This window comes from Harpia harpyja, chromosome 1 (assembly GCF_026419915.1).
Source record: "Harpia harpyja isolate bHarHar1 chromosome 1, bHarHar1 primary haplotype, whole genome shotgun sequence".
NCBI lineage: Eukaryota > Metazoa > Chordata > Aves > Accipitriformes > Accipitridae > Harpia > Harpia harpyja.
In genome coordinates, this window is record NC_068940.1 from 102,913,784 (window position 1) to 103,202,141 (window position 288,358).

The window sequence follows — 288,358 nt, forward strand, 5'->3', positions numbered from 1 at the left end:
GGGGGGGAAAAGGAGGGGGGGGGAAAAGGAGGGGGGGGGAAAAGGAGGGGGGGGGAAAAGGAGGGGGGGGGAAAAGGAGGGGGGGGGGAAAAGGAGGGGGGGGAAAAGGAGGGGGGGGAAAAGGAGGGGGGGGAAAAGGAGGGGGGGGGAAAGGAGGGGGGGGGAAAGGAGGGGGGGGAAAAAGGATGGGGGGGGAAAAGGATGGGGGGGGAAAAAGGATGGGGGGAAAAAGGATGGGGGGGAAAAAGGATGGGGGGGAAAAAGGATGGGGGGGAAAAAGGATGGGGGGGAAAAAGGATGGGGGGGAAAAAGGATGGGGGGGAAAAAGGATGGGGGGGAAAAAGGATGGGGGGGAAAAAGGATGGGGGGGAAAAAGGATGGGGGGGAAAAAAGGATGGGGGGGAAAAAGGATGGGGGGGGAAAAAGGATGGGGGGGGAAAAAGGATGGGGGGGGAAAAAGGATGGGGGGGAAAAAGGATGGGGGGGAAAAAGGATGGGGGGGAAAAAGGATGGGGGGGGAAAAAGGATGGGGGGGGAAAAGGATGGGGGGGGAAAGGATGGGGGGGAAAAAGGATGGGGGGGAAAAAGGATGGGGGGGGAAGCAGCATGGGGAAGGGGGGGGAAGCAGCATGGGGAAGGGGGGGGGAAGCAGCATGGGGAAGGGGGGGGAAGCAGCATGGGGAAGGGGGGGGAAGCAGCATGGGGAAGGGGGGGGAAGCAGCATGGGGAAGGGGGGGGAAGCAGCATGGGGAAGGGGGGGAAGCAGCATGGGGAAGGGGGGGGGGAAGCAGCATGGGGAAGGGGGGGGAAGGAGAAAAGGTGAGAAAGGAAGGGGAGTGGGTAGGGAGGAAGGAGGGCTGGGGAGAAGAAGGATGGAAAAGAGGCAGGAGAGGGGATGAGGGAGGGCGCGGGAACAAGGTGGGAGGAAGAAGATGGGGAAGAAGGGGGGAAGGAGCCACGGTGGCGGCTGGGGGTTGCCACAGGTGCTTGGAAAGAGGGTTCGACCAGGGCCGAGGCGGGGCACAGCGGGGGAAGGGGGTAGGTGAGAATTGTCCCAAAAAAAGCCAGACCCTCTGATCCCCCCCGGCCGACCAAACCCACCCAAGACCTCCTGCAGCTGCCTCTCCCCGGTGCCTCGCACCTCGCCTGGGTCACGCTTACAGCGCAGCAACTCCGCTGAGTGGGAACAGTGGCTTGGAGTGAAAAAAAAGCTGCCCAGCATTGACTGGGAAGGGCTTAGGCAGATGCTCAGAGGTGGAGAGAGGGGTGGTGGGAGTTCGCTGGCAATATTGATGTATTCGGGGTGGTAAAAGTGGAAGAAACTTCTGAAGAACTGCAAGAAGAACCTCAAAATACTAAGCAAGGTAAAGGAAGGCGTACAGGGGGGACTGGTGTCGCTTTACTGGCTCAGTGATGGGCTGTGAAGTGGCTGTTACCTCTCCCGAAAGAGAGTCTGGAGCTGTAATAAACACCTCTGTGAAAAAAGAAAGGAAAGTGCTGGGAAAGGAGCAGATTCACGTTGGGAAAACTCGAGGGGGCTACAAAACAGCCCCAGAAATGCAGCAGTGGCCCCAGGAAGGTGGATGGAGAGCAGGTCCCCATTCAAGAACAAGTTTCATGCTCAAGGAAATTATCAAGTAAGGGATTCAAAATATATAAAGACTCAGAACCGGAAAAGCAGATAATGAAGAAGCATATACATAGGAAGAGCAGGGTGAGGAAGAGGAGGAGAGAGGGAGCGGAGAAGAGGGGGTAGAGGTTGGAGACTGGAAAACAAAGACTCCAGATGAAGGGAGATGCAGGAGAAGGAAGGCTAGGAAAAGCGGAGGAGGATGGACATGAGTTCCCGGTGGGATAACAGCCCGCGAAAGCCCAGAGCAGCGCAGAGGCGCAGAATGATGTGCAAGGTAGGAGATAAAGGAAGGACAAATCCTCAGGGATTTAATCACTCAATGTGAAGCTGAACGGTAGCTTGCAAAGGGAAGGAGGTTCTCACGAGGACCCAAAGAGGACGGGCACGTCTTCAACACCAGAAAGGCAAATTCTGAGTCCTTGGCAGCTCAAAGCCCTGCTGTTGAACCCCTACCTCTGTGCCAGTGCATCTCTGTAGGACATCCCTACATTCCAAGAGGAACAGCTTTTTTTCCCCGCAGAGTTTAATGGATTTCCAACACCATTTTAGGCTCAACCAGAACAAGGAATTCAAACCAGAGCAAAAATGCTGTGTAGGGATTGTACCAGCCTGAGCACCAGCGAGCTGGGCTCACACTGCTCATCGTAGCAGCACAGCCCCAGTGGAAATCCTCCATGCTGGGATGGTCATGGTATGGTCCCACCATGCAGATGCTCTCAGCACCCCAGAAACACCCCCAGCTCTGGGACAGCGGATCCCAGCATCACTGGGGGGGTGCTCAGACCTGCAGAGCCTCCTACCATGGAGCCATGCCCTACATCACTTCTGAAAATGGTGCTTCTTCCCCCAAATCCCCCAAACAGCTAAAAAATAGTATCATGGGGGAGCTGGGCTTGTGCAGAGACAGGACAGGTGAACCTAATCCTTCTTCCTATGGAGGAGGAGTTAATTAATAGACTGCCTTAGCTGTGGCATAGTGCTCTCTGGGCTGATGACAGGTGAAGACGTATGTTTTTGGGGTTGATTTGCATGTGTATGCATTTGAGGGAATTTGGGGGTTGGTGTATCCTCACTTGTGCTCTCACAGACCAGAGTCTGCCTCTGCAGGTTAATGTTACACAGACATTGCTGGAGCTTTAACTTAAATTCAGGAATTTCATGTGGAAGGGGCATCGGCTGCTAAAAGTAAGTATTTTAGTCTCTCCCATCCAGTTCTTGCTCCACTCGCAACCCTTGAATGAAGGTCCTCATCTCTGTCCTCCCTCTTTCCTCAGTAATCTCAGCAGAGACTATCTCAGGGTTGATCACAGAAATGAAGTGGGAGTGGACAGGGGCACGGAGCCAGCAGGGTCTCAGTGGCACAGATTTAGTGTCACAGCCAGGGAAAGGAGGGGAAAGGCACAAGCTCTCAGTTAATGTCCCATCCACTGTCCCATTTCTTGTCTCTCTTTTGCAGTCTCTAATACGTAATGCTACTCCAAATTTTCAACTCTACCGCTTGTTTGTGGAGGAGGAAATACTGTTAAACCCTGGTGAAGCACCAGGAAGACCCATCTCTGTTTCATCTGTCTTTAGAAATTGAGAAATTATTCCTAATACTAGCAAATCCTCATTCCCATGATAATGAAATCAGCTCAGTCTGAACCCAGCTTACAGAAAACACAGAGCAACATTTACAAAGGAAATAAGATGAATAAAAGGTAGGAAGAAGTACAGGAGGGCAAAGCTACCCGTCAAATTTATTCCATGCCAGGAGCAGGACTGAGAGAGTCCCCCATTTCCTACCCCCTAGATCAACTCACAGCCCAGAAAACTGTCCCTTCCCCTAGTTTTCAGTTCCGATATGTACACATTATTTGGGCTCTTGTTTCTAAATTGCCTCCCTTTGAGCATCACTTCAAAAGATACAGAAATGTGACTCAGGAACATATGCTGAAGGCAGCGTTTCGGGAGTGGGTTCTGGATCTGCGCAGCATCAAACTCATGCAGCACGTGGGGAGCATCCTTGGCACAGGAGCAACTTGTAATGCAAACACTAATCATAAAGCAACCGCATTAATTGGAACCCTATAGACAGACTGATCAGAGAGAGGAAAATTGATTAAACCTGTGCTGCCTTGCCAAAAATCTTCCTTTCTGCAAGAAACATTCAGGTAATGCTGGCTTACTGAATGTCTGAAGAAGTTCAGACGAGTCAGCTGAAACCCAATAAATGTGCATGTCAGATAGAAGTAAGTATCAGCAGCAAAATAAATACTATGCGGGAGATCGGTTGATGTCATCTTTCTATTCTCTTCTCTCCAAAAAGATACCTTTTTCCCCACAAAGCAATCACTGCTTTCTTAAAGGGATTGTAGACAGCAGGGCTGGTTGTGAAGAGCCATTTATTCTCCCAAGATTTTTTATAAAGCCTTTCTTTCATCCCATATCCCTACACATTTGTTGCTGCCTTTTTTAAGGAAACAAAGAAATTGAAAAACGTGCAGTTCTTGAAACCTGTGAGAGTTTGGAGAACAGTTTTAGTTTAAAACACATTCTTTGTTTTTATCTTTAAAACACCTTGCTTCTTTAGAAATACTTTTCTCGCGAAACTTCATTTGGCAAAAAGGAAAAAAAAAAGTATTTTTCTTCAAAATTTGAAAGGTTTTTCCCTGCCTTCCCACCTTGCTGGTGCTCAATGGAGCGCTTTTGACTTCCACAGATCTCGGCTTTCTATAAAGCCTTTCACGACCTGGGATAAGTGCTGTGAGAAGCTCCTTTAGCACGAGGTGCCATGAGGTTGTCACACGCAAAACTCAGTTTAGCCAATACCTCCCTCTACCGGGAAAGAAAAATACTGCGATTCGTTATAATTGCCTTTGAAATAAAGGGAGATACCAGGAGAAGAAGGGTTTTCCAATCTAAAGATAAGAGGAAATTCAGGGTGGGTGGGATGAAGAAAGGGCTTCAGATTCGGGATATCACCAACACGTTGGTCATTTATTAACCAGTCAAAAGGGGTTTGGCCATCCTGTATTGACCCCAATTCAATGAGGATCCCCACAAGCTCCCTTCCCTGTTGCCTTCCCAGCCCCACTGTGATTGAATGGAGCATCCCCACCTCTGTGCTATGGAAAGCGTAAGGTCAGCCCACTATTTGCACCAGGACTGAGCCCACCGCTGCTGGGTCACATCGGGGATGGTGTTAAAGCTTCATTGGATAACGTTGGTTGGGATCTGGGCTTGTTCATTCCTCTGTAATAAGAGCCCTGATTTCTTCTCATCCCCCACTTCAATTTCAATAAGCAAAGAGACCCTGACATAAACCCAGCTGCTGTGTCAGGATACATCTGTATCAGTCTTCAGCTCCCATCTTTTAATTAAGTGTATCATCCTCGTGGAGCATCTCTCATCAAGCATCCATGGGGAAATCCTGTAACGCCTGGCTAAATTGCTACATTTGTTCAATCAGACTCAAAGATATAATCCTAAAGTGAGCTAATCTAATTTAATGGGGAAAGAAAAAAAAATTACAGGCAGGCAGTGCCTCTGTCAACGAACGTGTCCAAGTGTGAAGAAAGCATTCAGTGCTCTAATAGGCACATAACAGCTCACATCATTAAAGTAAAATTTATTTTGTCTCCCTGAAATGGCTCACCTCTCCCCTCCCACCTCCCCCCGCCCCGAATTAAGCCACTTTATGTCACACCAGAATACAGCTGCGTTTTAATTTAGAAGGGGATGAAGGTTATACTGTGCTGGGCTGAATTATGTCCCATTACCATGCTGTTGCCACCTGTGGACAGGACAAATATTTGGTGATTAGGCAGTTCAGAGAGCAGAGAAACACTGCTTTGCCAAGTGGGGAAAGCATTACATGGGGTTTAGCGATGAGCAGTGTCACAGAGGCAGAGCTTGGGTTTCCAGCAAAGTTTTCTGTTCCTCCTGCGTTCCCTGCATCCTAACAAATCAAGGGCTAAATGAATTTTTGACACCCAGAAGGTTGAAAAAAAATTCACACAAACTTTCCTTCGCTAACTCCCTCCAAAAAGTTATCCAACCCCCCGCTTTCCCAGGTTAGGTAAACCCTCCTACGAGTGAGCATTCACACATTGAGCCTTTGCAAGGTGACAGACAAATATAAATATATTCCCTCCTTTTGGGGTCAAAAGCACCAACTCATGACACCAAAGCCGCTTTACCCCTGTGACCTGTCTTGTGGAGGACACTGCCATCAGTCCAGTGGCCTTGAGAGGCAGCAAGGCTTAGTCCATGGAGGGAACCAAGAGAGCTCCTAGGCACAGCTGGACTTTGGATGCCCTGGGGAGATGTTTTAGGGGGCTGAAATCTAAACTTTGCCAGGCTCCGTGGGAGTTTTGTCTATGATCTCCATACGCGAAGGGCTTCAAAGCAGACCAGAGAGAAGTTAACCATTTCTAGAAATATTTCCACATAAAATCTAAAACATCTAGAAATACAGGTGCCTTAGAGACACTGCAAGATTGACCATACATGGTGTAAAAATCACGCTTGTGGCAAATCACATTTGCTGTATGCTTTCCTTTCCTTGCGCAGGCACTTTTAGCAAATCCTTGCCTTACTTCTGCCTCCAGAACCACCCCTTGCACATTATAAAGAGGATCTCCAAGGTATTTCACTGCTGTTTCCAGGCTGAAACTAATACTGGCTTGTCCGTTGCATTTCATTGTGTTGAAGACACCAAAAAAAAAACAAACCAGAAATCTCTAACAGAGTCAGAGAAAGTTGGTTGATTGATTGAATTTGGTCAAACACTACCTGCAAGCCTGCGGTTAGAAACATGCCTTTGGGTGCATGACGGAGGCATAGCTAATGAGAAGACCCCCACAAGGACTGGAGGGAAATTCAAAGTGATAAAGTAATTTTCTGCATTTAGTACCCTGATCCCTTTTCTTTCTTTCATTGCAGTCCATCATGCCCTCCCTCCTGCATTTTAACACTAATTAGTCAAACTTCCTTCCAGTACATTTACTTAATATTTTACATGAATCATGAACGATTTCCCATTTTTTTCTAAATTTGAATCTTCTAATTAATTGTAATGTCTATTAGTTTCTATTCAGACACTGCTGTTTCAGTTTCTGGGAAGTGCTTGGGGTAGAAAGACCCATGTAGCTAAGCAATAAAGACCACAATGTCTTTCAGCACAGAAATAGTCCCATGGACTTCCTTAGGACTCCTCTAGGCCTATCGATGCTCACATCGGCCAGGTCTTGGGCAAATTGTGGTTACAAGTGGTTAAGTGACTCAGAATTTCTGATAAAAGCTTGACAAATCGGAGGGAAATTAAACTGAGCTATCCTCCTGTTCCTTTTCTTGTAGGGTTTTCTGCAAGGTTTCTACATCATCTTTACCCTTCAGTGCCCTTACTCTGGTGCTCCTCACTGATGCTTTCATCCCTACACTTACTAAGTTGCATGGCCAGGGGTTGTAGGCTGCAGGGCTTTGACTTCCCATGTTATTTTGCTTTCAAAAGTCTCCAGTCCACCAGATGAGTTCTTTCTGTTCACTATTCCCTAGCATGCCTGCTTCTCCACCCATCTCCAACCCAAGTCTACTGCAACAGCACAGAGATGTGGCAACAGAGTCTTTCCTTCTAAAAAGAGGGAGACATGACTGAATTCAGGAACTCTCATTAGTATGTTTTTTAGCATCTTCAAGCTGAGCAGCTTAAGGAGTCCCAGGTGGACATGGGGCTCAAGCTGTTTCAGTCTAAAACTCTTATCCTGATACTGCATGTGGGCAACTTGTCTGAGCCCCATTGCTTTTGGGGATTTGTCGCATGAGTGCTGGTACTCATCCTCCTGGGGGGATGCAGGCACAAGGAAGATGGGTGCTCAGCAAAAGCCTGAGTGGAAGGTTGTAAGTAGAAAAGGATTCAATAACAAACAAGCACTCACAAACTGGGGGTTCTGTTGGGCTGACCCATTCTCTGCTTGGGGAATACAAAAGGCACCAACAAGACCAAAGACCAGGAGACGCTTTGATGTGCAGATCTCCACCCTCCACCTTTAAGGGAATGCTACGCAACCAGAAATAATTACCAATATATCCACCAGCTGCCTCTTTGCACAAGTGAAGAGTCAAGCACTAGCCTTCACACATACCTTTGGGCTTTCGCCTTCTCTCCTTCGTCTGCCTGTTTGCAAGCACAGTCTGCAAACTTCTCACCCCTCTCCTGCTTGCTCCCGCTTCCAACTTGAAACTGCTATCAGGTCCCACCACTGATTTCCCCCTCATCTTCCTTTCCCCAGCAAGCAGTTTTTAGACCAAACTAGATCTGAGACAAAGCTAAATCCTCTACCAGAGGACCCTCCAGCATAAATCACCTTTAACCCTAATGTAATAAATCAGCCTGCCACTCACAATAACAAGAAAGGGCTGGAGGAGGACAGCATTCAATCAGAATCTGGCTGTTAATACAACAGGCCCAATTACCTGCTGAGATAAACTATAGTGAAGTCATTGGGTCCTCCAAGCACCTGAAAATTTGGCCTGTTAAAAATCAAGGAATCCTTTGATTCCTTCTGGTTTGCCTCTTTGGAGAAGATTTGAAACAAAGCTATAACTGCTCAAGGCTCCCAGCTTCTCATACTTCATCCTTAATGCAATATCCTATCTCTGACAAACGGAGCCTTTAAGAACCATACTGCCCTTGACTGGAAATCTAGCATTAAAGCACATCAATGTGCACACTGAACAACCACATTTTGCTTTCCAAGCTGACCCCCTTTGAGTGCAGGGTCAGACCCTCGCTGGATATTGAATGCTTTCCTCAGCATCAAGCAAAGTCCAGCTTTTTTTTCCTCTGCAGAGTTTGAGTGCTCTCTCAGAGAGGGTTTTTTTTTATTTATTCTTTCATCTATTTTCAAGCATTGATTTGGGGGTGACTTTAAATGGGATAGGACTGGCGCTTCTGCCAGGTGTTTTGAAGGGAATTGCTGTCCTCAGTACAAACACAGCCACCCACAGACAATAACACAAAATCCTAACAATTGACTTTGGTTTCCAGAAGAGTTGGATGGGTTCAAGAGCGGCCTCTCTTTGTGGGCATTTTGGAGTTCGACAGAAAGGACGGATGCTGGAGAAGCCCTTCCCGCTGCCTGCCACTTTTCATATTTTGCTGTTTGTAATGGATTTTCACTTCTTAGCTTTTTCTGTACTCATGTTCATATCAAAAGAGAAGGGAAAAACAACACAAAAGCTGTTTTAAGTGGATGGTTTGAAGCAAAGGAAAAGTTGAAGTGTAAATATATGTAAAAGACAGGTACCCACTTCCGAATTGAGTGACAGTTTACCCCATTTTTCTTACAAATGGGGTCATCATTTTACTATTTTTGTACAACACACTGACACCAGTAAAACACTTATGTTGGTCCCTCCCCAAGAGCATCTCACCACTCTACAGTCTCACTTCACACACTAAGTTTTGTACCCAGCACAAAGACAAGTGCAGGTATGAAACCCAGCCTGTACAATGGATAAGCAAGAGAAAGCAGTCATTTCTTCAAAAAAAACCAAACAAAAAACCAGGATGAATTCTCCAAGACCACAGGCTTTGAAAACCTGGCTCCAACAATTTCCCCAGCAAGGACTTCTCTGAGAAACACAGCACAAATACCTCTCAGCCCTATTATCTCATTAGATACAGAGGCCATGATGGGTTTAGGGCCATAACGTAGCACAAGAAACTCTGAGACTGAAATGAAGGAGGGTACTCACAAGACTGAGCAGACTTGGGCTCACTGCAGAGCCCGAGACTTTCTCCCAAAATTGTGACTGTCCAGTAAACCCGTCAGAGGTTGGTGCTTTACAGCTATGAGGTTTGCACATCTTTTCCAATCTTGTGTGAGTTATAGTGGGATTCATGTGCTCCCATTAAGGTGTCTAAAAGTTAGACCAAAGTCCAAGTCCAAATAAGTCATACCATGCGTCCCCCTCAAAGGGTCAGTGGAGAGATATAGGTGATTACCCATCCCTAGATGGATAAGATCAATCAACCTCTGGAGATGCATTTCTCCCCTGCACTGACTGTGTCATGAGCCTAGAACTGAGGTTGTTCTGTATATTGATAAATTGTATTGAGTTTACCTTGCCACATAAACCCAATACATAAATTTGCAGCTCTTCTATGGGGTTCTTCCTGCCTGAGCTGACTTGTAAGCAGTAAGATGTAAAGGCACCCAGTCCCAGTCCTCCCACTTGCTTTCTATACCCTGAAGACAGTAGAAGTCAGCCAGGAATCTCAGCATTATTTTTATTGAATTGGGTTTTATTTTAGATAAGTATACTTATATATACAGGGCACGGGGGGAGGTTTGTTTGGGATTTGTTTTGTTTTGTTTTTTTCTTCACTTCAACAAACCTATAACACCAACAAGTCCTTCAACAGAGATGCTAAGGAGACTGGTTCTCCTAAACTGGTAAGTTCTTGCCACAAGCATAACCAGAAGACCCCACTTATAAAATAGCTACTGTCTGAACAGTGCCTACTTCCTAAAGATTTTTCTGTCATTTTGCTGTCTTTAAGAAAAATCTGAGGTATGGCGGCTCTTAGCTTCAGAGAAAGGTGGAGACAGTGTCCTCCTGTGCAGAGAGCAATGCCAGAAGGTGCACTCTAGAAAGAGACCCCAGGAGCAGGGATGGTGCCCAGTAAACTGCTCTGTAATCAGATTATTTGTCTAAAGAGGTGTTGTTTGGAGGAGATGTTGGGACTGATGTCAGCTGATGGGCTGCTAAGGCTTGCTCAAATAAATGAAAAATGGATTTTTAAGGAAGTTTGCAGAATTTAAGTAATAGAGGATACAATAGTATTTTCTAAAAGGCTTGGTAATGCACACAAGACTGGTTCAGAACGTAGTTTAATCAAAACGGGAAAAAGAAATTCTGGATTTTTTCCTAATGTATAAATTTCATATTAGCTTGTCTCATAACTAACCGAAAAAACCCCACACCAAAACTAACAAACCCCCAAATCCTAAACCCTCATAACTTTGGTTTAGTTCATGATTATTTTAGCAGACAAGATCCTCAGCTGGTATAAATGGGCTCAACACTATCAATCAAATTATACCAGGTGAGGGCCTAATTTGGGAATTGCTTGAAGAAATGAAAAGTGAGTAAAAGTTTCCCAGACAAATTAAAAATGAATTAACAGCTGAAATTAACTTACTTCTGGGTGATGGTGGGTATCACTACAATTTTTCTTGCTGTGGCCTCAATGGAAGAGGGAACTAATTGCCATATGAACCTGAACATTCACCAGCTGCCTTTTCCCTGAAAAAACTCACTGAAATATAAGTCTCCAAAAACTTCAGGGAAGAACGGGGAAAAAAAATAATTCTGGAAAGAAAGTATTCAAATTGAGTAAGATCTTTGTCCTTAGATAAATGAGGTAGGATAAATTAAAGTTGTATTTTGCACCTGCTACACGTAACAGATGGGAATGGGTGATGAGCAGCCAGGAGGGGCTATTTGCAGTGTCCCTCCATCCCACCAGCATCAGTGGAGCAGCCTACATGTTTAGGTCTACATGGTTTACATCAAGCATCCTGCTCCCTGCCTAGAGAATCTGACAAATGCACTTGCAGAAGTTTTGCCTGCACAGAAACCCAAGTGCGTGATACAGTATGGTCAAAGCCAGTGGGAAGAGCAGTGGGAAGGAAACAGGGACATCCTCACCCCCACCAGCCTCCTCTGGCTGCTCACCATCAGTGGGGACAGCAGTGATTAGTGATGTATTTTGCAGCAGGGTCCAAAATAGCTCTTTTTGGTGGTCGTAGTTTCAGTCATCTTCCCAATTTGTAGCATGGCTACATCCCATCCCGCACAGGGCTTTTTCATGGGATTCGGTTTTACCTGTGAAGGCATCTTAAGCTCAGGAGTGAGCCACATGTTTTTCAAGAGCGTAAAAGCGGTCACTCTTTCCTGTGGTTGGCAAACGTGGTTGTGTGAAAGGGAGAGTTTTGGCATCCTCCACTTAAATTAAACATTTTGATCCTGCAATCAATGTCAACAAACACAGCGTGCAATATATGATACTTGATCCAGAGAAACATTAAAACCATTAATGGCTTATAACATATACAGGGGATAACAGAGCCCCATGTCACTGTGCTGTGCTTTATTAATACTACAGCAGGAGCACATCTGGGGTTGAACAAGCACACACTGATGAGGTTGTCCTACAGCTGGGTATCAATGGAAATGCTTTCATTGCATTACACACGTCTTTTAGCACCGTTTTCTCAATCCAGCTATCACTTCTCTCCTCTGCCATACCCAAGATATCTGTGGCAGAGGATTGCTCCCGTGTTGAACCCCGTGGTGTAATATCACATCAGATTCCCGGTTCTCATTTCAGAATAATCCTGCAATTCACACCGTGAGAAGAAACCTGAAAATATGACTTAAACTTCATTGAGGTAAAAGATCTGCCAAAAACATGAGCCTGAGGTGTGAACTGCATCACCCATGTTATTGAGAGATGAACTCCAGACCTCGCTGCCCCAGGGACCCTCACAGCCAACAGTGGGTTTAGCCATTGAGAAGTGCCAGACCAGCACATGGGAATAGATCTATTGGAGATCTTCCCCTTTTTTTGGAGTGTGTAGAAGTTGTGTGAGAAGATTTTTGGAGATCACCAAGCAAAATGATGTAAAACTTAACCAAGCAAGTGCTCCCCATGCCAGGAAAGATGTTTCCTTTCAAGATTAAATGTTGATTTGAGGGGAGGAAATATGAAGCAAGCCAAACATTTCCAGGTTACTAATCTTATGAAGAGATATGCTGACTGACTGAATTTTCTTCTTTTAGACAAGTGAAAACATATATTATTTTGATAAGCAAGCCCAGATGCCTCTCCTCAACATACTGCCAGACATCCGTGTTCTGGGCTGGCTCAGCCTCAGCCTGGCCCCTCTCATGGCACAGGGTCATCTCATCCCACCAGGGAGTTTGACACTAGAATAAACCATCAAGATACTCCATGGCTTACCAGGGTAGATGGGTCACCTCCTTGAGATCCTCCTGCCCACAGAAGCTCACCTTACCCAAAATCATCCAGTCCCATTAAATCCATCCAAGTCTTCCTCCAGCTGCTAGTCCTCAAACCACTTCTTCTCCCAGCAAAACAGCACCCAGCTCTCCCACACCTTACCTTGACAGAGCCAAGACACACTTCTCTCAAGCATCCACCTCTGCCCTAAACAATCACTTCATCCCTTTTTTTTTTTCTTTCCTCGTAATCATTTATACCATGCAGCTGGGTCTTGATGGCTGAATGGGTTAACTCTTTCCCTGCCACATCCAATAAAGCTCCTGACAGTTGGTTCCTGCTCTTCAGGTCTCAGGAGAGGGAAAATTGGCTGCATACTATGAGGGCCATAATAATCATGACAGGCAGCAGCTATGGCATTGGTGGGTCAGATATAGGAAGACACTGAAAAGAGCCAAAAGATTATTTGATTGATGAGAAAAATGCCTGTGTGAGAGACTTTAAGAGGTCATTCCACTCACATTAAAATAATAAATAGAGAGGTGATAGTGAATAAGTGCCTTCATTGAATGAACGTAGCAGGTACTAAAGATTTTTTTAATGTAGCATTAAAGGCATATCAAGAACCAGTGGCTTGGAGCTGAAGTCAAGCTAATTTAAATGAAAAGGTAGGCTTGTGATTTTTAGGTGTAATGCTAATTAACTGTGAAATAAATTACTGGGAGGCAGGCATTCTTCGTGATGTCTTCAGGTCAAGAGCTGTAACCCCAGCTGGACAACTTATTTTAGTCAAATGCAGCCCAACACTCACCTGCAAGATATTTGGCAGCATTTAAACCTGTGTTTCCAGTTCTTTTCAGTGGTGACATGACATAGTTATAGCGTCCTGAGCTAAGATGACTCAGTTGGTTTGTGCTCATACTATCCAAAAGCAGACCCTCTGGATCTGCTTTTCATATCAGCTTGCACAAATGCTAGTTCAGTACCTGTTCAACAAGCTTCTGCATCTATTTGCCTGCAATTATATTAACGCTTGTCCTGGACATGACTTGTGAACGTGCCAGCCTGCTCTGCTGCACACTATGCCCTCCTGCAAAAGTCACTTTGCACTTGTTGCAGGAAAATCTCTTTCCACCTTCTGGTGTTGCTGTCCCAACACATATGAGGTCTCAGTTAGGGACCATCTCAGTCGACTGGATGGGATAAGCAAACACATTTTGGATGATTGGATGTTGCTGTTCTGGAGCAACTTGTGCTTTGAGACCAATAGGGTATGGGTGACAAATTTTCTAGGTGCGTTTTCCAGCTTTCCTCTGTGCCAGAGGCCTGGCCCGTAGCATTGGGATCATGGAAAGCTTCCACAGGGAAATCTCACCACAGGGAAACTGCACCCCTCCTATACACTTGGGAGGAAGGGTGGTTGACGCAGGCTGTATTCACAATAAGCATTGCTCAATACTCTGTTTTAACCCTCACTGACATTTATTCCCCTCTGAGGAACAGTCATGTCTCTCCTCTCAACTTTCATTTTGTGGGATTAAATCTAGGATTCCAGGCTTCTTTCTAAAGCCTTTCTAATCCCCTGTCTATCACAGAAGCCCTTAATTCTTGTTTGAGTAGTATGACTCTTTCTTGACCATCATTAACCATGCAACCTCACCCATGCCTTCCCATTGCATTAGGACATCCTGCACTCCACGGACTGTGTCTCAGCTGATAGATTTTCACTCGCATTTTTCTGTTTCATGATTGCATCACATTACATATCACAACCATTCTGTTTCAGTAATTTATCCAGGTCTTCGCAGTGCTCTGCTGTTGCCATCACCTGGTAGCAAATGTCCCCATTTGGCCCCCAGTAGAAGACTTTATGCTCTGCCCTTTTACATTTTGTTTATCAGAATACCAGTAGATAAGATCTACCACATACTTCTTCCTTAGTAAATAGATTTCAAACCTATTTTATTCAAATTTCCACTTTCCTTCAAGTCTTTCATTATTTCCCCTTCAAAATGTGTTCCACAGCCCTGCAACATGCTCAGTTCAGATTAGCAAGTCTGTGATCACTTGAATTGCTTGTTACCTCCTTTTCAAATACAAGTATTACATTTGGGGTGGATTTTTTTTTTTCCTTCCTGCTACCTTTTCTGATTTGACAGATTCTCACAAAATCGTTACTGACAGATCTGCAGTTTCATGTGCCCGTTCTCAACAGTATTTTTGAAAAGGGGTTATTTGGGCCCCCGACTCCGTTGCTTTAATTCCCTTCTGTGTTCATCCATGGATGTACTCACATTTCCATTCAAACATTTCTTGTTAGCCAAGGAAAATATAATCCCATATTGAATATCGTCTTCATTGAACACCAGGGAGAATATTTACCTGGTCTTTATCATAGATATAGATAGATTACCTTTAACACTAAAGCTGTCCAAAATCTCATCCCAGCACCGTTTTGAGCCAATCATCTCACATCTTTATTTTTACTTCTTCTTTCTTATATAGCCAGTGAGTTATTTATTACTGTTTCAGTTTCCTATTCATGGTCTAATTCTCTTTTACACTGGAAGTTCCCACTCATTTAATTTTCTGACCTTTAAAGTATAGCTTTCTTTTAGCACAACCCTTTGTCCCACTCCCTCTAAGCTCTCTCCTTGCTGCTAATAATCTTTTTTTAAGAAGACAGTTATTTATCTGTTTAGGCTCGATCTCTATAGTTGGAATAGAGGCCCCAACTTTTTTTGCACTTTGAATATGTCATTTTGATGTAAAACCACTAGGAGGAAGCATTCAACAAGTTTCCTGTCCTGTTGCAGATGCCAGTCAATTTTATGAAACTCGGAGAGTTTCAGGCAGGAACCAAGGGGTCTGCTGGGTCACATATCCCCTTGAAAGTGCTGTGACACATAATCCCTTGAAGAAATATATAACTATTCACCTTTTGGTCAGACTGGCTCCTCTGCTTCTCCTGCAAAGCCAACTCCACCCTCTGAAGAACAGAAACCACTTCTAATTTCCAGGGTATTTTTTTCCCTGACTATTCTATTTGTCTTTTAAATGTTTCTCTCCCTCGCTCATATTTTCCCACCTGCTTTATTTACTGAGAGTTATGATGCATCCTCTCAGCTGTTATTTCTAGGCTGAACAAAATAAACTTGAATCTCTTTTCATAACATAGATTGTTATTCATTCTGGTATTGCTTCTCTGCACTTGGTCCAGTTTTAATTCACAGCTGCTGAATTGCAAAGGTATCTGGCAAATGAGAGGAAAAAAACTTCTCTTTTCCTTCAAGTGCAATACGCATTCCATGCCATGCAGATCCATTGATTTGCCCAAGAGCTGAGAAACACTGAACTAAATGATCTGCATAGTCCCATTAATAATGATAGTAGTACCAGTGGTAAAATCAGTCTATCTTATGCTACAGGTCCTGATTTTTGCTGAAGAAAATAGCTTTTTATTGATTAGTTCCATGCAGTCTTTTTCTTTTTTTTAACTCTTTTGATTGGATTGCAAATATTCAAGGCCTTTCCATTACTTTGATTTCCTGTGAAAAATGTGTGTGCTTTAGATAGTGAAATCAAGCCCACTACAGAGAGGAGAGGTACGGTTGTTCTGGTATTGTCATGTCTTTCATTGGTATATTTATTACGCTACATCACTATCAAAGAAACAAACAGAAACATCATGTTATTGAGCTGGTGTTTCTCATGGACTGCCAAAGGCAAAAGCTCTCAGCCCCCATGTTTTTGTTGTCTGTTAATAACCTCTTTAAAAATGCAATAATTTGGGGTAAAATTTGTAAATGATACATAGCTTATGGAGGAGGTAACTGTTGAAGAGACCGGGCTGTTAATGCAATGCTTTCAGAATAGTGCCTAAAAGGGGGCAGGCACATAAAACATCGTTTAGTATGACCAAAAAGGACAGCAATCTATCTGGAAACAAGACTGTCTGCCACACAGCCATCACAAGAAACTAGGAATTTAATATGGACATCAGTAGGATCCAAAATTAAGAGGTTTCAGAGGAGAACCAGAAGGATTAAAGAACACGGCAAGAGATTTGCCTTCCCCCAAACGATACCACCTTTACTCAGAAGGGCTTCTGCAAAAGGCAAAATTCACCCTAGGGGGTACTTGTCATTTCTTGCACTAATAAACAGTTCATTTAAGGTACCAAATGATCTTTTGCATCTTATCTCCTACACTGGTGAAGCTCTGACTCAGCTTCAGGGTGGCCTTCCCAGGCAGACAGACTTCAGTGAGGCTTGTTTGTAGCTGACTGTCAATAAACTATTCTTCTAATCAAAAATACCCCTTCCTGGAACACAAACTGGCAAAAATGAGTTGCACTACCTTTGGGTATGGATGGGTTTAAACACATAATCTCCTGAGAGGATGCAACGTCAGGGCTGTTCGGTGCACACCCAAATCGATGAGAACAGTGCATGCAGCTCAGTACTACTCGACGGACCCTGGACATCATGGGAAGCAGACATCGAACAGTCTGAAGCTGGGAAACACCCTCTCACAAGTGCCATGTAGTCAAGTCCTGAACTGTGGTGGGTCACAAATTGGGTAAGGTTCTTAAAAATCATTTTAGCCAACTAAACCCATTTAATTTTACTAATTATTTTGTAGTTGTTAGTTTTATTTTTTATTGTAAAGGAATAGAGTCCCCTGGGTCCCAATGGCACAGAGCTGGTGACTTCTCTGGTATAACACAAGTTCCCTGTGCACCTATCTTAAAATCTGAGGAAGCATTAGTCAAAACTAATTAAAGGTGCTACGATGCCAGCAATGGCTAGGAGAAGCTAAGGGAATACCACAGAGGAAATTAAAAGGTACTATAAATATTATTTATTTGCAATCAGTGTTCAGACAGTATTAACTGAAAAAAGAGTCTCATTATTAGGTGTAATTTAACATTCATAGTAAAAGAGAATTTCTGTCCAAAAAGCTCACAATCTGAAGAGGTGAAAAAGACAGGAGAAGAAGAAAGCAACACAAGATGGGACATACAACTGCCACCATAGAGAAGGGGTGTTGAAGAAGGCAGGCAACTTGCTGCAGGTTGCAAGCAAAGCGTACAGCAGGTCCCACTCAGTCACAAAACCCGGGTTCCTTTCTGGCTGAAATCAGTGTGGAGGGAAAAGCTCACCTGAGCCTTGCCAGAACCTGCCAAACCCAACAGTGACCACACAGCTACAACCTTGTGACTAAGAAAAATAAAAAGCATCTTACACTAGCTTGCGTGTAACATGTTTGAAGTTTAAATGAGAAATTAGAATGTCAAGGGTAATTTATGACTATGTCTAGTACATGACAAAGGATAATACAACAGTCATTAGACAGCAAAGTGCATCAGCTGGAAGTATCTCCAAAGTACATGTACAAAGGACAAAAGACTGACTACTGTTTGGGCATGTGTTTTTCTGAGAAGCCCAAGCTGGTAAGGAAATGAAGAAAGATAAAGAACTTAATAAGGAAAATGTGGTCAGGATCGTAAGAGACCATGTGCACGCATACTTTCATGAGAAGAAGAATTTATGATGACATTCTTAGTCTTATGTTAACCCCAGACCCAAATGCTTCAACCCACATTTCCTAATTGTTCATATTACTCGTACTTTGGTTTCTTCTAATCTTTGCAGGAGGAAGAAAACAGGTCCTCCCATCAGAGAAGCACAGACAGAAGGGGGAAAGGCTCCTACCACCAATGGGACACATCTACCTTAGGTCAAGGCCTCATTCCATGGCCATGGATGATGCTCACCACCACGACTAAGGGCAGCTCAGATGGGGCCCATGTGGTGCTCCCCAGCCTGGGTTTCTGACGTCTAAGGGAGTGGTTGAAGTGATGCTGCCAATTCCCCCCAGTTGGAAATGTTTGCTTGTGTCTCTTCTCTACCACATTGGCAGGAACGAACGTGAGCATGAAACTTAAACATTCTGTGAAGTTTGAGGGAAGTATGTAATAAACATAATTTGATATGGAGTGACTGATAGACACACAGCACAGCTGCCTTTGCATCGCTGCCAGAGGAAACCAGGTTAAAAAAAAATAATCCTTACAGACAAAGTATAAAGCAAGGTTTTACTCAGCTCTGTACAACTTCTGTAATACTGAGTTGTATTTATTATTTGATTAAGCTGCAGTAACACAACTACAATAGCATACATGCCATGACTTATTCTGTAAACCAATCATATTGGAAGAATTCCACTACACTGTGGCATATCTGTGGATCATGCAGTGGCTATGTTTGTGGTACACCGGTCCCCAAACATAAAAAAAAATACCAAAAAGAAAACCAGCAGCCATTTGCTTAACAGGTTTATAATGAGAGTACCAATTAGGAATAGACTAAGGGTAAATTTTAGCTCCTTTGGCAATTTATCTTAACATTGACATTCTTTTTCTGTTCTCTGGTAGATCCGTTGGTGCTTGGGCTTTTCTCTGCTTCTTGCACCGAGGGTAATGTCAGCAGATGTTACCTATCATTGCTGAGAATACACCACAGCACTCAGGTACTGCGGGACTCGCTTTGCAGGGGAGTGCCCTTGATCAAACAGATCCAAAACCTGTCTCTGCATATGTAAGTATTGAACAAAGCTGAACATAGCAGAGCCAAAGGCTACGATTTAGCATCTACCACAGTTAAGTGATTGTGATAAACAGACTTTGTTTAATAGGGAGGCTGCCTCAGCTGACATGTGTTTACAATATCAGCTTCTGTGAACATTTTAAAATATTCTTAACAACATTGTAAGATGAACTATTTAATGTCTGGATATTGTTGATTACCTGTAATTTCTCCATTCTCAACCATGAGATTGCCACTACTGGCTCTTGTGACACTGTTGTATGATGGAGGAAAAGATGCTGAGGACAAAGTTTCAGATTTCTCAGGACTCCTACCATAGTTTTCACCCATCATAGATGCAATAAGTCCTTCTTTTTCTGGAGCAGCATCTCCAACAGCGTCAATACTGCAAGTTCTGTGATGGTACAGGTAAGAAGCCTGCTTTATGGAGCGCAGGAGCAAATGACTCCTGTAGGCACGCTGGATGACAGTAGCAGAAGCTTCCTCTTGTCTGTGTCTGAGTGTAGTAGAGATTGGCTCGTAGGATTTTTTTGATGGATTGGCAGCCATGAACTTCTCCTCCATTTGTACTTTTAGAGTATCCAGCTCCCCAGAATCTCCTAACACTCGTTTGGTAAAAGCAAACAAGATATCCAAGCAGTGGATCCTGTCTCCACTGACCATAGGCAGGTCCATTGCTATGAGTTCAACTTTGTTTGGTTTTGGTACACGTAAAGGTTCAGCCAGAGCATCTGCAAAGTCTGAAAGCGCAGAGAAAGTTATAAACTGACTTGCCTCAGGATCAAACTTCTCCCAGATTTCATAAAAGATGTCAAAGTCATCTTCCCCTAAAGGCTCTGTACTTTCCTCAGTAGCAGCATTGAAGTTCTCCAGAATAACAGCTATATACATGTTTACAACAATGAGAAATGATATAATGATGTAACTTACAAAATAAATAATACCTATGGCAGGTTTACCACATTCGCCTATAATACCATTTACATTTGGATCACAGTACGGTGGCCCAGTGTTTAAAATAGGACTGAGAAGACCATCCCAGCCAGCTGACGTGGTGATTTGGAAGAGACAGAGCATGCTGTTAGCAAAGGTTTGGAAGTTGAACATATCGTCAATGCCATCTTCCATCTTCACATAGGCAAAGTTAGCCATGCCAAAAATAGCATAAATGAACATGACCAGAAAAAGCAAGAGGCCAATGTTGAATAGAGCAGGTAGGGACATCATTAATGCAAAAAGCAGAGTTCGAATTCCTTTGGCAGCCCGGATGAGTCTCAGTATTCGTCCAATCCGAGCCAAGCGAATGACCCTGAAGAGTATAGGTGGTAAGAAATGTTCAAATGCTGTACTGATGCCTGAAAGCAGTAAGGCTGAAACAGAAAGGATAACAACTGGTTAGAATATCACATTTCTGCTTAATTAGTAAGTAGGATGAAATGATAATATCTGTACAGTTGAAAAATACCTGATGTGTGTGTGCTAAGACCCTAGCAGAACAACCTTTAATAGAAGGTAGAGTTGAAAAAACAGCTGTAGAAATCAGCAGTTATGAACTACATTCTTCAGCCACCAGAAGATAGTACCTGTTGCACTAAGGATGGCAAGCACCTTTCTATGCACAACGTCAAATATCCATATCAGTCAACGCTCATTGACTGATGGTTTTCTTTGACACTGGTTGCAGGAATACTTCAGCAGGTGCAAGTTATAAATTTACCTTCTAAATTTGACTTCAGATACAGACACTACAAAGTTAAACTAAGAAAACTACATATAATCATAATGTCGCGGTCATCATTTCGGTAATATAGTCAAGATAGGCATAAGCGAACCAGTGATGAACACAGAAGTTGTGCATGACACTCTACAATGGCTTTTAGTTCATTCAGGGACATAGCTACACATAGATGTTATTTTATCTTTAGTTTGTATGAAAAAATGACAGATCTAGTAGCACTAGAAGAGGTTTGGCTTTTCTAGGTTTAGATGTTTTGGATACATTTTTCTGGATTTCCACTCCAGGAACTTAATTTCTCAAGGAAGTACCATATTCTTACTGGAATCTTACTTGCCCAAAACATAAGTCATAGTAAAGAAACAAGTATTTTTCTTCCCCTAAATGCCTTCTGCTATTTTGGCAGTACTGGTCCTAGGAATAGTTAAATTGGCAGAAAGCTCAAATTGGCAGAAGAGCTCTTCACACCATTCTTCCATTGCAAACCCTTCAACTAAAAGCTAATAGATTTGTGTTGTTCCTTTCGATCCTATTACACAGTGTGAACCCTAATTTTCAATCAACCATGCCTGAATTTCCAGAAACTGTATTCTGTAGTCTATAATCTAACTCCAGTCTTCAGATTCTCTCTGTATTTCAGTTCTCTGTCACAAACACAGATGACAAAACCCAGCAATTTTTATCTGACTGAAGATTTCGTAGCTAGCACTAAATCTGTAACAATGGAAATTACCACATAATGTGGTGCTGGTATGATGGGTTATTCATTCTGTCTTTCAGACTAGGAAAAAAACAACCTAAAGAACCATTATGAAAGATTTTACATAACACAGCTACTTTTTTTTTTTTTAATACTTTTATTAAAAGAAAATAGCAGAAATTTTAAAAAATCTTATTTCATATTATTTTAGTATAATCATGGTGGGTTACTTAGTTCTTTTTCCTCAAGACTTTACAGTATTATGATTTCCATTTCAACATCCATTTGCAGTTGATAAATATTAACTATTTTTTTCTGAAAAGAATAATAATTGATTCAGTAAAGAATTTGCCAAACCAATTTTACTTACCAACAAGTGACATGATCACAACAACTAAGTCAAAAATGTTCCAGGCATTTGAGAAGTAGTACTGCCTCAGAGCCACCAATTTCAGTACACATTCGGCAGTGAAGATGGCAACGAAGAGTATATTGATTTTGTTAAGGATGTTAGTCTTCGTTTCACTTTGCTCATGGGTTTCCACCATCATGGTGATCATGTTAAGGCAGATGAGAATCATGATGACAACATCAAAGGCTTGGCGTGTTACAATGTCAAAAAGGAACCCTTGGTATCTGTTCTAGAGGGAAAAAGTACATCTGGCATCAGTTATGAAAGCAGGGAGTACTCATCCATACATGTTTCCAACAGCTCCAGTTTTTATGTTGCAAAGTCACTCACCTATAGTGAAGTCAGAGAATTTTAAGAAAAGCAGAAAATAAAAATGTCATTTAAAATCCCTTCCCAGCTTAATCAGTTCCAAGGTGAATGTAAAACCCAACAATACTTATGCAAAGAACTTAATAAATATTTAACCTGTAAAATCTTTCAGTGCAACTTTTTGGCATGCAATTGACTTTAGAGCACTGTCTGAGTATCAATGTAAAGACAGTATAAATAATTTATATGCAATATATAAACATATGCACTTTTCAGTGAATTAAATTGCACTTTTGCAATGCATTTTCCTTTTGAAGAATTCAGACAGTCTTACCAGTGGTCTTGGAATGGGTTTTTGAGGTTTCTTGGATCCCAACTTTTTCATTGCATTGTAATATTTTTTCTGTTCTTCTGTCATAAAGATATCTTCCCCACCTAAGTATATAAAGAAATGTCACTGTTATTTGGTGAGAAAGCAGCACTGCTTTAGTTAAAAATTCTAAAATGCTGGAAACTAACATTCTTTCTTTCTTCACATCTTGCTGGTACTAGCGCTTTTCAAAATGTGTAACTGTGTCCAAAAAAACAGAGTGGCACAAACCATACATTGACAGAGCAGAAGTCCTGGGGTGAAACCCAGCTAGCTCAGAAAGCATGAAAAAAAGGACCTACTGAAAACCTGGACAGGAACAAATCTTTCCTTGGCTTCCCACATCCCGGTCTTGTTGAATATCCAAAATACTAATCAGAGCAACTGTACCAGACCACTTTCTAAATAACGAGTCTCCTGTTGTGCTCAGTTCCCAAAAAGGAGCAAAATTTTAAGCGGCTGCAGAAAAGATGTCATTGCCTTTGATATGTTGGGAAAGAGCTGGGTGTTCAGGTTATAGGGGAAAAGAAAGGAGGAAGAAACTCACCCTGGGTGTTACATCTGCTAACTTAATTGCTAATGCTCTTGTAAATGCCAATAGAAGTTTTAGATTCTATGTACAGCAAGGACCTTGTTCTCTAAAGATAGTATTGCTCGAGAGATAGTAGGTGCCTGGGAGCACAACCAATGTACTTATCTTTTTCTTTTGTTGGTTGAAGTTGTCGATAATAACACCAACAAAGAGATTCAGGGTAAAGAAAGATCCAAAGATGATGAAATTCACAAAGTAGAGATACATAAATAGGCTGTGCTCCATTTGCGGCTGCTCATTTTTCTGCAAGAATGAAAAGCAACATGAAAAATGACCAGTTACAACACAGGCTCAATTCAGAATAATCTTCATACTGTTAATCCTCTCACAAATTGATTCCAGGAAGAACTAATATTTACAGGCCTACTGCTAATTCTGACAAAATTCATATGGTTCAAAACTACTAATGGTGCATAACACAAAATATTTTATGTATACGATGCCTTTGGAAGGAGCATGAAATGGTGGAAGAAAGTAACATTCATATGGTGACTATGGGATGCATGAAAATTCTAGGACTTTGCAGGGACATTATTGCTCAGATGCTGACTGCCATCCCTTTTGAAATTAAACATGAACTTTATGAAATGATTCACCAGGCACAACACCCGAGAGATAACTAACCAGAAAATACAGCTCAAAATAATAGTACTACAACATGTTTGTACTATGGCAACTCATTAATTTCATTTCTTTTACAATGTTTGTTTATGTAGTTTCTTGCTAGATCATTGCAGAACAGGATAATTTAATTCATACTGATATATTTGCACTGTAAAACTTGCAGAGTAAAACTTAGTCTTTGACTAATGGTGAATGAGGTTTACTTTTATTTTAAATTTCTTTTTTTTTTTTTTACAAAAGCTGATTGTTGTGGGGATTTTTTTATTTTCAAACCTGACTTGAAATCCTACCATTTGCAACTGATTGGGGGCCTACTAAAGTCCATAGAAACAGTTATTGAATTGGACATTCCTGACATGATTTTCACAAGCATTTCAGAAGCATCAGTTCAGCTTCTTCCGATAAGAATAGGAGTTGTAAATTGCTCAGTACTTGAAAAATCAAGCAAACTATTTAGCAGTCAAATTCCAAGCTCTTGCCATTAAAAATCTGGGCTAAGATATGTTTTTTTCTTCTTGGCAAAGAACTTCTTCTCTGGCTATTATAGATAAAAACAAAACCAGAACAAGAAAAATAGTTTTTCAAATTGAAACACAAACACCCCCATTTTTATGTATGGTTACTTTTAAAACTGATTCCTTTGAAGTCATAACCAATTAAGATATCCTCTTCATTTGAAATTCTTTGCCTTCAAAGACATACCACTTTGTCCTGTATAATATTGGATGATACTTCTGACAAGACAGCAAACGCTACTGTCAATGTAAAAGGTAGGTAAAATAGTACACTAGTGATGGCTGACAATGTATTTTAAATGGTTGCTTATCCACAATAGCTCGATTCTTGATAAGTCTGGTTTTATGTTTTGAAGTGGACTTTAAACTTTGTCACTGTAAAACATTTAGGTTTAGTCCAAGTGTGAGTTTCATAAAAGATGTGTGAAGGTAGGTGCCTCCATGTGAGTGGGAACTCTGAACTCCCCTGCTAGCTGATGCACATCCAGTTATTAGTAGAGTCAATGTAGTATAAAGAGGTGCTCAGCTGAACAATATAGATATCCAGGGTGAGCTAAAATGCTCCCTAGATCCCTCTGACCGTATTGACTAGATCTCCATTAACCATACAGGGCACTTGGAGATGAACTCACACAGAGACCTTACAGTATAGGTAACTGCATTTAGGTGAGTGGATCTGAAGTTGAATCCCACTTGCTGTTACAACAAATTAGGTTACTATGAGTCATTCATAGATGAAACGTTTACATCAGCTGAAAAAAATAATCACTGGAAAGATCTAGCACAAACAGGAGATATAAAAGTGCAAAAATCGTAATGCTTTAGTAGAAAGCGGTAGCATTAGCAAAAAACACAGTTTGAATATAGTGACTGACCTCTCGTGAATCTACTGCTGCATACATGATCTCCATCCAACCTTTAAATGTTGCCTAGAGTGAGAGATTATGGAAAACGTGTTGAACTTTCAGTGTAAAAGTCTTCACATCATTTGCAATATCCGAATGACGCTGACTGGAGTAAGAGCCTTTAGTATGGTCACACACACATAGCACCAAGCTCTGACGTTAGGGAAACTTGCCCCTGGGGTATGTGTAGGCATTCTCAGCCTTATCAGGACGTGAAACCTTGCTAGGGTGGGACAGAACATGTTGTCCTAGGATGCTGACAGGGCAAACCTTAACTGGCATGGTCTACTAAAGGCCTTACAAACCTCATGGCTGAAAAAAATCTGTATTACAGAAGATTAGTTCAGTATCTGCCTCAGATTTCCTTCTGAAATTGACTCCAGCTCTCAGTCTCATGAACCTGCTGGAGGCTGAAGCAGAACTTGTCCACCAGATGCTTACTTCATCACCTGGAAAATCACAGCAGGGTCTAATTCTTGCCCCTATTTCCATTTGTGTGCATGAGCAGCACTGGTGTTTGAACAGCCAGCTAGAAGGGAAAAGCAAGCTGTATGATACCACTCCTTTCCATCACTCAGAGAGATGAGTTAGGAGCTGACAGGAGGTCAAGCCTGTCTGACTTGGTACTGACTAGTGAAGGCAAGCAGCACTTACCACCTGAAGAAGAGCCAGGTAGCCAGAGCCAACATTATCAAAGTTGACTTTAACATTGACCCAGAATATTTTTCCTGTGTTATTATACATTTTACAGTCTGTTATGTTATTGATCGAACCATTCAATTCTGAATCTTCTTCTGTCAGATTGACACATTTCCCAAACTTCCCAGCAAAAAGGTTCACTCCCATGATGCTAAAGATGAGCCAGAAGATGAGGCAGACAAGCAGAACGTTCATGATGGAAGGGATAGCTCCCAGGAGAGCATTGACCACCACCTTGGATGAAACAGGAGAGGAAAAATACACTTAAACAAAGATGGGCTCAAGTATTTGCTCAGTGCAATAAGCAGTCACTTAGTCATCTCAACAAACAGAAACGTAATGTTTTCCATGTAAATACTAGGCACAGCTGGCATGGGTACCTTGAGCAAAGATTCAAAGGTCCATAGTATCTCTTAGGCTTTCAAAGGAATAGTTGATATTTTTGGGGCTGCTGTGAGCCACTACCACATAAGCATACTACAATATGAGTCCATCGTCTTTTGATGACTTTCCCTTGGTTTTGGAGTGGGGGATGTTTTGTTTGTTTGTTTTAAACTTTTATAACATAAAATTTCTGAAGTATTCATCCATAAGCACTAGTGCAGAGAACTGTATTATTAAGACTGTAGAAAGTAGTTTTTAAAAGGCCCAGCAATAACTCTCCAGTAGCATTTTGTTAGGTCTATGATATTTAGTGGATTATGACTGTGTTTGGGGTCTATAACCATGAGTTAGGTACTTTTTCTGTGCTAGGTGCTGTATAATCACAGAAGATGTCCACGTAGGTTTTAAGTGTATGCTAAGACATAACAGATTGTTTCATAAAATGGGGCAGTGTAAGGAAATGATGAGAATATATCTTTGAGTTTCACAGTGAAGGCGATGAACTCAGCAGTCAGGTAGCAAAGAACAACTTGATGGACCAGAAGAAAAATGAAAAAGCTTTGTGAAGGTTTTTGGAGACCATGTCACACACATTCTGCATAGCAAGACAGAAAGTAAGATGGTACCAGTTTAAAAATTGACTGTAGACATGGAAATTTTGATACATTCTGTTAATTAATTTAATGCAATTTCCCTCTGCCTTCACAGAGACAAGATTGCAGTCAGAGAGCTTTCAGTATCACTTCCAGAAGATATCCAAAAGCAATCTATATCTCGGCTGCATTGAGGCTGCATTCCCATGTAAAGGTGTAACAGTGAGGCCATATGTATTTCTATCATCCGTTTTTACATGCCAGAGTATATTCCATAGACCAGATTTTTGCCCACATACCACTGTGGTTATCACACTGTTTCACACTGCAGTGTATGGATGTGTTTTGCGTATGGCTGAGGGAATCTTTCTCTGCATTTGCACAAGGGTAGATTTGTAATTAAAAGTAATTAATGTCCAGCAGCTTCACATTGTTCCAGGTGCTCCTTTGGTGGAAAAAGACAGCAAATATTCTGTAGACAAACACTTCTGCTTTTTAAAAGAATGGTCTATTTGGAACAATAATTTGAGCAAAGTACCTCTTAATAGTCTAAAATTTTTGTAAATCAATTCAGTAAAAACCTGCAAAATGGAGGTGATTCTTTCCTCTGAATTAGCTTGCCATCAGACTTCAAAAATGAGAATTGTGCTCACAGTTCTTATTCTCTATTTTAATTTTGGCTACCTCAGTAAGACAGGAACACAAGAACTGAGCAGCAATGGAACAAAGTTCTGCCTAGTCTAGTTTTGTTGCAACGACACTTAGGATTGATCACTCGCAGAAAGTCCATGAGGAGCAGCCAAGTACAGAGGAGTGCAGCAGCAAAGGTGCCTTTTAAAAATTCATTTTATAGGTCCTAAACTGAACTTGGGGTAGACTTGTGAACTTCATAAAGACACAGACATGAGTTATGACCCTGTTACATGCTTGTTAGTACTGTCAGGCTTTAATTTATATTCAATCTTACCCTCATTCCCTCAAATCGTGACAACGCTCTTAAGGGTCTCAGAGCTCGGAGAGTCCTAAGAGATTTCATAGGGCCAAATGAACTGCCTAAGAGGTTTATTAAAGAGACCTGAATGGGAAGACAAAAGAAAGTATTAGCAGTATCCTGACATCTGTTCCCTTTATTCCTGTTTAAAACAAAACAAAACAAAACAAATCTCCCCATATTTTCAGTGCTGGAAGTGCAATATCCTTAAATCGTCATTAAAGGAGGCAAGAATACTGTCTTTGCATCCAGAAAATAATCAGTGATTCTGCTTCTACATCCTGTGTCAGGACCCATGTAGAAACAGCGAAGGCAGAACTTACGTCTACAATGAGGAAGTCCAACCAGCACCAAGCATTGGTGAAATACTTCTTGAAGCCGTAAGCCACCCATTTCAGGAGCATCTCCAGAACAAAGATGAAAGTGAACATTTTGTCAAGAAATGCCAACATAATTTTAATGCTTTTTCTCTCATTTATATGGATGTCTTCAAATGCCTGAAATCATAATATATACATACATGGCAAAAGTCAGAGATGAGCTTTATAAAATGAAAGTCTAGCATCATTAAGACCCCTTCGTCATTCAATATGTGTTTTACACTGATCTAAATGCCATCTTTTACTCAAATTTATGCCAGCTGATAAATGTGTAATTCTCCCTGTCCCTTCTCTTTCTTTTTCTCTATATAGTACAGCCCTGTGGACACATACATCATGCACACTGGAATGCTAGGAGAAAAGTTTATATTTTCAGAAATTTATTTCAAGAAATTTATACATTGAGGAGAACTAAGTACTTTTTTTTTCAAGTATTAAGAGTCATTTGTTTTAATGATATAAAAACTCCTTTATATTTCACAACTGTGAAATAACTTCCTGAGAAAAATCCAGTATACAGCCAGAGTAGAAACAGCTGCTGAGATTTATATATTTGTAGTTTTACTCACACTCTCTTATAATTTTTAATAATATGAATAATAGTTTGCAATAATTACAATAGTGAATAAATGACTGCTATGTGAAGCCTCTTCTTTTTTCTCCTGATGATTTCAAAGATATTCACTGTATTTGCTGCTAAAAACAACTTCTCTGGGTGCAAATCAGAGCTAAAAATGCTTCTAAATAAATACATGAAACTGTGCTACACTAACCAGGGCTCCGCTGCTCAGAAGAATCATGAATATGATAAAGGATTCAAACCACGAGTGTTCAACAATCTGGTAGCAGGTTTTTCTCAGATTCCACCATGTTTCTCCTCCAAAATTTATGGCACTACCCACATAACAATGAAAGTATCGCACACAACCTGAAAGTGAGAGACAGCAAAGAATGTATGGAAGGAATGTACATGCATGTGAAGGGTTGTTCAAGAAACTTCTGGGGGCAGGGAAAAGTCAATGGTCACATTAACTGCATCATTGTTGTTTTTCATGTTTTGCCAGGAGAAAAAAAATAGGAAATATCTAATTTTATTTGCCTTGTAACTCCTGTTTATATACATATAAAGTAGTTGGAGCCACTTTGGACAACTTTCTGTTGTTTCAAGATATTTCTGAGACTCTGAACATACTCTCACTGACCTGCTGTTTGGGCACACAAAACTTCAGGGCCATGGGATGAGTCTTGATATTACAAAAGCCTTTCTCAGTTTCTGCACACTATTTGGAAAGCAGAGATGAGATACCCAGGAACACAAAGGCTTGGAGGCAGAGAAGGTAAACAGTTGCCTTCAACATTGCAGCATTATACCATGCCTTGCAAGGTCTATTCATTTATTTACTTGCTTCTGAATGTATGGAATGGCTGGTTTTGTATCATATAACCTGCAAGAATATGTCATTTTCTAGCTGACACATAGGCTCCATAGAAGGAGACATCTCCTTTCAAGGTCACCAGATTATTTCTTATAAGTGACAATGACACCAGGGCCACCTAATGTTTCCTGACCACCCCATTACAAAATCCTGCGTTTGATTACTTATTAATTTTGCCAAGAATTAACTTGCTTTGGCTGTCATTTTCCTTGCTGTGTGCTCTGTTAATTCATGTTTTCATTATGGCAAAAAAAGTCAGTCAAAAGGCTTCTGTCATTTCCAAGCATGGAAAAAATAATGTATATATGTGTCTCATATATATATATGATTATCTCACACACATAAAGTATCGTACAAACAACTCATATATATATGATAAGATATATTATATGTAAAAAATTCTGATCATCTTTCTTTCAATAATCCCAGTTGCCCCACTAATGCGGATCTGGGATGTGAGATGGGGCAGGGAATGGCACTTGCACAAGATATGGACTTTTTTTTGTGTGCAGAAAACTGTGTCAGGTACAGATTTGCTGCACCTTCAGTTGAGATCTATAACAGTTTGGCCACAGTAGGCTCACTCCAGCCTGGGACTACAGAGCACAAAACAAGACATTTCACATTTCTTCTCTGGGGCAAGGAAAGAAAACAAACAAACCTACCTACCTTTATTTCTTTTGTTCTTACAGCTATACTGGCAAAAAATGCCATCGATAAAGTAATTTTGAAAAAAATGCTGTAGCTCAGAAATCTGGCATCTGTATTATTAAGGCAATATTTGTGGGTTTTTTCTGGAGAAAGCAAACTGCAATGTAGGTATGGTGGATCTCTCTCAGGATTTATGATGTATAACATGATAGTAAAAATATATATATTATTACTACAAAGAATACTTTGCATTCAGGTACAGCACCTCTCTAGCTTCAAATAATTGCGACATGGTTCACTGTTATTGATTCAATCCTAAAACTGTGCATTAGAAGTTTCATTGACCCCAAAAGGGTACAGGGAAGAAAAAAAAAAAAAAAAAAAAAAAAAAAAAAAAGGCCAGCTCTGCAGAACAGGGCAAAGAGGGGATGGGAGTAATTACAGCCAGATTTGATTTATCCGTGTTCTCATCAGATAAAATATCCAGGAAGCAGTGCTTGAATGGGAAGGCGGTGATGAGAGAAAGGCTCTGCCTTTGGGAGCAGAGGAGGAAAGCAAGCTCTGAGAGCTGTTGGACCCGCTGCTGGGCTCCCCGTATGCAAGGCTGGAGAAGTCCCTCCTGATCATTTTGTGGTACAGGGAAGCTTGAATAGGCAGAAAACAACAGAATCAAAGAAAACTTGGGTGATGGGTGGAAATGGTGGTGGTCAGCCAGGCTGATTGCATGAGCAAAGAGCAAGTTGGAGCATCAGGAAGAATTTTGCCACAGTTATAATTCATTTAATATAACACACTTGGAAGAAATAAGCCTACAAACTGACTTGTTATAGTTTATTCTCTTGCAACTAATACTGAGAGTGTAGTGAATACCCCTGGCCTTCAGTAGTAACAGCTATTGGCGAAAAAATCTCAAGAGCTATTTCTTTGCATCTTATGAAAAGCACATGTTGTTACACGTGTTAGGGTAGGAATAATTCATAAAAGTACTGGACACATCCCATAACAACTTGTAAAGCTAGATGTTGTAGGATGATTTGAGAAAGGATTCCCAGATTATCACCCTATAGAAATTCAACTTCAGCCTAGCAGCTTCTCTCTGCTTATTTCACTCCTTTCTTTGTTACAGAGATTGGTCATGAAATGCTGTTCAAGGAACAAACATTTATACTGTTGCAAAGTATTAACAAATCTGATGTGCCAAGTGCCTTGTTCCAGTGGCCATTGTCAGGTGAGACCTGATCACATATACTTCTCTTATGTTAAACCCCAAAAGCAACTTGGATGCTGTCCAATAGAGTGAAATTCATCTCACCACTATAACAACATCATTTTGGGGGATCGGATCTATGCCACTGCCCAGGTCCCACTTAGAAGCAATTGGCTTTAAGGGGAAGGGCATTTATTTTTCAGGTGTCACGATCTCTCTGTTGACTAGAGAGGGACAATGATTTGGACTATTTATCCCATTTCCAGATCACTAAAATTAACTGAAAGTAATCTGTCCCTATTGACTCAGCATCACCAGAAAAACAAGTTGGGTTTTAAGTCTTATCACTTCCCAGCTGTGAAACCATGAGAGCCTTACCTTCTGGAAAACATTTTTCTGGAGTCTTGAAGTCTTCAGCAAACTCTGGAATCTGCCTCAAAAGATCTTCAGGATTTGTCAGATCCACTGTGCTGCCTTCAGAAGAGCTGACACTGTCAAACTACCGAGCAAAATAAGATCAGGTATCAATTCTTTCTACATTCAGCTCCAAATGAATAAATTGATCCATGAACAAATAAAATTCAAAAATCAAAATTTGGCTGTGTACTAATATTTCAAGTAGTGTTGGTAATGGAACAAACTTTGTAAATTTAAAAGTATATGAGCTTAGAAGTATTAATAGATGCATCCAAGTAGGGGCCAAAGCTATATAATTACAATATCTATGTGAACCAAATGTAACTGCCTAATAAGCTGGTAAATTGAAGAGCTTTTAAATTGCTTGTAAGTATATGCAGTACTCAAAGTGGTATAAACTGCTTGGGTTAAAACCATAGAAAGATGCATTCAAACAGGAGAACCAGGTAAGTATATCTGGTATTTTATCAGGAACTGAACACCCATGACAGTATTTGCAAAGCAGAAATTGGAATCATATCATATATTCTCCAGTTACAATGCTTTTTGTTATCCCATTAACCATATGTCTGATGAGTCAGCAGTTTGTTACAAATTACTTACTCTATGCTTTTGTTCTTTTATGTTTGCATATTGTTATTTGTTACTTTTCTTAATGTATTCTTTATTCAAAATTATTCTAAAAATATTTTTAATTACTAACCACTATCTTTAATGTCATAGTGAGAAACTCATTTAAAGTATTAAGTTTCTTGAAACTGAGATACGTAGGACACAGGGAGACTTGCTGGAATTTCCTACCTGGAAGCATATCTCTCTTTTAATGCCTTTAATTTTTCTCCTTCTCTCCTTTTTTTCTGGACTCAGATTTCAATAAATGGGAAGTAGCAGAGAGAATTTTATAAATTATTTATTTAAATAAAATTATTTTGTAGATTTTCCATTTCAAAACACTCTTTCTTATACATACATTTTTCTTAAAAATCAATACCTAGAAGCCCAGCATGGCTTTGATTTCATTTGCAGAATTCCAGCTCCCTCATTAACCAGCCAGACCGGCTACTGCAAGCTCAGAGCCACTGCTGCCACCAAACTCCACTCCAACAAACCCTTGAACAGTAACGTACCTGTGCTTGACCAGTATTGGAAAGTCATTGCCATAGAAAAAAAATTGTTACCTCTTTTTGTTCTGGCGGTGACGGTTCAACCTTCCTATCCTTTCCTAGGTAAAGCACACTGAATTCTTCAGAGGAAAATCCTGATCCTTTACTCCAGCTGCCTGAATTTTTCCCTCTTTCTCCCCTTTGCCTCAGGTGATTTTCATCCTGAAAACAATCTGCAGATTAGAGGGGGTTTCTTTTCCCTTTTTAGGGGGTGGACAAGTTGGAAAGGAACGATAGATAAGATGTGCGTTTCATTTAAAGTGGGACTCTCCAGACAAAAGTCCTAAGATATGATCATTTTGAGTCTCTGATTTTACCTAAGAATAAAGGCAATTTTTTCCCAACTGACTTGCAGCAAGCTAAGGAATTTTTGTGAGCTAGTCAAAAGCTAATTATGAATTTTTGCATAGGAATTAAGACAGAAACTTAAGGTGAGAAATCTTGCAACCAGAACAGCAATCTCCTATGGTTAAAATAGAACTGAAAAATTCAGAGAACACAAAGAAATAGGATAATATATGCTATCATATAAGAAACATGACCTTAAGAGAGCCACTCCATACTTAATCCTTCTAACTTCTGCTCCTTATTACTATATACTACACACAGCAAGGACAAATCAAAGAATGGACTGGAACTATAAATTCATATTATGAGTCCATGATAATGTTCTTTATGCAGAACATACATTTTTGCTCTGTTATATAAATAATGCCAAAATAGTTGGCATTATTTGCATAAACTTTTACATAAAATTTCCAAGTTCACTAAGGACTGCCAATTACCTGTGGACAACCTGTAGGCTATGTAATTACCTGTGTGTAACACAACTCAGCAGCTAGGAATTCCTACAGCAAACCCAACAATTTATGGTCTTTTCTTTTAAGACCATGAAAGAATCTTGATTTTAAAAGGCTCCAAGTGATAATTTACACTCACTCTAAACATTTCTACCAAAATTTGGTAATTCTCTGGAAATGGATCAACATATGCCACCCTGCTCTGCTACAGACACTCTTCTACCATACGTGCATCCCTCAATATATATATGATTCTACTGTTCCAACACAAATAAAAAAATTCTTTACCTGTTTGCTGTAGTCTGTGTCTGTAAATGTGCTCAGTTTATCATCATCTTCAAAACCCTCACTTGTATTCTCTGCCTCAGCAATAGGGACACAAACAAATACATTGGGATTGGTAATAAAATCTTCAAGACCTGAGCATCTGTCCCCATTTCTCTCAGCCCATTCGTTATTGTAATTCTCTTTATGATTTTTTATCTCTTCACACTTGAACCCAAGGGGGTTCTGTGCAGTCAATTTGATTTTCTTCCTGTGCACTTTCTTTATATGCCTGAACTTTTCACAACAGGTATCCCATGTAACACTCTTCACAAAGTGAAACCCCTTGTGAATCCGAGCAAAGGCAATCCGAAGATTGTTCATTTCTCCATCATCCTCTGCTGTCTGGAGACATTCGGTACTGAAAGAATTCAACAGTAGCGCAATGAAAAGGTTGAGAACCTGAAAGTCAGTGAAATAACAATAAAATTAAAAGCCAGGAGAGTCGCATTCGGAAATCTGAATACTAACTTTGAAAAACACAGATACTATCAAAGTTCAGTCTTACTGAGCAAAGCAAAACAAGGTAATAATGAAATGGCTATGACTGATCATAATGTGGTTGATGACGTAAACTTCTCTCTCAGAAAGTTCAATGTTCCTATGACCCTCTTCCCCCAAAAAGTTTTTTAAAATAGCAGCTAAAACAGATCTGTGCCTGCCAAATGCATTATTTGCCCAAAACAACTTTTCAAAAGTTATAGTAGTAACAAAGACTATGGTCATGGCTTGTCAGTTTAATAATATCTCTTCCTTCTTCAAACTAGAATTAAATCAGGCTTCTGTGGAGCTGCTTCCAAAATCCTGTGAGATCAGATTCAGGCCCAGCAATTCCATCAAAACTGCAACATTGTCACAAAAATCAAAATCAAGAGAAGCTCAAAGTGAGGTTTCCTCCCTGCTTTTGAGTACATTTAAATAGAAGAATTCATAAACTATTTTTTTTGTTTTGCTTTGGTTTTTAAGGGAATGAGAGAATTTAAATTTTTTCCTAATGTTTCCGTTTGGGATGGGATCTATGTATCTTAATTTTTATCATGTTAGAACTGGGCAGATAGCACCCGTGAGTCATCCAGGGACCACAGTCAGCAGACAACATTAGCCCTTCAGAGAGCATTTCATCCCATCTGTCTTAGTTACTGACATTAAGTTGGAATAAATCTCACTCTCAGATACCTCTCTGTTTCCTTTGATAATAAGAAAGCCTAGACAAGGAGCGTAGGCTAAGCACTTAATTGTTTGACAGTATAACATTATGTGATATGAATATCACTCACAACATTTCATCACTGAAATCAATCATTGCGGTGTAGAACAGGTGGGACATTAAACCCAGGGATTTGGGATTCAGCCACAGAACAGATATTTCCCATAAAGGACTGCCTAAACCTAGTCCTTTTCAGTGGTTTCTTAAATTAAAATTGGTGTATTAATGATACTGAGAATGACATAAGAAACAAAGCTACTAAAAAAGAGGGTTTTATGATTTGGGCATTAAGAAAGGACAGAACAGGACCAGGAAGGCAGCCTCTCCCTTACACCCCAGCACAGGTGTGCGAGGCTGTGTTGGGTATGCCATAGCAGGATCTAGCTCTTGGGTGTAAACGTGCTTAGAGATGATTAAAGAAAATCCTTATTTCAGTCATAGAAGTGTAGATTCTGCCATTTGCTGATAAAGAATTCAATCCTTGCATGAGATCTTAAAAAACCCCCCAAACCTAAAATTGACTTACAGAGGGACTTAAGCACTTAGCTCCATTAATTCAGGCAGGTAAGCCATAAGCCTTACTGATTATTTACATCCAAATCCCAAGACGTGAAGAAACATAGTTGCCTGTATTGTATTTACTGCAAAGATATTCCTCGTCACATTGCCACATGAAAAGGTCAAGTGATGCTGTGTGCAAAGCACACAAAATGTGAAAACATGGGCAGCCGCTCGAAGGTGAAAGGCAAAAGAGGATTTTGCAGCCAATAACACACACAGGTAACTTTTCTACTTGTGTTTAGGGAAACTACCTTTTGTTGACAAAGTGACAATTAAGTAGATTCTACCATAGACAGAATGAAGAGAGAAAAATATAGAAAAACTCACCACTAAATTTCCTATCACCATGACCAACAGAAAGACAAGAAGGCACAGTGGCTGTTCAGCAACCACCATGCAGTCCCACATGGTCTCAATCCATTCTCCACACAGAATTCGGAAAACGACGAGGAATGAGTGGAAAAAGTCCATCATGTGCCAGCGTGGCTTGCCATTTTTGTTTATTTTATGGCTGTTCTCCCCATAGCTTCTCCCAAAAAGTTGCATCCCTACTATAGCAAAAATGAAAACGATGATTGCCAGGACGAGGGTCAGATTACTCAGTGCTCCCAGGGAATTACCAATTATTTTAATTAGAGTGTTTAAAGTTGGCCAGGACTTTGCCAGTTTGAAGACCCTCAGCTGTGTGGAAACACAAAACATAGTGTTAGACACCAGTAGAGATTACCCATTTTTGAACCGTTCAAATCCTGCAAAAAACATTTGACAGGTATTCTGAACTATTCCAGCAATGTAATATTTGTGGCACTGTGACACTAATACTTTTTTAAAAGTATTTATAGATTTTTTTATTTATTTTTTTTTTAACTGGGCAACATTGCAAACATAAACTAACTGCCTCATAAAGGACCAGGCTAGCTTGAGTCTCCCGTAAGTGTTTGGCCCACGCAGGCAGGTATCCATACAATGCACTTCATGTAGATTAGGGTGCCTAACTTAGATGTAACACAAAGGACCAAAATTGGAAGACTGGCTGCTACATTACTATAAAAACAGTCTATCTTTTGGTAAAGCAACCTAAATCAGTCCATGGTGTATGGCATGAATACCTTAACATAATTTCACATCTATTTTTAAGTATTGTTTTTTCTGCATTTGCACTCTGACACTTTTTTCCTAAGTTTCCTGTACTAGTTTTTAATTTTTGACACCAATTTTATAACAGGTCTACTCTGGAATATTTTTTCCTCTGAATATTTCTTAGTATATTCAAAATAAATGTATACATCATTAAACTCTGACTTCACAAGGAGTTTAAGAGTGTTTTTCTTATTCCTAGTGCCAAGAGAAAGAAAAATAAAACAAAACAAAACAAACACATTTCCTGCATCCTAACTGCAGACAACAGAATTATTATCTATTATACTCACAACATGAATTTTTATACAACTGAGTAAGCATGAGGCATTACCAGTCTGAAGGATCGTAAAACTGACAGGATTCCTCCTTTTCGCCTTTCTTTCTTGCCCTTGTGTTTGGGTAAACTCAGTTCAATTAAACTCAATGTGACAATTACACTGTCAAAAATATTCCAGTGCTGCTGAAAATAATAATAGGGATCTAGAGCGATGATTTTTAGGATCATTTCTGCAGTGAAGATTCCTGTAAAAACCTGTGACAGAGAAACAGTACCATGAGCCTAAAAGTAACCATGAATTTATCTCCTCTTCAGATTGTGTTCCCACAAATAACATTCATAGACAGGTCAAGAAAACTCATTTTTGTGAGCTTCTAATGCACTTTCAATTAAAATAGGAGTATTGTTTTCTGCCTTCTCAGGAGTATGTCAGAAGTGTATCAATAAAATCTGGGAATAGTCTATATTAGAAAATTAGAGTTTATAAATGCAGAGTTTGCTATCTTTAATTTTTACAGTTACTCTTTATGTCTCAAGTGAAAACACTCATCAATCAATCCTTGGTATAAAATGTCACATAGCTGAGATTTTGCTTACCAAGTTGCCTACATTAAGCATCGATTTAAAATTTTGTGACATATTATTGTGCTCCAGTGCCATGAACAAAGTGTTCATCACAATGCAAACAGTGATGGTGAGATCAATAAAAGGATCCTTTATGAAAGCAGCCACTTTTTTCTTGATTCTCAACCAAAGCGGAGAACAGTCCCAAATGAGATATTTTAAAGCAAAATCATTCAGGCATGGCGGGCATCTCCGCTGAGATTCTTCAAGTTCTAAACGCAAAAGAAAACCCCGCTATAATTAAATAGTTATCACTGAGCAAGGTAGTGAAATAACAACTTCAGGCATTCAAAAGACCAGAGAAGAAAAAGGAAACCTCACATCTCACACAAAGCCCCAAAGCTTCCCTGCACTTTCTACCATTCCTGTAGTCCCTACATCAGCTCATAACACACAGATAAAATTCAGAGAAAACTGGATTCAAAAGGCATTCATGTGAACTTACTTCCAAAGCCTTTAGAGCAGGTTTTATTTAGACTCAGACTTGTACTACAACAGTTTGACTAAATACAGATGTTTATGATGCAGAGGCCACACCGCGGCCTCTCACACTCTTGTAGTTCAACGTAGCAGCTAAGGCACTTTCCACCTTATCCTTACGTAGATGTCCAGGACACTGGCTGTATCACACCCAACATCTTTTTGTCTCCTTTGACTCTCAAGGGAGTCTACAGAGTCAATGGCAGCCACAGGAATTCTGACTGTAGGTGAGGCAAATCCAAACTACCGTGCCTGAAATTTGGCCTTAGGCCACTTCTACTGGGAAGGTCATGCCTACCATTTCCCAGCTGATGCAAGTTGCCCCACCTCTCCATTTTCTGTAAGTAAAACATGGGATAGGAGTTGTTCTGGCTTTGTCATTTACATCCTTTCGGTCAAATATAAATCTCATAGCCTTTCTTTCTTCACCATCAATACTAATGAGTCTTCCAAAATACTTTTGACCCTGCTGAAGTCCTGTGCAAATTCACTGACAAACTGGAGCTTACTTAAAGGTAAATACAAGAACAGTAGGAATTAGTAATCTGTTTTTCAGGGATGTGAAAATTTTTCAGACATCAGATCAGCTGGATCTGACTCCTATCCTTTTCTTAGTTGGACCTGTCCTTATTTCTTCCCACTGTTTAGTCTTCATTTCTTCTTCTCCAGGCTCAAGTGTCAGATTCCACCCTACACTGTTTATTCCCATGGGATCACCGTGACTCAACCCCACTCCAGGTGTAGCTCGTCTTCTGTTCTTCTAGATCAAATGGCTTCTTGTTTATGTATACAGTGTGGATCCAGCAAAGACCCTTTCTGCTCCCCTTTCCAACGTCTGTTCTCAGGTTAATCCATTGCCACTTAGAGCTACAAGTCCTGTTCCATCCCAGTTCACAGCTGAAAGTGTGCAACAAACCCCAGATCTTTGGTGAATTACACTGCAAAGCAAGGCTCCACTGGATGCATTGCAACTGTGGTTCTCCCAAGAAAAATTTTAAAAAATTTAAGAAAAGGGACCTCCCTGCCACAGTGGTACCCTCTTGCTAAATCCCATACTTGTGGTCCAAGAACTGGTGATAGAGCTCCTCAACAGGGACAAAAAAAAAAAAAACAAACAAAAAAAAAAAACACCACAAAAAAACCACCACCACCAAAAAACAAACAAAACAAGACTTCCTCATCCTGAACAACTTGGGCTGAAATTTTTCAGTGAGATCTGCAACAAAATTATCCATCATCAAGATAACTGTCAATGATAAAACCCCCTAAAAAATTCACATGGAAAGGTAAGTTAAAGGAATAAAATAGTGAGGTTAAGTATTCAAAACCCAGGAATTGCCAAAACTGATTTTACATGCATAATTTTATTGTTAGATTCTGCATGCCTATGTCTCTGCCAGTGACATGTCACAGGGTCAGGAGAAGAAAACAGTACCCCAGTCCTGCACCTCAGATGCTAGAGAAACTCCTCCCACCCACTTTCACTCCAGTCCCCTTCACTGTCTGTCCTACAAAATGAGATCTTACAATAGGCAAAGGATGCATTCCAGTGCATAAAGACTCTCTGAAAATGCATTTTTTTTTAAAAAGATTAACGATGAAATTCCTAACTACACAGCCTACAAATCTCTCTTAACCTTTACGAAATGTATTGACATTTTGGTCTTTCATGCTAGCATTACCTTAGGATTGAAATAAGCATAACGAGGAACCACTTACCCTCCAAGACACTGGTAATTATACTGACTGCACTTGCTGCCCTTTGTCTCTGAAGCGCCTCGTTAAAATACTCCACTGACAGATGAGGAGGTGAATGCATCATGCTGCTCTCATCATTTACAGCTGGCTCCTTAAAGAAGTAAACATGATTAGGGTGATACCACAGGAATAAAATGAAGTAGGATGTGATGATGACTAACTGTGAAAGTTAATAGGAACAAGGACATGCAACCATATGAATGTACCTTTTTACAAGATGTAATAGATGTTGAGAACGAAGGTCCTACTCTTCAGTAATAATGCTGCAGTAAATGGCTCCTGCAAGCATGTAATATCTACAGGGCAAGCACAAACCTTGGAAATAAGTGTATGAGGGGAAATAAGCCTAGGAAATATTCCAGAGACTAACGGAAAAGAAGAGAGATGAGGGATAAACTCATAGAAAAGCATCTCCACCCACTTGGGGAACTTACAGACAAAGGTTCTGCATGATGCTAAAGGTGCTACGAAGGAGGAAGAAATTACAGGCACTGTTCAAAATGACCCCCCTGGACAGAGTATGGGATAAAAAGACTCTTTGGTGACTTGTAATTCCAGCACTAGGAACCTTCAAAACTATGTTAGTACAAATTGTGAATAGCATTCCTGTTATAAACCCTATTTTTCTGCTGAGGTCTAGTTTTCAGGAATTCATCGGTGTTAAAAACCACTTTCTACTGACAACTTATAAACTCCCCACATCAGTAAACTTCATTTCACATCACTGTTTGCCATTACACTGAAACTTTTAAGACAAGAAAAACCTGCCATTTTTAGAGAAACCATAATATGAAATATATTTTAAATATAATATCTTTTCCTTACCAGATCCCCCTTTCCCGTGTCTTCCATTACCGGTGGGAGCATTACTCCTTCGGAAGACACTGGATCTAGACTGTGCACCCTGCTGCTTCCTCCTCCCATCGCCGAAATCACGCCATTGCAGTCGTCCACGTTAGCCCACTTGCTGCTCTGCGCGCAGTTCGGGGTAGCGGGGTGAGAGCTGTGGCTCATTTGACTTTGCACGCTGGAACGTCTTCCCATCTGCGTGACCGACAGTGACCGACACTGAATTTCATGTTCCCCAGCACTGTGGGTTTCCTCATCACCAAAATCTGTTCTGGAATCAACTTCTAAAGCAGGTATTTGGAAATTGAACACGCTCCCATGGCTAAGTCTGCGTTTTGCCTGATTTGCATTGGGACCGTACATCAGGCCAAGGAAAGACTAAAAGACCAGGAAAAGGAATAAAAAGAGAATGGCATAATATCATAAAGAAAATTTGGGGAAGGAATAAATGTTTATAGAGTTTCACAACATTTCCTATCAACCATTGCAAGTCCAAAACTCTTACCCGATTTAGATTTTTCAGGAAGGATTATGCTTAGACTTTAAAAGGCAGATAATAAAATCCTATCAGCTGTAGGAGCTATTTTTGTGATAAGCTTTATATTTATATTTTAAGCAAGAAATTTTAAACAGAGAACGATGGCACAAAATTTAAATTCTGATAGTCATTCACTTTTTTCTGTTTCTTATTGTTACAGAAAATGTAACTGTTATAATTTTCCTTCCATCCTTCACTTATAGTATTTCCTTTTCAAATTAATCTTTACATATAAGTCTTCCTTATCCCAAAAGATTGTTTATTTTAAAGACTTAAGAGTGATCAGTGTTTGTAATGGGATTTGGTTTGTGCTTTCAAGCAATTTATTTTAGTATTAAAGTTGGAAAACCTGTAAGGATCTCAGATTCAGACAATAGATTACCAACTTTCGTTGACTGTCTGTGGACTGTGACTTGGGGAATTGTTCTTCTTCATTATCCTCTATGCCCAAAGACTTATTTCTCGTTTTCCTATTGCTTCTTTCTTTGATTTCTTTGGGAGACAGAGAAGAGGCTTCAAAGGAGCTAATTGACAGGATATCAATTCCTTTAATAGCCAATGACTGAAATAAAGACAAAAACATGGATGATATTTTTGCTGGGTACTTTGAACATAAGCAGAAAGAACGCACTTCTGTGCTCTATATTATTTCCTCTTAACAATTTGTGTTTCACAAAACGCATTAAAAATCTTCCAATATGTGATAACACTAAAAGAAAGAGGAGAGAATTTCCCCAACATATGGAGCACTGAACAATTTGCTATTTGCACTACGTTACATGATCGCATGTATTAGGCCTGCCAGGGGCAAAATAATCACATTATACCTCCCATTCCTCCATATGGCAGATTTGCTTACAATAAAAATACTCAGTTCAAAAATAATGCTGTAGAATATATCCTTTTTCCAAAATAAATGCTCAAACAGTATTAAAAATCTGTCATTTTGTTGGGGATCCTTGGGACTGTATTCATACTGTGGCTGACTTTCCTTCCCATACTGAATTTAGGACAATGTTTTCAAAACACAGGAGTATTTGTCCCAGAAGCTTCTAAGCCATTTAAGTTACCAAGAGACTTTCATTCAACTACAATAGGTTTTGTCTCAGACATTAATGCAGTTGATCAATGGAATTACTGTATATTTCTCTGCTCAGCAGCCCACAATGATAAAATAGAAAAAAAAAAAATTAAAACACAACTACATTTTCTTTTGGAAGCTGCTAGCTGATGGAATTTTACATTTTCCAGATTTTAAAATACTGTTTTTCTTACAGTAACAGCAGCCTTTAATGGTCACTATCCATAATAAAATTCATTGTTTCACAGGAAAAATGAACAACTGAACAAGGAATTGCTCCTGTAGCTCTAGGAATCACTACTTCCAGTAAGTTCTCACTTGCTCCTGTTCCCATGAGTGACCACTATATACAGCTGTATACAAGGAGTGATGCTTTTTCATATGTGCCTGACAACAGAACACTGAGACGAATGCTTGCAAGGGAATAATTTATGTACCTCCTGCTCCTTCTGTAATAATTCCAAGGCTTCCCGAAATTTCCTTTCCTTTGCCTCCGTTTCAGCAATGGTGGCCTTGTTCTGGTCTTCGTATGCCATTGTTACTACAGCCAGAATCAAGTTGACTAGATAAAATGAGCCCAGAAAGATGACCAGCATGAAGAAGAGTATATACACCTTCCCAGAAGCTCTGAGGGTCTGTAAGCAACACACCCCAGAGATAAAAATTACCATAAAACGTACCAAATAGGCTTTCAATGCATCTCTGAAATCCTTTAGAAGCGCTCAGCTTCCTAGACACAATGCTTTAGGAAGCTTAGATGGAAATACACCTTCCTTGGCCCTTCTTCCCCCTCTTTCTCCCTCTTCCTATACCATCCTGTGTGAATCACTGATCGTATACCCCATGAGGATGACTGAGGTGACATTGTTACATTTCTGAAGAACAATACAGGACCTTTTTTAAGTCCCTAAACCAGCAGGGTGATAGGGCTATTGCTGGGAAAGACTTCAGCATCCCTTTTCTAGGAGTCACAGCTTGCAGGAAGGGAAGATGTGGGCTTGATGACTTACAGCTATTGCTTTTATTTGAGGTTTCTTGTTCTCTCTGCACATTTTCTGCTTTGGCTATTGCTTTCCCTGGAAGACCAGTTCTGAATTATGCACAAAGATGGTACCTGCTGGTACAGACGCTCCCAGTAGTCCTGGGTCATCAGGCGGAATAAGGAAAGAAAAGCCCAGCCAAACGTATCAAAACTAGTGAAACCGTAATCAGGATTTTCCCCAATTTTCAAGCATATATAGTCTGGAGGACAGGTCCTAGAATTAATAGTAAAAAGTAGAGCTCTTTTAACTGTGCAGTTTTCAAGGAAAATTTCAGCTTATGTGAGAGTTCTGATTATTGTTCAGCTCTCCATTTCATTAGATTGCAAACCTGTTTTCTACTCCAGGTAGCATTGGCTGGAAAGTGGGATGGAAAAAGCAGCACCCACAACCCAGCAACAAAGGAGGAAGACAGACTGGAGTAGACCAGCAACACAGGACAACTCCCTCATCACCAATCCTCATCCCCTGCCCCTCACTGCAAAGCAGCCACATCTCCCTCCTTGCCCAAGCCTGCCCTCCAAAATCCATGTTTTGTTTTTCCAGTTTAACACTCACGAGCCTTCACAGAGAGGAACGTGTCTGTCCTGTGCTACATCTGAGATCATTCCTGGTTTTGGTTCTCTTGTACATCCGTGGGGAAGAGAAAGACAGCACTTGAAAGGCTCAAAGGAATTTAGACCTGAATAAGCCAACTGCAGGTTCATGCTTCATTCCCTCCAAGTATTAAATTATCTGTTTACTAGATTTTGTTGTCTGTGTTCCTGTTTCTGCATTCAAGGAAAGCTTGGAATTTCTGCTTTTGTCTCATATGACTGAGTGAATATAGAAGCAGTGAAGCAGAGAAAACTTCCAAAGAAGAAATATTCTTAAGTGCACTTACCCAGCACCAGTACCACATAGCAAAATATCTGAGGTGCCCTCTTTCTTAGCAAAGTTTTCTATAAAAAAAGGGAAAAAAATTAAAACCAGAGAACTTTCTAGCCTGAATCCTCTATCCTTTAATATGAGTAGTGATGAGTAATCAGTGACCTGGAAGTGTATATGCCCACACATAGACAGATTTCCCACGCTCACAGTAACTGCACCAGTTTGCAAGATGTCCTGTCCTCATTTATAAACATACATAGGTGTATGCACAAATTTCAGACCGAAGGCAATCCTTAAAACAGAATTTTAAAAAATATTTTGGCCACATCTGCATAAAGGAAATGAAGAATTGGAGGGCACAGGCCCTGGTTTGGTAATTTTTAGCAGAAACTCTGGCACAGTTTTGGCCCGTAGCAATTAGCCCTCTCCAGGACAGGGTACAAACATCATTTGGGGTAGCATAGACCAGTTCTGTTTCCAATGAGCAATAAAAACCAAAGCCCTGTTTTGAAGAGGAAGGAAGAGTATTTGGTTGTGTGGATATAGACCATACCATGTCACTGCTCTGCTGAGCCAAACAGCAGGTCCTAACCCTGCTTAGTTGAGAAATACAGATTTCTCCAAGAGGATGCTGGAGCTGTGCCCTTTTTGACCTCTTCCCCTATTTCTCTTAGCATGAGTTACTCCAATGCCTGAGCTAGCAGCAGACTGAAAGTAATAGCTTTAGTGCTAATAGCTAATTAGCCCCTGTCCTGGTTTCAGCTGGGATAGAGTTAACTGTCTTCCTAGTAGCTGGTACAGTGCTATGTTTTGAGTTCAGTATGCGAAGAATGTTGATAACACTGATGTTTTCAGTTGTTGCTCAGTAGTGTTTAGACTAAAGTCAAGGATTTTTCAGCTTCTCATCCCCAGCCAGCGAGAAAGCTGGAGGGGCACAAGAAGTTGGCACAGGACACAGCCAGGGCACCTGACCCAAACTGGCCAACGGTGTATTCCATACCATGGGACGTCACATCTAGTATAGGAACGGGGAAGTGGGGGCTGGGAATCGCCGCTCGGGGGACTGGCTGGGTGTCGGTCGGCGGGTGGTGAGCAATTGCACTGCGCATCATTTGTACATTCCAATCCTTTCATTATTGCTGTTGTCATTTTATTAGTGTTATCATTATCATTATTAGTTTCTTCTTTTCTGTTCCATTAAACCGTTCTTATCTCAACCCACGGGTTTTGCTTCTTTTTCCTGATTTTCTCCCCCATCCCACTGGGTGGGGGGGAGTGAGTGAGCGGCTGCGTGGTGTTTAGTTGCTGGCTGGGGTTAAACCACGACAGTCCCAGTAAGATGTGGTTTATTATCCCAGATGCAAGGGAGGTCTCATGTCTTCCTGGTGCTTCTCAGCCCTTAGCTATGCTCAACAGGTAAGCCAGCATGATTCAGACCCAGCAGAAATCTTTAGTATCAGCTGTACTGTATCATGTAAATACACCACAAAGGAATGAGTCACTATCTGGGCTACTTTCCACCCAAATTTTGTTCAGCTCTGCTTCTGCCAACTGACAAAAAGGTTTTTTAAGAAGATTCGGTGATTGAACTTCAGAGAATCATAATAACATGTAGTTCTCCACGTTGGAGATGGGAAATTCCCACAAAATCAGGACCAAAGCAGCCCATAAAAAAATATACAAAAAGTCACTTAATAGAAAACTGGGCTTATAGTGCTCTAAGTCCTAAATCCTGTAGGAAAGTCATCTAACTTTCATTAAACTTGTCTGGGCCCTTCTATTCCTTTTGCTGTCATTGCAAATCGCCCTACACACAAGATGTATTGCATGGGATGTGAACAAGACAAAGCTTGTGAAGCAACACAGATTTTTAATTTCTTAAGCTCTACTTTCTCCACGCCATTGCCTTTACACAGCTGCAATGTTCTTCATTAAAAAAAATAAAATAAAATAAAATAAAATTAGATGGTTTTGTTTCCTGTTTCTTCAGCACAGAAAATTAGTAATTTTAGCCAAAGTTTGTCAAATCCATGGTCTCTTGTGTGGAGTTCTAGTCACTGCCTGGTTTTCTTTTGAAGCTTGCTTTCAATTATGATTTTTACAACATTCTGTATATGTAAATGACTTATTTCATATGTGTAGTTTTTCAGTAGGTACCAGAGTTTCTTGCAAAAATTTTTCCTTCAAAAATCTTTTATACAAAGACTTTCTCTCCCTGGACTATGAAGTTATTAAAGAAATCCTGTCTGAACAAATCTTCCACACAGAGTGTATACAAACAGCAGTCCTGTGTGGCTTTTTTATGTATTTCAACATTTCCCCTAGGAGAATGCTTTTTCTCTCCATGTAACTGCTGCTGTGTCTGAACTCGCTGGTGGAGATTTTCTTCAGTGATGAAGCTTGCTTCAGATTTTTGGCATAGACATTGTTTACTTTAGCTTTTCCTTTAGCACAAGGCTTTTCCTTTCTGAATTGCATCTTACAGTTGCTGTTCCTCTGACAACGCTTTGGTGTGTTTTCAGATCTCTGCTCTGTGCTTCCATCACCAGCCTCAGTCAAGACGTATACAAGAAAGATGTATATTGTATATATCTTATATAAGATATAAAATACATATGATGTGAAGATGAAAGTAACTGACTTTTTTAAACAAATTCCTCTGTTTCATGCTGAAGTGTAATTCACTGGGCAGCAAAATGAAGATGTACAGACTCTTTGGCGTGTAAGAAAAGGTGAACTTTGGGGAATTACAGCAGAGAATGAGCTAATGCGTATTTCAGTTATTGTCATATCATTCTGGGAAACAGAGCTGGACGTTACTGGAAAATTGGGGAGTGCTATTTCTTATAATGAAGGGAAGGGGTGCATTCCTGGATGCCTGCAATCTGCTCTGGCAATCTGAAGGCCATTATCAGGTAGTTACTCATCAAAATATCAATCATCAAAACATTAATATCATTTACAGCAGTGGCTATACATGCATGCATAGGTGTCTATATGCTCATCTAAAAAAGAATTAAGGAGAAAAATTACCTGTATCATTAGCAAGCATTTCATAGGATTCCCGTGTTTTGTTAAAGAAATTCGGTATTTTACTGAACACTGTAGAGTTCCTGATACACTTTTGTCTTAGATTGCCCTTGAAAAGCTGGAGGCCTATGAGGGCAAAGACACTCAAGCAGAAAACAGTCAGGATCATCACATTGGCAAGTTTCTTAACAGACTGGATAAGTGCCCCTACAATGATCTTGAGTCCTAGGAAAACAATATACAAAGGAAAAACAGGATGAAAAACTGAGATTCATATGTCATATTTGATTAGAGTTAAAACAATGTGTAACAACCAAAGTACCAAATTACTGGATAATATGTGACAAATATATTTGCAATGCAAGTATAGTTTGGATGAAAGAGTGTTTAATATGAGAAAAATATTTTTTTTCCTCATTTGACTGACCCTACAATTTCCAGATGTTCCTTTACTCTCTGTAAAATATTTAGGCAAGGATGAGAAGCCGGAGATGATTGATAGTCTAGTTTTTCTTATCCAGAAAGAGTAATATGCATAATTCAAAAGAAATTTCCAACACTGGTAATCTGTGAAGCAACTGCAAACACTGGAAGCAGTAATGAATATGATCAAAAAGACCAGAACGAGAAGACAGAGGCAATTCACTGGTTCTTAATTTGTATTTCGTCATGAGAAAGAATCCACTGGCTTTAAAACTAAGGGAAAAGTGAAAAGGAAACTGTTTTCCCAGGGATGATGTAAGATGATTAATAATAAAGTCTGTTCAGTCACCAGAGGTGTTTCTGTTGAACACATAGACCAGCTAGAAGAACATTCTGTAAAACTAACATTATAAAGTGTTAACAAAACCTTTAAATGCATAATGAAAATAAATTAAATACAAAATTGTTTCTAATGCTTGATTTATTCTGGCTGGGCCAGGTGACCGAGACACTGTGTCCACAAATTCAGCTGTGTCTGCAATCAATGAAAGATATAGAAAAAAAAAAGAAAAGGCAAAAGCCAACATTTTATTGGAGAAGAGAATCAGTAGTAAGTAGCAGAAAATATTCAGCAAAAAGGGTATCTTACCTGGGACTAATGAAATGGTTTTTAAAGCTCTCAGAACCCTGAAAGTCCGAAGGACAGACACGCTGCCCAAGTTACTAAATGCTCCCACGTAGCTGTAAAGTCAGGATATGATATGTCAAGTGGTTGAATGGAGTAAACAGGGCAATTATTTTACAGTGGTCACTCTTAACTGTCAATCCTTCTGAGCATATTTTAAGTATTAATAAATTACATATCAAGGACTTGTCTGAAGACATATGAAATAGGAATACATTTCTTGATTATTAGAGTTTCATTATGAGGTAGCTCTTGGCTTGTGCGCAGCTGCTTTTGTGTCAGCATCTTAAAATATCATGCGTTAAAATTATAAACAAAGATAACACCCAAAATTATTCATTCAGGCTGAAATTCTGGCTGAACTGGTTTGATGTCCCTTCTGTAGCTGCACCTAACCAATATAAAAGCTTTCTAATTACTGCAAACTGAAGCTCGAACTATGATTTTGGGAAATAAAGAGCCCAAATTTAATGCACCGTCCTGGTGTTTATAAACATCGCTCAATTTCCAAACTCACGTTCTCATTCACAGGATCAGTATGTCTGTATTTGACAGCCCAGCTATTACATTTCACTGACTGAAATGCATCCATTCACGTACACTCATCACAGAGCGTACCTTGCTCTGCACAGCTCTATTCCCTTCTTGAAAAACTAATACATTGTTCTTACACAGTGAGCGATAAAACAAGGGGAAGAGTCAAAGTCCTAGATAGTTTCAGATGCAATTAGGACCCACAGGGGTGTTTTCGTACTGCAGACAGCCTTTTGCACCACAGCAACAAGAACTTCAAATACAAAGCGCAAGTGCAAGTAATCCATATTTTATATGTTCCCACTTACGCCATAACGATAACACTGAAATCCAACCAGTTCCAGGGATCTCGAAGCAAAGTGAATTCATTTAGACAGAATCCTCTTGCCAATATTTTTATCAATGCTTCAAAAGTGTAAATGCCAGTGAAAGTAAATCTAAGGAAGGGAGAAAAGTGCCAAAGGAAAACAGCAATATTAGCAATTAACACGAGAGACACAGTCAGACTACTTACTGTCTAGGCCAACAAACCAAGCCAATGCTGCAGAGGAGTAACGGAAAGACTGCTGTTGATTTCAGTGTATTCTATCAGTATCTGCCTCATATAGAGTTTGAGACAGTAGTTGACTGCAATCTGGACGTGGATATTAACGTGCATGCCTGTGACATGGTTTTTGGCACTCAACAATTTTTTTTCAAACTCTTTCATGTGAGTCCCCAGAATTTAAGAAAAACAAAATTCCTAGCTACTTGCTAAAATAAAGATCAAAATTTGTATCTTCCTCTGGTTTCAAGTAGCCAAGTGAATGTGTGATATGCTGTAAATTATTTACCTTGGGCACATAGCATCCATTTCTGTGCAGAATGTTTAAAACACTTAGAGAAATACAAGAGTACAGGTTTTTCAATTTAAGATGGCAATTATTCTTATTAATGGAAAATTATCAGTAAAAGCTCTTCTGGACTTACTGAGTGCACTTATCATTTCAACAAGGCAGCAATCTCCCTACAGAATTCAAAAGGCATTCATTTGGTAGTCAGCAAATGCACTAAGAAATTACATGGCTGTAGTGCTTCCCTCTTCATTTGGAAAGAAGTATTCTGAAATTATTACTGAAATGCAGTTGAATGGTAGTCTTGCTGGCAACAGCAGATACAACTCTTATCTAACCTTTAGTGCTCTCATAGGTAGAGAAGTATCTCAGCATCTTCTGGAGATATGTATATTAATACCATGCAGAGTCTTGTTTGTGTTTGCATGAGGATTTGCCATTCCTAACTGTTTCCGTGTCATGTAACATAAGATAGTCAGAAACAATTGTAGACTTGTTTTTAAAACTAAGTATTTTGGAATCTTTTCCTTTGCATTAGGTGTTAGAATTATCAGGGTTCGTATTCTAACATTTTTATGCCAAACTGAAAAAGTGAGAGCTGAAATATTCTTTTAAAAAAAATAAAAACATGGGATTATCCAGCTTAAGTGTGACTACAAAGGCATGGATTTATTGTGATTTAACATTGCAAGTGTTAACAGTCAGCAAGTGCTGAAGATAAGAGCTTTACTTTCTAACAGTGTCCTGGAGGCCAGGAGCTTCTGACAGAACATTTTATTAGAGCAAAACTCAGCATTTCAATGTTATTAAAAAGAATTTTAAAAGACAGGAGCTCTTGATGTGCTTCATCAGCATCAGCAACAATGGGAAATGTGTCTGGATAAAAAGCAAATAATTACTGAGAAACTTCAGAAAGTGGGATAACAAACGGGAGCAGTAGGACAGACATGAAGCTAGTTCAACAGCGGAACTTAATCTACACTTAACTCTCTCCTGTAACACCACGATTACTGCAGATATTGAGTTTAAAGACAAAAATACTCCCTCCAAGCAAAAAAACCGACAAAGTCCTAACACAAGCAACTTTCCTTCTAAATCTCCATAAACTATCTTGAGTAAAAGCAGCAAGATAAGTCTCAATAATTCTATATAACTACAGAATTAAAAAACATACGTACCCACAGATACTTACTCAACATACTTGATCCATGAAGGAGATGGAGAAGTCTTAGAGGACTCAGTCCGAGCCATGAATACACAATTAGTTATAATAGTGCACATGATAAACAAACTGAATAACGTAAGTCACAGGAGTGAAGGCAAAGAATATGACATTGATTCAGAAATGTAACTAGATATTCTATTAGTCATAGACGTCATATCTGGTTTTGAGTTTAAAACACACTAAGGACAGCATGCACATGTATTTGCTGATTTTGAGTCATACTAGATGACAACACACTACCGTTGTTATTCATGCCATCTGGGCTTCTGTATGGGCTAGAGATCTGCTGCTCTAAGCATTGCAAACTTGGTAAAAGGATCCTCAAGCACTCAAAGAGTGGGAGGAAGGATGCATTTTTAGTTTCATTTTATAGCGTAAAAGCTAAAAACTTGCCCAAGGTCACACAGGTGAAGCCCAAATCTGACTCTAAATTGGCAGAGCTGCACTTTTCTGAAGGGACAGTGTGAAGTCCGCCAGGATATTTGCAGGTATCTCAAAGGACTCTAGATGCCCATGTTTAGCCAACCCTTGGGGCTACTTGGCGGCTCTCTGGGCCCTGCTGACTATAGGGTACGAACAGGAACTTGGCCATCTAGCTCACATGTAGACACCTCAGCTTAAGCGCCTGGCTCTGGAGCTGAATCTCATGCCTTGTGTCATACCACACGTTTTGGCAATCCAGGAGGTAGATGTCCATGGGAAAGACATCTAGCCTTTTCGTCATCTATCATCTTCTCCATCCCCACAAAAAAAAAAAAACCAAACAAAACAACTTCTGGTTTTAGCTCTAGGCATGGTCAAACTGGACCACTAGTGTTGAAATGCCAGTATCAGCCAACTTGCTGCCAGGGGAAAGCCTCAGATGAGAGGCATCGCTCCTCCAGGGATGTCTGTACCCTGCTACGATGACAGCATCAGACTCATTACAGCTAACGCAGCAGCGCACAGCCAGGAGATGGCTGGAAACCTAGGGTGCACACAGGGATACCACAGACTCTGCACTGGGCTTGATTCTGCCCCAAGCAACAGCGTTATTGCTCTGGTCTCAATCCCCAGTGCCAAGCTGAAGCAATACACTAGTGATTCCCGTCCCCTAAATTTGATGTATGAGGTGGGATCTATATTACCTTTATATTCCAAAGGCATTCCCTGCAACAGCACCCCTGGAAATTTTCATTTTCATATACCAAAGTTATATATTTTTAATCTGATTTCCTAAAGAAACTAAGTTTGCATAATTTTTCTTTCTATGTGTTTTCATATGCGTGACTGCCTATCTCAGCCTTTTTTTCTTAAAGTTGGCCAAAGGTTCATCAGCTTTGGCACATGATTTGAATTTAATTCCTACAGTTTGGGTAAGCAGAAGATGAGAAAGAGCATAGAGACCTTATTAGTCTTCTCACTGAGAAAGGCTTCAGCATGAGGTATTTGTTTATGAGACATCAGCAAATCAACATCAGACATCATTCTCAAAACACAAATCTGTAGAAAATCAAGCTTCAATACCCCCAGTACTCACAAAACTAATTATTTCTTAAGTAGCACAACAGCACCAAGGCAATAATTTCTAAGGTAATTCATAATTAGAAGTAATCTGGAGTGAGGAAAAGTCTAGATTCAATCAATGCTCTAAAATACAAAAGCACAGGATTACGTAGGGTTTCATAATCAAAAAGAGTGAATGAAGCCAACAAAAGGATATGAATGCACTAAAATTTTAATTGCTGTTCTTCGGATTGGATGGAAAGGACTGAGGATCCATAAGGCACGTGTAGCCGTAAATCTGAAGATTATTTTCTGTTTGTTTAGCACTATGAAAATCTTTTAAAAAAATAAAGAAACATGAAATAAAGTTTTCAGGAAGTTGAACACAGAACATATTTTTGTACTATAGCCTGTTGCATCAGTGATGAGCAAGAGCTTGATTTTAACTTTAGACTGTTTGTTTGAATGGGAAGACTCTTTGTAATACTTTGCTATTCTTTCATCATAAACTGATGAAAGAGTTAATACCCATTAACTGTCAAACTGAAAAAAATTCCTCAGCATGAACTTCTTTTTTAAACCTTAGGACTTGCAAAGAGTTGTGCACAGAACTAATCTTGCTTATGACTATTCTCTTAAAATAAATTGAACCTTTCATTGAGTCAAGATATACAGAGGTGGAAGGAAGAATCACAGCCTTTATCATTATTTGCTGTTGTTGACAGTGATCCTCTAGCTCTAAGGCTGTAGAAATTAGTTCAAAGTATTAACCATTTCTCAAGCAATAAGCATAATTTCCAATGGATTAGTTCCCATTTCTTTGTTCTTTATTGAAAATCATATTCTTCAATACTTCATTACTAGAATATGGAGCTTGAATAAGTAGGTTTTAAGGATTCATCAGCAAATGTTTTTAAATAATTTTTATACTTAGGTGATCATTTATTGTACATTTAAGTGGAACATAAGCATTGAGATATAGAGGAACACATTGTTTCAAACCATGGAATTTAAGAAAATTTACAAAATTATCATTTCTTGTAGATCTGACTCAAAACCCTCTTTTCTTCCTTTATCCATTTTACTTTTTTCTGCTTCCATTCTGATTCAAATGTTAATCAAGTTTGTATTATTTAATTCCTGTAATTCAAAATTAAGCTTTTTTTAAGAAGATTACAGCATGTCATTCAGCTGTGCCAACTGTCTGCATTGTTCTAATCTAGAAAGGGATGATAATTTTTCCAAAGGGATGTAAGCAAAACTGTTTGATAGATCATCCACATAAACACTTCACAGCAGCACAATAAAACAAATTAAAATCCAAGCATCTTGGTTGGCTCTAACCTTACGATCTTTGTAGTATGGGTCGAGATCCTCCAGTGGTTCCCCAATAAGCTCTGGAGGAGGATTTCCATAGAGAGCTGGTAACTTCTGGAAAGCTTTTAGGTCAAGCTGAGGACGTGGTTTCTCCTTAGGTTTCTGGTCTATAGTATTTCTTTGACAATTCCTCTTAGCAGCAATTCTCTTTTCGATAGCAGCCAAGGATTCATAAGTGAACTTACGGAAGTTGTTGGTACCAGGTAGTAAGAACTCGGCCATTTTTCATTCTTCTCTTCCTGTCATTAATTCTGTCCAAATAATAGAAACAAGTAGAAAGGAAGTCAAGTAACTCCAAAACAGGTAAATTATGAAAATTAAACAACTGCTTGCCCATGCATGGCTAATAACATAAACTTCTGAACCGTCAGCTTCTAAAAAGAAAAAAAAAGATATGATCAATACCTTTTTCAGTGAGATGTCTGTTCAGTATTTTTTTTAAATTATGTGTATCTGATAATAGGATGTGAGCAGACCTCTATAAAGTTAAGAGTGTATTTAGAGCATCTCATTTAAGATACCTGTTATCCCAAATGCTCTTGAGCTGTTGTTCAGAAAAAACCTAAGGTACTGGTTTAACTCTGTATTTGGAAACGGAACAGTAAACCCCACTAAATTCCAACAACACCAAATATGTGGAAGGTGTGTCTGCAACAGAAGGACCAAGTGTTAAATTAACTAGTGCAGATGTAAATACTCGGATAACCCATCCTGGTGGTTTCAGCACAGGAATGAGCAGTGTCCAAGCATCAGAAGATTTAATTCATGATCCATAGAGTCACTACTGACTGACATGGTGGACAGAAATGCTTGATCTGACAAGTATCAAGCACAAAGCTTATATTTTAGGCCCTCAGAACAACAAAAGTGAGATTATACTAGAAAAATATTTTGCATTATTTAATGGAGAATTTTGGTCAGGTATTGGATAGGATCCGTTCAACTAAATGCTACCTGAGTGCATACTTTGGCAGTATAGTGAATCCAACCTTCTACCGTAACACTGTGAAAAGCTTCAAAGCAAGCTCATGAAGTGCACATATATTGATAGTGAAAAAACCGAAAACAGTACAAAGAGTAAGATGATCCAGACCTGCATTCTTGTGCTAAACTCACTCCAAAGCTCTATAAGGAGATTCCTCTAAAATATTTTCTTTGATTACAACCTCTAGGAAGACACTGTTGATTCAGTACAGAGTCATAGAGCTACTGAGCCAGTGCAGTCCCATCTGCAGGCTGTGAAATGATCCCATCTGGTCGAGGACTTCATGCAGGATGTATCATTGCTGAGTCTGCATGGAAGAAGATCACATTAGAGGCACACAGCCAGGTCTTTCCATCCAGAAGCTGCCACCACCACTTCAATGTGCCCTTCAAAGTTGACTTCGTAACTAGCAGTCAGAGCTTCATCTTGGAAAGTTTAAGCTGTCCTCGCCGGACAACTGCCAGATGACCTGCTCTTGCACCTTTCCTTTCCAGGCACTATATGCAACATCCCAGGAAAACACAAAGTCTGTATCAAGAGGCTTTGTTTTACTGGAAATAATTTTACCACCTGTGTGCTGACTCCCTGTATCTTCCCCTGCCATGCAACGCCATTTCATTTTGCCCCAGATACAACATGATTTCAGTTGTCCTCACGTTGCTGAACTATAGAAAACCATTGCTGTAAGAACAACAGCTGGAGGCCAGTGACAAACTAACTGCAGTGAAATCTTTTCATTTTTGCAGTCTGCCTGCCTCTCCCATTAAATAAGCACACAAAACTATAAATAGGAAAAGTATCCCTTGCTTCCAGCACAAAATAGCAACATTTCTGGAAGAGAAATAGGACATTCAGGCAAGAATACTCATTATATTACGTTTTTCAAGATCAAGCTAACAGTCTGGAAGCTGTGTGTAGTACTATACCAAAAATGAAGAACTTTTACTTAACATCCACTCCCAATTTTTCAAGTCTTCAGCTAGCCAAAGTGGTGTTTGTTTTGTTCATGCTCAGAGTAATTTAGATGTTGTGGTATCAGTAATGAGAGCTCTGAATGATGCATGAAATGACACAATTTCGGTGCAATGCACGGAGGGAATACAATAATTACTTTATTCTGCTTTGTGCCAAATCATCCAAACATACCCACCCCTCCACACAGCACTTCCATAAAAGTCTACCTGATCTCAAAAGTTCACCATAAAATTCTGGGCTTGCTGCAGATTTCTTCGCGGTTTTCTGTCCTCTCTTCCATGAAACCATCTTTCAAATCCCAGAAAAGAAACTTTGATTGTCACACTGTTCTCCCTCAAGACTATTAGAAGGCAAAGCAAAATCCAGGAGGACAAGATGTTGCTGGCTAAAGCCAAGGATGGGGAAATAAAAGGAAGCATGAAGGCACGTAGAGTGTGCAGGTCCTTGGCCAGAGCTGGACACCAGGCAGGGGAGTCTTTCCTGGTGGTTTTATAAATTGCTCCACAGGTGAATGAACATTAAGGAAAGGAAATAAAGCCTCATGCTTGCTGTCTCACATGTCAGTAGCAAAACTTCCATTGATGGCAGCTGCAAGCCATGGAGTAGAAGGCTAAACTACACTTTTCATTTATGGGCAATTCTGAGCTACTCAGCCTAGTCCTGAATAAAATCTATTGATTATTAAAAATGGAGTAATCTGGAAAAAATGTTCCTGATACATTCAAGCATCTTTAAAAATATCCCCAAAATAATTTCTGTTACTTATAGTCTCAGGGCGGATAACATACAAAGTACAGCTGAGATGTATTTAGTTTTTTATCTGACCAGGGCTAGACTTAGCAATTTGACCAAAAGAAGTAAAAAGTGTTAATGCAAAACCATTTTTGCCCTTGATGTCACAGAAGCAACAAAGTAGCATTTTGGCCTTTTCTCAAGACTTGAAATACCTACAAAATTGTGTGACATTTAGTATCTCTCTAAAATGAAAAGTTTTCTTATCCTTTGACTGACTGAAGACCAGAGAATGCTGAATGAAATCAACATGACTGAAGAATAATAATAATAAAACCAAAAAAAGGTATTTATGATTTGTTCTTTTATCTGTCAAATGTATTTTCTATGAATTATTTCTCAAATACCAAAAGTGTAGCTAGATAGCTTTCCAAAGTAAGCCCGCTTTCTTCCAAATGTGTTTTCCTCTTTAGGAATATTCGTTGTGACAGACTAGGAAACAAGGTTATTGTCAAAGATGTTTTCTCTCCTTTTCATGCTATTACAATCACCCCCATTCAATCCTCAGTTAATGAATAAATGTTGTCTTCAATTATTTGATTTCTTGGCTTCATGATCTATTATGGAAAGAGGTGAAAACATGTTGACAATGACTGTGATCAGCATGACCAAGGTAATTAGTTTGATCAGAGTGGCCAGGATTACCTTCTTAGATTTTTTTTTCTTTGTCTTGGATGATTGAAATTCTTGTCCGTTAAAACTGTCCCTCTGCTTTAAAAAAGCTTTCATAATATGCACAGAAATTCTCTCTTAAGTAACTGGAATAACAGTTGTTTGAAGACTGTATGTGAAAAGCCTTGTCCTATTGGAACAACTGAAATGTTATTATTGCCTTCAGTGTAGCTGATTTTTGTACACTTTTGCATCTTATTCAGTGATAATATCCAATGCCTGGAAAAGAAAAGTTAGGGCCTCTAGACTGATCCAGCTCTTTGTATTGCCAGTAATTATTTCAGGAGCCAAGAACATCAGTATGGACCTTGGAAAGACATGCTAACTGCACCACCCAAAGTTACTATGGTAGACTTGGGCTGTGTTGCATCTTTCTACATCTGAATTTCCAGCAGATAAGACAAATAGAACTGAATAATGAAAGATTTAGTTAACAGCAGTTCAAAGCTTCTGTAGAGCAGTTATATTCTTTCCTCAGAAACTTTTCTATATTTTGAGGCAGATGAATTAATGACACTTTCTTAATGATCTTTAAAACATGTATGAAAATAACTTCTGTAGGGTTTTTTTTATCATCAAATAATTCAGGTTGGAAGGGAATTCTGGAGGTCTCTAGTTTAACTTAGTCCTCAAAATGGGTCAGCCATGAGGTCAGGGTTTTATCCAGGCAAATCTCCAAGGACAGAGACTGCACAATCTCTTTGAGCAATCTGTTCCAATACGTGACTCTCTCAATCCATTTGGACCCCTCGTTGTTTCAATTTATGCCCCTTGCCTCTTGTCTTCCCCCCATGCACCACTGTAATAATAAAAAAAGAAATAAAATATTGCATTAATTTGAAAGGTAAAATGCAATGCCCCCCAATGCCTCCATATAAGGAAAACAAATATTATGCCTACTTCAGCCCATTTAGTCTACCTATTTATAGCAGCCTACAAGAAACATCTCACAGGTCTGAATAACACCATCCAGTGTAGCTCCATTGAGATAGCCAAGGGAGACAATAATCAGCATATTTGCTCATTAGTTTCCCACCTTTAGAACATCACACCTTACCTGAACTGAGCTGTGGCACCAACCTTTGATTATTCCAGGTTCAACCCCCAAATTCGTTTACCTTCTCTAGACAACCTGGCTGAGAGCTGCAGTCCTCTGAGTCTCCTAGCATGGCATCTGAATGAAAGGAGATGGCAACAGCTGATCTAGCTACCCTATACCCTCTTTGCAATCAATAAAACTGAGGACACAGACCAGCTAATGATAAGTAAACATATAGATTAAGAAACATGAAGAGTGCCGAAAAATGCAACTGAATTTTTCATTGCCTATAAAAGAAAATTTAGCATGAGGTAAATCCCATTCTTTCAATCTCATATTTACAGTTTAAAGTTCCCAGCACTGGGGAAGAAAGGTAGCAAACAGTGTGGAGATTCACAAAAGAAAGACCTGATAAAGCCTGCTCGCATTCATCCAGAAAGCCCCTTTGGGTGGGATTCATCTCACCTCACTGCAGACATCTCAGAGTTAGACAGCTACATCTCCACTAGCTCTCCAACTGCCTGCTGAGACACCTTTTCACATTTCTTTCAGGATGAAGTGAATCACATCTCAGAGTGCCAGTTGACTACAATTGATGACCTGAGATGTCTCAAGTGAGATGAGATAAATTCAACTCGTTGCGTCCATTAGGCCTACTCTTCTTGCTGCCTCAACTAATGGACAACTGCTAAACTTCCAAAGATTAGTAACTCTACAGTCAGTGGTAGGACTGGGTAAACATCATTAGTCACCAGCAGACTGTGAATACAAAAAAATTCTAGGACTGCCTTATATTACATTGATTCCTTAATGACTACTTACAGGACAAGCCTTCTTAGCAATTAGTGTAGCGTTAAGTCACATTTTCTTTGCATGGTAAGGGTGGACTAATTTTCAGCTACTTTGCTATCATAAATAATTTAAATCTGTGCAGAGATCACTTTCTGTAAGTGCTTGAGCAGTCAATTGACAAGTTGTCAAATGGCCAGTTGCAAGCACTGAGGAAGTTAAGAAACTCTGTGGCAACACAGGAATCTGAAAGAAAAGAGCTGAAAAGCTTTTAATGCCCATAGACTAGTCCATTGCTGTAGGAGTTAGGATGAGTCAGATATAATCAGCATAGTTATTACCATAAGCCCAAGAACTTTAACTGGTAGCTCTGGTGTGCCCAACGAAATAGCAAACCATGGAAACAACCTGTTGGTCATCAAGAAGTGCAAAAGTGTTCAGAAGTGATCAGAACAAGATTGTGAACGCCAACAGTAAATGCGAAAATGACTATGCGGTTTGAACTGAGTAATCATCAACAAGGCATTCCCTACCCATCCCTGTGACTAAGGATAGTGGGGGGAATCAGAGGACAAAGAAAGACTGGTGGGAAACTCCATGACCCAGCACTAGGATTCAGGACCATTTCTCCAACTTCTGAGGAACCCAGGGAGTGGAGAAGACCCCAAGGAACCCCATGGCCCAGGACTATGCACGGCATGGCTGGAGCTGCAGTACAGAAAAGTCATGTAACTCATAAAATTGTGTATATCTGTGATTAAAGTGTCTTGATATCCGAGTCCATTGATCCTGCACACTATGGTCCTATATGGTGACAATTGCATAGAGACCTGAGATAATAATCTCCTTCCTATGCTGTTACCAAGAAGATTGACCAGTTGCTGGACACAGATGACAGGGCAATAAAGCTCAGGCGTGGAGTTTTAAAAAAAAAAAAGAGAAGAGACATGTTAGGACTCAGCCCTCTCCTAACTTGAACACTATGTGTGCCTAGAAACCTTGAGCAAAATGGAATATATCTTGATTTAGAAATGGCATAGCAAGAGATATCAGCTGGTCTGGGGACAGATTTAAGAAGCATGGCCAGACAATGTGAGTTTCTCTTTTTTCAGCCCCGTGAAGTGGGGAAGAGAAGGAGGAAAAGGAGAAGGAGGAAGGGAAATTCATTCATTTCACCAGGCTGGGCAGGCTGGGTCCTGCCAAAAGGACAACAGTGGAAGGAAGGAGCATGTGCTGCCGGTTACATTTAGCAGCCAGGAAAGGGACAAGTTGTGGGTTTTCACCACATATTTTCTATAGTGCTGTACTGAACCATCTGCAGATTTTATGGATATTCAAGCTTTGCAGCAAAAGAGGGAATCTGAGTTCTCTTCACCCTTAAGGAATGAGAACTAAGATCTCGCTACCTCAAATTTGCAAGAGGCTAAGGACACTTGTGTAAGAGTTGCTGCAATCGTATTCAGGTAACATTACTAAATGGTAACTTCGTGGGGTTTCTGCATTTGAAATTTAGGGCTCTAAAGGCCAGACTGCCAACACGTCAGATTTTTTTCTTGCCACATGTAAGCTGTGTTTCAAATGTGGTTAATGTGATTATAGGTTCTATAAACTTTTAGCTCATATTGATATGACTTGATTACAAGAAACAGAAGTTATAGAAACTCAGTGAAATACATGGATTGGATTTTGGACTCTTACCATTAACAGAATGTACTAAATGCACTAAAAGTGTCACAGATTTGTCATTTTGTAGTTCTGAAGATTGGTTTCATCATGTACATTTTGATATAGAACGGTGTCTTAGCAGCTGAATATATGCTTTGGAGGACAAAACTTTAGATACAACATAAGACAAAAATTTTTCCCCAAGAACATAACACAAGTCAAATGGTCCATGAAATAAAATCTGAAAAAAAAACCAAACCAAACACTCCTGTTAATAAAACACAGTGAGAAAACCTTTAACATGTAATTTTTAAAAAAAACCCTTATCTTGAGTATACAATCTAAATTTTAACTTTGGTTGCCAGAAGTTTAACAATTCCACAAGTTGTATGAAATTTTCAAATTACGTGGTCTTTTGTCTGCCATGGTTTTCTACACAGAAACACTTTTCTAAATAAATTAAAATGTATCTAATCAGAAGTCAGTTCTGAACAACCCATTTGCATTAGGTATGTCATTTAATAATGTCATTTAATAATGACATACTTAATGTCATTATTAGGCTCCTCACTTTTCAGTATTAACTTCACAATTTGCCCTTTTCATCCTAGAAAAAGAAATCCAAATTTCAAAGAACTTTTCTCCATTGATATGGAAAATAGTCTCAGGTCAAGTCAAATAATTACAAAGAAAATCAAAACGTAGTACAACAAAAAATCAAAACCTGTGAAACATGGTAAAGGAACAGTACCAGTACCATGGGAAGAACCTCCAGAACACCTGGTTCTGTTAGGTCTCTGTACCGGTTACCTCCACAGTTTATCATCATCCTTATCATCCTAATAAAACACCTTCATATAATACACAGCTCTATTCCACTTACTTAAAATCTTTTCTCTAGAGGTTTACCTGTCGTCTCTGTGGTGAACTGAACACACATAAGCCACTCCTCACAGATAAAAGCTACTGCAGCTGCTTCAAATGCAAACCAGAAATGCTTAATCTTTTCTGCTTCATTAAAGCAGAGACCTGTTTCTGTGAGTTTTAAAAGACTGCCTTTTTTTCTACTGCTAATTCACCACCTAACAGCCAAATTTTTATTCTCCTCTTGATTGCATCATTCATTAATTTACTTCCCCATCAATATTCACTTATTAGTTTATCTGCCCCACAGTTTATCTTGATAAAAGCATTTACCACAGTTCAGCATATTCCACAAATAAAACAGATTTAATTAAGCCTTTTTTACACACAAAAAAATCCTTTAAAATAAGATCCATTCTTCTCAAGTCTCAAGAAATAAATGTTAGTCTGTATCAGAACAATGTTATGAAGCATAAACCCATGTAAGAAAGAGTAATGTTATAAAACTTAAGGTTATGGAAATTTTTCTGCCTTTACTTTGAAATAAAAATTATAGCTAAAGAATCTGAACTTTGTATGTAAAATATAAATCTCTGCCATTGTTATGCACAGAAGAAAAACTTCCTTTTATACCTATTCACTCTTTATGTGTTATTTTTGACCCTAGTTATTTCTGCAAAATAACAAGTCAAAAACATAGGGGAAACTCCTGTGCAAATTTACTGCACTGGAGGGAATAAATATTCACTCCTCCCCACTTACCATTTTCTTTTACATGCCACTCACCTAGGAAAAAAGTTTCTGCTCAGGTTCTTTAATGTTTTTTTAGGCAAATAAAAGGTCACTGAATCCTATAGAAGACCCTACCACAAAGCACCTTTTTTCTAAGAAGAGAAGTGCAGTAAACCACAGGACTTACATTATTTTCCATCCCCTCTAAGTGAAGGTTCGAGGAGTCACTTCTTTCTATGCAAGAGAAACATATCTCAGCCCAGTCATTTCCCAAGAAATAGTTGGAAAAACCTCCTCACTGCCTTTATCATTGCTATGTCCCCTTTCAGCAATCCCTCACCACTCTGGAGATACTCTTCCTTCAGGAACTGTGTTATTTGTACATGCAGGGTGTTGAGGGAGGCGTCTATTTAGCCATCAAAGTAACTGATGTGATTATACAAGGTCTCATGGGAAAGGCTGTAACCTCAGTAAGCAAAGCTGGGGAGGCTCCAAGCTGAGCATTTCTTTAAGATATTGTTCCATCCCTGGATTTCTGAGTGTCTTTCACAGAAAATCAGGAGTGAAGCAGGACAAAGTGGATAGGAAACATGGGGCAAACGTGTTTGTCAGCCTCACAGTGAGAGCTGTCTGTACTATAACAGGTTTTTTTATTAAAGGCATTAACCTTTATATTTTATTTGAATATTTCAGTTTCAGTTCTCTACTTTAGTAAATTCAGAAAATGTATGATGCTGAATCTATAAATTATGCTGAAAGACTGTGGCTGAAGCTGGGTAGAAGGCAGGAAAACTGATGACTGTTACCTCTCTGTATCTATGTGTGTATACATGTATATGTGTGTGTATACATATAAATAAAATGCCAGTGCATATATATGATTCAGATTAATTATATATATGTGATGATATATGCAAGGAGTAGTTGAGGAGCCTGGAAGAGTTCACTCACTCCTGAAACCTGCAACTCTTCCATGGCTGAAGCCACTGTTGGATAGGAGAGAGAGACTTACCTTTGCAGGTATGTCTCCACTACTAGAAAAATGGGACAGGGCTCATTCTCTGGCCCTGAAGCTAAATGGCGCAGGAAAATTCTGTCCATAAAACTAAATTTTCTTATGCTTCAAAACCAGGGAGGGAATACAGCAGTCCTCCTCTCCAAGGAGGGACCCCTGCAATTTTAGAGGATCCTGCCTCTCCTGCAGGAGAACCAAGATTTCTCTTACTGAGTGTACTCATTTCTCCATGTGGTTTTCCTTAGGGACAGAGAGTGTCATCTCGCTTATAATTAGACTGATCCGAAGGATCTTGAGTGTAGTATTTCTGAACTACCCACGCTGCTGAACTTTTTAAGGCAGAAGGAAGATGTCTTCTTTGCATTAAGCATTGGCTGCACTATAAAAAATTTTAATCATCAGATACTAAAGAGTAAAGTTAAGGCTGATACATTTGCTTCAGATCATACTTCACTTTCAGGAAGTCTATTATTTCACCTATTTAAAATGGGATGAATCAAAGGAAGGAAAGCCAACTGACCCCTGGATGGAATATGAGATGGCACCTATGAAGCATGAAAATCCATTAAAACGTGAGCACTGTTTTGACCCAGAAGATCAGGGTGCCAGATCCTTCCCTATAGTGAATACAATCAGGATCAATAAAACAAATTTTTACCCCATTTGTGTTTTGTCCTTGGCAGCTTTGGTTGAGGTAGAAGAGAAACTTTCAAGGAAAGTAGTCTTGCAATATACTGAGACAAATGCTGTTTTATTTTCTGTTGAATTTGAGTTTATTGCCAATCTCCTTCTATCTTTAAAGTTACCTTATTTCAAAGTATGTAGGACTGTGAGAAATGGAGGAAAGAAGTCATGATGGTACACCGGGTCTCTAACTTTGATGTGTTGGTGGAACACTGTCATCTTTTGGCAAAAGCTTTGGTTCATTAGGCTCTAAATTTAAAGAGAGCATTGCAGTAGGAAGTTAAACTATGTCTTCGATGCTTTGGACAGGGCACTGCAAAGGAGATTTAATTTCATGGCAAGAAGCACATCTGGAACAATCAGGAAGACTATCCACAAATGAAATTAGGAAATTTCATGGCAGGTTAAAATAGATGAAGGATTTATTAATCCGTCTGACTTCACAATTGTCACCACTATCACACTTTAAAGTAACATCACTTACAGAAAGTAGCATGTTCAGATCAGTCACATCAACTCAGACTTTATGACACAAGTTCAATTCATATTATCTCTTGTTTCCTGCAATCTATCTGTCTGTCATAGGTCTTATATAGCTTTAAAACCATCTGATAATTTTGTGAAGCTTGAGCTGTTTAAAGCTTCATTTAGGTATCCGTGAAGACAGGTAAAGTTCTCCTCCTTTGTATCAATTTCTACACCTTGCATTCATATGGAAGGAACAGACAAATAATAAGTGTAGATTTTAAAATATATTTATGTCCCCCAAAGAAATATATGGATGCCAAATAGGATTTTCAGTGTCTGAATGACATTGCAATCAACGTGACTTAATCTTCTAAACACTTTTAAGAATGCCACTATAAAGTGTCTCTAACATCAGTTACGTAGATAGCTTTCATATCCATCTCCAGTGCTAATTTACTTGCATTTCACCCAAAGTTATAGATGAAAAGCAGGCTTGAAACAGCAGCTAGTCTTGGCTTCCTCCCTATTAGCTATTCTGCTCTGCTTTGGGGGAAAGACAACCTGCAGTTTCTAGAGGCAAGAAGGATTTATTGTCATCTATGGGTGAGGAAAGCAGGAATGGCATCTCATGTTTATGTCAGACTTTCCCAGGTCCTTGCACTAACCTTGAGATAGGCAAGTGACTTGTCAGCTCTGGCCCAGACTGAATAAGAGATAAGGATAGCTGTCAGTAATTAAAAATATCCCCAGGTGTTTTCAAAGGGCACTTTCTTTTACAGGTTGCATTCAAGCTATATACCTTGTGTGTACTGAGTTACCCAAGCCCATTGACTACTCATGGCAAAGAGATAACTAAGTCAGTTCTAGCAGTCAACCAGTTTTAGCCCAAGGATTGCTTGAGAAAGCAGGTGTCTGGCATCATCTGTGGTGCGCAGTGGCTTTGGGTCACAACTCCTTGTGTAGTTTCCAAAGGGTAGCAAATACATGAAAAATGCAGAAAGGTTGAATTGCAGTAGACGAACAAAATGCACGTTTAGTTGAAGGTGAGTGAAGTAGCTGTCTAGGCTCCATTGACTGTGCTGATGAAATTTCCCCTGAGTAAAAACAGGAATTTAGATGTGTCGCAACTCCTTTTAAATGTGTGGAGAGAAAACAGAGATTCCCTGCTGGACCGGGAAGGGTGAGGAACCTGTGGCATTGACTTTTCCTTCCCTGTCCAAAATTAAATCCTCATTTCACCCATTGTACTCACAGCAAGACTGTTTGAGTCCCCTCTCTTCCATCAGTAGGAAAAGTGAAGAACATCCAACCTCAACAAATTCCAGTCAGTGAGAGCAGCTGGAGGAAAATAAACCTCAAGCTAAAAGAAATTTGAAAAAGTAGAAATGTAAATGCTACCATCGCAAAATCTCAACCTTGCTAAATGAATCATAGAATCACAGAACGGTTTGGGTTGGAAGGGACCTTAAAGATCATCTAGTTCCAACCCCCCTGCCATGGGCAGGGACACCTTCCACTAGACCAGGTTGCCCAAAGCCCCATCCAACCTGGCCTTGAACACTGCCAGGGATGGGGCCAAAAAAGAAGAGCTAAAAAACATTCCCCATTTGCAAAGAAAACATATGGAAATAGTCTATAAAAAAATCAAGGTGTTTAGATGGAAAATGTATAGAAGTATTTAAAAAGCTGAGCAATATCTGCATTTGAAAATGATACAGAAATGGCTTAATGGAAGTGGGTAAATATTTGATGTTAATGGATATTTGAACTTAATAAAAATTAATACTTAAAGACAAGTGAAACATATTCATGTGATGTATGTTTGCTATTAGAAAAGAAGAAAATTCATTAAATGTAAAGTAGTTTAATCTACAATAAAGCTGAACAGTCAGCTTAAAGTGAGATTCAAATTGTCCGTCAGTTTTACCCTCCACAGTGTAGCAATAACTTTGGGGTAGGGAATGGTTACTTAAAAATAGTACAAAATAATTTCGTTTCTTAGTTCTTCTAAAAATAACCACCAACTTATTCCTGTATGTTTCCTGACAATGCCGTAATTGATATGTGTGTACATATCTATCTGTTATGATAAATTATGCTATTTTATAGCAATTTAAGAAATAATGAATGGAAGGTAGATTGTGAAAAATTGTATATCAGGTGCAGCAATCAGTCAGTATCTATCCAGGTTTTTACATAGATTTCATTGCTATAGTAACAGGAACACAATAGCAAATATAATGACAGCTTTAATTGGGAGAAAGCAGAGATGTTGCACAAGTGCAATCATTTTTTAATGTATTTCTGGAATCTCACAACATCACCAGATTTAGTAAAGATTAATTTCTCATCCTTTCTGAGAAGTTACATGTGATTTGGAAATCTTAACTGTAAATTCCTTTCGCATTTCACTATCATCTTCTTTCAAGGATGCAGCGTGGGTTTTCATTTTGTAACCGATCCTAGTTTTTCATTTCACAGAGATGCATCAGTCAGAACCAGTTCAGCTGCACAATGTGGGGAAAAAGGAGATGAAAACCAAATAGAAAGTGTTAATATCTAATGTGTAAAATAGACCTGAATTTTTCATCTGAGAAAGGAAAAATGTCAGTGTTATAATACCTTTTCTTCACTGTTGCTAACAATATTTCATGTTAAAATTCTTTGACAGATTTCAGATATGCAATGCAGAATTATATAGTCATTAATCAAAAGAAACCTTACATACTCTGAGCAGCATACCTGTAACTAAAATAATAAATTATAGCTTTTCAATTGCAAGTATTGTGATTTCTAATGCCAACCAACACACTGGAAAAAAATTAATTTGGCAACTTCTGTATATGTACTATTTCAGTATAACAATTTCAGTTCATTTAGAATCACTTAACTGATAGTTTTAAACAGATAAATTAAGGACCATATCAACCATCTTATGCTTTTTCTTTCCCATAAAGAAATCACCATGATGAGATTTATATAATAAAATTTCCTTTTTTTTGAGGATGTGTTGTTGATTTTATTCTGCAATGAAATTATTGTATGGAAACTAACCTCCAAAATGCACAACTCTGTCAGCTCAGGAGCTATGTTCATCTGTACAATGTTCCTGTGACTTTACAAAACTAGAACCTTTTCAGTGTGGGGTTTGGGGGGGGGGGGGGGGAGCGGTTTATAACACTTTTATAATACAGTGGAGACTGAAAGCTTCTGGTCAAGAGGGGAAACCCTTATAAATTGCTGTTTATGGGACAAGTATTAACATATGTGGGATTCGTCACCCAGTCTGAAACCAAGGAAATGATGCTGCAGAGAGCTTTTAGTGATTTATGAACGCCTTTTACTGCACAGAGATTAGAACAGCTTTTATAATATATTACATTGCTGCTTTATTTTAAAAGAATAGCTGAAGCCATTTTCTGATTCACATAATAGTGAAGTCTAAATGGTATAAAGTAGTTAATTGGCATTTTTGTCAAAATAAAGACCTAGTATAAAGGAATCTCATTTCCTTTTATCAGAGAATGAAATTATATAAAAAAAAAAATCATGGCGATGTAAAATTCAGACTCTTTTGAACAGATAATTGGTATTACAGAGTAACAGGAAATTGCTTTCTTTGTAAGTATGTATTAAAATCATTCTGTTACATACAGTAATCTTCAGCTTTCTAAATGGTTCGATGCACATTTCAATCAGGAAAATTTGCTTATCGTCTACTCAAATGGAAAAATATGGATTGCTCTTTTCTCTCTCCTCAGTGGTCTATTGAAATAATACTAAGAGAATTAGGGTAGTGAAGTAAATCAAGTTAAAAAATTAATATTCCTAATACTGTTCCATCAAGCAGCATAAAGTATACCTGGAGATTTCCCTAGCTGTATCAGAGACTGGATATTTACTCTTTGAGGAACGTTTTTTATCCACTATTTTTCTATTTTTTATGAAGAAGCAAAACACAAAAGCATGATTATCTGTTGTAAATCAGAGGCAACTTTAGTTAGCTGAAGATATTATGCCCTGGAATGAAGGTCCAGGCTGGTAAGAATAAACTGTATCCTTCAGGAGCAGCCAATTTTAAGGACCTATACACAGAGTACAAGTGGATAAGCTATTTAATACATAATAAGATGACTGACTAAAGCATCTGTTTGGCAGAGGATGGTGATTTAGAGACTGTATTATTCATCAGAGTGGAATAGCTGAAAAAAATGAATGTCAAACACTGTTTAGAAAATGAGGTCCTCTTCCGTGTGCAAAATAGTTGTAAAAGAAGATCTAAGCTGAATAATCCCTAACAGCTCGTTATGCCAGGTTCCCACTTTTAACTACATCCTTTATTCTTTCCACCTTATCTGGAACAGAGGAGCTTGTCACTGCCTGCAATCTTCAACAGTTTTCTGCAGGAATTTTCACTTTTTCCTTTGTAATCTTGATAATGTAATTCAGCATCTATTACATGTTTCTGTGAGGTCTTTCTTCAGCATCTCCATCTCTTATTTTGGGGTTTTCTGTCTGATGATGGCCTCACTGGCTCTCCTAGTCTGTGCTAGAAGAGAACTGAGTATATAGTATTATTTTCTTCCAATTTTTATATATTTTCAGTTGATCTTTAAACTTCTTAGGTAACAGAAAGAGTGTGAGAAGAGGCAAACTTCATGGTCAAGGCACTAGTTCATTACTATAACCTAGTGTCTCAAGAGAGTTGAAGAGCCCTGATCCTGCTGATTTGAATTGAGCATGTTCATTCCAGGTGAGATGTCAAAGTCCTCTGACTGAGGGTCCAAATACCTGCTCTTTTGCGTGGTCTACCATTAAATCTGGGAACAGCAGCAGAAATGATTTTGGGAAGGAAGAGAAGTTTTGTATACAAGGAGCCACATTAATTATAGGTAATTATAAGGCTATTTGCAAATTAAGAAATTGTTGTGTTCTTTGAGTCAAAAAGTAATTTAATTTGATGGTATTCAAAAATAACCAATTACCTTTTTAAATATATGGGAATGCTTTCTTTCATTAAATTATTTTTTTAGAGTTATGCTTATGTGGAAATTAAGATCTTTTAAATATCAGATATCAAGAACTTTCATTACAGAACAACAGGAAATGACTAATACAAATATACAGTGAAACCATTTGGTCATTTACACAAAGGAATCTTCCTCCAGCTCTTTAATGGACTAATGCATGTTGAATTGTAATGGGGCTAATTTGCTCAACACCTACTTAAGGAGAAGACGCTGGGGTGCCTGATTTTTCCCCTCTCTTGGGTCTGAAAAAGCAATATATTGCCTACATGAAAGCATCTGTAATACTTTGATAGATACAGTGAGCTGCAGCCAATGCATAATTGGACGATGCTAAGAGAAGTGTCTAAATTGCCTCTTAGAAGACACGCTTTAAAAGTCTATCAAATTCAACAAACAGAATGGAAAAAATCTAGGATTTGTTTCATCATTTATCTCATCGTCATCTTTTAAAGCTACAACTAGAGCTTTGAATTTGTGGAAATAGGAACACGTGATTGGAAGGCCAAAGGGATCTTCTCCTGCTATTGAAATGTGTTATGTTCTAAGCATCTGCACTTTGTCAGCCACAAGTATTTTTGTGTCAAAATAATATCAAGGCCAGAGGAAGTAATAATCTGAAATAACATCAGTCTCACTGGTGTTAATCATCCAAATATTTCTTGCAACACGTGAGCTTCATTATCCTCCAAAAGAGAAAATTCAAGCAATCTGTCTACTGCAGTTGGCACTTCTTGTAACATATCATAAACACACGAGCATTATTTGCACATATAAATGCATAAATTTGGGGTTTTTTTCCCCAAGTAAATCAAATGTCCTGTAACTGGGGCCACGCTTTTATGTTATTTTATAAGCACGCTCATTCTTATTTACTTACTAGAATACAAATGTTTTCTAGGTACCAAATATAAAACACATACAGCACAAGATATTTAGAGGCTGGTTTAATTCTCATATCTTAACCATAAGGTTTTTATCATCAGCAAATACCTTTGCCCCAGACTGAAAATGGGGTAAATGTAGAATGTGTTTCTTGCAACACATAAAACATAAAGAAATTAAAGTTGAAAAGGAAAAAAGGTGGGAAAAGGTGGGAGAGAAAAGGAAGGAAGTGCTTCCTTTATCTACAAATTTCATACAACATTTTATTCAGTTACCGAAACAGGATTCAATTTCTTTTTTCAGTGGGGGAGGCTGACTTTTGACATAAAGGATCATTTTGTTTGCACAGAATCATCAGTTTATAACACCAGAACTGGTGCATCAGGCAGGGATTACTTTTTAAAGTAGCAAAATCTGACATTTTTCACACACAAAAAAAAGGCTTTATAGCAACCATTACTTTGGTATGTTAAAAGCTTTTATTTGTGAGGTATTTGGCCCATAAACACTCTTTGGCTTAAAATTCAAGCAAAAGCTAAAGGGATAGTGTTAATAGCTGGGTTTGACTATATCTAAAAATCTTAAAACTGTTGGGATTTATGGGAACATGCAAGCAAGCTTCTACTTTTCACTTAGAACACTGGGCAACTGTAGAACTGTCTTTGTTTTTTAATTGGGGTATGTATACCACATACCATCCAATTGCTAAGTGTTTGGGAAGGGCAGACCTTCTTATAAGATTTCTGGGGATTTACTTCTTTTCCTGGTTCCTGAAGCCAGCCAGAGACTTTTCTCTCTACTGTAGTAAAGGAGTTGGGAATTCAACTTTGCATTTGGTAGGACTGGCACCAGCAAAAGGCCAGCAGCATTATAAATCCAGTAAATACCTTTATGCTCTTCAACACATAGTAAGATGGAATAAGAGAAAAGCCTTACAAGAAGGATGGAATGACACTTGGTTATATAGAGAAGCAGGTTTACTAAATCACCTTCAGAAAGCCAGAAAGTGTCTTGTGAGTAAATGGCTATTACTCCACAGACATTGACAGTGATCCTCTTTGCTTAAATCTACAAAATATGGGCATTATTTAAGCAGTGGCCACAGAGCCAGGTTTGAACCATTGCATTTTCCTGTGAGAAATAGCTCACTGGACAGTGTGAATTCTTATAACATGAGTGGGGCAATGATGTGGCACTTGGAAAAGAAAGCCTCTGCCAGTCAAGGCCATTGTTTACTCCTTTACTACAGCTGGAGGTAGTATTCAAATCCACTAATCAGCATCATCAAACCAGAAAATATGGAGATAGGTTTCACTTTACTTCTTATATATTATTCATGGCATGCTATGAAACATTATGAAGTTAATTTAATTGCACTGCAATTAAAATACCTGTTTCTGTATACATAGATAAACATACAAAATTTATAACCTTAAATGAAGGCTGCTGTTGTCACTGTCTCTACAATCATTAAGATGAGCGAATAGGTTCTAAAATCATAATTTTTTCTTTTACCATTGCCCCATCTTTAACAAATAGAAAAGCCTTTCTCTAAATGTTTGCTCATTTATATTCTTGACTCTGGATAATTGCAGAAAGAACAGCCATGCCTGGCTGGCAGAGTCCAATACTCTGACCAGATTCTTTTAGATATTCCACACATGGAGGGTGTGATGTTTAATATCAAATTTACTTATTTGAAGATATTTCATGTTACATGGGATTTTTGACTTAGCAGAGCGATACATAATATGCTGAAATCACATTACATATGTAAGGTTACACTTAGCAAAATACAGCAATTGCAATATACAGTTCAATCACACCACCAGTGTAATCTCAATTACCCTCTCTGTAATACACTCACCATCATGATGCTGGGGGTCCCTAGTCAGCGGGAAGAAGTTCGTGGGTTGAAGCAGCTCAAGTTCATTGCTCTCTTTGTAATTCTTCTGTTAGTTGTTCAGTTTTTATGCTCTCCGTTGGGCTGAGCCATGTATACACTCCCCCCATGCTGTTCTCGCTAACTCAAGGAGACATTCCCTTTTAATGGACTCAGGGAGAAACATTTACACCACCAGTTGATCCACTCAACTGTCGATAGGTGTTTATCTAAACCAAAGGCCACCCTCCGTCCCCTTTGTGTTGAAATAAAGTCAGCTTCTTTGCAACAGCTGTGGTCAGTCACACCTTACATTATTCCCTGAGCTTCACGGGCACGTCACCCCTGCCCATCTTCTCTGAGCCTCTCTCCCTTGTAGGGTTTTACTGGGCAGTCATACAGGAAGAAAATACTCTTGCCCCAGACTGAAAATGGGGTAAATGTAGAATATTGAGTTGGGCATTACCAGTTTAACAAACAACAAGTTTCTCCTTTGGCAGCCAGGTGTACCTATGCGTGTCACCATGCACATAATGAAACAATACAACTAACAAAATAAAATAACAGTGAGATAAATTTTGATTTTAAAAAACAACTTCTATTTTATTTGATATGGTATTCAGCTGAAGTAGAATATCAGTTTAAGCATTTTAACCATTTATCAGTTTAAGCATTTTAACCATTTATCAGTTTAAGCATGTTTCAGGCCAAAACTGTAGGCTGCAAACTGATCAGAACATATAGTGCAAACATACTTTTAGTTATAGTATTCTCAAATAAAGACCAACTAGTCACATGCGTAGCAGAATTAAGAAAACCCTAGTTTTTCCTGTGACTTTGTATTTTGTTGGTGGATTCCCAGGTGTCTAAGAAAGTGCAGCTTGCACTGACTTTATCCATGCTTGTACATTATTACTTTCCCTTTCCTATGTGGATTTTCTGGCTGTTTGCCATCTGTATTATTGCCTGTTTGTCAAGGGATGAGCCCCCTACTCAGGGGAAAGTAGGAGACCTTAACTGTTACCCATTATATTTGATGTTCTCACAGCCATTGGATAGTCTGCCTTTTGCACCGCTGGCAGACAAAGTAATTTATAGGAGGACGCTGAAGATAAGTAGGGTGGATGTAATGGACATAAGCACAAGTTTTATATTGAATGGGATGTCAGAGAGCCTGAGAAATGAGTGATGGGCACTACGTATGTGTAGGGAGGAACTCAGTGCCATTCTCTGAAGGTGCTGTGGTGGGATCTTGTTGCTGCTATTTGGATTAAAACTTACTGCTATTTCATTGAAAAGGGGGAGAAATTTTCTACAGATGCTGTTCAGAAGGAGGGGGGGAAGCAGCAGCTAGAAGTATTTTGGTGAATTTCTGTGTACAGATATTGAAGAATCTGCCTTCTTACACAAACACGGATTTCTTGCTGCAGCAGTTACAAGCTTCACTAGTAGCAGCAGCAAACAACATATCAAATGAAGAACAAAAGAGTGACTTTCTATTTGCCTCATTATGTCTATGTTATTATTCCAGCCATAGCCACACAAAAAAATACATAATTGAAGTAGTGCTATGAAATTTTTGCTGATAAATTCTACAGAGAATGCTAAGACTGGTAGCATAGTAGGACCACTATTAAAATACTATCTTCAGTTCTACCCTCTTTATTCCAAGAAGGGTATGAATATATAAAAGAAAATTTACATAAGAGTTGATCTTTCAAGTGACTACTTCAATTTGTCTTTGGGGAAAAATTCTACCCAGTGTTTGGGCAGCAAGGTAGGGTGGCTGTTGTCTTAGAGTCTAATCTATGAATCTCTAACCTTTGAATGCTCCTGCATAAGCCCATCCATCCTGGAACCTGGAGAGAAGAGGAAACTGCATTGCCCTCAATCTGCCCAGAATTCCAGCAGCTCTGCATTAAGGTAATGACTATTATCAAAATCAGCTTGGCCTGTCTTGCCTTAGCTCCATGGAACCACGAAGCAGACAACTGCAATGGATTTGCCCAAACAGCTATATTTTCCTGAGGGGTTGCCAAAACATCTCTATTGCTCTTTCAAAAGTCTTTGTGGATCAATAAAACCACTTACTAAGTAGATGCCTTCACATATTTTCTCTGGAATTGGCAGAGCAAAGAGCCTAAACTTGTGTCACCATATTCAGCTCTGAAACTACTCAATATCTTTATCCAAATATTTATAATGGATGGGGGTACCGAAGAAACTCTCAGGAAGAAATCTGACATGATGTTGTAGAAGTTACAGAGGACTCATCATTTGGTTTCCAGGGGTGGACAGATAAGAATTCTCTTGTTAATTTGCACTAACATGTCACTCTATCACACAGAGAGACTAGAACGGCATACCCCAAATAATACTGATTGGTATAGACTCAGAATCCCAGATAATACAAATGGCAGTTGATTAATGTGGGTAAGTCCTGTTTAGCCATAATATTTAAGTTTGAAAAGCGTGTGGCTACTGTCATGGAATCGCAGAGTAATTTAGATTGGAAGGGACCTCTGAAGTTCAAGTAACCCAGCTCAAGGCAGATACACCTTCAAAGGTAGATTCAAGTTGGGAGCTAGATTAGGCTGGTCAGTGTCTTGTCTAGTCAAGTTCTGAATGTCTCCAAGGACAGAGATGCCACAACATCTCTTGGTGATGTGTTCCAAAGTTTATCCACCCTCACTGTGGATTTTTTTCCTAATGTCTAAACAGAATTTCCCTTGTTGGAACTCGTGCCTGTTGACTCCTATCTGTATCACTGTGTACATCTGTCTGAGTTTGGCTCTCACTTCTCTAGAATCACCCAGTGGGTAGTTGAAGTCAAAAGTAAGATCCACACTTTCAGCTTATCTTCTTAGGACTGAACAAACCAATCTTTCAGCTTTTCCTTGTATGTCACGTGCGCCAACATCTTGATGGCCTCCACTGGACTTGCTCCAATATGTCTCTTGTTTTGAGGAACCCAAAACTGGACAATACTCCAGTTACATTAATTTGCAACAGATACAGAATTTGATTCTTAATCATTTATGACTACCACTTGGTAGTACAGCACTGGAAAGCTGTGTTTGAATTAATAATGCTTGAAATAAACTGGGACAGTATGTGCCAGCATGTGCAAAACTTAGACTATCTTGTTGCCAGAATAAGGATGAAGTAGGAATTTTCCTTCTGTTCAAAATATCAGAAGTATTGGACATTTTGCCTTCCAGTGTAGATTGATCAAACAATTTACTGGGAACTGCTTATGTATTTCTTAGGAATATAGACCTCTAAGATACTGGTGAAGTCTTTTTTTATGATACAGTTTTCACTTCTGGAACTAAAATCTTCTGCTTGTTTTATGGGCAGGGAAAGAATAATGGATGCTCTTTTCAACCTTCCCAGATTTAGCAGGCAATATGTGATTGCCAGTGATTCCTCAAGTGTATGTTCAACACATCAGGTTGTCCTTTCTCATCCAAAGTTCATTTCTTCTCCCCATCCATTTCCATTCTCTTTTCCTGAACTACTATTTCCTGTTCAAGGTTTCTTTTGTCCCAGCTGCTTCCAAACCACCAATCTGACCTTTCAGTTGTACCATTTCTTGTTCTAATCTCTCATTTCAGGCTATCCTCCTCTTGCTAGAAACTGATGACACTTAGGGATACCAAAGGGGAAGGAACTTACGCTGTTATTTAGTTAGTCATCACAATCTGTGGTGTTTTCTTACCTTTATCTTGCATCGGTGATGAGATACTGTGATAAGTGAATTGGCTAATGGGATTATGATACTCCATCCTTAATTTCCTATTATGTTTCTGTATCATTCTTAGTGCTAATGGAATGTAAGCTGGGCAATGACTTTTTTGCAATGCTACTAAAAAATTTTAATAACTATGAATTTGTGAATTCAGCAACTCTTAAGCTACTAAAACTGAAAAGAGTTATCCAAACCTAGGAATAACTGAAGAAACCATCCGATTCATTCAGGTGTGAGAAGAAAGAAGGGAGAGATTGCAAAAAGTCAAATAGTTCTTCCTTGCGCACCATTATCTACATGTAAGATCCAAGTTCGTTAACATGAACATAAGTTCTGGCTCGCACAGGCAGTCCTTGCATGGGCTTCCACCACACAAACTCAGCAGACAGTACATTAAGCTATTGTTAAACAGTAAAAAAGAAGAAGGCTGGGAAACCACTGGAGCGAGACCTGCCCAAACTGTGGTGACCCTACCTGCCAGGACAGCAATATGCTTGCTGAATTAGGTCTCAGTAACTACAATATATGTGTTAAGTTCTCCAAGGTTATCTCCAAGGCAGCTCCAAAGCAGAAGGGGACCAATAGCTGGAATGGATGGTACTGATCACCAGATACTCTGGGATAGGGTCTAGGGCGTTCATACTGAAGGCAGTCCATGTTCTGCGGAGCAGAAGAGATGGGCAGTTCTGCTTGTGCCAGGTCCATTTTATTGTTCATCTCTGTGAGGCAATTGGCAGAACTTTTCCTTGGCAGGTGTCGTGGTTTAACCCCAGCCAGCAACTAGGCACCCGGCAGCCGCTCCCTCACTTCCCCCCCACCTAGAGGGATGGAGGAGAGAATCGGAAAAAAAAGTAAAATGCATGGATTGAGATAAAGACAGTTTAAGAGGACAGAAAGGAAGAAAATAATAATGATAATAATAATAAAAGAATTGGAATATACAAAACAAGTGATGCACAATGCAATTGCTCACCACTTGCCAACCGATGCCTATTTAGTTCCTGAGCAGCGGTGCACACTCCCCCGCCCCCAGCCAGCTCCCCCCAGTTTATATACTGGACATGACGTCACATGGTATGGAATACCCCTTTGGCCAGTTTGGGTCAGCTGCCCTGGCTTTGTCCCCTCCCAACTTCTTGTGCCCCTCCAGCCTTCTTGCTGGCTGGGCTTGAGAAGCTGAACAATCCTTGACTTTAGACTAAACGTTAATTTGCAACAACTGAAAACATCAGTGTGTTAGCAACATTCTTCTCATACTGAACCCAAAACATAACGCTATACCAGCTACTAGGAAGACAATTAACTCTATCCCAGCTGAAACCAGGACAGCAGGTAAGACAGAGAGACTTCAGAAAGTAAGCCTCTAAAGTCTGCTGAAGCAAGTCTAAGTCAGACTTGCTATTAGCTGGCAGTAGTTAACAATAGTATTTAGACACAATTCCTCCACATTTGTAACTTTTTTCATAAATATTGAAAAATTTGTTCTACTCAGTTTCAGCATAATACGATAGACCTCTTCTCCATCACCTCTAGCAATAATCCTGACCTCTGCCTAAAGCTGCTACAGTTGTTGGGTGTGCTAGTCTTATGGGAACATTCACTCTAAATATGAGTTAGAAAAGCATATTTTGGCACATCATCTTGCATAACATAAGTTGTGGGGATTTCTCAAATTGAGACAGAATGTTTACCTGCCTTTGGTAGGTTCAGGGAAAAGATGCCATGATAGATTCTCTTCTGGCACATTTCTTTTCAGATACCTTAATTACATACAGGGCCTCTCTGAGTCCTGAAGAAACACTACGGGTAGTGCAAACATTGCAAGGTTAGCAGTAACTGAAGAGCTCCAGAAAATAGAAGAAGTTTTCACAAAACATTTATGGAGCCTGTTCGCAGGGATACAGGGCTATCACAAAGGTAAGAGAAAATTCTTAGTTACCAGTGGTCAGTTGCTAACTATTTCTACACAGGACAGTGATAAATGGAAATGTAATAATGGAGTTCTGCACCACCACGAAGGAGGCAATGTTGCTCTGTATTATATTGCTGGTCCTCGGGAATTTACTAGTAGCTTTACATGCACGGTGTTTCCTAACTGGAGGGATCCAATATTCCTTTGGGTTTGCTGTTCTCCAAGTATCAAATTTCATAAAGAGAAAGGAATATCCTTCCTCTGTGTTCCAAGCATGCCTGACCACTTCTCATGAAGTTCACATATGTCCAGGCAGTTTTACCTGGAGGAATTCACAGTTCCAGATACCAGAATTGTCAAAAACTCGCACCTCTTCACTGCTATTAACTCATCACCATATATAGCTTTCTTTAAGAAACTCTACGTTGCCTCAGCAGCTGATTTGGCTTTTGGGTAATTCTAGCATGAAGCAGCTGCAACAGCTGGATATCACCATTCTCCTTTCAACCCTGCAATAGTGTGCTAAGGCTACTTTAACGCCTAAGTGATATTAAAAAATTCATCAGACTTTTAAATTTGCACTGTGGTGAATTCAGGTGCTTTTGTATGTTTCTGAGGTAAAATAATCACTAGGGATGTGTTCATGCCAGGTCTGAGTCTGTCCAAAATTGCTGCCCCTGCAATGGAAATAGTGTTCACCTTTGAAATATTTCTAATTCTGGACCAGGGCACAGCACCTGCTGTTGCATTCAAACAACATAATTTTAAATTGTAAAGATCAGATTAATTTAAAAAAAAAAAAAAAAGGCATTTTGTTACATATTATTAGTGTTTAAAATACTCTCACATGGCTTTTCCAGTCTTTTCTTCTTTTCCAATATGCAAGAACAAAGCATTCTTACCTCTTTCCTAACAAACATTTCCCGCTACAGTGCTATAGATATATGCTTGAAACTACCGTTCTGGAAGATCCAAGCACACAAGAGAACATTTTTTTTTTTCATAATCATTAAGGTCTGTCAATCTGTCATATGTAAAAAGCAGAACAGTCAGTGAACAAGCACCTATCAAGAACTGTGGCTAGCTTGAGAGCCCAGGACAGAAAAAAAGAGAGTTATGACATTACTTTCTAAGTTATTTACAATTAATTTAATATCTCCATGCTGATGTGTTCAAGTTTGACATCTGTTTCACTAGCTTGGCCATATTCTAGGCTACATTCCCTAGACTGGCCATATTCTAAAAGGTAGTATATGCTGCCATCTAATGGTATCTGACCGTGGAACAAAAATTGTGGGCTCATTCCAGCTCACACTGAACAGAATAAATAGCTTCACCTCAGAAGCATCACAAAAGCAATCCAAGCTGGACAGAAATAGGTCTCAAACAGACCCACCAAGTATCTCTGCATCCCACTGCCCAGTGCTGCTGAGCTGACAGCGGACTGAAAATGCTTTTCTGATTCCCTCTAAAAAGTAAAACATTTTCAGTTTTCTTGTGCTAATAGGTAGCTATTTTTGGAAAATTGTATTACTGTGGTTCTACCCCTCTAATAACTGATTATGTCTTGTAATAAACTGAAACTGAAGATACCTCTTGCAAAACAGACAAAAATATTTTAAGCATCTGCCGTGGTTTAACCCCAGCCAGCAACTAAGCCCCACACAGCTGATCGCTCACTCCCCCACGGTGGGATGGGGGAGAGAATCAGAAGAGTAAAAGTGAGAAAACTCATGGGTTGAGATAAAGACAGTTTAATAAGTAAAGCAAAAGCTGTGCATGCAAGCAAAGCAAACCAAGGAATTCATCCATCACTTTCCCATGGGCAGGCAGGTGTTCAGCCATCTCCAGGAGAGCAGGGCTCCATCACGCCTAACGGTGACTTGGGAAGACAAACGCCATCACTCCCAACGTCCCCCCCTTCCTTCTTCTTCCCCCAGCTTTATATACTGAGCGTGACATCATAAGGTCTGGGATATCCCTTGGGTCAGTGGGGGTCAGCTGTCCCAGCTGTGTCCCCTCCCAACTCCTTGTGCCCCCCCAGCCTGCTCGCTGGTGGGGTGGGGTGAGATGCAGGGAAGGCCTTGGCTCTGGGTAAGAACTGCTCAGCAGTAACTAAAACATCCCTGTGTTATCAACACTGCTTTCAGCACAAATCCAAACCATAGCCCCACACCAGCTGCTATGAAGAAAATTAACTCTATCCCAGCCAAAACCAGCACAGCTTCTGAATTCTTTATTGAAGAATCTAAAATAGTCCTATTTCTTTAGTAGTTCTGAGGCTACCATGACATTTCACCTGATCAACCTAAACTGCAAAAAGACAGTAAAAGTAATATTAATACACATTGTTCGTACATGGTTTTTTTCAGAACCAATTAAATAAACACTTTCTCTAACTTTAATAAATGTTGTCTCATAAGATATACCAGGACCTCCTTTTCAGATTACTAAGTAATACTTTCTATGACATTTGGATAAAGTATAATGATGAAATTTGATGTACAGCAATCCTTAAGACTTTCTGGAAACAACACCTCTTGCATAACATCCTTCAATTTTGGTAACTATTATTATCACAATTTTCATACACTGAATGATACAAAGCACAAATTATATACAACTTTCAAGCACAGACACCTGAGGATGATATGTTAAATCCATTTAGGTGCACATGTGAAGACACCTCAAAAACTCTTAAGCATAAACAAATCCATCCAAAGGCACTAGGAGGAAGATAGTCCCAAAAAACATAGAAATTAGTGGCTGATTAAACTCAAGTGTTTTGAGTGAGCTCTTTTACAGAAAATGCAGTAATTATTAAATTTTGCTACAATAACCAATTTTTCAAACCAGGCTTTATCTCTAAAGAGATATACGTTGTTCTACAGCCTTGTGTGCTTATAAATCATATTACAGTTACAACTGATCTTTTACAGATTTCTTCTGTAAACACAGAAATATGAAGTAATACAAAAAATGACAGGTGTAAAAATTAACTCACCTACTTCAGCAGCTGAGGAAAAAAATACTATGGTTTGATTTTCCTCTAATATTTATGACATAGTTGTTCAAATCTCAATTGTTTTAAGGAGCATTTACAAAATCGAACAATCACAATATTCTAAAGGCTGTCATCATTATTCTAAATTTAGAGTATTATGCTGTGGGATCAAAATATTTTCTCCATCTGAAAATAACTGATATTGGTTTAATCAAAAATGCTGCAGCCTGGGGCAACCTTACATGTCCACGTTATCACTATCTGTTTCAGCAATACCATCATAAAATAAAGGGAGAGATATGGAAGATGTAGTCCGTGATTTATCTAGCTTCCTACCATTATTTTCATTAAGCATTGATGCAATAAGACTTTCCCTCTCATGTGTTTCTTCTTCAAAGACAGCGCTGTTATAGTGTTTATGACGGTATAAGAAAGATTTATTTTTAAAAGAACGCTGCATCAAATATCTCCTGAAGGCCCTTTGAATAATAAGAGCCGATACCTCCTCTTGTTTTCTTTTAAGGGTAGTGGTAATTGGCTTGTAAGAAACTTTAGATAGATTGGAAGCCATAAATTTTTCTTCCATGTGTAATTCAAGACCATCCAAATCTCCAGATTCTCCCAAGACCCTTTTAGTGAAAGCAAGCAAGATATCCAAGCAGTGAATCTTATCTCCACTAACTATAGGGAGGTCCATGGATATGAGCTGAATTTTATTAGGCTTTGGAATGCGTAAGGGTTCTGCCAGAGCATCTGCAAAGTCTGAAAGAGCAGAATATTCAATAAACTGTGTTGCCTGAGGATCAAATTTTCCCCAGGTCTCATAAAACATATCAAAGTCATCCTCACAAAGAGGATCTGTGCTTTCTTCAGTGGCAACACCAAAGTTCTCTAAAATGACAGCTATGTACATATTTACAACAATGAGAAATGATATAATGACATAGCTTACAAAAAATAAAATACCAACCTCCTTATTTGTGCAATTTTTTCTCTGTTCATGTGTTAAATTTAAGTTGGGAGCACATGAATCAGATCTTTTTAACAGAGGGACCAAAAGACCATCCCAGCCAGCTGATGTTGTAATTTGGAAGAGACAGAGAATGCTACTATCAAAGGTTTGAAAGTTGAAAAGGTTATCAATCCCACCTTCCCAGCCAACACAGGCAAAGTTTGTCATGCCCACAATGGCATAAATGAACATAACCAGAAAAAGCAAAAGACCAATGTTGAACAGTGCAGGAAGAGACATCAGTAATGCAAAGAGAAGAGTTCGAATTCCTCTAGCTTTTCGAATTAATCTCAGGATTCGGCCAATTCGTGCCAAACGAAAAATTCTCAAAAGTGTAGGAGAGAAGAAACTTTGAAAGCCTTCAGAAAGTCCAATACCTTTGAAATGAAACACAAAACAAAACACTGTCAAGCCATATCACTGAAATTCCCTATTTATGTCCATTTTGTCATATTCTATGCTTTAGGTGTTGAAAGTAACATTGATGATATTACACCACTTCCAACAAAAACATTATCATCAATACTGCAATTGCTTACAAAAGAGCTTACAAAAGGAAAGAAAGACAAGTTGTAATACATTTAAATATTAAAGAGGTATCAAGATTATATATAGTTTGGAAACTGCATTCTCCCAGATTTCTCTAATTCAGGGGATGAAATTACGCATTGCTTAAGTACTTAAAAAAAATCCTTTTAAACCCATCCAGCTCCTGTGCTGGAAGCTATGGGGCTTGTCTCCTAGCTGCTGTTTGACTGTTGCTTCTTCTACGGGCCTAAGCCACATGCTAAATGTGAGACTTCCATTAATGCTTGGTACTTGAATGAGATCAGAGAAGAGCGAGAAGAAAATAAAGGAAAACTGTCTTTCAGTATTCGTCCTCCATCACACCTCATTCAATGTCCTGCTATCAGAGTAATGATACAGTAGGAATGTAAATGATTACAAACAGAAGACTTAAGAAGTCAGCATTTTTCTGGGTTGCATGGGGTAGCAAAGGGGTACTGAGCTTAGGGATGAAGCAGAGAACTCAGATCAATTTTTCTTTCCCATCCTTTATGGTATAACCTGAGCGTGAGTAGGAAGCACAGACCAAATAAATTGTACAAGAAACTAAAGCTATATATGACCCTTTGTAGAAGAAACGACAAGCATCTAGTCTTACTTGAAAAGCAAACCAAAACCAAGCCAGTTTTAATAAGACTTTTCACAGTCACAAATAGTGGCCCAGATTTAGAATGGTGTTGAGCAATGAAATTTTCCTGAGCTTTCTAAATCAGCCTTCAGGATCTGCCTTCTTGAAAGAAAGTCCTGGAAAATTAAATAAATCTTTCCCATTTTTCATACAAATTATTTTCATACAGTATTTTTAACCTGAATTTACTTTTACTATGCAAACAACAGTTCACGTAATTACATGTAAATCAAAAGCATAAAAACATTAAGACAAGTTTAAGTACAATAACTTAGAAAAGATGTTACTGCATTAAATTCCTATTCTGTTAATTACTCAATAAAACTCATACTTTAAAAAAAAAAAATTGAAAACTATCCATTTACCTTTTAGTACTCTGCAAAAAATATAAGGGAAAACAAAAATACATCTTTTAGAAGGAATCACTTAGCATATGGTTTGAAAAAGTACAATGGATCTGGAATTTGTTTATCGGATATATGTAAGTCGTTACTTCATACTGAAATTCGGCTTAATATTGGTAAGACACATTACCTGATCTAATAACGATTGATACTTACTAACTAGTGAAAGGACCACAACAGCTAAATCAAATATGTTCCAGCCACTGGTGAAGAAGTAATGTCTTAAGGCCAATATTTTTATGACACATTCCCCAGTAAATACCGCCACAAAAAAAAAGTTGATTTTATTAAGAATATCCTTGATGCCGTCCTGGCTACCTTCTGCCATCATAATGACCATATTTAGACAGATGAAAGTTACAACGGTAATGTCAAATGCTTTGTGCGATACTATATCAAACAGTAATCCTTGGAACACATTCTGTGGAGAGAACAAGAAGAACTGCTTAATGCTACTTCTAAGACCCAGGCTACATTCAAATATTAATCAGTAATTTGTGCTTAGAAAGAGAATTTAAGAGAATATAAATTTAACAATAAGCTACTAGAAGCATTTTTAGGTGATTTCTTTAGACCTTCAAAGAAAGTACTTGGCTAAGTATTTTCAGGTATCATGCAACCACATTTCCGTAGAAAAAAAATATACAGCAGGAAAACATTCAGAGTACGTTGTGATTGCTCTTTTAATAGAAATACTTATTGAGGCAGACATTTTAGGATAAGCTTTTCTAATTAAAATGTCTTAAGCAAGAAAAACTCCAAATAGTTACTCTGTGAAGACAGGCCTGGAAGTAAATTTAAGAAACTATAAGAAATGAAGCATAAGATTATTCAAAAGTAAATAACAGCCATGAGGCATGTACTACTCACTCTTCATTCTCACCTGCAATAATCCAATCTAGTTGCAGAAGCAGTATTATGCAACTTAAGTAATCAAGATCGTTATGAATATCAAATACTTAATACGAACATTTATAAATAGGTTGTATATTTGAATAGGTGATAAATAGGCTGTAAATTTCCTTAATTAATACTCACAAAGAAAGGCTGCATTGGATGGAATTAAGACAAAGAGAGTAAAATGTAAATACTATATTGAATGAGGAAGATGATGGGCTCTAACGTGAAGTTTATTTCCAGATGCCTGGCTACTACTACCATCTTTATATCTTCTATCATATTCTAGTTAAGATGGTCTCACCAATGGTCTTGGGATGGGTTTTTGAGGTTTCTTAGATCCAAGTTTTTTTAGGGCATTATAGTACTTCTTCTGTTCTTCAGTCAAAAATAGATCTTTTCCACCTAAGTAAAGGGAAAGAATACTGTTGTTCAGCTGAAGTTTAAGCAGTCAGCTAAATAAACACCAGCAAGTTTATGTAAAAAAAAAGTAAGTTACAGCTGTCGTGAGTGGGATCTAAGAGAGCACAGAGACAAAATGTGTCTTCACCATTTCTCCTTTTCCCCTTGTTCTTTGATAAGATGAAAAGCCGATCAGGGTTTGATTGTGAAAGTCTAGTCTAGGCAGTGTTCCTGAAACAGTTTCCTCAACTGTGAGATCCTTTCTGAAGTTTTACAAATCTATTTCTTACTTTAAAAATGACAAGACTCATCAACTAATAGAATCTTTTCCATTTCTATTTTTGAGAAAGGTAGGAACAGAAGTATATTGCTGGGCTAGCAAGTAAATGGAGGATTATGAATAAGCACTTTGGAACCAAGTTCTACGGGGGGGGGGTCCTGATAATGAATTTCTGGTGCTCATCTTATTATCATCTACACCACCTGTACTACTTAGCAATCACTTTGAACTGAGTATTCAGGAGAAGCCACTCATCATAAAAGAATTTAATGATTAGCGTTTTGTAAAACAAACATGTAACAATGTTCAGTAGGGCATCTGCACTTTGAATCACTCCAGCAAGACCTCTGAAAATTCAGTTTAATTTCACTATATGGAATCTCAATGAAAAACCCCAAGAAGCAGCAAAGAAATGAAAAAGAAAAAAATGCCCACTTACAGCGTGTACTGAGAAAAGAAAAAAAAGTGTTACATCCACATCAACTTCTAGTAACTGTTCAGGCTCATTAGCTACTTAACCAGTGTTGTTTCTGTCTGTTGGGATTATTATAACTGGGACTTTGTTATAAAAGGAAATTATTATAGTGAAGTTGGACTGTTGTTCCTCAACCCCTACATATCCTTCCTCTGTTCAAATGCAGAGAGCAGAATTTCTTGTGGGCCTTATTGCTATCTATCTCTAGCAAGGGCAGTAACTCTTTGACACCTGGTATGTAAGTCAGCTGATGGAAATAATGAATGGCTCCTGAAGAGATTCTGCCTTCCAAATGTGATCCTTGAAATTGTAAACCTCCGGTTGAGGTCTGCTTTTGTGCTATTTTTTTAATGACCAAGATGCTTATTTGTTTTAAGACTTCCAAGGGGATTAATTGACTCAATTTCCCTTGATATTCTGGATACTTTAAGCCCCTAAATGAATCAGGGAGAGAACTCAATTGACAAATAAGCTTGAGACAAAGAAGCTGAAGTATACCAGGGAAGGTTGACTGTTGCTTTTCTTTGGTTGTTGCATTTTCCATTCTAAGATTTTGCCTTCCATTCCTTACAGAATAAAAAGAACAGGGAATCTAACAACTATGAGGAGAAAAGTGGAAGCAGTCAGTGCTTCATGGGCTTTAAGAAACCTTTAAATTTCTAGATGGCCTCTTCCTGGGGCCACAGTGTGGATCTCAGCGCAGAAATTTTTAAAAACCCCAGTAAATTAATCTGTAGGGTTATTTTATTGATGCCAGGACTTTTTTAATGTAGCTAGTTATAGAAGAAGTTCTGATTAACAAGATCTTTTCAAGTATCCTTACCAGCAAAACAGTGGTTACTTTTTCCAGAGAATTCCACTCTCCTGTAGCAAAGTCTGCATAACTTTTTTTGGCTTCTGTTCTCTAAAACTACCCACTCCTTCCTCCTTGTCCTCCTCCTTAAAACAAATCAAGGACTTGGCATGAAAATAGAATTTACAGATAAATTACTAAAAGCTTTGGGAAAAGGGGACTCCTATTTTCAAAACCTGGTATCTAAAAATATTATTTTAGATTTCTCCAGTCAAATAGTTATCTGAAAATGTTAGACATCTAGGTGTCAAACTAGCATTCACTTAATCAAATTGGGATTACAAGAGACCCTGAATTAGCTCATGTAGTACTTATCTTTTTCCTTTGTTGGTTAAAATTGCTGATAACCACTCCAATGAAAAGGTTCAGCATGAAGAAAGATCCAAAAATAATGAAAATCACAAAATACATATACATGGCTAAGAATGCTTCAAACTGTGGCTGTTCATCTCTCTGTTAAAAAAATCAAAACAGAAAAATAATATTGGTAAAAATCAGATAATCACAGCTTTATCATTTCCTACTTCCTGTAACAAATCTTTCTATTGTCAGGAGGGATAAATTATTTCTACACATTTAAACCTTTATTTTTAGATGTACAAGTAGAACAAGTGCCTTGTTCTGTCTTCTTACTGTTTGTAAAGATAATTACAAGGATATATAACTAAATCCAGCTCTAGCAAATTCTTAAGTAAACGATAAACAGTTCCAAATAGAAGTGATACTGTGAATGCCTAGATTAGAAAACCAGCTCAGACTAAACATAACGGTGAACGGCCATCCTAGACAAGAAGCAGTTTTAAAAAGCCAGCTCACTACGATCAGCCCTACAAGGAACAAGCACAAATACAGGCTGGGCAATGAGTGGATTGAAAGCAGCCCTGCAGAGAAGGACTTGGGGGTGTTGGTTGACAAGAAGCTCAACACAACCTGGCAGTGTGCGTCTGCAGCCCAGAACCTGGAAGAGGTTGCCCAGAGAGGTTGTGGATGCCCCATCCCTGGAAGTGTTCAAGGCCAGGTTGGATGGGGCTTTGGGCAACCTGGTCGAGTGGAAGGTGTCCCTGCCCATGGCCGGGGGGTTGGAACTAGATGGTCTTTAAGGTCCCTTCCAACCCAAACCATTCTGTGATTCTATGATTCTATGATCTTTTTAATTAGCAGTGATTTCACTACATTCAAGAGTACAGCGCTTGAATGAATAAGGAAAAAGCAAATTAAATTAAACATAGAAAAGTTAAAACACACTGTACTAGTGAGAGAGAGAGAAACAGCACATGGAAATGGGGAAGAAATAGTAAGGATGTCAAATATAGGGAAGAAAACCTCCAGAAATAACTGTTAAAGATGCATGCCATTTTAATGCTACTGTACACATTCCAAAAAGAAGAAAATTTGCTTCAGAGGCACAGTCCCCCAAAGACCTTCTGAACTCTGTTCCCAAAACAGACTTGTCCAAAACTTGCAACATCTTGCCCTCTGCATTCTTGATATAGTAGGTTTTTGTGTGGCATCACTCTATTTTGACCAGTTTTCTTTTGTCTAAGTTCCATATCTTTGGTCCTCCAAGGATTATTGTTTCACTGTGTAGTCTGATGCACTCATTTGCTTGTATTTCTGACTTGATATTGCAAACAAAGCTGAAAAATGAATTGTATCGATAGAAAAGGAAAGAAGGAAAGGGAAAAGAACTAAAATTTCATTTTAGTGACATACCTTACGTGAATCCACTGCTGCACACATAATATCCATCCAACCTTTAAAAGTTGCCTGAAAAAAATGCATTATTAAGGTTATTATCACTAAAAAAAGATTTTTAAAAAAATTAGGTAGAGCTAATATAGATGTGTTAATAGTTGTGGAAAAGTGAGCAGTGTGCTATAAAAAATGTGCATCACTTCTAAAGATCTGCTTGGAAGTATGATTCACTGGAGTTTAGTAAAGAGAAAAAAAAAATTTCCAGAAAAGAAAAAAAAATGCCATGAATCCTGTGAAATGTGTTTTCATGTTAGCTCTTGTTAAATTGAAATTTTTGTAAATTCTCTGCTTTTTGAAAAAGCAGTAAAAGTTTCAGCTTAACTAGCAAACATATCCTAAAAGGATAATAACAATGTCTAAGAAAACAGCAGACAATTTCTTCCTGCAATTTTTAGCAACTCTGCAGAATCATAGAACACTTTGGAGGATACAAAGCAAAGAACTTCATCTAGAAAAGATACAGGCATAACATGCACTTTTAAAAATTCCTTTCTCTCCTCTGTTGTCATAGTAGGGAGATCAATAAATTAGCATCCCAATAGTTCATGACTTATACAATAAAAGAAAAAAAAAATAAACTGCATCATGCTTTTTCTGTCTTATCCACTCTGAACTAACTTTTACTAAATAAAATGAGAATAACTTTAAATCTGGTAACATGCAGACTATTTTAGGCTTAGTATGTTAATCAAAATTAAAAAAAAAATTGAAAAGCCATGAAACAGTGCTTGATTTTAACACAAGGTTGCATATGCTAAAGTGTTCTTTCGGAGGAACTGAGCAGCTTATAAATAAGAAAAATATTTATGGAAGCTAAAAAAATCCCCAATTTCAGTGAGATAAACAGAAGCGTAGTGGTGTCCCATGGTTGGGCTGCTTAACACATTTCCTTGGAGAAAACAAAACTGAGCACGTTTTTATAGAACTTACCACTTGGAGAAGAGCCAAGTATCCTATTGCAACATTATCAAAGTTTACATCACTATTTGTCCATGATCCATTATAGAAAGTACAATTATATTTGTTTTCAATTAGACTCATATTTCCATTCTTGAGTATGCATTTCGAAAACTTTTTTCCAAGTAATTTTACTCCTGCAATGTTAAACAGGAGCCAGAAGACAATACAGACGAGCAAAACGTTCAAGATTGAGGGGATAGCTCCCAAGAGTGCATTCACGACAACCTTAAATAAATAAAATGAAGGAAAAGAATGAATTATTCACATTCAATAGAACACCTTCCCAGAAAAACACTTTTTTTTTTCTGTATCTATTGCAGATTCTCACCCACATAAAAATTAGTAAGTGACAAATGTAAAGCCAGCCTTCAGCCCAATTTCAAGCTTGTCTTAACATGTAATTCTGTGGTATCTGTCTTGCCTTTTTGAGGAAGGAAGTAAAACAGATGGCAACCAGTATTATCCTTGGGTAAAAGAAATACATAAAATAAAATTATGAGTCTCTAGTAGCTATAGGATCCAAAAATCAGGTATAGGGGAATGGGCTGCATGATCTGCATTTACTACAATATCATAAATAACCCTCTCTTTTATCTTGGAGGGGTTTTTCAAGAGAACAATAGCTTGCTCTCCATAACAAAATGAACCTCACCCAATAACCACTGGCAACTGACCGCACACAGTACATAAAGTAGAGAAGTTTGGCTTCCAGAAGACTGAGTAGTTTTGGTCAGCAGTCTTCCTTCATTTAGTCTTGCTTGAGGACAAAATGAATGCAAACCCATGATGAGCAGTAAGCCTTTTCCAGAAATGGTACCAGTGAAAATGGGATTCCAGCTTTTGGTGTCTGTGCTGGTGACATCAAGGCACCTGACACAAGCAGTGATAAGAACTCGTATTTTCAAATCCAGCACATTGATGCTGACAGGCAGGACCACGCTTGTTGTCAGTGGGAATTTGAGGACTATTATCTATTTCTTTTCACCACTCTGTGGTGGGGCATAGTGAAAACTTCTCTGGAAATGTTTCATTGCTATCATTATGAGAAAATTCTGAGCCTTTTATCCTGGCCTTGGATAATATCTGTATACTAGAAACACACAGAATGAAGCACACTGGAAGGGACCTCTGAAGATCAGCTGTTCCAACATAGGCCAAGTTGCTTGGCGTCTTGTCCAGTCAAGTTCTGAATTTTTCCAAGGGTGGAGATTCAACAACCTCTCTGGACCATCTCTTGCAATGCTACACACCCATACTGTCATTTTTCTTCCCGGGTGGCTAACTGGAATATCCCTCACAGCCAATTCATTCTGTCTCATTTTCTCACTGTGGGTCTACCAGGAAACATTAGTTCCGTTTCTTGCATAACCTCCCATTAAGTAGTTAAAGACAACATTTAGATCCCTTACCTAATTAGATCCCAAACAGATCCTCCTTTTAACCATCTCTTCTCCAGACAGAACAAGGTCCATTCTCTCAGCCTCTCCTCTCCAGTCCCCTCACCATCTTGGTGGCACTTTGCTGGACACTCTCCGGTATGTTAATATCTGTCTTACACCGGGGAGTCCCAAAGTAGACACAATACTCCACATTCAGTCTCACAGGTGCCAAAAACAGAAGAGTGTATTGCCTCAATGTGCTGGCCAGACAATACATCCCAATATGTGGTAGATCTTCTTTGTTGCGCTGCTGACTGATGTTTAACGTGGTGTCCACCCCAGGTCCTTCTCTGCAAAGCTGCTGATTTCTCACTGTGCCACAGTTACGTGTGGTTACTCCGGCTCAGGTGCAAGACTTTGCATTTGCTTTTGCTGAACTTCCTGAGGTTTCTGTAGCTCATATGTCCAGCCTGTCAAGCTCCCATTGCAGAGCAGCCTTGCCCCCAGTGTATTAACTGCTCACCCCCACTTTTGTATCATCTGTGAACTTGCTGAGGACAATTTCTACCACATTCTTCTGGTTCTTAATTAAGCCATGAAGCAGTATTGATCCCAGAACTGACCTCTGAGCCCCTAGTAACCAGCTGCCAGTTGAACTTCATCCTGATGATCTCTGCACACTGAATCTGGCAGTTCAGCCAATTTTCTGCCTAGCTTATAGTTCACCTATCCAAACCAGATATAACCAATATCTGAGACCACGGATGGCTCTTCCCTCCCTCAGCCATCTCATCACAGAAGACAATCATGTTTGAGAGGCAAAAATTGCCCTTCCTAAACTCACGCTGGCTGTTTCTAACTGATTCCTGCTTGTCCTTCATGGCTTCCAGGAGGATTTGCTCCATATCCATCCCAGAGCCTGAAGTTAGTGTCTCATCACACTCTGTGATCTAACACAGGTCAGATGATTTGCATTATACAATTTCTTACTTCTCCCCACTGACTTTAAAGATTCCAGATAGTTCACTCAGAGCAGCTTTTAAAAGTGAGTTAGAAGAATTCCTTCTCCTATTAAGAAAATCCCACCCTATTTAAGTTTGAAAGGATTGTTATCTTCCGGATCCACCCTGGAGAATCCGAAATGTGGCACGTGAGCCTGTCTAGATAACTGTCAAGATGAGCTGATATAAGCACAGCGGTTTAAAGAAGGGGAATTATGAAAAAGAGTTACAAAAAGTGAACAGTTTCCAGTGAAGCAATGAATTACTGAATCCATTCTCCCAGGTCCCAATTTCTTGCCTCAGGCAATGAAAAAAAATTAAGCAAGGACTGTGGCCACTACATTTCTTATGCCATGAAGATTGATATACTTTCACAGTACAGGTTTTTTCCTCACATTACAGTTTGTTTTCTGTAATAACGATATATATAGCTTCTTTTCTATCGACAAGTAATTAAAAATGGTTCCTATTTTTCTCAAGCATATTCTTTTTTTTCAGAAGTATTTGCCAAATATACTGGATGAAATTTTTCCATGTCTAAGATAAACAAAAGAATGGGTTTCAGAAAAGTACAAGTCTAAAAAAATTCTTGTTTAGTTTGTTCTGCAAATTGCAGTAAAAATGGAAACATGGAAAAATGTTCCAGTGTTCACATTACTATACATAATAATTCCTTGTGGTAGCACATTATAATTCAATTTCCTTATTTCATTTGTATCTATAAATTTCTCTGAGAGTGCTAGGTATTATTTCAAAATAACAACTGTAAGATGTAAGTAGGCAATCTGAACCATCTTAATGCCATCAAGTCCCAAAATAAAAAATTCAAGTTGTGATTTTCACAAACTTCAAATGCAGCTAGTACAAGATAAGCACACACACACAGAGCATCCTTACCTTTATCCCTTCAAATCTTGACAAAGCTCGTAGAGGCCTCAATGCTCTAAGTGTCCTGAGAGATTTCAAGGCACTCCCAGAGGAACAAGGTGATGTGTCTTTGGAAACAGTATTTAGTCCCCAGGAAACAAATGACAGCTGTGTTCATTGAATTGAAACTGAGATTATTAAATGGTATACAAAAATATATTTTATTTGTGTCAGTAGACAATCATAGGCTGAATGTTATAGTATCTTTGACCAGTAAGTCAAATTAAAAAAATACACAAAGTTATCGTAATACAATTTTATTTCATTCTTTCCTAATATTTTAAAAATAATGGAATCCTTTCATTCTAATTTGAAACAACCTTCCTTTTTTTTTTTTTTTCTCAAAACCAGTTCATACAAATTTTTTTGAATGCTAGTATAACAACAAAATTGGTAACTATGGTAATATCATACACTACAAGACCAGAAAGGATTATTCAAATAAAACATTCCCATTTTCTGCATAATTATTCTCAGAAGTGTATAGAGTAATTCCTTATCACAACTTAAGACGGTGATGTGGAAACAAAAATTATTTTTAAAAAGATATCCAGTATTCATTTCAAATTTTCAAAAGAGAGAAAATGAACTGAAAACATTAGAAAATTGTTCCAATAATTAGGGGTTTTTTTCACTGTTCATGATTTGCCTCTTCCTATTTGAATTTGTTGTCTTGTTGTCTAGCCATTGGATATTTTCATGCTTTTCCTCTGTTTTGGACAGCACTGCTATTAATATTACAGAACTGTAATTGCTGAAGTCATACTATATATTATTTGTAAATAGTCATAATATTAGATTTTTCTGTTGAAATTTCATAGTACTTCACAACTTTTAATGCTTACTACTTAAACAGCTACTTTGACATTACCGGAAGTCAGCTATTTAGATGTCTTTATTTTAAAGTATTTAACTTCAGTATCTTCCCAGTGTATTGTTGACAAGCAAAAATATTTCATTTTTATATGGCAAGATTATATTATTTAACTTTGTCTGAATTCAGAAAAAATATGTATATATTGAACACTACACTTCCTCCATCTCACTATTGATGATTTCAGCATTTCTCTTTATAGCTATATAAAGGATTGCTAGGATTTCTTTGGTTGCAAAGCAAAACGTACTTTCGTACATCTTTAACTCTCTAGTAGATGATTTTTCCAACAATACTTTTCAACTCCCTTTACCATCTAAATTTCTTCTCCTTCAAGGAAGCAACTCTACTTTTTTCCGTTTCTAAATGCCAGAGCTGCCAGCAGCTTCACAGTTTTCTATTGTCTTAATTAATTTATTTTAGTTGCACTCTCTCTCTACACTCAAAAAGGGTTTTATAACCAACATGGTCCTCAAAGACAGTGATACCTAATAAAATTTTCTTAGGCGACTTCTGATTATTACTTACAATTTCCATTTACATTTGTCCTAAAGTCTCTTTTGATTGCAATTTTTAACAGCTTTTGGAAACTGTATTTTATACTTGTGTTTATTCATAGATTTTACATGTAGTTCTCCATACAGAAAATATCAAAATTCAAAATGTGAGACAAGCTGAATATAATACTTACACATACAATGATGAAGTCAAGCCAACACCAGGCATTTGTGAAATAACTGTGCAAACCATAAGCTACCCATTTCAAAAGCATCTCCATTAAAAAGATGTAGGTAAATATTTTATCAGCATACTCTAGGAGCATTTTCACTTTTTTTCTCTCCTGCAGGTGGATATCTTCAAATGCCTGGAATTTCAGAGTTTAGTTTTAAAACAGTTCAGTAGTTTTATGGAAAATTATTTTTAAATTGCACAAGAATACACAGTTTGGCTTATTATAACCATTTCATATTAAATTATGGGCAAGCACCACTTAGTTTTATACTTAGAAGTAAAAACCTAAGTTGTAAAATAAGTACAATCTCATTTTCAAGTTGGTTGAAAAATCACATATTTTCAGCTGTTTACACTCAACACTTCTTCAAAAAATATCTGATGACGGTCAATTGTGGCTACCAAAAGTCTTGGCTTTCCAAGTTAGTGGATAATTTTGAAGGTGTTGGTCTAAAATTCTTCATAATAAAGCTTGAATTAAACACATTAAACACTGTCTTTCAGACCTAGACCTTCCAAAGGAGTCATCTTTAGTCAGCCTGCAGAGTTGTAATACAGATATGAAAAAATATGACAAACACCTTACCTGAAACTGTTCATTCCTGGAGTTTTTCACCTAAACCATGACATTAGTTTGATGCCAGTAAGGGTTTAGGAAAAAGTTTTATTGATTGCTGTAGTTTATGTCATTGTTTGCTTGTGTTTAATATATTTGCTGCCTTGCTAATTTAAGTTTTTGATATTGCCAATCTATTCCCAATTCCTTTTAACACATTGCATTATTTCCTCACCAAGCCTCTGACAATGTCTTTATACTTCCTTTCATCCATTTCTCCCCTAACTTATAGCTCCTTCTCCACTTCATTTCTCTTTTGCTGCCAACATTTCTAGTGATCTATCCATCTATTTTCACCACCACTATTTCCCCCTTACAAATCCATGACTGTCATTACTTTTACTTAAAATTTTTCTTACTTATGTAGATACATCAGAAGGCACCCTGTACCACACCCTTTCCCACACCCTACAATTCCTAGATATAAATTACTAAATCTCCTCTTGCCTCTTTCTCTTTCATGCTCTGTCTCAAGAGCTCAATGTGTCTCTAGAGCACATCAGGGCATTTAACAACTTCTCTTTCTCCTATCCTCATTCAAATCTGGGTCCCCTTCTCTGACATTGCCTCTGCAGCTGCTAACTTTCTGTCTTATTTCTTGCCATAAGATGAGTAAAAAAGTTGAAATGAGACGCTTATGAGTCTGTCTTCTCAAGAGGAATAGACCATCTCACATCCTTGGGATGTCGGAACACAACATCTTTATTTAACAGAAGAGCAAATGAAGCGTAGCAAGATCAATTCTCTTGCCCAAAGTCACATGGCTGTAGTCTGTGACAAATGTCAGGGACCAAACAGAGGGTGTCAAAACTTTAATCCATATGCAGGTTCAATCCACATCAGCTCTTCACTTAACAGCTCCTTACCTGACTGTGAAATCTCTTATTCTGATATTATTTTTTAATAAGTTCATGAACAGTCAACGCCCTCTAAGGAAATAGCAGTTTTACAGTGTTACATGGGAGACTGACCCAGAAGGTCCACAGACCTTTGGTTCAGGGCAGCATGGCAGCAAAGACACCTCAATGGTTTTGCAAGGATTCGCTCAGCTACAGCAGGCCTTAACAGTTACAAGTTATCACCAGTCACATCAAACCATTAAATGTTTCTTGCAGAAACACCTGAGTGCCTCTGCTAGTGCCTCCAGTGCTCTGCGAGAAGATGATTATTTAGGTATTATAGCAGACCTGATTCGCTTCCCTGTATTTATGACATGCTAAACCCAGTCTAAAAGGTCACCAATAAGGGGGAGCAGGAGCATAACCAGGTGTTTAGATCAAGTGAGACCTGAAACAATAAACTCATGTAAAATCATTGCTGTGTTTCCATTTTATATTCCCACTGAAAAAAACACAGGGAGGAGATGCTCCTATGTATAGTTACCAACAAATGGTAAAACTTACACACTTCTGCTCTGCATTGTAAGAAAACAGTAATACTGCTTCTGGAGCCAAGTGGTCTTTGAAGCAGTGGTCATTCAATTGTACTGCAATTAGGAGAAATGTCTACAGAGCAGAGCTGTCACTGTATCCACAGGACTAGTAATTTGACTGTAGGTAATTGAGAACTCCCAGCATTCATGTACCTAAACCTATTTACCATTTCCTACCTTTTTTCTGAGCAAGTTTGATAATCAGCATTGTCTTTTTCCCTGTTTAACCTTGGCTACGTTGATTTCCATCTACTAGTCAAATCACCTGTTCATTAGCAGTGACGCTCTTTCAAACTTCTAACTACTAACTCCTCCTTTGCTCTGAGCACTGAGCACTCACCACATACTTTTCTATGCATTCTTTCTATGATCACTATCTCATTTAATTTACTTTCAAGCCATGGACATGCCTCATGGTATGGTATTCCTTCATTCTATCTGGTTCAGGAAATTCCCTATCAGCAAACGACTTTATAAACAAACAGAAAATGGACAAGTCGCTTTTTGAAAGAGGACAACAGTATCTTAGAAATGTGAAAGTTCTCAACACCACAACACATTTTTGATGAAAAGAAATCGTTATTGTTTTGTTATTTTGCATCAGGATAGCAACTAGTTTTGTGTTCAACTCAGCCAGATCCTACAGTACATTAAATAATAACTCAGCTTCCTTCCTTACTTCAGTTTGGTTCCACATGAGTACAGAGACCCCTCACGGGAATCCCAGGGAGTTCCCTTGGAGATTTTGCCACAGAAATTTTAAAGCAGACAGTTCAAATCTATGGTTCAGTGAACAGCCTAAACTTAATGCGCACAGAACAGATTTTATCTGGAAAATTCTGACATCTACCATGTAGATCACTTTCACACTAGTTGGTTATGTTCCTTCTGCACTATATAATGTTTTATTTAGCAAATAACTTTCAGTAGACTTAGTGAATATGTTTTCAAAGCAAATAAAACTTCACTTATTCTTCAGTAGAAACGGATATAATCAGAATGGCAATGAAAGATTAAGTCACCTACAAGTTTACAGCCATCTTCACTTTTAGATTCTGATCATCTTAATGTTTGGATGATTTTAAATCTAAATTTTTTACTGAGCAGTTAGTCTGCCTTTCAAACTTAGAACTACTTTTATTTTTTTAAGCTTTCCTAAGTAATTTTGGACCCTGGTTTAGCCTCCTAATTAAGCACACAAATGTGTGAAGAACTGCGTTCCATGAAGAACTATGAAGAAGATTATGATTCCATATACTTAAATATCTTATCCAAGTAGGGGAGAGCCTTATAACTTCTAAGGGATATGTTTATTATGCTCTTGTCTCTCCCTGGGGAAATGGATGTGAAAGTAGAAGAAATAAATTAAATATTATTAAATATGATTCTTTTCCTTTACTTTCCATCAATTCAAAATCTGAGAAATTAAATTAAATTTACCAGTGCTGCACTGCTCAATATTATCATAAAAATTATGAAGTTTTCAAACCAGCTATGTTTAACAATTCTGTAGCAGGTTTTTCTAAATTTCCACCAAGTTCTGCCTGGAAACTTAGTGATATCCACTACACAACACGGGAAACATTCAACACAACCTGAAAAGAGAAAGAAAAGCGTATTGGTTCCACGGAAAATTTGGAGACATGGAATCTAAAAAGTGTAAGACATCTTAAAATGAGCTTCTACAGACTATACCAAGAATGTGCTGTTTTACCTATGGGGTGATGCTGTGGCTGAAACAATCTAAAGCTAAAGAAAAGACAAAATTTGTAGGCCAAAATAAACTCTTTTCATAGAGGAACTCATACATGGAAAAAGCAGAGAAGCTTTTGTGCCCACAAGCACTTCTATAGGGGCTTGTGGGCACAAAAAAGCCATTATTTTTATCTAAAAAACTTGCTTAATTTATTTTAAGCTTTTATTCTTTTTGTTTTGAAAAGAGATATTACCTTACTAATGGTTTAGTAAATTATTATTTTTACTGGTTATTTCACTTGATTGCACTGCAGAGATGTTACAACTAGATTTTCTGTTCACTGTTTTGTACCAGAAACACACTTCTTAATTAATCTGTAAAGGCAGTAGGATTGAACCATGAGAGTCAATGGAGTCTAAGGAGCCGTTCAGGCAATCAAAGGTAGGTGTCCACATCGGGATGAGCTGTACAGTCCTCTGAATTCCATTAGCTGTATTGACCGGATAATCATCCACTGTACTTGGAGCTCAGACAAATTCAGCTGAAGTGCCATTTAAGATACCAGGTACCAACATATATATCCTAACTGACCTCCAGCTACCCCTTCAGAAGTGCTTTGAGGGCCTTTGCTCATATACAGATACCTGCAGTGTGATGCCTCAATATAAGACTGAATCACACTCCAAAGATGGCATTTTGCTGCCTGAACACAGGTGTTTAGAACCATCTTGGGCCTCTTTGGATATTCTACAGCTTCTGTGATAGTTCTGCCAGCTTCACGCAGTTCTCTTGCATACTGTCAGGCATCTCATATGGTACTAAATGCCTGTGTTCAGGCATCCCAACCCTGCTCCGGTTCTGTGCTGGTTTCAGGTATATTTATTTGAGTTTTTATGTTTATGAACAAGTGTCTCAGGCAAACAGTTCCTGACAATTTGGAAATGTTCCAAACAGGTATCTTTGAGTATTAGTTCATTTGGCGTCACCACAATACATAAAAGATTCTTACCTTCTGCAAAACAGTCCTTAGGTAGATGTGACTTTTTAGGCTGCGAAAACATCTCCAGAATAACTGGATCCACAGTGCTGGCTTCAGAATAACTACCAGCATCACATTTCTGCACAGGAAAAGGGCAAAGAAGAGAATTTATTTGCTTTTCATTAATAAGGTTACCAGATTTAAAAGAAATGAAGGTTATCACCCACACACCCACACAAAAAAATCTGCAGCATATACATTATCTTAATGTTGCTGAACTACCAAAATAAAATTACAAATAATAGGACAGAAAAGGCTAATCCCTACTCTTTGCTTCCATGGCTTAAATTTACTAAGTTTCTTGGTTTCTTCTAGTCATCTACATTGAACTTGTAGGAAGGAATGTTTAGAATAGATTATATTATGCTACAACTTTAGAGAAAACTCTGATTTCTTCATGCCAATCCAATTCTCTTTTCATTTTCAGAGATACAAACCATGTCTCAAAAGGCTTGAAGACAGGAAGGCCTAGCAGGAGAGAAATGTATGTGTGGTCTACACATCTCAAAGAATTGCAGTTATTGGTAGGTAACCTACAAGCCTATAAAACTAAAGACAATAAGGAAAACGAGTATAAAGAGAAAGGAATAAAGCAATCTATCAGCCATGAAGTTTAAGTAAGTGCCCTGTATGACATATAGAAAGGGAAGGCATGAGGATAGGGATAAGAATGAGAAGCCAGAAGAAGGGAGAACTGCCTTTGTTGACAGCCATGCTGCTCTACCTAACTTAAGGTCCAAGGGAATCTTCAACATAGACAAGAATGGAATTATTTAAATTCATGGGCATTTTAATATTTTTAATTTTTTTAATATATAAATATAATTAAATAATGTATAACAAACAAAACTTCTGGCAACTTTATCTAAAACCAGAAAATGCTGAAGTGATTTGACTTTTGGAGGTAGTAATCCACAAAGTTGCTGAACTTCCATTTAATTTTCTGGGTCACTGGAGGCAAGCCATGATTCTTCACCTTTTTTGATGTGGAACTGTACTGTATTAGAAAAAGCTAAGTTTCTAGACCAGAAAAAGTATGGTTGTTTTGGGAACCATTTCTGGAGAACAAATTTTTGCATCCAAGGATGACAGCAAACAGAATTATCTATAAAAATTAATAGTATGTATAAAAGTGTGTTTCTTGATTAATTTCTGTTTACTTATTTTGTACAAAATAATATATTAAGTTACACTGTTAGCCATGGCTGTTTATGAGAGACAAACCTCCATGCTTTAAACTATTATCATATCTAGAGAGATGTACCATCTTCACAGGGATTATACTTGCTACTCTTCAGAAAAGCCCAGTTTGTCCTGTCATTGCTGAATGAGAGTGCTGCTGTGACAATTTTCATCTCTAGCATTTTCCACAAGATGATAAAAGTTATAATTACCTCTGTTTCCTCTTTCCTTTGGTGTGTTTCTGAAAAACCACTTATAGTTTCAGAAGTCCCAGAAATCTGACTGAAACCGCTTGAACTCCGGCACAGCTCTCTATGTCTTAATCTGTCTCCCTGCATGAAATAATGGAAAACAGTTGATTTTCCACATTTTTCTTCCTGACAGTCTTTCTTAAGAGTCAAAATTCTTTAACAGAATTTAAAGCATTCAAAAAATTTAGCATGTTTGTCTTTTTTACAGATAATTAAATGATATCCCTAAAAGGCATGTAAAAGAATGGTTTTTTCCTCGATTTCAAATACTGTGGTCCTGCGGTTACACTGTGGAAATGTATCATTCCTCAAGATGTACATTTAGCCCACTGATGGATTCCTGCATCCAATTTCCTAAGTTCTGATTAATTGACTCAGTAGCAACCTTTGCAGCTGGACCCTAAAGGTCTCATGTTTCTAGTTACAGGCAGAAGAGCTAACGGACCCCAATCAGCTTTCAATCCTTTTGCCACCACAAATTCCAAGCAATACCAGATTCTACTGCAGCATGGACAACATATTTCAAGTAGCCACAGATGATTCTAAGGTGATCAGCAATTTCTGCTTCTTTGAGAATTTGTCCAAAGATATTCTGCTGACAGTGCCTCCTCTTATGAACAAAAACATAGAAAATAGATCCTAACAGTCCACCTAGATGCTGACCATATGATAAACCATCCAAAAATAGCACTTGCTTTTGACATTTCTGCTCTGGCATAATACTAGGTAACTGCACTTTGAGCTCACATACCTGTTCTGACAGATTTAAAATATGGTGATATCACAATCATAACACAACTGACACTCATAAAAGATAATCTTTAACAATCTAATCTAGGTACAGTAGTCACCAAAGCCTGGTGTTCTACCTGAGTTTGCTGCTCACACATTTGGATGTGGTTTTTAGATGAGCTAAACCCCATAATGCCACATGCTTACACCATCACTTTTACCTATGAAGAAAAAAAGTACAGTTGCAACATCTTAGAAAAGCTCATTCCTACTTGAATGTGGTAGATGGAGAAATAAGCAGAAATGAATAAAAAGACTTAAATGAAAATCATAAGCTACTTTCTGTAAGAGGCTTTCTATCTTGCTTTATGTGAAGAACCTGCAAAACAGCTCATTCTTCTGTTGTATAAGTCAGCTTCTCTTGGTACTTCCTTTAGTAGAGGTCTGAGAAGGGTTAATATTTTTTTTTGTTCACCTTCTGACAAAAGATTGTATGGAAGACATGTTGGAGTTTGCTGCTTCTTATTAGTACTGGCTGTGAATAAGGCAGGCTTCTAAAAGAAATTAACTTGAGGTCCTTGTGCGTTGAGCTGAGCTGAAACTACAGTTGGATGTTTCATACACAGCTGCAGTACTGTCAATGGGCTAAAAGGTATCACCCTTACCTTCTATAGGCAAAAATATTTATACAGGAATAAGAATCTTGGAGGATGACCCAATGATTCTGAACTAAAATGCACTGATGCAGATAGATCATCATACTCAAACCAGCATTCATATCCTTTCTAAGCAATCACATCACATACAATAAAAGTAACGAAGCTATCACAAACTGAATTTCATTAAGACACATTACCCTCCTCAAAGAAAAGTAATCGGGTAAAATTCCATTTTATTAAAAGTACAACACTTCATTAGGGAGAAGAAAAGAAAGCAAAAATAAGGAAAAAAATAATCAAGAAAGCAAAATAGGAGAAAACATGAAGTGCAAAAGTGGGCAACATACAAGTAACATGGACATGCAGCAAGGGACACTATTGAACACACTGAGGACACAAAGGGTTTAATTCAGTTGCTCACCATAAACTGCTTAGTGTCTTTTAAGATACCTAGGGGTACCTAAGACATACACATGGCATAGTTAAATACAGCACAAGATCTACAGAAACTGCCAGACACCTTTTTGGAGGTGCATTTAGAAGCCGTAGGAGATAATCCAGCACCTCAAATGGCACTTGACATTTATGAGGTGAGTAATATGTGGAATCTTGAGATTCAGATATCTAAATGGATTGATCTAATTGTGGCTTATACCTAGTGTCATCTGAGGTGTTTCTACATACCCCTGGCCTCCAGATGCCAAAAAGAGTTCTTATAGCTCCTATGTCTTATTTGTCAGTCCCATGCAGATGGGACAGACACCTGAAGTATCTCAAATGTCCCTAAATACTTATGTACAGGCAAATGAATTGCACCGTTATTGACTATCATGGCAGTATAAACACCTCGTTCACATGCAGAAATCTGTATTTGGGTATCTGTATTTAAGTGCCTAAGACTTGAGCTTAATCCTGCCCAACACAACAAAATCAAGAGATATAAAGGGGAGTCCAAAGTATCATAGAGGTGAATAGGGGATTAAAAAAAAACATCAAGAAAATATTTTTTTAAGGTGAAGCTTTTATTTGCATTCCCTTTGGATTCCATGCAACTGAGAAGCAACCTATAAGCAACACAAGAGGTCTGCCTTCCAAAAATTCCAGGTGCCATCTGTAAGGCAAAGGAGACAAAAAGAAAGAATGTCTGTCTTGATCAAACTTCATTTAGCAATTGACAGCAATAAATGGAAACAAAACAGACAAAAGCAGAATTATGGCTATCAGTGAGAAGAATGATAAAAAAGTGGACATTCAATATCTCTTATTGAATAACTAGGACTATTTGGTAGCTCTTGCATTTTGAAGCTACTAGGAGAACAAAGAAAGTAAAATGGCAGAAATGACAGAAGGGATAACATTTACTGTTGAGCCTTCAAGATTACATTTACAGATGCAAATTACAATAATTTTTCAAATATTAATATTCCTTACCTGTTTTCTGTATTCTATTTCTGTGCATACACTGTGCTTATCATCACCTTCATCATAAGTCTCTGCTACTGCAATAGGAACACAGCTACTACGACTTGTTAAAAATTCTTCATATTTCCTTGTTACTGAGGAACTTTCTTCAGTATTGTAATACCCAATGTCAAAGCAATTGTTGCCTATATCCTTTCTGACATCTGTCATGGTATAGTTATTTTCCCCTATGTCTTTGGCAGACATTTTCACCGAAGTCTTTTTTTTGGCTGTTGTTTTGAGGCTTCGTTTCATTATTTTGCCACAATGATCCAAAATTCTGTCCTTCACAGAATGCAAGCCCTTGTGAATCCGTTCAACGGCAATCTGACATTTAGTCATTTGTCCAGGTTCCTCTTGTCCCATTGAGGAGTCAGTACTGAATGAACTCAGCAGCAAGGCAATGAATAGGTTGAGCACCTTAAAACAGTTAAAGGAAGTTGGAGACACTACTGTTAACAGAAAAGATGTTTCAGAAAACCTTCCTTAGATAAAAAAAATCTCACTCTTGCTTTCATCAGCTACTGCAATGAAATTATTTACTATTATACTGGAATATTAATACAGTATGATATGGCTCCTTCTGGAAGGAATGGCAGCAGAAAAAGGAAGGAAGTGAGGGTGTGGGTATATCAAATATATTTTCACATGCTCTGATGTCCATAATGTATTAGGAGGTAGATATGTTGAAAAAGAGCAGAGATAAATTTTAACACCACCACCATCAAAAAGGTTCTGGTATAGACCAACAAACCAAGCAGTTGAAAAAGATTCCATCTTCCAGGATATATACACTAGATCTAGTATATGTCACACAAACCAGAAAATCTGGGTACTGTAAACTTTTGATAATATAAGGATAAGTTGGCCAGCATTAAAAGCACTGAACAGTTTGGTTATTTGATCCAAGCAACACAAAAGATGAAGAAAGCAGACACCAAATTATCAAAAGCACTGCACTTCTGTACTCTGGATAGAAGGAATAATTTTATTTTGCTTAGCAGCTACCTCTTGTGTGAGAAAGAGAAAGACAGGGGATAAGTAAAAAAAGACAGAAGAAAAACATGTATTAAGTAACATCCAGAAAAGAGAATAGTGTGAATACTTTCCAAATGATAAAGTTTGTGTCAGAAAAAAAGATGCCAGTGTAACTGGATACATTCAGTAGGGACTGAAAAATAGCTTGAAACTCACCACCAGGTTTCCTATCACCAGGACTAGCAAGAAAATGGGAAGACATAGCCCTTTTCCAGCCACTTCCATACATTCCCACATGGTTTCAATCCATTCTCCACATAATATTCGGAATATAATCAGGAATGAATGACAAAAATCCTTCATATGCCAGCGTAAATACTGATCGGTGTTTATTTTAGAGTAATTACTCTCATAATAATTGCCTAAAACCTGCTTTCCTACTACAGCAAAAATAAATACAGTGATAATCAAAACCAGAGTGAGGTTACCCAGAGCACCAACTGAGTTTAGAATGATTTTCATAAGAGTATTTAAGGCTGGCCAGGACTTTGCCAATTTGAAGATCCTGAGCTGTAAGTAAAACACAAGAGAACAATGTGAGTGGCAGACACTGCACAGATAGCACAGCACACATAAAAAAACAGATCCTGCCTTTATCATGCTGTCTTTACTTCAGTAACACCATCATAATTTTTCCCCCAAAGAAAGGTTTTTAATTGTTCCAATCCAAAGGTGCTGTGCTTAAGCTCACATTGTTAATGTTACTGAGAACAGAGAACTGCCAAAGGAAGCTTTCAAATTGTTTGTGCTAAGCTAGATACGAGCATGTGTAAATCTATTAGTATTAATAGCTATAACAATAATAGTAATAATAATCAAGTGGCTTATAGGTACTTTGACGAGGCCTATGAAATGACTGCATTTTGGACTAAATCAAATGTAATCAGACAAAAATTGAAAAAAGAATTTTTTCTACCTCTCACCCAACAGACTTAAAATAGGATATGAAGAGCCAGGTGGGATCTATTCTATGCAGCCTCATGAGTAAAAGGACATTTTTAGTCAAATTAGTATTCAGGGCTGTTAAAATCTCTCAGTCATGATACACAAGATGAAACAGAATTCAACTAAATTTCTAGGTGCAATGACTATGAAAAGCTATGAAGAATGTTAGAAGTAATTAGTAAATTTAGCATTCTAAATACACAGTAAGGACGTAAACAAAAAAGTAACATTATACATAGACATCCCAGAGCTACTCCTCCTTTTCCCTAAGATGGAGGAAAGCCTTGAGGAGACCTCAAGGCCAAGTCTAACCCTTGAGGAAGGCTATGTTATTTTACAAACATCAACTCAAAAGGAAAAGCTGTGAAGGAACCTTTGCTATCTTTAAGCTCATGACAACACTCAGATAATATCTTTTCCTAATTGAAGATCTGAAATATAGTTGAGCAGTGCCACTGTACAGACCTAACAGAGAACCAGTGAACTCTCTGCTAGGTTGAATCTCCAAGGGGTCACACTGCGCCTAGAGGATTTGTTGTATCCAATATACACAGTATAATAAATATATTGAATGTATTCTTTAATATTGATTTAATATTCACTCTAATTAAATATTCATGTTGGCTTATTATTTACTAACAAAGAGAACTGATTTAACTGATACATCAGTAAAATAATTAGAGGGTATTTCACTGTAATCTTTTACAAATCTATATTCTTTTTTAAAAGTACATGTGTTGTAAAGAAATAATTACCAGCCTGAAAGAAGACAGATTTTCTTCAAAGCTTATTAGGCCAATCATAACAACTACGCTATCAAAAATATTCCATTTTTGCTGAAAATAGTTGTAAGGATCTAAAGCGATGATTTTCAAGATCATTTCTGCTGTAAAAATCAGGGTGAAGACCTGGAAAGAGGAAAAAGAAACTCAGCAAAAAGTCACTGAAAAAGTATGTCTCCTTATGGGACTGCCCCAGTACAAATATGGGGTTATAACTCCATATTCATTCTAATACAGACCTAACTTACCTTGTCACTTATGAAAATCATTTGTTGGTAGTTGCGTGGCATGTCAGGGTACTCCAGAGCCATGAATAACGTATTCACAATAATGCAAACCATGATTAAGAGATCAACAAATGGATCCAAAATTACCAATTTCACCTTCTCTTTGACTACTCTCCAGAATGGACAGCAATTCCAAATTAGATACTTTTGAGCAAAACGTTTCCATAATGAAGGGCATTTCAGTTTTGACTCTTGCAGTTCTAAATGACAAAGAGGAAAAGTGACATATGAATAATCTTATGTGGAATATCATAGTATGAAGAAAAAGAGAATCAGTCATAGAAAAGACTGAAAAGAAAAATCTATCTCGTGAGCAGAATGGCATCATTGAAAAAAATTGTTTCACTCATTTTACACAAACTAATCACAGGCTATTTAAAGGTCACCATCAACAAACCTCGCAAGTACAGAAACAGGTGATACTACCCACCCCTTCATATGTTTATTATACTATTGAAGGATGATAAAGGATCTGCATTAAGGAGAAATAACTTAACTGTCTCTGGGAAACTGACAACTTGTTTTCTGTGAGTTATATCTGTGCAGTCACAGATGCAGCATGGATTAAAAAAAAAGCCCATGATAAAATGAAGAAGGGTGTCCCCTATATCTTGGTACCCATAGTTGAGGATAGGGTTGTAAGATAAGTCAAGTTGGATGGGACCTCAGGAGATCTCTAGTGCAACGCCCTTCTCAAAGCAGGGTCAGCCATGAGGTCAGAGACGGCATAACCCATTCCTCTGTCTGACTGCCCTCATGGTGAAAGCTTCTTGTTACACACAGTTTGAAGCTTTCTTCTTTCAATTTATGTCTGTTGTCTCCTCTTCCCACTGTGCACCATTCTGAAGAGCCTGGCTACACCTGCTTGATAATGTCTTCCTAAACACTGGAAGACTGGTATTATCTTCCCCTCAAAACCTTCTCTCCAGGCTGAACCAGCCCAGCACTGGGCAAGTGCTCCAGCCCCTGACTTGGTGGCCCTCTACTGAACTCAATGTATTTCTTGTACTGGAGAGGCTGGGGGATCAACTGGGCATAGTATGTGTTCTAGCAAGCGCTTAATAATGGATGATAATCACTTTTCTCCTGGCTATGCTCCTTTTAATATAGTCCAGGATACTGTTAGCCATTGCTGCTGCAAGGGCATGTTGCTGGCTCATGCTCAGCTCACTGCCCACAAGGACCCACAGGGCCTTTCCTGCAGAGCTGCTTCCCAGCCAGCCAGCTCCCAGCCTCTATTGTTGCAAGAGATTCTTGCAGATATGCCAAAGTTTACATTTGTTCTGGTTGAATTTTCATAAGGTTCCTGTTGGCCCATTCCTCCAGCCTAAGTCCCTCTAGATGGCAGCCCTTACCTCCAGCAAATCAAGTGGTTCCCCCCCAATTTTGTGTCATCTGCAAAATTTAAGAGCAAGCCCTCTGTTGCCTCCTCCAGGTCACTTAGGATGTGTCCTAGGATACACCCCGCGGTACTCCACTTGTTACTTGCCTCCAGGTAGAACAAATATGACCTGTTCACCAGACACTTGAAGCCCAAGCATCCAACCATTTTTTTGTCCAGCTGGTTGTCCACCCATGCAGACCCTAACACCCTAACTTGGATGAAAAATTACTGTGGGAGACAGCATTGAAAGCTTTGTTAAAGTCAAGGTAAATGAAAACACTGCTCTCCCCTCATCCACAAACTCCAGTCATTTTATTGTACAGCGCGATCGAGTTGGTCAGGCATGATTTACCCTTGGTAATTGCAAGTTACAGTTGCAGTTACATGAGATATGAGAATATTTATTCTACTGAAATTTACATTTGATTGCAGCATAATTTCCCCTAGTGACTTTTAAAATAATGCTGACTGTTTGTGACATTTTGACCTCTTAGGTCAAGCTACACAATCACCATAGGAAAAACACTAAAGAATGACTTACGCAAATTATCTGTAATAACAGTGGCTGCACTCATTAACCTCTGTCTTCGAAAAGGATCATTAATAGACTCCACTGACAATTCATAGGACAGCAGTATCTGCCTCTTCGGTTAGAAAGACAAAAGAAGATAATATAACAAGGGAATATGAATAAGTAGCAATACAAAAATTCCGTCCAGCGTAAGGTAAACATGCCTTTTTAAATACACATTGTAATGAAGCCCTACCTTACTGAAAGAATGTAAAACAAAACAGCACAACAATATCATGTGTTTGCCTTTGAAGGCAAAGGACATTTCATCAAAAACAGTAATATTTTCCAAGAAGTTGTTTCCTTCTGAAAATATTAAACAACGATAATGCCATTATACAAGTATAGAACCATTAACAGGGAGCAAAGGAAAAAAATCATTCCATCTTTCCAGTGACTGATAAAAAGTACATACAAAAAGAACACTGACGATCAGTTTGAATAAATTATTGACTATTTAATTATGAAATATTGATTATTAATAAATAATAAATATTTATTAACATTAAGAGTAGTTATTTAGTGAATCAAAAGTATTGGTTTTCTCAGCCCTATTAAGCCTATCAAGAGCTATACTAATATTGAACTGCCTAAAACTAGGAATGGGACTACTTTTGTTTTCATTAGAAGTTATAGGATGCTAAATACAGTGTTCCTGATGTGCATTGAAGGACAGGCCAACACCTGTATCTTATAAGACACACTGAATTATTATCACTCAGCTCATGACGCATTAATACCCCCCCACACACAGACACACACACACACACTTTTAAAAGACTAAGTAGACAATTGTAAAACATGGGCTTCAAAGAATAGGTCAGACTCTGAGGTAGAGAAAAACAGAGAGAACAAAGATTCCAGTATCAGGAAGGACATAATTAGAACTACCAGCTGACAGGGAGCTACTGACTGACCACATCATAACGCATGGTACCTTAGTATTCCCTTTCAGCACAACTTGATTTGTTTCATTTTCTTTTTGTGGGGAGGGTATATAAGTAAAGATCTGTCATATCGTTACTTCAAACTTTTACGATATGATTTTTATGAACATATTCTATAAAACTGTTATTCAGGGAATGAAACAGTTATCCTTGGCCTCAAGGGTTTAATAATAATTATTTCTTTTTGTCTCTCTGGTATTATAATGACTTGAAAAGCTAAGCAAAACCTAGCTGATAGAACTGTCATAGAATAGACATATAAAATGAATTTATAATACAGTGCTAAAATGTTCATTTTTCTATCTGTATTTTTTCAGAATCTAAAAGACTCAATTAGACTATTCTAATCACATCCCAGTTACCAGTGCAACTTGTCCTTTCATTCATTTCTCTAATGTTTGGGGTCTCAGAGGAGAGAAACCTAGAAAAATTTGTGTGCCAGCCTGACTAAAATCCTCAGTTGTCTTGTTGAAATTCACATCTGTTCAGAAGCATTCAGAGTTAGTGTTTTCAAAAAGGTTGAGTATTCATCAACACTGAAGCAGTTACTGCTGCTCATCTATCTTTAGCTGAAGTAAATAACTGGTGATGAGGAGTCCTCTGACAAATCAGGATTTAAAATAGGGATACGCACTAGACAAACAGTCCATTCAACTTTTTACAGAATTGATTAGGTCCTACCAAAGAGTTTCTACCCAATACACTTTTTTCTCTTTGACTTAGCATCTTTAGCCTCTTTTTGTGATTAAAGCAGAGATTACGTTGTTTGAAGAGTCCTCAGTTGCAGCAGAGCTAGTACTACCAGTAGTTGCCATGACATGAAACAAACTGCCATGTTTGTTGCAGATTATATTTGTTTGACTAATGGTAGAACTCTACATCGGGGCAGCTCACACTGCTTGGATCACGCTCTAGGCCTTCCTTTTTTTCTTTTCTTAAATATGAAATACCAACATTTGTAGGACGAAGTGAGAACTGTGATGTAGGGTAGTGAGAGGAAGTGACTGTACAGGTGGACTATGCATCTTGAAGAACGCTCGTGACTGATAAATAGCTGCTTCTGCTGTCAACTGATCATCTGTAAATTTGTGTAAGACAGCATAAGACTACAACCAGGATCTCACACAGTCACTGTTACCTGGACTTGGGTGTTGGAATTCTTCATGCAGATAGTGTAGAGGCATCTGTTAGCAAGTACAGCAACATAGTTTAAACTCTGCGGAAAATACTCCTGAAAAGTGGGTTCCACTTAACATTTCTTGTACCAGGTTCTAATGCTATCTATTATCTGTTTTCTAAAGTTCCTATACAGAGATATTCATAACTTTGCCATTCTCTGCACAGAGAGGGGAAGGGACCTTGGGAAGGGTCTGAAAATGCTACTTCTGAAATGTAAAATACAGACTGCTTTTGGCATCCAACCTGTGCAGATTTTGCAGCCTTGGAGAAGTAATGTCTAGGAACTAAACCAAATTTATCTCCTGGCTCAGTCATCTCCTGCAACACAGTCACAGACTTAGAAGAAAAAAAATTAAATAGGGATAATCAGCCATAAGAGTTGATTTTTATACTTATAGAAGATATGACACCTGCTATGGAAAGACATTTTTTTTTCCTCAATAGGTATAATAATATACTACCATGGACTGTGTCACAGTGTTCCTTTTAAGTACAGCAAAACCAAATTAGGTCACAAAATGGCATAATATTCTTAACACAGCAGGGGAAACATTAATGACACTCTATAAGAAGCAAATACTATACTAAAGGAGATGACAGATGGCAGTTGCTGCCAAGTGGATGATTTTGACTCCTTCGGCTCAGACATATAATTTAATATAGCTAGGATCATGGAATTTAGAAGAAATTCTGACCATGCTGACTGCCAGAATGAAAACCTAATCCATTTTAGCTAGGATGACATGTCTGATAAAAACTCCCCTACAAGGACACTTTTCAAAAGGAAGGAAGTTGTGCCATTACTCCTTTAGCTCTGCGACTGGACAGTTTCCATTTTTTATTAAATGGGTGGGAACAATTCTGATATTCTCCCAGAAGCAAGAGAGAATCTGTCACGAGATAGAACAAACTATCATGGGGGGGTCATAGAAAATATGTTGGGAGACAGGGGTGAGGGATAAGATCAAAATGAACAGTGCATATTTTGGTGATGATTTCCAGCTCTCCATATCGAGAGACCCTGCTCAGTCACAGTAATTGATCACCTAAGAAATGGAAGGAAGAAACACATCTGAGAGGGTGAATGAAGACTGGTTTGAAATTCCAGACTGCATTATCAAAGGTGTGACTGGGAACCAGGGTTTCAGTCAAGGTGTTATTTGGACACAAACATCTACTTTTGCACTATCTGTTTTTCCAGTGGACCCTGTTTGGTCTAAGTCACAAGCCTGTACTGGAGAATGGCTGTTGCTGAACCAGTATAAGGGCATTAAAAGCTTTCTTTTTAGATATTGTTGAAAATAACACAGTAATATGGATAATTGCCTGAGAATTATTTTGGAAGATGCAACTCAAGATTAAAACATCTAAATATTGGCATCTAAATGTGGAGGCCTACATAGAGCCAGAGAAAGATTAAAGTTGGGAAGGTCCTCTGGAAGTCCTCCCACTCCACCGCTCAAAGCAGGGCAAACTTCACCTGTAGGGCCTTTTCCATCTACGTTCTGAATATCTCCAAAAACAAAGATCCAAAAATTTCTCCGGATGACCTGTTTTAATGTTTATCCTCCGTCACAGTGATTTTTTTTTTCCCCCCCTTAAAAACTAATCAGAATTTCTCTTGTTGCAACTTGCTCCCCTTGACTTTCCATTGTGCACCTGTAAGAAGATCTTGGCTCCTTCCTCTTTATACACTCCCATAAGATATTAGTAGACAGCAATAATCAGTTTTTTTCCCTTTCCCTTTTCTCCTTCAGGCTGAACAAACCCAACCTCTCAACGCTTCCTCACACCTCATGTTCTACAGCCCCTTAATCACCTTGGCAGCCTCCACTGGCTTTGCGTGATATCTCAACATAATCCTTCTACTGGAGAGCTCAAAACTCAACACAATACCCCAGGTGCAGTCACACACGCACTGGTCATGCCAAATGAAGACACACATATGGACTAAGCACTGAAAAGGTAACAAATCTATACTCTGCATGGATGCTGGACCATTGGTAACATGATAGTAAGGACTGTCCATGACATATACAGTATTTTGCCAGTGTCAAAGGTGCTGTGAAAAAACCCCAAGATTCAGCAAAGTAAAAATTGCAAGTCTTAATAGCAGTTTCTTAATGGATTTAGAAAGTAGGGATGAGCAGAGGAGCTAGAAGTCACTGCTGTAATCAAGATGTGAAATAGCATGTGTGGGATTCAGCCTAATATTCAGACATCCACATTTAATTTGTCCATTTGCACAATGCATCTAAAATGCCATTATAATTGATGCATATTTTTTTGATAAGTTTGATTCACTTAAACATAAGTGTCTGAAGCCATTTGAGATGGTCTATTGAGACATTTGGTATCTGAGACATCCACAGTCTCAGACTAAGCAGGCATGACACATCATGTCTGTACCCTTCTGCAGAGTAGGTGGAGGCCAAGTAAGACACTCTCGAAATCCTCTAGTGTCACTAGGTATCAATTTGTGACCCAAAAAATTAAATCTCCATTCAACTCTGGGAGTTTAGAACCCAAATCACATGTAGACGCCTGCAAACAAACACCTGGAGCACAATCCAGTTGCCTAAATCTAGGAATTTAGTAACATTTGAGATGTCATAATGTATTTGAGATATTCACACACTGCTGGAAGATGTGCCACAGATGCCAAAGATATCCAGGATATCCAACCTGTCCAAGAACATCTAAAATGGCACCAGATGCTTATAGTTAGACAAGCGAATCACGCCCCTAACACGAGAAGTCTTCATACTGAACTAAAACTAACCCTAAATATTTAGGCCAGAGAACTAGCTGTGTGTACAGAAAAAGAAAGGTTAGGTTATTAGGGAAATTCTAAAACTTACAGGGTATTATATGTTTGTCTACGTAGCACAACAGAGGTGCCGAGTGTAGAGGGTTATAATGCATCATAAGTATGGTACTTTCAGCCACTTTGAACTTTCCTTTCAAGTCCATATAGTGCTGTCTCCCTCTGGTCCCAAAATCTAACTTTCAGATTGCTTTAAAAAACAAGTTAGTCCAATACATGCAAGAAGGGGAAGGGAAAAAAAAAAAGGGGGGGGGGGGGAAATTGCAAATAGAAAGCTTTTCTGCTCATCAAATTATCATATCACATGCAAGTCTAATGAATGTATCTTCTATTTTGAATACTTACAAGCTTCTTGTGGCAGTGACCAGGCTGTGAATTAAATATGTGTTCCTCTTTGCCATGATCACCCAAAACTAAGTTTTGTCTTAAAATAGGTTTTTCTTTCTTCATCTCTTTTTCTTTTGAATTTTTCAAGTCAGCAACTGCCATTTCAGATCTGACATGTAAGGCCTTATTACCTTCTCCCGCAGCCAACATCTGTAAAAGAAACAGCAAAAGGTCTGTCTATTAATACAAGGCAAATGCCAATGCATGGGCTAGGATCATATACAGTTTAATTATTATGCTATCTGAATGCTTTGCACTAACAATTCCTACCTTTCAAATATTCAACTACTATAAAAAGATAGGAGTACAAAATGCTATTCACAATACTGAAAGATAAAGCAGGGTTACTTATCAGCTACTGTAATTAAAGTTTGTCCTTGCCACTTTAGATATTGTATTTTTTTAATCTGAATTACAGAATATTATGGTGTATCCTTTTACTCTTCTTTTCTTGCTTTGGAAAGGACCTTGAGCCCAAAGACAACAGAAGACTAAGGGCTCAAACTAAATACTAAAATGTTAAACCTTTCTTAACTACTAATCCTGTTGAAAGAAGAATATAAGGAAGAAAAGCCTAAGTAAAGCTTGGCAAGCTGGAATTTCAGACAGAGAAACATTACAGACCTGTCAACATCTGTAGAGGAGGAATTTGGTAAATGGGTGATGCCTTTCACCTTAACGATGAAATTGGAGAGTTGCTAGAGAATATTTGTATGTCCTCTTACAAGTTGGACTTTTCTAATTGTTAGCAGTAAATCAGTGGTATCTTTTATAAAAAGTTAGAAGATAAAATATGTCTTAACAATAATTTTCAATCTATCTTGTTGCCTCAGCTCAGAGCTTCACTTTTCAGAAATAGAATAAAAACAACAAGGTGATCCCTGGTCCCGTACAGGCCAAGGAATGAATGAATCTAGGCAATACTGGGCCAAGAGGAAACACTGTAGAAATCTGATCTGTGTCTCAGCTCTCCAAACCAACAGCAAAGAAACTAATGCAGTCTCTGGATGTCCTTCTACATTAATATGGAACTAATGGTATCAGCCTGGCCAAAGACTATTCCTGCTCTCATCAACTGGTAGACCTTCTGCATGCAATCACTCAAAAAAAGGCATGACACCCCTTAGATAGCTGAGCACAGTGGCTCTCAGAAAGCTTGCATTTTTAATCAATCCTGAAATCTATCAGCATCAGAACTTCCAATCTCAGGGAACTGTAGAAATGACAGCTTTTCTTATGGAAGCAAATTTATCCACTCATACTTCCTTCATCAGACTACGCAGTAACAGCAAGAAAGAATATCCAGAAAAATGGATTTTTGTACACAGCAGTAGTGATAGTGTACAAGAATGAGGCAAACCACAGAGCGCAGGCACCTGTGCAATACCATAAAAGCTATACGCTTGCCAGCAAGCCATTCCTATACAATGCCAGGTCTGCAAATCCCCAAACTTAATATGATTTAACTTGGACTCATGCTGTTTGCTTGTATCACAGAAATGTTTATATATATTTTTATATATATATATACATACACCTGTGTATTTATAAAGAGACAGAGAGAAAGAGAAATGAAGTGTGAAAAAGTATTGTAAGCAGCACATTTTTAATTAAAAACCTTATTTCCCTAATTCACAAACAGAAGAAAACAAAAGGAACCACATATTATATATTAGATATAATAATTTATAAACCTGTTCTTTCTCTAGAATTTGTTGGGCATCCTGAAGTAATTTTTCCTTTGCCTCTGTTTCAGCAAGAGTAGCTCTATTTTGCTCTTCATATGCCATGGTTACTACAGCCAAGATCAGATTGAAGAGATAAAATGAGCATAAAAAGATGACACCCAGAAAAAATAAAATGTAGTTCTTTCCAGATGTACGGATAGTCTGTGAGGAAAAGGTAAAGGTTGTAATAAATTCTTAACAAACTAACATTTACAACAGAATTTTCAATCAACTTTAAACAATTTCTTTTCCTATACAATACAAAAGGTCAACGTACTGCACTGTTTTCATTAAACAACAGTAGGATCTAACTCTGGTCTAAGTTACACAGAAGGTCTAGAAACACATCTAGTCAGGAGTTCCCCTGGCCTTCAAGCAAATAAATTTCAGCTCTTAAAACTTCTCTGTGATCATACAGTGCTTTCTTTTTATGTAACAGACCATCAAACATTCATAACGATGCCATGTACTGCAGAGAAGAATTAACAAAATCCATTCTTAAAATTAAATGAAATATCTCCCAGTAAATCAGGCAAATGATCATCAGAGTGTAAGTTATGAGAAGACAACTTCAGCTGTAAAAAGATATACAGGTGCCTACAGAAGAAATTAATAAAACTCAGTGATAAGGATGAAAGCTAGGATTATCTAAACAATCATGAAAGATGCTAGAATTAGAGAATCAGAGGCAGTATTTAGACTGATCGCTGCTTCTTACATTTTTTAAAATGGTAGCAGAGGAGATGGCTCAAAATTAAGCTCTGAGACATTAAAAGCTAAAAACCAGTTGACCTCCAAATGGCAAAAAGAAGATGTATCAATTTAAAAAAAATCTCAGTTAATAAAGGTTGCTGGAAAAAAGTTGAAGTGGACCATATGAAAGTTACAGAACAAGGCAGAGGATAATTCCCTTCTAGCAAAGGCACTGCATAGATGTAAGGGATCCATCTACATGCAATTTTTGTATCTTTTTTGTCAAAAACCAGAATTTAAAAGTTACATTCAACCCTCTGAATCAAAACATAGAGGCTCCAATTTTTTTAGTATCAGTTGTCAAAAATGATCTGAAATGAAAGTGTGTACGTTGAGCCAAAAGGTTTGGTGAGGAGTCAGGACTTAAAAGGAAGAGAAACAGAGTATGTAACAAATCCTCATATCCCATGCAGCAGCAGTGAGCTCACTAGCCGGATCTACTCTATACCCCAATCCTTTGGTAGTTACACATTAACATTTAACTATTAATCACTGACCCAAGTGTGTGCTCCAACAAAGCTATGAGCATTCACAGCAGGATTGCTCCCATCCAATATCACTTGCAGAAGGTGTTGCAACTTAGTCACTTGAAGCTACTTCCTTACTATTTATGTTGATTTTAAAAGAAATTTGGTATCAGTAATGTTAAAACAGGTGCAGATTTTTCTAGTGGACATAAAGCTCTAAACTGCATGTCTAAAGTCATTCCAGCAGCTAATAAAAGTACCTACCTGTCTGTAGAGACGCTCCCAGTAATCCTGTGTCATCAGACGGAATAAAGAAAGGAAGGCCCAGCCAAAATGATCAAAACTTGTATAACCAAAGTCAGGATTCTTCCCAATCTTCTTGCAGCTGTAGTTTTCTGGGCACTCTTTGCTAACCACAAAAGAAATGTTAAATAATACTTACTTGCATTATTAGATTGTACCTGAAAGCATCCAGTATACAACATCAAATACAGATTTGCTCAGTTTGTCTGAAAGTCCATTTCATTATTCCCCAATATAATACTGCCAGAAGGGCTGATTTATATCAGACAATCCTAGAAAACCATTTATCTAGTTAAAGAAACTAGACAGAAACTCTAGTTCTGTCTAGTTTCTGACTAGACAGAAACTCTCCACTGATGTAGTACACATGCAAACAAATACATAGAGAGGGGAAAAAATTGAAACATATTTCCTTTTAAATAATTCACCGAGATGAGGAGAGGAGAATTTATTAATATCTCACAACTCTTTACTGATCTGTTCCCCTCCTCCTTTATATCATTCTACATTACCATTATATTACCAGAGCTTAGCAACAAAGCACATATATAATTGCTCACATCCTAGTACTTTACTTCATTCTTTTTCTGATGTGAAATATCTGGGGTTTAATTTAATAACCCACACACACATATTCCACCCTCCTGAAAAATCATCATCATTCCTTTAGGCCAAAAATAAAACCACAGTACATCTGGGGGAAAAAATAACAAAGTACTAAAACTGTTTTGCTCACTTACTCGGGATCTGAACTGAACCCACAGAGCAATATTTCAGAAGATTTATTCATTCTGTAGCAGATATCTAATAAAAAAAAAAAAAGAAGGAATCATAAAATCAGAAGTTGTCAGTTCCTACAGCACTCTGACAGTAATACTGCACTTTAAAACTCATACTGCACTTTAAAAAACACCCTGATGGACGAAATCTCTGTGAAAGACTCCTTTCACAACAAAGGGCATATAGGGCTGTTTCTCAGCAGATCCGTCCCTATGGCAATTGAAAAAAAAAAAAAAAAAAAAAAAGAGTAACTACACAACTCACAATGCTGTCTGATCTCTGGTAAAAATAAGAATCTCTGCGAGAAGTAGGCAAAATCCCTGAATGATATAGATAAAGTGATGGAAAAAATAATTGTCTGTGTAGTACCGTACCCCTAAAATTAGGATCCTCATGCAATGTGCATAGGTAAAGAAGCAAATGCTTATAGAAAACTCAGTCCCTTCTATCCCACAGACTGCTAATCTTTCTCCAAATCCAAGATTCACTAATCTCACATTCAGTTGTCCAAGAGACTTCGTATTACTACTTCTGCAAATGGAAGAACATACCCTCTTGTGAGAAATACATGCAACTGTATTTTAACATCTCTGTGAAAAAAACAAGACATACATAGGAAGATACACAGATTATGTAAAGGGAGAAAAGAATTACATTTACCTTCATCATTTGGTATATATATCTTGGCATCCTTACATAACGTGTCATTGTATATAGTATTATTGAGGACACATTTGGATGTCAAATTGCCCATAAAAAGCTGGAGGCCTATTAGAGCAAATACACTCAAGCAAAAAACGGTCAAGATCAACACATCAGTAAGTTTCTTAACAGATTCAACAAGTGAATTTACGATGACTTTCAGACCTAGAAAAATAAGATTCAATAATAAGCAAAATGAGAAGAGGAATGCAGTAGTGTTCCCATATGACAATATACAACAGTTGCAAGTATGTTAAAAACAATCAGTGTAAATGGTTTTGTAACCTCAGAGTATTAAATGAGGTAAAATAAAGCATAGGAATGAGTAAAGTATTTTTACTTAAATTTCCTAATCATGACTTATTTGGCTTTTACTTCCTTCCAACACTGATTTTGCTAACTTGAAAATTCTAAATTAAGATGGTATCTAAACAAACTCTTATGAACTTTAATGAATATGGACAGATTTCTGTGCTTGATTAAACAAGTACTTCACGTTGTGCCAAATACACATTACAATAAAGGATAACTTCTGCTGACCTCAGGGAATTCTGCCTTAAAAGGTAATGCCTTACAGATGTCACCAGTTTAAAAACAAAAGAACATTTATGACACTGGGAAGGGAACAAATATATGTTGGGGACCACCCAGCTGGAACGCAGCTTGGCAGAAAAGGACCTGGGGTCCTGGTGGACACCAAGTCAAACATGAGCCAGCAATGTTGCCTTGGGACAAATAAGGCAAATGGTACCCTGGGCTGCATAAGGCAAAGCATGGCCAGCAGGTCGAGGGAGGAGATCATTCCCCTCTACTCAGCACTGGTGGGGCCACATCTGGAGTACTGGGTCCAGTTCTGGGCTTCCCGGTACCAGACAGTCATGGACATACTGGAGAGATCCAGCAAAGGGCCACAAAGACGGTGAAGGGACTGGAGCACCTCTCCCATGAGGAAAGGCTGATTAAAAAACAAGCTGGGACTGTTCGGCCTGGAGAAGGGAAGGCTCAGGGGGGATCTTATCAATGTATACAAATACCTGAAGGGAGGGTACAAAGAGGATGGAGCCATGCTCTTTTCAGTGGTGCCCAGTGACAGGACCAGAGACAATGGGCACAAACTGAAACACAGGAGGGTCCATCTGAACATCAGGAAACACTCTTCTACTGTGAGAGTGACTGAGCACCAGCACAGGTTGCCCAGGGAGGCTGCGGAGTCTCCATCCTTGGAGATATTCAACAGCTGTCCAGACATGGTCTTGGGCAACCAGTTCTAGGCAGTCCTGCTTGAGCAGGGGGGTTGGACCAGGTGACCTCTAGAGGTCCCTTCCAACCTCAACCATTCTGTGATTCTGTGAAAATGGGTTATATGTAAACTTAAGACCAATATTCTGGCAGAATAACTGAATTTGAAATATGACATAGGCAGAGAGTGATATCTGGGATTTTTCTAGAAGTCTTTCATAAGAAAAAAGTAAAATTATGTTTAATCTCTGTTCTCCATGCTGAATATCAAAGCAAAAGTATTGATGGGTGGTTTTGACATTAAAAACTAAACACTTCCTATGTTTAATGTCTGTTATAATTCCATAACAAAATCAAAAAATTATTTGTAATTACATAGAAATGGTAAAGTTAATATATATTATGACAATGGGATATATAGCCATTTATAGATTTTCAAATGAGTTTTTGCAGTTAAATTCTGAAATCCATACTTTGGTATCCTAATTCATGGCACAACTAAATATTGAATATCTGAACAGCATATGCAAAACCATGTTGAAAGTATTATGCTCACTCCAGATAGTGGTTGTGGTCAGTAAACAAACAAATGAAACTCTGAAATATTGAAGTCAGCATTTTGGGAAATAAACCATAGAAGATTAAGCTAATGAAGTATAACATGAAACCAGAAATATGTTGGTATAGCCACATTATGTTAAGACAACATATTGAATAGGGTGTGCTGCTCAGGAAAGACAAAAGTAAAAAGACAAAGGCACTGGGCTAAGTAAAATTGAACATTAGTGATGTGATTAGAAAAAGCAGAAAATACAAAAATCTGCCTGTGTCAAAATCATTTTGAGGAAAGATGATAAAAAATATTCTGTTAGGATGCTGCTGAGAGTTACTGCAGACTGCAAAACAGTCACGCCTTGGGATCCCATGAATCATCACAAAAAGTGACCAGAAAACTGAAGACAAGAAAAGGAGGGGAATTAGAAATAGCATACTGCTGAAGCGGAGAGAAAATCAGTAAGACATCTTGTTCCTTACCTGGTATTACTGAAATAGCTTTCAAAGTCCTCAGTACTCTGAAAGTTCGAAGAGCTGAAACCTTGCCCATACTTTTACACATGGTAACATACCTATAAAATTAAAGCACCATATAACTGAATGACAAAGATCTAGCTTTTCAGAGCATATGTGTATTGAGCACACAGTAATGAATAAATTACAGAAAATAAATAGGTCAAATATGTCCTAAGGTAGGTATCTAAAGTTAGGAATCTAAGTCCATTTCTAGATATTGATGTAAAATAATGAGACTTTTGAATAGTGCCTCTGAAAAGAAACACAGCAAGTTTTTACTTAGTATGCATTTGGATGCTTAACTTTTGAAGTGTTTATCCATCAAAATGTCAAATAAATACAAAACCTTCAACTTCATAACCACACCCTCTCATACTGAGGCTAATCTGATTTAGAACATCACATGAAAGTATATGTTGCAGCTATCTCAAAACTACACAATATATACTTTAGGAGAAGGGAGTTGAGCAAAACTAGGTTTACAGTATCTTAATTCTGTACTACATGGCTGTCTTTCTAACTTTTATTTAATAGTCAGCTAAGAACTTGAGTATTGAAACTAGTTTCAATTTAATTGTTTCAACAATTTGAAAATTTCAGAAAATGAGGATTTTAAGAGTTGCATATTCTATACAGCACTTTATCTTTAAGGGGTTGCCCCATATTTTATAAGACTTATGTCAGAATTGACATGAATTGTGACTCATCTTATGGCAAGGTCATAACTGGTAACAGAATTCCTTAAAATAAAAAGTCTCAATAACAGAATCTGAGAAACAATGGTGGGAAAGGACCTCTGGAAGTGATCTAGGTGACCTCCCACTCAAAGCATGACTTTTGTGAGCAATAGATCAGAACACTATGGCTTTGAGTAGCCTGTAAGATTAAATAATTCTCAAGTACCTTAAGTAATAACTGCACTTGAGTTAACTGTTGAGTTAATTTCTAAATACTGTTATTTGTTGCATGATAGGACCAAAAAAACCAGAAGGAGATGCTACATTGCAAAGTGCTTATATCTGCTTGAACACCAATGAATTAGGAGTATGGCTAGGGAAGTAGGACCATAAAATGAAACTGTTCATACAGCTGTTGGACTACTTGATAGTTACTGATTATTAACAATGTGTAAGCTCCTTAGTGGTTTATAGATTACCCATAAGAATACTTTGTTCATATACATATATATGTGTGTGATGACATCTGAGTACATAGCCTATTATTTACAAATAAGGAAAAAACAGTCAGGGGTATGAGAGTTGATGGCAGCCTTTGCTACAGAGCCCATGAGATGGTGGAGTTTAAGACCCCAAGAGAAGTAAGCAAGATGAACAGCAGAATAAAAATCTTGGACTTTCGGACAGCAGATTTCAGCATGTTCAGGGATCTGAAACTGCCCCAAAGGGAAAAGTGTGCCCCAGAACAGTTGCTTGATCTTCAAGAGTATTTTCTTCAAAGCACAGGAACGATGCACTCTACTCTGTAGAAAGTCAAGCAGATGTGGCAGAACACCAGGTTGTCTGAACAGGGAGCTCCTGACTAATCTCATACTCAAAAAGGAAGTGTGCAGAAGGTTGAAGCAGAGATAGCTCTGGGAAGGGACACTAAGACATTGCCAAGCATGCAGGGATGAAGCAAGGAAAGACAAAGTTCAGCTGAAGTTGAAGTTAGCAAGGGATGTGAAGGGCAACGAGAAGGGCTACTGTAAGTACATCAGCAGTGAAAAGATGACTAAGGAAACTGTGGGCCTGTTGTTCAAGGAGGCAGGGAACCTAGTGACAAAGGACATGCAAAAGCTGAAACTACTCAATGCTGCCTTGATTTGGTCTTTACCAGTGAGGTCTGCTCTGAGGCCTCCCAGATCCCTGAGTCTAGTGTCAAAATCTGTGGAAGTGAAATATTATCCATGCATCTATGTGCTGTGATCAAAGGGACAAAGTTCAGCTGGCACCTGGTTACTAGCAGCATCCCTCATGGCTCAGTCCTGGGGCCAATACTGTTTAACAATTTCATTAATATCCTGAAGAATGGAATAGAGTTTGCAGTCAGCAAGTACACAAATACTAAGCTGTGGGGGGAGCAGTCAATACGCTGGGTGGCAAGGCTGCTCTGCAGAGTGAGCTTGACAGACTAGAGTTATGGGCAGTAGAAACCTCATGAAGTTCAGCAAATGCAAAGGCAAAGGCAAAGGCAAAGTCTTGCACCTGAGTCAGCATGACCACAAATAGGACCTGAGGGCACATTGGATAACGAGCAGCTTTGCAGAAAAGGACCTGGGGTCAGGGCAGACAAATTGAGCATGAATGAGCAGAGCACCCTTGTGACAAGGAACGCTTATCACATCTTGGGCTAGATTAACATGAGTCTAGCTCATACGTCGAGGAGTCTAGCCATACATTAAAGGAAGTGATTTCTGAGACTGAATCTGGAGTACTGTGTCCAACTTTGGGCTCTCCAGGGCAAGAAAGACAGTTTACATACTGGCACAGGTCCAACCAGGGCTCAAAGGGTGTGCAGTAAGACAATTATACAGTTAAATTGTTAGGCTGGATTGGATTTGTTGAGTTTGAAGAAGAGCAGGCTAATGGCGTGACGCAGCAGGAATCTTATTGCTGTCTCCAGCTGCCCAATGTAAGGGCTTAGAGAAGAAGGCTGTTCTTGCAGGCTCACCATGAAAGGATGATGTAAGTTGCTACATGAGACATTTCAATCAGATATTTGGGAGAAAAAAAAACCACAATGTGGTTGGAATGAGTTGCTCAGATAGGTTGTTGAATCTCCATCCTTAGACAAACTCAGAACTTGACTGGATGAGGTCCTGAGCAACCTAATCTAAATTAATCCTGCTAATTTAGTCCATGGAGCTGGACCACATGATCTCCAGAGGTCCCTTCCAATCTAAATTACTCTACACCTCTAATAAATTAGAACAAGACAACTGAAAACTATTCAGAAATACTAAATGACAGAGATTGGCTTTGAAAGCTCTGAGACTGAGCATGAGTGAATCTGTTCACTGCTGCAAGAAAGACTATTTTGCTTTCAAGATTAACATTCTGTATTTAAGATGCAATTTCTGACTTGGTTTCTTCCTCATTTCTTGTCCACCTAGCCAGCTGGTTTTGATATGAATTTAAAATTGACCACAGCAGTGATTCATCTGGCCTATTACCCTGTCTTCAAAAATGATCCACAACAGAAGCTTACAAGGGAGTTTAGAATCAAGGCAGTGATGCTTCCCAGATTGAATTCTTCCAGAAGATTTATAGCTCAGGGACTTCCCGAACAAGACATAGTATTTTTGTGTTAAAAATAACCCTTAATGTGTTTTCATCCAGGATTTTGTCCAGAAGTCTTCTGAATGCAACTAAGTTTTTTGCATCCATAACCTCCTATGGGAATATGCCTACATGTAGTGTGAAAAAATACTACCTTCTTTTTTATTCTGCCATCTGACAACTTCATTTGGTGCCTTTAACTCTCATCGTAGGAGAAAAAAAAAAGAACAACACTATTTATTCTCTTTTTGGCTCTGTGCCACAGACTTCAACCATGTTCCTGCTCTGTATTTTTCTCATGAGAGTCCTACTCTATTTAGTTTCTTATTTTGTGGAATACAAGATATACATCTCTATCTTTCTTAATTCTGTCTTCTTTTCAGATGTCAAGGGCAAAACTACATATAGTCCTGAAGAAAAATACAGGCCACACAATGAAATAACTATGTATTCTACTTCTTTTCTTTATTTCTTACCCATAATGTCCTCTTTTCTATTTCCTTCTCTGACCATGATTGCACACTGGAGCGGTGTTTTCACAAGATTGTCTATTTTAAATCCAACATCGTCTTCCCAACAAGTGAAAGCTATTTCAGAGCCCATAACTGTGTATGTAAAGCTAGGTCTGGTTTTCCTTGAGCATCACTTTACATTCTTGGGATTTCATCTGTTATTTATCACCATGTCATTCAACACCTTGTGACCCACTTTGGAGCCTTCTCAAATTAGTTTCATCTGATCCAGAGTACAACTAAAACAATATAGAGAGGCATGCTTGGTTTCAGCTGCCTATGCAATTGCCTCTAAACGAAATTTAAATACATACTAAATTGAGAACAATCAAACAGTTCTAAAATGAGCTTTGCATTTAGGTCTTACTTTAAGGTCTATGACTATTTTTCTCTTTGCAAATATGCAAAGGGTGATTCAACTACAGTAACGCTTAAGCAGGTAGGATGCCAACCACTCTAGAGAACTTCAGCAATATCAAATAGCGTTTTATTTGCGTGTTTGTCCCTTGAGTGTAAAAGAGCAACTGAGTTTTACTTACATTACCACAATAACGACAAGATCCAAACAGTTCCATGGATCTCGAAGAAAGGTAAATTCATTCCAAACAAATCCTCTTGCTAATATTTTTATCAATATTTCACTGGTATATATGCCAGTAAAAAGATATCTGAGAAGGAAAGCATATATTAAAGTTATAGAAATAAAAATATTAATCAGATTGAGACATTCAGGCACATTTCTACCTGTTCTATGATTTAGTCACTGGATGGAGATGAAGGTAGAAAATGTGAAGTAAAATAGGACACGTTACATTACTTGCAGAAACATCACAGGTATAAGAAGATGTTTTCCTGAATTTTAGTAAGATTTCCATGTAAATCTATAATCACAAGTGTTCACATAAGCATACCATACTATTTCTGGATGAAGGAAAGCTCCCATTTCCTTATGAATAATTTTTAAGTCAGTGTTTATGTTCTAAAGCAGGCTGGAAAATATCAAAGCCTCTAACATTTTGGCAGAACAATAACAGCAAAGACTTATTTTAGCCTGTAAAGTTTGCACATTTTATACATTTATTCTGACAAATACTCTGTAACTGAAAGAAATTCTACATAAAATTAAGCTATCATTATCACCATGCTTACCCCAAAATAAGAGGAATTAAAATTATAGAACCTCTGAGGCCCCAGGCACATTTTCAAGATTTAATTCCAGAACATTAACTCAAGTTACACTGGATACAGTGCACAATTACAAAAGGTAACAAGACATTATAAATAAATGGCTTCCTAATGTGAACAACTGAACTAGGGGTGTCCCCAGGAAACAGCAAGAAGGAATGGAATGAGTATTTATCCCTTTATACTTTTTGCTTGAGTTGGCCATAACAGACATTCAGCTTATTGCCTTAGAATGAGAGATATTAAGTTAGAATCCTGCTGCACAGTCTCTCTAAAAGGCTTAAACCTTAAAAGGAAAAATGGGGCAACCTTCTATGTTACACCAGATGGCAAAATTAGCCAACATAGAGAAAAGGGCATGTGGTGTAAGCCTCTAAGAAGAGGCACTGAAGCTCCACAGAAGACTGTGTGATATAATAATAATAATCCTAAATCTTCCTTAGAGGTCTGTCTGAGAATTTTCAAGCCCCAGAATTAGATCACCACATTATTTAAATTTTTCAGCCCAGCATGTTAGTAACCTTAGAAAAAGAGTGAAGAAATGGCAACAGAGATACTTACTCAGTCCAGCTGAGTACTTCTGGAAGCTTATTTACAGCCATGGAAACACAATTGAGTACCACAGTACATGTAATAAAGCCAACAAATAATGTGAATAATTGGTTAAGGAAAAAGTGCTATATTATAAAAACCCAAAGTTCAGAAAAGTTGCTGATTTACACACAAACCCCACACAGATATTCAAATAATTACTTTGGTTTTGAATATGCTCAGGACTTTTCATGTGTTTTCCAAAGAAACTGATGTCAGATCAAACTTATGCTCAGCTGGGTAAACTTCATGATTTAAAAATAACAATTAATTATCTACATGTTGGGATAGTTTTGGAAGTTAGGACATTAGTGGGACATAATATGTTTAACAGAAGAGATGAGGAACATAAAGAAATGAAAAAAAAAAAAGAAATCTGAGTCCTCTGCTGTCTCTACTGTTATTTGAAACTTTAGAAACCTCAATTTCTTCCTAGCAGGAGCATGGAAGAAAAAGAAATGGGCCATAACCCCATAATAACTACGGGTTTTAAGCCTAGAAAAAACAGATACAAAAGCTTAATTATCAATAACCAGTGTTCTTTGAAACTGGGAGTCCATATATACATTCTTACAAGAGACACCTATGCCCTGCCACGAGTTCAGAAAGCTTTCTCATTTTATGTGGCAGGCAATGAAAATATCTTAAGAAAAAACATCCTTTCATGAAAGTTCATTTGTCACCTAATAAAATTTTTCTTTTTTAAAAACAAACATTGGCCTTAAATTTAGGGTTTATTTGAAACTGAACAGCAAATTTAGTAATTTCTAATAGCATGAATACACATTCAAAGTCAGCCATAAGTTCCCATAAAAGGACCTATTTCTACAAATTAACAATTTCAAATGAAAACAGATGTTTGGCAGAAAGAGCAGGAACAACTCAGCCTACGGTTTTGCACCTGTGATCCTTCACATTTTTACATTCTTCAAACCACATTTACATTTTTGAAAAAATATAAAAAATGGGTGCTCTTCAGAACTTTCTGAACTTGAGTGTGAAATACATTTCTTCGGATGTCAAACTCTTTCAGCAAAGCATTGCTGTAAATCACATCCTTCATGTTTTAATAACTAGGGAGTCACTTATTTGTTTTTTGTTTGGTTTTTTTTTTTTTTTAATTTAAGTTTGTCACCACCGTAGAGATTTAGAAACAGTTCTGGAAAAGGGCAAAAATATCATACAGCAGCCTCTAAATGTTGTTTCATAACAATATCTGCAAATCTGACTTTAAATATGAGCTTTTCTGACATTTTTACTTGTACCAACACCATGTAAATATCTTAGCTGTAGTCAAACAAGATTCAATATAACTTTTTAAAAATCTCTATCACAGACACATGAGCTTACATTTACATTAATATGAACAGAGGAAAAGAATGGCAGAAAATGGTACAGTATATTTTAAAATTGCAATAAGGGAAACCAATAAAAGGATATGAATGGGTCAGAATTTTAATTGCTGCTTTTCTGACTGGATTAAAAGGACCAAATATACCCAAGGCAGGTGTGGCAGTAAACCGGAAAATAGTCCTCCTTTTATTTATCACCATAAAAGTCTATAAAAAAAAAGATTCATAGTATATGAAATACTTTAATGAAACAAAATTTACCCCCAAAATTAATTGTTTAGGTTTTCATATCTGCATCTAGACCTATATCTAATTGCAATTACAAGTAAAGCTTTCCTGTATTCTTACTTGGAGCTGTGAGCTGATGATACTACTTTTGAAAGAAAGACAGCAACTATATAAAAGTTCATTATTGCCTGTGAAGAAGTATTAATGGGAATGAATTTGAAGAGCAAGTGATCATATTCACTTGGTCAAAATAATTAAAGGATACTATTCTAGGACTGCAACAGTGGTGGTAATCATACTCAAAAGTACCTTACCCTTGGATAGTTTTATAGGCTACAACAATAATTTTGAAATATCTCTAAATTATCAAGTAACACCGTAAATTCCCTCTAAGCTACCTTAAGGTCCATGCAGCTCAGTACTTTTGCCACATGATGTAAAAATGAAATATCTTAAATCTAAAATACAGTTCACTAACTTTTATGTAAATTTCTTCAACTGAATCAGCCTTAGTTTCTCTTCATCAAGAATATCACTTTGATTACTTACAGAAAAAAAATCTCAGGAAGAACAAAGCTTTCTGCCTGTTCTCTGATTAAATTATTATATTCCAGTGACTTGCTGGTATACATAAAAGAGAGCAACATGGGGCTGGATGGAACTTTCTGCTCTTCAGGTCAAGTCCCCCTCAATAGTAAGCAATCATACAATAGACATTTCATTTAGAAGGGATTCCTGGAGCATCTACTTTACGCACTCCTATAGGCAACAACACAAAACACTTTGCAATAGCATGAAGTATATGCAATATAAATATGGTACAATAAACAAAGCTGATGAGACATAAAATAACAGAAAAATAATTTACTGTAATGAAAATATATGGTTTTGCTACACAGAGTACTGGAAATATCTCAAATATGTCTCCCCTAATTTGTATAATATTTGTAATTCAGCAAAAGCATCTGCAGTAAGTCAGCAATTCCAGTGTGGTCTACTGTTTGACAGGCACTGTTTATAGGACAGTGAGTTCAGCCCCACAGACGTTATAGAAACTGCTCTGGAAAACAAAGCATCAGTTATCCCAGAATATACTTCCTATGAAAGTGTAACTATCAAGTATATCATGTTTTCATAATTAATTCTGATTGCTGACTGGAACTTAAAATACCTTTTCATTACATAATATGGAGCATACCTTAGCACTCCTGCCCCCAAAAATGCTAGTAACTTTCGAAGATTTGTCTACAGAACAGTCAAAAACCAGCATCTCCTAAATAGAGCTTTTACTATCTCTTAAGAGTTCAGCAGACAAAATTAAATGAAAAAATGCTTTCGAAAGTTTTAACCTTGTGATCACTGTAGTATGGATCAAAATCTTCCAGGGGTTCCCCAATGAGCTCCACAGGAAGATCCCCGTACAGAGATGGCAGTTTTTTGCAGGTTTTCAGATCAAGCTGAGGAGTAGGTTTATCTTCTTCAACTCCTTGGTCCTTATTCTTCCAGTTAACTTTGGCTTGCTGAGGGTTTTTTTTAGCAATTCTTTCTTCAATTGCTGCCAAGGACTCAGGGGTGAAACGTCGAAAGCTGTTAGTTTCTGACGGACAAAACAAGGGATCCATTTTTCCTCCTATATGTTTGTTTCCGGTGCTAGAAGCAAATTAAAAAGAGAAAACTAGTGACAATTAGAAAATAACAGAAATAATACACAACTTAAAACTAATACCCATTACATAAATTATTTCTTTCTTCTGTGAAACGCTGTATGAAAAGAGAAGAGAAGAGAAGAGGACAAGACTATTTCAGTTGGAAGGGACCTACAACGATCATCTAGTCCAACTGCGTGACCACTTCAGGGCTGACCAAGTTAAAGCATGTTATTAAGGGCACTGTCCAAATGCCTCTTGAACACTGACAGGCTTGGGGCATCGACCATGTCTCTAGGAAGCCTGTTCCAGTGTCTGACCACCCTCTTGGTAAAGAAATGCTTCCTCCTGTCCAGTGTAAACCTCCCTTGACGCAGCTTGGAACCATTCCCACGCATCCTATCACTGGATCCCAGGGAGAAGCGATCAGCACCTCCCTCTCCACTTCCCCTCCTCAAGAAGCTGTAGAGAGCAATGAGGTCACCCCTCAGCCTCCTTTTCTCCAAACAAGAGAAGCCCAAAGTCCTTAGTGCTCCTCACAGGACATGCCTTCCAGCCCTGTCACCAGCTTGGCTGACCTTCTCTGGATGCATTCAAGGATTTTCACATCCTTCTTAAATTGTGGGGCCCAGAACTGCACACAGTTCTCACTAACTGGCTACACCAATCCTCAATACAGCTGCATAATCACCTCTTTTGACTGGCTGGTTATACTGTGTTTGATGCACCCCAGGATATAAACCAAAACCAACTAGAAGCAAATTCATTTAGACGAAAGGGTAATGTAAAACGAAACCGACAAAGACCAGCAATTGATTCTGGATCCACCCTGTATAATTCAGATTGCAGAAGAGATACTTTTTTCCTTTGCTTTTCCAGCTAGGAAGTGACAAAATCACATCCCTATCAGAACTCGGACAATCACCTAATTGTTTTTCTCTGTAGCAGCTTATAGTATCCGCAGCCTTGCACATTAGTTATTGTACCTCTGTACTTCTTGCAAACAGAAGTTAGTTCCATATCTATTGTGCCTGCTGCTTACATGGGATCACAAAATGGTCTAATTGGAAAGGACCCTGAGGCTCATCAGATCCATCCCCTCCTCAAAGCAAGACCAGCACTGAATTTGGCTCAAGGCTTTGTCCAGTTGAGTTTTGAGTACATTCAAGGAGATGTTTATGGCTTGGAGTAAAAACAACACAACAAATGGCAGGTTTTACCTTACCAGTCTTGAGCTTTGCTCTCCTCTGATTCTGCTGATTTGTTACTCATGTTTGCTCTTCCTGTTCTTTAGACTCTTAACTCTTTCCCTCGTGCCATCTAGTTATGGCTGAAAAGCTCTGCTCATGAGGCTTTTTTCTCATTTTGCTGAGTAGCAAACTGAGAATGTAGCCACAACTAAGGCTTTACCATATGTGGTCTGATGAAAGAATATCTGCATTGATGTTAAATAACAAACTGTATTACAAACTTTTATAAATCTAGGCCAAAAACCAAGATGCAGTGCCTGAGAAACATCTGAGTTTCAAATATACCTCCAGATTTCCTGAAGTTTTTATAAGACATCTGTTGAAAGTAATTTACCTTGACATTACTTATCACAAGCCTACAAAAGGTATGATGCATCACACTATGAAGTGTAGCATGCTGCTTGGTATTATTTCACTAACTTTGCTGACAATGAGTCCTGCATACCTTCACATCAAGACTTGGTAATTAAGAATCATTTAGTACACAGTTCTCAAAAAATTACAGTAACACCAGTGACAGAACTGGGATAGCTGCTATGCTTAATTCTTCTTGTGATCACCCCTGTTCTATGTGCCTAGAAAAGCCAGGGACCTGCACTTCCTCAAAACAAACTTCACTAGGAGGTGATTTGACCACTGATCAACCCTCATGAAGCTCCATACCCACTGACTGTCATGCAGAATTTAAAGACACCGTAAAGGACTACTACAAACCAAATATCAAGTAAATCTGGTATTGCCCTCCTCACAACTGCATGTCAATAGCAGGATTTGTCTCTCCTAGAATTTCACAGGTGCCTTAATGCTTTGTGGCTCTGCACCAGAGTGTCTGCTGTTTATGGAGATCTTGGTTATGTCTATTTGTTTAATAACTACTCTTTTTCACACATCAGAGGAAACAAATTTAATTATTATTAACTACTCGGATTCTGATCGGAGTCATTGACTTGTTTATTCATGCTGACAGGTATGGGTCAATTCTGCCTCCCATACCAGCCTGGGAAAAGGTAAATACAATGAAGCAACTTCACCTTCTCACATATTCACAAACACTGCAAAATTCTTCCGGGGATTAGCAAAGTACCTTCAAGAATTTATTTTCAATTATTCTACTTGATCTTAAATCACTGACAAAGGGAAAGGGTGGCAAGCTAATGAGAAGCACTGAAGTGACTTAAGGCAAATCACTGTAACTATTCACTTACTAATGACTTCCTGCCCAGATTTACCACATCACTTGTAGATAACAGCAATTTACATGACTGCAGTTCTCATCCACAAAAGATGAAGAAAATTTTGACCCATTACAGGATGACTTGTCCTTTGTGACTCATGTCAAAACCAATTGCTGCCATCTAATAAACACTTTTGGTCACCAATGAGTCTTTAAAATACTCTGCATTTTTGATTGCCCAAGGTCCAGCTGTGCTACTTCAGTTTTGTGAGCTCACATGTGGACAATGTTAGAGAATCAATACTCTTTTGTAATTATAGCTCTCTTCTTTAAATGCATAGATATATTTCTTTTAAAAGAATATGCAACTGCCTGGAGCCAGAATGATTGTGCAATGATTTTGTTTTGGTTTAGGGGATTTGGTTTCTTTTTTTTCATCCTCTGGGACTTTACGAGCAAGTTCAGATCTGATCAGGGACCACAACTCAGAGATCAAAATTTACCATGGTAACAAATCAGAAGTATATAATCAAAGAACTGTTACTTTGCAAAACCACACAGATGCACTTCCAATCCAAAGCTCAAAAGATAAAGGGAAAATCAACATGCTCCTTTTTTTTTTTTTCAATTTTTTAAAATTAATCTCCTTAGAATTATTACCTTCAAAGCATTCCTTAAAACTGACAACAAAGACTGAGCTTTTAGGTAACTACATTGACTGTAATAAATGAATCAAAGAAAATGGTTTTAGTAAATACAAACATTGCTTTAGTATTAAGGATTTGGGAGCTGAATTTTCAAAAAAAAAAATGAAGGCTGAATCTGTCAAAAGCACTGATCAAGAGCAAAAAAACCCTATACATCCCCTTCAGCAGCAGTGACTAGAAGTCATAATTGGACAAACAGTCACGGACGACATGAGAGGATATCTTCAGAAGACCTGTACCAGCAAGGTACTTGTGCTCATGTGGAACAACAGACTTTCTGGGCTTTCATCAACTGCCAAGTATTTACAGATTGTGACTTAGGTTAGGAAAAAGGAAGCTAAGAAGATGCGACTGAAAAAATCCTTGTGATACACATGACTAAAAAATCTTGAAAAGACAGAGTGACTACTCGAAATTCCTGAAGCTCAGCTAACTCAGCCACCTCATTATATGCTGCTGAACTACCTGAATTTTTAAGTGAAGACACTAAGATAAAGTGTTACCCTTAGAAATAATTTCAGTCTTTGCACTGGACAGAAAAGTCTCTCTAGTAAACAATTCTGGGATGGAAGCTACAAAACAAGTGTTCTCAGAAGTAAGCTAAAGTGCTACTGAATGGGATTTCTTCCAGAACCTGGGAGGACAAACTTGGGTGTGTAAATACAAGTTAGTGTGGGGAAATCCTAGCAAAACACTACCTAAAGCATGCTGCTGAGGGCAAATACAAGGCTACAGTCCAGATCTGTTAATTTCCAGTACGGGATATGTAAGAAATTTCCATTTAAATTAAATTAAGAATTGCAAATCCTATGACAGGTTTTGATATCTCTGGTCTTATAGTAGAAAGCAGTCCATCAGTAACAGATACAAATGCACTGGTGGGACCTCCAGTTACTAAAGGACCACTCTCTGCTGGATCAGGGATACAAAAATATGTCTTCAAATTCACTTTTTTTTTTTTAATTAAAGTGGAAATTACTTTTTTTTCTCATCTTGAGATGAACTGAAATCAGTGTACACAGCTAGCCACAGTTTTAGGTTATTCTAACTGGCTTAAGGCTGACTGGGTACTGCGAAAATGACACAGAATCTTTTTATGTCAAAACCTAAGGAATTCCAAATATACTGATGAAATTTACTGAACAAATGATCTGCAAAGTATTAGAAAGGGATGAACAACAAGTCATTAAATGAAATGGACACATGGGCACTACTACAGTACAATTATCTATAAAAATTTCTTAAGATAAAAGCTGTCTTTAGGACAATTTTCTCTAGAACAGCAAAGTACTGCCAAAAAATGAGTCTACTAATACAATGTTTCACAGACACAAATTAGAAAATGCTCACTAGGGTAAAGACTAATCACTAGAGATGATAACCAACAGATTTAGCCTTTTAGAATGAAAAACAAAATACAAATTCAAGCCGTATAGGCAACTCCTTAATTTGGTTCCATTTATGTGAATTTCAGAACTCCTTTCAGCTCCCTAAAAGCATGCAGAATTCCTTTTATATGCAGCAAGGTAACAGCGATCAAAGTATTGACCATAGGATAGTCAACGGCTCATAAGAGAGCAATTTAAACTAACTGAACTGCTCAGTAAACACTATCAAGGTCAGTAAGGGCATATTTTGAGGAGTTTTCCAAGTATAAAAAAACTAGTAGCAACATAAATAGAAAAATGTCCTTATTTGTGTTTCAATTTAGTTCTAGCATGTATTATAACCAATTCTGAGTCCCAAATTATTTGTCTCTGCTCCCTTGTCAATAGCCACCCACTGAATATTTCCCGTGAGCACCTGGATCTGAAAATATAAAGGGTAAACTATCTGTTTAGTTTGGTTTTAGTATGTATTTAGTAGATTCTTCACATGGGAATAAAGAATAAAAATGTGTCCCTGTGGTAGGATTTTGTTTGAAAGCACAATATCAAATAACTATCTGCTTAACATAGGTCAAGAAGTATCTTAAAATGAATAAATAAAAAAAAAAGAATGAAATATGTAGCAATACTTACCATGAGATTCACCACCATAGGAATGGAATTATTAAAATCTATGCTTTAGACAGAGCCCCGTTCCTTTTTCAGTACTTATCCACAGTTATTTCCAAAAAGCTTGTTTTGACCAATCTGTGTATTTGTCAAAACTCATTTTAAGTGGGCATTTGTAAAATCAAATTTTAATAAATCTTGTACACAGTTCAGACAATGACAATATCAAAACATCCAGAACCACATATTTCCAAGTAGTTCATGAAGGAGTATTTAACCACACTTAAGTGCATACATCACATTCAATTTTGGTTCAAGGAACAAAATAGCCTTTTCAGCTATAGCAACAAAATCAGTAGCTTTTTTAGTACCTTAAAAATATACAAATTTATATTAACCATAGGCCACACATACAGAAACACAAAGATATTATGGCTGGATACAGTCTGTAGATAAAGACATTTTTTTTGAGGTCCTGCATGTGAAGAAGGCATCCTAAACTCCCATTACAGTCAGTGGATATCTAGTGGTATGAATAGTCAATCAAGGCTGTAGAGATATCCAAATGATCAAAGGGAGACAGCTACTTTAAAATCATCTAAAACTCCAGTGACAACATTAACTAAATCTCCACTGACTGTAATGGGAGGTGAAACACCTAGATCACAAACAGCTGCGTTTAGACACCTAAATATAGGTATCAATCTTGCATTGAATCATTCCATAGCTACCAAAACTTTCCTTGCTGTTAAACAGAGACCTCTAACACTCTGGAGTCAGCTTTCTATATGACCCACAAGAGCAGAACTGGGTGTCAGTAAAACCAACGGTCTGCATTAGCTATTTCAGATTTCAAACTTTACATTCAAAGAGTTCACCATATACAACAGGAGACACTGATCTGAAAATTCTGAATATTATAAGCATCTCCAAGTTCATCATCACCATGGATGCACTAGATATGTATACCGTAATGAATGCCCATTATTAAAAATAATAACTTATTGCACAAAAAAGGTGATTAAAAAAGGAATCAAAACACTGTTTTATATGTAGCTCAAATATTTTTCTATCAGATGAACCACTGTTCATGTGCTCATCTGGAACAAGAAAAAATGAGAAAACAGCTCACAGCAACAACTTATAAAATAGGCTAGGAATTCTCTCTTTTCTCTGTGTACAATACCTTGCAAAAAGCTACTGCTACCACCTACTCAGTTTCAGTAAAGAAAATATACTTCTGCTCTCTGATCACCATTTCATTCTATTTAACTACCAATAATTATTGACAGATTTAACAGATTTTAGTCCTTTGTAAAATCAAACTTGAACATTTTATTGGACTACTGCTGTTTCTAAAATACATGGCCATTTCTTCCACCTAGGACTTTGTCCCCCACTCTCTGCTTCCCACTCACACCCCGCCCCCCAGAAAACCTTTGTGTTTAGGTAAATATCTACCAGTGGGTTTTGGGGTTTTTGGTTTTGTTTTTTTTTAAAAGATGTATTATACAAAGTTGTTCACAATATCAATATAATATAATATCTATTCACTCATTACCTCCAAAATCAGAAACGTATGCAACAGGCTAGACTGTGCATTACTTAAACATTGTGGAAAAAATCACTCACCAGCATTTTTGTGAGAAAAACATTCCAGATTTGTGTAGGTAAAGAAATTCCACTATGTCAAGATAAATATAACTCAGATGAGATCGTACTAAAGCCAATTTGAGGACTACTGTGCATAAGCCGATACAACAAAACAAGACAAAAAGTAGTCAGTAATTAATATGAGAAATATATCGATGTTTAGTAAAATGTTATACTGCCACATGTAAACTATAGGAAGAGCAACATGTTTACAGCAATATAGTAGTTCTACTTTAAAGGCACAGTTTCTTACGTACATGCTACCTGTACCTAAAATAAAACCACATCTAAGACTTAAAAATGTTTCCACATATTAGTTATATATATACACACTTGCATACATACATCCCTGAATATCTTGATCAAACTTACATAGATTTAAATAAGAAAAGTAGCAATTGAGATTTCTCATAGTATACAAATACTTAGCAAAACCAAAATACTTACAACATCCCCTTCACAATAAAAACCTTCACACTGCTTTCTTAAGCTAATTTCTGCTAGCTTGTATCTTCAGAGAGACAGAAAGTCTTCATTTTCTCACCTTCACCATTCCGTTCAAAAGAACATCCTATCTACCTAGCTAGCTCCTATGCAGAAAGTTTTCTTTTGTATTGAGATGCCTGGGGGAGGGATGGAAGGAGGAGCTTGGTTGCTTTTCTGACAGCAATAAATGAAACTTTGTGATCTCACTAGGAACACTGTAAAAAAGGAAAAAGTGCATGGGTGATACTTTTGAAGAATAATCACCTAAATATTAATCAATTATTTTCTTTCTGCTGAAATCATAGTTACATTTATTAAAAGCAAAGGGGTTTTTTTGTTCAATCAGAAATATATGTGTAAAACCATAAGAAAGCAAAAGCTGTCCTGTTTCACATTTCATTCTGAGGTTTTAACCAGCTGAACTTTCCAGCATACATTAAATAGTTGCATAAAATTTGCCCTTCATTAATAGCTTTTGGTGAAATTAGAGTTACAAATTACTGGGTTTCGTTCCTTAATTTCTATATTTTATTATTCCCAGGCTATGACATATGTTCATTATACCTTATAAAGACAAAATCTCAAAGTCAAATATACTATCTCTTACATACAAGATCAGAGCCCAAAATACATTCAATATCACATTATGCTGTAACTTCCCTTAAAACATACAAACCTTGTTTGAGCAAAATAAAAACATTTATCCTCATATCTGAAATCGCTTATATTTATTTAAATAACAGATATGTAGAAAGCACGCTAGCAACAGGTATTGGATAGTAACAGGTGTACATTAAAGGTAAGCCTTATTGCTAAGTACAGTTATTTCTCTTATAGTTACATCAACAGAACCCATTACTGTCCAAAAATTATTTTACTCTATTGGGTAGATACTAAATCTTTCCTGTTGTCTTTCCTGATGATAAGAGAGTTACCATGGGTTTTGCTGGAAGAATTCTACTGAAGGAACTATGCTGTCCTTAAAAGCCAGGCAGCCCTAATGCATGCAAATAGAAAAACAACTGTGATCAAATGCTTTGCTTATTAGGTATCATCAGCAAAGGAAACAACTAAAGATGGTCTGAACGAAATAAAACACTAAGTGTTCTGTGATGCAAGAAACAATAAGCCATTTTAAGTTCCAGTGCAAGTTATTTTTCCAGAAAGCAAGAGTATGTTCTCGAGGCAAGTTCAATTAAGAGAGCAGAATTTTAAAGATCAGTAAAGCATCATTCTATAATGGCACTTCATCTGCCACGGTCAAAAGCAGCCACATTTATAATGCTGTACCAGCTGGTATCACTAAATACAAAAAAGATCCTTACCTGAAAGTATTTTTTCTGCTGTATCTTCTTCATCAATCTGTCCCTGTGAAAAATGGGGCACTGGGAGTGAAGACAGAAAAGAGTGAAAGGAGTTGCACTCCTCTGTTCTTTTTGCAAGCTGTAATATCTGTAATCAGGAAAGAGAAAGGCATGGAAAACAACAAGATATTTATCTGTAGCTGTTAAAAGAAAGCCTTAGGACTTGCAGCTAAGACCAAAACAATTAGACAAGTAACTTTTCTTTGTTACTATGTAAAATTTACTTTCTCCCATTGGGAAGGCAGTTTCTTAAAAGGGGAGGGAGGGGGCAGAATACTAGCTTCATAGTAAGAACATTATTTTCTTCCCAGTTTCATTTGTTATTCCTCAGTATAATGAAAAAAGGAAAAAAAAAAGCTGAAGTTTAACAGCAAATTGACAATATTTGTTACAGAAATTACTAACTCCGTTAATTTAGTCACCATGTTCTTGACATGGATCTGTTTCTTCCATTAATTGCAAAGTATAGCACTCTTCTTTTTCTTTTTATTGCCAGAGCACAAGAAAAATATTTTTTCTTGGTAGCATTAGTCCACCACCATTAGTCTAATGACTAAGAGTGTGCAGATGTCCAGAGCTTAAAAAACAGATTTTTGCATAATTAAATGTATCTTGTGACCGCCATAACTCTAAACACTAGATGCTGCTTTAAATTACTGATCAGATAAATTCAGTCATTAAAGATATCAAGGCATTTGATAGTTCATGCACATTGCATGACCCTCTTATCCTCAAATTCTACCCATCCGCCTCATCTGTTAGCTTCTATCTACCGAGAAATACTCTTGTGGTCTAATCCTAGAAATCCTATATTCAGTGGGATAATAGACATGCAACATGTGCCTCTGTCTTAGAGGGAGAAGGGTTCATACAAGGTTTCTCTTCCTATTTTTCCCATTTATACAAATGAGACTGCTATTTAAGTTCCCCACAAATTCAGCATTATTTCCTTCCTTTTCCTATCTGATAGGGACCTTCCCTCAATAGCTCACTGACCAGGGACCTCCTACTACACATAGAGAAGTCTAAAACTCAGATCATTGAAAACCTAATCCTTCTCACTACATCCCCCTTTAAGATACATCTGTATCTTTAAGATACTATGTCTGTAATTGGCTAAAATCACAAGATGGTGTATTGGGTTTGCATGGCAAGGTTTTGGTAGTGGGGAGGGTACAGGGGTGGCTTCTGTGAGAAGCTGCTAGAAGCTTCTCCCATGTCCGACAGAGCCAAGGCCAGCCGGCTCCAAGACAGACCCGCTGCTGGCCAAGGCTGAGCCCATCAGCGACAGTGGTAGTGCCTCTGGAATAATATATTTAAGAAGGGAGAAAAAAAACCCAAACCTGTGCAACTGCAGCCGGAGAGAGGAGTGAGAACATGTGAGAGAAACAACCCTGCAGACCCCCAGGTCAGTGCAGAAGGAGGGGGAGGAGGTGCTCCAGGCGCCGGAGCAGAGATTCCCCTGCAGCCCGTGGGGAAGACCATGGTGAGGCAGGCTGTCCCCCTGCAGCCCAGGGAGGTCCATGGTGGAGCAGATCTCCACCTGTAGCCCAGGGAGAGAGGACCCCACGCTGGAGCAGTGGAAGAGTGAGGAGTCCTCCCCCCGTAGAGGAAGGAACGGCAGAGACGATGTGTGATGAACTGATCGTAACCCCCATTCCCCATCCTCCTGTGCTGCTGGAGGGGGTAGGTAGAGAATTTGGGAGTAAAGCTGTGCCCGGGAAGAAGGGATGGGTGGGGGGAACGTGTTTTAAGGTTTGGGTTTTTTTGTCATTACCCTACTCTGGTTTGACTGGCAGTAAATTAAGTTAATTTTCCCAAGTCGAGTCTGTTTTGCCCGTGACAGTAATTGGTCGAGTGATCTTTCCCTGTCCTTATCTCAACCCCCGAGACCCTTGGTTACACTTTCTCTCCCCTGTCCAGCTGAGGGGGGAGTAATAGAGCGGCTGCGTAGTGCTTAGTTGCTGGCTGGGGTTAAAACACAACAGATGGACACAAGACACCAGATGGATACAAGAGGGAATGGAACTTAAATTTCAAACAAGTAAGTCGCTATCGTCACCTGATGTATCTGTAAATCTAAATCTGAAATTTGTATACTGACCTATTCAATAGCCTCTCTATTTATTATTCACACAACACTCACGCACAGAAAGTTTGAATAAAAGTATTTTACAGAGAGAAAACAAGCACATTTATCAAAATTTCAATGCAAAAATCAACATTACTTTACTTACATGCTAAAAACATCTAGTAACTTCAACCATAATAGTTGGAAGGAAAATTACTCTAGCCTGAGAAAGACATTTCATCTTTTCAAGAAATGGATCCTGCAAAACAAAGTCATACAATATATAACTAGATCATGTCATCCACTGATGAAGAACTATTGAATTTGATATAAAGTATCTTTTGACTGTTTTAACTTAGGTTAAGATTCTCGCAGAGACAAATCACAACTGTTAATTATGGAGCTTATTGCACCTTATGGTTATGGTTCACTGCCCATTAGCTGACATCGACCACAAGTAATTCTGAGAAAAATACAGTGATGTCAATGATCCTCGATTAGAAGCAGCAACACAAACCACTGTTTCACACAGAAAACTCCACAAAACACAGAAAATTCAACTGTGCACATAACAGCAAATAGGTATGAACAGAGACATCAAAATACTCTCCTGAAGGCAAAATCTCAATCTCTGGAGAGCAGGGAATGGAAATCATGTCAGATGGAGCACAGGTATGGTATATTTTTAGTTTCCTTAAAGATAGCAACACCACAGGAATAGAGGATGTCTCTTCTGGGCATAATAAAAATAAACACAAATCATAATCATAGCAAAAAGCTGATACTAACAGAAATCAGCTGTCATTTTTGCCTCCCTACGACATGCAATCAAAAAAGTCTTCCAAGCAACTTTAGAGTTAAAAATAAACAGTTCCTCCTCATTAATGCAACTTCCTGAAATTTGGTAAACCTGCTTAAGTGATATCATGACAGACAGAATTTCTCAATAGAAATCCTAGTTTTTCTATGTTAAGAATCTTATTTTCTCTTAAGCCCTCAAATCTGCACACTGCCCTGGAGCAAAGCGCTATATACAAATTTTCAGAGTGCAAACCACATGGTTTCCTTGCCCCTGCTCGAAACAGAATTATCACTGATCATTGCCTGGGAAACTTGTTCTGGTTTTGGTGCAATGGCTCTTCAGCTGACCTTTTGCAGGACAGCCACATGACAGCAACATGGAACACACAGATATAATTGCACAAATATAGTCCCCCGATGACTGCATTTGTCAAGGCACTGATGCCAAATAAAACAAAAAAATAAGTACACTTTCTATTCTGTGTGTAGATCTTTAGAGCCTTTTGGGGAAACAAGCTTGTGTGTTTAAAAGGAAGACAAGCTAATCAAAACCATCTTGGTTATGTCTTTCAGATAAATATCTTTGAAAAATGCAGTACAGGATAAAACAGCAAATTCAGCGATGGTTTCCATTGTACTCAATCATTCAAATAAGAAGCGGAGACCTGACTTGATCACATCATAAGAACTTACAGATGAATGAGTCCTTTAATAGTGGATGGCTCTTCAATCCAACAAACAAAAGCTGAAAGTTGAAACTAGTCAAATGTGGACCAAAAAAAGGGCACACACATTATAACAGGATGGACAATTAAGTACTGAAACAACTTGTGAACACTTGTGGCCTTCTCAAATATTCAAAATCATTAGTGCTTGATTAGAGTAGGCCTTCATTTTCTAATCCCCACCTAGCTCTATATACATATGTATACAGTTTGAGAACTGATAGATTTTCATATTACAGTATTTCTTTATAATATATATTTGGAGCAGTATAACAGTTATTAACCCTGATGCTTACAGCACAAATGATATTTCTTACAAGTTTATGTAATGGAGGCAGTTCATTGCTCAGCAATAAAATTTCATACTCCTTGGTAATTCAAGTGTTTGCATCGGATACACTTGCAATTAAAATTATTTGCATAGATTTCTGTTTACTACAGCTGCAACATCAAAGAATTTGCAATCCTCCCTCCTGTCTAAACTAAACTGGCAGAGGGAGAGAGGCATGCCCACAATTTGGGAAATACTCTAACCTCTGACATTAAAAGCCATCTCTAAATAATGCACACACATTTAGTACGATAAAAAATCAAATGCATCCTTCGTGGGCTGAATTAATTCAGCTGCTGGCCAGAAGCTTCAGGATTCTCCTTAATTTCAAGACCTAGATGAGATTCCAGGAATGCCTCTCATAAAATACCATATCCCCGGAACAGGAGCAATATGAGACACCAGGCAAAAAGAAAAGTAGTGGGGAAATACATCTTCTTTGTTACACTTGGAATGCAGAATTACTACATATTACATACACAATAAAACCAAAACCAATACACACACACACACAAACATATTATACAAAATATTTAAAGGCATGAGTCTGTCACAGAAAAAATTAGGGGCTCTGGCTAGTAAGTATCTCTGAGATAAACTAAAGGTGTGCCCCAATCCCTCTTAGAAAAGAATCTAATAGTGTAAAGTGCATGATGTATTTATCAAGATAATAACTTATATGATTGCCATTTCCCTTTTTTCATGCTGCACGATGAAATGAGAAGTCACACGGACATGAAATATGGTATTTGGTAAATAGCTAATTGGTTTTACAGAATAACAGGAAATGGCTTTTATGGTAAGTACACATTAAACGCATTGTTACACAAAGTAGCTTTCTGCCTAATGACCTAATATACACTGAATAAGTCTGAAAATTAGCTCAGTGCCTGAAGTTCAAGTTATTCCATCTGTTTCTCCTTAGTATTCTGAAAAACAGTATTTTTGAAGTATTTTGTATTTCTCAAAACATGCTAAGAGCATGCAAAATATTGCTACTACTATCTCTGAGAGATTTCCAGTATTTCTGATGCCATCTTGCTAACATAGCTTATTCCTGAAGTCTCACCTTTTATTGCATGGCTCCAAACACAGCCATGAAGTGACAAATGCCAGCGCACTAGCAAAGATTGAGCTATTTGGTTTCAAACCTACTTCTTATTGTAGCTCCCTGTAAGAATAAAGTCTAAACTTCAACATGTCAAGAATGCAACTGCTAAAAATTATGTAATACTAAACAGCTTTACAAATTAAAAACAAACCATATATGCTAGTGAACTAGAACACAGTATTTAGCAGCTAGATGAATGCGAGAAAGCAAATTTAAAACAAAGTTAATGCTGAAAGAATAATTCCTCTCCTTTCTCCAAAGCCTCCTGGATGTCATCTCTGTCCATCCATCCTCTCTAGCTAGCTGGGGTATCTGATTTATCAAAATGGCTTGAAAATTTAGCTTCTTTCTTTGCTTCCAGTTGCCATCACACTGGTTCCATATCTCCTACTTACAATAATTGGCAGTCATTAAAAATGTATACGTAGTCACTGTTTTGTCACCACATCTGCAGAGCCCTTTGCTCACATGTGACCCAGTTGCAACAGAGGCTCAGACACATCAACTGCCTTAGTGACTCAAGGAACTCACTCTCACCCCTCTGTGCCAGTGGAGAAACTAATGCCTCATCCAGCAGTCAAAAATAGAGCAATTGTAAACTCATTTGCAGTATTTTTCATTAGATTTCTACAAATATTCCCTGATTGTAAACAGTGCGAGAAAAATAATGCAGAAAGTGTGGGGATCTGCCTGACTATCATCTAAAATCACAACTTTATTCCAGATGATATTCTGCAACTTTTCAGGTCTTAATTCAGCAGCACAAGGCAGTTGCAGACACACCACTTCCAGAGAACCACAGCAAAGACTGTCCTTACTGTACATTGTTCTGTGAATGTATTTTTGTGGCTTTTACAGCAGACTTTGAACATGAAGGAGTCTAAACCAGTGGATTGTATTACTTGAATGTCTTGCTTACACACACACGTAGAATATGATATCCCAGGAAAATTTAGTCACACAATAAAATTAAATAGGGTTTAAGATCACGAAGTTTCACATCCCATAAAATACAGACTAAATACAGTAATTTCAAACAGCTACATCTGAGTCATGCCCATAAATTATATATAGGCTACAATACTTTTGCTTTCAAGCTATGTAGAATCTACCACGTCCTTTGGGGATTTCTTTCAGTGATTAGCCAGTCTTAAAATGCATGTCTTCTTCATATCCTGAATTTATGTAGCTCTTATCCCAACTACAAAACCTATTACAGCTTTTCCTGGAGGATTAAAGAGGCCTTTGTTTATGAAAAATATTTTCTACTTGTAGTTGTATAATTATATTTTTTAAAAATGGGGTTAGAAGTGATGTCCTAAAGCCAACTAGCTCACACTTTAGCCCAAACCAGCACCAACTCTACTGATGTAATTCCTGGATGATGTAATACCTACAATATTTTTTGCATAATACTGTCTTTAGTTCAGGCTTGATAAACATACACACAGAAAACAGAAAATTATCACTAATACTCATATTTTTAGCAGCCCTCAGTAAATGTATATTGGACTAGGAGATCTCCAGAGATCCCTTCCAACCACAACGATTCTGTGATACAAAGGGATCATTGTATTTTTTTTTCTCCTTAAAGTAATGAATTGTTGATCTAAAAGGTTGAAGAAACACTGTATTATATAAACTGCAGCGACTCTCCACAAGAAGTTCTTTGATGCACAAAAAAAGAGGAAAAACAATTTTTAAATTGCATAACAATGTAAAAAGCAAAGGTTCTCTGTCCATAAACAAATTCAATTTTAAATCAAATGTACAAAAGATGATGACTGCCCTTGAAGACACAATATTAACTTCAATAAATGAATGATCCATTTGTGATTATGGATAATGAAATGATGATTAGGGCTTAAGAATGAAATTATTATTTCATTTTATCAAAGAAGAACACAAAAATAATATAAGAATTTCAATATCTTTAAGAGAAAACAAGAAATTACTTTAAAGTATGTGTGAAAATAACTGTGTTATGAAGTCATCAACCTCTTAATGGACTAATGCATACTGAAATGTAGTAAGGCACTTTGCTCAGTATTTACTTACAGAGAAAACTTGACACTGCCTCATTCTTCTCCAGCCCAGAATCCAATAAAATTATGTACTTTATGCATTACAGCATCTGAAACACTTTCACAATTATCATTAGCCTGAAGCCAGTACACAACTAAACTGAACAAAAAAAGCCTTAATTTCACCTTTGAAAAAAAATGAAATTTATTAAACAATAAATGCATTTCACATTTGTCTTAGGAGATGCCTTAAATCATATGCTTCTCACTGCCGTAACAAGATAAAATAGTTCAAATACCACAGTTAAGGACGGACTTTGGTCAAGGCAGATCTCATTTAAGAATCATACCCTCCACTTGCAATTGTGATGAGGACACTGTGCATTCAGCAATGCTAGAAAATGTGATCTGTATCAAAATAAGCAAAGTTTAAATTAGCAGAAGTAAATGGCCATTATGTCTTCTACTTATTTTTGCAGCCAGCATCGAACAAGAATGTGAATACCTGATCTTCATCTCCTTATCCCTTTACACATTTTTTTCTCTCACAGTAGGGCTGGGGTTTTTTTCCACTAATTAACTATTAGCACCTTCACTGTTCTACCACAGTGAATTAACCAGCATAACAAAAAGGTGTGCCAAGAAGACAGTCCTGTACACAACTTCATACAGATCCTCACCCAGAACTTGGTAACTGCTGCAGCTGAACACTTTTTGCATTAATGGTTAAAGTACCAAAGAGATATTTGGGACAGGGGAGCATCTCTGGAAGACAGTATTAAATTTCATACTCTTATACAATCATTTTCAGGAATCCTTTTTCATTAGACAAAATAATACCATCTTCCCTGGTTCTCTGGGGAAGGTAGTTGAGCCTTTGCAGATTACCTCAGTCGGGCAGACTCAACAAGGTGCGAGACACAATCTCGCTTTTAAGCATTTGTCCCCCACCACAGACCCTTAAAAAGAAGGCGGTGGACCGGGGACTGAAAGGGCGTGCGTAAAGCCCTCCAGCACCTCACCTCAGGGCTGGCACCCAGCACCAGCCTTGCCTGAACGCCTCAGCCCTGAGCCGAGCCCTCCAGAGGGGCCAAGTGACCTCACCCCACAGGCCTGCCCGCCCTCCCGGGGGGAAAACACGGCAAGAAAGGACGGAGACACCCCGTGAGCGGCAATACGAGCACGGAGATAACCCCACCACTTTCCTGATAAAGGCTGTCGATAACTTGCCCTGAGGAGAACATGGCGGCTAGCCCCGCCCCTCCTCTGGCCCCGCCCCTCCGGCCGTTCCCCTAGCAGCGCCTCGGGCGGTGACCGCCCCCGCCTCCACCTCGCTGCGCGGGCTCGGAGCGGAGAAGGGGCGGGATTTCCGGGCCGGCTCTCCCTCAACGGAAATGACATCAGAGTGTCAACATGCAAGATGGCGGCGCATCATCGGCAGAACACGGCGGGGCGGCGGAAAGTCCAGGTGAGGGCGAGGCAGGGCCCGGTGGGGGCTGGACCGGGGGGGGGGGGGCCGCGGCGTGGCGGGGCTCTGGCACGGCCCGGCCCGGCAGGAGGAGGAAGAGGAGGAGGAGGAAGGCGAGGCGGAGCGCGGCCCGGGAGAGGGGTGGGGTCAGCGGGCGGGGGCGGCGGGCAGGTGGCGGGCAGCGGCGGGAGGGCAGGGAGGGCCCCCCCTCGGGGACCCTGCCGCCCCTCGGGGACCCTGCCGCCCGGCCCTGAGGGGCTGTGGCAGCGGCTGCTCTCAGCTGGGGGCGGGGGGGGAAGGGATTGGGGGTTTCCATGGCGACGCAGTCGCCTCCTTCCCTTTCCCAACAGCCCTGAGGCGAAGGGGAGATGCTCCCCCCACACACACACACACCCCCGCAATGGCGCTCCCCCACCTCCGCTAACGTCCGTGGGGAGGGGGCGAGTCGCTGCCCTCGGCACCGCGGCCTGGCGGGCCGAAGGGGACGAGGTGCTGGTCGCTGCCGAACGGGGTCAGGTTCCCCAGGGCGGGGAAGGCAAAGCTGAAACCACCCCGCCAGCCTGCCCTTTCCAGCTCCGGTCAGCGTTTCTTAAAAGAAAGACCGTGGCCTAGGCAGTCTGGTGGGTGTAAACTTTCTCAGCTCACTGAGAGACCATCAGATCTCGTGGTGTGGGCTCCTAGGTAGCCACGAGTGCACTGTTGTAGCCTTGGTGGAGACTGGAATTACTGAAGTGTGTGTGAAAAGTCAATAGTCTTTAACAGTAAAAGTCATGAAAATGATTTTATTATGGTCCTCAACTTTTTTGTTCTTGTTTGTGATACCACCGGCACTTTAAACATTTTTACAGCTTTCACTATGGAAAAGATTTAATGCTTTATCAATGTGCAAAGCTGCCTACCTCTACTGGCAAGTGCAAGTTTCAGCTGTATCTATCCACTGTGATCAAAAGAAATATTGATTAAGCCTGAAATAGCATCAGGATCCTTCCAAACAGAGCTGCATTTGGTTTTGGAACACATCTTTTGCGTTTTATCACATAGAGGAAATGTGGACTTCTTTACAGCGTTTAGTGGTTTTCAGGGTGAAGGTGAACACTCAATCAATACTGTAGAAAGAATTCCTTTGCCCTGCCAAAAAACCTCTCAGACATTCTTTAAAATACAAAGAAACCAAAATATAATACCCCTTTATTGACTTCATTGCCTGTGCCATAAACAGGTTTTTGCAGGTTGCTCTCCTAAGGAAGGGGATTTTATGGTAACTAGATATTTCTTTGATGTAGTCCTATTTCTGTATGAAGTATTATTTCCCTGACAGCAACATGCATCAAAGAGTACATTGTTTCCTTTTTACTACTACATGCATTTTCCAAACATTACTTACCTCAAAAGCTTGTATTTACAGGTGGTTTTGTGCTCTTTTGTGATGTCTTCTTTTCTGCTTTCATTGTGTTACGTAATTTTTTTTTTTCACTTCATGTACTGCTACACTGACCTGTGTCTCAGCCAGTACATTGTAAGCCTAGATCTGCCGAGAATAACTTTGGTTATATTATAAGCATATATAAAGCCTTGAGTAGAAGCTAGGTATTTTCTTGTGTTCTTATGATTCAACCTACTTGGTTAGAAACAGGATTTTGTTCATGTAATGGAATTCTAAGTGGCTGTTGTATCCATCAGCTGCTGATGGAAAGCTGAAACCACTAATGATTTATTTTTCTTCCCAATGGCTGAGCATTTAGGGTGCTGCTACATCAAGCTTTTGAAAGAGAGAGAGGGCAAGAAAATTCTCCCAAACCTATGAGGCTAGGGGAAGAAGCTTTTTAAAAAAATACCTCTTGGGCATGGAGGAACTTGATTCCTTACATGGCAGGAGAGCTGGTTGAAGTTTATGGAAATAGGAACTATTATTATGTTGGATGCACCTGTTTTACTGGTAAGCAGAACCATCCAAAATAGTCAGTTTAGGGTGCTTCTGCATATAATTGTATGTTTATAAGGGTTTAATCAGAATAGATGATTTAGGCCTCAAAATAAATTCCATGCCTAAAAAAAAGGTAGGAAGTTTAATTACTTAAATGTCAGTCAGGCATGTGAAATGTCCAGCAGCAGGCTATTGGTGTTTCTTAAGCTTAACTGTGCGTGCCTGAAGGTTGCAATAGTAAGGTTATCTGATCTGTGAAGGGAATGGAGATGCAGAGGTGTGTCAGACACTGCTGTGTGATGAGAAACAGTTGGCCATATGCTGTAGGTTTCAGATATGTTACTGGGAATTAAGTCAAGATGAAGCCACTTTTCAGCAGGTGGCTTAAAGTAGCTGCCCTTGAGGGGCTTCATTGTAACTGCTCTCCCAAACTTGCTGCCTGGCCAGAATAAGTTCACCCCCACACTCAAAAACCTATTGACAGAGCATGGGAATTTTGCCCTAAGTGATCTGGATCAGCATCTTTGTTATGAAATTATTGAATTTGTCTTTAAGTCTTGTACAGAATAAGAAGATCTTTTTGCACTAATTTTGTCATCTTTATGCACTAATACTGCATTATGACATTAAGTAGAAAGTGAAACAAAAACCCCTTTACGTTTAGAAAATACTTCAGCTACTGACTTTTTAATAGTACCATTTATTAAAAGTGCACTAGATTTTGTATGCTGTAACTTATTAGATTTTATAGATATATTAATTTTATATTTTATATATGATAACTATATAAATTATATTTATAAATTATTTTTCATATAATACTTAAGCAAACGAATAGCCAGTAAAGTTGATTCCATTGTAAAAGGATAAATTTAACTTCTTTAATGCCTTCCATTACTTTTATTCTATAGAGCCTGTAGCGCCTGATTGAAAATTCAAAAATCAATATGTTCTTAATTTTAAAACTTATTTTAAGGGCTATATCTGCCCTACCAAGACACTAAGGCAATAGATTTTATTTTTTTTTTCTTGGTGGTTGACTGCTGCTTCTCTCATTTTTTGATGCAATTCATGTCAGTTCTCATGGAATCCTTCCAGTGATTTTGAGAAATACCAGATTTTTAATTGCTCACAATAGCATTTGTGTCTTTGAATGTTTTCTGTACTTACAAACAAGGTATGAGTGCTGTCAGAGCTCGGCTGTTCGCTGCTTCCTCCACTGTGATGGTGTGGTGGTATTTTTAAAAGCAGATTCTACCTATCTATTAAGACAAAATCTGTTATAAGACATGTTAATGTAACAAGGGTAACAAGATTTCGGATCAGCTGATACAGTCATCCATGAAGGAAACACATTGTAGATCCTGTAAGAAATTTGCTTGGCTTTGTGTGCTGAAACGTATCTGTTGACAGTAGCTTTATCTCTGGAGCTCTTAGTCATTAAAATGATTAGTCCTGAACCATTTAGGGTACTGAATCCCATAAATTCTTTATAATGAGGGTGCATCACCTTGTAATGTTTGTGCACTGCTGCAGTGAAAGATTCTTATTGGTTATGGGAGTTTATAAAAGCTAGAGCAGTATAAATATAAAAGGCCCTGGTCATTATTAAAATATTTCTTATCCCACAAATCTTGCCGCTCCCAGACCATGATCGCAATAAAACGACTATGATCTATATCATAGTCATTATTATCTTTGTGGTTTGCAAGTGACTTTGTGAATCAATGCAATGAACAAAGCAGTAATGTGCTCTTCGTCTGCCCTGTTTGAAGTGAATGCCAGTTGGTGCTTAGAATCATAACTTGCTGGTGACCTTCACAGTCCTCTCCAGGCAGAACAAGGTACCTTATCTAGAGCAATAAAGATGTGTATGCTGTGGGTCAGAGTTGAATTTTGTCACAGCAATTTCTTCTCAGCCAAAAGCCTGTTGCTTTTACGTTGTTCAGATATATGGGTGCACGTGCATACTTGAATATATACTATATTTTTTTATTTGTTTGTATAGTTACTATATTTACCAATAGTTCTTACACTTCTATGCTCAGTGACGCTCAAATTTAAAAAAACCCAAACAAATTAAAAAAACACTTTCTGACCTTTTTTCCCCAAAATAAGAATATAATGTAGAACCACATGTGGATTATTAGCAATCTTCCTTTGTTCATCTTAATGAACTTTTCAGTTGAGTGAACTTGCCTGCTGTCTGCCACTCTTACACAAGTGTCAAGTCTTTTAAATCAAGTTGCTGTTGCTTTTATTGATCTGGTTTAAGTTCCCTGTGTTGAGAGGCATTTTAATACCCTTTCAACAGATTTTGTGGAACCCCTAATTTGTCCCTCTGTGTTAATTTATAATTAATGTATTTGAATACAAGTCTGGATGCTTATACCTCTCTTTCTGAAAGGTTCCATGTGATGCACAGCAAATGTCTTGTGAGGTTATTTTTAGTTCAGCCACATACTCCATGTGTCTTGTTCTAGTTTTTTTAATATATAAGATATTTATTTCAGTCTCAATGACTGGTTTGCAAGAGTGGACCATTTAACATTTTTTGGTTTGGATGAGAAAGGAAATTTATTAAGTATTTCCATTGTAAGCAACTGACAGTACCTAGCATGTCATTAGGCATCCAATAAGAGTTGGAGGGTCCATTTTTGCGCCATAGTCATTATTTTCAATTCATGCTCTCTTCATGAAAAGTGGTGTGTCTTGTCCTTACCTAACTGCTCAAATAGCAGTGTTCATTTGAAATGTTGGGTTGTATTCAATAAACTTGCTGACCACAAAATCATCTTCTTTCATCTTAATTTTCTCCCCTTGTGCTTTTAGTATTAGAAGTAAAAAAAGAATTTTAAGGAGCACATGGATTAGAATCACCTTTATCATTGAAAAATGGCTGTCGCAGTTTTTTTCCCATGACATGCAGAAAATGATCATTACCTATTCTTCATACAATAGGGATTTCTTTTCCTTCTTACTCTTATATCTTAAATATTTAAGACCGTTTATCAGAAAAGGTATACTATTCCTTCTGTGGATGGAAAATAAAACTTTGTAGAATTATAAGTCTGAGGAGAGACAAGAGTAACTAGTTGAATTCTATGAACAGTAGCAGCCGCTGCTGGGTAATTTTGTAAATGTCAAGCTTTTTTTGTTGTTTTGCCATCTATTTTTCCATCTAAGCTTAAATGTATTTACACACACAAAAAAAGAAACAGTAAGAAATGAGATTTTAATCTTTTTTTAATTCAGTTGTTACAGCAGAGTTACTTTGTCAAGTTTCTCACAGGGAGGAAGAAGGATGATGTTATATTTAATGCTGAACTGGCACTGAGCTCTAGCATTCGCTCTTAGATGTACCACAGACTCATTAACCCTGAAACAATGTAATTCCTTTCTCTGTCTTAGTTCTCTTAAAATATAAACAATACTTGCCAAGAGGTGTTTGACTAAATTCATGTGTGGAAGTTATTAAAAGGAATAAAGGGCAAATTAAATTTGACCTTTATTTGAATATTTCCGTATTGGTGGTAGTGGGAAATGGTTGTCAGTCTTCCCTGGGCATGTCTGAACGATGGAAAAACAGCAACCAGTTGAGCTGACAGCCACAGTTTCAAGATCTTCTAGACAAAAATTTAATAGTTATGCAAATTCCATTATAGAAGGAAGTTAAAATTATTTTACTACATCTAATCTCTATAAGCTTTTTTCACTGCTAGTTTCTGTGTTAAGAACAATATTTAGTTCTTTATTTTAGCAAGAAAATATTTTATCCATTGCATTTTAAGAAATTACAAAACTACTTTAATTCTGTCAAGATTAAAATAGAAATATGACTCTCAATTTTCACAGTCCCATGAAAGGATCAATCATATATCAAAAGTACCTTATTTACTACAGTAAGCCACCATTTGCTTTTTTGCATTTTTAAATTAGTTATTTATGGCTGTTCTTTACTTGAACTCCTGTAAATTAAAAAAGTAACATTATTATGAGCAAAAAGCTCCTTAAAATGCTTGGGTGGCTAACATAGTTTGACAGTCTTATTTATGAGTGGAATAAAGAGCTCTATGTTACACCTGAAAATATAACAAATATGGGAAGTGACTGACAGAAGAGTAACCAATCCAAAAATTGAGGATTTGTCAAAAAATATCCTGCTAACAGTTTGGAGAAGCAACAGCTGAAAGGCCTCTGCTGATCTTGAGTCTGATACTATATTTCAGGAAGAGATTGTTCTCCCTAATAACTAACATCAAATTTGATCTACTGACCTTTAGGTTTTGAATTCCTTTGTGTCCTATCTGCTCATACTTAGTATTTTTAACTGAATATTTTCATTGGCTTTATTCAAAGAGTTTGAAAGCAGTATGAATTTGATGGCCATCCCTTTGCCTTATGTTTTGTATCGTGTTAAACCTTGACTTCGTTTGTAGCGTTCTTTTACTCAAGTAGTCTGTGCAGGTCTTCTAGCAATGTAGACATGATATGATCAAGCCCCGGTGAGGAGTTTCACATATATCTGGCATTCTGCATTACACACAAAAAATACTTCAAGTATTTGAAGTGTTTTAACATAACACTGTTACTGTGGTTGATGGTGTCTTCTCTCAGTAATGTCTCTGAAGCTGTGTGTAGGTGGAGACTTGAGCATGGATAGCAAGAATATTATGGATGAGTCTGGAATAGGTGAGAGAAGCTGAGAGTTTTGGTAATTCAGACACAGTCTGAAATTGGGAGGAAGAGCTGTGACTCTACAAGGACTGTAAGTGGCTAACAAAGACTATGAGCAAGAAGTGTTTTAAGAGCATTGGGACATAACATAATAAATGTAGTAAAGGACTTGTGGAATGGTAATGGAGAGTATCAAGGCAGAAGGATTCAGGAGGCTCTTAATTTTGATCCTCCTGTGTTGGTCTATAGAGCTGTTGCAGCTGTTTCTAAAACGGAGAATAGGACTGGATGCGTGCTTTCTAGAAGCATCAGTTCTCTTACTGTGCTGCACTGGGATGGGATAATGCAGTTGAGGTGTTGCCCACATTAACCAAATGGACCTGTCAGTTGTTGAGCTATAGAATCTGGGATGCTGTAAAATACTTCTTCAGTGATAAGGACCACTGAACATTTGTTTAATTTGTTGGGTTTATTTTGTGTAACTGAGATCTGATCTGGAAAACATTTTCTTTATACTGCTATAATGCAGTTATTGGAGTGGAAAATTGCTTTCAGATCTTTAGCCCAAGACTACTCCTTTGAAAGTGTTTTCAAAACACTGGTACTTATGTATCCCAATGAATGATTCCTGCTGTGGGCAGATTGGATTATACCAAGCCTAAAATTTTACCTTGTTGTTCTGATTATATTTTACAGAATCTGTGCAGAGGCATACCTGGCAGCTTCCTCTCCTTTTCTCTAAGTGTGAGGGCTTTCCTCATAGTAATGCATAAACTCTGTGTAAACCCTGTCATCAGGAGAGATGCAGTACAGTGTGAATGGAGTAGCTCTGAAGAAATTGCAGTGCCTTATAATTCTGTTTACTGAACAGTAATAATGGAGAGTGCTATAGCCCTTGCAGTATGTATCCTTAAATCTGCTTTTAGTATTTCTGAACGATACAATGAAATAACCTATACACACAGTATTGTCAAATACGGAAGTAAAGAAACTAAAGGAATCATTTATCTGAAAGAGCAGTAAATATGTGTGCTTCTTATTAGAAAGTAGGTAGCTTTTAAAAAATTGGTTTCAAAATAATAGCGACACCTGAAATAGCTAGAATTTGGACCTGCAGTCTTTCAGTGATTTGTAATCCTTAGTGACCCTATCCTCTCCCTTGTGAGTCTGGGAAATACCGTCATCCTGGCTACAGAAGCTATGAAACCTACTTAGGAAGTGAGACACAAACTTGGTGTGTTCTCTAAGATCACCCAGAATATCTGCACAGAGCAGCAAATTGAAATAAGGATTCTCTTGGCCTGAGCTTGAGTCGTAATGATTAAATAGTCCTTTGGGCTCCAGTTCTAGCACTGCTGATATCTTCTCTATGATTCTTCCCCATTTTCAGGGGAGGTGAATGACTGAGATGGTGTTGGTAACTCTCAAACTGACAGACTCATTTAATGCTTGTAAAGCTCTTAACATTTTCTACCTGAGAACCTCACAAAGATGAAATTAGATGTTAGGATTTTATGGCCAAGTCAATATCTTAATACCGTAATTGGATTTTTGTAAATGTGTTTTAGGTCTCCTATGTGATTAGAGATGAAGTGGAGAAGTATAACCGAAATGGGGTAAACGCACTTCAGCTGGATCCAGCATTAAATAGACTCTTCACAGCAGGCCGAGACTCTATTATAAGGATATGGAGTGTCAATCAGCACAAGGTAAGCCATGAGAGGTTTCCTATGTCTTAACCTGCTTTTTTCCAAGTTATCATGCTAGTAAGCTGCCTACAGGTATACATCTGATACTGTTTTAACAGCTGCCAATTATTATGATAGGAAAATCATTTTGATATTGCTCGTACTGTGATATCTTACATGGCTGTATAGTTCTTTCACAAAAAGATTCTGGAATAGTGACTTCAAGTAACTCTGTATTAGGCAACTTTTGATCCATTTGAAGGTGGAAGAAAATATCGCAACAGGATCTGATAGTCACAATCTTTTCCATTTGTGATGAGATGTTATAAAATTTTGTTTTTTTAATTTGCAGCAAGACCCTTATATAGCATCTATGGAACATCACACAGATTGGGTAAATGACATTGTGCTCTGCTGCAATGGTAAAACATGTAAGTACTTAAATGTTTGAAAACTACAGTATTCAGAAATTGTGTATAAGAGTGTATTATCTGCTGCTTTAACTATTTTCCATCTTAGCATGTAAAATTAATTTGTCATGTGTGTTGTAAATTTGAGAAATAGTGTAAGCAGATGTTTTAATGGAAATCTAGATGTGTATATAAATGATTCTTTTAATCTTTTTGAAAAGCAAGTTGGAGTAGTACAAATACGCTTTAAAGTCATATATAAGCCATTAAAGTTTACTCTTTATTCTTTCCAATTTAGTGATATCTGCTTCTTCAGATACTACTGTTAAAGTGTGGAATGCACATAAGGGATTTTGCATGTCAACACTAAGGACACATAAGGTGAAAAACATTATCTGGAAATACTGTATGTTATCACTGACAGTCTTTTAAATATGAAGATGTAGACTTCAAATGGATAATGTTGATTCATGTTGTTATATTTACTTTATTGTAGGATTACGTGAAAGCCTTAGCATATGCAAAAGATAAAGAACTGGTAGCATCTGCCGGGCTGGACAGACAGATATTTCTCTGGGATGTAAATACTCTAACAGCACTGACTGCCTCAAATAACACCGTAACAAGTAGGTACCTAGGGAGGGGAGGCAAATGCAATGCATTTTGTTGAGTAGCATAATCTGAGAGATCAATTTAAAACTATAGATACCTGTTTCTGTGTGTACATTAAAAATGTGAAAGAAATTTTAAGGTGGTTTTAGTATGAAATCAGTCCACTTATTGTGTTATATTATAGCTGAAAACCTAGAGCAGCCAACAGTCATGGCATTTAGAATAGGTCTCTCAATATTTTCTCCTGAAATGCAATGTGCTGGTATTCTCTGAAACTTGACAGAGCTTTAGCTTGAGAAGCTTTTTGCTCCTCAACTAACCCATTATAGAAATTTTCCCTTGGGTTACTTGTCAGTTCATTTTCTGTGTATTATAATTTGGGTTTGGTTTTTTGTTTATATAGATGCTGCAAAAAAATGCAGTACGGCTCCTAAAGCAGAGGACTTGATACATTTATCAAATCTATCTGTCAGAAGAATGAAGTTACTAGATAAATTAGATTCAAACACATGCAAAGTAATACTAAGCACTAATTACATGTAAGGATAGCATAATAGTGAGATCTAGCTCACTAGATACTAGAAGGCATGGGGAAACTCCATACTTTCTACTTATCAGGGTTAATCCTTAATGTCATCATCTTTTAGGAAGTGATCTGCCCTGCTTCTCTGTCCCAATAAAGGCATTATAGTAAACTACAAGATCTTTCCCCAACAGAGCAATTCCAACACCACTTTCTTAGAATAGTCAGGATAGAGCTGATTAAGTTTCTCTTCTGGGAAGTATGACACCAGTCTTCAAGTTCACTTAGATTTGATTGCTGGAGTGAATAACGTAAATCTGGGTCATCAGCATCCTAGTTTGTATTGGCTATTTTACAGTATGTTTTTTCAGAAAGAGGTCTAGTTTGACCACTGTGTTTTGCTGCTTGTAGGTAGGTTGGAAAAGTAGTGTTCAAAGTGACTGATCTCTTTCATTTTATACTTAATGTTTGATACATGTTTAAGCAGTAGCAGAGTCTCAGATGTACGTATTGGGAAAGAACATACCATCTTGCTACACTGCCACACTTGAATTTTCTAAATAAGACTACTTGCTTCCTCATTCATAGGTTAGGAATGACTCAAGAAAAATCTGCAAAACTAAAATTTGGAATTGGCACAACACAGTTTTAAGAAATTTCAGGAATATGTGATTCTGTAAATGAGGCAGCCATATAGTTGTTTTGGTGTGGGTTTTTTTTTTAATTACTGTTTTGGCTAATTCTGAAAGGTGTGTTAATTTTATGGATTTGGTAGCTTCTAAAGCCAAAGGTGCATCTGGTGGGCAGAACTGTCAGTTTTGCATTTGTTCTGTCTACAGGACTTTTTAATTTGAGTATAGCCTTATGCTGGTATGTCTGTAGCCTTCAAAAGAGAGATGGCTTCTAGTAAGCTGTGTTGCACTGCAGAAGAGTATTGAGATGGCACATGACTGCACATAACTAAATAGATTTAGCTTATATTTCCCACAACTTTTCTTTCATTGAAAGTAGAATTATTTTTATCACCAAACTTTGCTGATAACTGTAAGTTATGCTATCTTCTGGTTGAACAGGGAGTTTTTGGAGGAAGAATTTATTTGCTGGCTCACAGGAAAACTAGGTTGGTGGGGTGTGTGTGTGAGATTTCTTGAACACTGCAACAGTGATACAGAACCTAAATGATTCAAGTGAATCATAAATGGGAGACAGGGAGTACTGAGGAGAGCTGATGCTTGTTTTGAGCCCAAGGTCAAATGGAAGTGGAGACATTACCTCTAAGATGACAGAAATAAATTTGCATTTCTAGAGTTAGAACAGTAATGCTTCGTAAGGGGGAGGAAGGGGAAGTGGGGGAGTTGTTTTTGTTTCTTTCTAGTGCTCCCAACTAACAGTGTTTCTGTTGGGAAGAACACGGTGTATGTCCTTAAAGAAGCTGGTTTTCTTCAGTCCTTTCAAACAATATTGATTTTTTCAGAGTGCAAATGAAAATTGTTCTTGTGCATTAATTTCGTATCTGATTACAGGGTAGCAATGTACACATGCCAGCATTAAAAGGAAGCCTATTTTTAAAGAGTCAGTGAGCATAGCCATAATTTAAATTAAGTGGAGAGATTTTGCTTTTATGAGGTAGGCCCTTCCAGAAGAGGGTGGAGTCGAGCTTTGCTTTTGTTCTCGCAAAAATTTTGCTTCCGTACACTTAAGATTTCCTCTTCTATTCCTGATGTCCAGCTTGTGATAACTCTGTACATTATCCTTTCATAAATTATTATGGTTGTTGAACAGTGTGCTAATCTTCAAGAGTTCTCAGTTCTGCTTTTTGCCTTCAGCTATTGTCTGGGGACAGTGGAAGACTATAACTTTATTTTGGCTACAAATAATAGATTTCATTTGAAAGTTTACATTTGGATAGCCATAGCTAGTAGTTAAGAGGACCCTGAAGTCAAGCTGCATAATTCTTCCACTGTGACAAAATGTTTATGATATTGGGTCACAAATACTGTGTTAGAAACTTATTTCCATAATATACATAAATCATGTTTCACATTTTTGCTGGCAACACAGTTTGTTGCTGTTCTCAGCCTTTCTGGCATACGGGTCATATGGTTTTGAGGCTTGATGAAATGCCTGATGGTATTCTCTGAATAGATGATTTTCATTTGCTTTGTCTGTGCTTTTCCCAGTTGAGGGATTGGTACTTTAATCTGTCCAAAAGTAGATTAGGCTAGATGGTACAGAATTCCTCAACTCTGTTGCTAGTTGTGATGCTAGGAGTTGCCATATGGTTTTCACAAACACAGAGGTAGCGTCCATGCTCAAGTAACACATTTCAGCACTGCAGTGTAACTTCAGTAATACATCTCTGCTGAACTAAGAGAAGAACCTTTAAGATATAATGTAGAATTTTACTGCTACTTAGCTTGGAAAAAAATCTCTGCACTTAAATCCAAATGCTGTGTATTCTAAGGTCACATAGAAGTATCATTCTCTAATAAAGTAGTTGAGAAGAGCGAGAGTACCTTGATGGTCCTGGCACTGAATTGTGGTGTCAAAAGGGCACCAGGACTGTAATGACCATAAGTCTGAAGGGTTACCTTGTTTTTATGCAGCAGTAGATTAAGAATTGGGATGGGGTTTTCCTAGCAGTATACTGGCTATAGTCTTTATTTTTTTTAAAGCAACTCTATATATGGGGTAGAGTGGCACTATTTTCGTGGATGAAAGGGTATTAAAATACCCTAAAATACCATTTTTGAGTGAATAAGTATGTTTTTCAAAAGACACCATTAAAATTGAAAATGTAAATTTTATTTTGAAATAGCTTCTTCCCTGAGTGGGAACAAAGACTCTATCTACAGCCTTGCAATGAATCAAATGGGAACAGTTATTGTATCAGGGTCCACTGAAAAGGTAAGCAAAAATCTGGTAAGGCTCATTCCACTTCAGTTCCAAGTTTAGTATAAAGAGACAATTTTATTGATTTTCAATGTCATGTCTGTACCAGCTTTTGTGTTTTTAATAGTGAGTGTAGACTCTTTTTTAAGTGGGAGCATAAGTGTAGGATACAAATACCTGCCTCAATCTGAAGATGTGTATATATCCATATAGCTTTAATACACAGAAGAGACAATCAGATCATCTTGTGTAACCCTCTCTCTGTCAGAGATCATTACATTTCACCACAAGAGCTCTGATTTTGGGGGCACATTACTCAGGTGATTGTAAAAGCTGAAGCAGTTGCCACAGGTAAGAAAAGTGGTGCCAGCAATTTTGTAAGACCCCTGCAGGAGGTGGGAAATGAAGTGAGGTAATGAAGTTCAAGTGTTCCCAAGAGAGAGTCCATGCTCTTTGTTGTAAAGGAAGTTGAAACACCCTAAAGTCCCCTGCAAGTTGTTTTTTTATGTAATCTAACCTTGAGAGAATTTTATTTCCAAGTCAGTATAAAAATGAAAATAGGATACACCAGTGAAGCATCTGAGAGGATTCTCAGAATCTTTTTTTTTTTTTTCACCCACATCACACTATCCTGTTTCCAGTCACTTCCATTCTTTCATTTCTTAAGAAGACACAAAAAGCCAGAACAAATGAAATTAAAATCAAGCAAAGAAAATCACATCTGATTATTAGAGGTGCATAAGATCTAGTTATGTCTATCTTGTTCTAATGAAGTATGTTTTTGGCTATGGATGTCTGCCTGTTTGGAATAAGGGTCAGTTTATTTGGAAGGGCTTAATTTTCTATAGAGAAAATGCACTGGTGGGAAGAATCTTGTTAATGCCAGTTATCCAATGTCTATTTGTGTAGGTTCTAAGGGTGTGGGATCCGAGAACTTGTGCAAAACTAATGAAACTCAAAGGGCACACGGACAATGTAAAAGCTTTGTTGTTGAACAGAGATGGCACCCAGGTATGTGCTTTAACTTGAGATAAAGGCATTTTACAGAATGCAGAAATGTTATTAGTCTTTTTCAATATAATTATTTTATGTCATAGATTACAGAAGGTAGCTTAACAAATATTTTACAGATATTTAGTGTTTAAGGGAGGGAGGCTGGTGGGTGAAAGCTCTGTTTTATTACAGGTCCATCTAGGTATGGAGGGGGTGGCTTACATAAAATGTCTGGAAATTGTGACTAGAGGTGTTAACTGCCAGGCTTTGTTTAGCACCATCTTAATGGAAAAATATAACCATAAGAATTATGAAAGCTCTTTATGGAAAAAATGATTTTTAAAAGATTTAAATACCTGCTTGATTTAAGTATGATGGTTGTTGCTCAGTGTCTTTCAGGCAGCTCTGATGGGACTATCCGCCTGTGGTCCCTTGGGCAGCAGAGATGTATAGCCACATATCGAGTCCATGATGAAGGTGTTTGGGCTCTGCAGGTCAATGAAGCCTTCACTCATGTTTATTCAGGAGGAAGAGACAGGAAGATTTATTGTACAGATTTACGAAATCCTGATATCCGTGTACTTATCTGTGAAGAAAAGGCACCAGTTCTTAAGGTAATTGAGTGTAATTCAGAGAATCAGAGCATGGCTGAGGTTGGAAGTGACCTCTGGAGGTCATCTGGTCCACCCCCCCCGCTCAAGCAGGGCCACCTACAGCTGATTGCCCAGGACCATGTCCAGATGGCTTTTGAATATCTTCAAGGATGGAGGCTTTGTAACCTCTCTGGGCAACCCGTTCCAGTGCTCAGTCACCCTCACAGTATAAACATGTAATTGTACTGCATGTTGTCTAATAAAATAGTGGTTTGAGGTAGAAGTTGATAGAAGAATGTGTATTGGGTAACAAGTGTTTACTATACCACATCTCCAGTGTATTGACTTTGTCTCCTAAATAACATCTGAAACTTCATTGTCTGAAGAAGATAAATGCCTGGCAGCTACTTAAAATATGCAAATTCAAATATTACTGAAATTGAATATGCTTCAGACATGAAAAGTTGTTTTTACCAGACTCTAGTACAGTCTTAAGAAGCTAAGCTGGCATTGGCAAGGCTTTAGACGTAAATGGATGTTTCTTAGCAGCAATATGTATGCACAGGACTGTGTTAGAATATGTTGCATACTCATGGGAACCAGGACTAAAATTTATTGTTGTTTTTTTGAACACCTAAACACGATGCTTTCTTAACTGGAGAAAACTGCATGCACAAGTTTGAGTCTTTCAAAGAGACTGCTTTGTGGATTTTTTTTGCTGTCTGTAACTCTAGATGACATGACCTTGGAACACATAGGTGTATAAGGAGTGTGTGATTGAAACAGATACCAGTATATAAGCAATCTGGCTTTCCTTGTGACTTAACTCTGGCTTAGTATGTTCAGATAATATCCTGGATATATTAATGTAGTTTTAAAAAAGTCAGAATCTGAGAAATTTCAGTTCAAAATGGAAAATGAAAGCCATGGTCAGCTGTACAAAGATCAGAAGGGGCCTCTAATATCTTAGCTACAGTGATTCATTATTGTCCAAGAAATGTAACAGCAGAGCCAAATGCATAAAGTTATGCTTTTTAATTAGTACAGAACTTCTTATGTTTTCTTTTTAACCATGTGAAGTATCTGAATGCAAAGTAATTCAGAAAATATTGTACTCTGAGAAACATCCAAGTATGGAAGCAGGTCTACACAGAGCAAATATTGAGCAAAGGAAAATTAAGTTAAGCATGCCTAAAAGTACCTGTGGTTTCATTTTTTAGATGGAACTTGACAGATCAGCTGATCCTCCTCCAGCACTTTGGGTTGCAACAACCAAATCCTCTGTGAATAAATGGGTAAGTGATACATCTTACACTCTGTGAATTCAATTAAATGGTCATAGGATTTCCAGTCTTGGTTTGGGAGCTGTTGGACTGTTGCTTGCAATTTGACTGTGACTTGCTATGATCTGTAAGCTTTCTTTAAAAAAAATCATAAAATGCTAATATTGAAATTGATTAAAACACATTAAGCTTTTAATTACTTTGCTATCTATTTATGCTGCTTTTGGAAATAAATTATCTTACTCAGAACTGGACAGTTAACATCTAAATAGCAGCATGAACTGGCAGTTGTTACAGGTGAAAAGCAAAGTTTATAGATTATTATGAATGTGTCATTATTTTGTTTCTTTCTTTAGACTTTGAAGGGAATTCATAATTTTAGAGCATCTGGAGATTATGATAATGATTGTACCAATCCCATACCACCCCTATGTACACAGCCTGACCAAGTTATAAAAGGTAAACAGCTGTTTTCCAGAGTACCTTATAAAATCTGTTATCATTAGCCGAAAAGGTAGATCTTTAAGACTGGCTCAAGTTTTTAGGTACTTGATACTAGGATTTCAACCAAAACAAAGACAACGTGCTTATCATCTATCTAGTGTTAGTTACAGTTAAAATAGTGTTTAAACCTTGGTGATATCCAAGCCTTACGTAAAACAGTGAAACCAAAGAACAGTCACCACACATGTCGTGTTATACAGTTTAATGTAATGTTAGAAAAAAAAGAAAAAAAAAAAAATCACTGTAGTGACCTTAATTCTCGTTTGTTTGCTAGGGGGTGCTAGTATTATTCAGTGCCACATTCTTAACGACAAGAGACACATATTAACCAAAGACACAAATAATAATGTGGCATACTGGGATGTCTTGAAGGTAAGTATATAATTTTGGATTAAGCATCTACTGTTGGATGATTAATTATTTTGTACATTTTTCTATATATGTATATATTTTTTTAGTGCATGAGGTTCCTATGGTAGAAAGCAAGTCATCTTTCTGTCGCAAGACATAATGCAAAGATTGCTTTCTGAAAGGGGAGGGGGCATTTCTGAGCTTTTCTGCATATTTGCCTGACATGAGGCTGACAGATATGTTCATTCACCTGAATTCAGTGAAGTATCGACATCTTCATTCACCTGAAATTCAGACCCTTGAATTCTTTCCCGGAAATAGTAATGTTTGTTTTGGTTGGGTTTTGTTTCAAAGAGGGCTTGTAGAGGTCCATGGGCATGTCTGCCCAATGCAGTGTGGAATAGCATAAGAAAGCTTAGCCTGCAAAAGGGAAGCCTGTGCTTCAGGTCCTGCTACAAACCCACAGATCCCAAGCGAGTGTGCTGACTAGTAGTCTGTGGATTATTCAGGGAGCGTGAACTTGCCACGTCTGTTGTTAGTTGGCAAGATAGCAGCCAGGAAGGCGGAACTGGAAGGAAAGTTAGCAGATGGAAGCATGGCTCCTGCCTAGTGTTACTTGCTCCTGTGAGAGGAGAGACACTTGGCATGGCATTTCTTTATCTTGCTTTACCCAATGTTTGGTCAGAGGAGAGGGAAAAGAGTGCAAAGAGAAAGAACTGGAATGTCAGATCAGTGAAATGGTCAGCAATTTCTTCTCTTGCCAAACCCTGTTTGAAATTCTAAATCTTTTTGTCATGTTGAACTATGCAGTGTTCCAGCCAAGACTCAGTAATGAAGGAAAGCATGCTCAGCTAACTTACTGAGTTGCTGACTGAAGTGAGAAAGAAGGGAATTAAGTTGGAGAATGTAGATTTGTACTAAAACTTATCTAAATGACTTTTGTGGAAAAGTGAATAGCTTTTCTTTAAGTTTATAGTTGGTATGTATTTAAGTACAATGTTAGATCTCAGGACCAAAGTCAAATGCTAAGGTTAATTTGTACCTTCAATTCTTTTTCTCTTTTGTTAGTAAGGGTTTCAGAAGCATCTCTTAGATATGTTTAAATACATATTCACTTTAGAGATGGGGTTGCTCGCCAGGTCAAAGTGTCATCTTATGAGTAGGATCACTGGACTCTCAGGCTGAGACTCTTTATTGAGGATACTGGAAGAAAAGAGAGAGATTTTCTTACCTGTAGCTACACCCTTCAGTCTTTGCTTCCTGTAACTTTTCCTGGATTTTGAGGAAATAAGTCTTGCAAGGTTACAATCCTTAAGAGTTTGCTTAAAGCATGTGTTTCAGGTTTCGGGATGACTCTGCAAGTGGATTACAAGAATTTGGACGTTAACAGACTTACTTGAGGAACTTTAAAAATAAAAGTATAAAATAAAACAGATAGGTAAACTAAAACAGGAAAAAAGAATCTGCACACAAATTCATTCACTGCTGTTCCCGTTGCAGTAGTTGAGCTGAATTTGTTGCTAGATTTGCAACCAATATTGGTGTTTGATGTAGAGTTGTACTGAAATATTGATACTGATGTGGAGGAGAATGACAGAGGATGCTAGAAGACAGCTTTCTACTCAGTGATAGGGAAAATGTTTTTTGTTAATGTGAAGTAGTACTTCCATACCTCTCCATGGGCTTGATGCCACTACCTCAGAAATAAATAATAAAAAACCAAAATTACTTAGCACATTAACTGTTGTTCCATTTTTTGAGAAAAATTTGAACCTTTAACTTGTGTGTTTCTGGACTACAGTACTCATGGAGAGATGGTAAGTCGTAATCATTCCAAGTGTATATAAAAGTCAAGTAAAAGATTTGAGGTGTTGATATGACTCAATACTCAGAATTTAAAAACTTGTATATTTCTTTTGGTGTACAGGCATGTAAAGTTGAAGACCTTGGGAAAGTAGATTTTGAAGAGGAAATTAAGAAGAGATTTAAAATGGTGTATGTGCCAAACTGGTTCTCAGTAGACTTGAAAACTGGGGTGAGATACAACTCCTAAATCTGTTGTTCTAATGTCATGTTTCTTATACTGTTTGTTCAGAAAGGTTTTACTGTGTTACAAGTTTTGAAGAACAATCATCATTTATCTGATGGGTTAGATTTATTTTGAAGCAAACCAGCAAATTTTACCTCCGTTCTTAATAATCTGAAGAACAGATTTTTATTTTTGTTTTCTCATGGTATGGTCAGTTTAAATCCATCAATACCAGTTATGAATTAATACAGTTTGGTAAACAATGTGTGCTAGCATGCATTTAGAAATTCTTTGTTTTGTATTCCCAGCTAAGTATGAACAAAATAAATTTATAGACTTGTTTAATACAAAACAACTATTGCATTCCTCTTCCTGATGGTCTTTTTCCAATAGATGTTGACAATTACTTTGGATGAAAGTGACTGCTTTGCAGCGTGGGTTTCAGCAAAGGATGCTGGATTTAGCAGTCCAGATGGTTCTGATCCAAAATGTAAGTTTTAACTAATATTAGTGTTTTATTGAGACAAAAAAGCAGAATAAATTCCAGTATTTATGTTTCAAAGTATTCCAGTGCCACACATGTCAGCAGCTGGTTGGATTTTAGGGCTTATTTTCTTGAGACTTTAATTCTGCAGAGAATTCTCCAATGAGAATGCTTTTTTTTTTTTTTTTTTTTTTTTTTTTTTTTTTTGAAACATTTCAATCATGTTCAGGTTTTCTATTTAAATCGGTTTTAAACCTTCAGGAAGCAAAAGGGGCAAAGTAATATTCCTAAACTTGGAACTGTTGCCTAATCTAGAGAATGGCAAAGCATGTGAGCGATCCAACAGCAGTGCTTCTAAAATCAGCTTTTCTGAAAGATGGTAATGTATAGCTCTGAGATTGTGATAAGTAGATTTCTGTGCCCATAAATAGTTTGTTTTGGGAACAGAACTACTCAAACTTGGAAAGGTTTTCAGCTGTGAATCAAATGTAGAAAATTATGATGCCAACAGTTTTTTTGTAACTGAAGTTCTACCTCGCTATGTCTTGACAGTAAATCTTGGAGGGCTTCTGCTACAAGCACTTCTGGAGTATTGGCCTAGAACACATATCAATCCAATGGATGAAGAAGAAAATGAAATGAATCATGGTTAGTATTGTAATATTTTCATTTTTTAGGATTTGTTCATACATTCTGTTTGTTTATATTTCTGTTTCTTGAACAGATACAACTTGACTCGCTGTCTTATAGCTGTCTCTGCATGCATTATAAACTAATGGGTTTTAATCCTTTTAAATTTGCTTTACACCAAAATTTGCTGAGTGGCTTTCTTCTGAAAGATCAGCAAGAATCTTAAGAACTCTAGTCCATAAAAAAAGTAGGTGAATAGATGATTCTGAAGTTACAGAAACGTGGTGCCTTGCTGAAAAACAATTACTGGCAAAACTAAGGCTTGACTTAGAAAACAAACAGCCTAGATAATGACAGCAAAGAACAATAGTTCAGTTATTCAACATTAGCCAGTATTCTCTTGACATCTTGCTTCTAGGTATGATGAACAATATAAAATAAAGATCTATTGGAAAAAAATACATTCAGTAGATATTAGAATAATACATGGGGTAGGTCTATACAAAACCACCTTAAAGAGTTGTGGTTTAAGGTAAAAATGCTAAGTCTAATCAGGCATGAGATAAAAAGCACAGCTATGTAAAATGTAAGATAGTGGCTGAATTTGGCAGAATAAAAGAGACTGTATAATTCCTAAGTTTGAAATGAATTCAACCCTATGCTGGTTTTGGCAGAGTTGACTGAAAAGTCTTGTCTTTGGCTATTAAGAAATTACTTTCTACAGATAATGCAATTAAGAAAACTGTAAGTTCAGCAATATCTTGCCGTTGTGTGACAGATTGTGCCAAGAGTTAGCTACTCTCTTCTTTCAAAAATTATCTTCATGGAGGGTTGCAGCACTTCACAGGCTTTTCTGGATAAAGTTGCTGATTCTCATGCTTTTGCATATTGGCAGTCTACAGCTTGAGAGCCAGACAATATATGAAAAGTATAGCTCGCAGGCCTTTGTATTGTTGCCACACTGATGCTGCGCTACTTATTTCTGTGAATAGTTGTGGATTAGTGGAATGTTTAGAATATTCACTACAGAATCAGTCTTCATTTTCCCTTTCAAAAGTAACAATTAAGAAACTGACACTGAACAGTGACTTAAGAAGATAAAGTGTACCTGTTGGACACTGAAATTTGTGTACAGAGACCAGAACTTAAATATGCACGTATGCATATATAGAATCATAGAATCATTTAGGTTGGAAAAGACCTTTAAGATCGAGTCCAGCCATCAACCATGCCCACTAAACCATGTCCTGAAGTGCCTTGTCTACGTGCTTTTTGAATACCTCCAGGGATGGTGACACCACCACTTCCCTGGGCAGCCTGTTCCAATGCCTCACAACCCTTTCAGTAAAGAAATTTTTCCTAATATCCACTCTATACCTCCCCTGGCACAACTTGAGGCCATTTCCTCTCGTCCTATCACTAGTTACTTGATAGAGGAGACCGACACCCACCTCGCTACAACCCCCTTTCAGGTAGTTGTAGGGAGCGATAAGGTCTCCCCTCAGCCTCCTTTTCTCCAGACTAAACAGCCCCAGCTCCCTCAGCCGCTCCTCATCAGACTTGTGCTCCAGACCCCTCCCCAACTTGGTTGCCCTTCTCTGAACACGCTCCAGCACCTCCATGTCTTTCCTGCAGTGAGGGGCCCAAAACTGAACACAGGACTCGAGGTGCGGCCTCACCAGTGCCGAGTACAGGGGAACGATCACCTCCCTGCTCCCGCTGGCCACACTGTTTCTGACACAAGCCAGGATGCCGTTGGCCTTCTTGGCCACCTGGGCACACTGCTGGCTCATATTCAGCCGGCTGTCAACCAGCACACCCAGGTCCTTTTCCGCCGGGCAGCTTTCCAGCCACTCTTTCCCCAGGACTGTAGCGTTGCACGGGGTTGTTGTGACCCAAGTGCAGGACCTGGCACTTGGCCTTGTTGAACCTCATACAGTTGGCCTTGGCCCATTGATCCAGCCTGTGCAGATCCCTCTGTAGAGCCTTCCTACCCTCGAGCAGATCAACCCTCCCTCCCGACTTGGTGTCATCTGCAAACTTACTGAGGGTGCACTCGATCCCCTTGTCCAGATCATTAATAAAGATATTAAACAGAACCAGCCCCAATACTGAGCCCTGGGGAACACCACTTGTGACCTGCTGCCAACTGGATTTAACTCCATTCACCACAACCCTCCAGGCTCATCCATCCATCCAGTTTTTCACCCAGCAAAGAGAACGCTTGTCTAAGCCATATGTGCAGTATTGTTCCTCTCAATTGTTAACAGAAGTGTTACGAAGAAATCTTTCAAACTGTAATATTTTTCTTGCTCTAACTTCAGCATCATATTCATCCCGTCTTAATAGAGAATAGATTTTCTTTTTTGGTTTCTTTGCTTGATAGGACATTTCACCTTTCTTATGTTGCTTGAATTCAACATCATGTTCCAATACAGTACTTAGATGCTGCAGTGTAATCGAGATGATCTTTCTCAAGTGAAAGGCAGGCATCTAAATACTTCTATATTGTGTTTCAAGATACCTGACTGACTACAAGCTGCACTGTTCAAGAGGTGCATAAATAATGCTGGTTTTCTTTAATCTTATCCTATCCATCTGATGTGGAATCAGGTTCTTCAGTGTTTGAAGACCATACTGCTATAACTAGCTAAAAATAAATCAAATTTAGAATGCAGTAACTTCAAGGAAATGTGAGTCCGAGCTTTACTAATACACTATTTTAACATCTGGCAAATCCAGGTAGAAGAGCAAAGCTAACATCCCTCAGAGTTCTGTACTGTCAGTGTAGAGGGGGAAGAATAGTCTTTTCTCAGCAGAATCTCTTTAGTTGATTTCTACTATTAGTATTGTTCAGTTTGACAAATCCTCAGAATACTGTTAAGGAACTGGAGAAAACTAGTAATCAGGTTTTGGTTCATGAGCTCTATTTCCCTTTTCTCAGAGGCTTTTGAAATAGGCCTTCCACAAGCTTGTATTGATCTAGTTACTCTCTAGTGTTCCTTTTTATATACTTGCTATGTGTTTGAAGTAGAGATTTTCTTGGGTTTTATGAAGCTTATGATTTTGTTAATTTATGAAATACGTTAGCTGTAGGTGGAAAAGACACTTTTTGGACTATGTATACCCGATTTTAAGGCCTAGTGCTGTATCACTGTTGTGTGTATTTTTTTCCAACAGTGAATGGTGAGCAGGAGAACAGAGTCCAGAAAGGAAATGGATACTTTCAAGTGCCACCACATACACCAGTTATTTTTGGTGAGGCTGGAGGACGCACTTTGTTCAGGTATAAAAACTCAAGAGTGTCAATTCAGTGGCTAAGCAATCACTTCCTTTGTGCAAGCAGAAATATTATCAAAATGTAATACTTGCATCCATTCCATACTGTACATTCAAGACGTGCCTTTGACAGGCAAAATAAGCAGCTGTTAATGATAATTTTGCATTGTCCAACTGAATATGTGAGTTTGAACATCAGCAACGTGTGGGGTTTTACAATGGTAAGAGTTATGTTGTTCTTAGTCGTATGTCATAGCTCTGAGATCTTTCTGGGTGCCCTCTTCCTGCAAACTGATTAACTGAATTTTGTTTTAGAATGAAATTGTGCTACTTTAGATTCATGTAGAACTTCTCTTATGAGTCTGTTGTGCTGGTCTTTGAGCATTAATGACTCAGACAGGAGATCCTACTCAGTAGAGAGTTGGTTTCTGCTCCCAAAATTATAGCTGGTGACCCATTAGAAGGTCCTAAGCTCTGGCAGGTAAGAGCACAGGTTCTGTATTGTAATGTGTATATACTGATTACCCTTCTGTTTCTTTTCATTCTACGTTGAAAAGCCTAACTGTGAGATATGATATGTCAGAGACAGTTTAACAGTGCTGCAAATCAAATGCCAAGCTTTCAAATACCGTGAAGCATTTAATATTTAAGGACATAGTGAATTTAAAATTTGAGGGGTGAGGGAATGTTTGATTTGATGGTTTTGTTTCCCAGGCTGAATAGGCCCAAAAATGATGTAACTTTCAGTCCCTGAATTGGTCAGTAAAACAGGGTGTCATGGTTTAACCCCAGCCAGCAACTAAGCACCACGCAGCTGCTTGCTCCCTTCCCTCCCCCAACACCCAGTGGGATGGGGGAGGGAATCGGGGAAAAAAAAAAAGTAAAACTCATGGGTTGAGATAAGAACACTTTAAGAGAACAGAAAGGAAGAAACTAATAATGATAATAGTAACACTAATAAAATGACAATAATAACAATAAAAGGATTGGAATATACAAGTGATGCACAATGCAATTGCTCACCACCTGCCGACCAACGCCCAGTTAGTCCCTGACTGGCAATTCCCCCCGGCCCCAGTCCCCCCAGTTTATATACTGGACATGACGTCACATGGTATGGAATACCCGTTGACCAGTTTGGGTCAGCTGTCCTGGCTGTCTCCCCTCCCAACTTCTTGTGCCCCTCCAGCTGCCTTGCTGGCTGGGCCTGAGAAGCTGAAAAATCCTTGAATTAGTCTAAACACTACTTAGCAACAACTGAAAACATCAGTGTGTTATCAACATTCTTCTCATACTGAACCCAAAACGCAGCACTGTACCAGCTACTACGAAGACAATTAACTCTATCCGAGCCGAAACCAGGACACAGGGTAACCTTTTTCAGCTTTGAAAACTGATTTTTCTTCCCCGCCCCCCCCCCCCTCCCCCCCCCCCCCCCCGCAGTATCAGTGTATTTACATTGTAGCTGGGGCTTAATATTTGCATCCCTTCTGTACTGGTGGATCATATACAGCTTGTTCTCAAGAGAACACTGAAAAGACATGATTGGACGGAGCAAGCCATGCTTATTGGACCTCAAAGGTGGCTTGAGGACTCTCTGACAAAATACTTAATTGGAATTGATAAAATTATATGTGGCTTTGTTTCACCATTGTGTGTGTGCATTTCTTAAAATTGGTTTTATTCTTTCCATTTGGTAAGGGCTTAACAGATGCTTTATATGCAAAGCTCATTTTACCTAAGCAGAAAAGAATTGCTTTGTGCTAGGTGCCTTTCCCCTTCTTCTGACAGTTTTGTACTTCAACACACAAACATACACAATCCACGAGCAAAGTAGTTTTTTTAATTTCTCTGTGCCATAGCCTATAGTCTCCTGAGATATTTTTCCCTGTTTCTGCTCTAGGGATCTGTCTTCTTCCTGCAGCTACTTTGTCTGGTCTTTACAGAAAATACGTGATCACTTCCCCAATAAGTTTGATGATGTGAAGGGCCAGCTAACCAAGCTCAAGCTCCCTGCGCATTAAAAGGGCAGGTCCTCACCTGAAAGCTTTTTAATGCACATTACAGTAATTGTTTTTATTCATAAAGGTTATTTCTGTATGTCTTAGGTTATTATGTCGGGATTCAGGTGGTGAAACTGAATCTATGCTTCTTAATGAAACTGTGCCACAATGGGTAATAGACATCACTGTGGATGTAAGTATCGTGTACAGATTCTGCTTTTTTGTTGGTTTTTTAAGGTGAACTACAATTTTTTTAACTGCACAAGATCTGAAATGATATTTTACATTTTTGCTCTGTTTCTATTTAAAATAAGTGGTCTCAAGGTCTGTATTCAAGACCCTTTGAGATTCATTATTTTTTGATGTGTCCAGTTAAGGTATTTTTGCTCACTTTCTTTTGACAGAAAGTCTTAGATAAGAATTCAAAGCACTGTGCATAATTGGTATCCTTTTCAAGTGTGGAGCTCAGGAACAGAGAATACTCTTCATATTGCAGCAGTCTTTTGATACTATCTAATTTCCTTTGAAATAAATGATAATTTATATTCAAAAGCTAGATGGTATGTGCATCTTCTAAATTGAAGCGTCTCAGGAATGTGAGTAATTTGGAAGTTGGCTGTGGTGGTTATGTTGATTAAGAATTTCTCTTGGGTTTTGATAATTAGGAGCTAAATATACTTCACATACCAGCTGGTGGAAATAGGAGCTGATAACAGTTCACCCTAAATTAACACTTTTCAAATTTGTTTCTTTCTAGAAAAATATGCCCAAATTCAATAAGATTCCCTTCTACCTCCAACCTCATTCATCATCAGGGGCAAAAACTCTAAAAAAGTAAGTAATGCATATTTGACTCTCAAAACTGCAGAAAAAGAATTGCAAGCTCAAAAAAAAAAACCAAACCAGTTTGCCAGAGAATCATATTGTGCTTGAAGAATTTGTAGAAGTTTCTAGTCATTTAAGCAGCATCGCTTTGAAGCATTGAATTATATCAGAGTATTTGAAAGAACTGTAGGTTTCTTTTGGGTTCAGTGGGCAGTTGCTTAAGTTTATCCTAAGAAATGTCTACAAACTAACTACTGAAATTAGACTTTCTGTCTTTTGTGGTATTAATCAGAAAACAGGAACTTACAGATTGGTACGCTGTTCAGAACCATGGTTTTATATTATGTTTCCTATTACTAACAGTGGTGAGTAATAGCTTTTAAAAAGGAAAAGGTACAAAATGTGACAGTAGGGAATGCAAGATAGTCTGCCTGTCGCACTAGCTGTAACTGGAAGCTGTATAGGTTAGAAATCAATGCAAGTCCTCAGATATGAGGTCAACATCATAGACAGTATGCCTACCATTTCTACGGAACAATTATCAGTATCTTCCACAAATGCCTAGTTCCTCTTTAAGTCTTATTGAATTCTTCACATCGGAGACAATTTGTGAAAGAGGAGCTTCATAGGCTTTTTGTGTTCTTTGTAGAAAAACCACTGCTGATTATTACTTTAGAATGCCCTTCTGTTAATGTAGTAAGGTGAACAGCATATTCTGGCTTACCTCTTTTATTATTCCATGCCCTCTGTCCTTCTCTTACTAATCCTTTTTCTATGGAAAGAATGAGTGTTGTGTACAATACTCTTAATCTAAGGTTTGATTTTTAATTCGGTCTTTTGAATATCTTGCCACTTCTCTGAGTCCCTTTCGCTGTGTGAATCTTTGGATAAATAGCTGTTATGATCATGGTATTCTGGATGATCCTGATAATTTCCTGTTAAACTTATAAAGAGCTTGTCTGTGTACTTGCATAGTTTGCTACAGATTAAGGTATTGTGAAGATAAGAAATGCAGTTTCTCAAGTTTTTTCCTGCCATACTTCGCTTACCTTGTATAGAGACCGACTGTCAGCAAGTGATATGCTTCAGGTGAGAAAAGTGATGGAACATGTGTATGAGAAAATCATAAACTTGGATAATGAGTCTCAGACAACTAGCTCTTCAAATAATGAAAAAGCAGGAGAACAAGAAAAAGAGGAGGACATTGCTGTGCTAGCAGAGGAGAAGATTGAACTCCTGTGCCAGGACCAGGTAAGTTACCTGGGCGTTTTAGCCTGTGAACAAAACCAATGTCTAGCAATGTATCAGTTGTGAATTTCTGAATACTGAGCTTGAAATATGCTATATATTATCTGTTACCTTTAAAACCAGGTAAGTGTTTTGACATCATGTTAACTCACTGCTGACACAAGTTCGGACAGCTGCAGATAGCCAGATCAAAGAATTTATATAGCATGCCTGTTTAATTAGGTCTGACTAGTAGCCTTTATAGGATTACTTACTCATACTCAACAAACGGACTTAACACAATTCCACAGAGTTCCATTTCTAACATTTTTGGAATGTTTTGAATTCCACATTTCTAGCAGAGTTTAATTTTTTTCCGAAATATTAAATGCATGAAAATTAAATATTGAGGAGGTGGTTGTAATATGAAGTTACATGTTACATTGCTAAAATCTTTCAGTAATGCATTAGGTTTACTTGCTAGTTGAAAAATCTGAGCCTTTGCATGGTTTGTCTTTGATGCCGGTTCACCCATACATGCAAACCAGAGTGTTTTATCTTTGAATTTCTGACAATCTATCAGATTTGTGGAATAAAAGATGAATTTTTACTGTTTAGGTTTTGGATCCGAATATGGACCTTCGAACTGTAAAGCACTTCATTTGGAAGAGTGGTGGTGATCTGACGCTTCATTATCGCCAGAAATCAACGTGAAGGGAGTGGTGGACCCAAATGGTTGCTTATTTACTTGACCATACTGTACTGGTTCCAAGAGTAGTACTATAGAAGCCCACTGAACCCCTAAGGTAGATGAGACTTCTAATGACTCAGTATGGACGGAAAGTATACATTTAATTGAAGTGACTAATAGATCTGTAATATAGAGGAAAAAAAATCTATATGACTTAAACTAAAGTCTGTCCTAGTCTCAGCCAATGAGATGGGAAGTCCCCGAGTGGTTCATGTTGTGTGAGGTGTACAGAGAATGGATGATAATCCAGTGCAGACTTTTGCTTCCTCCTTTTTGCTTTTGTTTTTCCAGAACATATCCTCATCTGCTCATGCTTGATATGAAACCATTTTGGCCATATTAGTCGCTGTGTTCACAATATAATTCAGAAGTGCACACAAGGTATTTTTAGTACATTCCATTCATAAAGTTTCTACAATGATTTGTCACAGGTTACTCAAACATTTCTACCACTTGAAGAAATTTGGAAAAGAAAAACAACAGAAAATAGGTATTGCATACTTGAAAGAATTGGCCCATTTAATTGCAAATGAAGGGTTAATATTAGAAGTGTTTTAATACTGCAACGCAACTGTTGCTTTAGAGAGCTGTTGACATGCAGAATAAGAACACTAGATAAATATTGTAGCAGGGTCAGTCCAATGATGCTGTGCATCATAACAGAGTGAACATGCTTTGCAGCAACTTAATGAGTTGGGGTTTTTTTAAATATATATAACTACTTCCTGCACTGTGTCCTAGGTGTTCTAAAGACACACTAGTCTAATTTTTGGTAACTGTGCTCCAAAACTATGTGACATTTTGTTAAAACTTCAGACCATTCTGAAAATAACTTCATATGTTTAATGTTAAACTTTAGAAACTTCTCAGCAGATTTCATATTCATGATATAAAAATACTTATCCTTCTTTTCCGAAGTTTTATATGCAGTTGTTCTTTTGTTATAGATTTATGCGGATCTTCTTTTCACTGTTATTTCTAAAAATCTGTGACTGTCATAGACTCATAGTAGTCTTTTATAGAGTTTAACTTATTGGGGGGAGGGGGTAAAGGCATTTCAGCTTTTTGTGAGAAAATGTGGGGCTGTCCCAGAAAACTATTTGTAGCCAGAACAAATTACAAATCCTCATAAAGAAATTGTGTAAAAATGACTCTTGTCTGAAGCAGAAGCACAAGTGCCTTCAAAGGGCAGTATATTATTTGAGTTTCTTCAGGAGACATATGCTCTTGCCCTTCCTGTATCTTGCTATCAAGATTTAGGTTGAGGCCTAAAGAAAGTCCCAATAAATTATATTACTGGGATTGTATTGGTCAAACAAAAAGTAAAATATTTTTCATCGTATTTTATTTGAAAAAATAGTCAAATCATTACCTTCTGCACTCTTAACCTAGCTAAACAAATTCATGGCTTAAGCAAAAATATGGTTCAGAACTAAGCTAGCACATCTTTTTCCCTGTCATTTGAGAGTCAGTTTCAGTTTTTAATCCCCATTTCTGTGTATGCTCAGTTTGACACAATTGTGCTATAACTGCACATTTTTAGTGATATTTGTGAATTAAATGCTTAAAAAGAACTGTAACTTTTATTGATAAATTGTCCTGACTTGTATTTATTAGTAGCAAGGGTCTACGCTTGTTCCAATAGGCACTGTTTGCGGGTTTGGGGTTTTTTTTCTGGTTGTCTTGCTGTCCCATTGTATACATTGGAATTGCTCCCAGTAATTTTGTTTGAAATCAGCCAAGGTTGTAATTTTTCTTCTTTTTTTCTTTCTAACCATCCCGAAACACAGTTTCAGGAAAGATTGACAGAAGAGTCTGCAATGCCAGAAGGGTAAATGATGTTTCACAGTTGTATAGAATAAAAGGCTTTAGTTAAAATATTTTCCAGTTGTTTTGTGTATTGGATCAATTATGCAATTTTAGAGGTTGGACTATTGCCACTTAATGGTTGTAGTACAAAGGACTTCAGAGTCCTTTGAAGCCTCAAGTAATAGAACAGCTGAAGAAATGGCAGTGCCTTAACAAAGTCCCTTTAAAGAGGATCTTGTAATATGGTGGGATATAAGAATTTAGCAGGCCTGCAAGCCTTCAAATGCAAGTTCTGAGATCCTGTTGAGGTGGAGAATGTGCTCAAGTCATACTGTTTGCATGGGCAGTGCGTGCTTTTGTACTATGAAAATATTTTGTGCCAACACCAATGTAGTACATAAGAAAAGATAGCCCTGCTACAAGTGACTCGTGCCAGTTGGCATGGAGTTTTCTGGATGTGGAAAGGTTGTAGCACTGTAAGAGACACATGGGAAACCAAGACTGGGTTTCCTGATGCTGAAAACACCAGCACAGAATATTCAAAGCATTTGCTGTGGGGACTGTCAGCTCGGCTGCTCTCAGAGGAGACGCAGTAATTCAGCGACCGAATGTGTTTGCAGAGGCTCCCAGCATCCATCTTAGATGCCATGTCAAGTGAGAGGCGTTATTTTGCTACTCCCCTTTAATTTCTGTCACCTTTTCTGGAATTGTGCTGTCTCTAAGGGTCTTGAAGGCAAGAGCAGGAGAGGCCCCTGCACAGCGTTAAGTTCATATGAGAGTCACAGTTCATTGGGATGTTGTGGACTGAGATAGAGTTCCAGTTTGACAGAATCATAGGAAATACTGCTGATTTGTAGAAGTTTTTTTTAATTTCCAAGTTCATAATGGAAAGGAGTTGTATATCTAGTATTCAGTAGTGTAACCTGTGTCCCAGAAAAGCATTTTTCTATGACAGGCAATTTTTTTTTCCTCTTCAGGTGCAGTAGTGCTGAGAACAGGAGAGCTAGGCTCAGTAGTTGCCGCTGAAGTGCAAGTATCATTTTAGGAAGAGAAGAACTACTTGAAGAATTTAGCATTAACTTTTAGAAACACCAAAAAAATACTTAAAATAAGCCCTAGGCAGGAGATAATAATGTAGTTCAACCTCACTGCCAAGTGGTGGGAAAATAAGGGACTTGGGATTTATTAGTTTGGTTGCCCGTATTCCATGGGAGAGGGGCAACCAGGGGACTGACAGTGCACTCCTTGGTCAGTCTTGAGCAGAGCAGCGTGGAGAGCTGCTCAGGGAACAGCTGTCCCAAGGTTCAGATCGTGCGAGCTGAAGCGTGGGCGTCTATCCAACATGTTGATCTGGGAGTTGCTGAGGCAGGGGAGAGAGGGAAGTTGCAGAGGTCAGTTTGCTGAGGTGAGTTAGCGTGGAGGTGCCAGGGACGGGGAGAGAACGCATTTGCCAAAGGTGAAGGCATAGAGTGACTGTTAACACGTGAATCCAATTACAGGACTCCAAATTTTGGCCACTACATTGCACCAAGGTATTTTTCTTTCACAGAGGTCCTATTTGATTCAAACTTTATCCCTAGAAATTTCTTGAACTTGACATTTAGCGTCAATCTTTAAGCACATGATGCTACACTTGTAGATGTGCTGATGGCTCCCCAACAGAGCCAGGTGGAGTTACCACCCAGCTAGATAACAGAACTGTTAAACGCACATGCACGCTTAAATATCAAGAAAGTGATTGACTACAATAGTTTCCTGTACTATGTGGTGGAGGTTTTTCTGTAAGCAGCTGTACAAACATCATGCAGACCAGAGGTACTGATGAGAGACCGGGTAGGACATGCCCGATCTCTCTCTGAGGCTATTTTGACATGTTCTAGGCATCTTTGTCATGGGACTGTGAATGCTTAATTACTTTTTGTAGCTTAGAAATGTAACATAAACCAAACAACTGCTTTGAAATTGCCCTTATGGCAGAATCAATGTGAATTAGCGTTTGCTTAAGGCAAAAGCAAAGAGAGAGGATGTGTGGACATTAGTGGCAATGCTGAGGAAGTAACAGATTAACACACTCAACCTGTAGCTGCTTTCACGTAACAGCCAGACGCAGTGGTGCCTAGTTCTTGCATAATTGCTTGGAGGTGAAAATACTTGCCCAGTTATGGGGGAAGATGGAGAAGGGCAAGGGTAGTGAGGGGAATGCTGAATTAAAGGCTTCTCCCTGGAAGGCTGCCTCAGCTGCTTTCCTTTTCTGCTGAGTTCATGGTGCAGGAGAACAGGGGTGCTGGAATAGCTGAAGTCTCCTGCTTCCCCAGTTAGTGCTGTAATCCTTAGTGCTAGGTGAGATTAAATTCTGAACCCCCAAGCAGCTGGAAATGCATAATTCAAGCCCATCAGTACATGTGAGTGGTGTGATCTCTACTCCATGTTGCAGTCTATCTTCCTGCAGCATTTCTTAGTTACAACTAAGAGAAGTTCAGTCAAGTGTGGCAACTTGGATGGGCAGCTTCTGAACACAGCCTAGAGTAGTACAGCAAAAGATTCAGTAAATTGTCAAGCCTGCTGTGAAAGTTTGAGAGGGAAAACAAAGTCATCACTGCCTGAATTTGGTATTTCAACTGTTCTTGCCAGTAGTTACTCACCTTAAAGATGCTAAATACATTTATTCACATGTTCAAGTTCAGCATCCATATTGCTGTTAATGATAAGATTTGCATATTTATCTCTAGGATGGTTATTTCCTTATCAGGATTTTTGGGGGTTATGCTCACTCCTAGTACAACAGGGTTACTACTGTCAGAAGTTCCCATGAATCAAGTAGTTTACTTCAGGAGGGAGGGCTTGGTCCAACTTGCTGAAGTTAGCTGTGCTTGGGGCAAGGCTTGACCAAGTTGTTCCCACCCTTGTTGAGTAGAGTTGTGAGTATCCGGGCGGATGAAGGTCCTGCTGCCCCTCCGAGCACCCATCCTGTGTTTAACCACCATCAGCACCCAGGTGCTCTGGCCCATTAGCAGAGGCATGGCTCAGAGATGACTTTTGCCTAATCCTTGCTGTAACACTTGAGCTCCCGGTAGCCTCTTTGGATTTAATGTCTGCCAGACTCACATCCTCAGGCTTGACTATTAATCTCAGGTCTGGAAGCTTATCCTGTTGTGTCTGGCCTTACCAAAGTGTCAAGCTACACATCCACTGCATCCAAGCTCTGAAGTTAGTACAAAGCACTCTTAAGGTGACACCCTTCCTCCCTTTGTTTTGCCCTCCTTGTGATATTGCTACATAATCCTTTTTGTGTCTGTGAAAGAACTATCACTGTCAGGTTTGTAGATACCCTCAAAGCATACAGAAGCAAACAAGGCAATACACAGCTTTCCTACTTACCTGGAAAGAGTAGCTGTTTGGAACAGCACCTGATTGATTGTGATTTGTTGGGGGGTTCTTTTGTTTCAAATCCCAAATACAGAAGTGGACCATTCGAGCCATTTCACTCAAAAATAGCTCCGTCTTCTACAACCATTCATTTGCTTCAGACCAAAATAAAATATTGCCTTTATTATTTCAGAACTGGTCTATCCTCACAGGCCTTATGAGGTACATTTCTTTCAGCAGTAGTACCTGGTCATTCCCTTCCTGAATCTTCCCCAAATTAAGGTGGCAGCAGCAGTGAGATAATCACAAATGCTCCAGCTTGGTCCGCAGCACATAGTCTGTATCAGAGGGGATGGCTCTCCCACTGTCTACACTTGCAGTGACAGCAGGCAGGTGAGGCAGGAGACCTCTGTCTCCAGCAGAATTGGAGCCTCTCTGAATCCAGCCACTCTCAGGAGCTTCTACTACTCTTTTTAGGTTTTATTTTGAAACTAAGAAATTCTAATCAGCTTTGTTACTTCTGCACCCACAAGTAAAAGAGTACTTTTTACTTCTCTGTTTCAGCAGGGAGGTAGCTTCAGGCATTTCAAAAGGTAGCTTCTAAATTGTCAACAGAAAAGTAACTTGATGAGGACATTAAACTCTTCAACTTATTTAGCATTTAAATGATAAAGTTATAGGTTAGGAGAATACAACATACCACTGCTAGAGGTTTAACTCTCTATTTGGTTTTTAAATGGCTATGTTAGACCATTGTTCAGTTGGATGTTATGAAAAAAGAATCAAGTCTTCATACATTTTTGAAGGCTCCCCACCTCCCCTTCCAAGAGCCAATTAACATAAATTAGGCTGGACACAGACTGGCATAAGTGTTAAGCCATTTATTACTGTGACATCTGAAATTTAGTATCAGTTTTGACATTCCCTGCTCTTAAATTTCTAAAGGGTGCTTACGGTACAGCATCACCTAAATGAGCTACTACCAGCTGAAAAACAGTTTTGACAAAGGTGTAAGATTAGAAACAGTCCTAAATAAAGAACAAAAAACCAAACAGATCACCTAGATGTTTTCAGTCATTAGGCTCTAAGACCAAACAAACTTACCAATAGCTTAAATTACATTTATTTTTAGTGTTTGGCTGTTCACGCTTGTAGCAGTCAGTGGGGGGAAGAAAAAAGGAAATTTATTTTAGCAATACGAGAGGAAAATCTGTTCACTATTAACAGACTATTTAGCAGACTAGATTTCAAAACTCTTAATTCTACTACCTGCAGTTAAGGGCTTAATGCATTCTTCTTTAAAGCAAAAGATATTTTGACCATCCTATTCAGAGCCACTGTATTTTATGTGAAAACAGTATTTCAGACTAACAGAGACAAAGGAATACAAAGGACAGATTTTATCTAAGGGTGTACTCATCGAAAGACCTCTCTTGCTTTGCAACTTCGCCTGCACCCTTTTGCTGCAGCTGAGCTGTCACAGGCACAGCCGTGTGACCCAGACTGCCCATCCTGCATTGTTAGTAGATTTCAGCCTAGTCAGTCATTTCGCTTACTGATCTCCATAGCGCACAATGTAGAAACGGATCAGGAGACGGGGCAGAGAGAAGGAAATCGGACGATGTTGTACTAAAGAAGTATAGTCTAGTTTATAGCTTAAACACACACCTAACCTTGTACCCCATTCTCTTAATCTATGAAGGATTTTCACCACACTAACTGTACCAGTTATAGTGAAGTTATTCCCAAGCAGTAGCCTTAAAATTCCATGATAAATCACTGCCCTGAGAGGTATAAACACACCCACATTTCTTTCATTGTTCATTTCATGTTCGCTGTTACATTCAGAAGTTATTTGAAGACAAGTGCAAACAAAACAAAAAAGCTACAAAAAGCAACAGATATTGCTGCACTAACATGTTCCATCCCCATGTCTTAAACTTACAAATGATTTGTATAAAAATAGAAATGGATAAATAGAAAAGCACAACTGAAGAAAAGCTATTTCTCCATCACTACAGAAACCAAGACATATTCAGCTCCACTGTAAAGGTTAAATCACCCTGAAAACACATGGGCCTGACCTAAAATCATCTTTGACTTCAGTTTGTTTCAAATAACCATCATAATTCCCCCCCTCTTTTTTTTAAAGAAAAAAAAAAAAAAACAACAAACTGTGAGATGACGCCCTCATCCACTGAAGAGCTGAAGTAAATGACAGGACCCACCAACATGATTTTGTCCTATCTATATGCTGCAACTTCAAACCATGTGGTACTTCCTTTCCTGCAAAAGTAGTTGTAGAGAAGGTACATGAATAACTGTTACAGAGAAAGGACTCTAAACCAAGAAAAATAACAGTTGGCAGAGTAGTAAGTAGAAATAAAGACATCTTGGGGTAGGAAATGCCTTGAAAGTCACAAGAACTGTCTAATTGAGGTGTACCATTAGAAAAGCTTTCTAACAAGTCAAAACCATAATTATTTTTTTTTTTTTAATGCCATCAATCATACTGAGAAATTCATCATTAAGCATCACTGTTCAGGCAGAGTGCCTTCATAAATACATTCAGGAGCAGTTGTAGGCAAACGTGAATTCAGGAACTTGACATTTTGCCAGTCTCCAACTTGTTTCTGCATTAATTTGTCCATTAATTTGGTGATTTTGGACAGCATTCAAAGTTTGAACACAGATCAATCCATTAAACCGTGACTGGAAAAGACAATAGGATATGTATTTCATATGATTTCTTTTATAATATTGTCTACACTAACAAAATAGAGTAACTGTAATTCTTTCAAGATCAGAAAAATATTCCAAGCTGTAGTATTATACCATACGGCGGTCTGTAAACAAAAGCAGCATCCATTTCACTCACGATCTTGTGCAGCTGCTGCTTCTTTCTGTTCACATGCTGCTTCATCATCTGGTTTCACCGGAGTAGTGGTTAATGAGCTCTCAATACTGTTTAAGAGCAGCTTTGTTTCTTGGTTATTGGGATCAGTTCCTAGTGTTGTTTTTGAAGAAATTTCATTAGGAAGAGCAAAAGAAGGTAAAGATGGAATTGAAGGCAGTAGGTCGTCCAACTCAGGCTGCTTGACTGAGCCTTCAGAATGCATGGTTACATCTTCAGGGCCCAAAGCTGTGGCATTTTCTGGGAAATGGAAATAGTTTGTAAAAAACCAAAAAACTGTCAGGCTAACAGACAGTGCCTCTGGTTACCATGCATCTAGAAAAATCACCTTGAATGAGATACCTCGTACAGGCACATAACCAGATTCACAGCTGTTAAATACATGGGCTGTGTTCACTCAGTTCTCCCCAAATCCAGACAACTTGATGGTGCAAGCACGTTTTTAAGAAACCATGAACAATTTGCTCTGCTGTATTCTTATGCTAGAGAAGTTTTATTTTGTGTTACAACTCTTAGTCACCCCACCTTTTAAAAGGGAAAGGCATCCATAATGTGAAGATTTTTTTTTTCTTTAAATAGAAAAGTCACTATTAAGATGACTGCAATTTTGTTTTCACTTTACAACTGTGAAGACAAGCCTGTGGTACAAAAATTAATTTACACCAATTTTAGAAATACCTACTTTTAAGGTCAGTTTAATTTGGATCATCAACATTTTCATTTAAAGAAAAAGACACACATTCTATAATCTTACAAAAAAAGCCTATTAGTTTTTGTCCACTTCTATACCTGATTTCTACTACTTTTTCCATCTCATTTTAGCCAATCCCCTTTCTGTTTTTTCTTAAAATTGGCTTATTTCCAGAAAGCATGACACTGTTGAGCAGGCATGAGTTGGTGCTGTTCCAGAAATTAGGTCAGAGGCCTAGAGGAAATCTTGAATACACTTACCAAAATAAGCAGGAGCGTCATTGTTCAACATTAACTTTTCAGTGCCTACTAAAGCATCTGCTGCTGGCATGTTGAAGGAGGCAGAGGAAGACATGTTGGATACTTTTGTGAAGTTAGTGAGTTCAGGAAATGAAATACCAGACATATCTAGAAATCCTGAATGAGAAAGCAAGTATTACAGTACTGTTTTATGTAACACAGAATTCTAGATTCAGAGACATGTTATATCCAGACTTAAGTCAGTGAAGTCCCCTCCCCACTAAATGCAAATAAACTTAACCTCAATGTTAGCTGACATCAGTGGAAAGACTTCTACAGAATGTTAACCTCAGTCGGGCTCACAGTACCCAAATTCTACAGCTCTGAAATCCACTGAAGTTAAAAACTTCAAGGAAAACAACCACCAATGCTCATAGTGCTGCACTTAAGTCTCAAACTTGTTTAAGACTTTATTAGTCTACTTAGAAGTCCTCTAAAGAATTGCTGGAAAAAAGCACCTAAGAAAATATACCTGGATCCATAACTCTCTGGAGAGGAGGAGGAGGAGAAAGGGAGCTTTCTGGTGAATAACCACTCATTTCTTGATCTGTGGAACGATCCAAGTTCATAACTATTTCAGAGTTGTCACTCTGAGAAGTAGGTGCCAATAATGGAGTCTGAAATGACACAGTAAGAAGGAAAAGCATCTTTTTATATTGAAAGCTTCACCTGAAGATGACCTTCCTATGAAAGCATTCTGCCTCAGTCTCCAAGTACACCAATTCAGAGAGAACCTATGATGCTGAAACAAAGCCAAGCCACTGATTAGGACATGTTCCAATGTAGCCTTTTAAAGCCAGTATGTTCTTAGAAGAACAGTCCATAATTAGTTCTTGTAGGCATATTTTATTTCCTAGTGAACAGGGTATTCTTCTAATGTGATTCTCATTGACTGATACAGCTGTAGTATGCAAGTCTTCAAAACGGGATGAAAATATCGGCCAACACTGGCGATCTGTCATCTGCTCAGCATCATCAGCTCGCACTCTCCCTTCACCTAACTCCATTTCAGTCAAACAATATTGTATGTTGTACTCAAATAATACTGTATTATGAATGTTCCAACAAGTAGAAAATTTTGAAACTCCAGAGAACATGCCAGAGGTATGAACTTATTCCTTACATACCTCTGTGTAACCATTAGCAGATGGTACAGGAGTTCCAGCTTCTGGTAGGGGTGAAGGTGGTTTGCTTTCTGGCTTCTTCTTCGATATTATAGACTGTGTTGGAATTCTGTGCAAATAGCCATATCCAATACCACATCCTAAACTGTACAAGAAAAGTAAAACAAGACTTGAAAAAAAGGTGTTCTTAACAAAGCTAGTAAGCGTTTTAAATTTTGACTCTATAAAAACAAAAAGAGTTTGAGTCTTTATAATCTATAGCAAGATATACCTACCTGCAAGAATCATTTCACTTACTTATAGTACTCAAGGAGCACTCTGCAATTGACATTTAGACATATGTAGCTTAGCTTTCAGTTGATTATTTTTATATCTTTACAAAATATATAATGTGACATGATGTGGATTTTGTTCTTGCTGTAACTGAATGTTTGACTATGAGAATGTAGCTAGTGAATCTGCTACTGGGGAAGTCAACACGGGTTTTGCCACTGGTTTCAACTCAAACAGGATTAGGCCCAGAACATGTCTAATTCCTAGTTCTAAGCTAGTTTTTTTATGGGAAGATGAACAGTTTTGTGTGACAAGTGTAAGAAAACAAAGCTTAACTTGAAAACAACAAGCTGTAATCAATAGTAATAATACTCTTAACAGGAGCTCATTTACAGTGAGTATATAACCTGTCATCAGCCAGTGACTGTCCGAAGATCAGTACCTTCCTTCTCCACCCCAGGCTCCATTGGGAGTCACAACTACCTCTCGAATGGAATCTGCTTCAGTGTTATAAACCATTAGCTTCAGCGGCTTCCCCTCATGGGATTCAATCAGTGAAAAGAAATCCTCTGACTAAGAAAAAAAAAGAAAGTAGTAGTTATTAAACTCAAATGTGCAAGACAAGGAGCTGGAAGCAAGTTAGCATTTTATGAAGTTACTTACTTCAATGTGAGGTATTAAAAACCCAGAGACAGACTAAAACTCTCTCGTGTAGTTTGATCTTTAGGGGCAACTCTTTTTTTATTGTCACATTAAAAAAAGATAAATGTTTACCTCAGCTGTAAAGGATCTGTCATAAACATCAACCTCCCCAAATCACCAAACACTATCCCCACATGTTTGATGTACATTCAATTACTACTTGAAGGAAAATGCACCCTACCTCCTGAAGAATCTGATCAGATCCAACAATGTAGTCAGTGTATGGCTGGAGACCAGCTAGAGCTGCAGGAGATGCAGGTTCAACATCCTGTAAAAGAATTATGTGTGCCATCTGTATTCGGAGCAGGATAAATTATGCCAAGATCAAAAAGGAAAGCTAACTCCAAAAACAACAGAAGGAAAGAACGTTTTGGTTATGGGACAAAATAGAAGTCCTTGAACAGTCTACATCTAGGTGTGACATCTTGTAAAACATGCTGAATAAGAAAGACCAGGATGCTACCCATTCAAAATGAGATACTCTGAAGACGTTGAGAAGTTGCATTTATTTAAACAACCAGAAACGTAACAAACAGTCTTTTCTACTCAGTTCTACTCTTTCAGCTTTCCCTCTTAATTTTAAAATAATTTTTGGTGCTTTTTGAAACATTATTATTAATTTAATGAAGTTTAGCCAACAGAGAGACACCAGTCAGGCCAGAATCTTTTTGCTTTTGCCATTGATTCTTCAACATAAGATGAAAAAACCTTCTACTCATCACACACTATTTAGTCTGGTTGGGATGGAGATATTTTTCTTCATAGTGACAGGCAACACTAAAAGTCATCCACTACTTGTCCCTCTTCAAGTAGCTCAGACAAACCTTCAAGACTGTGTTGCCTTCTTCTGTGTGATTTCAGCATTGTACTGCTACACAAAAGTTACTTCTAAACATTACACCTTAAAACAAGGTTGTATGAACACTAACGAGCCACCAAAGAATTCTATCTCACCAAAACATGCCACACATGTTCATTGGCTCCCTGGAAACTGCAGAACCTCACGCTGGCTCCAAGAAGACCTTGTCCTCCCCACATGTTACTGGGTATCACCTCCACCTCTCTTATTTTCATTGTTTTGATATTATACACCTCCAGCTTCACTGCTTTTTCAGCATTTGCCTTCAGCAGATCTTTCAACATGTTGTTTTCTTTATTCTGTAGAGCACAGAAAGAGATATATGATTAACATTATTTCTAGTTGCACCTGTAACACAGACATCACACCTGTGGCGGAATTTGAATACAAAGACCCCAAACCATCAAAGTTTAGGCTCTGTGTTTCACAATCAGTCCCAGCAGTTCAATTTTCTTTTATTAGAAAGAAGTCAGTACTGTCAACTCATGTCCCTTTACATAAGTACTATCACTCTGTTGCATCACTTACATTCCTGTTCTTCGTAACTGCTATTAAATACTATCAGCAGTATTAGATCTCACCTATGTGGTCTAACAATAAGCAGCAACATTTTACTTCATGCCTCTGATCCCAGTCCTCCTTTTTCATGTTTTATCAAATGTTGAAACAAGTTTGTTTAAACAAATGTTGAGCTCTTACCATTGACTCCCCAGTTCAATATTCACCTTGTGGCAGAAAATATGCATGAATGAGTAATACCATAAACATTGTGTTAATCTGTTAAGAAGTTAAGGTGACTAAAGGCATAAGTAAGACTCCTCAAATTTGGATCCAGCCAGAGAAGAGACTTTCAACACCACCAAGTTTTACTTTATCTTTTTAATGCCATATGCAATGTCCAATAGGAAAAGCTTTCTTTCCTGTGACAGCTTTGGCTTCTACCCTTCATCACTACAATACCCATATTTCATGCAGGGGAAAAAAACAATAAAATCATTTGAGTCTTACAAGCCTAGTGTGTCCTATGGCAATGATGAAATCAAAGAAAGGTTCCAGTCCTCCTTGTTGAGCTGGGGAGTTTTCTTGAACCTGCAAAATATACATTTTGTTTTTATTATAACATTGATCTCTAGTTACATTAGGTGACAGTGTTAATCTTTACACTTGATTCAATGTTTACTTTTGAGTTGAGCCAGAGATGAGATACCAAATGACAGACCTTGGGAAGCAGTCCACAATTGTGAACTTATTTTTATAAGGCTATGAACAACAGGTGTCCAAATTATGTGTAAAAAACAGGGTTTGAACCCCACACAATACACAAGTATTGTGATTGAGTGCACAGCATGGAATTATTAAATACTGAAGACTTTGGAGAAGGGCTTAGTTTTCAAAGTGCTGCTGCAGGATTTTCTTCCATGCTACTAGTAGCCTGAGCACATCAAGAGTCCCCAACTACATCACAGCCATTTTTTACATAAGCACAATTTACAGCTAGGTTCCCAGAATTTACAGCACATTAGAATAGGAACACTTAAAAGAGTATGCTACAAACGCATGGCTAACCACAAGTACTGGTCAAGAAGATTGCCATCACTTACAAAAGATTCATAAGAAATAAGAGTTGCAACATCTCAATTTCATTACAACCAAGTTAGCGTAAAACAGATGTAATAAAGAAATGTAGAGAATACCTATTAAAATGCATTCACAACAGGATAAAACCCACCAAAAGTTACACAGAACTCGATACATGCAGAGTGTATGAGAATATACCCACTTCAAAGTTTACTAACAAAGCAACATATTAAGGGAACCACTGCAAACGTGCTAACAGTTTGCACTGCTTTTAACCTTAGTTTTTGTAAACTCAGCAGTACAGCCCTTAACCTGCAATATATTTGATTCCTGAAAGCCACCCCACAATTTAAGTGCTAGGTTACAATCCACGCATCATCTAAACTAAGAAGTTCATTGCTAGCAAAGTTAAAACTGCTATATATATTTTTTTTTTTAAATAAAGTTGTATCAATATTGGGGCTTTCACTGGCATAACTGTCTATACAAGTTATAAAATATACTTCAGCAAAAGCTTTTAAAGCAAAAAAAAAAAAAATCATGCTTTAATATTAAAAGGTCAAGACTGACCACTGTAACCACAATTGGAGTAGGAAGTATTAACTTTCATCACAACCCTAAACTGCACCAAAAGCAAACATCCAGCTTATACCAAACAAAAAGTTAAAAAGGATAAAAAAGTTTACATCTAAATTCTAAATAACGTGCAAGAAGCCTTACAATGAAACTGTCACTTAACACAATGTCAAAGATGAAAATGCAGACAAAAAGAAGTACATGGAAGTTATTACGGAGCTCATGACATTGTTGTTCAGATGTCTAAAAGCCATACAGATTCCCACACGAAGCTGTAAGCTGCAAAAAATCCTGCAGTATTTGGTTTTCAAAATGACACCATATCAAAAGTTGCATGAATTCCCTGGAAGAAAAAGAAATTACTTTGTCTCCTGCACACTGTAGGTCACCAAAATCATCCTCCAGTACAGAAAACTGAGCAGTATCCTGCACTTAACATAAAAGGAGGAGGCATTTCGTGACCAATAGTCATTTCTGATGGAGTTAACTCAGTTAAGGAGACTGACAAAAGCAGATTACATAACAACACTGGTACCCTAAACACATCTTGTGATATTGAGAAACACAAACTGCTGATGAAGTGGAAAGGAGCACATGGCAACAACGCTTCACTCTTATTTCGGGGAGGAAGACCACCAACTAAATGAAATGATAAACTTACGCAACAACTGTCATCAGCAATACCTCCGCCTATCTTTAAGCTCCAAGATACGCACTTAAACCTGTGTACGTCCAGACGATTTGCCAGATAGAGGAGCTACAACAGATCAGCATCTACATACAGCGCCTGTGAGCAGCGGCCCCTCAGGAAAACACTGTCTGGCCCAGGAATTAACCCCAGCCAAGATGCTGTAAAGATCCGCAGAGAAACTAGCCAACTCTTCAAGTCTGGGGAGTTTGGAGGGGAGCAGGGAGGGCTCTGCTACTCTCAAGCTATTTCAAATTCCTCGAGAGCAGCACATAGGGCTCCCCTCGGCCGTCCGGCAGCCGACACGCCGCAGGTGGAGGCTCCGAGCCCGCTGAAGCCGCCGGGGCGGCCACCCGCTGCCTACCGGGAGCGGTGCGGCCGCTCCTCCCCTGCCGTCGTGGCAGTTCTCTGGAAAAAGCCACACAGATGGGTGGCCAGGCAGCCCGCCGCCCCGAGCCCAGCGCCCTCTCCCGTACCGGGCTCGGTCTCCCTCAGCCACCACAGGCGGCGGCGGAGGGGGGGGGGGGGGGGGGGTGAAGAGAAGCGGGACCCCGCCTCAGCGCCCGCCGCCCCTCACGGCCCTCCCGCTCTCTTCCCCCGCGAAACGGCCGCCGCCTCACCCCGTGTACGTGGAAGCCCTCGGCGCCGCCGTCGGGGACCTGGGAGCTGGAGCCCAGCCCCATGCCCACCACCGCGGGGCGGGACGGGCACGCTCAGGCGGCGGCGGCGGCGACGGCAACGAGCATCGCCCTCGCGCCCCTCCCTCAGCGGAGGGCGTCGCAGGCCTGAGCAAGCGAGCGCCGAGCGCAGCACCACCCCCGCCCCGCGCTCGGCAGAGGGAGATGAGAATCGGGTTCCCCTCGACTCCCTGCCGGCCTGGCGGGGCGCGGTGAGGCGTGTGACACCCTTAGCGACGGGGGCGGGGGAAGCGAGGCGTTGCGGCGGGAGGGCGGGGCGAGAGGCGGGGGGCGGGGCTCCCGAGGGTCTCCGGGCGGGAAGGGTTGGGGAGAGCTCTGAGGAGAAATGGCGGGAAGCGGCGGTCGCTGAGCTTCGGCCGGCCCGCAGAGCCCCCCCAGGTGACAGCCCTGAGGAGAACCGCGGCTCCTCAGGAGGGAGGAGGAAAGCGGAGAGTGAAGCGCCGCTGTCGGGGAGGGAAGGCCAGGCGGTGGGGTGGTCCTTCGCTCTCCCCTCGGCCTGCCCCCGGCGCTGGAGACGCCCTGAGGGGCTTCCCTGTGAAGGGAGGACGGGGGATGCTGCCTGCCGAGCCGGGGCAGTCCCTCCGGCAGCCAGCGTGCAGCCCGATGGCAGTTCGGGTCCCGGAGCACGCCCCCCCCCCCCTTTTTTTTTTTTGGCAGAAACAGACTCACTTATAAATTGGTTTATATTTTTTGTTTTGTTCACGTATATTTTTACAAATCTCTGAAAAAAACCGAGTTCACATTCTAATAGCCTTTTAAAAATTACACTCCTGTTAGTGCAATCCAGAAAGAGGTGATTATTTTTTACCAATATCTACTCTGCACATCTCAAAAGAGCGAGTGTTTCTGGCATGTATTACATACTGTGCTCAAGAAAAGTATTTCCACCAGCTGAGACAATTTGCAGCCTTAAAGCTGAAGAAGCAAATCAATGGTCCAGTGTTGCTATTTTTCAGGACATAGGGAGCCTTGTGTTTAGGTAATTATTAAGAAGTGGTGATACTTCCATTCCCCTGAAACTTCATATCTGCTCCACTCTGTTTTACTTAGGATGATTTCTTCTGATTCTGCCTTTAACTCATTAATGGAAAAGTTCTGAAAGTTTTCAAATAATTTGAAAGCATTATTATATTAATATAGTTAAAGTGCCAGTTATATTTCCTGCGTGAGTACTTTCATTCCAGTATAGAAGCATCCATTTTAGTAAAACTCCTTGGTAGTTACTGCTCTCGCCTCCGAGATGTCATTTTTCCAAAGGATCCATCCACATAATTTCTGTGGTTCAGGCGTGATGCGTAAAGTCAGAAGAGAAAAAAAGCTGCTTTCTCCATCCTCTGCCTTTGCTTCCAAGTGAAACTGTTAGAATTCCTGTCTCTTCAATAGCTATTTATGCTTGAAAGCCATACATACTGGCTCATTTTTCTCCAAAGAAAGACCAGGATATTCTCAGGAGCTTTTTTTCTGGTGTTATCTCTAAGCTGTGATTGCAGATCCATGCATTGCATTCATTGAGCATATGGTAGAAGTGCATGTAAGTATTCAGAAAAAATAAAATTGTGCCAAACATTTTGCTGTGTTTCTTGCTACATATATTCGAGAACCTTATCACATAATTATATTTTTTCTTAAATTCCTTTTCTTCAGAACATCTTTTATAACAGGTATGCCAATGAGGAACTGCAGCGCTGGCCGTGTAATTGTGTTTCTACAAATAATAGAAATAAGAAATCTGTCTTCAGACATACCAAACTAGATGCCAGAGAAGAGAGTCTGATCCAGTGTAAAACTGAGTACCTAGGAAATATAAGACCATAGCAAAAAAAGTCTACAGCTATTATTTGCATTTGTGTTTACCATGGAAGATAGTGAGGAGGTTCCCATCCCCAAACCTTTCTTTGTAGGGAACTCATCAGAGCATCTGTCTTATATTAAGGCGGAGGTCAGAGAGCCTGGGGACAGACAAAATGAACAACAACAGTTTGCAGGAATAGGTGGTACTTACCCAAGCTCTTCAGAGGAACTCGGGAAGGAGACAGAACACCTACAAACAGTTGTACTGAACTTCTTGCTTAAAAGCACATTGGCTGCAGGGAACTGGGAAGTACCAAATACCCTGTTTTTTACAAAGGATTCTAGTAGAGATCTGAAGGGGAGGTCTGTAAGCCTCTGTCAACAAAGTAATAGAAACTATAATAAAAAATATTTTTAGTGGGTACCTGAGTATTAAATTCTTGGGAAGAGTCAACGTGGCTCTGATAAAGGGATGTCCTGTCTCACACATCTATTGGACTTCCTAAAGGTGTTAAGAAACATACAGAAAGGAGTGACCTGGTTAGATTTCAAAAAGTCACCTACCAAGGCTTTATCAAGGGCTTTTAAGGAAACTAAGCAGCAATATCGTAAGATATCTTTATTTAGATAAGCGGTTAAAAGGTAAGAAATAGATGATAGGAGCGAATGATCGCTGCTTGGAAAGATCATCCAAAGAGTAATCCAAAAAAACAGTTAGGCGCTGCTGTTCCTCATATTCTAGAAGTCCTGGGAAAAGAGATAAGCAGTGAGATGACAAAGTGTACTGATGTCATGGAATTATTCAGAATAGCAAAACTAAGGAGCAATTGCAGAACTGCAGAAGGATCTTAGAAGATTAGGTGGGCAATAAAACCACAGGTGTAATTAAGTGTAGATGAACATAAAATGATACGTGTGGGGAAAAATCCTGACTAATCCCACATGTGAAATAGTAGGCTCTGAGCTGTTCGGCAACAGTCTGAAGTGAGATCTAGAGATTACAAAGTGTCATTTCAGAAATCACAAATAGCCAAAAATCAAATCCATTATTAAGAACTATCAGGAAAATTATGGAGACTAAGAGAGAGGACATTCCTGAATTACTGTGTAAACTCATAGTTTTCCCACATCTTGTCCTCCCATTAAAAAAAAACAAACAAACCAAAAAAAACCCCAGAAATGGGAAAGCTTGAAAAAGGGCAGCAGCAATGATTAAAGGTATCACTGGATACCACATACGGAAAGATTAAGTAAACCAGGGCTTTTTCATTTGGAAGAGAGACAACTGAAGAGAGGATGTGCTATAAAATCATTTGTGGTCTGGAGAGGGTAGTCAGGAATTGAGTGTTTTCTCTCTTTAATAACAAGGGAACTGTTGAAACTATGAGGGCACACACTCAAAGTAAGCAAAAGGAGGTGATTTTTCACTTAACAGTTGAGTTCTGCAACTCTACCACAGCAGACTGTGATATCAAGAGTTTATTTGGACCCAAGGAGGCAGTGGGCAAGTTCACTGAAGAAAAATCTGGGGAGGACCAGTAAGTACACAGAAATCAATACAACAAAAGATATTTTCTGAGCTGAAGCCATCTGAAGGCTGGGAGGCTGTTCAAAGGAAGTATCATTTACACGTGTGCCAATCTTAGTCTTTGCTAGGCGCGTTAGAGCTGCTGTTGCAGGTTGAGAGTGGGCTAGATGTAGCTTTGGTTTGACCCAACACAGCTGCTCTTAATGTTAATGCTCATAGCTCATTATTCCTTGCTATTCCATGTCGTTTGCAACATGGGATATCATAGAAACATGCATGCACTGAGAATACCTCATTGTGATAGAGCATGCAAATGAAACAAACTACCTAGTTAGACTGTAGGTCGGAGTTCGTTCGTACAAATAACTTTTTAAGTAATTGCTAGTAACATCTGAATCAACCAACCACCTGCAACGTCTCTGCTGGTCAAACACAAGGTGCTATCTTACAGTTAGGAAAAGCCAGAAAGAACCATTCTGATGTGTCACTGTATCGTCTTTTGGAACTCATTTATGCACACAAAAGGTGTAAAAATATAGGTAAGGGGTGTTCCCCCCCCCCCATTCTTTTACATATTACTTGTCACAAGTTTCAACAGTCAGAAACTTGGCAATACATTAGTCCAGTGTTTCATCTACTTATCCAGATTAAATTAAGAGTTGTAGAACAAAAGAGATCTAGAGGCGATTTGATAAATGTAGGTATGTTTTAAGTAATATTTTGTCTAATTTGCTAAATAAAATAGTACCAAAAATAGTGCTGCTGTCACTGGAATTACTGAAAAAAATCTAGTCTGCCCTGGACCACTCTTTTGCAACACATTTTTGTTTATTTAGAAAAATACTTTAGCTCCTGTTTATTCAACACTTAAGCAGTGCTTGCGTATTCAATTTGTCAACTTATACGAAGCTCAGAGACTTCAATAAATTATTAAACAGCAGCATTGCATAGCAGAATTCATAGTGATCACATTATGGTATTGTCATGAAGAGAAATCAAATTTTATTTTCATGTAACTACCCTGACGGTGATTCTGCACTACACTAAAGATTTATTTTGACTAGTTGCATGGGTGTTTCTAGAACATCAGCACAAGGGTATTTCAGGCACTAGAGGACAACACTAACTAGTAGCTATTTCTTCTATTAGAGGTAATAAATTTTAGGCATACAAAGATCCTGAAAGACACAGGACACGTGCAGCTCACATGGGAGCGACCCACGGTTCAGCAGGAGTTGGAACTGAGCTGAAGTCCCATACAAGGTAATGGGAGCTTTACATTCTATATCAGTGAAGAATTGTATATTCTTTTTCAGTGTGCCTTTGTGCAAAAATAATTCATTTTTAAAAGATACAATTTCTAAAGGAGAAAAGCTTACTAATGTACTTTCCAATCTGGCAAATGCTGAACAATTTTGATTTCAGTAACACAATCTGAGAAGCTACCTACGTGTGTGTTTCAAGGATTAGGAGGCTTGTTTCATTCGACTGTTTTTGTCATTACGTGACTTTTAAAAATTTAACACATTTAGCACATTTTTGTTTGAATATTTGTTTTTAGATTGTGAAGCTGGTTTAAAGCTGGAAAACAAAAGAAACAGGAAAAATGCAGGGACTAATGAATTACATTATGCAGGAATGTTTTTATGGCTAATGGATAAAAGTGATGAAGGACTAGACAGAATGCTGAAAACGTCTCCTGAATCTAGAGAGGTAGTGTATAAATGGTACTTCATCCATAACAAGACAGAATTTCTCACTATTTAAAAAGTAAAATGAGGTCATCAGACTTTTAGCCAAATATAAGAAAATATAAATATGCAAAACCTAATGTATACTCTACCTAAGATTATAATCATCTAGATTACATTTCTTGTTTACTAGAAAATCTGGGAAAATTCATTGATTTTTTTTTTTTTTTTAGTGGATATTTCTACATTAATCCTTTTCGGATGAGGAATAATGTTTATTTTTTTCTACAGTGGGAAAATAAGATAATGGTTGGGGGTAAAACTGTTTCATCAGGTCTACTTACATTTGGTTGTAACTTTGGAATTACTTTGATGTAATTATATGCCAGAGGCAAGGAGTCTGGAATGAAAAGGCTTTCTGAACAGGTCTTACAGACTACTCCTCTAAGAGGCAAATCCTGACCTACTGAGAAAAAGGTACAAGGAGTTTAAGAAGAATTTCAAGCCTCTTCTTCCCGTGTTTCTTTCTGTGATTCTTCCTTCTTCATGAATCGTGTTATACAGGAAACAGTCTACATTTAAAAGAGTTTCTGAAAATAAACAAAAAGAGGACTGGTCATATCTGGTCACATCTGTGACACTGTACAAAGTTTACCTACCTGCATACTGATGTTGTCAAAACTGGCTGCTCCATAACTGGTGGATTAAAATTGTTGTCAAGTTTCTCAGTAAATACTTTTTGAAATCTTACTTTTAAAATTTTATTCTCTTAATTGTGTATTAGACAGTGAAAATAGGATTGTGTTATTGTTAGTAAATGGTTAAGAGTTATATTTTAGGCATTCTCCAAAATACTTTGTCAACAGAGGATTTTCCTTTAAAACCAGCTAATTGGTAATGCAAGGTTAAAACCAGAACAATTGGCAGGTCATTAGAAATGTATTCTGATTGTTATAGGGCTTTAAGCCACTAGAAATAATGCAGTGTTATGGCATTTTCACACAATTATATCTATATGAGGTCTTTGCTTTTGCAGATACTGAATTTTGAAAGAAATGTCATTTGTCGTTCATGGTAATGGAGCTACAACAATGTAATATGGAACCGACAGATTCTGCAGTATACTGTAAACTTTAAATGCTTATTTTTCAAAGTTCTTTGTAAGCTTACCAATTACAGCTTGCTTGCAGTATCAGTCTTTTCTAAAGGTTCCTGTGTAAATGAAAGTTGATAAGTGAAATGTGTGCTGACCGTTCTAAAATACATTTAGATATGTAGATATAGTATAAAATGCTGCAGCTGAGCTAGCTGTAGGTTCCTTTTTTTCCATCACTGGAGAAAAACAGGCACTTCTCAGCTGTAGCTCTTATAATTAAGGATTTCTCATCCCCATTGTACAAGTAATTGTTCATTATGGCAGAAGAATTGTGTAATGTGAACAAAGATCTTTAGCCTCTTTCAGAACTGTTTTGTGTAGAACTCATCAGAAATTATAAAGGACTAAACATTCAAATTCAGAATTTCAAAGGAATAAATGTTTTCAAATATTAACCGTCTGAACTCAGTAAGCTTCAGAAGCAAGCTTGCAATTCAGAGGAAATTCTGTGAATGAGTTTAATTAGTTAAAAAAATCAAGAATGATGAAAAATGTTAATGCAAGATTAGTTCGTTGCTCATTGTCAATACAAAATATTTGTTTAATAATATGCCTATAATAAATTTTAAGATGATCAAAGAAGTTGACCCTAAACAAGCAGTAATGTTTTGGTCAAAATAATTGGGAATTAGAACTAAGCGTTACTGAGGACAGATTACAGAAATTCATTATTCAAAAATAAGAGGAAAAGCATCTAATAGGTCAAACCTGTTTAAACTGCATTTTCTTAAGGAGATTAATTTCATCTCGAACCTGTGCAGATGATTTATAGGACCTTTATTGTCCTGAAAAAGTGGTTTTGTCCATCTCTTAAAGATGCTGAACTTACTTCAAAAGATGGATTTTATTGCTTGATCTGTTTTGAAAAAAGTGAACTTGACATTGAGTTAGAAACTACTTGATGGCAGTATTATTGTCCTTGGTGGCATAGTGCTTGTTAGGGTGGTGTTCGAGTCAACATTAAGATGTCTATATAATACCTGTGGTCCTAAATCTTTTGCTTAAACACAGGTTTTCAGCGCCAGCTGTGATGCCTAAGGGTACTTGAGAAATCTGAACAAGACTGTTAGTTGTTACACACGAATGACAGGATACTAGTGCCTTTCTGGAACAGTATCTGAAAGCGAGGTGAGATACTGTATGGCATCTCAGATGGTGCAGGACAGTTACGTGTAGGTAAATGACTTGAGCCTTAGGTGTCAAAGCTCCCATATAGTCAATGGAGGTCTAGAAAGTGGAGAATTGTTCAGCTCACCTGAAGGAGACACCTACATTAAGTCAGATCAACAGCACTGCAGACTCCACTGACCGTACTGGCTAGAGGTTGGTTCACCTGTCTGCACTGGACGGCTACTGCAATTTGTGGCAGCCTGGTGTGTTGGACATCGGCAGGGTGTTAGGGCCTGAGCACTTTCCTCTTCTAGGTGGCTAAACCAAGGAATCCAGATTAGGGCCACAATTCAAGACAGGGCACAGACATAGCTGCTGTGCTGCTGCGGCGTAGCACAGACTGGGGCTGATGGTAAAGCCTCAGCCTAAAAGCAGCTCCCAAGGGAAGGGGGAGGCAAGTCCTCACTTCGAATACTTTGGGGGATCTCCAGGGAGGGACACTCGATGCCAATGTGTGAGCAACTGAATTTCGTCCTGAATGATTATGTATCCAACAAGATTATCCACTTTGCTGGCAAATATTAATAAATCTGTCAAGATCTTCAGTTATATTTGTTTATACCTCTTTGAAGACATGGACAGGGTGCTTATGAACAGGAATTCTGAAAGCATTTTTCTCCATAACAATGATAAGACAACATTTTCATATATACATCATACATAAAAAATTTAAATGATCATCACCTTGTTAACAGTATCACCTTTTCAGAACTTGTAAAGAATTGAATCTTGCAACCCTGGAGAAGCATAGATTAAGATATTTCTACACACAAAAGTTGCCATGCAGAGGCAAGGGTTCAGTTGTATCCGGTTTTGTGGAATTTGTTGTACTGGTGTGTTTCAAGCTCCTTCTTGTATTCACAAGAGAGAATTTCCATTCAATATAAATAACATATTGATGTTCCCTGGTAAAGAAAGGTTTGGTGTTTCCAAAGTGCATCTAAATTTAGTATAGCCATATAGCATAACATCTGTTTAATAGTCTTATTTTTCTTATTACTGAGACTGACAGAGACTAAGCAATTTATTCTTTTGTCTCCGTTACTGTACCAGTGTGCCGGTGCTGTCACAACTGCTGGGGTTGGTGGGTGAAGGTATTTCCTGTACAAACAGAGAGCTCTTGGAAATGTTCCAGCATTTAAGCTGCGCTGCTTGATAAAGGAAGCAGGTTAACTGTGTTGATAGCAGTCAAGCAGTAATGCAGTCATCAGGAAATTGGAATAACTTGAATAGTGTTTGCATTAAGTTACCTCAAAGCTTCAGAAGTGAATGGGTCTCCCATAGAATCACAGAATGGTGGGGGCTGGAAGGGGCCTCTGGAGGTCATCTTGTCCAACCCCAGTGCTCAAGCAGGGCTGCCTAGAGCCAGTTGCCCGGGTCCGTGTCTAGACATAGGCCCTGTTTCAGACTGCCAGCCCAGCAGGGATGTGTCAGATATTCTGGGGCACTTAAAAGGCTGGATAAGCCTATGTTTAAGTGACTGAGTCACTCCCAAGGGAGCCTAAAGACAGTGAGCTGATTAACTCTTTATGCTTCAGCCCCCTTGTCATCTTTGCAGCCCCTTACTGGACTTGTTCCAGCATATAAATGTTTTTCTTGCACTGGGGAGCACAGAACTGGACACTACTCCAGGGATGCAGTCCAACAGCTGCTGAATAGAGAGGGAGAATTACTTTCCTTGACCTGCTGGCTACACTCTAGCTAATTCAGCCCAACGCATGGTAGGCTTTATTTGCTGCGAGGGCTCGCTGCTGACTCATGTTCAATTTGTTGTTCACCAGGACTCCCAGATCCTTTTCTGCAGAGCTGCTTTCCAGCCAGTCATCCCCGAGCCTGCACAGTTGCATGTGGATTTTCCACCCCAGAAGCAGGACTTTGCATTTGCCTTTGTTGAACTTCAGGAGGTTTATACCAGCCCATTTCCAGCCTGTCTATGTCTCCTCTGTCTCCTCCAGCATATCAACCGCTCCCCTGGTTGGGTAATATCTGCAAATTTAATGGGAGAGCACTCTATCCTGGCATCCAGATCATTAACAAAGATATTGAACAGTATTGACCTGAGACATACCGCTAGTAGTTGCCAGAATAGGTGGTACCAGGATGCTCAGACCATCTGTCCAGGTGTTCTCCAGCCAGCCATCCCTGCCTCTACCCTGCTCGTCCTGGCCGTGGAAGCAGGTTTGACTCTTACAGTACGGTCAGAACAAATGGATTTGGTTTACTGTCCTGCTCCAGCTGCGATAAACAAGCCCAGGGCTGCTCAACGGGTACTTCCAAACATCACTGGTGACATGATTTCCATACGTTGTTACCCTTTTCCTGTTTCTTGACCCTACTTTTTGCCACCTTTGTACCTCCCTTTCTTTAACCCAGTCTCATCTCATTACTTTTTCCCCATTGGTCCCAGTTTTGCTATATCCATAACCTTATTTGGTATTTCTGATGCCATTACCTAGGCCTTACATGGAATCACTGATACACTTAACTTGGTGCTGTTGGCCTTGCAAGATTCTGCTCCACAAAAAGGTCCTGAGTGCTCCCCTCCAGTTATCTGTGAGGGCCAGCCATTTCTTGTGTAACTCCCTATGAACCCCCTGCAAAATCCAGCCATCCCTCATGGCATTATCTGTAACTTTTGTCAGCTTCTCACAGTTATCATGCCTGACAGTTTTTGGTGTCATGTCCAGTCCATGTCCAGATGTGTTCCATGTGCTATTCAGTTAGCTTTGCTTATATGATATGGCAGGGGAACCCCAATAATGCACTCTCGGAAACAGGCACCCTGCCCTGGCTCCTCCTGGGGCTGTCACAGGGCAGCCGTTTGCCCCCTGGGCTGGGGGTGAAGCCTGTCATCAAGGGTCAGCAGGGAAGGTTCTCCAGAGCATCCTTGGACCAAGGGGGACTACTTCCTGGGGGATATGGGACATGCAATGGGGTGCAGGGGAAGAGCATTTGGGGATTTTGCAAGACTTACCACGAGATGTTAAGCAGAGGAACCATATGGTGGGGAAAGGGAGGGATCAAGGTGGTTTGGGGAGGAACAAGCATGGGAAAGTAGAGGTATAAGGCGATAAAAGGGGTTGGTCACCAGTAAACAGGCTGCTGATCAGTACGCTCGTCTAGCCATGCCCTGTGTCTCATCAGCACAGTCTCATTAAACTCAGTTTCTAACGATTCCCCTGGATGAGGTGCTCTCTGTGATGTCTATATGGGGGTCTAAGTGCCAGCAACTGGGATGGGGACCAGGGGCTTGTGTGTGTGTGGTGTCAGCAACTGGAGCGAGTGAGGGTGCGTCTGTCAGTGTGTGACAAAGATTAAGCCAGATTAGTCCATGAGTAGGATAAGTGGTGTAGGAGCCAGGTATACGTGTGTGTGTGTTTCTGTGAGGGAGAAACTGATTTTGTGTTAGAAATACATTTGTGAATCCATCACAGATAAAGCAGGAATTTCAATATAAACATAGTTCTTTTAAAACAGTTCACCTGCCTGCAGAGACAGCACCATTCCAGCCACCTTTTGAAGTCCATACTGACTTTACTGTGACTTACTGAAAATGGGTAAATTTTATATATTGAGAATTATCCCTTGATAAAAAGCAGTGCTAAAATCAGATTGTAGTCACTGCAGTGGTGGAATTCATAGCTGCATTTACCCCCATGAGTCTCCCCATATGCTGCATTGGAAGACTTAAGCATTTTAAGAAAAGAGTTCATTGAAGTGAACTTAAGAGAGGAAAGGGTCAAGCCAGGAGATGGAAAGAACCATCTAACCATCTGGAAAAGGCATGATATTTCAATGGCTGGTTAGTTATTTAACCGTATTCTCAGTCATCCACAATTCTGTACGAAACATGCTTGGAAGAAAAAAATATTGACATTATAGAACAATGGCCGTGCCTTCCCCACAGGTACAGGTCAGGTTACACAAGTTTAGTTAATATGTTATTTATGCGAAATGGAAGAGCTTCAGTGGGCAGTGACTGAAGGAGATTTATCTTTTAATACCAGTCTGGCTTTTAGGACACAAATCTGGTGGTAGGAGAGTTGAATTGAGTTCTCTGTTTCGGACTGAGAAAAGGCGGTTTAAAGGCAGGTGTCCACTCCTCAGGTGAATGCCCAAACAACACGCAGACATGAAAGAAACTGCTCTGAAAAACTGTCAGAAATTTTTGCAATAGTTATTTCATTTTCATGAGTCTCTCTTAGACTGTTCATCATTGCTACAAGCTTTTGAAATACAACAGAGAACACTGAAACGTGTCCCTTCGAAGCAGCCAGGATCAATTTCTTCTCAGAAGAAGCTGGCAGCACTGATTAATGTCGAATAATATCTGAATCAGAAGGACTATGTACAAGCTACTGAAAGCTATAAAAATGCATTAACATATACTCCAACAGATAGTAAAGAAAGTATTTTTTAAAATCTCAATCAACATCTCATTCATAGTATCTATATACAAGGTAAGTGAGAGAAATTGTTCTGTTAGTGTCATGTCCTCAAAAATATAGAAAAGGAAATACTGATTTTTCAAAACCATACAATTACCATGGGTGAATTCTTAAATCATATTTCTGACATTTGAATGGAATAAGAGGCAAAAAGGAACACAAACAAGAAAAGGAAATACAGCCATGTTAGCCATTTTTGTACTTATTTATCCATTCAATAAAATGTATAAAATTAAAAAATATTTTAAAATTCATGTGTAATATAGTAAATCATCAGAAGACAGTATCATATTACAAATGTAAAAATCAGGTCACACTTACAACAAAGAAAATTGCTCAGGTATGGTTTTCTACTTGCAGTAAAAGGTAGTTCTTAAAGCTGATAAACTATTGGTTTGGAAAAACTCCCATTTACATTTGTGAATGCTTGATTCTCAGGGCCATTAGCTGGCAGAAAATAGCATTCAATTAGATATGAATTCCACCTACGCCTTTACTGAGAACTAATGATATGCAACATATTACAAGCTTTAATGTCTAGCAAGCACATGCAGCTTCATTTAAATAGAACTACTATTAACATTTTCCAGGATTACACTGATTTTCAAAGAGTGGCCATCTTATTATTATTTCTATTTGACTTCCTCCATGTTTCCTCTATTTGTTTATTCATAATAGAAATAATGTTAGCCTTGTCATTTCAGATAATTAATGACGATGCACAAGAAAAATCGGTAAAGAATATCCTTTGCTGATTATTCATAATTACTTGGGTACTGCAATAGTTGTGCTAATGGGGAAATCTATCTTTGACTTAATTATAAAAGTAGATTAAAACTGCATCGGAAAAAAATTGATCTACTTTTTGTTTCTGTCTTCTATGATAGAACTCAGTAGAGAGAAAATAATAGGGTCTTGATACTTATTAAAATAATTATATAAATACTTCATTTTTAATTACTTCTTATTTTCTCAGATAATACTGAAGTTGGCTTATTTTAATTTGGATGATTGATTGTCAAGATCCAATAACTGTTTTCCCAGTCTACACACCAGCACACTATTTTTACATGGAAGCACTAATAATGAAATTGCTGGCATGATAGATTGACATCACTAAATTTTTTCCAGAAACAGTCATAGAAAAGGAGTGAAGTAATGGAATGATGAAAATCAGAGATCTGTATCCCCCAAATATAGTCTTTGTAGGGCAGAAAAAAATATTCAGTCTATACACATGTATGAAAATAGAAGAAATATTTGCTTTCTGTGGGTAATGGTATGCCAAAGTGGTGACATTGATCCATCCATTACGGTGTGACACCTAACGATGGGTTGGGACCTCTCTCTTCCTAAAAAGTGGAAATGTCCCACATGCTTTTTGGTACGGTAATTATTAGATCTTTTTTTATGTATTCTGATAATATTTAAAAGAACTAAATTCAGAATATTGTTTAATGCCTGTTGTCGTGGTTTAACCCCAGCCAGCAACTAAGCACCACACAGCCGCTCACTCACTTCTCCCCCCCAGTGGGATGGGGGAAGGAATCGGAAAAAAAAAGTAAAACTCATGGGTTGAGATAAGAACAATTTAATAGACCAGCAAAGAAGAAACTAATAATGATAACTGTAACACTAATAAAATGACAATAGTAATAATAAAAGGATTGGAATATGCAAGTGATGCACAATGCAATTGCTCACCACTCGCTGATTGATGCCCAGTTAGTTCCCGAGCAGCGATCCGCCACTCCCCAGCCCCAGTCCCCCCAGTTTATATACTGGACATGACATCACATGGTCTGGAATACCCCTCTGGCCAGTTTGGGTCAGCTGCCCTGGCTGTCTCCCCTCCCAACTCCTTGTGCCCCTCCAGCTTTCTCGCTGGCTGGGCATCAGAAGCTGAAAAATCCTTGACTTTAGACTAAACATTACTTAGTAACAACTGAAAACATCAGTGTGTTATCAACATTCTTCTCATACTGAATCCAAGACATAACACTATACCAGCTACTAGAAAGAAAATTAACTCTATCCCAGCCGAAACCAGGACACCTGTTCATATGTAGAGCTTTTTATTTCTTCATGTCCTTTTATTTTTACAAGTTTTTATCTTCTAGGTGATAGTAGATCTCATGTTCAGGAAACAGAAGCATGAACAAGTAATAAACCTTCACCAGAATATTGTGAAAAAATCACCAGGTGTATAACATTAAATAAGCTTGAAGATTGTGTGTGTGTGTGTGTGCAGATTTCCACTCTAAGCTTTAAAAAACTAACTTATGAAAATGTGAAAACTCTCTTTTCTTAATTTCACCTCCAAAATTTTCCCCTTCTGACTAAAATCCAGGATTTCTCAGGACTTTCTGTAGTGTCACATATAGAATATGAATAGATCTGAAGTTTTCTGGAAGAGCTTTCTACTTCAGGAAGCTGGAAATGCTAGCAGCATCTGCATTCTTTTTGGCTCTGTGGCTCTGCCATTATTTCTTTTAAAAATCTTACCTTCTTCCCAAGAGATAAGCTATATTGCTGTATCTTATTAATTACAGCCCCCAAAGCAAAACAAAAAAATTCTGCATGATTTAAGTCAATATTTAAATTTTGCCAGATTTGAAAGCATCTGAGTTATTGTAAGGTAGAGATAAAATGTACTTTATTGCTTTATAATTTTTAGGTAACTTTTCAGCCCTGGAAAGATTAGTTGGTTTTCTGAGAAGAAGTGGCAACCTTGATAGAACTGCATTTTTCTTTGAAATGCTGAAGAAACATAATTATTTTGGGAACCTGCATATAACTACTGCAAAGGACTCTACTGCTGGTAAGGCATGCAAACGAGTATTTGTGGATTTTGGATTTTCAGAGCAGTGCTGCAGAACCTCTGTGCAGTTTACGTGACTGCTTTAAGGCTCAGTTTGTTAAATGTTATTTCTTCATGTGCACAGAAATGAAACCAGTGTTTTCAGATTTCCTTATAAGTTAGAGGTGGTAAAAATACAAACTTCTTAATAGCTCAAGACTTCTTTTGGAAAGCACGGGAGCATGAAGATGGGGAAAGCTATATGTGTAGTGAATAGGGTACTCCAAATAGAAGAGAAGTATCAATCTTCTATCAATCTAGAAGAGAAGTATATATCAACTGCAGATACTTAACACAAGAACTTGGACTGTAAATAGTCCTCCATCTGCAACCGTTAGGAGACAAATCCTGGCTTAAATTATTTCAGTGAGCCAGGATGCTGCCCAAGATGTTATTCTACAATGTAGTCAGTAAGACAATTCAAATAAGTCCTGTAACATACTGTAAAAGGCACCTGTTTATTTTGGGGATCTCAAAACATTTTCTATACATTTATGTTATACACATGACCTCTATATTCTACAAATGTAGGGTTTTACCCATTTTTCAGTTGCATATATAAGTCCAAGTAGTTCTTAGTCTACTTTTTGGCTTTAGGTCTTTTTGGCATTTGGCTTTAAAACGAGAGATTATAATTATAGGGTGTCACATCTAATATGTATCTGTATATGATATATCAAAATACAATTAAATGAAACTAATTTGGACTATATAATCAATCTGATAGTGAGGAGTTTTCTTTTCCTTTTACTGCATAATTCAGGATACACAAGCCCAAGTTGTTTATAACTGGAATCTCTTTAATTTACATTTTTAGTCATTTTTTTCTGACTTGATTGCTCAGAGTAGGTCTCTACAAGCGTAAGCAACTGGGATGTGTTAAATATGTGAAGATGCAATAGAGAGTAGATGGCACACATCTTTCAGCCTGCACTGGACTGTCTTTGTAGCACTGAATGAAAAGCTTAATAAAATGTTCATTACATAGATGTGGAATTTTTTTACTTCTGAACATTGATGTCTACATGATACAAATACAAACCCCTTAAGAACTTGCTGTGCTGAAATGGGAAGGTCCTGCTCTTCCTTCTGCCTTGCTTCTTGCCACACAGTCTTACCCGCTTCTTTGCACAGGCTCTGAAAATCATCCAATTCTGTACCTGCCTGATTCAGCTTTCTAAAATGACAGAGAAATAGCCAGCAAAAATATGAATATATTTTCCCTGGGTTAGTGAATCAAATCGTTTTACCATATGAGAGGAAAAGTTCCAGAGCTCAAGGCAAGCGAGGACCTTGTTGCCAGGAATAGAGTGATAAGAAGTCACTTCTTTTTGTAGCAACAAGCTGTTCAAGCAGCTCAGCTGTATATGTAACATTACCCTTGGCACAGCTGATGGAGCTTGCCCGATCATCCATTCTGAGCTATGTAAGTATGCGTAACTGGAGAGCGCATGAGCCAATACCCTAATGTGGTATGCTACTCTAATAAATTATCCTTGCCAGTTGCTCAAAGGTGTTCCTTCCAGACCGCAGTCGTTAATGGAAATGCTGTTCTTTAGCAATATTGCTCTTCACTATTTTATTTGTCATCATCACCATAGTACAGGTGTATCTTTGTGAATTGTGTTAAACAACATAGTTAGCATCTGGCACAACCCATCTATTCTCTTGGTCACTGTTTCACAAAGGGAGCACCGTGCATTTAGTAGAGCTCGTGGTTTTGCTAGGATTTCAGGGTGAGAGTGAGAGCATCAGCTTTGATGTTTAAGGTAGAAGTTTGGAGAAATGTAGGCATCTGTGTCCCAGAGAGAGATTTGAATTGGCACGTTTCCAGCAACACATACCATTGACAGAGTTTAAATTCATTCAGTACCTAAATAAAAGTACTTCGTTAATTGCAGAAGCACTCTTTGTCTAAGCATATAAGCAGAAAGTACGTACTTAAGCAGTCACGATTCAATGCAAGAGTTGTGGTACTTGGGGAAAAGTAAACAAACTCATTCTTCTGCAGGGCTAACTTCCTCCTTCCTTGGCAGAGTTTACATGGTTGGTGCCTGATTTGTTTCTTTTTCAAATGGTTGATTTTGCACTAATCTGTGCATCAGAACTGGCAAACACAGGATCTGTCAAACTGTAAGAACTGTGAAGCTATAAATGAAAGGATGGCGTATGTATGAGAAAACATGCATCAGTATATTGTAAAATAAGTTAAACATCTATCTGAAGAAATTCATACACTTATTGTTTATAAGTGTATACAGATGTATGCTTACTGCAAATATTTAAAAATTCTCTTTTTCTAAAAAGACTTTTCTTTTTCATGGTGCTTTATATAGGTAAATATGGAAACTTCTTATTGAGAAGATTGATCACCCTCTATGCTATTCAAACAGGCACAAGGGACAATCTAATCAAGCTCTGAGATAATTTAACAAAGCTAGAAAGGGCAGTGACTGGGGCCAGAGAGCTATCAAGAATATGCTTGGTTTGTCTAAATCCTCTTGGACTTTGGCTCTTCGTGTGCCACATGACCACAACTTTTCTACTGACTATTTATAACTTGTGGAAATGATTTTTCTGCTCTGGTGAACTTAGCCATTTTTTCCATTGTTTGGGTTAAGACTACCTGCCTGAGCAATGCTTTGTCTCGATCAAATCCAAGACTTCTATTTGTAGGGAAGTCTGTAAGGTAGGTTGGCTGTTGTCTTGAGGTTTTCCTGTGCATTTTCATTTAATTGTCAAGTACAGCAATTAGGTCTTTAGCATCATATCCTGAAGTTGCACAATTCAGTTCGAGCCTCTCTTCTCCTGCAGTCCTTTTCCTTGAATTTCTTAGGGCAGGAAGGCGATTCCAATTAGAACCCGCTTCTGCTGCAGGTGAACATCTTGCCTGGAAATGTCAAAACCCATCTAAAAATAGTTCAAGAGCAAGGTTCCTGATAGTTATTTGCTAATATTAAAGAACAGAGGAGGCTGGGGAACCACTGAGGATTTAAGGAACTTGAACACAGTAATTCAGAAACTGTTATTAAAGATTGTCATTGGTAATCCCCATTAGGAAGACTGGTTTACTATCTTCTTGTCGTCAGTCAGGTTGAATTATGTTCGTTTACCATGGGTCAGAACCACGTCCAGTAGAGAGCTCTGTTGCTCGATCGCTTTGCTGCGTCCAGACTTTTCAAAAAGGCGATATTGCTTGTCACATACTTGAGGGCGAGAATATTAATTGCTTCACTTTGCGTCAGCAGCGGGCTTACAAAGGAGGCATCTGGACAGAGTTTCAGATGACAGAAAAAATCATTCTATTAGTAAATCAAATGGGTGGTACCCATTCTTTATTCCTGAATCCAACTGGCAAGACATGTCTCACATCCATGTGATTAAACTCTTTCATCTTTAAACCAGAGTGTGTGCAACCTAATTGCCTATTGGAATAATTCCTGGCCCAAATGTGACCAAGTATTGTCTGAGACTGTGGTGGCTGACATGGGGCAAAACCACACCAGGAATTGTGCAAACAGTTTCACAATATGGACAGCAGAAGGAAATGCCAAGCCCTTAGCTCTGGTGCAGTTTAGTTCTTTGCATAGAAGGAGCTCTGGGTCTGAAGATAAATGTAGAGAAGTTCCCTTTGAGCCAACTAAACCTCTGGAGTTCTGGCTTTGACTTGGGCTCGGTGATATTGAAGATACAGAGCATGGAGTTGATCAGTGTACCAACTCTCCTGGTCACTTCATCAGTTGATCAGCATGAATATGTCACTTCTGTAGAAAGTCCAGGGTTTTCTTTATCAATGGTACGCATGGAGAAGGGATGTATCAGAATGCCTTTTAAATTATCTTTGCTACTCTAGTTAATAGTCACGATTGCCTCCTTGCCTGGTCGGAAGGTTCATGCCAGTGATCTGAAAGCTCAAAGTTTGCCATGCTTGGGAATATCCCAAAGCCCTATGTGAAGAAGATCCATCAACCACACATAGTAATATCACTGCTATAATACCAATAAATAAGGCACTGCAAGGTTCCCATCTTCTTTACCAGCAAGCACTTAGCATCAAGTTTATCGGTAAGTGACTTACTTGCCAAGAGCTTCAAACATACTAGTGGAAGTGCTAATTTAAAGCTGATGACCATGAAATGGGGAGTGGGGGAAGAAGGGATGGGGAATTGTATCCTAAGCAACGTAGCTCAAGCAAGGACCAAGAGCAAGGGCCTGAGCAGCAGGCCCAATGGATACTGCCCCAGATGAGGCTTCTCAGTTGTTTTTTTTTTTCTCATTTAGCATTTTCTCACAAAGTAGCAAGTTTCCACAGAAGTCTGATCCAAGGCCACAGCTCCACTATATCAGAGCTGACCCTGAACACAGGCAGCTGAACACCCCCAGGGTTGCAGCACCTGCTGGTGCACTCAGGACCCTTGCCAAGAGGGCTTTGCCAGTAGAGCTTCAGCTGATCCTAGACTGGCCAAGGATCTTCTGGTTTGAGGGTATCCAATGAGCCCAAGAGCCCTGCCCTTCCTTCCAGACGTTCTTGTAGTCGTTTCAGGCCAGACTTGCCATCCCAGGCTCTGCCATCCCTGTTTAATGGTGCTGGTGTTGGTTGTCCTTGTGGATGAGAGCACACCTGCAACTTCTCAGCAAGAGAAATTCTGATCCTCAGCCACAAATTGCTTCGCTGTGCATCCAAGTACACATGTTCTTCAACTGCTGCCATATCAGATACTTTTGTCGGTTTGGCTGAAATACCAGGCACTGCAAAGATGGTTACCTGCAGCTAAACTAGATGGGCATCTCCTCCAACCAGTTGTGAATACTTAGCCACCACCTCGACGTCGACAAGTGGAGGCACTCGGCCTTTTTCTGCTCTTTATGTCGAGTTTCCTGAAATTGGCTGAAATTCTATTCTTTGAGATATGTTTTTGTATTCCTGCATGTCTTGCTTTGAGGCCATACATATTTTTCCAGAAATTCTGATGTTGAGAGAAACAGATATTGTAGGATGTGTGCCTTTCTTTTTACACCAGCATGAATGACATGAGAAAGAAGAAAAGAGGGGAAATAGAGGAGGGTGCCTTATAGGTTCCCCTGTGCATACTACTGAGGTAAAGATTTGTCAGTCTTGAGTGCATGAAGTCATACATACAGGCAAAGCAGGAATGTACATATTAACAACACACTTAGAAATAGATATAGAATATTAATATCTAACCATTCTTTTTTTAACATCTTTTCATTTAAAAAATAAAGGAAAATGTAGCACTTCTGAAAACTTCCATGCTTGCAAGACCTGGAGTAGGGTGAAATTAGCTATAGAACATGTATGCAAATAGTAGCAGTTTAAGGTGATTAATTTCTAGTCTGGGAAACAGTGATTTATGAGATATTTAGAAAAACAAATGCATAACCACTCTGTTTACATATGGGGTAGTTAGAATTTATAGACAACAATGCCTATTGCTTTATATTAGTCACTATTTGAGAAACTAGGAAATACCATATAGAATTTAATGTTACAGTAATTTAGATAAGAAGAAGGAAGCGGCACAACAGGGTGTAAAAACAGCAGAAAAATTATTAAAGGAGTTTTGTCCTTGTTTGCAAGAGGGCCCAAATCAGCTAAAGATGTTCTAGAAATAGTTTAGTGGCTACTACAGACATACGCAATGTAGAAAAAGCTCTCAGCGTACTTGTAGAAATGGCAAAAAAATAGGTAAAAAGTTCTTTAGATCTTTTCATACACATTCCTTTCTATTTGAAATTGCTAATAGACTCCTGCTTTGCTTTTTTACCTGTTTTTTCTCCACAATGAATAGCATTTTCTTCTTAACTTTAAACTAAAAGCTTTGGAATTGAATTAATAAGCAGATTAAAATACTTCTATATGAATGTGTTTACTACTTTTTTCATGTTGAGTAAGGACTAGAAGAGACAGAATGTAGGCTATTTATCTTGTACTTTTTCCTCTTTACTTAAGGTCAAAGAGAACTTTTCCAGTAAACACACTGGGTGAGATTCTGATGTCATTAATACTAAACTTTTCCATTGATTTCAGTGGAGTTAGGAATACCACTATTTATAAAGCTTCATAGACTAGTTTTGCTAAAGCATACAGTTTGCTTGTAGAAAATCACACCCATATACTCTTAAGAGTTATGAAAACTGTGGCTTTCAGTAAACCGCCTTCTAGCACAACAGTTACTTAAAAAAACTAAACCGAGATTGAATTATTTACTGAATGTTCTGCAGAATTTGGAGGCAAGATCAAGCTACTATGCTGTTAAAAGTAAATAAAGAGGACATTATTTCTCAAGACTTACTCTTTCAGTTCTGTGTTGTGCATAAATAATTTGAATTATTGATATTTTGCTCCTTTCCCAAGATTTTCAATATAGTCAAATCAATATTGGGAAATAGCAGTGTGAAACTACAACTAGCTGAACACTCTGGTCCTGATCCAGCAAAATATTTAATTACATGCTTCCCCTGCACAAATATGTATACTTAATGATTTTAATAGAGCTATATGACTGCTCAGAACTAATCATCAATCATAAAACATATTAAAACGGGTAACATGTTTTGCTACTTAAAGGAGCCCTTTGACCTTGATTTGATTAGCAGTGTTTTGAATAATTAAGAGTTGAATCATCCAAATTCTTCATACTGCACTGAGGAAACATGTTGTCACATTGACAGCACCCAGCTGTAAAAGGTTATTCCTGGAAATTTTATCTTTGCCTGTAACATAGGAGATGGTTTTCCTTCTGTATCTTCTGTGCTCAATGTTCAGACAAGCTGAAAAGCTTTTACAGGTGTTTTAATTATAAGAACTTTGGGTTCATATTTTCCATCTAGTTTGTCAATAATATGTTGCCCTAATATAAAGATTTCATATATAAATTCCTCTATATTATGAGATCCTAGGAACCAGTCCGTAGGAATACAGGTGCAAGAAAAAAAGTTAAAAGTGGAGGTATATGTTCAGGGGTTTTTTAATGCTACATTGGGTGTTTACTATAAATGGCATTACTGAGGTTTATTTCACAATCTGTTAACAACCTGTTTGGTTTTGCATTAGCTTTTTGTAATATGACAGTGCAAGATACGATACGATCACTAATATATGAAGGGAGACTGCTGTAATGCATGTCATTTATATTTTCTTAGAAGGAAAGCATTCAAATTATTTTGACAATGACCCAAGCCCATGTGATATTTAAAACAGACTGCCAAGGCCAGAATTCAACCAAAACAATTAGCAAAAGTAAACTGGACGTTGTCAGGTGCTGAAGAGTGAGAAAAAATTGGGGTGTTAGTTGTTGTCACTCATCTCCCAGTTCATTGATCCTTGTGTACTGGTTTACTCTCCAAATAAAACAGGTACTGAAGCAGTACCATGTGCCCAGGACCGTGCACCCAGGACCTGTGCCAGCATCTGGGCTCTGAAAAGCACGGTGACATGACGGGCTCCTTTCCCATGAGTGCAGCGGCTGCCAGCGTTAGCCCTCCTTTCCCAGCCCGGGGGAGTGTGAGCCCACCAAGTGTTTGGCACTTTACTTGCAAACCGGGTAAGGATCCAAGATGCATAAGACCTTATTACCTAGCAAAACGTTTTCCTGGAAGATCTGGTTTTGGGGGGTTTCCTAACACAATGTACACATTAATCCAATTAAAATATCCAGACAGAAAAAAATTGTGCCACAGGTCACATGTTCATTATCTTAATGTTTTCTGGGACATCCTGTTTTAACTCTAAATCTGTTGTGGTATCAGCTCTGAAATGCTGTTTTAAACTCAGATTAAACTCAAGAAGATATACAGGTGGTAAACAACTATTTCTTCTGCATCTCTTGAAGGTTTCAAACTTGCTTTTAATTACCTAAAAGATAAGAGATGTGTGGAGGAGATAGAATTTTGTCATGATGTAAGCCATTCAAAAGACTTTGAATTGCTTCATAAGAAAAATAGTTTTTCATTTATTATTAACGGTCTTTTTTTTTAACTAGGTTTTGACACTCTCTCCAAGTTATCCAGAGATTCAAGAAGATTTTAGAAAAGGCACAAGCAGCAATCAAATCCTAAAAATAAGATCTTAATACAAAATGTTTAGCTATTAGAGATGCCAGTAAGCACTAGAAATAAAAAAAAAAAAAGTTGAGTAAATACGTATTTTAGACTTTTTAATTAACATAAAATTAAAGTTTTCATTTTTTTAAGAATCCCATGGGAAGATAGCTGTTTAAGAAAAGAATAAGATGACTCAGACATGAACACTAAAGTGTGTGTGTGTGTTCAGCAAGGGAGAGCTTTAGGTTCACCAACAGGGGATATATTGCATTTATCATAGCTGTATTATAAAGATGATTCAATTTTAAAGACTGAATATCAGACCCTCTCTCTTGCAGCCAGTTATATTATCTGCTCAGACTGAAAGAAACTTAAACTGGCAGTAAATTGGATTTGTCAATTTTAAACATCCTTTACCTGCCCGGATGGTGCAGAAAGGTTTTAAATAAAACCAGTAAGACCGTCATATGCAGTAGTCTGTGTTAAGAACGTTATAAGACCTGCCATCTCCAGCAGCCTCCAGGACCCAGGATTTCTCCTGCCCAGCTGCTGGAGCCCAGTCTGGTGTGCCCTCAGTGGGAACACTGGGCCCTCGTACCTGCTGTATCATCTCCTACTTGCCAGCTAGTCCAGCTTGCTTGTCCTGCACAGCCCCCTTGAATACCCCAAATCCTCAAGATCATCTTCTTTTTCCCTTCTTATCGGTAGCACCGTCCAGGTTAGCTCTCTCCAAAGCTCAGCCTGTAGTTCCTTAATGGCCCATCAGTTACGGTCTGGAGACTTTTGGCCTTCATCAGCATCTTAGTTATCCCTTGTCTAACCAGGTTTGTGTCTCTGTGTTTTGTTTATCCCTTTGCTTTTTACTTGTTATCCTCTCTGAACTAAAAAGGTCCTTGATGAAGCAGATGCTTTCGCATTCCACGTACCCTCAACAGTCTGTATATCAAACTTCTTTAAAAATCACGTTCAGAGTAGAGTTTATGTGTGCATTATAACTTGCCTGCACCTCAGCTGCCTAATAAATTTATCAGGTAGCATTTTTCCTGAATGTGTACATCGCAGTGTATACTAACCCTAGAATTACTCAGTCACTTGCCCTTTCCATCAAACATCATTATGTGAAACATCAGTAAATACGGGTTAAGTGTGTATGTTTTATGAGACCGACCTTAAATTTAATAAACTTTTTTACCATTAAAGTGAATATACAGGCATTACCTCATGTCATTTTACATTTCCAGTGTTGAAATGTGATGTTTTCTCACATACATTTTATGTTCCTTTCTTCCTAAGAATTTCTTTTGAGTCAGATATATTTTAGATGAACCTTCACAGATATATTTCCAGATACAGAGATAAATGGTGTGGTCTGACAAATTAGCCATTTCATATCGTGCTTACTTTTTTACAGCTCGATAGTGCTCGTACTGAAATAAAGGCTTCATCCTGTAGCAATAAAAAAAGGAGGGAAGAGTGAAGTCATTTGTCCCTTTATCCTCATTTATTGATGATTAAGGCCACTGTAGTGTATTTATTAAGAACTGTACGTTAGATCAAGGTTTTGTCAGTGTTTTCAGGCTAGTGTATCCTTAGACTTTTTTACTTATATAACAGAAGGGTTTCCGCTCATGTTGTCTTAACTTGTTGCCAAATGATGATAAGCTAGGAATACTTATGGGTTTATTGGTGTGTCAATCTACTCAAACTCAGGTATGAAAGAGAAGGAATATAAAGGAAAAAATAATGAAAAATTAAATACTCTGTGTGCATTGGAAGGAACCTTCTCTAGTCCTACTTAATACATTTAAAACCATCTCTGTTGAGAAGAGGAGCATGTGCTTTACATTAGCACATACTTAACAACGTGCTTAATACTATCCTGAATAGAGATGTTATGTTGAATTGCTGCTATGCAGAAGAAAGGGAACCTTGGCATCTGCACTGCAAAAATAAAACTGAGGCTTTCATTTCTAGAGACATAGTCAGTAAATAAAGATATATGTAGGGCTGAATTGTGTCATGCCAAAGATCCATCTAGCCAATAGCCTAGTCACAGTGGCCAATAGCAGATGCTTAGGAAAGGCGTGTAAGAGCAGAGCAGACATAAAGCTGCACATAAAGTAAACATACACAGTAAACCCTCCCGATGTCTGGAAGTCAGTTTGTGCTTTAAGGCCTCCCTGAAAGATGACTATATCCTATCTTTGTGCTCAGTAGCTCCCAATGGATCTCATCAAGTCCACCCAAATCTCCTTATTTGCTTGTACAGTCCTGGAATCTTTCCCCACCATCCATCCTATCCCTCACAACCTCTCTTATCCTTCCCATCACTCCTAAAATAATCTACTCACCCAGAAAATGCTGCTGTCATCAAAATATTTAATTCTGATGCTCTGAGAACAAAGACAAAAAGGCTATATACCAATTAACTAAACAGTGCTAGATCATTAATTAACTGAACAATACTAGAGCACCAATTAACTAAACAGTGCTAGAGCACCAACGCAGACATTGTCCTGCTTTTTCTGTACGGTTAAATGTTAGCACAGTCAAGTATAACACTGATTTGCACCAGCCCATACTCTCCATAGCAGCTTTTATGCACGGTTTGGAAAGTTAGTATGGACGAGAGACCATGCTCCATAGGCAGCATGGATGAGACCGCTCTGTTTTAGAGTATAAAAGAGTTTTGCCATATGGACACAAACAGGGCCTCTTGAGTTGGCTTTGTGGTGTGAAAGATGTCCCATTTTGTTTACTGGTAAAGACTTGGAGCACAGAAATTCATTTTTGCCTACACTTGTGAGAAACCCTGAGATGGCTCTGGCTTGAGATGGTTCTTCAAAGAGGAAAAGTCCTGGACTCCGATTCCAGGACTGTTCATGTTCTGAAACAAATTTCATAGACCCTGGAGGGTTGTGGGCCTCTGAGATTTAGCAGTAGGTAAGGTGTTGTGTTTTGGGTGGCAGCTTCAGCTTCTCAAGACTTCAGCATCTCAAGCCAAGCTTCACAATTGGAGCTCCATGGTAATGCCGCGATACCAAAAACTAATCAGCCTTCTCATTGCCATTAACGCCAATGTCTATGTTTCTTCATTTCCTTCCCTTACAGTTAAAAGTCCTAACTCAGAAATTCAAGTTTTTTCACCCTGCCAAGTGCTTGTACATGGAACATCTTCCCAGTCCCAACGCTTGAACTCCCCTCTCTCCGTGCACATATGTCCCGTAGGTTCAACTCTTCCACAAACCACATATGTAGAGCTCAGAGCAAAACACAGACAATCCCTCAAGAGCTCTGTGCTAAAACAATGCCTGAAGTGGAGAAATTCTGAAAACAGCTGTAATTCATCACCCTCGGTGTAATTTATTTCTCCTTTGGGCATTACAACACAGCCCAACATCAAAGCCACTCAGCTGCAAAACGAGTATGATACCAGGCACATTGCTGTAGGCGACAGATTATGGACAAACAATTACTCAAGCTAAATGGCATGATGTCCAAAAGGAGAATAAACAAACAACAATGTTCTTCAACAAAATTGTATGTAGGGAACACATAAAGTCTTTGGAGAAATAAATTAGCAATAGAAAAAATGAGTGAGTTGGCCAGGTCTAACAAGGATGATGAATGTAGTGAAAGTGAGTGAAGAGACTGTTTGGCTAGGAGGCCACTTTCTGACCTCCTAGCCAAAACTAACTGGAAGCTAAAAATGATCTATGATGTAAGGGGGAAAAAGTGTTCACTGACTTAAAGAAGGTCTCAGTGCTGAAATATCACACTGAACTTTTTATGGCTTCCAGTAAAATAAAAAGGATTTGTTAAAAAGAGGACTGTTGGGATGATATGGAAAAGGTCCTGGTCCTATTGTATCCATTCTATGGGCGGTGGATCCCGTTAGCATACCTGGATGGGTGACCCTTGCTATCTTCTCCAGTTCATTTCCTTAACTCTTCCTTTTTTGCTTGACAACTGATCTTTGGCTGCAGTTCAAGTTCAAGGTGAGTTTTACTTCCCACCCATTGATGGCCTGTGTGTCCCAAGAGGATTTCCCCTCATCATGGAAACAAGTCTCTGAGCTTCCACCAGCGACAGGCGTTTCTTGTTGTCTTCCTCACTGGACACATAAAACAGCGCTGTACTTTACATTTAACTGAAGAACTTATGCATCTGCTATGCTCCTGGATAGATGCCTTAAACAATTAAAGGGATATAAATCATGATACTCCACAAGTATGAAATGGTTAGGGGACTGCAGTTAATGGGGATATAAAAAAGCAAAACATGCTTCCCCCTAGAAGAAAGTTATCCATTACATTTTCTTCTGAAGTGCTACGTCAAGGCCACTGTCAATGATGGGATGCAGGTCTTGGCAATATTAGCTGGTGCCTCCTCTACCCACTGCCTGGCACAAGCTGCTTTCCAGCAGCTTGGCAGAAAAGGACCTGGGATCCTGGTGGACACCAAGTCAAACATGAGCCAGCAATGTTGCCTTGGAACAAATAAGGCAAATGGTACCCTGGGCTGCATAAGGCAAAGCATGGCCAGCAGGTCGAGGGAGGAGATCATTCCCCTCTACTCAGCACTGGTGGGGCCACATCTGGAGTACTGGGTCCAGTTCTGGGCTTCCCGGTACCAGACAGACATGGACATACTGGAGAGATCCAGCAAAGGGCCGCAAAGACGATGAAGGGACTGGAGCACCTCTCCCATGAGGAAAGGCTGATTAAAAAACAAGCTGGGACTGTTAGGCCTGGAGAAGAGAAGGCTCAGGGGGGATCTCATCAATGTGCATAAATACCTGAAGGGAGGGTGCAAAGAGGACAGAGCCATGCTCTTTTCAGTGGTGCCCAGTGACAGGACCAGAGACAATGGGCACAAACTGAAACACAGGAGGGTCCATCTGAACATCAGGAAACACTCTTCTACTGTGAGAGTGACTGAGCACCAGCACAGGTTGCCCAGGGAGGCTGCGGAGTCTCCATCCTTGGAGATATTCAACAGCTGTCCAGACATGGTCTTGGGCAACCAGCTCTCAGTGGCACTGCTTGAGCAGTGGGGCTGGACCAGATGACCTCCAGATCTCCAACATCAATCATTCTGTGATTATGGGACCTTTTCCATTCCTCAGAGATAGCCCAGGTTCCTTCCCACTGCAGCATCCCCCTTGGCCATAGCCCAGCTCCCTACCTCCCCTCCTGCCACTGAGAGCCAGCGGTTTGAGGCAAGCAGAGGAAAACTCATTCAGCAGGGAGGAGGGAGCAGAAAAGGATCCTAAAAAAAAAAAAAGGATCAGCATGTCCAGCCAAGGTCAGCTTAACATGTCCAGCCAAGGTTGAACCACCCTCAGCGGTTACACTTCTCCCTGTCTGCTATTGCTCTTTTTATCTAGTTGACAAAGATCAGTTCATGTTACATGGAGTAGCAGACAGCTGGACTGACAGATATATTTCTTATAAGGGAATACAACATGTGCATCAACAATTGCTAGTCTGAAGTGTTGGCTTCTTGAGCCTGGGTTTGCACTGCTTTGTTTTTGACTTGATCTGAGAGCACTCCACATTTATCAGGTTTTTTTCTGCTTCATGGCCCTGTGGGAACTATGCAGTGTGGAGGTGTTTGTGTAACCTTGGGCTCTAGCTTGAACAGTTCGCTGGTGCCCCTTTTTTCCCACATTTTTTCCAACATTTTTGATCAGTTTAATGAGTTATGAGCATAGATAAATTTTATTAATCGCAATTTAGACATAGCTTCTTATCAGATATTTTAGTATAAAAAGAATTTTTCTTGGGAAAAATGCTGCCACTTCATTAAAGATGCTTCAGTTTCTGGTTCTTCTTAGTTGCCTGGGTAAGTTTTAACTGAAGTATTTTAGCTGGGAAAGGGTGAACCTCTCAACCTCTAAGTAAGTGGTGCAGATTAGAGCATATCAATTTTTTCTCTGCAGTTACTGTGCTAGGGCAAAACCTAACATGGACACAATTATTCTGGCTGGAAGGGTTTTTCTCTGTTGTGGGAACAAGATCTCCATGAGAAAGATCTGGTAGTTCTCTGGGGGAGGGGACGGGAATCCTACACCCCAAAAGAAAGGGGATTTAGGTTGGTGCACGGCCACCTGGCAGTTAGGCTGGGGTTGTAGGGAGTACGGGAAACAAGTCAATTTATATGAGAGCTTTGCATCTTGAAGCCTCTTTATGGTATTTTTCAACCATGGAGGCTTTAAAGACAGCCTCCAGGATGGAGAGTGATCACAGCGTCACCACGTGCAAGTCTCAATCACTTGATCCTTGAGACTTGCTTAGCTGGCTGCCCTGCGCAGCACAAGTTTGTCGCTGGCAGTAACCCAGTGACTGATGCTCATTAGGAATCCACATGACAAACTGCCCTCCTTTTTTTGTGCGGTTAGGGGCAATCTCTGGAAGTCCCCTAAAGGATGCTCTTCAGGAGGATGTGCTGACAGGGCGAGTAATTGGAGGCCACGAGGCCGAACCACACATCTGGAAGTGGCAGGTAATGCTGGTGTCTTATACTTGAAAAAAGCCTTATACTTGAAAAAACAGTGAGAGAATGACACCTTCCACTGTCCAAAGCCACACACATCATTTCTGCAGAGGCACGGCATGGCTTGGGTGTAAAATATATTGTCGTTTGATCCAGGTATCGCTCCAGGTTGCTTATGCCGACTACCCGGGGTATTACTCTCACATTTGCGGTGGAACCCTTATCAGTGGCAAATGGGTCATGACTGCAGCCCATTGCCTCAGCATGTGAGTAGGATAAAAAGTGTTAAAACTCTGGTTCTTGCTGCAGATGGGAGCCAGACCCTTCTCATCCTCTGAGCTCCCCACTGGTGCCGTTCCTTGCACAGCTGGACATCTCGCTGCACACTTAATCAAGGGAACTGGAAAACTCTGTTTGCTTTAGCCTTGATTTTACATATTAATTGCTGACTTCTCGGGAGTGGAAATCTAGCTGATTGCTGATTTGCATAAGAGGAGGTGCATTTGCATGGATGTGAGCATTTCGAATAGGTTTGCATCCTGAGAAACCTGCACAGAGGTGGACAGATTGAACAAAAGGCATGTTTTCTCACGGGTCATGTTGTACAATTTGCTCTGCAGCATGTCTAACATGCACCGCCTAAACAATACAGCGTGACACCAATAAGCAAACACTCTTCTTTAATTACTCATGCCTTTAGTGAATGTACTTACAATAAAGTGTAACAAGCTGATTCTTCACACTCTGTTTCAGACAGATGCAGAGATGCAAAATGAACGTTCTCATTCAAGACCAAGCTCAGCACTCTTAGCTGATGCTGCACCTTCACTTGCTTTGCCAGCAAACTGCAGGCAGCATTTGCCTAATTCATAAGACCATTTAGCTACAGTCCATTGAAAATCCTCCAGTGGAAGGTGCTTTAGAAATGATTACATTGGTGGAAGGTCTCAGTGGTGCAGGAATTACACTGCAAAGCTAGAGGTGGGGAGTAGTTTTTACATTACATTTACATTACATTTACATTCATCACATATTCTGTGATTCGTTTTCAGGCCACCAGGATCAACCTACCGAGTGGCTCTGGGTGAGCACAATCTCTTGAAGGTGGATGGCACCGAGTACTATATTGGTGTGGATAGTGCCTTCATTCATAGTGGCTGGAATCCCAACAACATCGCCAACGGGTAATTATTTTGAATATCATCAGATGGGTGAATGGTACTTAGCACCCTGTCCTGCCAGCGTTTATGTGGATATTCAGTCCAGTTCCCAGTGAGACTGGATGTGTGGGAAGCACTGGAAGGTGACGCAATGGAGATTTCCCAAATGACCTCCTCTCTTGGAGGTGTCACACGGTGTCTGTGTGGATGACCTCAGCCCTGTTTTGCCCAATATCAGTGAAAGATGGACCTCACAGACAGATCCAGGACGTACAGCAGATTCAGCAGCTTGCCAGCTGTCACACCGCTGTTTGCATCTGATGAAGGGAAGCCAACAAGGAAATGCCGAGGGACTATCCTAAATCCCCCCTCGGAGGCATGCCTGTCCGCCCAGGGTCCACTGAAATTCACTTTGAGGTTGGGTGCCTCCGAAGGAGTAGGAGGTTTTTGGGGGGTGTTAGCCCTTTTTCAGTGTGTACCATGGCCCCTTCTCTCTTAATTGCTCATATTTTCCTGTCGCCTGTGACAGCTATAAAGATTAATTAATGATGTTTGCAAGGCGCTTGTCTATCATCGTGCCGGAGGCCAGAGACCTGTATAAGTAACAAAATGTGAGTGAGGACGTCTGGTTTATGACTACTTCAGGATTTTCAGTAAAGAGTCTTTTACCTGTATCCCGTTTCAGCTACGACATTGCCCTGCTGCGCCTTGAATCTCCTGCCTATGACAATGGGTTCGTTGAGCTGGCACTGCTTCCACCTGAAGGAGAAATTTTGCCCAATAACTATCCCTGCTATCTTACCGGATGGGGGGTCGTTAGCGGTAAGTAAGGGGGAAGAAGTGGGACCACTGTGCAGGTAAGGCTGCACGAGGCAGGGTCTGGGCTTCCCTCCTCAGCCACTGGAGCTCCTGGACCAAAATCTCACCCTTTCTCTGCTAGTGGGTGGCAGTGGCACGGATACACTGCAGGAGGTGATGCTGCCGGTGGTCGACCGCGCCATCTGCTCCCAGGACGACTGGTGGGGATCTCAAGTAAAAACCACTATGATCTGTGCAGGTGGAGACGGCGTGAAGGCTGGATGCAGTGTAAGATCTGTTATTATCAGAGGATTTTTCAAGCTCCCCTCTTTCTCTTTCCTTCCTATCTGACCTTACCGTTCCTTCAGCTGGGACCTGTTTGTGCCATTTCTCCACCTGCAATAGCTCTCCTGCAAATCCTGTCCCCTTTGCTGCTTTCTGCTGAACATTTTCTAAACCAGACTGCTCCGCATTCCTCCATCTCCCCACAGAGCAGCCAGCAGAGGGAAAACCTCCAGATCCTCAGGGTGCATCTCTCCCCTCTGATTTTGGAGGGGAGATTTGCCCTTTCTTCCAGCAGCATATCCCATTCACCAGATCCTGGAGACTAGGTTCAGACTTTGGCAGTCCCCTCTGCCCTCATCCCAAGGATGAAGCTGCAGGGAAATCTTACCGCTCCTCCAATGTTGCTGTCACATTGCACCCTGGGCCAGGCAATGCTCCCTCCTGCTTGTCACCCTTCTCCTCCCCAGCCGCTCTGCTTACATGGACAGCTGATGTTGCCGCAAGTTTTGGCTATATCCAGCTGCACCGTCTGGCCTGGGTTAGGTGGAAAATGAAGATGCTGTGAGGTCCCCTTTATCCCAGGGGCTCCAGGTGGCCCCAGGGACAAGGCAAGGAGGTTTGGCATGTGAAGGCAGGGGATACCTGTTACCTCTGCCTGTATTCCCTTCACTGCAGAGGTGGCTTCTGGTAAAAGAAACCAGGCAGAGCCCTTAAAAATTAATGGACAAATACGTAACATATTTGATTATGTAAATATATGAATATAATAGAGAAACATACAGAAATAAAACAGGTTGTACAATTATACATAGTACAATTATAAGTATAGTATAATTATAGGTCTATAGATATTTAGTGTATTTTTTGGTGTGGTTTAATTATGGCAGAACCTTGTTACAAATCGGGTTTTGAGCCAAGCAAGAGCCTTTATCTTCTCATATATTTTAACTCGAGTTGCTTTCTTTTTCACCACCTTGACTTCCTGGGACCCTTTGAATATACTTGTTTGCAAAGAACAAGGGCAGCAGCGTTTCCCTTCTACCTGGTTCCCTGTAGCTGGAGAGTGCAGTGATTTTTTAACAGAGATGCTGTGCAGGTGGACCTTGTTGGGAAGGATTATGTGTGATGCAACATGCGCTGGACCATTTCCTTGCAGTCACTATCTTTGCAATGGTGGTGGTAGATTCGGGTTTCAGCCCTTCCTGGGGTGTGTACGTATATGTATGTGTGTGTGTGACTGTGCATGTAGACTGAGATAATAAATAGTGGGTCTGATCTTTGCAACATCTTGGGAGGTGCTGGGCAGTCTCTGCTCCCATGCTGCTGGGGAGCAATCAGCCCTTTGAAAAGAAAGCAGCACAAACTTTTATTTTCGTGTTCAGGACAGTGATTAACTAGTGCTCCTCAATCCTATCCAGTCATTCCTCAGTTACTGAGATAATTTGGCTTAATATGTTCCTCTCCTTCTTCTGATCCAGGGGGACTCTGGGGGCCCCCTCAGCTGCTACAAAGACAATAGCTGGCAAGTCCACGGGATTGTCAGTTTTGGGCTGGTTCCTTACTGTAACACCTACAAGAAGCCAACAGTCTTCACACGTGTGTCAGCCTACGTGGACTGGATCCGCAGTGTAAGTTGCTTAGTGCCTGCGAGGTAACTTCATGCATCTCCCATGAAGGCAAGGGAGTGCCAGAGGAATCAGAGTCTTTCATTTATTAAACCATTAGGAGTTGAACTGGGAGATCTGGAGAGGTCTAGAATCAGGATATTTGGTGCTACTTTTGGTGCAGTCAAACAGTTGTAAGGAAGGAGCTGCTGCCTTGGAGCTGAAATGCTCTGCTGAGGACAAGGGACAAAATTCAAGCCAGGCAGGAGCTGGGCTCTGTGTCCAGAAAATGACCATCACCATTCACCCAGACAAAACCTTACTGCAGGAAACCACTGAAGGATTTAGCTGGCCGGTGAATGGGAAATGCAGCAAACATAAAGCATCTCTACAAGTGCAAGTCCTGCAGTGCCGCGCTATGCACTCTCAGCGTTACATTTGGGAATGAGCAACAAGCTCTTTGCTCCCAGAAACAATGTCTGGCACAAGGAGCAGCTGTTTCCCAGGCACAGGGGATGGTTTTCTTGAAATGCTGTTGTAAACCGTGGAGCCTGCTGGAAAGAAAGGTGGGGAGAGGTATTTTAAATCACTGCAAGGAAGAGGGAGGCGACTGCGGTCCATAAACCTTTCTGAGTGGGATCAGATTGTTAGAGCAGTCCCCTGGCCCAGCTGGGAACAAACCCTTCTTCAGAGCACTTATGTGGGATGGAGACGTGTTGTTCTGACTCTCTACTGAATTCACCTCTTTTTTGTTTTCCAGACTATAACGGATAACGGGGGCTTCTAGAGAAGGATCAACCGGTGCATGAATATGAGAAGAGCTAGAATGAAGTATCTCTGCTTATTAACCCACCTCTCGTCACTTCTACACCTCTTTGGGCTAGCAATAGCAAGGTTTGGCTGAGAGTATAATAAAGTATCAGGGACTGCAACCAGTGACCTGTTGCTGTGTTTGCTCAGCCTTAGGCACCGGCTTAGACCCCGTCAGCAGGGAAGGAAGCTCCAGCAAATGCCGCATCCTGTAACGACAATATAAACCGACGATGGTACCCTTAACTTGGGGCTGGGCTGTGGGCAGCAAGCATCGGGGATGTCATTTGGGCACCAAGCCCACCCTGCAGAAAATGACCATGATGGGTTTTTCTTGCTGAGGGATTCCTTAGGGATAACCCCACCAGCTGCGAAGGTGGCCAACTCGGTGCTTGCAGGTCGGTAGGAGCAGAGCAATGGTGTGACGCTGCCGGGTACAAGGATAAATTGGGAGTGGAGCGGCTGGAGAGCAGCCCTGCAGAAAGGGAATTGGGGGTGCTGGTCGACAGCAGGCTCGATAGGAGCCAGCAGTGTGCCCTGGCAGCCAAGAGGACAAACTGCATCCTGGGGTGCATCAAACACAGCACAACCAACCGGTCAAAAGAGGCGATTATCCTGCTGTATTCAGCTTTGGTGTGTGTTGCGTTAAAGGGTAAAGAAGTTTGGCAGAAAATAAGCCCCCTTGCATTCCAGCTTGTCCTCAGATATTAGAGGGGCTGGGGGTGGCTGGGCTTAGATTCTGAGTGATGCCCAGTTCGACGCTGTAAGTCCAGTCGCGTTCAATATATTGAACTACCATGATCACGGATGCACAAATAGCGCAATGTACCTTCAGTCTAGTCGCATTCAATGAATTAGCACGGCCAGACTTAAGAATTTTGTTCGCATTCAATGAGAACTCTCACGGCTAGATTAATGAATAGTACAGTTTATTAAAGCAACAGAAGTGCAGATTCTTTTGGCTTGCCAGTGATAAATACACTGTCTGCAAAGCATGTGCAAGTACCAAGAATATGAATAATACAGCTGACTACAAACACGTTAAATCATGGAATAACTCTTTAGAGATTTCTAAGTTTCCCGGGGAAGGACTCAGTATGACCGAGTGTTTGAATCTTTCTTACCCAATAGGCGTCCCTATGGGGGGGAAGAGAGGTTCAGCCCGTCGAGTGATCCCAGAAGTCAGCGATGTCCTCCCGACTTCTCTACAATGATATCTTCCCTAACATTCCTCTTCTCTTAAGCCATTTTATACTATTTTCTTATTTTTAGGTGGAGCTTGAGTGACTCTAGTCATACATACCTTTATTACGATCAGTACAAAATCCCCTCACTTTACTTTTAAAGGTATAAGCTAGAGAAATTCAGAGCACATGCTCAGTGAGGGGTGGTCGCACCTTGAAGGCGGGTAGCCTTTACGATGGAGGAGTGTTTTGGTATTATAATTAGATTATAATGAGCAAAGTTCACCCAGAGGCCATGATTTTGACAGAAAATGAATAACTGGCTTCAGGGCTGGCTCAGGGTAACAACTATGCGGTTTATCAGTTCCATAGTATCGTCCAGTTCCCATCCCTGCGGTGATATCACAGAGCTCAGCCACGGCATCTCCACTCCGCTCCACCCTCTGTGTTGTTTCTCTTAGGGTCAGCACACCAAGCTCCCCTGGTGTTGCTAACATCTAAGGTTGCAGGTTATGTTGCTTAGGGAATTATCACAGAAGAGATTCCTTGCATATCCACCGCATTCCACCCTGAAGGTTTACCTTCCCTTAAGAGGTGGACATGTCAATAAGTCGCCTCCAGGAATTATTCCACAGTGTGGCCTCACCGTGAGAACTGTGTACAGTTCTGGGCCCCACAATTTAAGAAGGATGTGAAAGACCTTGAATGCATCCAGAGGAGGGCAGCCAAGCTGGTGACAGGGCTGGAAGGCATGTCCTGTGAGGAGCACTAAGGACTTTGGGCTTCTCTTGTTTGGAGAAAAGGAGGCTGAGGGGCGACCTCATTGCTCTCTACAGCTTCTTGAGGAGGGGAAGTGGAGAGGGAGGTGCGGATCGCTTCTCCCTGGGATCCAGCGATAGGACACGTGGGAATGGTTCAAAGCTGTGCCAGGGGAGGTTTACACTGGACATCAGGAAGCATTTTTTTACCGAGAGGGTGGTCAGACACTGGAACAGGTTTCCTAGAGAGGTGGTCGATGCCCCAAGCCTGTCAGTGTTCAAGAGCCATTTGGACAGTGCCCTCAATAACATGCTTTAACTTGGTCAGCCCTGAAGTGGTCACGCAGTTGGACTAGATGATCGTTGTAGGTCCCTTCCAATTGAAATAGTCTATTCTCTTCTCTTCTCTTTTCTCTTCTCTTCTCTTCTCTTCTCTTCTCTTCTCTTCTTTTCTATTCTATTCTATTCTAACAGCAGCCAGCAGAGGTTTTGCTTGCAGAACTGAGTTCTGTTTATATTCCCAAAGAGCTTCAATACTGTGCTGCTCATATAGAGGGCATCTGCCTCAAGTGTATTGGCAAACTCAACCCATAGAAAGTACAATCCATCTAACTTATTCTTAAATTCACTCTGTGCAGGATGATTTTTTTTTTAGTTCATTGTCTAAGACTAGATGCACAGAAAAGGGCATTTCTGGAGGGTGCTTTTCTAGCAAGGAAGCAATAAATTTGGTGTAAAACAATCCTCTGCGCTGTCAGGCATGCAGGGGCCCATACGCCAGCCAGCTGGGCAAGCCTATCTGCAGTGCGTAACATTTCCAAATAAAAGCCATGTTCCTATTAGACACACAGTAAAGGGAGGGAAGGAGGAAGGGAGGGAGATGTACGTGCACAATAAAGCAAGATTTGTGTTTTGATGAACTACAAAACCATCTTCTAGGAATACACAGGGAATCCCACAATGTTCCCTTTTTGTTGTGTATGAGATGAGCATTTATGAACAAAGGATTTCGATTTAGCTCTTTTTCCATTTTAAACTACCTAGGTCCCATCTCTCCTAAAGCCTCCACACACCCAGGGCATAGCAGTATTTTTGCAAAATCCTCTCTTTTTTTAGGAATGCGCATTTCTTCTCTCCGAAAGCCACTAGAGGGCATTGGCAAACCAAAGGAATATGCGCTACGGTTATCACCGACTGCTAAAGAAGTTTTGTGGGCCGAGAATGATAAAATTACATGTACACAGCCTTGCACTCTGTCCTTCGTGTTTGCTTGCAGACACACAGATAAGCAATGACACACAGGAGCCGCTTTTCGCCGCCGTTAGCCAAAGGTCCGATCTGCAAACAGATAAATCTTCCTTATTACGGCAAGCGCAAACGAAAACGAAACCAGCCGCGCTTTCTTTAAGGCTTGTAAAGGAGTGGAGTCCAGCTGTATTTTTAGCTCTTTGCTTTATTGGACTGCACTTGGCAGTGTCTCCTGGGTGCTCAGGAGTTTGGCAATTCTCCTCTTCTGACAAGTTAAAAAACCCCTGAATCTCAACTTTCCTGCCCCTTAATATTACTGAATGGTTTTTGCTCCTTTTAAGACAGCATGTGTGATTTCTGCTGCTATACCAAGTTCAAATATTTAACTTCTCCTGAAAGACCCTGGATCTGTTAGGCTCGGTGACAGAGTAATGGCCCTTATAAGAGCACTTAGCAGCCAAGTGACAGGAGCACGCTGGCATCTGAGATCTTGGCCTGGCTATAATAAGCTTTTCCCTTTGAGTTTCAGAAGGAAATAAAAAGACACAGATCAAAAGCTTTGGGAAATGAGATTTTTTAAAGGCAGCCCTTCAAACCGCTTCCAAAAATTACTCAGATGCTGAGAAGTGAAGTGGCAGAGTGCCTGGTGGTTTTGCAGTGCCTGATGCCTGGGCTGGGGGTCTAACTCTGTGTGCTCGGTGCGTGGGCCATGGGGGCTTTGGGGGGTGTCACATGGGGTCCCAAATTCTCATCAGCCTCCATCCCTGGCCTGGCCTGAGGAGAGCTGGGAACCATCGGGGAAGTTGCTGCTCCCTGGGCCAAAAGCATTCCCGGGACCGCGTTAGCAATTTAATGAGTGTGCACATGCCTTGCCACAACCCAAAACGCCACAGCCATCCCCTGTTCGTCCCCTGAGGTGACAGCGGTGACACGCCGTCCCTGCTTCTGCCCGCAGCCGTGTATCTGCCCCTGGTCTCCACGGGGCAGCCGTGGCCATCGGGTGCTTGAAACCTCTTGTCACAAGCTGCTCCGAAAGCCAGGCTGGACACGGCTCCTTTAAATTCTTCCTCTGCACGAGCAAGGCCTGGACCTGTTTCTGCAACAGCCAGGAGGAGAAACATCAGGCTGCACCCGCAGGAGCAGGAGAATCAGGTGCTGGAGACGTACAGCTCCAATTCAGGGTCATTATCACGTCCCCGGTGCCAAGAGGAGCGTTTCTTTCTGCGTTTCGATGACAGGAACAGCTTGTGCTGCTCAGCCGTGATTTATTGCGTAGGATAAGAGGGAGGCGATAGCCTGGCAGCATGCGGAGAGGGTTCGTGTGCTTCTCCTGTGCCTCATTTACCTCTCGCTACCCAAGAGCCTTGCTAGAGCTACTCGTTCCGCAGCGCTGCTGGGCAAAGCTGTGATCCCAGGAACACACCTTGGGAAGCCTATGGAAAAATGCAGTGTTTCACGCAGGTTTTACAGTGTGAAGATACTAGGTGACACAGCGCTATAATATCCAATGGTATGGGGAAAACAAGGCTGGGCACAGTACTATAATGCTCATATATAATGTTCCCATCTTTTTCTCCAAAGCTGGGTGGTGACGATGGAGCTAAATCAGGGAGTGAACTAGATTTTGGAAAACTGGTGCTCCCCACAACTGTATGGGGAGCAGAAAAAGGAGACAACTGTGGCAAGAGGAGACCTACCTCCTGGGGCTGGTCCCACCATGTGTAGGGTGCTCCGGTGAGGTGTAGGACTGGCTACAACACCTTGAGCTATTTGGGGAGGTAACGCTGTAGATGCTGTGAAACACAGCTTGGGGGTGCAGGAATCAAATACAGTGGTCAGTGCCACTGGGGAGGTCTGAGGACATCCCATCCCACCCCATCCTGCTGGGTCAAAGGGGCACAGCTCTCCTGAGGTCCCTTATCATCTCCACCAGCCCCATGGGGATGACTTCATACCCTTGAGCATCTCAGCTGGCCCAAAACACAACAGAGCTGGGGAGCTTTTAAGTCACACAGAGATAAGCTCAGCAACGAGGCCCTCAGTCACACCGCAGCTGAATAGAGATGTTCTGGTTATAGACATCTCCTCATCTAAATCCTGCCCTGGGGCTGCTATCCTTTATCAGAATAACCCCCCAATATCTATAGTCGAAATTGTACCATTCCTTCACCCAATCGTTCCCTTGCTCACTTGCAGGCAAAAATGATGGGTGTTGGGAGGATGACTGCAATGGGCTCCCTTGCCTCCTGACAGCTACTTAGCCTTAATTACTGGAAAGCACTTTGGGATGCTTTGACTATGAAAAGCGCTTAAGGACCATTAAGTTCTCATCTGCTCCAACGTAGTAGCCAAGTATTTATTTCCAGGGAAATGTAATACATAATAGTTTCCTATGCAGGGTATCTCAGTGGAGCAGGTTTATTTAGGAGGGAGATCCTTTCATGTTATTCCTCCTGGCAGCAGGGCTCTCCTGTAATGTTTTACCCTGGCTTGAGGCTCGTGTGGTCCCCAGGGAATGGGGTCCCCCAGCCATCTCGAGCCTTTCAGCCTCCTCAGCTGGACTGACCTCAAACTCTTCACAGCCTCTGCGCTCGTGCCAAACTATTTCAGCTCCGCCGGTCACAGATATTCCCCCTTCGGTGGGTTTCATGCACCTACCGATGCGATGGGGTCAGGGCATGCCCAGGCACAGGCATTTTGGTCCCTCACTCGGCTTCCCTGGCCAAAATGTAGGTGCATCCATGGGTTTTTCAGAGCATTTACCTTCTGGAGATGGTTTCCTCCAGCTGTGGATGTTTGTGCCAGGCCAGGCATGGAAACACAGCCAAGCCCCAGGACATCCCACCTCCCCTCCAGACCTAAGCGGGCCATTTAAGCCTTATTTTATTTTTTTTAATATGGTATCTCAGTGATATACATGGTGTCTCTGGTCCCACAGAGGAGGACAAGCATTGCCCAAGAGCAATTTGGCCAGCTGAGAGGCTGGGAGAAGGAGGCAGCTGCCCTGTAGATGGCAATACTGCAGCAGGCTTAGAGGTATAAAACAAGCTGATGGAAACGTGTGGATTAAGCAACACTGAAACCTCCTAATGGTCACAGCTGTGAAGGAGAAAACTTAGTTCTCTCTATTAACTGCTTATCTGAAGTCTCACTTTAGCCAGAGTTCTGGCAAAACAGGAATTTTTGCTGTTTTATTCAGGGAAAACACTGAAGCCAGAATATTTAAATTTATTCAGTGCATTTAGCATCACCCATTTCCCCAGATGCTGAGGACTCACAGCTCCTCCAGAGATGATGACCACAGGGGCCCTCACATAGTGCAGAAATCAAACTGTTTTTATTTTGGTGTGTAATTTGGGTTGCTTTGGTGGAGAGGACACTTCCTTACAGTGCAATGAGGATTTCTGTAATACTGAACATCATTACCCCAAAGAATAAGGAATAATGGCTGAACCTTTTTTTTTTTTCCCCATCCCATAGTGTTAACAGACTAAAACTCAAATGGGCCACAGGAACTTGTTAACGATTGCCAAACCTACAGTGCTTTTTTTATGGGGAAGCCAAGCCGATCTCTAGGTCTGAGTTAAAACCTCAGCTCCTGCAAACTTCTGCTCAATTCCATGGAAAATGCAGGTGCACAGGTAGAGAAAGTGCCTGTTACCGTGACAGAGGTCTTGAAGCCAGCAGGGATGCAGAGGCATCAGCAGGGATGCAGAGGCATCACCTGGGATGCTTTTATTGCCTTTGCAGAAAGCCTGGGGCAACCTTACCCCCTGCAGTGTCACGCTGCTCGGCCACCCAGTGCAAACCTGCCTTTTTTCTTCTATCAGCCAGTCAAGCGATGAGAAAATATATTTTTTTCCCAACGCTCCTGCCTCCAAAGCAGACACAAGCCCTTCACATGCAGGATCTGGCCCTATAGAAATGCCCCCGCTGCTGCAGAACCAACACCCCTGCCTTCGCCTTGCCCTGGAGCTCCTGGGTTGATTTTTTTTTTCCTTGCTGGAGATGAAGTCCATCGTACCCGTCATTTTATAGCTGTTCCTTCCGAGAAAAGTCCTCGGGTGTCTCGTTCCCAGGTCTGGAGGAGCCGAACCTTGCGTCGTCGCAGCCCGTCCCCGTCGGCCATGGGTCGTCAAATGACTCATCCTTTTTCTGGAGGCTGCTCCGCCACCCGGAGAGAAATGCTTTCTAGTCTGGTGGCTACATGCATGGTTCGACTCTTGTAGGCATCTAAAAATGAAACGAAAGCGGGCGATGAGTAATTCTGTGCCTCTGGGTGTTACAAGCAAGGCATACAGAGAGGCTGTATGGAGGAAGAAGAGACAGTAAATGAAAATAAAGAGGGCGATGAAACCTTAAGCGAGGTGGGGAGCGCACAGATGGGTTTAACTGGGGTCAATGAATCACCGATTCCCAGGGATGGGAAGGAGCACCACCGCCCGCTGTCAAACGGGGTCCGAGTCCCAGCTCTGTGTCACCGGGCTGGGGTACGTCCATCCCGGCGTGTACAGAAAGTCAGCCGGCCTCAGCCCTGCCACTGCCAGGGAGCAAACTGAGGGTTGCACCTGGTTTCACTCTTTTTAAGATGCAGCCCTATAAACAAAAAGCGGAGCAGCCATGGCTTTCATGTCAGCGCCTTGCAGAGGGGTGATCCCCAACCAGCCGGGGAAACTCCTCCAGGGCTTCTCCTGCCTCGCTCTTCAAAGCAAACCTGAACTCTTCTTGGCACAAAGAGGCTGTGATAAACTCCGCCGCTTCCCCGTGGAGATGCTGGGACGGTGGATGCCTGTGCCGGAGGCTGGTCGATGGGATGCGGCACCTCGGGGATGTTTCGGTGCCGTCTCTTGGTGGGTGACGGGTCCCCGGCCGCGATGCCCTTTGCCGGGACACGGCGCAAAGTCATCACCATGAGCTGAAAACCCACCAGTGCGGCAGCTGGAGCCGTATGCTGGGGACTCTTCCCCTCCCAGTCAGAAAATAATTAACTTAAGATGCAATTACAGGCATGAACCCCATAAAAGAAAAAAAAAAAAAAACCCCACAACCAAACACATCCTTCCGGGTGGGGAAACTGGGGCCAGGCTTCACCGCCTGTTGCGGAACAGCCACAGACGGGCCTCTTTTCAGTATTGCTGCTTTTACAGCCCAGCAAATAATTTGCAACAAATACTTTATTCAATTAATTGAGTTTCTCTGCTCTGGAGGCAGATGGCAACCTTTAGAAATGGATTCCCAATGGAAAACTAGACAATGGCATTCTTGGGCCAATTTCCCTTGCTTTCAGGTCAATGCCAATGGTTACGATTTATGCCCGTGCTGCTGGATGCAAGCCCATGGGATAGGTGTGCATTTCCCCATCCAGGTTTCTGGGATTTATTCAGCTTTTCCTTTGCACCGTGGGCTGCCTCACAACCTCACCCCCTTTTTACTTCCTTGCTGTTGCCAGGACCAAGCGTATTTTTGGCTGCTTTTCCTCTGGGGCGCAGGATCGTGGTGATGCTTCTTTTGGCTGCGTCCTGCCAGGTCCCACGAGTGCCGTGGGGCGATGAGAAATGGTTTGTAGCCTGTGAGGGAAAGAGGTTTCCAGGGATTCCCAAGATTTCTCCTATATGATCCTTGGTGATGGGGATGCTGCCACCATCACTGTCTTCTCCATCGTCCCATGGAGAGGGGCAGCCACCATCCACAAGCCAAGCAAGCTGGGGAAACAACACAGCTGGACCCCAGCCCCATGCACTGAACTTTACATTTTTTAGGGGGAAAAAAAACCCCAGGCATTGTGTCACACAAGAGCAGGAAGCAACTTGAACAGGACGATTGTCACGTGCCACCACAAAGCGATGCGCTGGGGACACCCCGGGAGCCTCAGGAGATGCTCTCCAGGCCACAGGTCTTGCTCTGCCAAGCAAGAGGTTGCATCACATTTTTGCCCTCAAATTAATTAAGCGAATTGCCAAAAAAAGGTCCCTTCTAGTCCCAGCCCTGGGAGAAACCACTCTTGCCAGCCCAGACTTTCTCCCAGCCAAAACATGGAATTAGCTTAAAATTTGAAAGCAGGGACTGACATCCACAAGGAAACCCATCTCTGGGTGAACTCAGGGGGACTTTGGAGCACCCCTCATGCATCTCCAGCTGCCCCAAGAACTTCTCCCGTGTGACCTCCCACGGCTTTGGTAGCATTCCCCGCTACGATTCAGTGTTGAGGTGACATTGAGGCTGCGATGGATCTGGGGACACCTTGGAGGTTACCTGGGAATTCCCCCCCCTTTCCGTACCCAGCTGCCACACACGAAGGAGGGCTCCGCGGGGATGGATGAGCTGCCTCGGCTCCATGCCTCTCCAGGGAAGATGTCCCCTTCGCTCCGGGGACAAATCCTACAGCTGGTTTCCCACTACAGGACTGGCCCCATGCTGGGGCTCAGCCTCCCAGGCTCCCCCTGTGCCTTTCCCCCACGTGAGGGCATGGGGATGCTCTTCTCTGGGCTGCTTTTTTTGGGGGGGGGGGGGGGGGGGGGTAAGAGAAGCAATGGGGGTCCCCAAGCTCAGGAGAAACCTCTTGGAGGACATCAGGCTTAGACAAGGGCTGCTCCTGCCCCGGGAGGATGCTCCCATCTCGACACTTGGGATGGGAAGGCCCAGGCACCCATTAGCTTCAAGAAGAGGTCAAAAAAGCCAAAACCAAAAAAAGGAACAACTATGACATACAATGCAGTGTACACACCCATCATCCACATTTTTGAGCCACGGTAAAGGATAAACAAGGTTAAGGCGTTGCCATATTCAAACAAAATTCTTTTATTGAAAGTGTAATGGAAATTTCTTCATATTGCTTTGATGAAATGAGAAACAGCAGCTGTAGACAAATATGCTTTTTTATAAACAAATGCAAATGGATAAGGTAAAAATAAAGCATTTTTTTTAACTTGTACCTTTAAGCAACATAATCACAATATATACACAAAGAAAGCTAAAATAAAGCTATGTTGAAACCAAAGCGTTTCAATCAATACATTAGATAATTACAGATTGTGTCAATAAATACCCAGTTTTTAAACTGTTTAACAGGCAACTTTTTACACAGATACCGAGAAGAAAAAAAATTATATATTTACAATTCAGTGCCCTGAAAAAAAAAAAAAAAAGATAAAAAAATCTTTTTTTTTTTTTTTTGGCACCAAAACAAATAAAAAGAATAAATTATAGAAAAAAATCCACAAAGGCAAGAGTCTATCCCCATCATTCTTTAAAAAAAAGTGTGTGTGTGTATATATATATATAAAATATATGTATATATTTTATATATATAAATATATATATGCAGAGAAACCTAGGAATGTTATAAAATATATTAGTGCCAATAAATACAGAATGGTACCAGACTTTCAACTGTCAGTATTTTTGATGCAGTCTGAAGGATAGAAACTACCACCTAGGAGATAACTGAAGGGGATTTTTCAGCCTAAAGAAATGACGACAACAACAAAAAATAGTAATAATATATATATATATATATATATACGTCCAGGAAATCCTCCATCTGCCAGTAGTATTCCTACAGTCGCCCTCCTGCCCGGCGGGGAGGTCCCCGGGGGCGATGCTTTGCAGGAGGATGCGGCAGCGAGCGTGGGGCGAGCACCCACTCACGGCCGCGGCAGGTCAGCTCCGCTTCCAAGTTGACCGGCTCAATACCAGAGAAGATGTACAATTAAATAGTAATAACAATGATTTAAAAAAAAAAAAAAAAAACCAAAACACACAAACAACCCAGCCTTTGCCATATTCGTACGCCAGAAGTTTCCTAAATTGCTGGCAGGTTGGCATGAGGTGCCTGTCGAATTCCTGTCGAATACCCAAGAGCACCATTCCTGTTGTTGGGGATATAAACAGTTCAGCCAATGGAAAAAATCCGCAAATCTGGATTTTGGGTTTTTTTTTTCCCCCCATCTAGGTGTCTGCGCACACCCCAGGAGCTCCCACCAGCACCCCGCTCCCAGGGCGGTGGGGCTGGGATGCCCGAGCTGCCGCCTCCCCCCGGTGCCGGTAATGCCAGGAATCGCTCCCATCACCAAATCTCATGTTTTCCAAGGGGGGATTTAAAGCCAGTAGGTTTTAAAGCCAGTTGTTTTTTCTTTTCCATACCGCTGGCATAGGCACTTAGTGTATCACTGACGTACAGATTTTATGTCCAGTTACATCTCGTGGCCAAATAGTGTCATGTTCTCAGACTGATTTAAATAGCAAAAGGCCAAGAGGGCCTCCAATATCCTTCCTAAACATGATGATTTCTCTCATTTTATGAAACAAAAACCTTCAAGTTTTTCAGCTTTGTTTTCAGGCATTACTTTTTCTTCCCTCTAAAACCGTATTCAAAGGATAAATAACCCAATAACCTTCATATCCATCTATTTCACTTGATTTACTGATTTACCTATATAAAAAAAAAATAATAGCATAAACAGTCTGACCCACTAGATTTTGGAGCTGCAATACCCTTGACGTTGGGGAGTCCTAAGGAGCACTTGCTGAGGAGCATGAGCACAGTGTTGCTGCTGTGGCTTTGCTCTCCCAAAGCCCCCCCCCAGGCTGCAAAGGTCCTTCTCGTTACATCCCCCCACCGCTGCTAACAGTTCCTCTGCATATTCAGGCACCATAATTGATTGGGAAAGATCTCATGGCCAAATCCTAAGGAAATTAAATAAATTATAAAATAATTTATGAAAAGGGTTTGGGGTTTTTTTTGCTTAAATACAGCTAGTTCATGTTATTTCTTGAATAGTTGAAGGTTTTGCTTGTTTTGCTCTCCATAGCAATATTATGGAGATCAGACACCATCATCCTGTCTATTAGAGGGCTGATAGAAGCCAAAGGACGTTGCACAAATGTTTCCCCCGTGTCCCCCCTCCCACCCGCTTGCGTTCGGCTCTTTTAGAAATGTGAAATGAGGACCAAACAGCCAACATCCTTCAGACTCAGAAAAAACAGGGTCGTCTTTAAGGATGGGTGCTGCTGAAGACCTTATTGCCCTTCCGGGTCATTACTAAACCACAGTGCTATTCATGTACTACAGGTAGAAAATAAATAAATACAGATATATTATGCAAAAAAATATGATTGTACACATAATACATCTGAGGTATTACCAATTTAAATAAGGTTTCATGCTAGTTCAAGCTTCGGTGGCTAGTTAAATTCTGGAATTTGCAATAAATAGATGAAGAATGATTATGTATATAGTGTATGGATCTCTTCTGTAAACCTTGTCCGATTTAAACATAAGAGCGTGTTGGGCTAACTCTTACGCAAACCACAAATTTTCACAATAAATACAGCTTCAAAAAGTTGTCTTAAAAAGTTCCTGCAACACTGAAACGTTTCGAGAAGGGGCTGTACGTACAACTGGCAACGTTAGCGAGGAGCATTTCTCAACAGGTCTTTTCATACAAAACACAAGGAAATTAATACGTGAAAGTCTTTTTCCCTCCCTCCCCACCCCACCCCATCATGAAAGTTTAGAAATTTTTGCACAAACAGCGAGAGAACTGATTGTAGCTGCAGTATGTCAAAACGTCCACGTTCTATAAAGACCAAAAATAGTTTGTTTGCTTAGAAAGTCTTTTTTTTTGTTTTTTCCTCCTTATTTTTGAGTAGCGCATCATCCTTTCTGTGAAAGTTTGCCCATCAGACTGCTTCGGTTTTCCTTTCGGCACCGGTCCTTGCCACCCAAGCCACATGGGCATTTCACACTTTCACCGTCTCCATCAATGATGACTTGATGGCATCCTCCAAAAGTTGATTGTCTGTGAAAGGGGCCGGGGTTTCAGGGACGGATTCGGACAAGCCGATGAGGGACTCCAAGAAACAGGAGCCCTGATCTCCGGCTTGCGGGAAGCTGGGGAAATTAGGCAACTGAAACTGTAACGCTGAGAAGTTATCAAGGTTCTCATACTCCTTTAAGGAGTTGTAAAGGGGTCCCAAGTTATAGTCCGAGAAGGACTGGAAGAAATCCAAGGAGTCAGAGGAAAGGCTGAGGTCGGCGTAGCTCTTGGAGCAGGGCTCAGCCGGGGATGAGGCGCAGCACGACAGCCCATCGCACCGCGCATGGGCAGCATCCTCCAGCAAACCCCCGCCGTCCTGGTTGGCGTTCTCATCCAGGCACTCGGAGAGGTGGGACAAGTGGCCGGGGACAGGCTTGGCCTCGCCGCTGTGGTCCTCGATGAAGAAGTCGGCGGTGTGGAAGCAGCTTAGGTCATCCTGGCCACGGCCACCCTCCTCCTCGGCATCCGAGTCGTTGAAGTGGAGGATGCGCGCCAAGCCGTCGTCGTCCACATCCGACTGGGATTTGTCAGAGGGGAGGCTCTCGTAGGGCTCCTCCAGGTCCTCGCTGGGGTGGGAGGAGATGGAGGAGTCCGTCATGTCGCTGCTGCAGCTGTTCTCCCCCAGAGCCTCCAGGTCAGGGCTGAACTGGAAGGCGGGTGCCAGCGGCACCGCACGCTCCTCCAAGGAGCCCTTACCCGTTGCACATCCCAAGGGCGGGAGCCGCTCCCGAAAAGGGGGCTCGGCCTCCGCCACCTTCTCGCTGCTCTGCTGCTGCTTCTCCAGCTCCAGCTTCATGATGGTGTGGATGAAGTGGGTCTGCACGCGGGCCTGGTTGAACTCGATCCTGCCCTCGGTGTTGCCGCAGCCGTCCTTGGTGCAGCCGCAGGGGAAGGAGGTGTGATCCATCTGGCACGGGGAGAAGCAGAGGCGGAGGGTTAGAACTGAACCCGGCGGCACAAAATCGAAAACACTCGCGACTCACCTGCCCTGAGAAACCAAGTAACAGCTGAGGGGTTTAAAAGCAGACTACAAAAAAAAAAAACAAAACAAAACACAAACACCCTGCTCTTTTGAAGGATTGTCATAAAAACGTTGGATTTCAGTACAACTGAAGAAAGTTAAAAGGTTCCAAAAAAAGCAAAATATAATGCTCCAAAAGGAGACATAAGGGGGCAAACATGAATTTTTATATATTACATCATGATATTTAATACCCGATCCATATCATGAGCTTCTGCCCCTTGCCGAGATAAGGACAAATTGCTCAACAGGCGTCTGTGGCGCCTTTATGTCCCTGTTAGCAGCAGCCACTAGAGGGGAGCTGTGACACACACATGGAGCACCCGTCAGCCTGTGTGCACCCACCTGCCTGTGCACACTCACCCTACACCACCCCCAGCATCGAGGGAGTGAGCGGCACCCAGAATAGGTAATATGGCTCCCCAAACACAGCCAGGCAGGCACCCATAAAAAATAAAATGAAAAATATAATAAGCTAATCGAATATGAAAGGATTATCCCACTTTGCAGGTGGTCTGCACAGCTAGCTGTGGGACGACACTCAGCTGAGACTCCCACGTTTGCCTGAGCGCGCTGGGAGTTGTGACACACACCAAGGGAAAACAAAATTAAAAATAAAAACCGGGGGAGGAGGAGAAATCACAGCCTCGCGTGAGGAGCAAGAAGCTTTTGTTTACGAAGACATTCCCACGTGGCCTATCTCCAACAGGAGACCAAGCAGGTACAGGTCTCATGGGAACGGATGGGGCAGGTGCATTCACGCTGTAGGCTCAGACACATCCCCACGGCTGCAGCAGCAGTGCAGGGATGGCTGCACGTGTGGTTTGGGAAGCGGACGCTTTCAAGCAGCGTCTGCCTCGCAGCCTGGGGAGCATCTCCAAGAGCTTTTCTCGCCTACTTCGCTCCGAGCACAGGTGGGAACAGATGCATTTTACAGGCTGCCCTAACTCTGTCCTGCTTGCTCAAACCCTCCCTGCTTTAACATACACATCAGCTGGAGCCACGGCTTTTCCCCTGTGCCCAGAGGCAAGGGCAGTACCTGACATTTAATGCCTGCCAAGCTGCAGCTGCAGGTCTCCGGGTCGCAGACCTCCCGGCAGTCGCAGCCGCAGTCCTCCCGGGACAGGCGGATGTTGTGCAGCTCCCGCTTCTCTTCCTTGTCGATCTTCTTCACCCCCACGGCTTTCAGCAGCGCGCGTCTCTTCTTGGCGGGGTAGGGCTGGAGGAAGAAGCCATCCTCCAGGTCCACGTTGCTGACATCAATGTCGTCATCAGAGATGTCTTCGATGGTGAGCTGGTTGGCCTCCTCCGACTCCTTCGTGCCGTTCATGGTTAGCTAAGGGCAACAAATGGGCAAAGTGTTAGGGACTTGTCAGGGACACAGAGCCATCAGCACCCCCAGGTCAGGAGAAACAAGAAAGAAAAGATCTGCCCCCCATGGTGGCCGACCCCAGGACCAACATCTGTGTCAGAGCCCCCAAAGACCTGACAGACACCCGACACGCGGAGTTCAGTGTCTTTTCCATCACTTTGCGAAGGTGAAGAACTGAGCTGAAAATCCCACAACAGAGCCTGTGTTTTTTGGAGACCTAAACAGGGTTAAGGACTGATGCCCCCAGGTCTCAGAGAGGCTCCTACTAAAAACTGGCCATTAACTAACAACATCAACCAGCTCCTCACCAACGCAGCCCCACGCTCCTACTCACTTTCCATTTCAACGCTTCCAACTTCTCCTCTTTTAATTTCTCTTCGAGTTTCTCCCGACGAACGTTTTCCTGCTCCTTTGAAAACTCCGCTAGCGTGAACTGCCGGGAGGAGCTGTGTTTGCTCACCATCCCCAGGGTACAGCCTCCACGACTAGGCACGCTCGTGAACCCCTGGCAGCGTGGGAAGTAAAACACAGTGACCCGGTCAAACTCCACATTGTTCTTCTTTAGTCGCTTGGATTTCTTCAAGATAGACGTGGCTAAAAATGGGGGAAGAAAAATAGCACAAAGTCAGTACTGCCATCCTGCAGACAGGACAGAAATATTACAAACATAGCTGTAAATACTACAAACAGGCAGGACTTGAAATTACTCTCTCAACAGGGACATGATGGGACAAGGGTGCAACATCGCTTGACAGCTTCTGGTGTTTTAGGATCTAATACTTCAAAGGTGGGATGAGGATGGAGAGGAAACTAAGCCAAGTCCCGATGCATCGGAGTCACTGATCAGATTCACCCTAAGAAACGGCTGCTGCTTCTCCTTCCCGCTTGACTTCCTTCAGGAAGCATATATTTGCTTATTCTTTACGTGCAGCAGAGCATAACGAACAAGCAACAAACCATCCTACACGCCTGTCTTGCTCTAAACCCAAGCACCCTGCCCCACATTCAGGAGCTTATGGTCTGCTCCCGGGATGCCAGAGCACCGACACTCCAGCGCTGTGTGGCTCCAGCTTTTGTGGCAGGGCAGAAAATAGCCAAAACGGCTGTTTTTCTGGTACTTCCTTTCACCATCCACTGGGAGGAACTATGAATCTATAGTTTATTCTCAAGAGACTCATTTGAGAGCAGCTGCAAAGATGTTAATCTTTATACAGGTGATCCCAGGGTAAACATGGCAATACATGACTCTGGTTTATCTTAAACTGCTGAAACATGCTACACACCATTTAAAACGGAGCCTCTCCAGAGATACCTGGTTCTGCACATTTGCACGTGCAAACGTAGCAGAGGTGGACTAATTAGCCAGGGCAGTTTCACAGTAAGTGAGTTTCCACGAATGTAGCTGGCCATGAAAAGCAAAGCGAAACGCAGTGATACTGGGTTACAGAGCTGCTTTTTCTGCGGCGTGAGCGTGTCAGGAACGAGAGTCAGCTATGCACAGATTTGGTGGTGAGGTTTTTTGGTCTCATTCTCTGCTGGGGCATGGATGTCTTGGTTGCCACCATGGAGAATATGGGAAAAAATAACCCAGAAAGGATGGGTGACTCCTGCAGAGCTGGGATCTGAGCCCCGCTCTTCGGATGGCAGAGCTGCGGGCAGCCCTACTGCAGGGAGCCAACCGAAAGGACTGCCGAAAACCCGAGGGGCTCGGCTGGTTTGGCTGGCCCCGGTGGCTGGGAAAGTGTAAGAACGGACAGTTAGCTGCACCCATGTTTCACAAGTCTCACTTGCCAAAATATAGCATTTCAGTTTCATATAAAAAAAAAAAAAAAAGTGTTCACCCAGCTGCGTCAGCAGCTTCTGCTAAATAGCTGGGGGTTTCACACTGGGCTCTGCAGTTGCTTTGATGATATCTTTGCACTGCGCGTTGCATTTTCATAATAACCTTGACTCAATCTTCTAAAACATTAGCTCTTTATCAAAAGGCAAGTTAACCACCACGATCATCTATCAGCTGAGCTGCTGCACTTTGGCATTTGCTTCTCTCTCCCCGCACCCCTCCTCTGAAATTGTTTTCCCATTCCTGACCCTTTTCCAATTGAGCCAGAGAATACAAAAAGTTCATTGTTTTGTCACAAAACCTGGGAAGACAAGCAAGAATGAGACTCTTTATTATTACAAGACTTCTAAAGCCTTTTCAGACCACTGCGTGTTTGTGTATGTCTGCTAAGTAGACCTTAACTGCTATATACAGTGGGTGTTCAGTATAATTTACTAGGTTGGACTATTTCTCCTCCACGAAGATGGTCCCCTATTGTATTTTTTATTTTTCCCTTCACATGGCAGATAAAGGATTTTACAACCTTGTCTTCTGTGTGTTTTCCTAAAAGCTCTCAAAACTGATATTGCTGGGAAAACAAAATAGCATTTATCTGTACTAACAGCGGAGGCAATGTCAAACGTGTCATGTTCTTTGGCAAAGTACCCAACTTATGTAGGAAACGAGCTCTGAAACGGTAATTACCATACTGGTTAATCATTTTTAAAAACGAGTGTTATGGGCCTTGCTGTCTGTTTAGTTTTTGCCTATGGAATAGCTTGACAGCTATTGATTGAGGGATGGTGGGATGGTCCTACAGCACTGGCTTGGAGGCACCTGCATGCCTCTGCACACCCAGGTCCTTGGGTTTCTATTCCTGGAAATTTGGACTTCAGCAAAAACATTATAAAGGAATGATAAATGCTGGGGGGAAGGGCTGAGGAAGACTACGCTGAGGATGCTGGCTGATTATAAAATGAAGATCAATTGGTGTAATGACAGGGAGCTGGTGTTACGGCCGCTTTCACTCGTAAAGATGTTCTTCAAGGGGGTCTCTGCATGGTGACGACCCACCACCACACTACAAAAAAACCCACGCAGAGGCATGGCTGATCTCAGGAAAGGGGCTGCCGGAGATACTCACGGGTGAAGCTGGGCGTTAAGGCAGAGCTGGGCTTGGGCTCTCCGCGGGAGCTCTCCTCGTCCGACTCCCAGCCCGAAGATGCTGAGGAGGAGAGGGGGGAGCAGGAGGAGGAGGAGCAGTAGGTACTGTCATCCCCCAGCTCTTCGTACTTCCTTTTCAATACTCCGCTCATGGTGACGCCGTATTTTTCATACAACTGGAAAACAAAGGAGAAAAGCAAAATAAAGCGGGGGAAATATTGGCAGTTTCTGGTGATGAGCAGGATGGCTTTAACCCCCAGCAAGGCTTCTCTGCCAGGTCCACCTGGCCACGCAGGTATGATTCCCAAAAAGTGCTCCCCCGCAAAAAACACACCTTACTACCCTCACTGTGCACACCTGCTGACTTTCCCATTTTACGATGCTGCAGAAAAAACAACTACCACAGACAGCAAACTGTCCGGAAACCAATTCAATCAACACAAATGTTATCAAACAATAAGTATTACATTTTGCTTACTAATTCTTTTATGTTAACTCCTTACCCAGATAGCTTTCTATGCAGTTACAGCTTTAACGTCTTGCTAATTACAAAAATAAGCCAGTTTGCAGAGAACAATCTGTTGGCATGATTTACTTGCTACAGCCCCCTGGGGAAACAGACTTATTAAATGAAGCACTGAAATACAAATATATCAACTGTGAAGAACAGCCCTTCTCCTCACGGTGCCTTTCATAGTCAGTCCTCCATTCAATAAGCTATTCTTGTTTAGGCTGGGTTATGTATCAAGCATAGTAGCAATTAAAAACAACGCAGCTAATTAAAAACAAAGGAACTCTGTACTTGCCTAGATTCCTAAATTTCCTGCATGCTTTTCCCCTGTTCATCTTAAAGGAGAAAAAGAAAAAACAAAAATAACTTTGTTGCATCTTTTAACCTTTGCTTTTATAAAGTTTGTGGGGTTTTGTCTCCTGAAATTGCACAAAAGCTACACACTTTGCCTACAATAGGCTAACGGATATCAGAGCCCACCTAAGCTGAGATGCTGTTGTATAGATGATAGACTGTTTCTCCTTTTACATGCTGGCAATACCGCACCAGATGCCCCTGCTTCTGCAGAAGTCACTGCCAGCTTATTTTGAAGCCAGTGAGCTGTACCCAAAGCTGAGAACAGGCTGCTGCCGGAGGAGTGACTTGCTTTGACCCCATCCCACCGGGCTGTAAGGCACAACCACAGTGGGAGATATGCAGCCCCAGGCCAGAAACTCCCTCCAGCAAGGTGGGGAGAGCCCCAGCAACGTGGGATGCTACCAGCCCCCCCGGTGCTTCAATAAAACCAGAGGTAACACACAAAACCTAAAGCATCCCTAAAACGCGGATGACACTGGGACAGACACATACAGCCCCCAGAACGGTGACAGTGCAGATACGGGGGTGCCAGACACCCGGCCCCCATCCCCTCCCGCCAGCTGAAACTCCTCCACCTGCCAAATTTGTTGTTTGTAACCGTAGCACTTTCTCACCCTCTTTTGCATGTCTGAAGTTAATTTAAGTCTCTGAAAAAAAAAAAACCAAACCCCAAAACACTAAACCTGCCCTCCTGACAGCCCTGAGCAGGCGGCAGAGAAACCACCCCGGCTTCACAACCTCCGAACGATGGGATTCTCAATATCTCGACAGCACCGCACAGGAACACGTAGCAGGACGGGAGCACACGCAGCGCCTTCAAAGCCCTGCGCCAGCCCTCGTTAATTATGTTTACCAACAGCTTCCCAGGAGACAATAGTCCCCTAAAAGGTCAAAAAAATCCCTGGATGAAGCAGTTCCTCGGCCTGAAGTTAATCATTCACTGCAACGCGCTCCTACGGAGCCAGTGCATCCCCCACGGCCCCCTGAACTTGGGGGCCCGGCAGAGGTGATCCCCACCATCCCTCCTCCTCCTCTTCCTCCTCCTCGGCAGCCCCGGAGCTGCAGGTGGTTTTGCCATGGAGGGGTTGTTGATTTTTTGGCCTTAATCCAAAACAGATGGGGAGAAGGTGGATTTGGCCACCCTCCAGCCCCAGCAGCACACGTCCTACCTGACACCTGGATTAACCCCTTTCCTGCCTGCGCCCTGGCAAAGCAGAGCTCGAAGGCAGCCACGACGCCTAAACCACCTACCTGGCTGCCTTTACAAACCTTTTATTTTTATTCTTCTTGTGTGTGTGCCTTCTGCTCTGCCTCACATTTAATTTAAGAAACAACCAGGAGCAAAGAAACCCTCCAAATCCATGGCAGGGGTCCGAATCAAAGCCTGGGCTGCAGCCAGAGGTTTGTTCATCCCAGCCAACCCCATCGTCCCCGCAGAGCGGCCAAAAACTTTGCAAAAAAGTCCCACACGTGGCTTGAAAGACCATCAGTTCGCACCACAGAGCGACCGCTCGCTGCTCCGAAGGACACCTCCAATGTTGCCGGTGAAGGATGCCACTGTCTAGCCAAGGGAGGGAGAAACCAGCTTCCCGAAAAGCCTGTAGGACACATGTCCAATGGCAAACGCCCTTGGAGATGCGATGGTGACCACATCCAAGCATCACGGGAGACACCGGAGGGTACTGGAGCAGCCAAAATCATACCGCTAAAACAGGGATAACTCTCAGGTCCGCACCAAAAAAAAACCAAACCAACCCATGCAGCATCCATTTCTGCTGAGATTTACCTGGTCTTCAGCACTCCTAGAGAAGCGAGAAGGCGGACATCGTGATGCTGCAGAGTGATGCAGCCCTGATGCTCATGTCGCCTGCAAACCCAACAGTGACAATCACGAGCCACGCCGCCTTCCATCAAAACACAGAGCGAGAAAAAAACGAAGCCTTTTCCTCAAGCAAGCTAACCGAATTAACACAAACACCAAGCCAGAGCCAAGGCAAGCTGTGTATAAGATGGTGCAATTTTTTTTTTTTTTTTTTTTTTTAAATACTATCATTGCTGATTAGCCATGTCTGGCAGAAGGATGAAGGGAGGTGCATGCATCTCCCATCTATGACAACAAGCCAAATGCATAGAAAAAAAAACACCTTTGGCAGACTGTCTTATTCAAAACACCTATTGTTTTGTTAATGCAAAGTAGGTGTCGTGCAGACATGATTCTCAATTAATGGGAAAAAGCTGGTGAACCTGTTGCCCACCAGCCAAAACACATTAATTTTCCCCCTGTAACGCCTTACCCCTCTTTGCTGATTTATGGCTGCAACGTTTTCCAGGTCAAGTTTTCAAATCCTTCTCAGGAGCTATACGCGATGTAGTGGGGCTGCACCCATCGGCATCTACTTGTATCCACCCCAAAAAAGTCCTCCAGACAGGGGTTTCGCCGTCAGGGTGAAGACGATCCTCTCCTCCCCTCCTCACCCCAGCACTTGGGAGCAGAAATCACGCCAACAATTTGGACACTGCCTTGAAAGCCATGTCGCTGAAACCACTGGCCGCTCAGCCAAAAAAACCCAGAGGCCAATTCAGACACAGCAAGGACATTTTAATTGCAGTAATTCCGCAAGTAATCTTAAATCCACACTGATGTCTTACAAAGAAGTCACAAAAATGTGCACAGCAGCATGGAAAAAAACAACCAAACAAAAAATATGTATCTATATATCTGTGCTTGCCATTGCAAATCTCGGCAGGAACCACTGAGCGCAGGATTTTACCACCTTCTTCGCTCTTTCCTTTTTTTTTTTTTTTTACATAACCTGAAATAAAATAATCCTATCTTCCTTTTAGTTGCCAAAAAAGACATTCTGTTCTTGGCTAAGACTTCTTACTCATCTATTTTACTGAAAACAGCTTTTGGAACAAGTACATAATGCAATGGATCAAACCCGCAGGAATTCCTCTCTGGCACCAGAACTCCCACTATCCTGGGAATACTTTCTAACAAATATTTAGCCCAGATGTGCATTCCTTTCTTTTTCTCTCCCTCCTTTTTTTTTTTTTTTTTTTTTTTAAAGCATTAAAGTTTGGGTGGGGGGAGTGAGGGGGTTGGCTCTCTAGTTGGGGGGAAGGGAATTGAATCTGCAAAGTCCCATTTCTGGCGCTCGGCAAGTCGCAGGGTAAAGCCCTAATACACTGGAATGCGAGGAATTAATGTTTTAACTATCCTCCTCTTGGACGACGTCTCAACAGTAAATATTTCGAGTAATTTAGATTTAAGAAGGTTTGGCATTTGTTTAGCCGAGTGCAGAGGAAGGCAACTAAAACCCCTACCAGTGTCCAGTTAGTCTATTTATAAGAGACTGCACTAAGAGGCATCACAGCTTTGTGCAGAAGTACATGGAGAAGATGTTTTGGCATTGTATTTTGGGGCTGTGTATGTGCTTTGCACTGGGCAGGCAAATGCAGCAGTGCAAGCAACGTAAAGGAAACTTCTCCCAGCAAGTCCAGTGGCTGCGTTTGCTTGTGCCACAACTCCCGTGGTATTGCAGGAGAACACCTACGAGCAAGGACACTTTAAATTTCGGGGTTTCTGTCGGTGGAGCATCCTAAAGAATGGAAGGATCCCAAATCTGCGCATGAGCTATTGAAAGCAAACTGTCTTCTGCAAAGCAATTTGGGTAAAAACAAAATAAAACAAAACACCTCAGTGCAATGCACTAGAAGTATTTATTTTTCAGTGACTTTTTGAGCCTGTTTGCCAACTTTACAAGCACAGCTGTCTGCCTGCAGCCCAGGAAGCCAAAGTGGACTCTTCCCGGCACACCGGGACAAGAGCTCGAGTGCCGGGAGCGAGTTCACAACACTGCTGAGCCGTGAGTCAGAGCGGCTCCCGCTCCCTCCCCCAGAGCCGCAGTGGCTGTGCAGGTCTAGCAGGAGTAAATATTAGTTTAAAAACCACCACTGCATATTTTAGCCAGGTACGGCTCCGAAAGCGACTCGCGGAGCAAACATGGGGGAGTTTTTGGGGTCGGTGTTTATTTGCACGCCTCTGTTTATTGCGGGTCAGGCGACCTTGGTGCGAGTATCACCAAGAACTGGTGCAGAGCTGAGCTTCCCGTTTAGCTATCCCAGATATTTCATGTCTAACAGCAGCGGTGATTCCAGTAACGCCTCTGGGTTACTTAATAATCACCACGCTATCAACACTGATTCATTGCTCGTTCATTTAACTATTTTAATTCTTTGCATATTTACTTAAGTGGTTTCCCCCGCGCCACTGTGACAGCCTCCACGATGACAACACTTCCCAATTTTGGGGCTGACCAGGGCCAAGGTGAGTGGGATCATCCCACTGGGACCCTCCGGGGGACAGTCCCGTGCGTGTTCCCAGCCACGCAAGCTGTGCTTTCCAGTTCAGACCAGATTATTTTCACCCAGCTGGGTCTAAGGTTTCATAACCTTGCTCCGGTTAAAAATAGCCTCTGCCTACTATGCAACAGCAAAACCCAAAGTACCCCGTGCCGCCGAGCAGGAGCATGAATCAGTTCGTAGCACCATGAGTTTATTCTCCTGCCAGAGACTGAACAGGCAAAACGCCTTTCCCGGGAAGAGCATCAGAAGCATTTACTCCATCTACTAATTTTCAGAAGGCCACAAAGAAAAAAGCTTTTCAGATTTTCCTATCAAGCCCTTATTTCTCGCTGACAGCTTGAAAGGTAAATAAGAAACATTAGCAAATACATTAAAGGTTATCTGACACGGCCCAAATGAAATGAGGTTCAAATGTACTCGGCGCAGATTGTACTGTAATAAATATGAAAACGGCGAAGTGTGCTTTGTCTAGGAAAATCCTCTATTTGATTACACCTCATGAATAATTCACACCAGGTTTCCATATTTGTCCTCCTGTAGGTACACGCTGTGCATTACCTTGCCTGCTATATATACGCACACATTTCCTGCGCTGAATTATTAAAGGCTTGCCGGGAGCTGCAGAGTCTCTCCGCACGGAGAACAAACGCACGCACCATCCCAAAAATAAACTCCCCAACCTTGACTGGCCTCATCTGCAAACTGCTCAGCAGAGGAAAAATAAAACGAAATTCTCGTGGAAAAGAAGAAGAAAAAAAAAAAAAAAATTGCTGATGAGTTCCCTGTAACAAATGACAAGACTTTGAGGTTTGTATATGGCCGTGAGGGTTTTCTCTCCGTCCCACCGAGGCGCTGTCATTACAGACGTTAGTGAGGCAGGGCTGCTTTAGGAAAGGGCTGTCCCTATGTGGCAGCCTCTTCCTACAGCGACATTATGTAACTCGGAGGTGACAGACACTTTGGAGGATGCCGCGGGGGGGGGGGGGGGGGGGGGGGGAGTGGAAGCAAAAAAAAAAAAAAATCCCACAGTGAGAAAACTTAGTAGTTTTGTTTGTTGTTGGGTTTGGGTTTTTTTTTTTTTTTTTCCTCCCTTTTTTTCCTCAGGTGCGCTGTAAGAGCCCTGATTTTATTTCGGGAGGCGGCGGGCGGTGTCTGTGTGTGGGGGGGGTGCCCGCTCTCCGTCCGTCCGTCCGTCCATCCGTGCACCGGTCGGTAGGTGTTGCTGTAGCGACGGGAAAGCATCCCCAGCCGGGCAGATTTGGGGAAGAGCGAGCCGGCAAGGCTCTCCTTCCCCCCCCCGACACCACCACCACCCCCCCCCCCGCGCCTTTCTTTCAACATCAGAAAATTGGAACCGCAGCCGTAAAGATGGAGCGGAGCCTTAACTGACAGGGGGAAAACTCAGCGCTACTCCAAATAAATAAATAATTAGGGATTTATAGCTGTATATAGCACAGCGTTTTCTGCCGATGGGAAAGTGCGGGCGGGCCGGGGGGAGCGGCAAAGACACCCCCCCCCCTTCCCGGGGAACGCGGTCCCGCTGCCCCGGGGGGGGGTCCCGGACCCCAGCCCCGCCGGTCTCCCCTCGCCCCCGGGCCGGAGCAGCCCGGCCAGACGGCGCCGCTGCGGCGCGCCTGCCCGGGTCCGGACGGCGGGGAACCGAGACGGACCCCCCCCCCCCCCCAACCACCCCCGAACAACGGAGCACCGGGACGAGCTGCGACCCGGACCCCCGATAACCGAGCACCGCGCCGGACCCCGCGACGAGCGAGCCAGCACCGACCTGGCTCCGAACCGGAGCCCCGACGGCCGAGCACCGGACCACCCCCGCGACCCGCAGTCCCGGACGGCGGACCCCCCCCCGCCGCCACACACACACACACCCCCCCCCCACACCCCCCCCACTCCCACCACCGCTTTCCTCTCAGCCCCATCCCGGCGCCGCGCTGCCCCTACCTTCGGCGGCGGGTTCTCGGAGTCCGGCTGCAGCGGCGGTGCCTGTGCGCGGCGCCTCCCGCTCTGCCGCTGCCGGGGCCGGGGCTGACGCCGCGCCGCGCCGCGCTGCCCTTTTTCGTCAGTGGAAAACTCCGGGCTCTGACGCAGGCGGTGACAGGCGCGGGGCCGGCGCGCACCCGGCCCGCCCGGCTTCCTGCTCCGCCACCTCCCTCCCGCCTTTACGGCGGGCGGGGCGCTGAGTCAGGGCCGGCGGGACGCCCCGCCCCGCCCGCACCGCAGGATTCCCCCCCCCCACCGCTTTCCCCGTTGTGAGGCGGGAGACACTGGAAGGGATGGGGGGGGCTACAACGGGTGTGGACCCCAAAATGGATGTGGGTCCCACGCGGGGGGGGGGGGTGTCCCGCAAAGGTTTAGGGAACCACAAGCACAGCTTGGACCCCAAAATGGATTTGAGGACCACAGGGGGCTGGGGACCCCGAAGCGGGTGGGGACCCTGAAAGGGGTTTGGGTGCTTCAAGGGGTGCAGAGCCCACAAAGGGTTGGGGGCCCCCAGGCAAAAGTTGGACCCCGAAACAGAATTGGGGACTGCAGGGGGGTTTGGGCCACACAAAGGGTTGGGGGCCCCCAGGCAAAAGTTGGACCCCGAAACAGAATTGGGCACCGCAGGGGGGTTTGGGCCACACAAAGGTTTAGGGAACCACAAGCACAGGTTGGACCCCAAAACAGAATTGGGGACCACAGGGGGGTGGGGACTCCGAAGCAGGTGGGGCCCCCAAAAGGGGTTTGGGTGCTTCAAGGGGTGCAGAGCCCACAAAGGGTTGGGGGCCCCCAGGCAAAAGTTGGACCCCAAAACAGATTTGGGCACTGCAGGGGGGTTTGAGCCACGCAAAGGGTTGGGGACCCCCAGGCAAAAGTTGGACCCCGAAACAGAATTGGGGACTGCAAGGGGGTTTGGGCCACACAAAGGGTTGGGGACACCCAGGCAAAGGATTGGACCCCAAAACAGATTTGGGCACTGCAGGGGGATTTGGGCCACACAAAGGGTTGGGGACCCCCAGGCAAAAGTTGGACCCCGAAACAGAATTGGGGACTGCAGGGGGGTTTGGGCCACACAAAGGGTTGGGGACCCCCAGGCAAAAGTTGGACCCCGAAACAGAATTGGGGACTGCAAGGGGGTTTGGGCCGCACAAAGGTTTAGGGACCCCCAGGTAAAGCTTGGACCCCGAAACAGAATTGGGCACCGCAGGGGGGTTTGGGCCACGCAAAGATTTAGGGAACCACAAGCACTGCTTGGACCCCAAAACGGATTTGGGCACTGCTGGGGGTTTGGGCCACAGAAAGGGTTGGGGACACCCAGGCAAAGGATTGGACCCCGAAACAGATTTGGGCACCGCTGGGGGGTTTGGGCCACACAAAGGTTTAGGGAACAAGCGCTGCTTGGACCCCAAAACGGATTTGGGCACTGCAGAGGGGTTTGGGTCACACAAAGGGTTGGGGACCCCCAGGTAAAGCTTGGACCCCGAAACAGAATTGGGCACCGCAGGGGGGTTTGGGCCACGCAAAGATTTAGGGAACCACAAGCACTGCTTGGACCCCAAAACAGATTTGGGCACTGCAGGGGGGTTTGGGCCACAGAAAGGGTTGGGGACCCCCAGGCAAAGGATTGGACCCCGAAACAGATTTGGGCACTGCAGGGGGGTTTGGGCCACACAAAGGCTTGGGGACCCCCAGGCAAGGCTTGGACCCCAAAACAGTTTTGGGTCCCACAGGGCACTTGGGACCCACAGGCAGGCTTGGCCCCTGAAAGGGATTTGGCCCCTGAAAGGGATTTGGACCCCGCAAAGGGTTTGGGTCCCTGCATGGGGTTTGGGACCCACAGGCACTACTTGGACCCCAAAATGGATGTGGGTGCCTCAAGGGGCTTGGACCCCACGAGGGGTTGGGGACCCACAAGCAGGCTTGGCCCCTGGAAGTGATTTTTACCCTGCACAGTGTTTGGGACCCTACAGGAGGTTTGGGACCCACAAGCACAGCTTGGACCCTAAAACAAGAGTAGGGCACCACAGGGGCTTTGATCCCCGCGGGGGTTTGGGGCCCACAAGCAAGAATTGGCCCCAAAAAGAGTTTTGGCCCCACAAGTGGTTGGGATCCAGAAGCAAGGTTTGGCCCTCAAAAGGGTTTCTGGACACCAAGGGGATTTGGCACCTACACAAAAGGCTTGGCGCCCGAAAGGGATTTGGGTCCCACAGGGGTTTTGGGCCCCACAGGCAAGGCTTGAACCCCAAAAGGGGTTTTGGTCCCGTGAAGGGTTTGGGACACACAAGCGAAGTTTGGACTCTAAAAGGGATTTGCTTCTCCCCCCAAGACGCGTAGCAGCAAGGCCTGTCCCCCAGAGGGGATTTTGGACCCATAGGGATTTGATCCCCAAAAAAAGGTGTTTGGGCCCTACAGGCAAGGGTTGATCCCCCAAGGGAATTTGGGCCCCTAAAAGGGACTTGAGCCACATGGGCAAGGGTTGACCACAAAAATGGGTTCAAGCCCCACAAGCAAGAGTTGTCCCCCAAAGAGAACTGGGTCCCCAGAAAGGACTTGGGCCCTACAAGCGAGGCTTGGCCCCCAGAGGGATTTAAGGCCCCACAAGCAAGAGAGATGATGTTTTGCAGATTTCGTTCCCCAGCACAGCTGGGATGGAGGAACGTCTGGGAGCCTGCACCAGATTGCTCCCCAGCTCTGGTCACTCCAGCGTTCAGCTGAGGATCTCCACGTGCTTCCCATTGACCACCAGGAGCTTTCAGAGAGCTGCACCACTGGCATTAAACCCCTTGCAGCGGTAGGCGAGGTGCAGACTGACCCGGCATTGCCCAATTTCAGCACTTGGCTGGATTTTCCCTCTACAAGCTGGAGCTGGGCCGACGGCCAGTGGCATGGTCAGAGTCCCCAGGCTATGAAGCTGCCTGCTCTCCGGGCGGCTCTTTACAATGTAATCCAGCTGTATCCCACAGGGTTTGGGTACAGCCAAGCTGCAGGAGTCCCTGTGTAGGACCAAGTCCACGGAGGTGGGAGGATTTGTCTCCACTGGCTCCACGGAGGAGCCTGAAGACAGCCATACCAGGGTCTCCTCAATTCCACCTCTGCGTCCAGCCTCTAAGGGGCTGCTCACCCCCTTCCTACACCAAGGTCCCACTTCGATCCTTCGCTTGCCATAGCATCTACTCAAAATCAGATGGAGTCGGGTTGGATTTGCCTTGGCCGAGAAGGTGGATGAGGTTGGATTGGGGCGTGGAGGGATTTCCCCAAGCACCGTACCCCCGTGCTCCATTGTGAGCCCCTTAGCTCCAAGACACTTCCCACTGTGCTGTGAGCCGGGGTGCTGGCACCTCTTTCCAGGAATATTATTTTACTTGTAAACCTCTTGGGATGCCTTTCAGCCTTTTTTTCTTTTTTTTTTTTGTAACACAGGTGTCTCATTGGAAGGTGTCCGGTCTGACAATGAAGAGTAGGGAAGATGAGGGGAGAGCTTTGATGTGGTACAGCTCTTTTAGAGTAAACTGCTGTGAAAGTCTCAGCCTCAGTCCTTTCACCAGTGAAAGCTTTCAAACTCTGAGGCTAAAATGTTGGAAAAAAAAAATAATCTGATGCGTAAAATGGTCCTCACTAGCGCCAAAGCCACAGCCGGTTTGATACCACCATGCGAAGCGGTGCCACCAGGATTTTTGCTTCTGGTCTTACCCCGGTGTGTGTCAGCGATTCCCATGGAGAGGGCAGCCCCACCGGTCACCCTTATGGCACTGCTGCAAGGGCAGCAAACCGTAGTGTTGTGCGAGGGTGAGCAACCAGGGTGGACTGAGAACATCTTCAAGCCGATTTTGCTGCTGTGCTTGATGTAACTCCATAACCCCGTGGATGCCCCACGCATCTCATCTCCAGGGGCTTCACCCCAGTACCTGGCTCGCCTCCCTTGTCTCTCTCTCCAGCCCATGAAACAACGGCGACAGCTCCCAGCAGTATAGAAGCACAGGAGGGATGTGTTCAGATTTTGCTTCAAAGATGCAAATATTGTGGAGGCAATACGTAATTCTAGATGGTGCCCTGATGACGGGTGGGTCCTGTCTTTGAGGCACGATGGCCTTCCTGAATATGCTGGTGTACAGTGCTCGATCACCAAAGGAGCGGTTTTCCTGAGGTTTCGTTTACCATGTTTGGACATGGCCGTGATTAATATTTCCTAACAGGAAGACGTCATGCGTGCAGGCTTTCCTCTTCAGGGTTTGGGTCGAGGGTGACCAAGTTCAGGTTATACACTGGCTCCTCACTTCCTCCGCCTCGGAGACTACACCCCGGCCAGCCGCTGCCTCCCCGCCAGCCCGGCAGCCGCCAGCCGCCCTCCCAGCGGCTGCCGTCACCCATCGCTGAGCCCGACATGGGTCCTGGCGCCGGTGAGGTCTCACCGCACAACCCCATGGGACCTGGAGAGCTTCGATACGTCGGGACCAGGGCATAATATCACCTATCTATGTACCGTGCCTGTGAGATGAAGGGGGGGTGTCATTTGTCACCATCCCTGAGCTGAGTTTTGCATGAAACCCAAGGTGTGGGGGAAAGGGGATATCCTGGAAAACAGTCAGAAAGGCTGCCAGCGACCTCCAGGTTACACATTTTCTCCCTTGCTTGTATTATTTGTAATGAAAGTAAAGCCGCTGTGAGATAGTCCCATGCAGGGCAGACATTATTTAGCGGTTCAACCAGGCAATGAACAATTCTGACCCCAAACTGCCCGTATTTGTGTGTGTGAAAGAGAAAGGAGATTTGAAACAAAACTTTCGGGGTCTTCTTTTTGAAGCAGCATTTTTTTTGTTGTTTTAAAATCAACCTAAAAGCACTACTACATAAATAAGTGGAAGTTTACACAGAGGGCTAAATATCCCTCAACCAATTAAGACGTTTTCCTGTGTAGGTTGAAAGAAGTATCTCAGTTTGACTCAACCTGTATTTTGCTGTTGCGCCTCTGAGCCTCCTTCCTCCAACAAATGAATTCAAGAGAGATTAAAAAAAAAAAAAACAACCTGTTTCTTTTTAACATGAGCCAGGTTGGTTTGGACCTCTCGAGAACCATCCTCCTCTCCCTGCGCAGCCAGAGCGGCTCGCAGCCCCTGCGCCCAGGAAAGCCCTCGCTCCTTTGGCAAAGGCTGCTGGCAGCACTGGCCCAGGGCTGGTTTCCCTGGCCGAGTGCCATGCGAGTGCTGCTGCAGCGGGAGGAAATTCCCTGCTGACCGGCCACGGCCGGGATAAGTGGCCTGGCAGAGAGAAGCAGCCGCAGACCAAGCGCAGGGAGTGGGGAGCCCAGCGGGAAAGGACCGGAGGGACATGCTGCGTGGTGCATGGGGCGGCGAGATAAGAGGTGTGAACCGGGCAAGCTCTGGATGTCAAGCTCCTCGCTGCCCGTTTTGTGCCTGCCCTGCAGCGGGAGAAGAGCTTTCCCTGGAGGAAAAAGCCTCTTGGTGCTTGGGGATGGAAAAATAAGGAGTATCCGGGCTTGAAGATAGGAATTTTTTTTCTGGTTTTACGTGCACATCCCGAGCATGGTTCTGAAAGGGCTTATCAGCTGTATCTGGCTGTGGATATGTTGCTGGGTACTGTCGCAGCTCATCTGAGAATGAAAATGCGGGGACATGGGAAAAGAAACCACCGCTGAACCAACCCCGCTTGAGCAATCACATGTCCGGCATCACCCCCAGCTGGCCCCGTGGCCCTGACTCGCCCCGTGGCCCCAACTCGTCCTGTTTCGCATTCAGATAAAATGAACACTTAGCTTTTATAACACGTTGTGCAATTGCAGGGAACCACCGCGGCTGCTCATGGGCTGCCTGTCTTGGTGCCAGCGCTCCTTCCCACCCCACGTATCTGAAACACAAGCTGAACAAGGGCATTGAGTTATTTTGGGTTTTTTTTCCCCCGAAAGATGGACATAAAAGCAGCAAATCAAAAACTTTGCTTCAGCCATGCTCTGGGCTATTCACCTACGCTGGGAACTGTGGGAGGGACGCGGCTGTACTGGGACAGCCTTGGGTGAGTGAGTCCGGCCATGAACATGTGGCGGAAGGTGTCCTGCAGTTTCCTCAATGATTTTACACCAGCACAACTCCATCAGCTTCTGTGAAGCTGCTTCTGATTTGAGCTGATGCTGGAGGACAGTCAGATCTATAGCATTTAAGGCCCTATATGCTCTGCTCTTATATACCTGCTGGGTATTATTTGTGCGTGTACTGAAATGTGCTTTCTTCATGCGTTTTGCTATGCTGTCAATCCTTGATAGAGATCGGAACATCATAATACTGCGCTCTCCTAAATGTACAGGCACCCTGTACACTTGAGAGAGATGGAGAATATGACCTGTTTGCTGGGGAGCGCTGATATAATTGTTGGATTCCCAACAAACATGCAAAAATCATCAACCTGAGCGAGTAAGTGTTAATTTAAAATGCAGACATGAAATGGGAATTGTGAAAGTGCGGTGTAGTTTCAGCCAGCAATGGTTAGCGGCAAGGAAAATGAATGTGACAAAAAAAGCGTGTTATCCAGACAGCTGAATTCAAGTGGGGCACCTGTGTCCTCAATTAACCTAACTAATAGTTAACTTCGGTGTCAACAGAAACCCTCGCACCAGGATTTGGAGGTGGGAAATACACGAGTGCTGTGTTTTTCGCTCCTTGACATTTCGTGAGTCGTCTGGTTTAGCGCTGAAACATCTCAAGTGATGGGACTGTTGCAATTTCTCTTTCAAGGGTATCGCTCTCGCACAATAATTAAATCTCTGGCTTTCAAGCGTAATTGCCAATGACAGTGCCTCCGAAGTTGCTTTTTATGCTCGACTGTTCTGTCTCCTGGCAGAAAGGGCTTCTGGAAAAAAGAAAGAAGCCAGGGAAGAGTTGCGAGTGGCCACAAAGGCAAGAAGCAGCAATACAAACTCCATCCTTCCCCCCAAGTAGGGACAACAACTGACTCTAAACATTGAGGCTGCCCAAAATACGTCGCAGTCCTGGATGCCTAACAGGCCCTGAAGGAAATGGTAGCTTATAATACAGCTCCATCATTACCAGGCTAGTTGGAAAATGGTAATTTTTCAGCGCTAGGACCTGTCTCCTGCTCCAGGTTGGTAATTGGTGGTGTTGGCGGTGAGCCAGGCAGCACTCGCAGCTCTGTCTTGAGAGGACAAAAACCTCCATTACTTTATGCTCTCTAATTCTCTCAAGGTGTTCTGCTGTCTATCAATAGAGTCGCCATGAGGTAATAGAAATTACAACCTCCCCAGACTTATTTGTCTGAAAGCGTTTCTTGTAAAAATAATTATGTGAGTCTCTGGAACTGTGGTACATGAGAATGGCAGAAGAGAAAGTTCGCAAATTAAAATGCAACAAAAGTCTCTTTATCATAAACTACGAGGGAGACTGCGCAAGAGGGTTATTTCCCTTCCATTGGGTTGGCTGGTGGCAGCTTTTAGAGAGAAAAAGCAATTTTTGTTGTCTGTTTGTCACTTTGCAGTGAAGTTGCTCTAGTCCCAGATCTGTGTAGGGTGATGGGTTTGGCCAGGCACCACTCGGGGTTTGTTCCCTACCCTTGCCACGCTCTCTCCCTGTGAGCTTTGGTAGGCCACCATCCTGTCACTTTGGCGGTTCACGATGGGGACGTCACAACTCCGGTGTCACTTGCTTTGCCTGGCTGCAGGCTGGGGACGGGGCTTTGTCTGCAGGCCCCCACCAGCCCCTGCCCTCCTTGCAAGAGGAATCCTAAAGCCTTCGTCGCACCCTGTTCTTAACCAGCAAAACACCATCCAGAGCAAAAATATTTGCGGCGATGTGACAGACGAGCTCTGCAGGAAATACCTGAGCTGTCTGAAAAAGTTACTACCCCCCTGCCTCCAGCAAAGGCCGATCAGTTGACTCCCGGCATCTCAGCACGAACCTATTTTGATGCAAAGTGTGAGCGAATTGCCTGGACCGTGAATGGGAAGATCTGGGGCACCCGCACGCCTGCCCCCACGACTGCCAAGAGTGAAGCCTCCAGCGCAGGAGAGGGCTGGAGGCTCCTGGAGGGCTGCGGTGGCTCCTTAAGCCACTGCAGCTGCTCAGTTTCAGAGCAGAGAAGCCAGGATCCAAAGCCATTAAAAAGAACAATATGGCTAAAGCTCAATTTTCTCCTCTGAAGAAGGTTTTCACAAGCCCACACTATGGGGCAGGGGCATTGCTTCCCCTGGGCAGCTTTTATGATAATTGAGCTGGACAGAAACAGCAGTGAAATACATACATAAACTCTGTATATACAAGCAGATGTGTGTGCGTCTCTATATATTTAACTTGATTGACTGAATTCACAGCAAATCTCGCAAAAAAAAATGCTGCTCCCGTGTCACCAAGAGCTGAAGCAGCGTTTGGTGGCCACAGCGGCCATGGGTGACACTTCAGTGCTTTCTTCTTGGTGCCAGTGCTCCGGATGACGGCATTTGTTTAAAAATGGAAGCTATCAAAAGGGCATCAGGTCTCCATTTGTGTGCTGGTTTTATCTGTGAGCTTTCGCTATCCTTCTGACACTTGCAGGATGCCCAGGGCCACCGGGTTTTAGCATCAGATCCTGGCAGTGTGGAAAATTTGCTCTGAAAAGGGTGAGTGTGTGGAATTAGGTATCAAGAGTAAATTATTATTTGTCTTTGTTGGTGCTTTATGGGCTTGGTGACAGGTCACACTCCTGAAGTGCTTGTGATCAGCGTTTGGGCTTCCGAGCCAAATTCACGTCTGCTGTAAAGCTGTTAAACTCCCGGCAAGGCCACTGACATAGCTGACACGTCCGGGGGTCTTGGTGCTTCCCAGTGTGATTGTGCCACCCTCTTGCTCCTTGGGGAACAGGACCCGGCTCTTTAACCCCAGTTTTACCAGGGAAACTGAGGCACCAAGCTCAGTCCATCCTTTTGGAGAAGGATGGGCACAGGCATGAGGTTTTGAGGCTGAGCCTATGCCAGCTATTGCCAAGCTCCTTTGACATCCGTGCAGTGGGTAAGCTCCAAAAACAGGGACTCTGAATTGCCCCATGCAGGAGTTCAGGTATTTCTATAGGAATCCTAAACCCTCACTGCAGGCACCTACTGAACACAAGTATTTAGGGCAAGCACTGCCCTGCAAGGTAGAAGCTGCATGGGAAAACTACCACTTAATAGTTTATGGCAAAATATTGATCCTTTGGTAATTTCATTGCCAGCCAAAACAGGTGACCTTTAAAATCTGGAGGCCTGACCCCAGAGGACCCGGGAGCATCCACCTCTCCTACCATCTGCAGCAAGGAGCCAATTGCGTCAGTGTTGCTCAAGTAATCTGTGACCGATCTGGGCTTTTCCTCTTTGCCTTCCCTGCAGATGCTGGCACCCCAGCGTGCTGCGCTTATCTCGAAATGCTTTTGAGCTCTGGCCCCTGTTCATGGAGCAGCCGGCTGCTGTGCTTTAAAAGGTTACCCAGCCCTCAGCTACCTGCTGCAGAGTCAGCACGGACCGGGGCTGTGCCCCCACCATCTCAGCACCCACCCCGACCTTGTGTGGGGCACGAAGGGCAGAGACTGGGGCACAGGCAGACCTACTGCCTCGCTGGGGTCTGCTCTGTCAGAGCCATTAGCCTCCTCGTTATAAATTTAAAAAAATGGGAAATTTTAGTGAACCTCTATCGTCAAGGGGTGGCAAACAGCATCGTGGTGGCGGCAGCGTGAATCAGGTCTGGTCTGGGGAGCGATGGTGTGCTGCTCTGGCCTCGTGCCCCTGCATGAGGGGACATCTTGCTTTTCAGGGACACTCGTCATCAAAAGTATGTATGTCTCCTAAAGCCTGCAGTACTAACGCTCCTGGAGGACAAAACCTTCTGACTCACACAGCACCTCCTTAACTCTGCACCCGGACAGTCCCACAAAGTAACCCATCCCCAGTGTAGCAGGGAGGGTGATTTGGGCTTTGATGTGGCTCACCCCATCTGAAGGTTATTTTCTCCAGTCATCCTGTAAAACTGAGGAGCTGCATTTATGCGTGTGCCCCTTTACTTTTGCTAAAGAGTAAAAATGAAAATGTAAGAGATATGTACATACACTTACAGATACATTTGTTAACATAATGTACACATAGTGGTGACATCTGTGGGTGGTAGAAACCTCCCTATAAGACAACAAGATAAACGATTGACACCCCATTTAACAAGAGGCAGAGAGGGTGAAAGGGAGTTGAACATTGTCCTGCTGGGGCCAAAATGCCCACAAACTCATAGGAAGTAAGAGCAGCTTGGCCAGGTCCAGCTTAAACACAACCGTGCTGCAATTCAGCGACGATTCAGAAAGGGCAATAAACCTGGGTCCTTTTGGTTTCCATTCTAGTTTTTGAGCTCCTAAACATTTGCACATGCAAGCTTTTCTCCTCAACTGTGGCAGCTGCAAAAATGAGTTCTCTCCTCCAAACGAAAGCCAAGATTACCATGTAATCACTTGACCCGAGGAGACAGACTTTTAAGAAAAGTACCAAAAATGTGGCAGTTTCCCTGCATCGGCAATATGCACATGCGTGTCCAGACATAGGATTTAGGGGAAGGCTTTGGTAAGCCAGCATTTGCTACATGCAGTCTGGAGGGCAATGAAAAGAGGAGGCTTTTTGTTTCAAAAATTTTATTTTTGAAATTGATCTACTCAAGACAACAGAAAGAAAAAGATGGCAAGAATAGTATAAAAAAGGAGGTTGAGTTTAATTCAAAAAGTTAATGTTCCAGGAGGCCTGAAACAGCTTTTTAGGACTCAACTTCTCTCTGCAGGCGTGATTTTCTGTTCATCCATCGACCTGAGGAATCCCTTCCCTGCCTGGCTCTGCCTACAGTGTGGTCGAGGTTGTATCATGCACATTGGAGAGCATCACAGCTTTAACTCCGCAGAAGAACACTGCAGGGGAGAAATAGTGCTTGAAGTCAAGCGTTATAATTTACTAACAGATTTATTGAAATCTTATTAGAAGATTATTTTTTAAAGTCCGTTTTACACAGCTGTTGCCCTTCTGCTGCTGTCTAATCCTGGAAAATCTCGGTGAATGAGTCATTTGCACTTACTATCTATTACACCATCTTATTATAAGCCTGAGCGTGTTTGTGTTTGTTTTGAATAGTATCAATAGAGCCATAACAGGGCCACAATATCTCACATGCCTCCCCTTTTGGAGTCTCTTTTGCTGTTGGAAGAGAGGTGTCTCAGTGTAGTTTCATGGGGTGGTTCTGGTGCGCAGGGGGACTCAGGCAACGTTTTGTTTGGAAATAGCCTATAACTTCCTTCCCCCAGTCCTGATCCTTATGAAGAGGCTTTTAATGCATGTCTTTTGGGTTTGGTAGGTCAGAGACATATCATTGAGGGTCAAGGATTTGCAAAGGATGTTCCTGCTTCCTAAAGGCAACCTCAAGCACCAACTGCTGTTATCCATGTGCTTGCACGTCATGGCAAAGAAGACATCTGGCAGTAGTGCATCAGGGATATCTGAGGACCACCTTGTTTGTTTGCTTGGTTTTAATATCTGAAGGCTGTGAGTATTAACTGTGATGTCATGGGCTAGGAGCCTTCCATCTCTGCCTTGTTTGGCTTCAGGACATGATGTTCCTACTTCCATGCAACCATTAAAAAGAGGGTGAAGGAGAACCTGATACAAGGACATCAATTTCTGGAGCAGCATTGGTTAGCAGGAGGTGCAAACACTGTCATATAATAATTAAAAAAAATATATATTGGTAAGTATAGAGTGTGGTTTGGTCACAGCTTTCATTCCCAGCAGTGTCCTCTCTCTCTACCAGTTGGTGAGTTTCACCATCGCTTTGGTGATACAGCCACTGTGCCACATTCAAATCCTCAGGCTTGCAACAAACGTTCCCTCAGCCCATCCTCCTCCTCCTCTTACCCACCTGGGTGGACTGAGAAGGGACAGGGACATGCAAAGAAGCTGCCCGTTCTCCAGATGGGCTCTCCCTGGTTGTGCAAGCCATGTTCTCCTAGCATCCTGGAGCAACCCTTTCCTCTGGGATAGTTGCCCGGGAGTCAAGGGAAGAGACTTGCTCTGAATGTCACTACAGGAGGGGAAAAAAAAAGCACATTCAAGGTTTAAATCGCACTTGCTGCAGGGGATGTTTCCATTGGCAGAGTCACCAGAACCGGCACAAATGATTCAAAACATTTTGTTAAATTAAATTCTCAGATGATGTCAGAGCTGAGGCTGCTTTAGCAAAACCAAAAAAGAAGGAAGGTCGAAACCAAAAAGAAGAGAAAAAAAATTACACCGTGTGACAGGGAGGGATTAGGAGCTTGAAATTGTATTTATAGGCTATCCAAATATTTGAAAGCTTGGGAATTCATAGTTCCAGTGCTTTAGCTGAGCTCTAGGGTCCTGCCAGCCTCTTAGTGTAAGTCACGCAACACAGCCAGCTGGGCTGGACTCACTAAACTCGTGAAGCCTATTTTCTGTTATCCAGCCCCGGCTCCCATTTCCTGCCAGCTCACAAACAAATCCCACTGCCTTTGCATGCCTCAGTTTCCCCCTTTGTCAAATACAGACAATTCTGTCCTCTGCCATAAAGCGCTTTGAGATCTGGCACCGAGAAGAGCAGGGAAGCGTTTTGGTCTCCTCTCTCATGTGGCTCAGCACCCGTACTGCGTGGGTCCCGATGAAATAGCAGACCGATCATTCAAAGATAAACAGCAGCTCTTTGTGTGACCTTTTTTTACACCACCCATTTCTGTCAGACGCAGAAAACCCATGGCTGAGGACAATGCCGTTGAGATGCTGTTTTCTTTCATGCCTGTTGCACCTGCCTGTTTCTCCAGGGCTGTGCAAAATAACCACGTCTTTGTCACGGCTCTGCCAGCCCACTTCATCTTTATTGATTAGTAGGTTATAATCCTCTTTTAGTGAAAACATAACCATGCCCACGGCTAGAGGATTCAGATATCACCGATGGGAAGATTACAGCCTCTTAGTCTGAACACGGAGAGTGAGACGGACTGTCAGAACAAGAGCACTTGTTAAGAGGAAAATCAATGGCAAGCTATTTGGGGAGGAAGAAAAAATCCTAACCACCACAAACGCATTAAACACAGGCTTCAGTGCTCCAACTGTGTATAAGCCCAAATTAAACGTGACCATAATAAACTGTTTACTTTCAGTTGGGTTTACCCAGTAGAAAGGAGATTCCAGTTTGCTGTAACGCCTGTGACAGTACAAGTGTTGGGTCTAGTTTGTGGTAATATGGTTGCTGTTATTAAGTTTTGCTAGAAAACACTTCAATGCTTTCCCCTCCTTTCTTTGGGAAAGTAGAACAGCTAATTGTAAAATGTTAGTCAGGGCTGTAGCCTCGACTAGTTACATCCTCGCCGAGGGGTCGTGGTGGCTCATGAGGGTTTGTGAGATGGGGAGGTGGGGTGTCTTGCCCTTTCTCTTCCCTTCCTTCCCCCTGTTTCACCTTGCTAAAATCCCATGCTGGGACTGAAGGGACATTCATGCAAATCTTAGGCACATCCCTTAGCCTAGTGTCTTCTTGATGCCCCAGGCAGTGCTCTCCTTCTTGTCCCCCACTATTTATAAGCTTCCCCCAGCAGGGACTGCTTGTTATTGCATGAACATCCAGCCTTGAGCATCAGGCAGGGATCAAAATCCTGTACTCTGCAGGCAGCTCGCGATGTACAGAGTACTCGTTTCACCCGTGGTTTTAAGACAATGATGCTGCTGTGAGTTTCTGAGCAAGGGTGCATTTAAGCCGGGGTGACCCTGCAGCTCTGCTCCCTCTCTGGAGCCAGGCTCGCTGTAACCAGCCACTTTTACCAGTTGCCAGAGACACACAGAGTTAACAATAAATAATGAAAAAGAACTAGATTTCCTTTGTTATGCAGCTCATTGAATGAGGTTTCCCACATCTGTAGAACTCACCACATCTTTTATGAGATTTGACTGTCAGCAAGATGTTATGAATCCCAGATGTTAAAATATGGATTTATTTATAACTCAGAGCTTATAATAGAGCACTCAAAAAGATTATAACCAGCCCCCCTCCTCAAAAGATCTTCCTGAAATAAAAGTCTTGGCTTTTATTATTTTTTAATTATTCTTGCTACATCATTTATCTTTGGTATTACCTCTTTCAATGTCCTTTAATTACTGTGGCTTTAGGACTGGTGTGCATTGGGCTTCAGGGAGCATTGGGCAAGGAGAGCTGAGCACTGACTCTCCCATCCCAAGTGAGATTGCTGCTGTTTGGAGGCTGGAGGGCAGCACGGGGAGAGGGGCGGCATGGGGGAAATTCAGCCTCAGGAGTTCCTTGGCAAAGCCATCGGTTGACGGCACAGCCAGCTCTGGGCACCTGCAAAACTTGGAGCTGGAGGTGTTCAGTATCTATTGCAGCCCCGAGGAAATGCTCCGGTCAATAAAAAAGCGGTTCCTCACAGCTGGTGACCATTACGCCAAACACAGCGTTGGACATGCCACAGCTGCTATTCTGCCGGAAGATGGAAATGTTTTTGGAACCGCTTTTGGAGCATTTGTTCCATTAATGCTTTCTCCCTCCCTCCTCCTGCCCCTTATTTTTCAAATCGCTGCAAGAAAAACCTGCAAGTGAAAGAGTAGGGGGCCCTCCATGGGAAAAGGCTACCTTGAGGGTTGGGGTGCAAATATTCCTCTGTATTAATACTCCAGCAACACCTCCGGGTCCTGACCGAAGCTTGCAGTGCTCGGAGCTGTGCACTTGCACACGACAAGACACACGCTCCGTCACAACCGTCCCACGCTGTAAACAAAGCAGACAGGTCTAAAGGGAAGTATAAAGACTCTTGTTTTACACATGAGGAACAGAAAGTCAGTGATTTTACCCCAGTTCACACAAGAAGCTAGCAGCAGCCTCAGGAATCATGAGACAAGTGCTTGAGGCAGCGGTGGCTGAAAGCAGCCCTCCTTCCCATCCTCCCTGCTCCCTGCCACCTCCCCCTGCCACGACAGCCCGTGCTGCCATCTTTTTCAGGGACCTTGTCTAGATTTAGGAAACCTTGTCTCCCATTCCCCTCCCCTTCTTTTTCCAAGCTAGGTCATCTCCCAGGTCCAGTTAGGAGAAGGGCTTCGGTGCAGAAATAGCAGAGAGCATCTGGCCAAGTGCGACCATGCCATCAACCCCTTGGATGCCATCACTGCAGCCTTTAAAGATCAAACCTGCTGTCCACACTGCAAAGCTGCAAGCCTTCAAAGGTGCTCCAGCTCCTAGAGCATGTCCAGCCCCTTCCAGCTTGCAAGGGATGGCCTGGAGCAAGGTCGGTGTGTGGGATCCCAAGCTCCAGTTGCCAGGCTAAGGGCCAGCTGGTCAGAGAGAAAGCAGGCAGCCCGTAAGCCCTGCTGAGCTTAGCTTTGCTTTCACGCCTCACCAGGTCCATGTTTCACTAGAGACGTGGTGGCTTTCTGCAATCTTCTCTCTTGGGCTGGGCAGTTTGGCATTTTAAAGGCAAAGCAGAAAGGAGGACGCCTTGAAATCATACTTCAAGGTGGGGCTCCCGCACTCTGAGATTTGCAGAGCTGGAAACCTGAACCTTATCTTCATTGCACCAGCGATGAACTGACGGAAAGCCAGGAAATTGGCTGTCAGTGCTGACACTATACAAATCTCACGGCGCTGCAAGGAGGAACGGCAGGTGGATAACTGGGAGAAACTACCTGGGCTTGGCATTTCCTGGCTGCTGGGAGACGGTATGGAGAGGACCAGAGCTCTGGTGTAAATCAGCACAGCTCCTTTGGTGCCTGAAGAGAAAAATCTTTGGAGGGAGTTTGTGGGACGCTCACCAGCTTGTAAATATTTTTTTGGCATATCAATTTGTGTGTCATGAGATTTAAAACATTCATCACCCTAACGTTTTCCATCCCACAGAGAACTCTGATCTGAATATAATATGCACGCAGGAAAGTTTGCCAGTACTGTGATGTTACAAAACTTGTGAAATGCCTCACTTAACCACAATATCATGCATTTTCCAAGCCACATACCTATCTATTACAAGGTCTTTCAGATAGAGTTATAGACAGACTGTGGGTCATGAGATCCTGACCTTGGTGTGTTTTTACTCCCTTCTTCTCATGAATTAACTCCTGAACTATTGACTCTCCATTGAATGGATAGCAGAGTTCAGACACATTTTACATGCAAGCTTTTCCATCCTGTATCTCAACAACTGCAAACCCCAAGGACGAGTAAATACTTCAACCTCAGCCATAAAATTGATGTGTTGCAAAATGAACAAAATGGGTTTAGTAACTTACAAGGGAGATATCATCAAGTCCATAATGAGCCAGAACTGAGACTTATCCTGTCCCTCTCCTCAGCAGTGTGGCTGGGAGAGCTGGGAGTAGATCACCCCTTTGCAGGTACTCTGTTTATGCCTTTTATCTTCTTCACTGAAAGCAAGATCCACCTGTGGTTGTGTCAGATCTCAGCCTCGGGAGCCTCCCTGGAAGGAAGAGATTGACTTACTTAAGAATTGCGAGGCTTGCAGGGAGAATAATCAACTTTTAAGCTCTCTTCTTGCCTTCTAGTTTGAGTCTGCAGATCACTCCCTGCTAGGTTAGTGTGCTTTTCTCCACAACCAGAAAGGCAAAAAAAAAATCATCAATAAAACATAAAGTTCCCAAGATCTTGGGAAGCACAAAAAAAGCAATAAAAGCACAGAAATCATCCAAATTGCCAGTACCACATTAACAGATCAGCAACCACGCTCTGCTGCTGTAGCAGGGTACAAATGAACATGGTAAATGTGACTACAGCTGCTGATTGAACCCCTATTTTGTCATTAAAAAAAAGAAGGCCCCTAAAATACAGCATATAACACTGGCGTATTAGAAGCTGTGCAAGCTTTTTCTACATTGCACGTCCTACTGAGCAGAGTCCTTAAGAAGCTGAAATTTAAAAACTAAAAATAAAAGGTGTAGTTTTCTTTAGAGTTAGAGGTCAGATGGAAAACATAGTTTAAGATCTGGTAAAGAAATTCTCTTTAATATCTGAAAGTTGCTTGGCTGAGGAGCGAAATAGCTTCATATATTCCCAAGGCTCCCTAGCCAGCCTGTCTCTGAAAAACACCCCTCCATGCTCCTCTGACATCAAAGATGAAAAGTTTGAAGCTTTTCATGCTGATTCTTCACGTCTAACTGAAAATTAAAACACAACATCCGTCTCCCCACTCCAAAATACAATAGAGGCAGTGGTGGCATATTAATAAATATTCTCACTAGAAAAGATTATGAAGAAATACTAGGCTGAGCCTCAAAGCAGAATATTTCCATTATCTTGGCAGGGAAAAGTCACTGATATGCAACACCAGATTAAACTGCAAAGGGGAACAGAGTGGGACTGAACCCAGCTGGTGGAACACAGGGGTGGTAAGGAGCTGGAGAGACGTGTAGGACGGCTTTGCCTGCCTTCCCGTGTGATCTCTGTCAGGTATAAACAGGGCAATAACACTGCCCTACCCCAGACACGGCTTATCAGGAGAGGTCGGCGATAGATGAACTCGGGTCACATTCACGCTGCCTACACGTACCGTCACTGGGGCACCTTTGCTGCAGAGATCAAAGCAGCTGTCTGCTACCCCAGGCTGGCAGACTGGTTCTTGCTTCCTTGTAGACCCTGTGGAGGGAGGTGATGGCAACACTTGAATTAGACTTGGTAGTAGGTGGTCTGAATGCTCATGTCTACACTAGTAAACTAACCAGAACCAGGGCACAGGATCAAACACTCTCCCGTGATCACCAAGACGTTAGCTCATCCCCTGCCATGACTTTTGGCCCATGCAAACTATCAGGCTCCCATCTGGGCATGGTTCGGGGCATTGCGTGGGCCAGGGTATGTGACCTTACAGGCAAGCCCACTACGTGGGGTTTGTGGAAGGGGGCAGGAAGGAGGTATCGGGATGGATGTGAGCTGCGTTGTGGGTAACAACATGGATAGGAGCTGTGTCCTGGTACTCATCCTTAGGGCAAGAAAAAAGGCTGGGGCAAGCTGGCCCTGCTTGGTTTGCTGCTGTAACCACAGCCAGCACGGGCTGTCAAGCCCTCTGACTGGAGTCAGATATGACCTCTAACTATTAAAAAGCCATATTAAAAGGAAAATGGGCAGCTAAATGGTAACCATCACATTTAGCCAAGCATCACTTCAGATATGGCTCCTAATGCCTAGGGCTTTCCTTGAGCTATGGCCAGTCACATCAAACTCCCTTCCCCACCTAAAAGTCCTTCTTCAAAACCGATGTCTTGGTTCCGTATAAAGCCTCAAGGTAAGGAAAAAAAGAGAGAAATGGGGGAGGTTAATATTTCCCCAGGTTTCCTCAGCCAGCCCTTGTGTCTCTGAGTGGAGATCATGGCTATGTGAGTTTGGGACATCAGGCATTTGCCTGGGATTTCAGCCTGCCCCAGTCACATCCATTCTGTGTGCTCAGCCCATCCATATAGTGCATCTGCAGCAGTCTGACAAGCCCAGGATATTCATGTGTGGCGTATTTTTTTTTGCAGGAAATCCTGTGAGAATCCTACAAAGCGGGAATAATAAAATATGCATGATACATCAGTGTTCACTGAACGCATTAGCCTTTGCTGCACTTCATCTCACTTCTTGTTCTCTCTCCGTCCTGGCTAGAAACTCCTTAGGACATGGAGTGTGCCCCTGATTTCTTAATATTTGAAGGATGCCCTGAAGGGCCCAGCTTGTGGGTATGTCTTGGTCCTCACATGGCTCCATGAAGCTGGCTGGGCTCTCTGAAGAGGGAAAGGTGATTTAATTTAAGCAAGATGGCAAAAAGTGGCTCCTGTGCTTCAAGGCTTAATTCTGCACTTCAGTTTCCATAAGGAGAAAGGATGCTAGGAAAAAGGGAGAAGAAACATTAATAGAAGGACATCGGGAAGGACATGCTATATGATGAGCATCTGGATTCATCTTGTAGGCACAGGTTGTTTTGAAGGTTAACTCTTGCTGTACAAGGAGCATTCACATTGGACATGTCCTCTCAGAAGGACAATAGGAGGTTTTAAGACACATATGCAAGGCAAAGCTTATTGAGACTGCAAAGCAAATCAGAGTCCTCCCCAGTAGAAGAAGAACCTAAAACTAAGAAAGGTGAAGTATAAGTCTTTTGTGAGATGCCTCCAGATTTTGCTTTAACATTTGCACATAAGTTTGCTTCCATCATTTGCCCACAATCAGTCACCCATTTAATAAAGTTCCTCTTACCAGTAAATGTAAATATATAGATTTTCTTCCATTCAGCTGAAATCCACTACAAAAACATCTGGGTTTGCATTGCAAGAGGTTTCCCCCTCCTTCTTTGCATCCTGCAATTGTCTAGCGACATGGAGAATTTCCCTTTTCTTCCAAAGCAAAGCAGCACTGTTGGAATCAGTGCTGAGAATGAGAAAATAAGATGTTTTATATGGATATCACATGCAACCCACCCAGACCCTGCTTACCTAATCAAAACCACAGCAGCTTATAATCAAAGCTTGCTTGGGCCTGACTGAAGAGTCTGGAAAGGCCCCTCTCAATGTCCACCGTCAAATATCCACCGTCCTTGCTGAGCCCAGCTGGCTGGAAAACTCCAGGGCTCTTCAGAAAGCTCTGTCAACCAGACATGTGTGCTGTGATAGAGAAATAGGTCAGAGCCATCATGTTGTGGTTTGATTTTCAGTGTGCAGCCAAAGGCATTTTTGTGACTGAGTCTTTAAATATGTGAAAAAAAGGGGGGATGAACCTTAGAGATTCTGCAATTACCACTGGCTGGTCCGTGCCTTTTTGGCAGCACAGGAGTCCTTTGGTCACAGTGCCTCATGGAAACAGAGCAAAATGTCTCAGAACTGGCTGTGGGTAAGTGCCTAGAGCATAGTAGCCAAGATAAGGCTCTTGGACACGAAGGAGAGCTCTTCAAAGGCACAAAGGGAAACCTAACTCCTCTTGAATTTCATGCTTTGGAAAATCTATCTAGTCATAGTATTTTTTGCTTGACAGGCAAACTTAGGCTCAAGTTTCTCCTTCTTAAAATAAGCTTGACAAACTAATTAATTAAAAAAATCTAGCTATCATGTTCTACTCTCGCTTGTGACACAGTAACCATTAGTGCATTAGTAGATAAATCTATCTGAGCTCAGCGGGAAGTTCGCATATACCTGGTTTACGTTAAATAGTAGGTCAACATAGTAAAGTATAAAGTTAAGCACACAAGCAAGTCTGATCAGGACTAGAGAAAACATTAATGTGATTAAGTATGTCATTAATTGATGATTCAGAAGAGCCAGACTAGAGGACACCACAGAATTACTCCAGATTTATTTTCTCTGTTCTTTTTAACTCTTCTGTTTGGATGAGCCCATCTGGGGATTCAGGCGCACCACAGAATCTGCCTAATTCCCTCAGGACCTGAAAGGCAAAATAACAAAACACAGTGGAGATAATTCCCATGACTTGGCAGATAAAAACTGACCTGCAGAAAAACTGATTTAGCTGTGAATTTTCAAGCAGCTGATTGCTTTGATCCTGGCCTTCTGTCCCAAGTCTAGGAGGCACAGTAGGTTGCTTCATGGTCTTTTAGGTATCTCCAGGTTCCTGGGCAAATATAAAGCTAATAGATTTATATATTATTTAGATTTATTAATTGTAAGGCCTGGAAGAAATGATTCCTGGTTTTATCATTCAAATATTATACTTTAGGAAAAAAGATATCTGGTCTGTTTTTAAAAAAGGTATCTATGGATGGGAAACCTTAGAAAATGGTTCCTGTAGTTAATAGTTCTCATTGCTGAAAAATACATATCTTGTATCTAATATGAATTTGTCCAGCTTAAATTTTTTTATGTCTGATCTTATTATGCCCCTATCCAGTAAGCAGAATATCCTTCTGTCGTCTTTTGATGACTTACCAGAGTCAAGTCACCCTTTAGCTGTTTCCTTGCTTTTCTAGGCTCTTGAGGGCCCTTTAAACCTTTCAGTGTAGTCCATACATATTCAAATCCTTTTATTAGCCCTGTGAGTCTCTCCAATGTATTAATATTTCTTCAACTGCAGAAGTGCAACTTAGTCAAATCTTGCATCTGTCAGATCTATGCCAGATGCAGACCGCTGTGCTTCTGCACAGTGGCCTGGTTTTTACCTTCAGGATCTCTCTAAACCCCTGGAAGATACTCTCCAGAATCTCTGCTTCCTGGGACACTGTCCTAGACAGTAAATGTGCACAGAAAGTCTTCATTCCTCAAAGGATGAATGTACAATATATATTGAATATAGTTTGCCTGCAATGAACGTAGCAAGCAATCAAGGGTACCTGCTACCCCGACCTCTTCTTTCTTTGCCAGTTCCCAGATTTCCCCATCATTTGCAAACACTAGTAATGTGTTTCTCTCCAGAATTAGTGAAAAAAGGTTAAAGTGTAAGGCCAAAAACTGAACTCTGCACAGTACCACTAGAAGCACAGGAGCAAAATGAACTGTCTCCTGTTGCAATTAGGGTTCGAGATCTGTCAAATGTCCAGTTCTTAACAGATTTTACACATGCCAAGTGGATTTAATCAGCTTAAAATACCCCGTGCTACCGATACCTTTATAAAGTGCCAACTCTATTAACACCTTTTGTCCCTATCAAGAGCGAAAAGGTAAGTTTACTTTGACGGGATCTCCTTTCCATGAACCAGTGCTGATTGGTATTGACTACATTAGTGTCTTTATTAATCTAGTAAATTCAAACTGATGTAGTTATCAGCCGTTTATTATTGTGCTAGGATTGATACAGTCTCCAATTCTAACTCACAGACACCCTGGAAATAATGAAATTCAATACTAATAGCCCTTGGGCAGCTTGGTGAAAATCCTGGGGTTCAAGTTATCCATTTAGCTTTAGTCACTTGCTGCTTAATGACCACAACAAGTATTAGCGGAGCGGAGGTATTTAATTTTCAACACATAACAAGACTCTGTCACTGGGCTTTTTCACCAATACAGTACAGAGATATTTACTGAACGATTCTTCCCTCTGTCCTTTTGCTTCCTTTATCAACATCCTATAATTTCTGAATTCTCATTAATACTTGTTAAAAATCAGCTTTCTCTTTCCTCTGGATGTGTCGTGTTTGACTCTGCATGGACACCCAGACATTACCCTATAGGTAGTGCATAGTCACTCCTCTGCCTGGGTCAGTGTCTCAGCTGTGGGGTTTTGGGGCAAGAGCAAAATATGCTCCACCGAATTTGTAATTATTAGTCACATTTTTACTTAAATTCTTTCTTTCAGCTTTTTTGTCTTGTAACTCATATCAGCCTTAGGAAACTGGCCATTTTAAGCAGCTCAACATACATGTAATATGGACACGTGTATGTGTACATACATACATACAGATTTTCTTCTCAATCTGCTGATTTTTGTGTGCATGTTAGAAAATCTAATATTCCCAGTTCAGTCCCTGCTTCTGTTTAATTCAGTCAGTAAAGGAGTAGCTAGAGATGTCTTAGGAAGATAAGGGAACTAGGCTCCAGGAGCTGTAAAAGCCAAGCATCTGTTGGAAAGCAGGACTCTCCCCCCACAGGGGAAGCTGATGCTGGATACCTGCCAGCTTCTCTTTCCCTCCCACACCAGGATTTTTCAGCTGTCCCTGCAGCAACAGCAGTAACAACTTTAACTCAGAGAAGAGGAGAAGGGCTCAGAGGTGTCTCAGAGGGGTATTTCTCCCACTCCCTTGTGCCGGTAGGAACTATGGGGAAGCTGCTTAGAGCAGCTTCGATGTTAGAAGTGAGATTCCTGTAAATACTCTTTTTCTTACCTGACAAATAAAATACTTGTCCTCTAACTCAGAAAGCATTGTACCTCCATGGAGGAGGACCTTCAGAAGAAGACCAGGTTAATTACAGGTATGATCTAAAGGTTCAGGGTGCATTGGCATGGTTTCTCACACCCAAGGGGTAAACCAAAATCAACATTTGGTGTAAGGGAACATCCTTCCTTTGAAAGAATCGGTGCTGGCATGGCCAGTGTGGGGCTCGCTCTTAGGTTGTGTGTGTGAGCACCTCCTCTAGTACCTGAGATGTGTCTTGTGGTTCTTGGACCTAGGCAGATTTTGGTACGCAGATTATGAAGCCAGCTGTAGTAGCCAAAAACCAGAAAACAGCATGAGGTCGTCTCTGAGAAGGATGGGTTAGCCACGGCGATGAAACCCTAACCTTCAGCTGCAGTTAAAACCACTCTGAGGGTTGTTACTTCTAGGCTTGGGCCCTCCAGGAGCAGTCATATATATTCCCTCTTCATTATAGCAAGAGGAAGGGATCTTCTGGTGAAGGCACCAGCCTGGGGCTATTCAACCCAGCTCTTGAATAAAGACCTTATCTGTTCAACGTACCTGAAGGTAACCACCCACACTGCGCCTGTGTGATTCCTCTCTAGGCGGCAATGGGAGCTCAGACTCGTAGCTGACCTATGTATAGTGTAGACAATAAATTTAAATGAAATGGCTAAATTTAGATTTTTTGGCTGTGAGCTGAATCTTATCCCACCATGCCTTGTTCCAAGCCACAGTTTACCCTCGAACTATCATATCTACAGGCCATCGCCAAGACACCCTGTTATTCTGAGTATAACCCTTCAAAGACCTCTGCTAACCAAAGGGGTCTCACCACCACCTTGGTGTCCTCTCCCCTTCTCATGCTCTCCATGGGTTCCTGACTCCTGTTTACTTTGGAAAAATCCACATTTCTCAGGTATCCCAGACCAGCTCCAAACCCCTCTGATTTCAGCCAGACTTGGATCGCAGCCCATCTATATAGGACACCTAAGCTGACATTGCTTGAGTTTTACCAAATACCTTGGCCTTAGCAGACTTGAAGCATCAATATTTGATGCAATACAGGGGGCACAGCCTCGGTTTATGAAAACACTCAATGAGTGTTCCAAGAGCTCTCCTAAGCCATTGAGTGTCATCAGTAATGTCAACAAAAAGGTCAGCAAGCTTTGTGGGCTAAGCTCTGACCTCCTGGATAGCTCACGATTTCCCAACGCTCTTGTACTGCGACAACAGTGATACATTAACTTGATATGCTTATGCAGGTTTGGCCTGAGGAACCTCTACAGCTGTTTGTCTTCTGCCATTCCTTTTCTTGTTAGACTTGGGAAGAAACTGAGTTTTCAGAGACTTCTATTGTTGTTGTAAAACTTAATTTGCTCTGATGCAAAGCAAGCCAGGCAGAGTGAGCCGTGACTCTTTTCCTTCCTTGCTGACTGCCTGTCTGGCATCAGTTTCTCTTGTAAGCTGGGCTCTTAAGTGGAGACAGTGCATCCAAGGTAAGGATATTACCTCAAAACTCCTCTCTATAAATAGGCCTGGCTGCCGCCCCGAGGTTGCTCGTTCTGCTGTCAGAATATGGCTAAATGGCCACTTACGAATTCCAACATGTGCTTGATGTGGAGATTACAGCTGCTATCCAAAACAAAGGAGCTTTCTCTTCTCACAACGCGCTGCTCCCTTTATGAAGCAGTTTGGAAAACTCCCGTCTCTTGAGAGGGTTTAATCTATGCCCCGGTGCTTCTTTTGTGTGATGACAACACAGCTTCCTCCAGACCTAAATGAAACCAGGACCCTTGAGTGTCCACAGGAATATGTTTGGTGTCCTGAAAATCACAGGGGAGCAAAGGTCTGATCCCTGGGGGTTCACCTATGGAGCAAAATGCAAAGATGCAGGGTTATGTCAGCACAGCATGGGATGGCAGAGTGCAGGGATGCCATCCTGGACCCCAAAGTGGCCTCAGTGCAAGAGTGTGGCGTTGCCCCCATACCCCCAGGAGCCTTCACCCAAAGGGAAGATGCTTGGTTTGGGCTCAGGACCATACTAATGTGCCAGTGGTGGTAGCGAGGGTGCCTGAGTTGTGATCAGCTGAGGGTGGCTAATGAATATTGGTTGGTACGAAACGGTGAGCTTTTGTAAAGAAAATAATTTGTTAAATGCTCCTGCACAGTAGGTTTAACAGGGCCAAATAAAACTCTGTTCTTTCCGTACTTTGTTCTTATACTATTTTTCCTGCTTGAGGCATTTTGCAAAGGAAATGGGAATGGCTGCGCTCACTTGATGGACGTGGGAACTGGGAGATCAGGTGAAGGGATGTTTCCTCCTGTCCCCCAGCAAGTCCAGGCAGGGTTTGAAGCAGACTCCCCCGCCGTGCATTCTCCAACAGAGGAGAGATTCCCTCACACTGAGGTGCCATTGCAAAATGTAAGCATGACATAGTAGCAGCTCCTAAATACTTGGAAAGCCATGTCCTTGCTGGTGTGGTGGGGCTGAAGCACGACTAACCCAGAAACAACTTCTCTCTGAATTTTGGCAATGGAATTTGGGCCTAATTTATTTGTGTATGCTTGGCTGGCATCTCCAGCTGCCATTGTGTCTCTACAAAAAAAAAAAATAATTAACTTTCTCCTAGGCAGCCACAAGGCAGATGGCCATCATGGGCTTGGCAACAGCAAGCCAGATGGCACGGTGAAGGTAGTGGCTGAGGGGTGGCCGTGTTCCCCCACCTGCCAGCTTTGCTACAGGAGTTGGGTATATTCTGTGGGTGGCCAGTATTTATATTTGCTTGTAAATTATGGCCCGCAAAATGCTAAATGAGTCTGGCTGCAACCTCAGAGCACAGCCTGGCTCCTGTGACCACAGCTTTGAGTCTCGCAAGCGGAGCCTTGCTCACCTCCCGGCTACAAAAGACCCCTTTGTGCATTTTCTCCTGCTCTTCTCAAGCTGTACACTTCTCAGCTACTCCACTGTCCCGGTCCATGCCTCAGCCTCATTGCTTCTAGCCATGCCAATGCTTGTGACTCAGCTGGACTCTCTTTCAACTACCTAGAGCTCTTAGCTATCAATCAAGACACCTACCACTCTTCTCCTGCCATCTGCTCTCCTCCTTTCCTGACATCTCCGGAGCTTTGCTCCTCACCCACCTGCCATTTGGTTGCATGTCTCATGGAAAACATCACCCGGGCAATGCTTCCTCACCCTCAGCACTGAAGCTCCTTGCTCCGGTAGAAGGAAGACGTGGCTCTTGGTGACGGGAACGCTGATGGTCTGCTCGTGTTTTAGCCTTCACCAGCAAGTCGATACCAGCAGCAGCCAACACGTCTCTCCACCTGTAGAATCCTAAGGGAGGGTACGCGTAGTGTACACAGCCTGAGTCACTAAACAAGGTTTGCCATCGTTTTGGGAAGGCAGGACTCATTGTTCGGGTTCTGCTGATACTGCCTTCAGCACTCAGCCCGGCGTGCTCCCATGTCCTCGTTTCCCCCACTTGCTGCGGCTGTATCAGTCCCTCAACCTCGCCACATTACATGTGAGGGAAACCTCAGCTCATGTCTGCGACCATAAGCTCGGTTTCCTTCCTGCTGCACTCATTTCCCAGCAATGGTGACAAGCAGCTTCGATTTACTGGCTCCGAGGGAGTTTTATTTTGAATGTTTTATGCAAGCCAGAACATGGCTGCAGCCAGGGGCAGGGCTTTGGTCCCAGGGGCCGCGGCATCTCCTCCCTCCCCGGCATGGCCGTAGGTGCAGGAAGGCTGCGCAGGTCGTTGGTGTAAATAAACATCCAAAGGGACGTACTTTGCCGCTTGTCTCAGCAGCTCTTGCTAGCTGATGATTTCTGATGGAGATGTGTGTGCACTAATGGGAGATTGCCAGGCTAGAAGTAATTAAAAAAAAGTTCCTTTCAGCATGTTATAATCATTCTGAATTATTGAACAGGACAGAATTTTTAAAGTCTAATTCACTTTTCCATTATTTATGCTGTCAGCTTCAGTTTTATCCCGTCTTTTGAGAGGTATGAATTCACCAGAAAGTTTCACTTTCAGGTTGTGACGCTGTCGGTGTTGGAGACTGCCAAGACTGCAATACTGCTTCTTTAAAAAGCCCGGATGGTGGCTGCATCTTTTCCCCTTTCCACGCACAACATCTAAATATCAGGCCACTTTCAGCACTGCACCTACAAGCTGAGGAATTTTTCTAGTTGCAGCAAAAGGCCACTAAGGATCAGAGAAAAAAGTCAGCACATCAAAGGTGCAGGGTAGGGAGCAGCACATGGGCAGATCTGTCCTGCAGTAGGTATGTGATCAAACAGATAAGCGTCCATGCCTGCAACCCAGTGCTGTCTTCCAGCCCTTGCTAATACATCCCAGCTCTAGCAGCAATCCTCGCTTCTTAAATGCTCTGAAACAAAAGGGTTTTAAACCATAATTTACTGTTTCTTTTTTTTGACATATTTCTAAATCGGTTCAATATGGTCTCGAGCCACTAAACTGAAGTGTTTGACTTGCTTCCAAATCGAAGTGTTCATAAAAAAAAAAAAAAAAAAGGAAAGGAAGAGGGGGGGGAAGAAAGTGCAAGCAAAAGAGAAGTGCTCTGGTAGTTCAAATCAGTCATCCCTGCACAGTGATTTAAAACCAGTGGAGCACTTCAAGTTTTCATAAGCACTTAGCTTTGGAAGCAGTCCGAGTTCTGAACACGTGCATTTGTGGAATCATTTACCATTATTAGAGAATTCGAATAGTGCTTGAGCTCTCCCTCTGCCCCGATAAGCACTTAGATTGCCTATGATTAGTAGGGTGGTTTCAAGCTTGTGCACAGTTGAGAATGATTATTTTAAAGCGTGCCATCGCCTGTCCCTATCTCCAAAGATCTGAGATCTTCCAAATTCATTAATTCCTTCAGCTCATCTGAATGGAAATTACTAACTAGATGTAGTTACCTCAGTGCAATTTTATAGTATGTGTCACAGAGAATAATAAATGTTTGCAACCAGGGCAGATGGAGCAATAACGTGCATGCCATAGAGCACTCCTGTGCTGGGTAAGACCTGTTATTAAGATACGTGATTGTAGAGCCTCTGTGCTCCAGCTACGGACTGGGAAATTCTGGTTTTAGATGCTCCGATGCTTCTCTGAGCTGGAAAGGGCAGAAGGACAGTACTTGCTATTCCCATGTGTTTTACTGTATTGTATTGCGTTGCATTGATGGACAATACTTGGTTGACCCAAGTCCAGATTCTTGCACCCGCGTGTAGGAAGTCAATGAGGTTGTCAGATGAAGCTGTGCAAAGAGCTGATCTTTCAGGTTTGCTGGCTGAACCAAGGAAGTTAAAAAAATTGTAAGAATTCAGGTTGACTAAAGGCGGAAATGTTTTGCTTTTCTGAGCTAAGCAAAAATCTGAAAGAAACAGCCCTGTTTCTTGTTTTTTACTTGTAAGCTTTTTGGTTGTTAACTGCATACAAATTTTGAAATAAAATTCTGTTGCAATAAGAAAAATGGAAATGCTTTGACTTGAAATCATCTCAGCAATTTCCCCCAGGTCTTTTGCTGAGGTGGTAAAACCAGCAGAAAATGCAAACCCAAATTCCTAGTTTTCCATGGAAATTTCTGACTAGCAAAAAAATGCATGGTCCAGTATAAAAGCGACACGAAATGCCCAAATTTGTGCATGAAGCAATCTGGGTTTGTGACGGCTGCTCTTCAGTCCAGCTCCCTGCAAGACAGGACTTTGCAGAAGCCCGGAGCTCTGCTGCTGCCAGTAGGGAAGATGACGGGAGTTTGAACTTTCGAGAGGGTCCCTAGATTCCTCCATGTGGAAAATCAGAACAATCTGCTGGCAAAGAGGTCAAATTGGAGGCATAAGAAAGATAATCCCACCCCTGCCTCCTCCCAGACATGCAGCCAACGGTCTCCAGTGCCCTGGCCCGCTCCCGAGCTCCCCCAGCCTATCTCAAGACATCACGAGCTGGCTTGTCTCTAAAATGAAAAAAAGAGAGGGAGTATTCCCTGGCAGACAAACGATGGGAGCAGTGATACCCTCCCTGTCTCTGGGACTGCTGAGACCCCCCCACAGAGCGCTAATCTCTGTGCTATCTAAGCAGGTTATTAAGTGCTATAAGGGTCCTACAGCCAGGATTGGATCCCCAGCCTGCTCTGGGTCTCGGTCAGGTGTATCTTCATGATGGCTCCATTCTTTGCTAATTGGTTTGCAAAGGAAGGGTCTGGGGAGGACCAGATGCCTGGGTGTCCCCGCTCCACGGGAGGCTGCAGTCCCGGCCATCCCTGTGTAGGTGAAGTTGGCCGGTCCCCCTTCTCCAAGGCTCAACCTTGGGCTTGTGCGTCCGGCCCATCGCTTTTTAGAAACTGGTACCTGCAGAGGATGGTTCACCTGACCCAGACCCCTGTCTTCAGATGAGATTACTGTCTCCTTTGCCTGTAAAGGCTGGCTGACTCAGATGGAGACATTTGTGCTACAGAAACCTAAAATTGGGACAGATGACTCCCTCCCAACATACCAACTCTTACCAGTGTACCCCACAACCCCACCATCTCACACACAGTTACCCTCCTGGCAGCTCCGTTTTACGGGAACTGCGGGACTGTTTGACTTTCTGCAGGTCGTGCAGGTTGTCTGTAACGGCTGAAATCAAAACTGGGTCTTGCAAGACACGGGCCGACATATTAAACATGTTCATCCTTCCTTCTGCATAGCGTGTGTGCTCTGTCCTGTGCTTGTCTGTGGTCTTCGCCTGCAGAGTTGCAGAGCATTTCATGCACAATGCTGATGTCCATAATGCTGTCAACTCTTTCCTGATATTTAAGAAAGCAGATATCTACTGATTTCGTCCCATAGTAATGTCATTGTCTTTAAAAGCTTGCTTTAAAGAGTTTACAAGCTGTGTGCAGATATCCTGAGACGATGGTGGTATAGGACTAAACAGGGCAGGGATATAGAGCTTAACTTTAACTGGGAAGTTCTGCGTACTCCTCTGGTTCCCAACCAAAATTCAGCTACCTGAATTGCAATCTTTCATTCAAATACTTGTGTGAAAAGGGTTTTTTTTGCAAGAACAAATTCAGAGAATATATTTGAAAGGAATGCCCAAGAAAAACCTCAAACCCATTGATTTTATATATCCAAGTTTCCAGTGTCCTAAGGAAATGTATAGCAGAAGGCCCTCCCCCATCCACACCTTTGTGAAAAAGAAAACAAACAATTTTGGGCCAGACCTAGCAGGCACTTCTTGAAATGAGAAAGTCATATATTTACACACTGCCCCGCTAGCCTATAAAACACTGAGGAATTGAGTCTGGAGAGGGTTATTGCTTTCTGGAAATACAAAAGGAGTTTGAAAGACTAAGACATAGCCTAAATATAGCTGTGATAAAGGGGGACAACTCTTGGGTAGCTGTGCTGGTATCTTTAATTACAGCAGTGCAGACTGGAGTGAGAGGTGTAGCTGAGGATGCAGTTCCTGCTCTGACCACTGACTGTCTGGATGATGCTGTTCAAGCTGTTTCACAGCTCAGTGCCTCAGTTTCCCCTTCTTCAAAATGGAGGCTGGCATTCAGTCCTGCCCTGCAAACAGCTTCAAGCTGTGCTTATGCACTGCTGTAAAACAGAGGTCTGAGAGGTTTGTGGGGTTGGTTTTTCCCCCCCCAGATGCCTGGGTCTCTTTTGTATCATTTTACAATCCTAATGGAAGGGGAAAATACACCTGAATTTGCCATGGTCTGGAAGGAGAAAGTCATTCTCATTATTAAGCTGTTATTTTTATGAAGGCACAACTTACCGGCTCTCAATACTTATGTTATAGTAGTCAAAAACCAGGATGAGATCCCATAAACCATTCTTTATAGTAACCAGATGGTCATCAAGGCTGCAAAGGTACCTGACAGTGCCTATTACAGGGAAACACCTGCATGAACCTTAACCGGCTCTATGCCAGCTCTGCCAGTGGGGTGACCTCTCCTGCAAAAGCTGGGTGGTTATTTGGGGGACACTGTCACACTCCCCCTCCCCAGACCCATTAACAATGCTGTCCTATCACAGGGATGTGTTACCAGCCCTGACTCTTTCCCTTTTATTTTTAACCCCTTCATTGGACATAATGTGAGTAGGTGAAATATTTACTCCAGCTTTTCTCCACCTATTAGAAAACTGGGTTGACTTTTTCTTGGCTTCCTGCTTTATTTCTGCCTTCCCTCGGGAGATGCCACTGGGAAGGCTCTTTGGCAAGTCCCCAGCTCACCGTGGCCAGGGCTGAGGGCTCACATCCCCTCCAAGACCCTTTATTGTAGTCCCACCAGCCTTCCCCATGACACCCAGTATAACCCCTCATGGAGGCCACCCATCCTGGGGCTGTTGGCTTACCTCCTTGCACCGGTGAGAGCCAAAATGAGCTTGTGTGTTAGGTTGGTACTAACTCATGTCACCTTGATCAGGAAAAGTTAGCAAGCAGCCTTTGGAGTGTGTTGGCTGGCTGGTGGCAGGAGGATGCTCAGAGAGGGTGTTGAGCAGAGGATTTCCAAAGAAAAGAGTAACCCATCCAGGCACGTGTGTCAGTGCCGTTGGCAAAGCATCTACATGACTAGTAATTCCTAATAGCAACAGGTTCACAGCACCTGATGTGGCAGGGAGGTGCTGTTACTGAAAGGCTTATTTCATCTCTCCTAAAAATCAGAGATGGACTGGTTTTGCTGTCTGACCCAGTAATTAAGCAGAACTGGTGAAAAAAAAAAAAAAGAAAATGAAAACCCTGTGGGGAAAGACACACCACTGGTTTCGCAAAGGGAAATGCTACTGTTTCAAACCTGTTTCTATCCATGCTTATCCCAGCCTCCTTACAATATCCTGCAAGAGTCAAACATTCGATTAAAATCATATTGTTCAAACCCACCATTTCAGGAGAGGCAACAACTTCTGAGAAACAATTGCTGTCACTGAGCTGTCAGGAGAGGCATTTTATTTTATATTATTTCTCTTTGCCCAAAATGGGCTTTTGTAACCTGTTAAAACAATATCCCCTCGCCACATCATGAAGCTCTGTGGCTTCTGAGCAGGTGGGAAGCACTGGGACTCCTGCAGTGCCCCTCTTCCCTGACAACCTGATGCGACCTTCATTTATGTGCCACTGTCCTGCATGGCCCGATTCCCCTTGAAAAAAAGAGAAAAAAAGAGAAAAAAAGAGAAAAAAAGCCCTTAGTCATGGGTTCTTTCCTTCAGAAGGCCACACCATGCTCAGTTTCCCGGAGGATGAGTCACGCGTTGGCCTCGCCAGCATCCTGCCTCTCGCTGCCGAGCCTGCGGCAGGACGGAGGAAGGGCAAGAGGATGTTCAGCAGAGAATTTCCAAAGAAAAGGAGAATGTGTTTTGGCACTGAAGTCATCATCACCACCACCGCATCGACATGCTTTGTAACCTTACACGGGCGTGCTGGCGATGGCTGTGGGTGTGGAGATGCTGTGCTGAGCACCGTGGAGAAGAAAATGCAGCCCATCCTTCCACTAACACCTTCGCGATGGGATCACCCCTCTAAATAAGAAACACGAGCAAGAAGGTTTTTTGACTCCCAGCTAGTATCTGTCCTCTAAAGATCATGGGTTACCTTTGAAAAGCGCAGTCAAAAGTGATCAGGGTGGGTCTGATTATTCAGGTTTGGGGAATTTTGAAGATCCTTTGGTTGCCATAAGTTGAAATAGCTTCAAGGCTGCCTCTCCATAACCTGCCTTTCCAACCTCTACCTCTCCATGCCCTGCCTCTCCATCCCTTGCCTCTCCATCCTCAGCCCCACAACAGGGCTGCCTTTACCCATATCATTTCCAACAGCGACACGTCCAGCCCACCAGTTGCCCTTCAGAAGTGCTCTCTAATGTCTCTAATCCACCACTGAAGGACAAGTTTGCATCTGTCCACCAGCATCTCCACGTCTATTTTAAACTGAGCTTCCAGACACTTCCTGAAAATAGTTGACGGCTCATGTCCCTTCCTGAGAAATCAAGTGCTGCGAGCTATCTGGATTGGAAAGGGCAGATATCCAGAAACAAGGAACAGTGGAAAGTGTTGATTTCCAGGCTATTCCGGTGTGATATCAAAGCATGATGGAAAAATAGAAGACTGGGTGTTGCCAATGCTTTTGAGCTTAGGGCTGGTACCTATAAATAGAGACACCCAAAATTATTCTTAGGAATTGAGTCATTAGTTCTTAATATTTCTAGTAAGTCAGTGGGAGTTGTGCTATTTAGGACAGAAGCAAAAAGCGGGTAGGCCCACACAAAAAGTCAGCTTCAAAAAGCAATTACTAGCCCTTTCAGTCTTGAGCAATGTTTTCCCTAACAGGAAGATGTGTTTAACAGTGAGATAACTTATTCTAATTAGCTGTGCACAGCCCTTTTTAGCTATAAAGACACAAAATTAGTGCCTCTCCCAGCCCCTGGCTGCTCCCCTTTGCAGTTACCAAGTTTTTTCTGTTGGGCTTTTTGTCCCCAGGGGCAGCTCAGCCTTGGTGAAAACACTGGCCAGGGTGGGATGAGGTGGTGGTGGAGGAGGAGGTGGTCTGCAGAGCCTTGCCGTCGGGGTTAGGGAGGTAGTGTGGGTCCAGGTGTATTCCAAGGGGAAGTTTGAGGGCATCTCATTGTGTAGCACTTAGACCCACGCGTGGGAACAAGTCTGGGTGTCCCAACAGCAGCATTTTCTGTTGTCCATCGGTGAGCGTGTATCAGCACGATGTGCAGAGCCCAGGGGTGATTTTCACCTTGTTTTCTGCCTTTTCCACCTTGCCTCTAGCCAAACGTGTTCAAATTGTGTCTCCTCTACACCGAGAGGGAAGCAGGGATTTCCCTGCTGCTCTTGCGGTGCTGACTCCTGCATCTGGTCTGCAAAAGTCAATCTATTCGCACAAGCAGGAAGAGGATGAATAACGCAGCCCCAGAAGTTCTTCCTCTTGCAGATTTATGGTCCTTTCCCTGCGTGAGGGCTAAGTTCTTTCCCTGAGCAAAATTCCTAAATCAATGGCTTAATAGCTGAGAAACATTTTTCCTGTCGAGTCTGGAAGGACTTTTCACACGGTATTAGCCAAAAGAGCCAGAGAAGATATACAGATTTGTTTTAAATTGTATAAAATATCAGTTTTAAGAGATGAATAAAACAACCTTTCTGGGTGTTTGGTCATACAAAAGAGAACAAAATATAAAATAAAAGGTCTGAGATACTCTGGAAGTCTGAGTCTCTCTTTAATTCACAGCATGCCAAAATATGTGACTAATGACCATCTCAAATTGCATAAAGACCTGAACTAGTAGAGGTCACCTTAATTTCCTCCACCTTAACTAGTGCATCTCTGATAAGCAGTGTGCGTATTAGAAGATGGGAATAAACCAAAACAGAGCATTCCTCATGTGAGTATACACAGGATGGCGGGGGGGGGGGGGGGGGGTGGAAATCTCTTAGAAATTAATATGTCTGTAGCGTGTTTCCCAGAGTGACTCCTGTTCAGACAAGCATAACATTTGCAATTTCCCTTTAACATTTTTCAGTGGGCTAAGGTTTTTATTTTTTTAAAAAAAAACAGAAATAACTGCTAATCTATTCAGAATGTGAGGCTGGGTCAAGATTAGATTTTGGAAAGTCTGATGCTACATGAATTTCAGGTTCATTTATAACCGACACCACATTGTGTTAGAGGATGCAAAACACAGGGATAAGACAGGCTGTCTCTGCCTTACCAGGAGAAATTACGTGCTGTGTCTTAAGTCTGTTTGTAGCTCAAATACAGATCATCGCTGCAGGAGAAGAGCAGGAGGTGGAAATAATGCATGCATTTTGGTGGATTTCAAAGCAGTGTATGGGTGGAAAGTGGGCCTTTTGTCAGAAATGCCCAGGTGTGGTCAGGGTATTGACAGCTCCGGGTGCTGGTTGGAAATGGCAATTTGTCTTTCAGACAAACCAGATCTACTCCTCCTTTCAATTCCCACCTGTCCCAAGACATCATGGGAATCCCATGGCCAAGAAGAGACATTTTCTCGCTGGCAAAACAAGAGGTTTCTCCCTTTGCAGCTTAGGGAGTAGAGGAATTAATCCTTTGGTGGATATTTTGGGAGGTCTGTCCTTCCACCAGTGCCCAAGGAGTGCTGAGCAGGGAGATGTGCAGGCAGGGGTGCGTGCAGGCATCACTCCCAGACCACCTCTGATCCCCCACCCCACTGGCCACCAGGACCAGGTAAGGGGATATCTTAGCCCAAAGACACCCAGCTGCCAACTCAAGGTTTGACCGAGAATAGCGAGATTTTGGCCAAGTCTTCCTTGCAAGCACAAGACCTTGCATGCAGCCCGAGCTAGCTAAGGGTGCGACTTCTCAAGTGATGGGAACACGACAAACCAGCTTGTGTTCGTGAATACTTTACATCAAATTAGAGTTCACATTGAACACAGATCTGTGCCGAGTTTAAACTTGACACAGAACAAAGAGGTTTGTTCTTGCAGAGGCACAAGGTCTGGATTTATCATTTCTGTTGATAACGTGCCCTCCAGCATACCATAACACCAGGATTTGCTCCAACACAAAAAACCCACATTCGCCTCATCATGCTTTACAACCCAGCACCTCTGCTCACCACCTGGGACCTTGCTACGGTCAGGACTTGAGAGCATGGGGCATCAGGCCAGGTTTAGCTGCCTGCTTGTGAAGGAGATGAGTCCTGGTCTCCCTTGATGAGATCTCCATCGACTGCAAAGGGAGACCGGGGAGACTTGCTCAGATGGGCAAATTAGGTGTCTGCTCTTGTCAAATAGGTCACACCCAAAATATTCAAAGGCATCCTACCTGCTGCAAACAAGCAGGCTTTCCCATGAAACCTCCTCTTTACTATTTGAATACTGACACCAAATCTGATTTTGCATGATAGAAATCAAGTCTACTCTTACTTTGGTGTAATGAGTGCTGTTTATGATATCAATTTATTTCTTTACATGGAGTAAATTTCAAGGGGTTTATCACAACTACAGTTTTACATGGGAACACCACCAACACCCCAGGAATAGCATCAAACTAAAAGAAATTTATCTTCTGCTAAGACCCAAATGATGGTCAGGGAAACACACCGGGAGAGAATAATGAATATCCAGTGGTTGGAGATAACTGCACATAATCCCCCAGGTGGTATTCCAGCTCTAGAATTTAAGCCAGAATTTGGATTTTTGTGCAGAAAACAATTTAATAGATTGCTTGTTTCATCTCATGGCAGTTTTCCCACCTGAATCACTTTGTAATCCATTCTCACATCCACTGGCAAAAGGGAAAGGAATCCTGTTGAAAGGATAGACAAGCACAGGAAAAAAAAAAAGGCAACGATCAGAAATCGTAACTTCACAGCACAAGGGCAGAATAAACATGACAAGCAGAGAGGACTGCATCCTTCCCACGTTAGGCAGTCACTGCCATGGGGAAGGTGAGGACAGGGATCTAAGGCCGGATGGATCTCTACCCCAAAGCATCCCAAGGGATCTTACTGACTATTGCAATTCCCTTCCCGGTCACTCCCGGTCTTTTTGTTCCTAATAGGAGCTGAACTGGTTTTAAGGACGTGCAGAAAACCAGCAGCACTGCTCAGGGTCCTACAACAGTCGGCTGTGAAGACCGAGTTATTCCTGTTGTGGTATTGCTGCATGGTGTAACCACAACATTTAGTTTAGCTGATAAGACATGGCAGTGTGATCTACTGTGCTCAACATCTGAAATCTGATTAGCAAAGCATGACACTAGAGCAGGGCAACATTTATTCAGTCAAGCCATTTTTGACGATTAAAAATGGCCTTTCCCCTAAATTAAAGACTCACAGCAACATCTTATTTTGACCTTCTTTTCTTTTTCAGCAAAACACACCCCAAACAACAACAACAACAAAAATACGTACAATTTTCATTCATCCTCCCCCTCTTTTTTGGAAACAGCAAGAAAGAAGCTTTCTGTGTGTGAAAAACTAAATGGATGGATGTTTGCACTGATACAGCTGAAAAATGTCAAATTAACAAATAGCTCTTGTCTAGAAATTGTTGAATGAAAAGATTTGCTATTCTGTTCATGAAAAGATCTCTATGTGGATAAATAATCCTATGTAGCTGCTCCTAACTGCTGACTGTTCTTACCACATAACTGGCTCCCAGCAGCAGGGAAGGGCACAACCTATGAATGGATCTTGTCCTGCCTTGGGCAACTTAGATGAGGGATAGCTTAGGATGTAAGAGTTTTGCTCATGGGGATCTCCAGGCACATATTCTCTGGGTGGTCTCCTCTGAGTGTTTTGAACCAGGCTTTGCTTTCAGGAAGGCTGCCATCATTTTCTTAGTCTCAAAATGTCACTGCTGCACTCTTCTGCAGGAGAGGGCTGCCATGCCGTGTCCTGAGACTGTGGTTACCGTATCCCAGGGCTACACAGACCTGGACTCCCTCCTTGTCTTCTCCAAGTGCCTCTCTCTGCCCCCATTGCATTTAGTGTTGGTGTTTGTTTGTTTGTTTTCCCAAAAGAATAGCCCCAAAACAAACCAGGCAAGGAGCACATACTGAAATGGTTTTTCAGCTCCTGTGAGACCAAAAGATTTGAGCGCGTTCCAAAGGGAAGCTTGCAAGCATCTGTGGAGGTTGTGGGACCTGCTGGGGAAATGCCATGGAAGATTTGCGGTGGGGTGACCTCCACTTGGCCTGTGTCTACCCCTAAGTGTAGGCTTCCACAGACGGAATTGCCCCCTCTCCCACACCTGGGCTCTGCTGTCTCAGTGCTAGCTCGGTGCTTGCGTGCATGGTGGGGTGAGCAACTTGGGGTCTGGAGCTGCCCCTGACCTGTAGATGCACCTTTCCCAGTTGTCAGCAGCGTGTACAGCTCTGGCCATCAACCCCAACTCCTCCAGCTTTGGGATCCGAGGTCTGCGTCTGAGTAGGGGCCAGCAGTGGTGGTTGGACACAAAGTCTTGCTTCCCTGAGCAGCAGAGGCATTGGGATCACAGCCTGCCTCCTGCAGCATGCTTCACCCAGTCCTGAGCAGGGGGCTGGAGCCACCCATGCCCAATTTAGAATCACAGAATCGATTTGGGTTGGAAGGGACCTTTAAAGGTCATCTAGTCCAACGCCCCTGCAGTGAGCAGGGACATCTTCAACTAGATCAGGTTGCTCAGAGCCCCATCCAACCTGACCTTCAACATTTCCAGGGATGGGGCATCTACCACCTCTCTGGGCAACCTGGGCCAGTGTTTCACCACCCTCATCATAAAAAAATCTCTTCCTCGGACCTAGTGTGAATCCTCCCTCTTTTAGTTTAAAACCATTACCCCTTGTCCTTTCGCTACAGGCCCTGCTAAAAATTCTGTCCCCATCTTTCTTATAAGCCCCTTTTAAGTATTGAAAGGCTGCAATAATGCCCACGGAGGACAAGGGCTGCACGCCGGTTTTGCTGATGCCTTGTGCCCTGATGCTCTTCCCCCTGAGCACCGAGAGTCCCCTCTGTTTGGAGGAAGGGGGCTGCATCCAGCAGACCAAAGTGGGAGCAGGAACATTCCCTTTTCCCAGTTCCCCTCTTTCCCTCCTGGTCTGCAGGAAATTTCTCAGTTTACAGGGTCAAGGGGAGATTGGA

At 40.9% G+C, this 288,358-nt stretch overlaps 7 protein-coding genes across 8 annotated transcripts; 2 read left to right on the forward strand and 5 right to left on the reverse strand.

Moving 5' to 3' along the window:
* Positions 1 to 17,518: 17,518 nt before the first annotated feature.
* Positions 17,519 to 51,690, reverse strand: LOC128150849 (sodium channel protein type 5 subunit alpha-like). Its single transcript, XM_052807541.1, has 25 exons — positions 51,588 to 51,690; positions 49,871 to 49,999; positions 48,993 to 49,084; positions 47,924 to 48,145; positions 44,904 to 44,961; positions 44,095 to 44,236; positions 43,418 to 43,615; positions 42,282 to 42,461; positions 41,338 to 41,739; positions 40,474 to 40,603; positions 38,248 to 38,486; positions 37,705 to 37,905; positions 36,561 to 36,914; positions 34,430 to 34,867; positions 33,357 to 33,503; positions 32,140 to 32,260; positions 29,241 to 29,395; positions 28,411 to 28,584; positions 28,064 to 28,171; positions 26,075 to 26,353; positions 25,391 to 25,444; positions 23,482 to 23,619; positions 22,749 to 22,853; positions 22,064 to 22,334; positions 17,519 to 20,628 (listed from the first exon to the last, which is right to left on the reverse strand). The coding sequence occupies exons 1-25, from the start codon at positions 51,674 to 51,676 to the stop codon at positions 19,430 to 19,432; spliced, it is 5,625 nt and encodes a 1,874-aa protein (XP_052663501.1). The 5' UTR covers positions 51,677 to 51,690; the 3' UTR covers positions 17,519 to 19,429.
* A 1,598-nt stretch (positions 51,691 to 53,288) lies between these two features.
* On the reverse strand, positions 53,289 to 63,327 carry LOC128138929 (sodium channel protein type 5 subunit alpha-like). Its single transcript, XM_052780718.1, has 3 exons — positions 63,183 to 63,327; positions 54,450 to 54,733; positions 53,289 to 53,441 (listed from the first exon to the last, which is right to left on the reverse strand). The coding sequence occupies exons 2-3, from the start codon at positions 54,702 to 54,704 to the stop codon at positions 53,289 to 53,291; spliced, it is 408 nt and encodes a 135-aa protein (XP_052636678.1). The 5' UTR covers positions 54,705 to 54,733; positions 63,183 to 63,327.
* Positions 63,328 to 80,750: 17,423 nt separating this feature from the next.
* Positions 80,751 to 137,477, reverse strand: LOC128150857 (sodium channel protein type 5 subunit alpha-like). Of its 2 annotated transcripts, XM_052807560.1 has the most exons (27): positions 137,247 to 137,477; positions 129,722 to 130,022; positions 128,233 to 128,351; positions 126,763 to 126,852; positions 125,556 to 125,684; positions 121,191 to 121,282; positions 118,875 to 119,081; positions 118,175 to 118,238; positions 117,396 to 117,540; positions 115,879 to 116,073; positions 114,143 to 114,334; positions 108,815 to 108,917; positions 106,851 to 107,089; positions 106,576 to 106,728; positions 105,032 to 105,385; positions 103,808 to 104,257; positions 100,947 to 101,066; positions 99,523 to 99,631; positions 98,258 to 98,412; positions 94,729 to 94,902; positions 93,134 to 93,271; positions 89,827 to 90,081; positions 88,855 to 88,908; positions 87,453 to 87,594; positions 85,436 to 85,536; positions 84,391 to 84,655; positions 80,751 to 83,012 (listed from the first exon to the last, which is right to left on the reverse strand). In XM_052807560.1, exons 1-27 carry the CDS (start codon positions 137,249 to 137,251, stop codon positions 81,862 to 81,864), a joined length of 5,502 nt encoding a protein of 1,833 aa, XP_052663520.1. In that variant the 5' UTR covers positions 137,252 to 137,477; the 3' UTR covers positions 80,751 to 81,861. The 2 variants fall into 2 exon arrangements, with proteins under 2 accessions (XP_052663520.1, XP_052663513.1); XM_052807553.1 differs by lacking the exons at positions 128,233 to 128,351; positions 129,722 to 130,022; positions 137,247 to 137,477 and having other exon boundaries at positions 85,436 to 85,540; positions 87,457 to 87,594; positions 126,763 to 126,847.
* A 9,614-nt stretch (positions 137,478 to 147,091) lies between these two features.
* Positions 147,092 to 176,738, forward strand: WDR48 (WD repeat domain 48). The gene is made up of 19 exons (XM_052807573.1): positions 147,092 to 147,180; positions 155,350 to 155,490; positions 155,822 to 155,900; positions 156,178 to 156,260; positions 156,376 to 156,505; positions 159,833 to 159,921; positions 160,816 to 160,917; positions 161,289 to 161,513; positions 162,713 to 162,787; positions 163,132 to 163,234; positions 163,554 to 163,651; positions 165,558 to 165,665; positions 166,053 to 166,149; positions 166,696 to 166,791; positions 169,954 to 170,059; positions 172,161 to 172,248; positions 172,813 to 172,889; positions 173,939 to 174,131; positions 174,726 to 176,738. Exons 1-19 carry the CDS (start codon positions 147,133 to 147,135, stop codon positions 174,819 to 174,821), a joined length of 2,034 nt encoding a protein of 677 aa, XP_052663533.1. The 5' UTR covers positions 147,092 to 147,132; the 3' UTR covers positions 174,822 to 176,738.
* A 4,161-nt stretch (positions 176,739 to 180,899) lies between these two features.
* GORASP1 (golgi reassembly stacking protein 1) lies at positions 180,900 to 190,517 on the reverse strand. The gene is made up of 9 exons (XM_052807586.1): positions 190,358 to 190,517; positions 187,904 to 187,984; positions 186,991 to 187,194; positions 186,218 to 186,304; positions 185,777 to 185,907; positions 185,065 to 185,206; positions 184,410 to 184,554; positions 183,899 to 184,054; positions 180,900 to 183,187 (listed from the first exon to the last, which is right to left on the reverse strand). The coding sequence occupies exons 1-9, from the start codon at positions 190,418 to 190,420 to the stop codon at positions 182,904 to 182,906; spliced, it is 1,293 nt and encodes a 430-aa protein (XP_052663546.1). The 5' UTR covers positions 190,421 to 190,517; the 3' UTR covers positions 180,900 to 182,903.
* A 22,018-nt stretch (positions 190,518 to 212,535) lies between these two features.
* On the forward strand, positions 212,536 to 224,371 carry LOC128138985 (elastase-1-like). Its single transcript, XM_052780849.1, has 8 exons — positions 212,536 to 212,644; positions 219,547 to 219,650; positions 219,798 to 219,907; positions 220,694 to 220,825; positions 221,487 to 221,623; positions 221,742 to 221,887; positions 223,363 to 223,512; positions 224,249 to 224,371. Exons 1-8 carry the CDS (start codon positions 212,536 to 212,538, stop codon positions 224,273 to 224,275), a joined length of 915 nt encoding a protein of 304 aa, XP_052636809.1. The 3' UTR covers positions 224,276 to 224,371.
* Positions 224,372 to 234,739: 10,368 nt separating this feature from the next.
* CSRNP1 (cysteine and serine rich nuclear protein 1) lies at positions 234,740 to 250,020 on the reverse strand. The gene is made up of 5 exons (XM_052807598.1): positions 249,875 to 250,020; positions 242,663 to 242,858; positions 240,034 to 240,293; positions 239,367 to 239,663; positions 234,740 to 238,213 (listed from the first exon to the last, which is right to left on the reverse strand). Exons 2-5 carry the CDS (start codon positions 242,832 to 242,834, stop codon positions 237,230 to 237,232), a joined length of 1,713 nt encoding a protein of 570 aa, XP_052663558.1. The 5' UTR covers positions 242,835 to 242,858; positions 249,875 to 250,020; the 3' UTR covers positions 234,740 to 237,229.
* Between the last annotated feature and the right edge of the window lie 38,338 nt (positions 250,021 to 288,358).

Excerpts from the sequence above, each read along its gene's own strand:
- LOC128150849 (XM_052807541.1), bottom strand. The coding sequence starts at position 51,676 with ATGTGCACTATTATAACTAATTGTGTATTCATGGCTCGGACTGAGTCC. Across the intron at positions 43,616-44,094 it reads GGGAGCGTCTGTACCAGCAG|ACCCTCAGAGCTTCTGGGAA; the intron begins GTACCATCTTTG and ends TGTTGCTTACAG. Across the intron at positions 28,585-29,240 it reads TTCTGAGCAGCGGAGCCCTG|GCATTTGAAGACATCCATAT; the intron begins GTTAGTGTAGCA and ends TTATGATTTCAG.
- LOC128138929 (XM_052780718.1), bottom strand. The coding sequence starts at position 54,704 with ATGGCCGAGTTCTTACTACCTGGTACCAACAACTTCCGTAAGTTCACT. Across the intron at positions 53,442-54,449 it reads CATACTACAAAGATCGTAAG|ATTTTCATAGTGCTAAACAA; the intron begins GTTAGAGCCAAC and ends TTTTTTTAAAAG.
- LOC128150857 (XM_052807560.1), bottom strand. Across the intron at positions 106,729-106,850 it reads TGATTTTCATAAGTGACAAG|GTCTTCACCCTGATTTTTAC; the intron begins GTAAGTTAGGTC and ends TCCTCTTTCCAG. Across the intron at positions 84,656-85,435 it reads AACCCATCCCAAGACCATTG|AATGTGTTCCAAGGATTACT; the intron begins GTGAGACCATCT and ends TTCTCTCCACAG.
- WDR48 (XM_052807573.1), top strand. The coding sequence starts at position 147,133 with ATGGCGGCGCATCATCGGCAGAACACGGCGGGGCGGCGGAAAGTCCAG. Across the intron at positions 162,788-163,131 it reads AATCCTCTGTGAATAAATGG|ACTTTGAAGGGAATTCATAA; the intron begins GTAAGTGATACA and ends TTCTTTCTTTAG. Across the intron at positions 163,652-165,557 it reads CATACTGGGATGTCTTGAAG|GCATGTAAAGTTGAAGACCT; the intron begins GTAAGTATATAA and ends TTTGGTGTACAG.
- GORASP1 (XM_052807586.1), bottom strand. The coding sequence starts at position 190,420 with ATGGGGCTGGGCTCCAGCTCCCAGGTCCCCGACGGCGGCGCCGAGGGC. Across the intron at positions 184,555-185,064 it reads CTGCTAATGGTTACACAGAG|ACTCCATTATTGGCACCTAC; the intron begins GTATGTAAGGAA and ends GTGTCATTTCAG. Across the intron at positions 184,055-184,409 it reads CCAGAGAGTTATGGATCCAG|GATTTCTAGATATGTCTGGT; the intron begins GTATATTTTCTT and ends TTTCTCATTCAG.
- LOC128138985 (XM_052780849.1), top strand. The coding sequence starts at position 212,536 with ATGACGGGCTCCTTTCCCATGAGTGCAGCGGCTGCCAGCGTTAGCCCT. Across the intron at positions 219,651-219,797 it reads CACACATCTGGAAGTGGCAG|GTATCGCTCCAGGTTGCTTA; the intron begins GTAATGCTGGTG and ends CGTTTGATCCAG. Across the intron at positions 223,513-224,248 it reads ACGTGGACTGGATCCGCAGT|ACTATAACGGATAACGGGGG; the intron begins GTAAGTTGCTTA and ends TTTGTTTTCCAG.
- CSRNP1 (XM_052807598.1), bottom strand. The coding sequence starts at position 242,834 with ATGAGCGGAGTATTGAAAAGGAAGTACGAAGAGCTGGGGGATGACAGT. Across the intron at positions 239,664-240,033 it reads TGGAAGCGTTGAAATGGAAA|CTAACCATGAACGGCACGAA; the intron begins GTGAGTAGGAGC and ends TGTTGCCCTTAG. Across the intron at positions 238,214-239,366 it reads TGGCAGGCATTAAATGTCAG|ATGGATCACACCTCCTTCCC; the intron begins GTACTGCCCTTG and ends TCCCCGTGCCAG.